Source organism: Aethalodelphis obliquidens, unplaced genomic scaffold (assembly GCF_003676395.1).
Source record: "Aethalodelphis obliquidens isolate GAN/ISIS:26980383/991018 unplaced genomic scaffold, ASM367639v1 scaffold13, whole genome shotgun sequence".
Lineage (NCBI taxonomy): Eukaryota > Metazoa > Chordata > Mammalia > Artiodactyla > Delphinidae > Aethalodelphis > Aethalodelphis obliquidens.
In genome coordinates this window covers 25,630,943-25,852,915 of record NW_020837957.1, presented here as the reverse complement: position 1 = coordinate 25,852,915, position 221,973 = coordinate 25,630,943, and the positions used below count along the sequence as shown (strand labels likewise).

At 42.6% G+C, this 221,973-nt stretch overlaps 1 protein-coding gene across 8 annotated transcripts; it reads right to left on the bottom strand.

The window, feature by feature from the left end:
• Window positions 1-41,692: 41,692 nt before the first annotated feature.
• On the bottom strand, window positions 41,693-156,799 carry LRRC8D (leucine rich repeat containing 8 VRAC subunit D). Of its 8 annotated transcripts, none has more exons than XM_027114284.1 (3): window positions 156,097-156,517; window positions 135,583-135,725; window positions 41,693-44,622 (listed from the first exon to the last, which is right to left on the bottom strand). In XM_027114284.1, the coding sequence occupies exon 3, from the start codon at window positions 44,618-44,620 to the stop codon at window positions 42,053-42,055; it is 2,568 nt and encodes an 855-aa protein (XP_026970085.1). In that variant the 5' UTR covers window positions 44,621-44,622; window positions 135,583-135,725; window positions 156,097-156,517; the 3' UTR covers window positions 41,693-42,052. The 8 variants fall into 8 exon arrangements, with proteins under 8 accessions (XP_026970085.1, XP_026970083.1, XP_026970086.1 ...); XM_027114282.1 differs by lacking the exon at window positions 156,097-156,517 and adding an exon at window positions 155,661-155,983; XM_027114281.1 differs by lacking the exon at window positions 156,097-156,517 and adding an exon at window positions 156,539-156,799 and having other exon boundaries at window positions 41,696-44,622.
• Between the last annotated feature and the right edge of the window lie 65,174 nt (window positions 156,800-221,973).

Genomic DNA, 221,973 nt, shown 5'->3' with positions numbered 1-221,973 from the left:
AAAAAAAAAAAAAAAAAAAAAAAAAAAAAAAAATCTTCCAACAAACAAAAGTCCAGGACCAGATGGTTTCAAAGGGGAATTCTATCAAACATTTAGAAAAGAGCTAACACCTATCCTTCTCAAACTCTTCCAAAAAATTGCAGAGGAAGGAACACCCCCAAACTCATTCTACAAGGCCACCATCACCCTGATAGCAAAATCAGACAAAGATGTCACAAAAAAAGAAAATTACAGACCAGTATCACTCATGAATATAGATGCAGAAATCCTCAACAAAATACTAGCCAACAGAATCCAACAACGCACCATGATCAAGTGGGATTTATCCCAAGGATGCAAGGATTCTTCAATATATGCAAATCAATCAATGTGATACATCGTATTAACAAATGGAAGAATAAAAACCATATGATCATCGCAATAGATGCAGAAAAAGCTTTTGACAAAATTCAACACCCATTTATGATAAAAACTCTCCAGAAAGTGGGCATAGAGGGAACCTACCTCAACATCATAAAGGTCATATACAACAAACCCACAGCAAACATCATTCTCAATGGTGCAAAACTGAAAGCATTCCCTTTAAGATCAGGAAAAAGACAAGGATGTCCACTCTCACCAACATAGTTTTGGAAGTCCTAGCCACAGCAATCAGAGAAGAAAAAGAAATAAAAGGAATATAAGCTGGAAAAGAAGAAGTAAAATTGTCACTGTTTGCAGATGACATGATACTATACAGAGATAATCCTAAATATGCCAGCAGAAAACTACAAGAGCTAATCAATGAATTTGGTAAAGTTGCAGGATACAACATTAATGCACAGAAATCTCTTGCATTACTAGACACTAACAATGAAAAATCTGAAAGAGAAATTAAGGAAACACTCCCATTAACCACTGCAACAAAAAGAATAAAATACCTAAGAATAAACCTACCTAAGGAGGTAAAAGACCTGTACTCAGAAAACTCTAAGACACTGATGAAAGAAATCAAAGATGACACAAACAGATGGAAAGTTATACCATGTACTTGGATTGGAAGAATCAGGGAGTTATAGAAAAAAAAAAAACTTGGACTAATATGCTATCACCATCCCTCTGAATCCCTCATTGAAAATGCACTACCCCTCAGTAGGAGCCAGCTCTGTGATGCACTGAGACCTCACTCTGCAGGCCTCCATTGATTCTCATTAATTTATCTGAAAATGAAGGACAGCTGTGACTCAGCAAAATTTCTTATTTATGAGGGACAGCCCTCGTCTCCCATGTCAATTTTTCCCTTTCCTTCCAGATTCTTGTCTTTTGAGCTATACCTTGACAGAGAGATAGAAGGTTCAATACTAGAATCTTCTTATTTTTTACTTAAGAATATTGGCAAATGTAAGTTCAAAAAATACGTTTCTACATTGAAAAAAATATTTTTGAGGCTGAAATGAAATATTTGAAAATCTCAAAGCAGTTTACCCTCAAAACCAATGAATACCTAAATAAGGATAGTGAGACAGTTTTATAAAAGCTATTTAAAAATAAAGACTGTATGGTTGAGATGCAATAGCTGGTTATTATAGACCTATTAAAATAGTATGGAACATTAATGTTCCATGTGTTAAATATTGGTGTTAAAAGTATTGGGGAAAAAAAAAGTATTGGGGGACATGTTGGGAAATGAGAACATAGATTGGGCAGTAAATAATCTTAGGGTGCAACAATTTAGATGCACTGTTAAGTTAATGTTATTGATGACACACAATACATCTCTTTTAATGCGCCAAAGGAAACTCACAGAATGAGTGAAGTGTGGGTGGTAGTCAAAGCATACAGGCAATATAATCTGGGGTTTGGATCTGCGCTCTGCAGTAAGTTGAATGAATTTGTACCGTTTCTTTATAAAGTGGGGATAACAGTGGTGACCAATTCACAGGGTAATGGTTGTGAGGATTAAATGAAATAAGCCATTTCGCACAGTGACTGACATAGTAAGCGCTCAGTAGATGTTTTTATTATTACTCTTGACAGACTTTTGTAGATTACTCATTTAGGGAAAAAAATCATTCTGATATAAATGTTCATCAGAGATCTGATGTATTCCTTTTCCCCTGCATTTCCCAAGTCACATTTAAAAAAAAAAAAAAGGAGTTTAAGATGGCATTTAAACTTCAGAGTCACTGCATGAGGGCACATAAATATAGCAAATTCTGTTACCCAAGGCAATAAGAAAACGGGGTGTTTCAATTAATACAATACTCTAATCAACACACAGTTAACAATTTCCAAGGAATTGAAATATTGTATGCACTCAATACAAAACCTACACTAACCACCATTTAATTTCTCTCTCTCTTTCTTTCTCTCTCTTTGGATGTTTAAAACAAAAATAATTCATGAACTTTATTTATAGTTAAAAATTTTTGCTCTTTGGAAAACACCATTAAGAAAATAAAAAGGCAAACCACAGACTGGGAGAAAACATTTGCAAAGCACACATCTGACAAAGGACTTGTATCTACAATATATAAATAACTCTTACAATGCAATAGTAAGAACACAACCTAATTATTTTAAATGGGTAGCATATTTCAAAAGTTGCATCATAAAATAAGATCTACAAATGACTAAAAGCCCACGAAAAGACACTCAACACAATTAGTCACCAGGGAAATGCAAATCAAGGCCACAATGATATACTGTTACATCTCCAGTAGAATGGCTAAAATTAGAAAGTATTGGCAAAAATATAGGTAGCTGGAACTCTACCATACTGCTGGTAGGAATGTAAAATGGTATGACTTTGGAAAACACTTGGCAGTTTCTTATAAAGTTCACGCCCCAGAAAAATGAAAACATATGTCTACACTAGGACTTCTACATGAATGTTCATAGTAACTTTATTCATAACATCCAAAAATTGGAAGCACTTATTCATCAACAAATGAATGGATAAGCAGAATGTGGTATATCCATACAATGAAATACTACTCAGCAATATAAAGAAAGAACTCGTGATGCAGGCAACTACATGGATGACTCTCAAAAACATTATGCTAAATTAAAGAAGCCAGACTCAAAAAAATACATAGTATATAATTCCACTTACATAAAGTTCTATAAAATATAACCTAATCTACAGCAACAGAAAGCAGAACAACAATTGCCTGTCGCCAGGGTTGGGGTGGAACGTGAGAAAGTTTTTTGAGGTGATGAAAATGTTCTATAGCTTGATTGTGGTATTGGTTACATGGGTGGATGCTTTTGTCAAAATTCATTGAATTGTACACTTTTAATGAGTTCAGTTTATTGTATACAAATTATATTTCAAAGTTAATTTTAAAAAGAAGCAATAATACAGTTTATCTTTAAAAAATATTCAGAGAACTGCTAAGATGTCATTGTAGAATTAATTATAATTGCAAAGAATAGGAAGAAACTAAACATTAATCAACAGACATTTAGTAAAATCAGTTATAATGAAACTATACTATAAAACACTGTGCAACCATTTAAAAAGTTGAGGTAGGGCTTCCCTGGTGGCACAGTGGTTGGGAGTCCACCTGCTGATGCAGGGGACACAGGTTCGTGCCCCGGTCCGGGAAGATCCCGCATGCCGTGGAGCAGCTGGGCCCGTGAGCCATGGCTGCTGAGCCTGCGTGTCCGGAGCCTGTGCTCCGCAACGGGAGAGGCCACAACAGTGAAAGGCCCGAGTACCACGCAAAAAAAAAAAAAAAAAAAAGTTGAGGTAGTGCTATATATTTTTTATAAATTATTTTATTTTATTTATTTTTGGCTGTGTTGGGATTTCGTTGCTGCGCACAGGCTTTCTCTAGTTGCAGCGAGCAGGGGCTACTCTTCGTTATGGTGCGCGGGCTTCTCATTGCGGTGGTTTCTCTTGTTGCGGAGCATGGGCTTTAGGCACGCGGGCTTCAGTAGTTGCAGCACACTGGCTCAGTAGTTGTGGCGCATGGGCTTAGTTGCTCCACAGCATGTGGGATCTTCCTGGACCAGGGCTCGAACCCGTGTCCCCTGCATTGGCAGGCAGATTCTTAAACACTATGCCACTAGGGAAGCCCAGTGCTATATTTTGATACGGATGTTTATGACATATAAAGTGCAAATGTAGGTTACTTAACGGTATGCACAGTATGATCTTATTTACATAAGTATATTCTATATACATGTGTATATTTATATGCATGAAAATTTCCTAGGGATCTACACTAGACTACTGAGTGTTTAAGTAGGGGTGTAACTGTGGGGTGAGACATTTACAAAGGGATTTTCCATTTCCCCATTTTTCAATGTTGAATCTTTATAGTAAGCTAGTTTTACATGTATAATCAGCAGAAACAATAGTGATACTTCCACTGGGAAAAGCAAAAGGCATTTGGAGATGGTCTGGACCCTTCCAGGCATCTTTAGGAACACCAATCATTTTGTCCTCTCCAAGTAAGGAGATGCTGCCTAACGGGGATTTCTAGTTAACTGGATACCAATAAGCATGGGTTTACTATATGTTAGGAAGGAAAACATTCTGCTCTGTTCTTCCACCAATAAGCTAAAGAAAACATGTCATTGAATTTGTGGAAGGGAAAATATGATGACCAAACTTGGCAAAGTAGGAGGCTTCCATCCTAATCACTTGCCCTATCTCTCCAAAAGAATCAGTCAGTATCTTTTAGTCTGGGCACCAAACTCTGAGAGCATCTGCCTCTGCCACGCTTCATGACGACTTGCTCTGAGAGTAAAACTGATAAAGATCAGAGCACTGCGGCACAGCTTTCTCTTCAGATCCTCAGACTCTTCTTGAGGAAATGAACATTTTGACAACCCCAAACGCGCAGACAAAACACCCAAGATTCCGCTTTCATAACAAACAATTTCAGGGCAATCCCGAAAAACACAGCTCAGTGTAGCATTGCTCTCAGAAGAGACTTTCAAAACCCTGCAGTCTTCATGTGTCTTCTCAGCTCTGCAATTAAATATACTCTTACTGCTCCCCATAGCTCTCCAAGTCTAGACACCATAATTATCATGACAGTTTCTCCAATGTCCTAACCAACAGAGAACAAAAAGCCCTGGAAGAAGAAAGCCAGGACCCCAGGACTTCGATTCACCGGTCGCATCCCCCGGGGCCAATGACAGAAGTAGCCAAATAGAGAGCAGAGTGATTCATCTCTTTCTTCTCTTCCCTACCTCCCCTTGATTGCCCTTCTTGTATTCTTCTCGAAAGAACATATCAAAACTTTGCTTCTACTTTTCCTGCTCCCCTGCATAATCTTCCTACCCCATGTGGCTTTGCACATACTACAGAATTCTGCTGGATCAAGACATTCCACTTTGCAGTGTGTTTTGGAAAACTTTGACTTTATGAATATCTTATAAATTTTTTCAGTATGCTTCAGGACATTTTTTCTTGACAACCTACATGTGAGCAACCTGAGCCTACTCAAATAGGGCCCCCCGTGTCATATCTGGGACAGAAAGGCTGGGAAAGAGGTGTCCCTGCAGCCACTCTTCCTCTCTCCTCCTGTGCTCTAAGGGGGCACATGGTGAGCTCAACAGCAAACGACGGTCCTTGGCCCAGTGCCCCACCCTCATTCAGCTACCTCTGCAGCATGTCAGGGAGTTCCAGGGGTGCCCACATGCAGCTCTGCCCAAGGACGGGACCACATTTCACACAAAGGGCCTGATATTTACCCGCAGCTACAGGATGTTCAATTATGAGCCGAAATTCCCCAGCAGTTTAGTTCTGTGGGCTGAACCGCCCAGCCCTTCTACGGAACTCACACCCAATAACTCATTACTTCTGCCTACTCACTGCCACCTGTCTTTCAACCCTGACTTTTTAAAAAAAATTTCCTGTCTACTTATCTCTTTGTCTTTAAAGAAATGTGAAGAGGTTAGTGGTGAATAGGGGGCCACCAGTAGAGGGGAGGAGAGGCTCTGAACAGATAGAAGAGGAGGGTTCCTCTGCTCTGTTACTCACTTTACACACACACACACACACACACACACACACACACACACACACACACCAAGCACCCAGAGCCTTGGGAGATCCTGAGGGTAGGACTCCTGGCTAACCACACTGGACACCCCTTCACTCAGGGGAGCCGGAGATTCCTGTCCCCCAGCACTCCCCGCCTGTTACTTGTTCCCTGTCACTGTTCTCTTTTTAGATGAAGGGCTAGCCTTTCTGAGAAGGCAAATGGGTCAAAATGGCTTGAGGTTATCCCTTTCTCATAATAATATCATTAGTATAATATTTAACAGTTTACAAAGCCCTTTCACCGATACATTATCCTTTAAGCCTCACCACAACCCTGTGAGATAAGTTTCATTATTATCCTTCTATGGATAGATAAGGAAATCTGAGTGCTGCTGGTCAAGCAAAGTACAATGTGATGGCATTGGACTCCGTCTAAATGCAAATCCCAGAGGCTGTGTAACCTAACACCGCTTTTAGTATAAACTACCCTGTCCATAGCCCCCTGGATCAGGAAAGCTGTATAAGGCTGGCGACTGTGCATCAGTGACCACTGAGTGGATTGAGGCAGGCACCTGGCCTGAGGCAGCCTGTCCATGAGCTGCCTAATGGCTCGTGACGATGCCTTTGGCAAAGCACTCTACCCAAAGGGGCCATGTCAATGAGCAAAGTCATTGCGACTAGCTCTTTCTGGCATTTGGATTGAGGAACTGGCCTGTTAATAAAGAGGAAAATAGAGCAGACAAATTTTGCAAGAAAGGCAGAGAAATCATGAGAGAGGGATAGTACAGACCGTGAGAGAGACAAAAAGAGCAGCCAATTCCTACAGCTGCCTCGACCCCTGATCAGCTTTCTGGTCCCAGCTTCACATACGTGATAAACCCTCTCTTTCCAAGCTGGCATCTGTGTTTCTCTGCTCCTTGAAACCAAGAGAGACTGTCCAGTTTGCACCCTGCACTGATCTTTGCTGACTTATCCCAAAGCAGTGGCCCCTGTCATGTTTCCAAAAGGAGGAGAGGCGAGGCAAGCAGGTCTCTCAAATCCTACTGTAGAAGATGGCTGTTCTTATTTCCGGGTTTTCTGCTGATCTCCTTTCCCCTCTGCTCACAAGTCCAGGATCTGGCCAAGCCACTAAACTCAGTTCGTTGCAGTCTCTCCAGTTCAGCTGGTGAAGCAGACAACATGCACAACACGCCACTGAATGCAGACTCGTATGGTTCTTTGAAGATCAACTTTGCAAAGGTCAACATTTCTAAATCGGAGAAAGTAATCTATGCTAAGGTCAATGTGTAGCTTTGATTCACAGACTCTGGGATTGTGTTCCAGGGGGCAAATAGAAGGGCAGATTTTTTCAGTAAGAAAATACTTTTGAAATTATACTGCAGAGGAATGTGATCACCTTAGAGAATCTGTTTTGTAGATACCTCCCCGTAACTAAAAGACATAATGTTTGGACAAAGGGAGATATCTGGAGGGACTTTCTATCTTAAGGAAAGACTTTCCTCAGGAGGATATGTTTCCCACTCATCAAGATTTTACAAAAGGGAGTAAAATCTGACACACTACCTAAAACTTATTTTTGTACTCTTGCCTTTTTTTCCTCTTCAGTTTTTTGTTTTTCCTTCAGCTATAATTTTTTTAAAGTTAATCTGTATCATTTACTTGTGTTCAGACTTTGGGGTGGAGCCACTCCCTGAATACTTTTTACCTGTTTTAACCTGAAGCACTAGAACACGAGAGCCCCAGCTGTTTAAATCAAGGCACTTAAAAAGGCAGCTGGCTCTGCAACCCCGAGTACCATAGTCTAAACAAGTATGATTCAGCTTGAATCACAACTTAAACACATCACAGGCATGTGGTTAGCAGCAAATAAATATAACGGGGTGGAGGCAACACTTAAAACACCTTCGTGTGAGAGATTCCCTAGCCTCTCAGAACAGTTAAGTCAGGGCACAAGCAGGGCCAACACGGCAGCTTGACATGAGCCGTGAGAGGAACAGGCCCTTTCTTTACAATTCTGCATCCCTAGCAAGTGGCTTTCCTCCCCGTGCTCACAAGATTGCTGCTGTGCTTAAAGTTCATTAGTTTTGATTCAAGGCAAGAAGGAGGAAGAGGTCAGGCATGGGGAAAGGGGAAAAAATAATCTATCCCTTTAAAAACGTTCTTCCAGAAGCCCACCCAGTATTGTCTGCTTATTGGCAAGAACTGGGCCACACAACAAACCATTCCTGCAAGGGAGTCTGGGTAAATACATTTTATGGTTTTCTGGCTTGTATAGTAGAGGGCAGTAAGGAAAAAGGCTTTTAGTAAGCCAATTCCCAGTGTCTGCCACAGACAGAGTAGCAGGGGAGAGGACGTGCCCTAAAGTCACCCACTGAGATGGGAAGCTTCCAGGCTTGTCCCTCAGATGTAAATGTCCCATTCTAGACAAGACAGTGTGGAAATGGCTCTTCAGTTAGTGCCCAGTGTTCTAGCTGAACAATTTGTTTATGACCAGAGAAAATATGCCTTCAGAGAAAGAATCTACAGGGAGGAAGGCATTATCTGAACTGGAGATGGCCTGACTGAAGAGAGCTTTGCATACCTCTGCTCAGTTGACTGCTACCTGATTCTTCAAGCCTCAGTAAGTATAGCAATTCCTCCAGAGGCTTACCCTAATTTCTTATATTAAATCTTATGCTTTTGCTAAATGCTCCCAGGTAACCTTGAAGTTATCTCTCATAATATCTTTCTCTCTCATTTGTAAGGCTTTTTTGATGCCTTCTTTTCCCACTAGACATGGGATAGAAGTGCTAAGAGGATAAAGTCCATATCCGTCATATTTACTGATATTTCCCAAGCACTTAGCACAATGTCTGGCATATAACAAGTGCTCAGTAAAATTTTAGTGAATGGAATTAAACTGATCTGGCTCTCCTATAAATATGTTATGCTTCTTCATAAGTTATCATATTTATAATTTATATAGTTATTTGTGTGGTTATCTGTTTAAAATTTGTTTTCCCCACGAAACTATTAGCCCTATGAGAGCAGGGCGTGAGTCAGTTTGGTTCACTGACATAGCTCCAGCATCTTTTATTCTGCCTGATACATAGGTATGGGTTTGGATGTTCAGTAAACACTTGTTGAATGAATGATTACCTTAGTTAAGATTAGTTAAGTAACCTTTCTGACCCTCAGTTTCCTAATCTGTAATGATAACCCCCATAAATTACCACGATGATTAAATGCCTAGCATATGTAGAACTCAAAAGGAATCATTCCTTTCCTCCCCATTTTGAACCCATAGACTGAATCTCTGGGATTTGCCATAAGGATGAAAAGGAGGACAGGGAATTCAAGGAACTTATCTGGGATTTGGACACAGGAACTTTAATCTGCAAAAGGTCAGTGACCAAAATAAGGAGGTGTATTAGTTTGCTAGGGCTGCCTACCACAGACTGGATGGCTTAAAGGCAGAAATTAATTTTCTCACGGTTCTAGAGGTTAGAATTCCAAGATCAAGGTGTCAGCAGCATTGGTTTCTTCTGAGGCTTCTCTCCTTGGCTCTCTTCTCTCTGTGTCTTCACATGGTCTTCTCTCTGTGCATGTCTGTGACCTAACTTCCTCTTCTTATAAGGACACAAATTGTATTGGATGAGGGCCCACCCCAATGACCTCATTTAACCCTAATTACCACTTTGAAGACCCTATCTACAAATACATTCACATTCTGAGGTACTAGGGGTTTGGGCTTCAACACATGTATTTTGGGAGGACACAATTAGCCCATAAAAGGGGACATTGGAAAACCTGCTACCACTCTCCTCTCAATTCAAAAAATACCTTGTGTACAATCCTCTGGTAGAAGTTAATAAGCTTTAAGATGCAGGCAGCCTGCTAAAAGGATGGTCTGTTGATCATTCACACCTTAATATGAATTGCTTCATTAAGTGGAATGGTTTCCTACTAACCATATGAAATCAGTGACACAGGTGAGAGAGGAGGTGCCAGAAATGAGAAATAAGTAATTTTGGCTCACAAGTCTCTACTGGGAAGGGCAGACCTGGGTGGAAAAGGCAGAGCTGGGTAGCCCTAGGAATAGTGATAAATAAAACTTATTAGACATCTACCATGTGTCATGCTAAGAATTAGTGACATTAGTCCATTTCTTCTATTTATTCCTGACCTTAACTCTATGAAGCAGATAGATTATTATCATCATCACTTTACAGTGAAGGAAGTTTAGACATAGAATGGTTAGGTCAGAACAGGGATCTGAATCAAAGTCTGACTGAGGTCAAAACCAACACTTCTACATTTAGACTGTTTGGGGACAGTTTTCAATATGAGAACATAGGGAACATGAGAATAAGAGTGTCAAGAAGAGGTGGTGGGAGGACAGCAAAAACAAAGTTCTCCTGCCCTACAATTTTCCAGAAATAAAAATTATAATTGTGTGCATCAATTTGGACTTTGTATTGGAGGCCGCCAAGGCTAGGAATATAGATTTCAAATGCCCTGTGACTTCCCTCCCCACCTGACACGCTAGCCCAGGTTCACAGGTGCAACTCTTATCTATGCAGGAAAGGCTGGACTCGGCCCTGGGCGTTCCCCATTTTAGACAGCCTGTGGAAACAGATCCTATTCTCAGACTACTCCATGAGTCAGGCCTTCTCTAGAGCGATGGTTCTCCACCCCATCAGACACAATACTCCTTTTCTACAACAAATATTTTGTAACATGTCCTTTGTGAACATGCAATTAAATTCTTACATACTAAAACCCACCTACACATAATTTCAGGAAAAAAAAAATAACACTATCTAGGGTGACCAAGGGCCTGGTTTATCTGGGACTGTGGTTTTCTGGGACACTAGATTTTCAGCACTAAGCTTTGGTTATCATATATAGGAAAAATAAAAGGTGAGGAATTGAAAATAAATTAACATTCATTAGAAGACTTTGCTTAGACCATGTTACATTAGAAGATGCATTGAAGTAGTCAGTTGCTTTTACTTACAATGAATGAGTTAAGAAACAAGAGAATGCATTTTATATATCTCTGCTGGCTTAGAAATGCTGGATCTTACATCTATTGAAAACAATGTCAAATCTCCTGTTATATATTTGCACATGACAGTTACAAAGGCAGACTGATACAGTTGTGTCATTCCGGTGACTCAAATACCATGAGCAGCAAGCACTGCAGTAGGTACTGTGATTTTCTGAAACAGCGAACATTTCTTGATAAAGTTCCAAATAAAACAGAATATGATATTCCCTCCATTTAGTTGGTGACTGCATTCCTGATTGCTTCTCCCACACCAACCAATTCTCTGACACCACCTGGGTACCCTGCAATTCAGTTCAATTCTGACACTAACGGAAGTTAGCACAGACCCCACAGGTTAAGGGCCCAGCCACACAACACTGCCCTGCCCACGACTTGAGATGCCAGTTGAAAGCAGTAGGTCCCAAGGTTACCCATACTTCTGTGTGACTTGGCTACAAATCAGAGGTTCTAAGGACCCGTTCTTTGAATTAGATCATCTGCTAGAACAGTTCACAGAACTTAGGGAAATACTTACTTATGTTTACTGGTTTACTTTATAATAAAGGATATGATAAAAGATATTGTTGAACAGCCAGATGAAGAGATACATAGGGCAAGGTATGTGGGAAGGGGTGGGGAGTTTCCATGCACTCTCGGGGTATGCCATTCTACATGGTCCCTCTACAGGTTTACCAACCTGAAAGTTCTCCAAAGCCTGTACTTTGGGGCTTTTTATGGAAGTTTCATCACATGTGTCTCATTGGTCATTAACTCAATCCCCACTCCTTTCCCCTTCCCAAAGGATGGGGGATGTGGTGAAAGTTCTAAGCCTCTAATCATGGCTTCTTTCTGGTGACCAGCCGCCATCCTGAAGCAATCCAGAAGCCCACCAGAAGTCACCTCATTAGAACAAAAGACACTCCTGTCACCTGGGAAATCCCAAGGGATCTGAGAGCTCTCTGTCAGGAATCAGGGTCAAAGACCAAATATTAGAACCAAGGATGCTCCTAGTGCTTTTATCACTTAGGAAATTACAAGGGTTATAGGAGCTCTGTCCCAGGAACTGGGAGCTGAGATCAATATATTTTCTATTATTTCTCAGCTTCCTATGTGTATGTAAACAGAATTAGGTATTAGGTTTGGAGGTTGTAAACAGTTTTTCACCTACATGGGATATTTGAGAATCACCCATGATGAGGGACGATTCTTTGTTGTGTGAGCCATCTCGCTTATTGAAGCATGTCTCTCCTCCCTGGTCCCTGCCCACTAAATACTAGTAGAGCCTAGTCACAGATTTCCAAATAGCCCTAATTGAGACCCACTTCTCTAGGGCGCCATTATAGAGGTGAGGGGACACCAAGTGCTAATAGACCTGATGACTTACATGTACAGTGGAGATAATATCTACCTTGCAGGGTATTGTAATTATTAAAATGAGATAATATATGGAAATACCTAACAAGGCCCATAGTAACCAAATCAATGAATGGTAATATCCCAACTTTATTCTAGTGCTTGTACATTCCAAACCTACCCCATTCTGGGAGCTGTCGACTTTCTTCTCTGCCTGGAATGATCTTTCCCAGTCTGGTTCCTTATCATTCAAGTCTTAGCTCAGAAGGTCCCTTATCAGAGAAGACTTTCATCACCACCAGTCTACAGTAACAGCTCCCGTCCCTTCTTGCACCCTGCCACATGACCTTGTTTATTTCATTCACAGTGATGGTCACAATCTGAAATTACCACTTTCACTTGTTTACCTGTTTATTGTCACTTTCTTGCCACTGGAATGTAAATTTGGTTAGACCAGGGACCTTGTCTGTCTCACTCACTGCTCTGTCACCAACATCTAGAGGAGGGCCAGGCACAGAGCAAAGCCCTCAGTAAATACTGACTGAAGGAGTGACCAGTGTAATTGATAAACCAACACAGGTTGAAACTGATCTAGTTGAAAAGACCTTAGAACTAGAAGGCCGCCTGTGAGATCTTTGGTTTAGCCTCTGGAATCTCCCCTTGTAACAGATAAGGCAAGGGAAGGAGAGCCCTTCATAGCATGAACAAGTTAAGACCTGACCACCTCAAATCAACCCCTGGGCAGCTGAGCGTAAGGTATGGTAAACAACTGCTGACGTATTTAGTCTCGAATACCCAGGAACACATCTTTTCTTTCCTTACAGGGATCTGAGCAATTAATTTACAGAGAAGTGAAACAGGAGTAGAGCTGGAGCCAGGGCTAAGAAGTTGGTACCTAGTTCATGATAGTGCAAAAAAAAAAGTGTTAAGAGGCTGCTAGGAAAAGGCAGAGGCTGGAAATGCCCATCGAGAGGACCAATCAAATCTCTAAGCCTGCCTTGAAGCCAGAGCTGTGCAGGCCTCATTTGTCTACCATTAACTTTGATAAGCCCCTGGAGAACTGAAATTTATTAACAAATACATATTGGGCACTTTCTATATGCAAATCAAAAAAATGGAAATTAACTATTTCCAGCTGCTCTCACTCCTGGATTTACCCTGAGGAGCTTGGAGGGGCCTGTTTTTTCATGATGATAGGATCTCTGGATCTTTGCAGACTCTGGCCTACCAAAAGGCTACTTCTGGTAGAGAAAAGCCCAACCAAACAGGCTGCAGGATGTCTTAATCCTCTCCAACTCTGTTTTTATTTTTTTCCCTTAAGGATTTAGTTGTAGGGAATATCATTGTGAGAAAAGGCACAGGAAAGAGCAATAAGTTCTGAGTCAGAGGGGCACAGATTTGAAATCTATCCACCAATGATTATTAACTAAAACCTTAGACTATTTCCATAACCTGCCTGTGTTCACCTGTCCATTTTTAACATAGAGTTAATAATACTTCTGCTAGAGGGTTCAAATAAGGACTACATAAAATTGCAATGTATATAAAATGCTTAGCGTACTTTTCAGGGACTGCATGCCAAGGATTTATTTCCTCACCATTTAGTGGGAGGGTGGCAATTACCTCCAAGTGGGGGAACATGATTAAGGAAAGCTTCCCACAGCTCAGTTTCCTGAAGAAAATAGAAAAGCAAAGACAAGGGGGAGGACGCAAAAAGTGACGAATATAGGAAGAGGTCACAGTTGAGTTATCAACTAAGCTAAAATTACCTTGGTTCATAATCAGTAATAGGAGGCCCCAGTACAGCTTAGTGACTCTGCTTGGGTTTTATATTAAGAAAACCTGGCCTCCTGTCTCAGCTTCGCTGCTTGCTGGGGGGGTGGGGCAAGTCACCTCCCTTCTCAGTTCTTATAGGGAAAATGTGGTTAATAATACCTGCCTTATTTACTGTGAAAATGTACTGACATGTAAGATGTAAGAGTCCCAGCGAGACTCTTATACATAGTAGATCTTCTCAACCAGTTGAGAGAAGCTGAGCCAGCATCTGACAAGCAGGACTGATGGACACGAACTTCAGTTACTTAGCATTTCAGTCAGCATAGGTTAGATTACTCTGTGTTACAAATAACTCTATATTTTCAGTGACTTAAATTTGAAGACTTATTTCTTATTCACCCTACGCTCTATCATAGTAGGCCAGAAGCTCTATTCCATACCACTGTCATCTTCATTCCAGGCCCCAGGCCAACAAAGCAGCCACCAGCAGGAACATCGCTGGTTGCCATGACAGGAAAAAAGATAAGATGGCAAAGCATCCTGTATTTCAAAGCTTCCACTCGCATCATTGCCCAAAGCAAGTCACATGGTGATACCTTCAAGTGGGTGGAAAAGTACAACCCACCATTTGTCAGGCAGGAAAGTGAAGAAGAATATTTGTGAACAGCCCTAATGACTACCATAGTTAGAGAGCAAAAACTTCAGAAAGATTTAATTATTTCTTTTCCCGAAGAAAGACTTGCCACGAATTAGCTTGTTGAAAATTGGTACGTTACCAAAGATACGGTTTTCTTTTCTTGATGAAAATAAATTACTAGCAAATAGTCTCGCCCAGCTGTTGCACTTTTTACAAAATTTTCTGTTGCTATGCCCAATGCTGAATTTAACCACCCTAAGTTAATAGCTGTAGTCTTCTTTATTGTAGTCAAGATTGCCTTTTCTTCACCCATGCATCTCTCTCCTCTCCCATGTAATAAATGTTTACCTACTTTATATTCTTCTTAATCATGTTTTGAAACCCAAATTTCTGATGGCACCAAAAACATGGAACACTCTATCAGAAACCACGGGTTTGAAACAGCCAACGTTCGTAGGTGCCTTTCCCGCTAAGAGTTCGTTCTCTTTTCTTGTGACCAAGAAGTGCAGGAAAACATTGCTTCCTTTCCAATTTTTAATATGCAGGTGTTTCTCAGATCTTTCTTCTGTAGGGAGCCTTCCTAAAACTTAGGGAGTGTATCAGTTATCTACTGCTGCATAACAAATTACCCCAACACTTAGTGACGTCAGAGAACAATAACATTCATATTTTTGCAATTTCTTGAGTCCGAAATTCTGGAGCAGCTTAGTTGGCAGTTTGGGCTCTAAGTCTTTCATGAGGCTGCAGTCATCTGAAGACTTGACAGAGGCTGGCAGGTCTGCTTCCAAGACAGCACCAAAGACTCACTTCCAAGTTACTTCCACGACTCTCTCATATGGCTGGAAAGTTGGTGCTGGCTGTTAATAGGAGGCCTCAATTCCTCCCTACATATGGTCTCTCCACAAGGCTCCTCTGAGTAAGTGATCCAAGGGAGATGAAGACAGAGGCTGCAATGTTTTTTGTGACTGAAAATCAAAGTCACACACTACCACTTCCACAGTATTCTGTTGTGCATACAGGACAGCGGAGAGGATGTTAATACACTGTTGTGCATACCAGGAGGCTAGGATCGCTGGAGGCTGTCTTGGAGGCTGGCTACCACAGGAAGTAAGGCAAGCATTCTCTCAATTCACTTGAAGTCCACCCCAAATATAAAAATAAAATTACAAGATAAATGCTACGAAGGTAAGGATTTTTTTTTTTCCTGTTTGTTGTGCTTACTCCTTTGGATATTACCTAACACAATACTTTCTCAATAAATGTTTGTGTAATGAACAGATAATAAAAAGTCAGGAAAACGTCTTTTTTAAAAATGTCTCGGTAAAACACTACAAGCACTATATTTTTTCAGTTTCAAGTAAAGCAGACAAATGCCTTGCATATGTGACCTACAGTGCCTTATCACAGTGTCGATACCAAACACTGAGAAAAGAAGAGCCATCAAGTCTACTCCAAGCGGACTCAAACGCATCAGCTTTTAGAACCATGATTTCATCAGAGAAGCAATGTAGCCCAGTGAATAGACTCTGGGTCAAAATCAGGAGAGCTCAGATGTTGTCTAGGTTCTGCCACGAATTAGCTTGGTGAACTTGGGCAAATCATTCCACGTCTCTGGGCCTCAACCTCCCTACTTATAAGAGCAGAGGTTTGGACTAAATGATATCAAAGGCACTTCTAGTATGAACATTCTGACACTATTTGACCTCAACGTGACTTTCACCATAAACTTAAAACTAGGCCTTTAAGAAGCTATTTCCGATCAAATTTATTGATTAGATAGTTCTTCTATATGCACCAGGTTGGAGGCTAAAATGTGTACATAGGTCTGGGTTGGTTTAAGGTCTGTAGGATGAGTTAAGTATATTTGTATAAAGATTTCAGAAGCCACCTGGGAAAGAATTTACTCTAGTGGAAGTGAGAGTTTGGTTCAAAAACAATGTCTTAAGAATTGCAAGGGAAAGGCAATTTAAAAACAGCCTCACATCTACCTATCAAATTATTTGATTTCCCAGTTCCTGTTTGCTCATGTCTGAGTACCCAAGAGATGGAGCTCGAAATAAAATGAATGCATTAAAATCTGCAGCAGCTTGACACAGGGACTTTTCTCACGTGGCACCTAGAACTGAACACAGGACTCCAAGAGTAGTCTAATCACAAAGGAAGTGAATGTAAACATTCCTTTATTTGGGGCACTATAAAGTTAGAATTTTATTATGGGGGGTGCATCATGTCAACTCCTGATTCACAGTGAGTTGGCAATAATCACAACTTCACATTGTGTTGCAGGAACCACATCTTCACCTGGACTTCATATTAAACATCCACTTGTTAGAATCATTCCACGGTTCTTCTCAGCCCAGGTCCAGTTACATCCTGCATTATGTTGCTTATGCATTGGTGGTATTTCAGTTAGATTCCCCAAACTCCTCACTCCTCCTTCCCCTTGGTCTCCTGCTGCAGCTCCCTATGGCCAGAACCAACCATAAGTCACAGGAGTCCACTGGCAGAGTTCACACAAATCAGCCTCTACCGAGAGCAGGGTGGAGGGTGGAGAGTGAATCTGGAGAAACAAGTGCAAGATATCCAGCACAAGTGGTCTTTTTCTGGGTCATCCAAGAAAAGTAGACCATCCAAGGACCATGAATTTCCATTTTGCACAGCCAGTAGAAATTTCTCATTTGATATCGATCTGTTAGTCTGAAACAGGCAATCCATATGATGTATGTTAACCAGGAAAATGCTTAACATACTGTTTTTTCTTAAGTTTGATAGAGATACAATTCACACATCATACAATCCACCCATCTGCAGTGTATAAATCAATGGATTTTGACATATTCACAGAATTATGCAACCATCACAACAATCGACTTTAGAACATTTCCATCACCCCAAAGGAAACTCCATATTCATTATCATTCACTCTTCACACCCCCTCAAACATCTCCATCTCCTGGAAATCACTAATCTATGCTCTGTCTCTTTGGATTTGGCTATTCTGGGTATTTCATATAAATAGAATTATATAAAATTTTTTAATGTTTTGCTTCTTTCACCAAGTATAATATTTTCAAGACTCATCCACGTTGAGCATATATCAGTGCTTCATTTCTTTTTATTGCCAAATGGTATTTCACTGTGTGGATAGACCACGTTCTCTTTATCCACTCATCAGTTGATGGACATTTGGAATGTTTGGGACTTTTTGTATAACGCAGCTATGAACATCCATGCACAGTTTTTTTTTTTTTTTGTGGACATATATTTTCATTTCTCTTGGTTATATACAAAGAAGTATAATTGCTGGGTCATATGGTAACTCTAAACTTTTCAGGAACTGCCAGACTGTTTTCCAAAGTGGCTGCACCAGTATTTCTATAAGCAGTATGTGTTTCAATTTCTACACATCTTCACCAACACTTGTTATTTGTCATTTTCATTATAGCCATCCTAGTGTGTATGAAGTGGTATCTCATTGTAATTTTGAGTTGCATTTCCCTGATTGCTAAAGATGTTGAGTATCTTTCATGTGTTTATTTGTCATTGGTATATCCTCTTTGGCAAAATGTCCATTCAAGTCCTTTGACCATTTAAAAAATTAGGTTATATGTCATTTTATTATTGAATTATAAAAATTCTTTCTATTGTTTAGATGTAAGTCTCCTATTAGATATATACGGTTTGCAAAATTCCTCTCCCATTCTGTGGGTTGTCTGTTCCCTTTCTTTTTTTTTTTGTTTTTTGTTTTTTTTTTGTTTTTGTTTTGTTTTTGCGGTACACGGGCCTCTCACTGTTGTGGCCTCTCCCGTTGCGGAGCACAGGCTCTGGATGTGCAGGCTCAGCGGCCATGGCTCACGGGCCCAGCCGCTCCGCGGCATGTGGGATCTTCCCGGACTGGGGCACGAACCCGCGTCCCCTGCATCGGCAGGCGGACTCCCAACCACTGCGCCACCAGGGAAGCCCTGTCTGTTCCCTTTCTTGATCATGTCTTTTAAAGCACAAAGTTTTAAATTTTGATTATTTCCCATTTACCTATTTTTTTCTTTTGCTGCTTGTGCTTCCGGAGTTACATTCTAGTGCAGTTTTGAAAGCTATTTTTTCCTAGCTTCCTGTTCATGTTTAGAAAAATACGTCTGATTTCCCTTTTCTGCCCCGAATTACTTGGAATAGCAGAAGCTAATATTTGCTAAGCACTTACTATGTGCCAGGCTTTTGCTAAGAGCTCAGACAGCTTGGGTAACCAGCCCAGGGCCTCAGGGCTAATAGAGATCAACCCAGCCAATCTGACTGGGGAGTCCATAACTCTCAACCACTTCACTGTCCTACTGAACGTATCTTCCTCACCTTAATATTTGTTTCATTTTTCCAAGGGAAAAGTGATGTATCTGCTGTTGGTGTTGGACAAGTAACTCAGCCCCTGTTCTTTATTCCTCTCCCTTCCCAGAGGTGAGTTCCCAGCACCACCCTTTCTAGGACTTCCAGAATCTGCAAACTCTCCAACACACACAAATAGTCATCCAAAAAGGCAAAACAACACCCTCGTTCATGACACAGAATACTTAAGGCCCTGATGCCACAACTTCAGTGGCTCCCTGACCCCTATCGCACCCTAACTATGCAGAGTCTTCTCTTTGGTTTTGATATTCTAGGGTTTGACAGCCCCCTTTCCCACTGTCTCCAATTGCCTATCAAATCTACCTGAAACTTCAGAAGCATCTCTCAGACTCAGCTTCCCTCTCCTATTTCATCCTTTTTGCCATTGCTTCTGTTTAGATTCTTATCAACTCTTAGGTGAACTAACTGAACTCTCTTCACAGTGTTTTCTTCAACCTAATTGAACTGAAATGAATTATTTCTTCAGGGTTGTCTTCCCAGTAGATTATGAGATCACTAAAGTCAGAGACCAAAAAGAATTGATTTGCCCAGAACCTAGATTAGAGTCTGCCATCTAAAGGGATTAAATTAGCATTTGTGGAAGGAATACTCAGTGCCGTACTATGCCCAGCATCTACAAATCCTTTCGGGGGAAAAAAGAGCCTTTGTAATAATAAGGATTAAGTGTTACGTGACCCAGATATTCCAGGAACCCTTCCTGTCCTGCTATGTGCATGAACATTGCTAGCACTTGAGGGGTGATCAAGGCAAAGTAGGCATGTTGTCTCTCATTTTAGGCAGTCACCTGCTGGCCTGTAAACATCTCTTTATCTTAATCATGAGAGAGAGTCTGGCCTATGTCCCTCTTAGACCTGTCTCCACCAGGGCCCACCAAGTGATCAGGAAGTTGCTGTCTTTCTCAAACCCACCCACACCTGTTTCCCTGAGTCCCCCTGAACACTGATGAAGGAGTAATTGAGACAGGGTGGAACCTGGGACCTGGGACCCTTTGCTGCAGTGATTGCACCAGGACAAACGTCTCTCTGAGCAACAAAATACAAAGAAACTACAAGGGACTAAAAATAACTGCATGCATGCCAGTTGGAGCAAACTATGATCAAGATACAAAAAGACCAAAATCCCAACTGCCACTTCTGAGGAGCCGGGAGCAAAAACAGGGTGTCGGGAGCAAAAGCAGGGTACTGTGCATGCCCCCTGCACACAGCATCACCAAAGGGGTGGGGCAAACCCCCTAAGCCACCCTTCTGGCCCGACCTCTGGACACACCCCTACCCTCACCCCAGAGAAGGAACCAGCTGCCCCCACCTTGTGGAGCAGCAAGGGAACTTGTTACTTGTTTTCGCTCCCTCCTGCTATAGCACGAGCCCTAATAAAACCTTGCCTGAATTTCTTGTCTGGCCTCATCAATTTCTATTGATTAAGGAGGCCAAGAACCCAGGTCAGAAACATAACCAAAAAAGTTAGGTAAGTATTGCAAAGTCATTCCTAGTAGGAGGACTAGTAGTTATAACCCTACCTGAGCAAGCTGCTCTTTACTAGCATCTGGGGAAAGGTGGAGACGAGCAAACAGGACAAGGACTCACGATTTAGGCCTTGAGGAGCTATCCCAAACGGCTGGTACCTTGCTTTCTGATTTCCTCTCCTCGGGTCTCTGCCGTCCTCCTCTTATATTCTCCCGCTAGGTTTCCTAGGTAACAGCCCCATCCTTTGGCCACAGAATGGGGCAGTTTTCTGCCCTATTCTCCACAAGAGGAAGTGGTCCCAAGTTGCTGCCTTCTCTTGTTCAGTGCAAAAATGATTGCCTTGGGCTTCAGCTGGTTGCTAATGGAAGATTCCTGTGCCCAGCCTGCAGCTCGCTCTGAAGTGGGAGGAACGTGGGCTGGTTTTGTAGCGGAACACACAGTGTACCTTAAGGGCATTTCACTCTCAGGCAGTGAAGGCTGCCAGGCGGGACAAGTTTCTTCCTAAATTATCTAAAGACAAGTGTCTCCCCATGGTCAGAATTACTCTTCTTCCAAAGACAACGCAGGTCAGTAACAGAGGAGCGAATTATTTTTCGGTGTATTAACATGTTTTTCGCCTGACCGTATTACTAAAATTCTGGCATTGGTGTGATAAAGTAGTTTTTTTTTTAACATCTTTATTGGAGTATAATTGCTTTACAACGTTGTGTTAGTTTCTGCTGTATAACAAAGTGAAACAGCTATATGTATACATATACCCCCATATCCCCTCCCTCTTGCGTCTCCCTCCCACCCTCCCTATCCCACCCTTCTAGGTGGTCACAAAGCACCGAGCTGACCTCCCTGTGCTATGCAGTGGCTTCCCACTAGCTATCTATTTTACATTTGGTAGTGTATATATAAGTCCATGTCACTCTCTCACTTCATCCCAGCTTACCCTTCCCCCTCCCCGAATCCTCAAGTCCATTCCCTAGTCTATGTCTTTATTCCTGTCCTGCCCCTAGGTTCTTCAGAACCATTGATAAAGTAGTTTTTGTTTCCTTCCTGAATCTATTTCATTAATAAGGTCCTTCCTTAGTGGAGAATGTTTGTTTGCTTCCTAGGATAGAATTTGTTGATCCCCAAAGCTCTCCCCAGTTGCAGTGGGGGTGGGAAGGATCTCTGCTTATCCTGCCACAGCAGTAAATAGAAACTTAGAAGTTCACGTGTAGAATCAACAAGATAATTGCAAACGGAATGTTTATGGATTCAGGGCCTTGCTCTATAAAGTGTCCTTGAGAAACTGAAGGCTTCAATTTCACAGGAAATAGTGAGGTTCTTAACCAACATGTGTCTTTTTGCCTAGGAGCTAGACTCTTAACTCCACCCCCTCCACTTCCAGCTCACTATCTGCGAGATGAAAGAAACTGATCTAAGATTTCTAGAAGAGTCTTGGAAATCCGAATGTAATTCAGTTAACATCTACTGAATGTCTGCATCTGCATCTGCTCTGTGCAGTACTTGGTGGTGAAGATGCAATTTTGTATCATCCAGGGAGAAATTCCCATGGTTTCTAAAATCTTGCTTTGAGAAATCATGCTAGAACAAAGGTTGACACAAAGAGTATTATTTCTTTTGCAATGTCAACCCAACGGCAAAGGAAGAAAACATTTCCCCAAAATGATTTATCTTAAAAACCCTGAGCCCTACTGGGAATTCTCATAGGCTATGTCATTGGGGTTCAGAGTTTATGGAAAAGAATTCCAAATTCCTTCTGTTCTTTTCTTCAGTACTGACTTCACTTAACCTTGACAGTGACAAAGAAACTAATACAAGGAAAGACAATTTTGAAAGGAAAAAAGGATTTGAACAATAATTCAATCCTAACCATCCTTTCAACTGGAAATATGAACATATTAGTGGTACCAGAAAAATGTGTTAGAGGCTCAACTGGAAAAAAATGTAACTTTTTCTTAAACTCTTTCAAATGACAGAAATCATTCGTGGAAATCCAAAAGGGAGCAACCTTGAGGGTGAAACACTACTATTTTACTAGTGGGTCTTCAGAAATACCCTAAATTTCCATCCATTCCTGTTCTAAGAAATCATCTCCTTCCATTGGAAAATTCCAGGCTTGGGCAAAAGAGTCTATTTAACTTGCATCATAATGCAAAACACTGTTACACTGTTTGCCAGAGAACTTCCATCACTTACCACACTTATCAGGGTAGCTTCTTCTTTTTTTTTTTAATGATAATTTCCAAATGATTCTAAATTCTCAGATGCATTTGCCCTTCTACCTTCATTCTAATGTCACCTTCTAAATGAAATTGCATCAGCACACATACACACAGATGCTTTAGAAGTAAGAGTCATTCTTGATAATTTTCTCTTTTCCATTTACCAAAAATACAAGTTTGGTGGGGGGGGGGGTTGTTTTTGTTTTGTTGTTGTTGTTGTCGTTTTGGTTTTATATCTCAGGAAATGGCGTCACCTGCTACTTATTGATCAAAACATAAATCTAGTTGACATCCTTGATTTCTCTTTCCCATCTCTGCTATATCCAATCCATCCATTTGTCCCGTTGGCTCTGCCATTAAATCATAATCAAAGTCTTCTTCTCCTCTCTATCTCCATTGGTCCAAGCCACTGATGTCTTGCACAAAGAGTAAGACTCTGGTCTCCTAAAACCTCTTCTCCTTCCACTCTTGTTCCTCTAACATGTTCTCATAGTTGTCAGTTTGATCTTCAAGATCTTAAATTTGATCACGTTACTCCTTGTCCTCCTGAAATCTTCCAATATCTTCCATCGCACTGTAATAAGTGCCCCACATGATTTGACCTGCTTCCTTGCTCTTATCGTAAACCCTCATCCCTTGCTCACTACTCCAAGCCTCTATAAAATGGTGTGTCTAACCCAAATGTCAAATTTTTTCTCACCTCAGCACCTATGTAACCTGTTTTCCTGGAACTCTCTTCTCTAGATTCTTTTCATTATTCTTTCTATCCAACAAGTGCTCCATGGACGAGCAACATGAGTATCACTTGAGACCTTATAAAAAATGCAGAATTGGGCTTCCCTGGTGGCGCAGTGGTTGAGAGTCTGCCTCCGATGCAGGGGACACGGGTTCGTGCCCCGGGCCGGGAAGATCCCACATGCCGCGGAGCGGCTGGGCCCGTGAGCCATGGCCGCTGAGCCTGCGCGTCCGGAGCCTGTGCTCCGCAACGGAAGAGGCCACAACAGTGAGAGGCCCGCGTACCGCTAAGAAAAAAAAAAAAAAATGCAGAATTTCAGGTGCAATACCTCACTGACAAAATCATAATCTGAATTTAAACAAGATCCCCAGGTAATTCATATGCAAGTTATAGTTTGAGAAGGTCTAGCTTAGATCTCAATTCAATTGCCACCTCCTTAGAAAAGCTTAGATGACCCTCAGTCTAAATGAGCTCCCCAAATCACTCTGTATTACACCATGTATTTGATTTTTCTCGTGGCAATTAACTTTAGATGAAAATACCTTATTTCTTAACTAATTTCTTTATTGTTTTTTTCCCCACTAGAGTGTACGCTCTATGAAGGTGGGGAGTGAAACCGTGCTGCACTTTCCTTTACCACAACCCAGTGTCAGTAGATTGGCTTTACTGCACACAGGTGAATGGACCCAAATTTGGTTCCATATCAGGACCATGTTTATATTGTCCACTTCTGTTTTACCACCTAGCTTATTTCAAATAGGTATTTGATAGATGAATGAATATTAAAATACATATTTAACCTTAGTGATCAAAGAGATGGTGGAATAGAACAAGGTTTGGATTTCTGTTTATCTGGCTTTTTCTGACCTAACTACCAGCCAGAAAAATTCTGAGTCAAATCAGCTGTTTTGGCATAAATTACTTGCGATACTCTAATTGAATTTAAGGAAGGAAAGAAGGAAAAAAAGAGAGAAGGCTGGCCTTGAAAGATGACATGGTAATGAATGAAATGGCACTGCAAAGGAACACATAGGATAGGCTTGCAGAGGTAAGGGAAAGAAGATCACAACTGGCTCCCCAACATGGTACAGATTATGCTAGTTTCTCACTTTCCAGAGCTTGTAAAAGTCTGAGGATTGAAGCTCTATATTTCTTTCTTTCTTTTCTGAATACTTTAAAAAAATTTTTTTTGCGGTATGTGGGCCTCTCACTGTTGTGGCCTCTCCCGTTGTGGAGCACAGGTTCCGGATGCTCAGGCTCAGCAGCCATGGCTCATGGGCCCAGCCGCTCCATGGCGTGTGGGATCTTCCCGGACCAGGGCGCGAACCCATGTCCCCTGCAACGGCAGGCGGACTCTCAACCACTGCACCACCAGGAAAGCCTCAATTTTTATTTTATATTAGAGTATAGTTGATTTACAATGTTATGTTAGTTTCATGTTATAGCAAAGTGATTCAGTTATACACATATAAGTATCTATTCTTTTTCAAATTCTTTTCCCATTTAGGTTATTACAGAATATTGTGAAGCTCTATATTTCTTACTGTTCTGCCTAGAATACGTTACCAGTTAGTAGCCATTAAGAAACGAAAAGTATTTTAACAATATCTGTGTATTGAAAAACCTCAGTCCCGGTTTCTCCTATACTCCACACTACTGCCATACTCACAACACTTCTGATACCAGACGTGTGAGGTTTGTTTGTTGGCTTTTCCCATACCAAAAATTCTGTGACACCAGCTGGGTATCCTACACTTTAACTCAATTCTGACACTATCACCTAGAGATCGTATCAGATTCCACAGGTTAAGGGCTCAGTCCCATGAGACCCTACTTCAAATACCAACTGCAAGTTGTAGGTTCCCAGGTTACCCACAACTTCTCTCTGACTTGGCTACAAGTTGGAGGTTCCCATGACCTCCTCCCCTTTGGATTCAATTATTTGCTAGAATAGCCCACAGAACTCAGGGAAATACTTAGTATGTTTACCAGTTTATTAAAAGATATGATGAAGGACACAGATGAACAGCCAGATGAAGAGATACGTAGGACGTGGTCTGGGAGGGTCCTGAGGCATTACCCTCCCTGTAGGTGGCTCCCTGTAGGTGGATGTGTTAATCAACCTGGAAGCTCCCCAAACCCCATGCTATTGGGATTTTATGGAGGCTTCCTGAAGTAGACATGATCAATTAACAAGTCCATTTCCACCCCGTGTCTGTTCGCTGGAGAATAGGGGGTGGGGCTGAAAATTCCAAACTTCTAACCATGGCTTGGTCTTTTTGGTGATCAGCCCGCATCCAGGAGCCCACCCAGAGTCATTAGATCAAAAGATGCTCCTAGGGGCTTCCCTGGTGGCGCAGTGGTTGAGAGTCCGCCTGCCGATGCAGGGGACGCGGGTTCGTGCCCCAGTCCGGGAGGATCCCACATGCCTCGGAGCGGCTGGGCCCGTGAGCCATGACCGCTGAGTCTGCGCGTCCGGAGCCTGTATTCCACAACGGGAGAGGCCACAACAGTGAGAGGCCCACGTACCGCAAAAAATAAATAAATAAATAAAAGATGCTCCTAGTGCTCTTATCACTTAAGAACTGACAAAGGATTTAGGAGACCTGAGCGAGGGACCAGAGGCAGAGACAAATATATATCTTTTCTATTATCTCACAACATCCAATGAAGAAAAATAATCACATGGCAACTTAATGCAATGCCTGATTCTGGATTGGATCCTGGGTCAAAAGAATAAAGAACATTTTGGGGACATCTGGGGAAAGTTTGATTACAAATTGTATATTCATTATTGCTGTTTAACAAATCATTCCGAAATGTGGTGGCTTAAAAGAACAATAATCATTTAGTTTCCCACAGTTTCTTTGCTTAGGAATTTGGGAGTGGCTAGGTTGGGCAGATCTGGCTCAGGGTCTATTATGAGGTCGTACTGAGAGGTTGGCTGGGATTGCAGCCATCTGAGGGTTTAACTTGGGCTTCACGATTCACTTGCAAGGTGATTCACTCAAACGGCTGTTAAGTTAGTGCTGGCAAATTGGCTCCTCTTCATGTGGCTGCTTGGGTATCCCCACTACATGGCAGCTGACTTCCCCCAGAGTAAGTAATCCAAGAGACCAAGGTGGAAATTGTAATGCCCCTAGGCTTAGAAATCACAAACCGTCACCTCCATCCTGTTGTACTCGGTTTGTTACAAGAACCAGCCCTGACTCGAAGTGGGAGGGAACTGCATAAAGGTGTTTATATCTTTATGAGGTGAAGATTGGGTGCCGTCTTGGAGGCTGGCTGGTACAGATTTTATTAATTTATATTAATTAAAATTTCCTGAATGTGATTCCTGTAATGTCCTTGTTCTTAAGAGAAATGTGCTAAGGTATTTAGGGTGAAATGTCGAAGTGTCAGCGATTCACTCTCAAATGGTTGAGCAAAAATAATCACAAACAAAAACAACTTAAAACACCATATATATTTTTTATATTGTTACACATATATTATTATTATTATTATATATTATTAAACTGTTGGTAGCTAGAAATCAGCCACAGTGGGAGCATTTACACACCACAGAACATAGCAAATACTACAATCTAGGACTCCTCCTCCCCACATTGCCCAAGAGCCAGTTGTTAAACTTTTATCAGCACATTACTGTGCGTATGTGTATATATATACACACACACATATTTACACAGCTACACATATATATATATACATATATTTATGCATATATACAGAGATAGAGACAGAGGGAGGAAGCAAATGAGGCAAACGTTAAAAACTGTGCAGCCTAGATGAAGAACACATGGGTATTCTTATAGTATTCTTGCAACTTTTCTACAGATATGAAATTTTTCCAAATAAAATGTTGGGGAAAAATTAAAATATAAGCAGGGAAAATATGTAGAGGTGTATCATAGATGAAAAAACACTGGTCATTAGTTGGTTTAGTTAAGTTGGATGAGGTGCTTTTAGGGTTTATTATAGTATTCTTTCTACTTCGGCATATCCTTAAAGTTTTTCATAACAAAAAGTTAACAAACAAGCACACACAAAACAAATTAATATACAAAGGCAGTTAACCAGAAACATATTGCTGATATATGACAAATGTTAAGGACAAAAATGTTCATTGAAATTTCTTAATTATGCTCAGGTCAAGTGCTACCTGGCATACCTTAGAGACAAGACATATGCAAAGGACAAGCATTTGCAAGGATATCTGAACTTTCAATAACCATACTAGGGATAGGTTGCCTCTAATTTTATAAGGCCTGAACCTTAACACCTAATTCTATTTGATTTTCACTGAGAGTCAAACTGAACAAATAAACATCAGGAATTTGTGCGTTGTACACAGTAGGCAATTGATACCTGTGCATTGAATGAATTAAGAGAAGAATGGTTCCCTGTCCTGCTCTCTTTTGGGATAGGTAACTCCATAAACAAACATTAACACTCTCCTGCCTAAGATAGAACAATGGAGAGCCCAGTTGGAAGGATGTGTATTACAGCTCTTGAAGCAAACTCTCCTTCCCCTGGGGTATGGAGCAAGGAGCAAGGCCTGCTTTATCACGAGACTTGTATGGTCACACCACACTTGATTTAATGCTTTGCTGTTGCCATTCTGAAATTTTTCATCATTTTCTCTTTGAACTTGGATTTTACAAGTCACACTGATGGGACAAGGGAACGTGTGTGAGCAGAGGAGATAGGTATAATATAAGTGTCTACTCTCTCTCTTGCTTTCCCATTTGCATAAATATTCTGGATGCCCCATGAGCACAGAAGTCCCAGAGATTCTGTGATGCCTGGGAGCTCAGCAAGACTCAAGGCAAGAACAAGGTAAGGGAGTTCTATCTACTGGAGGGGAGGGAGGGACAGGGCACTCACAGCCTTGAGAGGCCCTGCTTTGTGAACCAGAACTTGATTTGAATGCAGAAAGAAAGTAAGGGTGTTCTAAATCAGGGGTCCCCAACCCCTGGTCCGTGAACTGGTCTGTGGCCTGTTAGGAACCGGGCCGCACAGCAGGAGGTGAGCAGTGGGCGAGCAAAGCTTCATCTGTATTTACAGCCGCTCCCCGTCGCTCGCATTACCGCCTGAGCTCCGCCTCCTGTCAGCATTATGGTGAGTTGTATAATTATTTCATTATATATTACAATGTAATGATAATAGAAATAAAGTGCACAATAAATGTAATGCACTTGAATCATCCTGAAACCATCCACCCTCCCTTCCCCCCACCCCTGGTCCATGGAAAAATGGTCTTCCATGAAACCAGTCCCTGGTGCCGAAAAGGTTGGGGACTACTTCTCTAAATGTAAATGTTATTTAAACACTGACTGAAGAACCCTAATAGATCCTTTCTTATTCATGTTACTTCCCTGAATTAGCCAACCACTAACACTGAAAATGATGACATAGAAGGAAAAGGCAAGATGGCAACCCACAGTTTCTTTTCCTTTCACGTGTTTGCTTACTCATCAGTAAACCAAAGGTAGAGTGTTGGGAGAATGTGTGTGTATCAACACACGAAGTAAAAACAGTTGAGTTAGTTTTGTCCAGCGTTTCCACTGTTTTAGTAAGAACAAAATCTGTATACATGTTTGAGCTATGAAATACAGATTGTATAATTTCACTGTTCTCCATACACATTTAAAGCTCTCATATTTGCATTTAAAATGGACATTGCACAATATAAAGATGAGTGGTAAAATTTATACTAATAATCTAAAACTTTCATTTTTCTTCACTTAGGATGATACTAAATAGCGAATTAAAAACACCATGACAAGTTGAAAGAAAGAATGAGGCAGAAAGCATAAACCTTCCTATTTTAAAAATGACTTCTTTCACCTCTAACTTGCTTCTAGCTCCAGTCAGCAAGAGGCCTCTCCAGGGGCTTTTCTGAAAGGGGACAAGTCTTCCTTACCACCCCCAGAAGCATCACAACACATTTTTTTTTTTTTTTTTGCATTATGCCTCTCACTGTCGTGGCCTCTCTCGTTGCGGAGCACAGGCTCCGGACGTGCTGGCTCAGTGGCCATGGCTTATGGGCCTAGCCGCTCCGCGGCATGTGGGATCTTCCCGGACCAGGGCACGAACCCGTGTCCCCTGCATCGGCAGGTGGACTCTCAACCACTGCGCCACCAGGGAAGCCCACAACACATTTTTGAATGTACAGGGCTGTGTACTTGCTCCATCTGGTATCATTTCCCTGTGATGTTAAGATTTGCTTATTAACCAAACCTTCTCTGAGTGGAATAGCCACTCAGTGCTTGAGAGGAGATTGTTTTCTGCTCCCTACAGGCTCAAACCAAGGCTTATCCAGACCAGAGCAGCCTGGCAACCACGGGTTGGACATGCGGCTTTAAAGTTTAACTTCACACAAACAGTGCACGCAGTCCAGGGCAAGGTCCATAAAGATAGGTTCTGACACCCTTCCCTTTTAGTGTCTTGACGGCTTGGGATCATCGAGACCTGTAAGTTTTGGTTTCTGTGGGAGAAGCTGCAGAGAGATAGTGCAGCTCCTCTTGGCCCCATGGCCTGTAGCCAGTTGAGTAGCCAAAATTATCTACTCTACGGAGCTCTCCAAGCATGAAGCCCTGGGGAGGGAAATACAAGAGGCGGAAGGTACATTTCACATGGAAGGTGCCGTGATGGCTGGTGGAGAGCCCTGGGACATGATGTCAGAAGCTCTCTTCTTTTAACTGTGTGACCCTGAGCAAGGCTCTTCTCTGGTCTAGGTCTCAGTTCCCTCATCTTTAAAGTGGGAGAAATGACACTTATCCTGCCTGCTTCATGAGGTTGTTGTGAACAGTAACATGGGATGATTTTATAGGAAAAGGCTTCTTAACAGTAAAAACATGACCAGACTTATAAAAGTATTAAAGGTGAAGGGTTCCAGAAAACAGCTTCAAATTAATGTTTTTGGTTACTTAACAAATACTTATTAAGCACCCGCCATTCTGGGTTCCATTCTAGGTGATGGAGGTACATCAGTGAACAAACACTTTCCGTGTAGAATTTGTAGTGTTTTATCCCAGGATAATAACTATCCAAGTTGCAATTTTAAATAGGATCATGTGGCAGATTCTTACAATTATGACCCCTGACAAATGATGCTGTCCCGGGTCCACATCCCCTTGCAATGGACTCTGCTGTTCCCGACTTTCTCATAGGGACCCCAAGCCCTGAGGAGCCTTGAAGCTTCCACTCTTGGCTTTTTTTTTTTTTGTGGTACGTGGGCCTCTCACTGTTGTGGCCTCTCCCGTGGCGGAGCACAGGCTCTGGACGCGCAGGCTCAGCGGCCATGGCTCACGGGCCTAGCCACTCCGTGGCATGTGGGATCTTCCCAGACCGGGGCACGAACCCGTGTCCCCTGCATCGGCAGGCAGACTCTCAATCACTGCGCCACCAGGGAAGCCCCACTCTTGGCTTTTTGAAACGTTCATGCTATTGTGTGAGGAAGCCTGGACTGGACTGTAAACGACTAAGATACACCACGAAGAGAGAAACCCTGCCTCAGCAGCATGGAGGCCCGGCCGTGGGGGTGAGGCAATGTACATGCTCTGGTCCCAGTCGAGCTGCCAGATGACTGCAGCTCAGGATGACCCTAGTGAACCCAGCTGGCCCACAGAATCGAGAGAAATAATAAATCAGTGTTTTTAAGAGGAGGCCAGAGAACACCTCTCTGAGAAGGTGATATGTAAATAAGAAGAGAAGAAGGAAGAAGCTGTTAGGGCCTGAATGTTTGTGTCCTCCCTAAATTCATACGTTGAAGCCCTAGCCCCCATGTGGCTGTATTAGAAGATGGGGCCTCTAAGGAAGTAACTGAGGTTAAATGAGGTCGTGAGGTTGCACTGAGGGAAGGCCATGTGAGGACATAGCAAGAAGATGGTTGTCTGCAAGCCAGGAAGAGAGTTCTCACCAGAAACCGAATTGGCTAGAACCTTGATGTGCACATCTATCTTCCAGAACCGTGAGAAAATAAATGTCTGTTGTTTAAAGCGACCTAGTCTGTGGTATTTTGTTATGGCAGTCTGAGCTAAGATAGAAGCCATGCAGCTATCTGGGGGAGAGCACGGCTACAGAAGGAACAGCTGGTGCAAAGTCCCTGACGTGCAGGTCCTCTGGAGTGTTGATGCTGGAACACAGGAAATAGGGGCAGAATTGGAGGACACAAGATCAGAGAGGGAAGGCATGCAAATCAGTGGACCGTTTAGAAGTTTTGCCTTTTACTCTAGGTTAAATGGAAAGTCTGTGCAGTTTTCAGGGGTGGAGTGATATGTTTCCAAAGGACATGCATTTCTGTAATATTTGACTTTTATGTAATGATGAACAGGTTTCACTTTTGTAATCAGAAAAAAAGACATCAGAAGACTTAGAAGACTAAGTGGAAGACTAGAAGACTAACATAAGAATAAGCAACAAGTACAGGCTGTGTCCTTCAATGCCAACATACAGGTACAGAAGAAAGTGGGGAGGGAGAGAGAGGAATAAACGGGTAGGGGGCAGAGACTGCAGCTGATTAAAAGTGCACGTCTTGCTCTGCCACTGCCCTTGGATTCTCTGAGGACCTGTCATGTTCTGTAACTGTCCTCCCACTGTTAATTGTACCCCTGTGGCATGGTGCCTGGCAAGAGATGGAGGCAAGGACAGGGGATGGGGCAAGAAGAGAAAACAAAGCCTGGAGTGAATTTTTCTTGAGAGGAATCAAGGACATCTGATTATCCCAGCACTTAGCATACTGCCCAGCTTATATGGGGTAGGAGCTAGATTATTTCTTGAAGAAATGAATGAACAGGCCTGAGCAGTCACCCTAAATTATTCTGTACCCCACTCTTCCCATTCTCACCCTCCCTTCTTTGTTGGTACAACTGAATTCTAAAGGGGACCTTTAAAGCAAAGAGCGGGTGTAGTGGAGGGTTGATCTTTGACATACTAAAACAGTATTTAAGTCCTACATACCTCATGACTGTTTCTAGTTTTAAAAACGTAATAAATTGAGCTGAAGTTTCACGTGAGGTTGAGATCTCATGGGTTCTCAGATAACCCTTTACATCAAATCGTTTATATCTAAGTGTGGATTGGGACTGGCAGCGTTAAAAGTGCAGTGGAACTACCGAATAGAAAACAGATAGCTAGGGGGAAGCAGCCACACAGCACAGGGAGATCAGCTCGGTGCTTTGTGACCACCTAGAGGGGTGGGATAGGGAGGGTGGGAGGGAGATGCAAGAAGAAGGGGATACGGGGATATACGTATACATATAGCTGATTCCCTTTGTTATACAGCAGAAACTAACACAACAATGTAAAGCAATTATACTCCAATAAAGATGTTAAAAAATAAAATCTAAAAAATAAAAATAAAAGTGCAGTGGAAAGGTTGTATGAGTTCTGTTATCTTCCAAAAGCTCTATTAACTTTTTTTCTTCTTTGGTTGGCAAAGCAATAGACGAATAACCAAAGATGCTCAGTGCAAGCCTGGATGGCGAGTCCTTTTTAAATGAGTGTTCTGTTTAAAGTGTAAGTGTGCTTTGCTATAACCAGCAGATGCATTTCCTAAACATTGTGTATAACCCTCTTTTTTCTGAGTTCCAGAGGAGCTAACCCTGATGAACAGAAGGAAAGATTCTTTGTGTTTTTCGAGTGATCACCCCCTTAGCCATCAGGTACTAAAAATCGGGTGTACGCATATATATTGAAATGAGTTCTTTAAAGGAAGCAATGACCAACTATTTGTGATCAGAGAGATGACTTTCACCCTCTTGAATATATTAGAAAAGGCTGAATACTTTCAGCCCCAGTCTTAGGTACAAGTTTTAAGTTAACCAAAAAGAAATACAAAATACTGATCAGCTCAGTGAAGGGTAGCAGAATATGCCGTCCCCAAATATGCCACTTTGGCCTAAGGATTATTTTGAGTTAAAGGAAGTTGAGAAGAAGCACGTACAAGAAAAGCTCTCTGCCCATCCTTATTTGCCTAAAAGTAAGACATACACCTGCAAAGGTTTCCTGTCTCTCCTCTCTACCAGCAAAGACAGAAGTTAATCACTGGAGACAACTCTAGACCCTTCCCAGCTCAGAGATGGCACCAGAAGATCTACACAACAAACTTGGCTAAAACTCGCCCTTATTTACCATTAGTTTCCCCATAGATTTGCCTTCCCACAATTTGCCACCCTTAGAAGCTCAAAGTCTTTTTCCTTTGTCTTGGCACCTCTCTAAAAATTTACTGTTCTTTTGTTAAAATGCTATATAAGCCCAGGTTCTAACCAGTCCTTTGAGTTACTCATCTCTGGGTGTATGCATGATGCACTTATTAATAAGCTTCTGTTTGATTTTTCTCTTGTTAATATCTTTTCTCAGTCTGATCTACAGGGCCCGGCCAATGAACCTAAGATAGGTAGAGGGAAAATAACTTTTTTTCCTTCCCGGTACCAGCAACCAATTCCATATTCCCTGTACAACTAAAATAGTCAACATGCCTTATGAGGACCCAATAATTTAGCCCAAGACAGAGTTCCTTGCGGCTGTTTTTTGGAAATCTGTCTTCAGGCGTTTGGCCAGATGGGTCACTGGGTATGACCCAAGTTTAGAGAACTACTTAGGAACATTCATAACCGACAAAAGAGGGTTCTTAATAATACGAAGTCTGGTTCCTCTGATTTGCTAAGCAAAACAAACAGATTAATAAATGTATGAAAAGCTGCTTGTGAGACGGTAAGTCCCCAGTGACCTGTCTTTGTTGGCTTTTGAAAGGAGGGAAAGGCACGATTAGTTCCTACTTGGGCAGTATCCATTTCCTGAGCTCTAGAATAATATTACATTAGAAAAGTTTTATTTTCCAGATTTTTTTTTTGCTTGTGGACAGATATTCCAAATATTTTAGAAACATTATCAATGAAAACCACTAAACCATGTTAAGTACTCAACATGCTAGATGTTGTCTTAGGTGCTTCATGTGTGTTAACTCATTGATTCCACACAAAAAACTATGCTCTGAGGTAAATACTATCATTAACCCCATCTCACAGATAAGGAAGCAAAAGCACACCCACGTTAAGTAACTTGCCTGGGAGACGTTCCAGTAGATCGAACCCTGGCCACCAGGCTGCAGCTTCTCCGTTCTGGTGACAAAGAGAAGGTACTTGAACTGTTGGCACGAAGCTCTGTTTATACCCAGGAAATTAAGCCTGAGGCCAAGAAAATTAATTTCAATTCACACAATTATGAAATTTTAGCAACTAAGAACGCAGTATGAGTGTGGTTAACTTACTCCGTAAGCTTCCCCAAAGCAACCGCAACAGCTCTGATTCACTGCAGTTGAGCACGCGTGTTATTTACTATGTCTTTAGCTCTGGCTGGTGGAAGAACTGAGGCTATACTTAGAATGTGTCATTGGGCTAATTTTATTCTGTAAATGATAGAATAACTTTTTACAATATTTTAAAACATCTCCACCTTTTCCCAGGCCCACAGACTTACTGCTCCAGCCGCAGACTTTCTTGGTCACTACTGACTCGAAATTTAGCCCTGGTGCATGACGAGATTCTTTTGCTTGTGTTGGTTGTCTGAGTTGTGTTAGCTCGTCAAAGCTCTACTCACTTTTTACACGGGGTCAAAGATATAAAACACACATAAGTGTTTTTCAAATGGCAGGTCATGTTTTGGTGAAAATTTCCTTGCCAAGCTGAGCTCACTTTAGGTAAGATATTAGAACAAATTTAAATGGAGAAGGAAGGCCAAAAAAAAAAAAAATCAAAATACAGATTTGGTGGTGTGTGTGTGTGGATTCAGGGGTACCAGCAGTGGGGCGGGGGGGTGTTATTAGTTTCCTTAACTATCTTCACTTTTTCTTTCTTCTAATCAGCTTCTTCCACGTAAAACTGGGTTCTTTCTCTCCACAGACCACAAAAATCTGATTCTTGTCCTAGCCCAGATGGTGGAGTACAGTGACATCAACAGAAGAAGAGACCCAGTAAAAATAAAGGTCAGGATGATGCAGGCCCCAGGTGCCGCCTGGGTAGGTAACAGCTTGAGAATCTGTGTCTGAAATGCCAGGCTGGAAAGTCACATCTGCCCAGAGGATCCGGCAACTGTTACCGTGTTTTTGTGCGCCCACCTCTCTGAACCTGCTGAATGTCGCTCTCTACCACATGTACTATGCATCACATAGCTGAGACAGAGCTTTCTCATTTCTGAGTAAATGACCATGAGTAAAGACGGTCATGCCTTGAACATTTAGTGATGGAAAGTAATTCCATTACCTTGGGTGGACTGCCCTTTCACGACTGTCAGGCAGCCAAACAGAGGAAACAAGTCGTAACGCTAAAGGCAGACGCTGAGACACATCAAAAACTTTTCCCTAATACTAAAGAGTGGAGGAGAATCCTAGCTTGGGGGAGATTTGTGTAACTGAATGTCAACACAGATTTCAAAACCTCTTTTGGAATTGCTGACAGATCTCCAGACATCTGCTGTGTAGTTTGGTGGAAGAACAGAGCTCTGGTTTTAGGCCTGCCTGAGTTTTGTGACTAGTTTCTGCTACTTAGGAGGTGGAACCAGAGACAAGTTAGCCTGACTCAGTTTCTTGATCTCTTAAATGGGGATGATGCCTTTCTCTCAGCAGTCTTGTGAGGATTAAACGAGATCATATATGCACATTGTCTGACTTAACAGTGTTCCTGTCACCTGCTAGCTAGGTGACCTTGGGAAGACTGCCTAACTTCACAGCTTCTTCATCTCTAAAATGGGGACAATTCATACCTCCCAGGTCTGCTGTGACAAGTTAAGTCAGAGTAAGTCGTGTTCATCTAGCATTGAATCCAATCCACTTCCTAATGTCTTCTTCCACCTTCAGAAATGGAAACTTGAAACACATAATCTCCTAAAGAACAGCCGTTACTTAGAATTGGTATGAGGAAGGTGTAGGCCTGATTATGCCTCCGCTACTTCTTAGGCAGAGATGAAAATGCTGTCTTCAACTTTGCCTGCCAACCGTGATGATAAATTAATAGCAAACTGTATTTAGGCACCGTTCATGTCTAGGGAGCTCTAGGCACAGTGGGGACATAATCTTCACAACATCCTGAGGAAGAGGAGATGAGTGATTTAATCACCATCTTCAAGAAGACGGAGGGTTATCATCTGGCTGGTGACCAGTTGTTTCCACCACAACCAAAGCCAGATAAAGAGTCAGCAGGCCCAAGTTGCGGGAAAGATCTGAGTTAAACCCTTCGAGATATGTCTTAAGGAGATTTCTATTCAGGCAGTATTTCATTTCAAAGTACTGAATTACGTGGCTACAATTTATAGTTTTCCAGTGGCAAAGTGAAAAATGTCTTTCTTTACAGTGTCTACACAGTTTGGCTTTACACCTGGGTGATTCCTTTGGGCAGGTCTTCCCCCGAAACTACTCTAGCCAATTTTCAGGGTGGGCTACTTAGCAGTTCCCCAGGGACATTCGGAAAAGGCTCTGAGCAGGTTATCCCATGGCTGAGTGAGCTTCGAGCAGCTAACCCAGACCCAGCCTGAAGGTTAAAAAATGCAACGGGTTTGATTAGCTACCTGAGCTTGTGAAGGGTGTCCATGGGCTGAGCACGAGTGCCTATGTCATTAGAGTAGCTGTAGGACCTTCAAAACCTCAGACCCCTCGGAGGATGATATATAATTAATTATAATCATAAGCAGTAGACTATCACCCTTCTTTCCTGTGGTTGCTATGGTGAACAAACGGTATGGTTGCCAGCAAGAGCGCCTGGGGGGCATGGAAGTTGGTATAAACCAGAAGCACCAGCAAAACCTCAACTCCTCCCCAACTAGGGTCCAGCAAGAGGCTGATGGGAGAGGCAGAATCCAACGGTGGTAGAAACATTGGTCACCGGCGCTATCCTCTTTCCAGCCCCTGATGATGGCCAGCTGACTCGTTCTCGATAGGTGTGTTATTGCGGATAACGCTTCTCAAATTTTTACGCGCCTGTAAATCACCTGAATATTATCTTGTTAACATACAGATTTTGATTCAATAGGTCTTTAGGTACTGCTGCATGTGTCAGAGCCCTCTATCCACAGAGGCTTAGACAAGACAGATTTTTTTCCTTCTTTATGTAGCCCTGCTCCTTGAAGTTGCAGGGCCCAGGCTTCTTCTGCCCTTTTGCTAGGCCACGCCGGGTTTGTTGTCCTGGTCTGTAGTCTTCATTGCACTCGTTTCTATATCTGCAGTTTAACCAGCAGGCTTGGGGAAGGGAAGGGCATGCCCATCTCCTTAAGGGCCTGATCGAGAAACTGCACGTTCCTTGTTCCACTTTTTTGGCTAGAATTTAGCCACTTGGCCACATCTAGCTTCAAGTACGGTTGGGAAATATTTTATTTTATACACATTTTATTCTATGTTTGCAGGTGTCCACTGAAAATTCCATGACCACGGAAGGAGAGAATGCATATTAGGGAAGGCTAACAGTCTCCATCACAGTTGGGGATAAAACTAATGACAGCAGAATGTTACTGAGTACTTACTCTCTGCCAGGCACAGTCCCTTAAATCATTCAATCTTCACAAAAAATGCCATTGGTAGGCATTATTATTATTCCCGTTTACAGATAAAGAAACTGAGGCTTAGAGAGGTTAAGTCGCTTGCTATGGTCGTACAGCTGAGGCCGAGGCAGGATTCGAATCTAGACACTCACTCCAGAGCCTGAAATCTTGGGAGCAAAGAAAGAGCTGATTATAGAGACAGCAAGCAGGACAGGGGTAGTTTCTAGCAAAGGTGTCCTGCAGCAGTGGGAGGGGGCCGGGTCATGAGTCAGAGATACAAGTAAAAACATCTTACTCATTTCCACGAGCCAGTTGTGGCTTACTTGGGGCAATTTATACATTGTATTTCCAGAGGCAGAAGGATGAAGACAGCACAGCTATTCTTCTTTGGAGTTGTAAGACTTGTGAGTTAAGGGGCTTATTCCCCTGATGTTGGTGGCATGGGCATGACCGTCTCGAGGGCGTGTGGCCTGCTGGTCTTCTGCCCCCTCCCCTGCAGCAGACACCACTCTGAATAGCTGTGCACTTGTCCCAGAAGAGCCACAGCTGGCCAGGGATAGATGGGGCCACTGCTCTGTGTCACAGTCACAAGTTAGAGGACATTTGAAAACTGTTTTCCAGGCTTTTTTTTTTCCCCTTCTTTTCATGAAAGGGGCTTTTTGTTAGTACTGCCTTTGTTTAGGGATGATAAAGGGACCATTTTATTGGAATGAATTACTGACTCAAGTGCTGCCAGAGGTCTTAGCGAGAGGATAGCCCTCTGGCTTCACTTCAGCAGGTGAATGGAAACAACCAATGGGCGTTGGTCTCAAGGGCATTTTGGAGTTTGCTCCATCAGCAACTTTGAGTATAGCTGCTGGCCGAAGTCGAGTCCAGGGGAGGCAGTCAGAGACAGTACTAGCAATAATATTAATAAAGTATAACACCTTTTCCTTTGCATATGAAAAATGTCAAACGATCAGGACTGTTGTCCAGGACTTACAGAGAATGATCTCTTTCTACCCACTACTAAATTGCTAAATCTCCACTACTAAAATGGGGTCCCAGTAACAATCTCAGCTCATCTTTCTGAACCTCTGAAAAAGCCAATCCTCTGCAGAGCCAACTGAATGTTGGTGGAAAAAAAGTCAAACAGCTGAAAACAAGCCAGATTCTCTAAGACTCTGTGGAATTCACATAGACATGAAACATTTAAAGATACTTTAAAATAATTTTCTTCAAATGGTGCTCCAGGGACTTTACAAAAAGATATGAAAATACTAGTAAGCCAAACTTGTACATTTTAACTTGTGTTTCCATGTCTAGAGCGTGCGGTGCCAACGTAAATTTGTGAAGACATATGGGTTGACGGTATATTTGGGCCCATAATCTCATCTGCTGTTTTACTGAGACTCCAAGACCCAGTATATTTAAAGGCTGCTAGATGAATCAGCATTTCTTAGGAAGCCTCTTGTAAAATAAGGCTATTTGCAAACAGTGGCAAGGAATGCGGCATTTAAATCAACTGACCGTGAACTCTTCAGAGTTTAAGGAAATCATTAAGGGCTAATCAAATCAATAGAAGTTTGGGTAAGAGCAAAGATACCCCTTGATATTGTCTGAAGGCATGTTAATACCAATCAGCTAGTTCTAAGTGACTGAACCCCAAGTACTGATGAGGAAACAGGTGCCTAAGGGCAGCTGCCAGTGGTCAGGCTGTGGGAAGGTCAGACTGGCTCCTACAGGCGTCTCCTCTGACAAGCAAGGTGAGTTGTGGGTAGGCTGCCACTTGTGCCCTTCAAAAACAACAGGCACTTGTCTTAAGAGAGGAAGGCGAGTTTCCCAGTCCATAAAGCAAGGATCATAAGGTAAGGTCTGGCCTGTTTACCTTACAAGCAAGACAGCGTGGCATCCTTCTAAAGACACTGTACCAATTTCTGCTGGTCGCATTACTACGCAGGGAGAACAGTGCCCTATGTGGCTGGTGGTAAGGAAATATCCAGAAGTGTTTACAGGCAGAGTTTCTAAGTGCAAAGCTTCCCCGAAGCTCCTCTTTAACCAAATGTGCCCCCTCCCAGCCGTTATTCATGCACAGATTCTGTACACCTTCTGTATTACAACTGTAATCGATCATTTGTATTATTTGCCTAATTGATATGATCTCCCACACTTTGTTATAAACCTCCATGTAGCCAGGGGCTGTGACTTATTCCGACAGTTAATCCCCAGTTCCTTGAACTTGCAAGGCACAAAGTAGGTGCATAATCAATACCAGCGAATAAATCAGTGAATGCTGAGAGAAATGGAAGATGTGTACCTGGGAGAGAATGTGCTTACACCAAAAATCCGCCTCTGTCCTCCGAGTTTCTAAACTTGGGCTTCTATAAGCTAGTCTTCTACCTCAAGTCTTTTAGGAGGAGAGGGAGTGGCCAGGATGCTGGGCTGGGGTCAGCTGCTAACTCGACCACAGTGGCTGCAGCCTTTCCTATTAGCGATACTACTTCTCGAGGTATTTAGAAGCTCTATGGCAAGCAAAGATCACCACCGCTTCCAACAGGCCAGCAGCCCGAGATCAATTTTGGGGAGGAAATGCAAGAATGTTGAGTCCATCTTTTCACATTCTCTGCAAAATCCTTCAAGCCACGCTAAGGTGTGACAAGAGACTATCCACTGTTTCACTAAATGAGTCCAGTCTTATATGGAGAGGACACTACTTTGTTACCCAGAGTGCTAGACAGTTCTCTTCTCTTGAAACAACACTCCTGTAGAATGGCCTATGAAATACCTGTCAACCAATACCCACACAGGTGGCATGGAATATTCTGATTTTCTGAGATGGGTTTAGCCACTTTGTAAGTTAGATGAAGAAGGAAAAACTATCATCCAAAAAGTATATTCTGCCAGCATTTCCCCGGACATGACCCCTCCTAGCTGCAGACAAACACAGGAAGTACAGCCTGTCACTAAAATGAATAGAGATGTAGTCAGTTTTCCAACTCAATGAACTACAAATCCTATTTTTTCCCCCACAACAGTGGAAAGGGCAAGTAATTTAATGATACTTGCTCTGAATTTGTGTTATCTTCCAAATGGTGATATACTGGAAGGATGTTAGTCATCAAGCCATTAAATTTTTATTTTGCCTGTAATTAAATTTATTTAAAAATAATATTTTCTATTTATTGGCAGCTCTATAGTAGTGATAGAAAAATGTATCATATAACCAGAACTCCAGACTATGGAAAGACAGCTATGAGTAAGGAGAGCATTCTTTTATTTTTTCTTGTTATTTATTCTTAGAAAACAAACAAACAAACAAAACTCCCTCGACGACCTACATACTTTTACTGCATTCCAGGCCTTTCAGAATGTAAAATCTATAAAATGGGATTCTCAGAAGCGGTAGCACCAGTTAAATATTATAAGAAGTGCTTATTTGAGGTGCTTGAAATTAAAACAAAAAAGAAATCAGTATTTCAGCGAATCTAAATTTACAAGAGTGGACCTGATGCGCCTTCAGAGGTCTGAGCTAAAGGACTATGGCACCAATTAAGCAAAGTAAATCAAGACACCTCAAAAAAAGGTGGTATAGTAAGAAAATGTCAATTTAATCATTTACTTTAGCAGGCAAGCAATTTGTAAACATTCAGTAGCGGCAGCATCCAAGTTACAAACAATTTAAAAAGAAACCAAGATTAGTGATTATAATTTTTCCTTCCCTTTCCCCAAAAGAAAAAAGAAAAAGATTTGGAAGTGAATGACTTAACACACTACAAACGTTGAACATTCAGTTATGTCTTCTATCAGCCTTCTATGCATCCTCTCTCTTGTATTTTTAAAGGTGTATCTACTCCTAAAATGCATTATCTTGCAATAACTGGTACAGGAGCGCTTGCAATCTAGGAAGTTGTTCCTGCACACGGATGTGCACATCTGATCTCAGTTTAAATCCCATTTGCAAAGGGAATATTTATGTCTTGATTCAATGCTTCTTTGACTTCGAGTGGCAGGGTGTCAAAAAGGTGATCTTCCACAACAAGCCCGCTTTTCTTGAGCAGGCGACACTGGCCCAGCTGGGCTGGCAGGCGGTCCAAGCAGTTCCCTTTCAGCTCCAGCTGGGTGAGCTGGGAGAGCTGACCGATCTTCTCTGGGAGGGAAGTGATGCAGTTCTGCCCCAGATTCAAAGTCCTCAACTTAATGCATTTAAACAACTGTTTTGGTAGAACGTCCACTTTGTTCCCCGTGATATGCAAATGCTGCAGGTTCTGAAGTAATCCTATTTCTATTGGGATCATGGAAATGTTGTTGTAGCTTACATCTAAGCATCTGAGTTTCTGTAAACTAAACACTGCCACAGGTAGGGATTCGAGCTTGTTGTTAGAGAAATAAAGTGACTCCAGGTTTTTGACGTGGGTGATGGAGGGTGGAATGGTAACGATTTTATTATGCCACAATTTCAAACAAGTCAGTCGTTTTAAATGCTGGAAACTGATGATTTCTTCAATTGTGCGTATGTTATTTGACTTTAAATCTAGTTCCTGCAAATTAGAGAGGCTGAAAATAGCATGTGGAATTCTCTCTAGCTCACAGTTCTGGAGTTCGAGCTCGGCGACATTCATCATCTTCTTAAGGCTGTTCAGTACCAAGAGTTTAGTGCCGTCATTATGAACGACTAACCTGGTGAGATGTGGAGCCACATCTGTAATGTTGGAGGGGACTTTGGTCAGATTGCTCTTCACGTGGAGAATCTTAAGGTGCCGCAACTCTCGGAGAGATTCAAGTCCTATCATCTTATTGTTTTCAGAGTTCAAGTTGCCTATCAAGTACAGCTCGCGAAGGTTTTTGAGCAGATACACCCAGGCGGGAATTTCTGCCACGTCGGTGAACTTCACGTGAAGGCATCTCAAGTGATCACGGAGAAAGCTAAAAGCAGTCTGTTCCACTTTTGCAGGGCAGTGGCAGAGGTGAAGCTCTTGGAGATTAGTCATCTGAGAAATCTTAGCAGGAATTTTAGCTTCTGGAATCAGCTCGAGTTTTAGCACATCCAGGTCCGTGAGGTCGAAGACAGCATCGGGCACACCTGAGAGCATAAACAGATGGAGCTCCTGCTTGTCCTGCGCGTTGCGTGACACGTGCTGCCTCAGTTTCTCAAATGTCCACTCGTGGTTCAAACTGATTTCCCTCAGTTTATTTTCACTGACTTCTGACAAGAACACCCCGAAACGCTTGGAATACAGCTGGTCATACTGGTCTACCATGTGTAGCAGGAACGCAAAATCATTTTTGACATCTGGAATGTCACTGAAACTGCTCTCTTCTCTGACTTTTTCAAAAGAATATTCCTTCAGAGGTATCCTGAATAACCAGAAGAGAGTGTAGAGGCAGATAAAACCATAAACGCAAATAATGGATATGTAACTGATGAGCAGTTTTTTCAGCATGTATGCCATGTTGTGGGTGCACTCAAACACCTCGTAACCCGTCAGGTGCTCGACTTTGGGCTTGCAGACGTGTTCAAAGCTGATCGCATTGACGAAGTTTGCAGTGTAGCAGAGGATAAAGATGAACTTGGCTGTTTTGATAACTGTTTGGACCACGTAGAGTTTATAGATCAAGTCACTGTCTTCCACGTGAGCACGGAACTTCCTCACTTTCTCAAACAGGGCTTTGGCCTGTTCCCCGTCCTTTTTGTCCAGGATGGTCATGCTGGGGACTTCAATCACGGGCTTTTCAGCTGAGAATTTGAGGCCAGTTTTGCTGATCATTGGGGTGCTGGCGCTGGGGCTCCCTTCATCACTGCTGGTAGATACGTGCTTTGGTAGAGTCTGGGCACCTGTTATTCTCTGCTTGTTTTCCTCCGAGTCTTCGCATGCTGTCTCAGACAACGCTTTAGTAGTCCAAGGAGATTCAAAGCACTTTCCTAATATTGAAACGAAATGTTCTACTTTTGAGCATGTTTTGGGATATTTGAACCAAAAGTTGCTACTGACCATGAGAATAATAGTATGTATAAGAGCAAGGTACGGAAAGTACTTAGAATACCACGGAAGGGCCAGGTGGTAACACATCTGATTAATAAATACATATTGCTGAAAATCCAAGTTTGTTTTTCGGCCTGTTGGGTCTTTCTTTGCCTCCTGATTTGGAACCGTGGAATCTGTGTGAGGATATGTGGCTCTGAGAGGTATGTCAGGTGTCACAGCAGATGCGCCAAAGGAAATCTCATTCGTCATCTGCCCATCTTGGTCTTGGTCTGTGGCTGACTCCATCTTCGGGATGTTGGTGGTAACGTCGGCACTTCCTGGCGGTGTGTGTGCCTTTGAATTTACAGGAGATGGCAATACTGGCAAGCAGACCACCTGATCTTTGGTAAGTTGCATGGTTCCTGCAAAGATGGCTACCATCAACATAACGACAGCCAGGTAATCCATAAACACGTCCCACCATGGTTTCAGGATTCGGTAAGTTGGTTGAATGTCATTAAGTGAAGCAACTTCCGCAAGGGTAAACATTCCTAGAAAACAGGCGAACAAAAGACATTATGACACAGATGCAAGTGAAAACATTAAATGAGAAAATGCTCTCTTTTTCTAGTTTCTTCTTCCAGTTTCTCCAACCAGCCATTCTCCCTTGCATCGTGCTCCTCCTATGCATCGTTTCCTCTACCTGGAATACTTCCTCCTCATTCCTTGATGAGGCTATCAGGTTTCTGTTGCCTTTCCCAGGAAGCCCTCCCTGATCCCTAGTCTGGGTGAGGTGCTTCTCTGATGTGCTCCCACAGGACTCTGTACCTCTATCCATCACAGCCCTCATCACACTGGCAGAACCAACTGTTCACTTGTCTGATCCCCCATAAGATTATAAGTTCCATGGGGACAGGGATCATGTCCATTTTCCTTACTGCTATACAGTCAATGCCTGAAACACAGCTGATGCTCAACCAATGAAACACTGTACAGGTTCTTGATCATCACCCTTATCACCATCATCAACATCCAAATTCCTCAAGAACATTTATTCACGGTCTATATATTGTATTGGGCAGAAGAGCATTTTATTAAACTTAATTGCCACCACAAGCAACCTGGACCCAAGCAAGAATAAAAACTCGGGGGCTTCCCTGGTGGTGCAGTGGTTGAGAGTCCGCCTGACGATGCAGGGGACACGGGTTCGTGCCCCGGTCCGGGAAGATCCCACATGCCGCGGAGCGGCTGGGCGCGTGAGCCGTGGCCGCTGAGCCTGCGCGTCCGGAGCCTGTGCTCCGCAACAGGAGAGGCCACAACAGCGAGAGGCCCACGTACCGCAAAAAAAAAAAAAAAAAAAGAATAAAAACTCTAAGCCAGTCCTCAACATAAAAAGTTAAAGGACCACACAGCAAAGAAACGGTGGGATTCTTGTAACCAGGGACATTCTGCAGCTGTCATAGTGTCAATGGTAGTTTTCAAGCACATTGTACTTGGGACAGGTTTTGATTCCAGGAGAGAGAAGAGCAGGCTGATTACTTTCCTAGAGGAGGAATAAAAGGTAAAAAAGGTGGGGGGCAGAGAACACAGCAGTAGAGTACCGTAATGTTACACTGACCCTGAATGGTCACCAGCTCGGCCCAGCACCTCCCTTCAAGGGCGGTAACACCCGAACAACCAACACTAGCACGCAACGACTCCAGCCTCAGATGGCTTTTCTCTTCCGGCACACAGTTCACGCTGCCACTCCCCAACAAGGGTTTTGGGCCCCTGCCATTTCCTCCAGCCCATTTCCTTTTTCTTCTTTCTCTTGAACTCTGATGTATTCTTCAAGTCCCAGCTCAAGCACTACCTCTTTCTCAAGCTCCTACCATACTGTCTAAAAATAATCTATTTCCAGTGTTAGTCTCTTCAACTAGCTCTTGAGCTCCTCCTGGGTAGAGACTATGTCTTATTCACCTTTGTATCAACCGTGCCCTATTCTCTCCCCTTAGGAACAGAGAAGGCATTGAGTGATGATGATGATGATGATGATGATGATAGCAGCTATCATTTGTCATCTTCCCTCCATATACCAAGCACCATATCAGGAGCTTTGCATCTGATACAATCCCCTGCTTTTGTACACAGCACATTCCTGAAAATGAATGTATTAAAGTTGAGGTTTGGGGGCTGAGGGAATGGTTCTTTTTCCAAAATGCTACACAATCTTATAATATCCACCAGAACTCCTAAAATTAAAAAGATAGGTAGGGCTTCCCTGGTGGTGCAGTGGTTGAGAGTCCGCCTGCCGATGCAGGGGACACGGGTTCGTGCCCCGGTCCGGGAAGATCCCACATGCCGCGGAGCGGCTGGGCCCGTGAGCCATGGCCGCTGAGCCTGCACTCCGCAATGAGAGAGGCCACAACAGTGAGAGGCCCGCGTACCGCAAAAAAAAAAAAAAAAAAAAAAGACAGGTAATACCAAGGATGTGAGGTTGTGGAGCAATTAGAACACTTAAACACTGCAGCTGCGAGTGTGAATTCATAGAACTGTGTTGGCAAGTTTTTGCTTTAATATCTACCAAAACTGAATATATGCAAACTCTATTGCCCAGCAATCCCACTGCTAACTATATACCCATGAGAAATACACATACTCATCAAAAGACATGAACAAGAACACTCCCAGCAGCACTCTTTGCAACAGCCCTAAAATGGAAGCTATCCAAATGCCCATTAGCACTAGAACGGGAAAATGAAATGTGGTGTATTTACAAAGTGGAACATCAGGCAGCAACAAGAATGAATGGTCTGGTTACAAGGGCATATTCAGTTCATAAAACGTGATCTGTACACTTAAGGCTATGTGCCTTTTTCGTATGCATGCTTCAACTTCAATATGGAGTTTCAAAAAGAAATGGTAAAAGAAGCTGTAGCAGAAACAGCTGCCCTAGGAATGTGCTGGGACACGAGACTGAGGCTTTGCCTCACCCCTGTCCCAAGGCACACCCAGGCTGGCTGGGGTCAAAGGCCAGGCGAACCCGTAACCTTCTCCGGCAGCCTCCCCTTGCTGTCCATCTTGCCAGCTTGAGAGAAAGGGCCTGCTCTCCCTGGGGTACAATCTGCCACAGAAAAGAGGGTGCAGGGGTATGAATATACGACGTACAAAAGCTCTGGCTGGTAATAGTTGAACGTATACAGACAGAACACAAGTGGAACACTGCCTGAATTCCATCTAACCTTCACAACATTACTCCAAGTTGCCAAAGTGTTATTACCTCCCATTGACAAGTAAAGAAATAGGCTCATAGGAGTTAAGTTGTGGAAGTCAAATAATTAGTGGTGGAGTCTGGATTTAAAACCTCATTTAAGCCCAAACCACCTGTTCTTTCTACCAAATTCTATCATCTCTTTTCTTTACTTCTCATGTTTGCAGTGCTTTACAGTTTGCAAGCTACTTTTCCATAAAATATCTCAATCGATTCTCACAATAACCCAGTGAACTAGGCATTACTATTGCCCAAGGATATGAGGAAACCTGAGGCACAAAAATCTTAAATGACCTTCCTGAGCCAATTAAGTGACAGAGCTAACAGAATCTTTCATCTTCAAACCTCCTTCTCTATCACGCTGTCATCCAATGACTGAGCTGTTGGCTAAGGCTTGGCCGTTGAAGGAAAGACCTTCTCACTGTTGTCCTTGGCTTTGAAGAGACAGAGGAGTGAAATTATGTAATCATCACCTTCCCTAAAACAACCTTTTATGACACTGACTCAGAATTCAAGAAAACCACAAGTCAGGCACCATGGAGGAGAAGATAGAAATGGCCCGTCAAGGAGCTCCCAGTCTAATGGGGGATGACAAGCAATAAGTGTGCTATTATGACATGGTAAGAAAATTGCTGACCTGGTTAATGCAAGGTATAGGAGAGGCACAGGACACGGAAAACTCACATTTGCATTTGGTTAGTGGGAGGATTTCACAAAGATCTGGTTTTTCAGATGAGACTGGAAGGATGGGGACTGCCATGGGGTGGTGGGAATATAATTTTGGCAGAAGTAGTAGCAAGTCAATGACATAGACACATGGGAGAAATTATGTTATAGAAACTACAAATAACTCTAATGTCATTCTATTATTAGTCTAGTATGCCCCTCAATAGGTATCACATTTAATGGGTAAGCCAAGAGATGGAAACCAAGGCACAGATGGTTTAAATGCAGTTATAAGGAAGTGCCTGGGCCATAAGGCAGGAAACCAGTACTTTCCTGCAATGTCAGCCACCGACTAGCTCTTATCTCGAACATAGGACTTCAATTAATGTGTCCATTCTCCTATTTCACCTATCAAAAACTGGGTGCAGAACTGGGAGTGCTTCAACCACTAACTGAATTAAAGATGCAGTGGCACTTTGAAAATAAAAGTTGCTTTTCATACATTGTGTACGTGTGTGTGTACAAAGGACGTTAAATACCTATTGATATAATATAGTGTATCAAGTCTATTATGATCCTCAGGTGACTTTCTAATCTAAAACTCAAGTCAATGAGAGAGGAGATCGTACCTAGTTATCTTGAGGCTTGATCTCCTTAGTGAATCAGGACTCAGAATGGCTATAAATGGTCATTAGGGGATTTTTTTTTTTAACCCGAGGAAGGCACATTAATAAGTACTAATTGCGTACATGCTCTGGGCTCTCCTTTATATGTCTGTTGCAAAGAACTTAAAGAATTACATTATAAGGAAGTGGATTTCACATTCCAAGACTTCTCCATGGCACATATGAAAATCAGTTTAATATTCCTGTAAGCAAACATTTCTCATGGAAGCTGAGGAAGCTTTTTGTACTTGAACTGAAAGGGGGATGTTATTGGACTTTGGTTAGACAAAGATGAATCAGAAAATAAAAGAATGGAGCTATATTATTTTATGATATGTGATTCTGTTTCTTATCTTACTGCCATTAATAATGGAATAAACCAATAATCAATTGGTTCAGAACAACCCTGAACCTGACAACCTGTGAATATACTATAAAACACTGAATTGTACACCTTAAATGGGTGAATTGTATGGTATATGAACTATATCCCGGTAAAACTATTAAAATTTAGAAGCTAGACCTCAATCTTTGTTAATTTTATTGCCTAAACTGACTCTCAACTGAAATAGGAAAGTGAAAGTAGATAGGATTAGAGCCTAATTGTAGATACTCATGCTAGACTATGTACATTCTAAGTTCAAACATATTTTTAGATGGCTGCTATGTTATTATGATTGAATTGAACTGGCTCTGGAGAAAAGTCTTTAGCATTTTACTTATCCTCTCTAAGCATCCATGCCTCACCTATAAAATCTTGGTATCAACACCTCTCAGGGTCATGTGGGTCATGTATTGGAAATACCAGTTCAGGGTGTGACACAAAGTTAAGCCCCCAAAGATGTTCGCTAAATCTGAAGGCAGAAAAAGGATTATTAAGGTGAAAGCAAGCCCATCTTCATCAGTCTTTAACTGAAAATGACTCGGCCAATTTCTCAAATTTTGAACTAGCATGTAGCACTATGTTCACAGAACTCATTCTGTAATAAACGACTGACAATAAAACTTTGCATTCAATTTCATTTATTCAAAAACATTTCAATTAAAATTTCTTATATTAGGAGGTGGCATATTATACTAGAAAGAGCACAACTTTGATGCCAAAGAGACCAGGATTCAAATCTTGCCCTTTCTTTCCTGTTTATTAGCAGTATAAACGTGGTAGTGTTTGCTGGAAAACTTACATTAATGAGATTATTATTAGCACACAGAAAAAGTCTAGCATTAAAACAGAAAAATATGATCACCTACTAAAACTTAAAAAACTTGTCCCATCTGCACTAGGTCTTCATGCCCCTATTAAAAGGAAGAAAGTCAAATGGCTTTGAAATGTCATTTAATGAAAAGAGTTTAATGTAAGAAGCAGCAAATAGCTTGATTAATCAATCTAATACATACACTTCCCACCTAGGTATGAGTTCCCTACCCAATCAAATACCAACTTTCATTTTCTTTTTACAGTGTTCTGTGAAAAAGCAATCAGCCTTCTTGGTCAAACTGGGAAAATGGGAGAACACCCAAGAGACTGGTGAGGATCAAGTTCTCAAATCTTACACAGAAATAAGTAAAAGGAAAACAAACTAAAGTTCATAAAGAGGTAATAAGCTACACACTCACTACGAATAACCCTTCCTCAACACCCAACATACGCTAGTGCATGGATACACACACACCATACCCAATTCAGGTACCTAAAATTCATATGGTTAAAGAAAATAAATGCTTCACATATAGAATGAGAAGGAATGATTCAGTTTTTTTCCAACAGAGCTCTGTATTACAGGCATTAGATAAGTGTTAACAGTTATGGATTACAATTATACAAGATACTCTATAGTTGATATAATTCTGTATACAAATAAAACAATTAGTGTTACTCCCTCTTAAAGATTATGATAAGAAATTATACTTTTAAAAGTAGTTTTCTTCTAACACTACTTTGGTTTAGATACCTCAAAAAAAACTGAAAAAAATATTTAAAGAAAAAAATTCCAGAGTTTTCAGGAAACTTCTTATATAAACCCTATCAAAATCAGATTCCACACTGGGCAAAACCCACCCATTTAACGCCTGAAAGTAGAGGACTATAAAAATTTCAGAACTTGTTAACTATAAAAAGAACTTTACACAAAGTATACTTTAGTACCTGTTGGAGGTTTTTCTCTAGAGTACTGCTATTCACAGAGAAAATTTACTTCAAAGCTCAAAGCTGAGAAATGTAACTCTAAATACACTTTAGTAGACCTAAGGCAAAATATCTTAGGAAATATAACAAATGAGTTAACACACCGTTGTGAACTTTTTTGCTTTTTCTTGTAGCTTTTAATTTTAAAAGTCAAGTCCCATGTTTGAGAGCTAGAAATGAGATATTATTCAAGGAACAATACGGAAAAGCCTCTAAATCAATGGCTTCCACATTTTGTTCCACACAACATCAGAGTCTCTTCTACAAGTTATCACTAGCGTTTCCCTTAACCACAAACTCTGGCCAACAGAATTTCAGAGATGCTTCAGGACCTACAGGACTCTCGTAATATACCCTCTACTAGAAACTTCATTTTATTCAACAAATATTTATGGAGTATACTCTGTGTGCTGGATACAGATCCTAGAGATAAAAAGGGGAATAATAATAATAAAGTAGCTGTCCTGACTGAGAAAGCAGCCTGGAGTAAATACAAACAGAAAAAAGAGATAATAGGCAAATGGCTGACTAGTCCCTAAAAAGAGAGCCAGCAGCTAACGGATCTTAATAAGGGATCCAGAGAAATCCATCCCAAGATCAGAACTAAGTGTCTGGTCAAACCTTTATAATCATAATTTCACCCAGTTTACTAGGCAGCCAGTGGGATTTCTAAGGGGAGCTTTATTTGCATTTCTGCTGCTTCTTTCCATCTGTAAGATAGAAACTTGGACCCAAAATGACCATTTTCCTTTTAAGGTCACTCACCTTCAATCTTGCTTCTCTAGAGTATGTCCGGCACATGCCTGAAACCGGGCTAAGGGAAGTGAACTAGGATGGAGCTCCCTGAAACCCTAGCAGCTTTCCATGGTCCTGGGAAGTCTGCCACATTCTCTTCCAGCTGTCTTTGGGACAGAATGCCCCTCTGATGACAAACCCATGGCTATCTGCTCTGGATATGGACAGCTGGGAGCCCAGCGGTGTTTACTCCTGGCTTGGTAAAGACTGCTAGAAAGCATGTGAGTACCTTGACCTGGTGCTCTACTTACTAACTCTCAAAACACTTCTTGAAGTTAGGAAAAGATACTCAGACATTGATACAGTGTACCTTGGATAGGCAGCTTATTTAGTTAAAAAAAGCTACTTTGCAGTTTATTAGGGACCTTAGCCATCAGTACTAAAAACGTATACAGAGTTAGACAATGGTTGCTCATGACCCTTCTGAACTGGGAGCTCCATCAGTCTGGCTAGTTCCCTTTCTCCCTCCACCTGGGTTTGAATCCCCAACCTAAAGGGAGGAGAGTTTCTTCCATCTGCATGTCCCCAGGGCATGGCACAGGACAGGCACTTAATAAAGGTCTGTAACTGAATGAATCATGCAGCCCTGTAACAGCATTCTAGGAGAGGGCTCAGAAAACACTGAACCTGGGAGCCAAATGCTGCCACTATTAATTACAGTGACACATAAGGTCACTATTAATTATGCCAAAGTCAAAATGACCAGTTCTGACAGGCGTTCTTCAATGTCCAGATGGACAGTAGTACACAATCCTTTGGAACAGGTTATTCTGAAGGTAACTCATTCTGATAGACCATCTGCAGGCAGTTTGGCTCATAATTAAACATTTTACAGGAAAACAAAAAGACAAAGGTAAATTTGTCTTTAAAACCTTCAAAACCTTGACCAGGACAGAAGACTGAGATCTGATTCCTGATGGACAGCAGGTGACAAGCCAGTGTGAACTCCAGGGCAGAGGCAAATGAGCACCAATTAAACACACAGCCAGGTGATGTAAAAGGCCAGAGAGGAAGGAGCGCCAGAGAGGCAAACTCTTCATTATATGAGATAATGAAGCCGCCAGAGCCTCATGCTTTCCTTCTCCTTGTCCGCCAGGGAGTTTGCTGCCCTTCCCCCTGGGCAATGGATGCGGAAGTTCTGATTGTATCTAACTGTGCACATACACACACAGTTTACTAGAGTTGATAAACACTTAAATCAGAAAACCGTGTCAAAGTGTTGAGCGAGTGCCCAGAACGGTAAGTGCTTAATAAGATTAGCCACTGTTATTATTCACTGTGTTCAATAAGCTGTTTTATAGAAAGAACCCTATACAAATACACCTTTACTACTAGTTGTGAAAAGAAGTTTGTCTTTCATGATTACTGATATAAAGAGCCATGGAATCCAGATGTTCTCCACTTAGCTTTGGCTTTCAAGAAATTTGGCTAAATTTTATATATGTATTATAAACATTAACTCTTAGCCTGAGTCTTCATTTCTTTTTTTTTTTTTTGCGGTACGCGGGCCTCTCACTGTTGTGGCTTTTCCCGTTGCGGAGCACAGGCTCCGGACGCGCAGGCTCAGCGGCCATGGCTCACGGGTGCAGCCGCTCCGTGGCATGTGGGATCTTCCCGGACCGGGGCACAAACCCGTGTCCCCTGCATCGGGAGGCAGACTCTCAACCACTGCGCCACCAGGGAAGCCCCTGAGTCATCATTTAATTATTCACTTACTCATCCCTTCATCCATGAAATATACACTGTATACTCAAGTATTAACATGATGCACATTCCTGGAGAAAACTTGGTGAGCAAATTCAGGCCTATTTCCTTTCTCACAGAGAGAAATGTTTCTGTAACTGGATATAGAAAATGGTCAACTGAGAAGAGCTACCAAGAAGAGGAACAGGCAGAGGCAGATTTGCTGTGCAGTGAAAACTCAAGCTTCAGGACACCTTCCTTCCCCTTTCAAGGCCCTGCACCTACTTTTATGTCTCTAACTTGGTATTCTTTTTCTTAAAGAGGGCTCTTCCCCCAATTTCAGATTCCAGAAAAGCCAGACCTTCCCTGCTTGCCTGGGATTATGAAGGCGGATAACACGGGACTTTCCGCCAGTCAGTAAGACTGAAGAGGAAATCAGGACTGACATGAGGGGTGAAGAAAGAGTGCACGATGGGCTGGACCAGAACGTCCAAAGGCCGTGTGGAGAGAGAGGGAGAGCAGAAAATACTGAGGAACTAAAAGAAGGTCAGTGGCCTGGAGCTTGGGGAGTGAGAGGAACGGGTGGTAGGAGATGAGGCCGTGTGAGCGTTTCTGATGGCATCAACCTAAGGGCAGTGGGAAGCCACTGATGTGTTTTTAGTGGAGCGGGGAGGTGGGTTAAGTCAGATTTGTGTCTCTGAAAAGATTACTGCAGGCCTAGTGTACAGGTCAGTGAGGGAAGATGTGAGATGAAGAAGGCAGCTACTGCACTGCTCTGGGCAAAGGACGGAGGGAAAGACTAGGCTGTGACTGATGGAGAACTAAGTGAGTAAAATGGGTGGATTTGTGAGCTAACAGGCCAAAGAAATAACAGCAGGACTCAATGGATTGGATGGGGGGGATGAAGGAGAGAAAGGTGTCAAGGTTGACTCCCAGATGTCTTTTAATTCTCTACTTACTGTTCCATACCCTTCTTCTTTTACATCCATTTACATGGTTTTATTGTAACTGAATCTTTTTTCATAAGCCCTTCAAATCCTTTTTTTCCCCTCATACATCTTCCAGAATCCTTTATTCTTTTCTTTTTCTTCAAGTCCTTTTAAAAAGTAGGTAGGTTATATATAATAAATGAAAAGAAATATAAGCCCTCACATACTTGGCCATGAAATCTATAAGCTTAGATAGTTTGAAAAACATTACTTTAGTGTTATCAACATACAGATGATTGACAGCTATCTTTTTGTAATACTTCTGGGGTGAAGCACAATTTTAAAACCCCAAGTAGTCTGCATTCATCTATATTTGGAGAACATATACATACGATGTATTTCACTGAACATTATGTGTAACATAATCAAAAGGGAGCCAGCATGTAATACCGTAAGAATCCTACCTGTGATCAAAGTCTGTGATTATTCACACTAATAAAATCTGGTTTCTGGGATAAACTATACAGAACAGTAAAAAAAACAAAAATAAAAACCTTTATTATACCTTTTAAGGGAGACGGGAAGGCAGCATAGTTTCATTCTTCACTGTGCTTTCTTTAGGTCAATGTTAAGATGAGTTTACATTTTATAAGTAAACAATAGCCAAACAGTAGGGTAGCAATAAAGGTGGAGCAAAGGTATAAGGGGTAATAGTATGAGAACAAAACCAAATATTTTAAACGTGTACAAAGATAATCAAGAAATGGTGTAATTTATGCACAAATAATCTAGAGTCTTTTTCTGAGCTAATAATTTAAAATGGAATTCAATTCTTAACAAGCTGGTAGCATAATGGATAAGAACGTGGCTTAAGGAGATAGCCTGCCTGAGATTTCATCCCATCTCCACCTCTTACCAATTCAACTGTAAAACAGGAACACAAATAATGTCTCATATCACTTGCTGTGTAAACTTGGGCCTTTGTTTTCCTTATCAGTGAAATGGGGATAAAATACCACTGTGACCAGATACCAAATCACCCAGTATAACGTTAAGCACATAGCAGGATGCTCCCACACTAAATACTCTCCAAAATTGGCCCTAGATGTCCAAAAAATTGGGGAAGCTGGGAGACCTTGAGGAAAACCCAGGATTGAAATGTGGTGGCAACAGGGAGGAAAAAAGGACCATGAAGGCTTTGAGGGTGAAAAAAAAATTAATGAAGAAAAGAGAGAAAAGAAAACTAAGATAAGGAGGAGCTGACTTCAAGAGAATAAAGGTGTAAATCAAATACCGCAGAGATAAAGGACAATCAAAACTCTTAAAAATCATGAATGACCTTTGATAACATAATCTCTATTATAGTGTAATTCATTATCAACATTAGAAACCATCTTAGAGTTGACTAAAAATGACCCCAAAGGGTTAGCCTTTTAGAGGAATGCAAACAAGGCCTTATTTTAGAATTAGTCATGATAAATTGGCAAACTTGGTGGAATATCACTTTTGTTCTATTTCAAAGGAGTGTTTATTCATATTCAATTTGCTTAATCTTGTTTCTAAGGACTTAGCACCTATATGTGTAACTCTTGTGAAAATTACAAATGATCTTTAGAAAAGCAGGTCTGATAGGACGTTTAACTGGAAGACTTTCACTAGCTAACATGTGCATGGAATTCATGCTCTTCTCCTTTTCCCCAAATTATAACAAACTAACGGAGCTGTAACAGAGAGCCACAGTCATGACGTTATAATTTATAACACTTGCCCCATTTATAAAGAATTAGTGAAGCTATAAAATGGAACCACAATTGAGCAGTCCACAGTTTGTAAAAAATCCCTAAACCTTTTGAACTGGGAAGGTACATAATTTCTTTACATAATCACTTTAATTATAAAAATACATAATTTCTAACTTAGTATGCTGTAAGTTATCTCAGATGAGTTGCTTCTTTGAAGATTACATGAAGATCTTTGACTCTGGAGATTTCGGGATATTTACTTTCTGCTAAAGCACGGCATCTATTTAACTCTGAGAAAACGGCCCAAGGTGACATTTTTGAAAAAATGTGTTAACATGCTTGAGTGCCAATGGTGCCAATGTATTTATTTAAGTACCTACTATTCTAATTGTAGAGATCATTAATGGTGCTTCCCAGCCCAGTTCATGTCGTGGCCCACAGAGAAGAGGACATTTTTACACGCCTTTGGGTAAACTTAAGGGGGTGAACACAGTCAGGCCCGAGGCTTTCAGCTGATGAATGAACTAATATTTCAGCCATCTGGTACTCATTCCTAGAACACTCACTGGGAATTCCAGACTAAAGTATCAGATATTGGATGTAAACTAAGGTCTAAATCTTCTAAGTGACAGAATTTATCCTTCTGAGGTATGATCATTTTTGGAGCAATTAAATCTCATCTTCCTTTCTTTCTCATGAGAGCCAAAACAGTAAAAACAAATCATTATAACCAAGAAACAACTGGCTTATTTGTGGAAACTTTACATGCAACACATGAGAACATAATCATACTGCCTCCTGTCTTGATGGACCAGTCTCACTAGGTAGAGGCTGCCAATGTTAAGACGGAGAGTGGCTGTTCAATCGTTCATCGATTCATTCTCAAACACTATACATTGTGTTAGGTATTAGGGATTTGCAGTTGAAGATAACTTATCTTGCCCATCAGAGACTTCAGAAAACCTTTGTTGTCATGAAGCCATCAAGTTCATACCATTTACAGTTTCAACAAATATTTGCCTTAGGTGATGTGATAGTTGCTGAGAATATACATAATGTAACAAGATAGATACAGTCCTTGTGCTCCCAGAGCTTAAAGATCTGCCCATGCCTACCTCAGGTATTCTTGAAAAGATGAAGCATGAACCACTACACCATTCTGCCCAGAATTATTTAGGGTAAACAGCCCTAAAAATGACATCAAAGTAAGTATCTGACTGTCAAGAAAACTGTGATAGCTGAGACCAGGTATATGCAACATAAGTAGACATATAATTCACCTTCTGAACTGGAAAACTCTTGATAGTGACAAATGCTAAACAAGGTGAGATGCCAGGCTATGGTATAACTGGGACTCTCCCAGGAAAACCAGGAGTTGTTGTCACCCTAAGTATGGGCCACATGGGCTGGAAATATCTGATGCCCTTATGTAAGGCATGTATAAACAAGTCTAGATCTTTTTTAGACAAATAGTCTGTAGATACATCCTAACTTTGCTATTTCACACTATAGTCAATTCAAAGTAGTTGATGTCTCATGATAGTCTATACTACTTTACGAATGGAGACTGACCTTTTATCACGGTAGCATGTTACATATTACAACTACTTTCTAGTAAGAAATGTAGAATTGAAAAAAAAGGGGAAAGAAATAGACACAAACCATCTAAACAGCATTTTACATTTTTCCCCAATAGGATATTGTAGAAAATGATAATATTTGTACTGTACAAAGTGGGAAAACGCTGAAGCTGCTCCCAGATGGAGTGCTCTGCACTGGGGGCTGAGAGGATCTGTATTTCAGCAAACAGGTACTTATGCTGTTACCTGTGTGCCAAGCCACACCAGCTGAGAAACTGATCCAATATGCAACACATTGGCAGGTGACGTTTACTTACACATCTGAGAGTGAAGAATACAAGGTGGCAGGATGAATGCTAACACCACTGAGAAAGAATCTGTCAACATTACCTTTCAGAAAATGTTCTGAAGATGGTGACAAAATGCTACCAAAAGTTGTACTAAATGTGAAAATATAAATGGCGAGTGTAGAGGGAAATTCCACGCTATGAGCATGACTCTGTATATATGCTCATGTTTCGGGTGCCACCAATTTTTACCACAGAGGCATTAGTTGAGGATAAGAGCTACAAACTGCCCTTTTTGTTCATATATTCTTAACCCTGAATAACATATATTTTTTTTTTTGGAAGGGGAAGGAAAAACAGTAGAAGGTGTTGAATGAATCCTATAACTTACATATGCGACTGCCGAAACCTTCCAGAGTAGGTCCAGATGAGTTTTTCAAAAAGATCACTCACTTTCTGCCAGTTTGACTTTTTAATCAACATAGTTCTTGCTTTCTGTGATAAAGACAACTAAGTATCTTCCAGAAACCATTCTCCCTTTCTACTTTTTGGTAACAGACACTCAGTTTAGCTGGGTGCACTGCGGCCAACTAGAGAGAACGTTTCGGAGCCTCATTTGCAACCAGCGATGGCCATGTGACGAAGCTGGACAAACAGGCTGTGAGAAGAAGGGACTGTTCACTTCCTGGTAACCTCCACACAGGCAAGGCTACTGGACTTGGCCTTCCTTTTCCCCTTTTCCTGCTGGCTAGAAAATAGGGAAGCAGGCACAAGCTCAGGGACCATGTGCTCATGGCAGAGCTGTCCTGCCAGCCCTTGACTGCTCACACCTGGGCTGTTATATGAGAAGGAAATATCTATCTTATTTAAGCCATTCTACTAGAGGTCTCCGACAGAGCGATTTAGCAGGTGCCACAATTAATACATTTCAAATTACTAAAAAATGCCTCTTAAACAAAAGCATCTAGAAATAGAAAGGTTTGGATAGACTCAGTGTGAGTACTCCTTTGTGGTTTCCCAGAACACAAAAGGGTGGGGGATTCTGCAGGAGTAGGGCTCAGGGAATGTGCAAACCTCTCAGATCTAAATTAGAAAGAGACAACAAGGAACCCCTGAAGGGTCTGAACAAAGCGAGTAATGAGATTAGCATTCCAGTTTAGAAAGAGTTCTATCCAGAGTATGCAAGGGGGACCAGAGGGAGGAAAGACTGGAGGAAGGGAAATGAGAAGTTTTACTAGTCAAGATGATTTCCAGGTAAACACAATTTTTCACCGTCAAGAACTAGAATTGGTATAATAAGTTTAAGTAGAGACGTCTAGTAGTCAGCAGACCTGCATCTCAGGACTACTGAGAAGGACCTGGGATGGAATTACATTTTACGACTAATCAGTATATGGAGAGTGAGACCACCCTAGGAGAGTCCATATAGAGAAAAAGGTCAAAGAACCCTGGAGATGACTAACATTTAGGACACGGGTAGAAGAAAAGGATTCAGCAAAGGAGAGGGAGAAGAAAGGGTCAGAGAAGGAAGAAGAGAACTCTGTCCTGGAAGCCAAAGGAGGCAAACACTTCAAGAAGAGACTGGAAGGCAGTAGCACTTATCACAAGCTAGTCAAGGAAGTTAAGGAGTAAAGAAAGTGACTGCTGGGTCTGGCAGCTGAGAGTCCCCTGAGAATTTGGCCCAAGCTCTCTCCGGGAAGAAGTCAGGCCCACCGTGGGCAAGCAGTAAGTGGGAAAGGGAACGTTCGCTTCTCTTGGCTGGGGAGGAAAACAAAAGGCTGGGAAAACAGCTAGAAGAGGAGGCAGGTTTGATGGAAGGGTCTATTTTTTAGGATGAAAAGGAGCAGGGAGTTAGAAGTTAAAAATAACAGAGTGAGAAAGTACAGAGATGTTTTCATATGTCTGTTTCTCATTTCGAGCATAAAGTTAAACCATACACGGTAAACACATTTCTACTGGGAGCTCTCACCCAAGTAGGTATGCTGTTATGACTACATAAAGGTATCAAGATTAAAGGATTTGTAATTCTATGGAAATTCTTAAACAGAGTTTGGATATATATTGTTTGCTTTTCCCTTCAGCGAGCTGGTAAACATTAACCTTGCTAACCACCATATTATTTAGCCGGTCGTAAAACTTTAAAAGGTCCTTTTCAGGGAAAGTCTAAAGGAAAAAAAAAAAGTGCCTTACAAAAATAATTCCAAAACTCATATAACTTTGAAAAGAAAACACAGCCCATGGACATATGACTGAGTAGCTCTGTATACGTTCAAGGATTCCAAACAGTGTCAGGCTTTCTCACCCACTGAAACTCCCTTTGAAGGTCAAGCATTGAAAGAACTCAAGTCAGATTACACTGAAAGGAAGAAGGTGGGAAAAGAAATATTTACTATTCCCTAAGGAGAGTGTCAGTGACCTAAAGCAGCTTCATTTTCTCCTCCTTTCCCTGGCCGCAGTATGCGGGGGGGAAAAGACGAGGTGGGGAGACCGTCTTTGGGTGGCAACCTCAGGCTGCATCTCACCATGCAACACTGAGGCTTCTGCAAACATACAGGAGGAGACAAGAACACCATCCCTACTGAGTGACCAAACACTCACACACTCAAGCTCATTAAATTGTCACATCCTCCCTGAGAAGTAGTATTACTGTTCTAGTTTTACTGAGAGAAAAACTGAGGTTTAGAAAGTTTGAGTTTGACCAAGAACATGTAGCTAAAATACTGTCGACCAGGATTCAAACCCAGATCTGACTGCCCCTACCAAGCCCATAACTGCCCCCTTCAGCTTATTTTAAATTCGAGATTAGCTCAAATTAAATTAAATCCCACCCCCCACCAATTCACAAGTTATTAGAAGGAACTCTTAAGCGAAGGAGACAAAACCGTGGTGTTCAAAGGTTGCCTCACGACACAAGGAGCAAAGTCTGAAATGTGAAATTACAATTTACAGCCCGAGTGCCATTTAATAAGAGTATTACCTAATGTCTTTATTATCACCTCAGTTTTTAAAAGCACTTGCATGGATTCCAACTAATCTGATCCTTACAAACTACTGAGAGACAAAGAAATAGTGTCAACCTCATTTTTTTGGCCAAAAAACCATTGCAACAAGGAAACGGCATAGCTGAGATTAGAACTGGAGATTTCCATAGCACCAAGTATACTAGAATGGGCCTCTAGTAAGTGTTAGAGTCTCACAATTTTACTTATCTTCAGGAGATGTTAACAAAGTCAGACCAAATATCCAGTATAAGCTTGTCTTTAAGTCATGAAGATTTCCTTTTTATTCTGAATTCATTTAACATACACTGTAACTGTAATTATAAAAGTGTAAAGAAGTCATTTGGCCAGCCAGTTCCTAAACGCAACATGTACTAATTACCCATTGAGAACAGAGTACTGCCATAGCTATGATTTCAGGACTATTAAAGGAGGGGGCCAAGGGCTTAAATTAGAGGTAATATTCTTACTCAGTAAGGGGACTGGCTATATTTCCTACATTCTTAAAATTCTACTTTGCTGAATAAATTTCCTTTAGTGCTTCTGAAATGATGCCCCACTGGCACTCCTATACACATTCTCTTTCTCTTAAATTAGGCAATAAAAAAATTGACATTAGAGAAAATATTTCTACCTATTACTTTTAGTTATGGAGTCATTGGTTACACAATCAAATCCACCAAGTTTCAGCCTGGTAACCTATACCTAATGGCGACTTTCCATGAACTATGGCATGCGAGGAGGTAGTGTGTTTCTTAAATGACTCAGGTCTTTATTCACTAATAATATAACAACAAGCAGAAGAAAAACCAGACCTGAATTGCACAAGCATGATAGTAATACCACTGATATAAATTACAGGCCTCCTCTAAATGACTGTCACCAATCTCACACAGAAGTTCCTGCCCAGTAAAATCTGCGTTAATTGGTTTTCTTTCTGTTGTTGAAAAACAGACAGTGAGCCAGCTCAGGCAGCATCATGGGAATTTCAGACACACACACAGAGACACAGACACAGACACACAGACACACAGACACACACAGACACACACACAGACACACACACAGACACAGACACACACACACACAGACACACACACACAGACACACACACACGCGCGCGCACACACACACACACACACACACACACACCCTTTAAAGCCCAAGTGAGTACATCTAGTTTTTAAGGAAATACTAACACGGAACAGGTTGAGGGTATTTTCCACTGATTTAAAAATAAAGCATTCTACCCGTTAAAAACAATAAATCTCAGAATTATAGAAACAGGAAGCAGCAGCTGGATTTATCATCCTTCATTTCCTGACAGTGGTAGTAAGGAACTCCCCCTTGAGACTAAAGCAATGGCGGGGTTAGCCTCCTTCTGCTGGACCCACATGGCCCCCATGCTGCGGCTGCTTGCTCCAGGGCTGGCTGGCCACTTCAAAATCGCCTTGCTCACTGTATCTTACAAAGCTTCCTGTGCCCAGTCCCTACATTTTGAGAAGACAAAAAATGTGACTGGAACGTAAACACGCACAGATAACTAGCCTGATCCTAGAAGAGCCTAGCTCTCATCTCTCCTAGGCTCACTCCCGGAGGCTTTGGGGGGACACCACCACACTCTGAGTGGCTCTGAGCCTTGGGCCAGGGGCTATGTTGGAAAGAGTAACATAGTGGCTGGGTTCGGGCTTCCTCCAGCCACTTGTGATTGTAGCTGAAAGGACTTAGTCTCTCTCAGCCTCATTCTCTCACTGTGTGAAATGGCAATGAGACTCCACCCACTTCACAGGGGTGGGATGAACAGTAAAGGAGACTATGAGTGTGAAAATACTTTGTAAATCACACAATAACAGACTAGAGGAACAGCGATATACATCCTTGCAGGAGGGGTTCTACCAGTTTGAAAGCTTTCACAAATATTATGGTTTCGTTTCATCCTCAAAATGATACATGGAGATAAAGGCGGCAGTGGAAGCGTCCTCATCAACACTATCATTGTTGTTTTAAAAATGAGCTAGTCTAGAGAAACACAATAGGAAAACTGTGTCCTAGCTCCGTAAGTGAGCATCCAAATCATCTGAAAACATTTCTGGCAGTACATGAGTGGTAAGTACTAGACGAGGAGTCATGAAAGCCATTCACATTTCAGGTCGGCTACTCTGGGCAAGTCCCTTAACCTCTCCAGGCAACATGATTCATCCATTTGTCACCAGACTAGTGGGAGACAAAAACAAATTAGACCTGGTTCCAGCAATTGAAGAACCCACTTGGAGGCAAGGGTGGGGGATGGAAAGAAGTGACATATAAACAGATTAACTACAAAACAGTACTTACTTAAAATATAGAGTATGAACAAAGTGCCTCGGGAATCAAAAAGCAGGAAATGACTAACTTTGTCTGGGGGACTCATGGAAGAATTCCTCTCATTTGTAAATTGGGAAAAGAAGGAAATCAGACGACATATTTATCAATGTCCCTCTTGTGGCTAAAACTCTGAGAAAACTAGGCTTAGAGAGATTGTAAGCAACATTAATACACAGCACAACTCCTCTTATACATCCGCTCAGAGCCCACACATCAGTGAAAATAATTTAGGTGGCTTAAGTGCTCAATAACTGTATTCTAGAAAATCCTGAAAAATAAGATTTTTCAGAATATTACCCAAACACAAATCATACTTATAAGTCCGTGGAAGCTTCTGGGAGCTGCGTCTATAGTTAGCCCTACGTGTAGTAATTACGAAACTAGATCCTAGAGCCAGACTGCCTGGGTTAAACTCTTGACTTTACTAGTTATTAGCTGTGCTACTGGGTAAGTTACTTGATTTCAGTTTGCTTCAGTTTTCTCATTGATGAAATGGAAGTGGTGGTAGGAGTAGCATGCTGGGAGGAGGAAGAAAAGGGAGAATAAAAATAATGATGATGGGGATGATGATGGTGACGGTGATGATGGTGGTGATGGTGATGATGATGGTGGTGATGACATTGATGATGGCAATGAAAACAGTGATGATGTCACCAGCCTCCTCACTGTTGTGAAGATTATATGAGCTAATACACACAAGTACTTAGAACAGTACTTGGCACAAAATAAGGGCTACTTGAGTTAGCTGCTGTTGTGATTTGCCAAAGTGTATTAATTAGCATTTTTGAATTGCTCCTCTAAAAATACTCTCTTAAGCCTGAAAGTTTCCAATTTGATTTCAATCCACAATTTTCATATTTTTAGAACTGTATGGAAAATTCAATGAATCAATAATGAAATGTAGGTTGTCTGCTTCAGAAACACACTTAAGCAGAATTCTGGAGAATGCAACATACTAAGTATGATTCTGAATGATATTTTGGAAATTACAGAAAAGCAGAAATAAAGGAGGAGGGAAGCCCATATTTCTACAAAATTTCCTGGTGGCACAGTGGTTGAGAGTCCGCCTGCTGATGCAGGGGACACGGGTTCGTGCCCCGGTCTGGGACGATCCCACATGCCGCGGAGCAGCTGGGCCCGTGAGCCATGGCCGCTGAGCCTGTGTGTCTGGAGCCTGTGCTCCGCAACGGGAGAGGCCACAACAGTGAGAGGCCCACGTACCGCAAAAAAAAAAAAAAAAAAATTCTCAGCAATCAAGGTAATATTAAAGATGCAAACTTAGCCACCCACTGAAAAATATAAGCATTTAAATAACAAAGTTATTTTTTTCTCACTGAATTCCCACAGAATTTTAGGAAATTATTTGGGTTGTTAACAGTATTTTAGAATTATTATATAGTAACTGTCAGGTGAAATGGATTTTATCCAGGTAAAATTAAACTTCTGTAAATCAAACTGGATGTTTTCACTGGCAGCGTTAGCAACACTCACCAAACCAAAAGATTCTGCCTTTAATATTTAATATATTAAACATCATTCATCCATTGGCTCTCAACCAACATCAATACTTACTGACTCTTGAGGCTTGTCGTTTTTATCTTAGTCAATAATGCTTGGGTTCAGGCCTTAAAATTAATCATTAAAACTGGCTGCTGCAAAAAATGTTCACCAGAACCCCAGGAGCATAAAGAGAGGCAGTATATTTATCATGTCCTTACAATGTTCTGAAAAGCATAGGATAGTTTTTCTCTATACAAAACAGGTTTGCTCTGTTATAACATATTCGCAGGACATGAAGCAAAAGTAATCCAAACTATACTTTACTGAGATTTAAGTATGTGTCAGGCACACTGGGGGAGGGGTTTTACAAAAACTATTTCATTTAATTAAAACAACTCCCTGAGGCAAATTATTTCCCTAATTTTACAGGTTAAAAAAAAAAGCTGAGAAATGTTAGGTAACATCATCCTCATAAAGTTCAGGAAGCCACAGAGTTAAAAACTGACAGACCAGGAGGCGAAACTAAACACAAACACACTGTTTTGCAGGTTGTCCAGGTAATCATTTTAGAGAAATATAAGGAAGGAAGGCATTCAAATGATTCTTGATGAGGGTATTAGATTAGTCTATTTAATTCTACTAATCAGGAATGCAAATGATATGAAAAATAAACTTATAAGTGCTTTCTGGACATATGGTCAAAAATTTAGAAATAAACTTTACAGAAACAGAAATTTTAGGCACCCCAAAGGTCAAAAGGCCACTTTCTCTCATCTAACGAATCCTTATAATCCTAGAATTAATTAAAAACAAAAAGTATAGGGCTTCCCTGGTGGCGCAGTGGTTGGGAGTCCGCCTGCCGATGCAGGGGACATGAGTTCGTGCCCCGGTCCGGGAAGGTCCCACATGCCGCGGAGCGGCTGGGCCTGTGAGCCATGGCCGCTGAGCCTGCGCGTCCACAGGCTCCGCAACAGGAGAGGCCACAACAGTGAGAGGCCCGCGTACCGCAAAAAAACCCCAAAAAACAAAAAAAAACCCAAAAAGTATAGTGATATTTTAATAATTTTATAGAAGTGTTTTTTTTTAAGACAGGATTCAACATTCAAATAATTTGTGCCATTTATTAAGTTTCTGGTATATCTGGCACAATGATTTATAGCTCCAAGATTACCTGGGGGTCACGAACTATTCCAATTAGCAAGTTTCCAGACTGCCCTTTTACTGTTTTTGTAATAAAGTATTAAAATAATGCAGCTAGTCCATGTACCAGGAGAGCTGTTACCTTAGTCTCATACAAACAGTTAGTTAATCAATCCTTTTAAGACAGCTTTACGATAAACGTGACTAAAAACAACAGGTTGTTCCAGGAGAAATTATACCCAAAGTCGATCCAATTTTCCCCAAACAACTATTTCTTTTGGTACCTCAAATTCTATTTCTAGAAGAAATAGTAAAGTTCCAGCGGAACTCTTGTCTGACATTGACTAGCTATTGTATCCTAGCAATGGCAATTAAAATCTCTAGGTCTCCAGTTCCTTATGGGTAAAATGAAAGACTGCGTTACATTGTCCTTATTCTAAGATTCAGTTCACACTTAAAATCCAAACTCAATTACATCCTTCAATGAAAGCCATTTGCCTCCCACCCAATACGCCAAGGCTGAGTAAGCCACTCAGAGTAGCTGAGTCCCCAGGCTACCTTATTTGCTGTCGTTCGGGTAATCATTAGGATATCATTATTTGTTTACCCAACAGACTGCAAGTTATTCCAGAGGAGAGACTGTGTCTTATTGATCTTTCTATATCGGTCATTTAACAGTTAGATCCTAATTGCCTGGTATACAAAAGATATGTAGCAAATGTTTCTAAAATAAATTCTTTGAACCACCCTATCCAGTTGTCATTGGGTACTTTGTTTACACCTAGACCACATCCTGAAGATAGACCAAAGTTCCCTCCCATAAAGCATCTGCAGTTTAGAAACAGGGCAATCGCATGTGATGATGAATAATAATACAAGTTTAGTGCATTTTAACTCATACGTTTGAGCTCTACAGGAAAAAACATTCTCTTGAAGTTTAAGATGTCTAAGATCTTTGATGCTATTTAACATTTTGTGACCGCTTCGCAGGGCTTTGCCATTTTTCCTCTTCCATGTTAGGGGTATGAATCTGTATCATGCTTAATGACTCAACTCTTTGGGGGAAAAAGGGATCTCAAAAGGGGAAAGACTGGGCTTCCCTGGTGGCGCAGTGGTTGAGAGTCCGCCTCCCGATGCAGGGGACACGGGTTCGTGCCCCGGTCCGGGAAGATCCCACATGCCGTGGAGCGGCTGGCCCGTGAGCCATGGCCGCTGAGCCTGCGCGTCCGGAGCCTGCGCTCCGCAACGGGAGAGGCCACAACAGTGAGAGGCCCGGGTACCGCCAAAAAAAAAAAAGGGGGGGGGGGGAAAGACTGATTCAGAGGTGGAAAAGCCTAAAATACTTGAAGACAAGCAAAAGAAAAAAGTTTAGGAGAGGTTAATAAAATTTTTTTCATGGGGTGGTGTAAGTTACGAGGGAGGCTACATCAGGCCAGGGCAGGGAAAAGAAAAGAAGTAAAGATAATGTATTTTTTGGCCTGAGACTGTTTAGCTTTCAAGTTCCCAGACAAAATTTCACGTAGTACTCGTCTGTTCTTTGGTATTTATTTTTCTTGTTCATGCACATCCTGGACGATTAGGACAAATGGGAGTGAAGGCTGCTGGCACTTGTGCATAAAGGCTCAGTGGAAGACAGGAAGTCCAGCACCTGAATGGTGGCCAAGAAGCCCCTTGGGACCCTTTGTGTTCTGAATGTGACCAATCACAGTAGCCTCAGCATGAGTAAATGCTGACAGGTTTATACGGAGGAGCTGGAGTTACCTATTCTTTTGTGTTTCTTCTAAAGTAACACCTGAATCAAGATGAGCTGGAGCACATATTATAAGTTCAGATTCCTTCTGCTCCACCCGGACCTACCCTTTCTACAGGAGCCCCCATTGATCTGCAAAAGAGTCCTTGGCAGGCTGGAATGCAATGAGCAGTAAAGCAAACCAGTGCAGCTGCGGACCCCTTGCCAGCCAGGCTGAGCCGAGATGACTCAGCAGGTTAGAGCCGTGACCCTTGCTTTCTGGAGTCATTATTCTGGTTCTTATTCAGTGGCTACTACAAATGCGCACGCATGGATTGGTCTTACTCCAGAGCCCATCTGAGAACATCACGGAGTGGCTACCACAGCCGGGCGCAATCCACGGGCAGGTTTTTCCGCAGAAAGCCAGCCCCAGGTCCTGGTTGACAGCGGGGTTTGGCTGAGGACACCAACAGAAAAATCCTGGTCTACCTTAAATTCTGTAAAACTCTGTTCTTTAAAAAGGGCACAGGGGCTTCCCTGGTGGCGCAGTGGTTGAGAGTCCGCCTGCCAATGCAGGAGACACGGGTTCGTGCCCCGGTCCGGGAAGATCCCACATGCCACGGAGAGCCAAAAAAAAAAAAAAAAAAGGGCACAGAAGTTGGGGAAAGCAGAAAAGAACAGCTGGGTGTGATTGTGGGGTTCTGTTCAATTCAGTACTACAAATTCAATTTCAAAACTAGGAAATTAATCATGGTAATGATAATTAATAATAATAATGAATTTCCTTCAGTGATGATAGTGACTTCTTTTTTCTGTCCTTCAGCAGCTGCAATGCACTTGCTTCTGTTTGAGCCCAGTGTCACCATGCAATATATACTCTGCATCCTGCTTCTATTTAGGGTAAAATTCACCTTTGGGCTAAGTTATATACACCACCAGATGTTTGGAAGGCAGTACTGTTTGTCACTTTATGAAGAGGAACTGTTCCTCTCATCATTTTTAAGTCAAATAAGGATTAATTTTTTTAAAGCCTCAAGTGGCACTTGAAAGAAGTCTCAGACGTTGGAAGGGGGCCAGTTAAAACGCCAAGGAAAAGTGTGGCAGCCACATAAAAGGTGCTCCCAGGGCTTCCCTGGTGGCACAGTGGTTGAGAGTCCGCCTGCCGATGCAGGGGACACGGGTTCGTGTCCCGGTCCGGGAAGATCCCACATGCTGCGGAGCGGCTGGGCCCATGAGCCATGGCCGCTGAGCCTGCGCGTCCGGAGCCTGTGCTCCGCAACGGGAGAGGCCACAGCAGTGAGAGGCCCGCGTACCGCAAAAAAAGAAAAAAAGAAAAATTGTGCTCCAACTCCACGTTTAAAGCTTTAGCAAGAGCAGTGAAGAAAGGCAAAGCAGAGCGATCTCGGGTTCAGTCACAGCTGGACAGATGCCATACCTCCCTTTCTTACTGAGTGTCCCTGGAGAGAAGGACCAGGACCAATCTACCTTTGAATACCCCACTGCAGGTGTTATGAGAAGACTTTTATTTACTTTTCTCCACCTATCACCTGCAGAGAATTTCCCTCGACAACAGACCTGGCCTCTCTCTCCACCTCCTTCCTCTCTTTGGGATCTGCCTGCCTGCAAAAATGGTGAATGCTGGACTTTTCTCCTACTGGGGAGTAGGAGGTTTTCCCTGCTGGTTGCCAACTTCTGTTGTCCTGCTGTACCAGGGAAAGAGTGGGTAAATCTATCTAATTCAAGGATGAAATTTCAGAAGGCCTGCTTGGCTGCAGACCCAAAGCCACATTCTCCCAAAAGCATTTTCAGTAATAAAGATGGTATTTTGCTGTCCATCCGCCTGACTCCTTTATCTCTCTCAACTGCTTTTTAATTCAAGCTTGGAGGAGGGGTTATCTATGGGCCTCCTCAAATCTCAAGAGTGGGTGGATCTCCTTGTCTTGTGTATCTTACAGTTCTTAGCAACTATTTATTGAAGCTATACGTGCAAAAAATGCGGTAAGAAGGAAACTAAATAATCTGTTTGGTCTTGTTTGTTCGTGGTCTTATTTGTTCATGGGTCTTATCTGTTCAGGGTACGTGACCATACCCCATCCTACCAAATGCTGGGGAGGGTAGTCTAAAACATGATATCCAATTTGTGTGTGAATTCTTAGAGTGAAACAATTCATCTAAAATATATTCAAAAGGGAAACAATCACACCCAAAATAGTACTGATGACTTAGCACATGGAAATAGGTTTCTGACCTATGAGAAGCGTTAACCACCTGGAAAGTTTTTTCCAAATGTTTTGCAAGCCAAACGACACAGGTGAAAACTTAACCCTTAGGATGATTTCTTTGCATATGCTGAAACAAACCTGAAGGGCACCGTGAAACGTCTTCACAAGTTCTTTCCCGTTTTTACAGCCAGATTATTTCACATTATCAATCTTTTATAAAAGGTTATTTAAAACCTCCAAAATGAAGTGTTTCCATGTAAAAGTTCACGTAGCTAGCATTTGCCTGCATTTGAAAAAGCCAGCCATGGGTAGGAAACATTAACAGCAAGGATACTGAACAGCTAACAAAGTGACTTTAACATGTGTCATCATTTTAATTCATCCTGAGGCTACCCTGTGAGTAAGTGTTATTATCAACCTCAAATAGGGGAGAAAACTGTGTTCAAGAGGTTCAACTCCTTGCCCAAGATTACTCGGCCAATTAACAGTGGTGGCACTAGGACTCAAACCTAGGTCTTGTGATGAAACAATGTAAGTGCTTTCCACGCAGTCTTGATTAGAACTGGGATGGGGGCGCTGCAGGAGTGGTAAACTGAGATCCAGGTAGAGCACGCCAGCAAAAACACAAAAGTAACCTGGAGCAGACAGAAGAGCAAGCTACCTTACCAAGTTCAGATTCCCCTTTTGTATCCCTGCAGAGTCCTTTTAAGGAAGAAAAGTGAGTGAATTCATTTCTTTTTATTTCCTTCCTTCCTTCCTTCCTTCCTTCCTTCCTTCCCCTGGGCCGAACCCACAAAGACACAGCCCAGGAACCAGCCCCGGGGGCAGCTGACATCTCTAAAAACAGTTTCACATCTGGTAAACTATACTGCTCCATAAACTCCAAAGAGAAGCTGAAGGTCCAACTTTCCTGAATTTCCAAGTGGTCAGATAGCCACAATGCACAGCTGAGGCTGGGGACTCCTGAAGGAGCCCAGCTAAGGGTGAAAGGCCTTTGGCTTTCACGGAAGTATGGGGGTGCAAGGTAAAGAGATCTTTCCAGAGTGCTTAGAAAGATATCTCTACTATTAAGTTTTCATCCCGCCTCCTCACTTTAATTCTTTAGACTCTGCCTTCTCTGGTTTGTCCCTGGAGTAACAGCAAGTCTTGAGTCCTGAGTAGGGAGAAGTTGGGTGGTCTCAGGCTAAACTGGGAATTCCATAATGATCATTTTTCTTAGGGGTGAAAACAATGAATAATCGGATGCCCCAAACCACTAGAACCATTAAATAAAGTGACAAGTGGGTGTTAGATACTAGAATTATCAGGAGAATCTTACAAGTACACGTACTTACGTTTTGGAAGAAATCAATTCAAAGCTAAATATAAAGTTTCTGGGCTCAACTCAAGGCATCAAATTAGTCTTAAGAACTCCATTCAAGGGAAGTAAAATAAACGACACCTTTTCGAAGCGCGGGTATAACCACACTTAGGAACATCAGCAAACACTCCCCAAAATCAATGTGATAAAGAAGCAGAGGAAATAATGTTTAACTTTCCGAAGAAAACCCTCCTTCTGAAAACAAACCAATGAGCAATGCCAGAATCCTGAAAAGACACATCTCAATGTACGTAACTGTGCTTGCTTGTTCAGTGAGAGAGGTAAGACACCTAACACCACCCTTTTTGGCTAACGATGCCATTTCTCTCACTGGTGAGAACAGTGTCACCCAAGTGGAAATTACACTTGGCAATGTGACACTGTGTACCTCACTGAAAAGGCGTCCATATCAAATGACTTTTATTTTGATCAAATACTGAGTGAAAAAAAAAGCGATGAGGAGAACCAAAAAGACGGCATTACGGATAAAAGATATCATCTAATATATTTAAGAAGAAGCGCTTTCTGGCATTTCCCCTTGTTTAACAATTCAAACAACTTGCCTCTTGATGGAAAGAAACTCAGAATGAGTTCTTCCTACTTTGTCCGCGCTGTCCCAAGCCCAGCACACCGCCCAGTTCCTCTTCCTCTGAACACATAGTACAATGTAATGGTTTAGAGCAGGGGCTTGGGAATCACACTGCTAGAGTAAGAATCCTGGCCCTGCCATCAGCTATAAGGCCCTTCAGGCGCGTTACTTAACATCCCTTCCTTTCCACATCAGTGAGACAGAAAAAAATAGCACTCATCTCAGAGGCTGTGATGAGGATTTAATGAATCCACCCATGTGCTGCATTGAGCACAGTGCCTGGCACACAATCACTCAATACATTTAACTTGATAATGACAGTAACGATGACATGGGCTTAACCAGACTGTGGTGAAAATGAGGGACTGGGGACCACTCAGGGCCTATGCAAAAGCCAAATGTTCCCCTAAGCAACCACACAGAGTCCACCAGGAAAAAGACCTATCATTCTGTGAGCCCAGGGGACTCAGCGTGGCTATTCTTCTCAGTGGCTACAGCAGTTTATCTGAAGGGACAGGTCCAAAGGACCAAAGCCAGGGCAGAAGAGATATGGAGGGACAGAGACAGAGAGCCTGAGTCTGGGAGAAACTAGTTTGGGGCAGTTCTGAGAATGGGTAGCAACCAACAGTCCACAATCATGGGATTCAGAATTTAGAAAGAAAGTTAACAGGCCATTCAGATGGGCATATTCTGTTATTATGAAAACTCTCCACCACTTTTCCTTCAAGGACCCTCTGGCAGGGAGTATCTTCCAAAAATTGCTCTGCCTCTGAATTTCTGTAGCACTCCTTCAAATATTTACGTGCACTTGTGGCATTTAATTATTCTGGAGAATAACTTACATCTCGATTTGATGGAGAACTTTGGAGGAGGGCATGAGTGTGTCTTATAGTTAGATGTCTCTTCTGGCCTATCTCTGTCCCAGAGCCTAACACCCACCATGGAAATGTTCAACCAGAAAGTACATAACAAAATGGAAGCCTCTGAGTAAGCCAGGGCTATAGAAATACATGCCACTGTACCAAAATAAGCACACATGGCCAGTACAGAGAAGAGGGCACAGAGCAAAGGAACGCACTCGCCCCTACCTTTACGAGGCTTTAGTGAAAAGGCTGCGTCCAAGAAGTTTAGAGGTAGAAGATGAAGCCTTCAGCAATCCTAAGTACTGAATAGATTTAATTTAATTTAATTTTATTATTATTATTATTTTTGCGGTACGTGGGCCTCTTACTGTTGTGGCCTCTCCCATCACGGAGCACAGGCTCTGGACACGCAGGCCCAGCGGCCATGGCCCACGGGCCCAGCCGCTCCGCGGCATGTGGGATCCCCCCAGACCGGAGCACGAACCCATGTCCCCCGCATCGGCAGGCGGACTCTCAACCACTGCGCCACCAGGGAAGCCCTGAATAGATTTTAGTGTTCCTCCAAACAGAAATTAAATTAAAATAACAAACCGTAAAATAAGACTAAGGAAGTCCAGCAAAAGTCTGTGGGGTTTTTTTTTTTCCATGATTGTTTTGAATATCCAATTCTCTTGAAACCATTTTCTCATGGTGACTTTGCATTGCAGGTGCCCTAAACACACGCTTAGTCTATCTGGAAATCTAGTCCTACTTGGGCACCAAAGGATTCTCTCTAGGTACAGAGAGGCTGGCATGAAAGAATGGAGCCAGGCAGGGGCAGGTAGGTGGAGAGGGGAGACTGAAGGAGGCAAAGGCAAGGGGCAAAGATGGGGCGAGCTGGAGACCAGGCAGTGACAGAGTAAGGTTAGGGCCTTTGATTCCTGCCAGCTTAAACCTAGAGAGAACTTCACAGATGATCTAAACCCAGCCTTCTCCTTTTACAGGGGAGAAACGATAACCCATGGATGGTGACTCACTCAAGGCCAAAACTGCTGGTTTGAGGCCAGGACTGAAATCTGGGTCTCGTGGTGCCTGCTGAGAGCTCTTTCTTCTCAGCACACCTCTGCTTCACACTCCCAGGGCATGGGGGATCAGGGCTCAGACGAACAGCGCAGAACTCAGGCAGCCATGAAAAAGCCCTTGCAGTCTCTCCTACCTCAGCACCATGTGTTGACAGAGTCAACAGAAGAGGCAGGAGAGATTAGGCCCCTGGTTACCACGTTGCTTTTGATGAAGCCATTTGGCCTTCTAATAGGATTCACCGGACTAGAAATGTATGGGGACAGTCTGTTTCTCAGCCAGAAGGAAGTCTGGCTGGATCAGGCTCAGGCTTGACAATTCATGGCATGAAAGCCTACAGCACAAGAAGTATGCACCCCTTACATTCCCGGCCCCCCTCCTGCCTCCATGGGCTGTGGTACATGAAAGGAAATCACCACTGGGCAGCTGGCTTTCTTGATTTCTTGACCCTGAAGAGAGCACAATTGTGGAGAATATACAGGGTGAGGATAAGACACATAACTAACTGTGACAACTACTTTAAGAACAGTCTTGAAGGGATGCCGCTGCAGTTTTGCTGACAGTAAAATCAGGGCAGACACGGGAAATTACCATGAGGCTCAAGAGAAGCTCCTGCGCAGTGTTCTGCGTGGTTCGTGGATGCCTGGTTTGCGGACCATCTCTGGTCCCTAATTCAGACCTCGTGAGCTATAAAGGCTTTCTTTATAAAAGAAGGTCCTCTGCGGGAGACTTTCTGTAAGTACCACTATGCTTCAATGCCTACCTTGAGTGTTAAACATATACTACACCTGACCTGGACAAAGTGTTCTTTTTAATCATGGGGTTTTGGTGATGTACATAATCACTCAACCTCATTCCTGTTCCATATCCCAAATGCCTACACAAAATCAGGCAAATGAAGAGGAAAACAGGTGATGACCATTTTAACCTGTATCTCTTGCCTTTCTTCCTTTGAATCCTCTCCAATGCACCCTACTCAATAACAAGTCACTTCTCCCAAGGGAAAGGAAGCAAGCACTGAATAAAACACCTATCAACATTAGCATCACAACTTCCCTTTTCTGTGTTCTCACCTACAAGCCTTTGCTCATTCTGTTCCCTCTTTCTCCAATTCACCTTGTTAACCTCCACTCTGTCCTCCGTTAGCACCTGTGGGAGGCCTTTCCTGAAATCCCTGTATCAATAACCCAGTCCTTCTAACCCTTCCTTGATGCTCCTAGAGTATCCTGTGCATTTCTGCCCCTCCACACTCTTTTAACCATCACCTGGTTTTAATCCTATCTCCTTCACTAAGCTATAAGGTTTCTCCGGGGCAGGAATCAAAACTTACTCAGGTCGGTTTCCCCAGGGACTAGTACAGCACCTGGCACACAGCAGGAGTGCAACAAATAATAAGTTGTAAGGCATGATCACACACATTTTTTAAGTGGATTCTTAAAGGGACATTTAGGCAGGAACTATCACTCTCATTTTACAGACAATGAGGCTCGGAGAGGTTTTAAGCCTCCCCAAGGCCACCCGTTTTTGATACCATCTGGCTCCCAGGCTAGATTTTCACTTGACCACATTATAATCAGTTAACAAGCTCCATATAGGAGATAAAACAGAAAGCACTGATGTTCTGATGTGGGCATATATGTAGTGACCTGCATGACAGGTCACAAAAAGTTTCAAATATGGGTAAAATCACTGTTCTGAAAGCAGGACCCCCAATCAGATTTGCAGATGGAGTTTACGCTAATTCTTTTCTCAAGGACCTTTCCATCCTAAAGCTCTGCAGAAATGTCTGGTGGACGCGACATTAGATACAAGCAAAGTTTCCGCTGGTTAAAAGGTCATGAAACAAACTGTCTCTGGTTAAACTGCCAACACTGCCTTGGATGTCTTGAAAGAGCCAGACGTGGGACAGCGGCAGCTGTGGCCAAACTAGAAGCGACTGGGATGTGGCTGATTCACCATTAGGGCGCAGAGAAGCAACAACAGGCAGGATGGGCTTGGTTTGGGTCTTTGACCCTTCATGACCCTCTCAGCTCTTGAGGAAAGAGCTCTCCGCTGAGGAAAGCAGCTTTCAGCACTGCTGCCTCTAATAGGTATCTGATGCTGGGCCCTACCCCAGAGGCGCTGGCCCTAGAGTGTGGCCCTCATATCTGCATCTGGAGCGTTTAAACCTCCCTTGCAATTCTAGCATGCAGCCCAAGTTACGGTGACAGGCACAAGTGGAGCATCTTCTGGGTCCTTCCATTGCCATGTATCCATCAAAGTTTAAAACACTTAAGTGAACAGCTGCTCAGTACTCTGGGGGTAGTGAAACCACTTTTAAGTTACTTAAAATGAACTTTTCTAGAGATGGAAGCAGGACTTCCCTCTTACTATATCCTTGACTGAGAGATTTTTCTAGCCTCTTCTACTCAGACAGTTCCAATGACAGGAGGAAACCTGCTACCTTTAAAGGCAGTTTGGAATTGTATACTTAGAATACGTGAATGTTATAGTTTATATAACTATAAACTACATCTCAGTAAAGCTGTTTTGCGTGTGTGTGTGTGTTTAGGGCACTTTATTTTATTTTGGGAAGGAACAGTGCTTGTTACAAGAAAGTGCTTTTGGATTAACCTGGGAAATTAACCTCGCTTTATGGTACAATATATATCTACTGGCTCTAGCTTTGCTACTGGCGCCACTCAGATGTAGTCTGACTCCTCTTCCACTTGACTTTGGATTCAGAGACAACAGTGTTCGAATGCATTTACTAGTTAAGTGACCCACAGCAAATGATCTCTCTCTAAGCTTCAATTTCCTGAACTATAGGAAGTGGGAGTATTTCCTTTGTGGGACTGGTGAGGATCAGAAAGCATCTAACGTATGGATCACTGTAAGATGCTCAATGAAGAATTCTTTCCTTCCCTTCCCCATAAAAGTAGGTGCAGGTCTTCCCCCAAAGTTCTCCTTTTTTAAGCTGAACATCCATGAAGTTTAGCAATCCACAGATTTAGCGATCACAGATAGTGATTCCTCGTCAGGGTGTGGTTTTTCCATTCTTCACTCTCCCAGCTCTCCTCCGCTGAACTCTTTAAGATCGACAATGTTTGCAGTGGCCTCGCTTCCCTAGCACCAGTGGATTCTGGTACAGTGTATGTGGTATACCGTCAACTGCTTACTGGCTCATGTTAAATGTTTTACAAGTTTTAGGAGCCCAAGATTTCCCCTCCCAATTAACAACTGCCTGTGGGCACTAAACCATATACAGAGGTTCAGTCACATTTCAGAGGCAATGAGTCATCTTTATTTAGCTCCTCAAGGGTAAGTATGAGAATTAGGTGGGAATTCCTTCTGTTATCCGCTGTGCCATCGGAGAGGTGGCCTCCTTTTATTACACCAGAACAGTGCCGTTCCTTTGCTGTAAGCCTCCAGGACCAGGCTCACACCATGCTGCTCCCTACTCCATCTCTGATCTCTGTCACATTTGCCCCACCCTGTTTTAAATCTGTGATTCTGGCTTGGCAGCATAAAACTGCAGAAATCAAAGAGATGTGGCTAAGGCAGACAGGTTCCAATCATGGCGTTCTCTCTCAGACAAGCTATGTGACTTTGGGCATGCCATTTAATTCTCTGAATATTAGCACCCTCCTCTGTGAAGATGGGAACACAGTGCCTTTCTGCAGGGGTTATGAAAATTACATGATATGTTACAATAAAATGCACAGCCCACTGCCTAGTATATAACAGATACCCAAAAAGTTGAAGAGTAATTATTATTATTATTCATCACTGCTGTGGTACGGCAATTTCCCGTTCTTAGACTGGACTCTGCCCTGAGTGCTAATCTATTTGGTGAGGGTCCTGACCTCTCTGCTTAGTTCCTGTCCTCTCTTGGCCTCCAGGAGAGGTAAAACCTGATCCTCATACAGGAGCGTCCCCCACCCCTGCCCTTCCTCACAGGCTCTCTCTCTCCAAGCCCCAGTGTGTGGACTTCCTATCAGCACCTGCATAAAGCAAGCGGGGAACCAGGAGACCTGGATTTTAGGTCCTGCTTGGCCACTGGCCATGTGACCTTGAGCTAGCCACACAGACCTTTTAGATCTCTGCTTCCCCTTCTAATGATGGCATTAGACAACATGATCTAAGATTACATAGTTCAAACCTGTTCACATCAAAGTAAAAGATGGAAACTAAAGGTAAGTGAAAGAGAGAATGAAGAGATACATCTTTACATAAAAGTTTCAAATCAACATACATGCTACATAGAAGATACATGTACTATATAAAAAATTTCTATATAATACACGTATTTATATAGTTTTCTGAGCTTGCTCAGGGCTAGCTCAAGTTGCCTTTGAAATTTAAGCAGATATTTGGGGTAAAATTACCTAGCTGTGAATTTTTCTAAGCTGTTTGCTTATAACGATAAATTGAAGAAAACATACACGTCTGTCGAGTGAGTGAAGACAAAGAATTTAAAACTCTTGTCAGATAAGAGAAAATAAATGTAAATGCCATCTCACAGACTTCACTGTTTATTCTATGAATACAGTAGGCTCATCTTTTTGGAGTAGTAATGTAAAAGCCCTACATGTGCTCACAGTGTATTTATTTTTAGGTATATGTAATAATTTGGTTTCTCAAACATTTTTACTGTATTATCACACATGCAGTTATTAATTAACTAGCATGCCTATCTGTTCTCAGACAAGCTGGTGTAGGAATCAGTTAACGCTGTTCCCTGAAACACCAGCCTGCGTGCTCACTGAGGACGGGTGGGCAGCGGGGAGGACACATTCGGGTCCTGGGCTGACAGTGAAAGAACAGGAGCCTGTAGCAGGGAATATAGCTGCTGCTTTTGTCAACTGCATGGTTCTTTCTGAGCTTGGCAGAACCTTCCCTAACATGTAACCCAGAGCTTCCTCGGCTATAATATAATACACGGAACACCTGGTATCCTGGGGAAAGGTAAGAGACAAATATTTAAGTGGTTACTTGTGATTGCCTTGATGAAAATACACTTAAGTCACTCACATCCAAATAATGATTAAGTCCAAATTATTTTTCTCTAATTTAGCTTACTTAATATTGTACCGATGATGTACATGAACTTTTTGTTCCTGGTTTACCCTGTTTCTCAATTCACTTTCAGCCCATTTATGCCACCATCCTTAATTATATGAACTACCTCTGAACCCCAAAGAATATGACTCTGTTCAATTTACTGAAAGCATTTCACTTACATCTCTCTAAATTTCTATCTAAAAGAATGTTCAAGATAAGGGAACATCTGAGTTTCCTATGTTCTGAAAGTTAACACTCAGAGATAAACAAGACTCAGACATTTTCTACTGCACACTCCACTCATCTTCTAAGCATTTCCCTTCATACTCTTGTGCCATCGGTGTCGAGAATGCTACACAGTTGGCTCACTCTGAGACAAAGAGCAGAAAAGTGAGAGATATCATGGAGATATGGAGCTCTCTGCTCCCAGCATATACTGCTCCAATGAGAGTTATGGGGGAAGGTTTAGCACATTTTAATCTTAAGCCCATTTGGAAAGAATCCATCAAAAACTCAAAACGCCAATTATCTGCAAATACCAAAACACAACACTCCAAACTAAGAAAGTACTCCAGACATACATCCAACAAAATTCTTATTTTCCATTATGCTCTACTGAAAAGACTTAAGAAGACAACTTATATCATCTGATTTACACCACGTCTGCAATCATCAAAAGATCTTCAGTCTAAAAACCAAGTGCATGTTTCCAGGCAGTATTTTACACTAGATATTAATGCATCCAAAACAGTAACTCATTACAGTACAATGGGTTTTCTATTTAGGAAATATCATTTTATCTACCCTGGGGAGAAATGAACACTTGGAAAGTAGGAGCATTCTTACCAACTCGAGCATCCATAATTTCCAACATTTTGTTGTGTTTTTGTTTTCAGATGATACTTTGTTCCTGGGGAAATGTGCAAATTCTCTTCTTGCAATTCTGTTCTAACTTTTTTTCTAGCTATCTGAGCAAACAAGGTCAAATTTTAAGTATAAAATTACACGATTTCGGGCTTCCCTGGTGGCGCAGTGGTTGAGAGTCTGCCTGCAGGATGCAGGGGACATGGGTTCGTGCCCTGGTCCGGGAGGATCCCACATGCCGCGGAGCGGCTGGGCCTGTGAGCCATGGCCGCTGAGCCTGCGCGTCCGGAGCCTGTGCTCCACAACTGGAGAGGCCACAACAGTGAGAGACTCGCGTACCACAAAAAAAAAAAAAAAAAAAAAAAAAAAATTACATGATTTCTAGAAAAAAAAAAGCAGTAAATGTACCTGTCAAGTAACTGGAAATTATAACCTTGTTCTAGCTTATTGACTGCCCTTCTGTTCTTTGAGTACGCCAAAGTCACACATGCCTCAGGACCTTTGCGCTTGCTCTTCCCTCTGAAGGGCTGTTCCTCCTCCAGATGTTTTCATGGTTCCTTTCTTCTTATCATTTAGACCCTAGCTCAACTATCAATTCTTCACTGAGGACTTTCCTGATTAGTTCCCATTTTACTTTACCATCTTCATAGATTTTATAGCTATTTGAAGTATGTTCTGTTTACGTTTTTGTTTGCTTTTTTATCCATGAACCAGGAACTCATATTTTGTTCACACTACAGTCCTACAGTTAGAACAGTGTCTGTCATACAGTAGATGTTCAATGAATAAGTGAAAGAAAAAAATTAAATAGATGTCACTGAAAGGTTATAAAAGAACATGTAATTTTAAATCAGCTTTGTCTCATCAAACCTTACCTTTTCGTGCTGTAGTAAGGAACACCAAAGACAGTCTACCTTATTTTCAGAAAAGTCTTCCACTGCACCTAAAGAGTGCTAAAGAATGTCAGGGATGGTATCTCTGTGTAATTGGTCCTACCTTATCTGTTATCAATCATTTGGAAGGAGAAAAGTGCTTAGACTGCACAAAGCTGAAAAGATAGCAAATGCGGTAGAGAACAGAATTAGGTAACAAAGATCTCCACGGTTGAAAAGACAGGCTAAACAAACAAGATGATATTTAATAGGGATCAGCCCAAAGCCTTCAACTTCATTTAAAAATTCAAGAGTAGAGTGATGGAGTTCAGGACACCTGGCTTAATGGCAGCAGCACTCATAAAAAAAGGTCCAGTTTTCAATCACTGACTGTGAGCTTCATACGGGGCAACAACACGGCTTGGCTAACAAAGAGCCACTACAAGCATGTGAAACAGAGCAACGTAGCATGGCTAGGGAGGCTGAACCAGGGTTATAAAGGCCCTAAAACCAAGTTATTTCATTCAAATTTCTGAGCACCTATGATGTCACTGGCATGACACACAGAACTGGGGATGCAGGGGTAAGAGACCAAAGGTCTAGTGTGGGAGAGAAAAAGCCCAGAATTAGCACAGAGGGTCGGAAGGATGATGGCAGAGGAGCAAATTGTTAAGTTACAGGAACAAAGAGAGCTATTCCGTCCACACAGACAGGCTGGAGAAGGTTCTGCAGAAAAGACAGCACTTGAGGACAAACTGTCTAATTCAGAGGGTATTTTGAAAAAGTGAAATCAAGAGCTTAGCACAGCACCAGCCACATAGCAGTCATAACAACAATGCTAGGCACGACAACTAACCCTACATAGTAACTGTTGCAGGCGAGAATCACTGACGGATACTAAAGTATGCAAAAGTATCATGAGAAACAGGATATCTGCATGGTCTCAAAGTATCTATAAGATGCTTATTACACAAAGGGGAAAGTAGTAACTTTATAGTGGAGAAACCTGGTAGACACCACCCTTACTAAGAGATCAAAGTTAACATCCCGGGCTTCCCAGGTGGCGCAGTGGTTGAGAGTCCGCCTGCCGATGCAGGGGACACGGGTTCGTGACCCGGTCCGGGAGGATCCCACATGCCGCGGAGCAGCTGGGCCTGTGAGCCATGGCCGCTGAGCCTGCGCGTCCGGAGCCTGTGCTCCGCAATGGGAGAGGCCACAACAGTGAGAGGCCAGCGTGCCGCAAAAAAAAAGTTAACATCCCCAGTGATGAGACATATCAGCATCACGTACCCCCTGGTATGACGTGGACCGGGAAGAACACACCCCTTTTGTGATATTCTAGCCAGCAATGCATAACGCCAATCCAATCATGAGAAAATAGTTGAAAACCCAACTGAAGGACTGCGTACAAAATAACTAGCCAATACGCTTGAAAAGTGTTAAGGTCATGAAAGAAAAACTGAGAATCTATCACAGAATGGGGGTGAGGAGTGCCATGTGGGATCTGGTGTTAGATCCTGAAACAGAAAAAGAAAATTAATAGAAAAACTGGCAACACTCAAATAAGCTCTGCAGGTTAATTGTACTGTATGAGTGTTAATTTCCTGGCTTCTACAATTGTTCAGTGTTCTGTAAGACACTGTTACTAGGGGAAGCTGGGTACAGGGTATTTGAGAACTTTCTGTATTACTTTTGCTTAAGTCTAAAAGTATTTCAAAATAAAATGTTAAGAAAAAGTGGATTGACCTGAGCCAGGAGCCAGAGATTCTGCCAGGAGATTAAAGGAGTGAGGAGAGGCTGCCTCAGACCTGAATTCTGAATATTGGGACTCCTAGGCCAAACTACGTCACAGGAAGATTGAACGGGATGATAGTGTACACAGAGCCTGGGGCTAGAAATAACAAAAAGTTGGCTCTGACCAGGAAAGTGTAGCGAGAACCACTCTGGATTAAAGTGGTATGTGAGGAAGAGTTGACTCAGCTCCGACATAAAGAACATCAATCAACACACGGTTTGTAATGGGGAGGCCCCAAGGCTCCTGGGGTGTGGCGTTCAAGAACTCTTGCAATGCTTTTGCAGTCCTGGTACCTTTCTCTTTCACTAAGTAAACGCTTTATTTTAAAATAGTTTTAGATTTACAGAAAAGTTGCGAGGCTATTAACAAGAGTTAGAATATACCTCACGCTTGGTTTCCCCTATTATTAATATCTTACATTAGTATTTCATTTGTCACAACTAATGAACCAACATCGGTATGTTATGATTCATTAAAGGTTATGATTTTTGCAGATTTCCTGCTTTTTACGTAATGTCCTTTTTCTGTTCCAGGATACCACATTAGATAGTCCTGTCTCCTTAGCCTCCTCTTGGTTGTACCTGTTGCTTAGACTTGCCTCGTTTTTGATGACCTTGACAGTTTTGAGGAGTACTGGTCAGGGATTTGTAGAATATCCCTCAATTGGGATTTGTGTCGCCTTTTTCTCATAATTAGACTGGAATTAAGGGTTTGGGGGAGGAACACCCCGGAGGTAAGGTGCCATCTTCATCGTGTCATATCAAGGAGAAATGCTACCACGACTTGTCACTGTGCTGTTATCAACTGTGACCAGCTGGCTGAGGCGCTATTTGTCAGTTCTCCCCCATTTCCATACCGTACTATTTGGTGGAAATCACTATGTAAACCCCACACTTGGGGAGTGGCAACTATGATCCACCTCCTTGAGGGTGAAGTATCTGCATAAATCGTCTGTATATTTTCTGCACAGATGTCTCTGTTCTCCCTCATTTATTTATTTATTCAATCATTTACTTATATCAGCATGGACTCATGAGTATTTATTTATAATCTGGGTTATAATTCATTACTAGTTTATTTTGTTGCTCAAATTGTTTTAGCTTTTACCACTGGAGCTGTTTCAGTTAACTCCTGTGCACCTTTGACAAACTTCCATCATTGTAGGGTTTTGTAAGCAACTCCCTCACTTTCCAGCACAATAAAATGCTCCAGGTTCATTTTGTTGACTCCCTGCCCCAGCCCTAGAATGAGCCATTCTACAAGGGGTTCTGGCTCCTTTTATTAGAGACAGATATTAGAAACCAAGATCTGGGTGCTAGGTGTGCTCATTGCTACTGGAGTGTTGTTGCTTCCAAGCCCTCCCAGCTGACAAATGTGTGTTTACTAATGCATGTATACATACTTATCTATAAATATTCCCATATATATACATTTATATGTATGTTTAGCTTAATAGTCTATTATATGAATCCATACTGATGTCTCCAACTGTAATCCGTTTCCACATGGATCATTCCTTCCCTTGCTTATCTGTCACCTCCCATTCCACAGTGAAAACCTGGCTCCTACTACCCACTGTCCACTTACTTATTTAATTCCAGTATACATAGAGTGGTTTCAGATTCATTAACCTGTACCCTCACCTTCACAGGAAATTCTTCAACTAGAGTTGATAAAGTGCTTAAGAGCAGCTCCTTTGCCTTCTGTCTTATTGTCTCCACTCATTTCCAAAGTGATGTAGGTCAGTACCCTTTCCATCTACTCCCTTCAGAGACCTCATTTCATACATTTGTAACACAGCCGGATTGTTCTGTCGTAGTCCGAATTCCATCCTGAGACCCTCCCCCCTTAAATGTCACGTATCCCTTGGGTTTCTTCTTTCTGTCTCCTCCTGAGGCATCAGGCCATTATCTCAGGGTATGGTCAGTCCACTCATCTCTAAGAATTCTCTCTCCCTCTTCACTTATGGCTCCTAATCTGTCATTAGCCAAAAAACTAAATAGATGAGTTTTATTAGCATTAGAAATAATGTAAGAATAAGCCAGTAACGAATGAGAGCCTGAGATGTTCATCTATGCCAATCTACGGGGAAGCCTCGAATGCCAGTGCACAGGGCTCTCTGTCCTATCCCTGTCCTGACCCACATTTTAAATCAGAAAAAGTTTCGATTGCACAAAACTGAAGAGGATAGCAAATGGGACAGAAAAAGAACTAGCAATAAAAACATACCAACAGTCTGAAAGGCCAAAACAAAATAGGTTAGATTTAGCAGGGATCAAGTTAAATAATTTAATTCAAAAAATTCAAGAGCACGGATCAGGGTAAGAGAACTGGCTTAATAGCTACTGCATCTATGAGAAAGACTTCCATGTTTTCATAGATAGGGGGCTGAATATGAGCAAAGATGAGACTTGGCCACAAACATTACCAGAAGGACAATAATCAGGACAGGGGAGGGGATGGTCCCACTAATCTTTGCACTTGTCAGATCACATCTGCCATTCTGTGTCCTGTCAAACTGACACAACTATTAGGTGAACCAGGGTTGCAAAGGGTCTGGAAAAACTAACCCAACAGGCACTTAGTGAGTACCATGATTTATTCAAGGTGTTATAAAAATGTGCTAGTATCCAGGGGTGATAACAATGAAAATAACCAGCTTATCATATCCCAAGCATTGCTCTAAGCACTTTTTCTATATTAAGTAATTTACCCAGATGATTTACTTTGCTTCTTGGTAACTTGTCCAGGTATCTGAGGCTTCCAGATTTCTGCCCACATGAACAATCTCCATATTCAACAGGTTGTGTTTAATCCCTTATTCTCTCATATTTTACTCCACGTTTCCCCTCTCTTTAAAAAATTTTAAATAATTAAACACCAAATTGGTACACAGCTGTCATTATTTGGCATAGCCTTTTAAAAGTGACTTTTTGATTATAAAGTTAATAACACTCAACAAAGAGAAACTGGAGGATATAGACACAGAGAGAGGGAAGTAAAAGAAATGAAACACATCAGATAATTTTCTGACCATTGTATACGTCTGTGGTGTTCCCCTCCACTTTCTGCTATGAATACATGTGTGGTTTTCATTTTACACTGAAGCTATCATACTGCATATGCATATTTGTATTTGACCTGGTCAACCTGATAAAGCATTTTCCCCTTTTACTAAATGAGCTGTGTTACTGTCAATTTATGGGCTGTGAATATACCATATGTTCTGAGATAAAAACCAAGGAAAATGTTTCCTCCTCTGCCCCATTTTAAATCACTTATTACCAAGTGATTGCTTTAAGGTTTCTAAAAAGATGTCCTTGTCCTTGTAAATGAATGTCGCCTCTTAATTGTTACTGTGATTTAAGGAGCACTTATCTTATTGGATAAGGAGAAATTTTACTGAGTGAGCTAAACTAAAAGAGCTACCAGATCCTTCCCCCACTACTTACACCCGTAAGAAGAAACTTGGACAAAAAAGAAAATCCTAACTGTGGCTGCTATCTCTTAGGCAGTTACAAATTACTACCTGACCTGCACCTCTTGAGAAGGGTGCTTCCTGTCTTAAGGCATCTTCCTCACTCTTCACAGATTAAATGAATTGGCAAAAAGAGAAAATATCTTTGGATACTTAAGTTCCTACCACCTGCCATGGATGAGGCACTGGACTCCAGAAGAAGATGGGAAAAAAGAATTTCAAAGATCAATAAAATTCATCATGGATGAGGTGTGACGTGGGGACAGATTCTCTCAGTAATATCCCGCTCAGCCTCTCCTTACAGAGATAAAGGCAGTGAGGTAAAGTATCTCAACAAACCAGAATAATTTCAATTGTGAAGACTAAGCAAAATAGTATTTGTCTCTATGTCTAAGAAACATCTGGTTATGCGTAAAGAAAAATGATGGAAAGCAACCTGGGGAGTGACCTTACATGTTTCTTTGCCTGTTCTGCCTCCATAGCCTGTGGTCAGAAGCTATGGTTTGAGTTGCTGAGAGTCCCGGCAGAGACAGACACCCTGCACTGGACTCTGCACACAAGGTCTTCACTGATGCTTAAGCAGGATGTGTTTATTCCATCTAAGTGTTTATTCCACCTAAGTAAAGGGTTAAAGAGAGACAGTAAATACCAGCGATAGCAAGATAAGGATTCTCTGAGTTTAGAAAAATGTTTCTTAGTGCACACAAACCAGAAACTTAGTGCCTTTTTGCCATTTCCAAATCCCCTAACTCAAAAACACCTTCCTCTGCAGTTTAATACTCTTGTACTATCCTTACTAGGATGTAGTGATGCCATTAGGAAGGCCCTGTATCCCAACACTGTCAGAAAATTAATTATCAAGGCAGAAATAAAACGGAAAGCTGAGGGATGTGTGTTAAGACATGAAATTCCTCACCATTTTTTAGATGAAAGATGTGTTTCTGGGCCCTCACGTGTCTTTCATGACTAATGACACATGTACACATACAGGCATGTTTTAAAATACAGACAATGCCGTATGCAGCTTTTTAGGCAGGAGCCACGGCCTGAGCAAAGGCACAGCGGTAGGTCTGAGTTCACTGTATGTCTAAGGTTAAACTGGCTGGCCTGACTGCAGCAAAGAATTCATGCTGCATGGTCATACAGAATAAAGACAAATGTTAAGGTTTAGCTAGATTTCTGAGGACACTGAACTCCAAACAGAGTTTGGTTTTATTTCGTAGGCGACAGAGAGACAAGACAGTACAGATTCACAGTTAACATGCAACTGAGCTTTAGAAAGCATAGTCACACCATGATACATGAGGTACATGGTGAGGACATCATGGCTGGGGGTGGGGGAGACTGAGAGGCACCAGAGATTGGCTGGGAGGCTGTTGCCATCATTTAGCTGGAGAGGAGGTCAAGCAAGGTATCAACAGGACCCCAGGCAGAAAGAGCACATGGAATATCTCAAAAGGAGAAACGCAGGTGGGAACTGTTGACAGTCTGAATAGAGAGAACAAAGGTGAGGGACATTCAGTGACGCCAAGCTCTAACAGTATATGAGCTCAACAAGCGATCTTTGGTATTAATTATCAGTCTCCGCACCTCTCTGGTTCTGGCTGTGTCTACAAGTTTTATAAAGCTAATTTCTTTCCACTGTTATACCAACTCTGAGAGGAATTATCATTCTGATTTACCATGAGGAAGCTGGGATTTAGCGACATTCAGTAGTTTGGCATTTGAACCCATGTTTGTCTAACTCCATGGCTCTTATCCATACTATTGCTTCCCCTGTCAAGGCCTGAAAAAAAAAAAACAGAAGCAGCCCGTTCTTCACCATAAATTCTTACCTAAATTCATACAGTCCCTTATATACCCAATACCTATCCTCGTTTTCTTTAGTTTACAGTAGAACATCATGTATATGATTCTGACATTTGGATGTGAATATACATGGCACTCGGGAGCTCTAATGTGCTGAACAGATGTTAGGTATTATTTTTATTATTATGTGGGTGTTTTCCTTCAGTGACTAATGTCAGGAAATAGAAATGGTTCCATTACACAGAGTCTACCTTGTCTACGGCCCACTCTAAAGATGAACTTATTAAGGCTTACTATGAGATCATTTTCCTTTATAGCAAGATATATAGAACAGACAAGAGTCTGTGTTCACGCGTTTGGGATTCTTGCAGAAAGGCCCGCCTGCAATTTTTGGTACACACTGTAGCACGACCAGCTGCTGTTCAGACAGCATGCTCTACTTTCTCCAACAATGACAAGGGAAAAATGGTTAGGATGAACACACTCTAAACTAGCTGGTGTGTTTTCCTAAAAACTTTACCTACAAAGTAGTAGTAATAATGAGTAAGCAAGCAATGGATCAAAGTAGCCACACGCTACCAGGCCCGGGTGCCCTTCTTGAACCTGATGCTGGCAGAGCGTGGCTGGCTGGGCTTTCAGAGAGCATCCAGGGTTTCTAAATTCCCTTACGTCTCCACTGACAGATGCATAGACTGCCAGTGCTGAACAGGATCCGAAGGGCTATTTGACAAAGGAGGTAGTTAAGGCCCCAAGAGATGAATGCTCAGCGCTCCGCATCTTCTGCCCAATCGTCAGTATTCCAATTGCAGCACTGGTGCAACAAGTCAGGTGTTGTAGAACATACAAGGGGCGGCGGGGGCAGGGTAGCATGAGCTCTTCTGGTTTTCCTCTCCTGTCCCCCTACCCAGCTGAAACCCCATGGTGAGCCATTTTAACAGTGGCCTCAAAGGCCCAGAATCCACAGCCCCGGCCAGCTCCTCCAGGAGCACCTCTCTCCAGCAGGGGCTTTGCTGAGGGTGTCCTGCACCTGTGCTGACTAGGTCCCCAAAGGGCATGCTCTTCATCTCACTATCTCAGAGTGACCCTGCACCTCAGAAAACCTTCCCCTTCTCCTACGGGTCCTTTTCCCCTAAACTTCAGTCATGCTTGGGTCTCCCCACCTCCCCATTAAAAAAAATAAAACTCATATCTCAGTGAAACTAGGGAAAAAAACCCCTATTTTGATCCTGTAACCCCTCCAATCTACCCATGACACTGCCATCAAAGGTAATTTCTGAAGGTACCCTCTGGAACAACCCTTTGAAGAACTCTGCTGCTTACCAGCCGAAGTCTAAACTCACCTGACTGGCGGTCAAAGCCCCTCCCTTTCTCACATCTCCACATTTTCCCACATGCCCTGTGCTCATCGCCAAACAGAACTCCCTGTGGTTTCCTGGGCTTAATGAGTGGCTCAGGCCATTTCTGGTGCTTGGAATGTCTCGGGCCACCTCCTCTCTTCTCATGCGGAACTGCCACCTATTGTCTCAGGCCTGGTGCAAATGTCACTTTTTTCTGAAAGAACTGCTATTATGGCAACAAGTTAATTTCTGTCTTGCAACACACACTTTGTTGTTCATTAATTCAACCAACATTTATTCGGCACTTGGGCACCAGGTACTCTGCTGGGAATACAAAGACACCTGGAGCCTGAGATACAAAGGACCAAATAGGGAAAAATTTAAATAGCGGTATAGGCTTCTGGAAGTAGGATACTGTGGCTTCTCTTCTCCTGAGTCGACTGTATACTGCCTGAGGGCAGGGGCTGAGCCCTTTTCTTCAGCATCTTCCTCATCACTGAGTGCCACGTGTGGACACACAGAACTCTCGAGCCACCTCAATTACAGAATAAACGTAAATGTATTGGTATTTGTCTCCTTACCCTTGAGCAGACTGACGTTAATTTTTTTACATTCCCAACATCCAGCCCAGTGTCTGGCATCAGCAGTCACTCAGTAAGTCCGAGGGATAGATGAATGAAAGGAAAGAAGGAAGCAAGAAGCAAACCACCATGACATCAAGAATGTCTGCCTTGCTGACCTTTGTGTCCCTGGGGCTCAGTATCCAGTTTGGCACATCATGGGAACATAACAAACATTGAGCAGATAACCACAGCCACTGTCCTTGAAGGACTTGTCTTTCAACCAACTGTCAGGTTTCTAGTCTCTCCCAGCGCACAGCCGGAGGAAATGCTGTGGGCAGGCTTAGGACAAGAAACAAAAGTCCTGTTTCCAACTCTGATGGGAGTGAGGCCTTAGCCTCGCTTCACCCTCCTGGCAGAACTTAGGTACCCGACCCTCGCGAGACATCACTCCACCATCTAGGCAAGGCGTGGACTGAGACTCATGAACAGCTCATAGAAAGGCTTAAAGTGACCAAGGCCAATGCCATCATTTAGCTCATAGGCCAGGGGTACCCTCTGACTGGCCTTGCTGCTCTGGGCAAGGCTCATTGGGCCAATGACCAACTTTGCTCAGTTATCAATTTGGAAATGAAAAGCAGAAGCTAAAAATAAAGTTCAGTGAAAACTGTTCAAGGTTAATGGGATGGAAACCACAAAGAATTCAGGCTCGAGGGCAAGGCCCCTGGCTCTGGGAGATAGCACACAATCAGCAGGAGGCCGGTGGCCCTCGGTAACCTCGCCTGGCCCCTTCTCAGAACCGCTCTAGTGCCGGGGGCCTGCGGCACACAACCTGGTACTCCATCTGTCTTCACCCCACGTGCCTTCAAATTCTTTCTTGAATAAGGTGAGGTATAGATGCAGTTTTGTGTATATCAATTTTATTTCCCTGACAGGAATACCCTCAAGGGAAAAAGTGGTGGTCTGGAGCTCTAAATACAAGTTGCCACTGTGTTTAGTTAACAACAACACAAGAAGCAGTCAGCATTTATAAACTGGGAGATTGCACAGCAAAATCCTGACTATTTTTTTTAACTGAAAGGTCTAGCAGCCTGGGATCCACACACCCGGGGCAATAACAACTAGAGCTGAACTGCCCCCTTTCAGAAGGACCACGTGCCTGCCCTTTCCCACAGTCACCACCCACTCCTTATTTTTTGATATTTTTACCTGCCTGGCCTTGTGAATACCTGAGCTTGGAAACCATATTTATTGAGTCAACCCAAGCTTAGCCCTGAGCACCATCCCTGACTACACTCTTTCCCTCACTCCCCACATCGAATCAATCAGAAAGTTCTACTTCTCTTTTAAACATTTCTGAAACTCTGAATTTTCCAAATGATTCCCTCTGATATTCACTCTAATCATCTGTTAATCCCGCTGGGACTAAATTCCATGGACCCTCTACTTTTTCACTGTCACTCAGCCCCTCATGTCCTCTCTCCACATGCCTACTACTATTATAAACCCTTCCTTCCTTCCTCACTTCCACCTCTGCTCCCCTCACCCCTCTCTCTTCATCCTGCTCATCTGACAAACCACAGCTCTTGTTATAAATCTTAATCTCTGCTCATTCTGCACCTGTACCCGGGCTGCTGAATGTGGCTGGAGAAAAACGTACTCACGGAGACCAACAGGATCTATTTTAAATTCATGACCACTGTTCTCAGGTGGGTCCTTAGGTTAGCCTTGGCAATCCTACTATATGTCCCTAGTCTATCACTCTTCCCCTGTCCTAGATGACTATTCCACACACTGCCTTCTCTTTAGAAATCTCCTCCCCACTCGCAGCTACAAAACCACGCACTTTGTATCTCACCAAGAAAACAGAAGTGACAGAAGACTTTCCACACACTCCCACTTCCACTTGCCTCAACCTTCCTGCATTTAGGCCCACACTCTCTGTCCTTCTGTTTCTGTGGAGGAACTATCTACCTCTATTTACAGCAACTCCTACATCTGCATCCTAGATCCCACCTTCTCTAATTTCCAAACCGTCATTCCTAAAGCAGCTGTCTCTTCCTCTCCTTCGTCACCCAACTTCCCCTCGCCACTGGGTCCTACCTGTCAGCAAGCTGCACGCTAGGATTTGCCCACCTTTAAAAAAAACCCCTCCTTTGGGACTTCCCTGGTGGTCCAGTGGTTAAGAATCGGTCTTGCAGTGCAGGGGATGCTGGTTCGATCCCTGGTCAGGGAACTGAGATCCCACATGATGCAGGACAACTAAGCCCGTGCCGCAGCTAATGAGCCTGGGTACTCTAGAGCCCACGCACCGCAACTAAGACCTGATACAGCAAATAAACAGATAAACATTACAAAACAAACAAACAAAAAACCCTCCTTCACTCCACATCCTTCTCTGGGTTCTGTTTTACTCCTCTGCTCCCCTTTGTAGGAAAACTCCCCAAAAGAGATGTCTACACTCATTCCTACTCTCTGTAAAACCCATCTCATCAGGCTTTCATGCCCCCTTCCACTCCACCAGAATCGCCAGGCCAGCTCCCCGGCCCTGCGAGCTGGTCCTCACGCACCAAGCATTCTTCTGCCTTGAAGCCTCGGCCCAGGTTGGCCTTCCGCTTGGCTCACTCCTGCCCCAGCTGTAGCCACACAGCTCCTGGCATCACTCCCTCCAGGCTTCCCTGACCTCCGCCCTCTCACACACACATCTTGACACTGCTCAGCGCTCTTCCTGGGTTTTATTTTTCTCCATAGCCCTTACTGCCTCATGACATATTCTAAATTTGTTCAGCTGTTACCCATCTCTCTCCCCTCTCACTGACTGGCTTTCTCATTATTAAGTTCTGAATATGACTGTGTGTGCAGGCTTTTATTCTCTATGACCTGGGGATATTCTGAGATCACAGAACACTCCTTGGGTTATGCAGAGCCTGATAATTCAAAGTACATAAGGTGCCCTCTTCAGCAGTCTCCTTTCCGCAGGGAAACACGTCTGCAACTCTCGGACGGGTGCCTGGGAAGGCTGCTAGGAAGCACCTGACGTGTGTCATCCCAACACGGTAAACAGCTATAACTCACTGCAAGTCTTCAGACATCCTGATGGGATGGGTTACACATAAACTCGCCACTTACATACACATAAAAGTATGTGTTGAGCGTAAAACTTGATTCAATCAGATGCTTGTCAACAATGTTTTCAAGATTATTTCATAATCCTTCAGAGGCTAAAGTTACTTGGCATACAATTTTTATAGGCATAAAATTGCTTTTGTCCAAATCACTCAAAGCTGTGGTCAGTGTAATATATTCAAAGTAATGTTTGGTTAAAAAGATGCCATCATTTCTTCATCAATTGTCCAGGGAGGGGATAAGTAAAACGAGTACACATTGTACTTTGAAAAACTATCCCATCAAATGGTTCCGCTGTTATTTTTAACATTAGAAAGACAAGAGCCATTTTGGAAATCTCACCAAAGGAAATATGCCAAAACCTAGGAAAAACTATAGGTACATGATAATCAGCATTACAGATGATAGCATTTTGCGTTACAGTAAAGCGCTGCAAACAACCTGATTTTCCAACCATGGTGATATACAGTCATACAACAGCGATGGCTCTATATTAATATGAAAAAAAGGTATCTCAAATGCTCTATATACCACAACTTTGCTTTTTTAGAAACACTGAAAGGAAAGACATGGAGATATTAAGAATGATGGTGTGAAGGTATTTTTTTTTCTTTTCTCTAAGTTCCCCAAATTTATCATTTTGCTTTTTAAATGTTACTAAATTTTAAAATTAAGAAAATATAGACAAATTTGACACACATGCATTAACACAGAAAAGCTCGATGGCACAAGTCATTTTGTGAACTACTGGGTCTTGAGACTTGAGTCCACATCCTATTCCAAGTCCCCGCTCATTCCTAACTTCCTCGTTAAATAGTTTCAATCTTCTCTACTTGATAGTGCTGTTTTAATTTCTAAGTAGTTTAGATTTCTATAAAAGTTCAACTTAAAAATATACAACAGAAAATATACACAGAAGAGACACCTTAAAATGTTACCTCTTTCAACAGACAGAATTATATACAAATACCTATCAATATCACTTTTTCAATGAAATAGCTATTTCCTTTATTGCCCATCATGTTTTTAATTATTAAGGAATGATACACTCATTTTATAAACGCAAAGACTGAGAGACAAAGTGAGCAGTTACTGTCTCACTAAAAATTCCATAGTATATCTAGAATTTTATACAAGAAGTTGCAATAATTTTGTCAAACTAACATAAATTCAACCATTTATGCAACAAATATTTAGATGTCTCAAATGTAAGGTGGCTAGTGTGCTATAGAAATGTATAAATATACAGTTCTAGTCCTCAAGGAGCTTATGGTCTGGAAATAATGATATGCACACCTGTCAACATCACTAGGTGACTAAAATTGGGATATAACTCCATCTTATTCACCCATGTGTTCTTAACGCCTGGCAAACTGTGTCACCATTATCAGGTGCTCGATAAATGTGGGCTGAATAGACGACTGAACGAAAAATGTCAAAAGAGATTATAAAGAGCAATAAAGGAAGAAGAAACCCACTTGGACCAGCAGGACTAGGGATAGAAATGGAGGTAGAAATGAGAAGAGGCCTACGATAGGCAGGTGAGAAGGTGAGATTTAACGCTGGAAGAACTGGAGCCAGTAGTAAGAACCTGCTTTTCATTCTGTGGGACATGGAGTGCCACTGAGTATCTTCAAACAGGGAAGTAACATGATACATATTATACTTGAAAAAATTAATCTGATCTTCTACATTTTGGATAGCAAGTGTGGAACTCGGTTCAGAGGCTATCACAATAGTCCATGCAAGGAGAAATAAGGTACTAAACCCAGGAGGCTGAGGAGGATAGAAAGGAAATAGATTTAGGGTAAGTGGCTAACTGGGCAAGAGCTGCTGCTTTAAATACCATTTTCTATTTAGATTCAGCTGATACTGAGCTCTTCCTATACACATATGACACCTAGACTGGCACTGTCACATACTCAAGGGGCAGTACTTTTGCCCCTCATGCTATGGATGAAGAGACTAAGTCTCCACGGGACACTCGGCAAGTAAGTGGTAGGAAAAACAAATCAAACCCAGGTCTCTTAACTACAGTGTTCTTCCTGGTTTATGACAAATGTGCAACCTAATGAGATCTCTGTGTATTATAATCTGGAAGTGGAATCTACAGCTCGTCACCCCAATGCCAATATCATTTGCAGGGAACGCTTTGCCTCTGACGGTCCCAGACGTGACTCTGGAGAGTCATTTCATTTGGATTAGATAATGTGACCCAATATACCTTTCCCATTTCTTATCCAGTTCCCTGTCCCCACACACCCCACATTCAGCTACTCAACATCTCCTTCTTCACACATCCTGAATAAATTCTCTCCTTACCCCTAAGCAACTTCCTCACCTGTAGAATGAGGGTAACAGTACCAAACCACATAGAGACATGCAAAGCATATAGAATAATGTCTCCCATATAGCAGATACCAAATAAGTGTTAATTAATTACACCTGCCTGCTCCAAACTTATTTGTCTTTTAAAGTTCAGCCTACATCAACTCCCTGGATTGCTCCAGGAAGAGTTAATGGCTCCCTCTTCACTTTTTGTGATTTAAAGATTTTTCATAGTCTCACTTATGAAATTTATGTCCTGGCTAAAGTACACAGGCCTATTTCTCCAATTAGAATGCAAAGGCGGTGTTTCATTTATATTTCTGTCCTCGATGAGGCTAGCGTAGTGTGATGCGTATAGTCAGTCCCAAATAAATAACTGCTGAATTCACTCATGTATACTCTCATTAGTCAATCGCTAATTAATTTTAAAATAAATTTGCAGGGAAGATGATTACACAACACACATAATTAGAACAAATATATCTATTAGTGCCACATTCAGTTAGTCTCATTCACCTATGACTTAGGAAAAGAAATAATTCCTTGAACATAACACTATAAATGAAGTAACATCATGGGTTTAATGAAGAAATCTGTTTTTGTCATAATATCTTCGAAGTATACAACATCACAGCATATGATACCACCTCATCCAGTTTCCTATCCATGTCCACATCCTAACAGAATCATCTAGACTGAGCATGTCCAAGGTCTGTTAATAGCAAGACTGCTGGCCAGCTCTAGTGCTTAACAAATGTTTCCTTATATTGAGCTTAAGTCAGTCTTCTTATAACTTCTACTCATTAATTCTAGCTCTGCAATTTATATTAAGAAGGTTTCTACCCTAAGGAAATCTATAATTGGAACCACAGTATTCCTGATTGCAAGCTGCATCCTCTCTCTACAGTTCAAACAAAAGGAGAGGAAAAACTATTGAATTTATAGCAGGAGAAAAGTTTTTATTGCTTATTTTCTTTCAGCCGAAGTGCTGAGAATGGGTGTCAATAAGCTGGAGATCAATGCACTAAAGAGCAGTAGACAAAGTCTAGCAGGTAAACAAGGTGGTCAAGTACAGAGCAGTGAGGTACACAGAAGTGCACGTAAAAGCAGGGCCTGCAGTCAGACAGCCGTGCTTATTGGACAACCTAACACCTCATGGGCTACATCCCATCAGCCTTCGATACTTCCACATCTTCCCACCCTGCGATGACCACAGTTTCAGGCTGTACGTGGTTTCAAACTAGAGGATATTAATAGTTGAGCATTTTCTCATTCTTTCTGCTCTATGTCCGACGAGCCCACGAAAACTCTCAGCAGGTTCAATACATCTCAGATACATTCAAACACAACCTAGAATTTGAAACTAAAAAACAAACAGAACACCATGGCCCAAAGGATGGGATCACTACTTGCATAACGACACAGCCCCTGCCATCTGGGTGTAGCTTTCTTCTTATATTATTTGCTTATCGAGGGGTGTTGCAACATGGTCTCACAGATCAAAAGGGCAGCCTTGGAGAGCAACCGTTGAAGCACATAAAATCTGCTGAACGCTCTGTTGTTCCATCCTTGGAGAACAGATCTAAGGACTAAAAAGGACTGTTACATCATTACTGCCTCATGAAATCTAAAAGCAGATTTTCAAGAGGCCACGTTCATTGGCTTCTGAGAAGTTTTACAAAGTGATATTGTTTAGTCATGGCAAGTATATAGCACTGGATTATAAGTAGATAATACTGAAGATGAGAAAGGTAACAAACGATCATGCAATTTAAAAACCTACAGCGCAACACAAATACATGGAATCTAAAAAAAAAATGGTTCTGATGAACCTAGGGGCAGGACAGGAATAAAGACGCAGATGTAGAGAATGGACTTGAGGACACGGGGAGGGGGAAGGGTAAGCTGGGACGAAGTGAGCGAGTGGCATGGACATACATACACTACCAAACATAAAACAGATAGCTAGTGGGAAGCAGCTGCATAGCACAGGGAGATCAGCTCGGTGCTTTGTGACCACCTAGATGGGTGGGATAGGGAGGGCGGGAGGGAGACGCAAGAGGGAGGGGATATGAGGATATACGTATAGCTGATTCACTTTGTTATACAGCAGAAACTAACAAAACACTGTAAAGCAACCATACTCCAATAAAGATGTTAAAAAAAAACCTATAGCACTATCATTCTGAATACTTTTCTCACTTTTGGATTTCTGCTACTGTTATCATTTACAAAAACGCAATTCCCACCTCCCAGTGTGTTCCTGCCAGCCCTGCACACGCTTCTATAAAAGGGAAGATATCAAGCTTACTCATGTTAGCAGACTCTGACACGTCTCAAGATAAAATGGAACCATACTTCCTTTCAACTATTACTAGGATTTCTTCAGCTTAGGAACAAGCACCAACACTATGAAACGTCCTGCTTCTAATTAAATATACCCAGTTTACTGGTGAAGAGATTCTGCAAAATAATGTGGCCATCTATCAGTGTTTGCAGTGACCATCAGTAAAACTCAGACAATGCCATGTCACATATGTCACATGCCCGGTCACATGCTGGACCCAACTGGGTTAATTGTAGTGAAAACCACATGGAAGGCTATGAAGTATAGCTAGTCTCCAAGTTAAGAACAGACTACACTAGCCAGATTAGTGTACACTAGTCATGTTATCCTGGAACTCAAAATCCACTTTCCTTAGAAGAAAAAAAAAAAAAAAGGAGAGGGGATAAATAATAAGAATTACTTTCCTAGACTAAGCTATAAAAAATTTATGAAATAATGGTAAGAGCAGTAAACACTTATAATGTTTTTACTATATACAAGGCACTGTTTAAGCACTTCACAACAATCTTATAAGGTAGGTACTATCACTCTCCATTTACAAATGATGAAACTGAGGCAGAGAGAAGCTAAGTAACTTGACCAAGGTCAAAAAGCTGGTAAGTGGCAGAGGGGAATCCTAACACAGGTAACACTTACAAATCACGATGGGATAAAATGAACAGTTCTTCTAAAATGCAGTAGTTCTGCATGTTCCTTTCTCCAGGGTCCCTCTTGCCAGGGGCCTGAAGTAAACACTTGTCAGTATCTAAGACATCCCACAGTCAACTCCAGTCTGAAACCTTTGCACTGGTCCTGCACAACCTGTTACAGTAGCCATTAGCCAAACACGGCTACTTAAATTTTTGAAATTAAATTAAAACTAAATAAAATGAAAATTTCCGTTACAGGACCCACTCTTCAAGTTCCAGTGGCGACCCGACTGGAGAGCAGATAAAATATTTCTATCTTTCTAGGAAGTTCTACTGGATATTTGGCTGCCTGACAAACTTTTTCCATAAAGAGCCAAACAGTAAATATTTTAGGTTTTGCAGGCTGTATGGTCTTTGTAGCAATTACTCAACTCCACCAGTGTAGTGCAAAGCAGTCACAGACAAAACATAAACAAATAAACATGGCTATGTTTCCAAAAAGTAGGCAGCTGTCCCACGGGCCACCGTTTACCAACCCTCATTCTAGGTGACTAGAGTTTCCATGTATATTTCCCCCTAGTTTTGGATCTGCGACTTCTCTTCCTTAACCAGTGGAAAAGAGAACTGTAGCAGGATTATAGACTCTCCCTGTGCTCTCTGTGCAGAGAAACATGCGCCACGTAACTCTCTCATTTCATCTCTTTCCCCTCACAAGGTGCAAGTGCACATACTCCAACCTAAAAGTTCTTAAGAAGCTGAAAATCAGATGGGTGGGCCCCATCCGCAAAGGTTGACTTAGTAGGTTTAAGGTGGAGCCCAGAAACCGGCATGTTAAATGAGCCTGCACGGTTGTTTTAATCCTGGCGGTCTGTGGACCACAGTATGAAAAACACTGCTAGCCTTTCAAACACTAGGTGGGAGAAGGGAATGAAGAGTTAGCTGGTAAATTCCCCTCTAGTAGGTGTAATCCCAAACCACACAGAGAAAGCTATCACTTAACCCCAGCAGTTCCCAGAAATGTCCAAGAGTCACTTGGGCAGATTAGAGGGCAAAGGAGGCCTCAAATGGCTCCAGCAGGAAAGAGCTCAGGGCAGAAGAAGCCTGGGGAAGACAGGTATCTGCCTGGCTTGGAAGGCAGGGGACAAAGAAGCTTTTCAAAAGGACCTCAGGAGCCGACATGCTCCATCACGCTCCCAGCCGGTGGAGATCCACCCTGTCTGGTGTTCCTGGAGCCCAGAGGCAACGCAAGGAATCTTCAAGAGCCTATCTTTCTTTATCTTTTCTTCCTTTATAAATGGATTCATTCACTATTAGCTGTGACCATGCACAATTTCCTCAACATCTTGGTGCCTGTTTCCTCACAAAATGAAACAAAGCGTACAAAGGGGTCTTGTGAAAATCAAATGAATTAACATTTGCAAAGCAATCAGAACACTGCTTGGCACAGAGTAAGCGCTTTATAAGTGCTTGCGAAAGAAATAAAAATGCCATTTAACATTTAATAATCACTTCCTATGTGTCAGGTATAGTGTCAGATGTAAAGATACAAAAATAAAGGGCACCTCAGAGGAGACGGACGTGAAAACGTCGTCTGATGCCATGTTTATACGGCACACAGTGCTGTGCGCACTTAAAAGATAAAGTTCCACAGCTCTGCCGCACTGCTGTACGTGCAGTTCATATACCACACTGTGCACCTTGGTTAAGATGGCACATTCATGTTACGTGCTTTTTACCACAATAGTAAAAACATCACAAATGAATATTAAGGAGAGGATGTGAGGAGACAGGGGAAAGGACGTTGACTGCGGTAGTTTGGGACTGGGCAGAAGCAGGAGGGATGCACTGGGGATGTAACGGAAGACCCAGTTTCTAAGTGGAAGACTGGATTCCATGCGCTGGGGACGGAGCCCAGACACGCACCAAGGAGCTGGGCCAGTGATCTGAGATGGTGTTTATCGTGCATTATTAAACCTCCAGCGACTGTGAAAAAAAAACACCAAACCACCCCCAAAAAATGAAAAACAATTTAATATCATTTATCGTGACATACGATATATATATATAACTATAGTTAATAATACACTATTGCATGTTTGAAACTTGCTGAGAAAATATCTTAAAAGTTCTCATCATAAGAAAGAAGACTGCAACTATGTGTGGTGATGTTAACTAGACTTGAGGTGATCATTCTGAATACATACAAATATTGAATCATTATGTTTCATACCTGAAACTAATATAATGTTATATGTCAACTATATCTCAATATAAAAAATATTATCAATCAGAAAATCGGAGGCCTCCCATTTTTCTTCCAGGACAAAACGATTTCAGAAATACTCTTTAGTAATGGCTTTCACTGCAGATTTATGTGGTTGGAATGTTTTGTGATATATGATAGTATCTTCCTAGAAATGAGAATTTGTCATCTTCCTGAAAAATAAAAATCTTATTACTATTCTAACCAACCAACCAACCATAACAACAAAAACCTAAATGTCAAGAGTGTGTCCGGTGGCCCAGAAGGCCCCAGGCCACCTGCCCACCTGCCTGCACCTCCTCTGAACTGTGTCCTCTCTCTGCCCCATAGTTCACTCGGCTCAGCCAGGGTGCCCTTCTCCAACCACACAGCTGCTATGTGGCATCTACGTCTGTGTTTCCTCTAAGCAGAATGTTCCTGATGTCCCACCCTCCAGGTCTCTGCTCAAGTGTCACCTAATCAGAAAGGCCCTCCGTGACCACCAACACCACCTTCTCCCGTTACTCTGTTTTCTTATCATGCCTGATTTCTCTTATTAGCACTTATTACAGGAGAGCTAATAGATTTCCATAGAATGTCTACTTATTAGTCCCATTTACTCTATGGTCTCTGGGAGGATCCGCACCTTGTTATACTCACTACTTTACTCCAGCTCCCAAAACAGTGTGTGGTGTTCAGCAAATGATCAGAAACTCTTTATGACATGAAATAATAAGAATATGAAGAACACTTAATGGACCCTTATTATATTATGGTATTTTTGTAAAAGCCAGGTGGTCAAACGTTTTGAAGCCTCTCACTTTTAATCACAAGCATATTTTAAAACTTATAATCTAGTAAACTCCCCCCACATTAAACAAATCAAATAGCAATATCTAACTCTCAAAAGGACATTTGAATTTTGAATCAAATCCAAAAGATTCTACCTGGTTACTTAACATATAAAGTAACATTGGTTTATAGCTTCATTTAGGTATTTTGTTTAACTTCCTAATGACCTGACGGGATAAAGATGGGATAGATATTTCCCCCACTTAATAATGGGAAAATAGCCAAGAGATGTTGCTTTGTTACACACACCCAGATCAGCAACAGAGCTGGAAACAGAGACACCTTTTCCTTCTCACAGACTCTCCTGAGTCATTAGGACCAAATGATTCAAATTCCGCTTATGAGATAACCCTATCATGGAAACTACTGAAATGACAGTCATGGCAAAGTCTCAGTAGAACCAAGAATTAAATGGATATATGAATAAACACCCTCATTAAACAATTCAGCCCGCCTCCTCTTCTACCAACCTCTGAACATCTTCAGCCTATTTCTTAAGGCATTATCCTTACGTTTATCTATGAACATCATAGATACTCTAAATGCCACCTTTTGGCTATAAGTCATGTTAAACATCTACATTCAGATTACTGCATACTTCGTCACTACTAGACGATACTGACATCCCACATCAGTACATACTGAATGGTGAGGAGGCCGGGTCTGCAAACGAATGGTAATATGTAGATATATGGCCCCAGTCCTGAGCAAGGATGTTTTTCCAGGTGATAAAGTCATTGCAGTATAACAACAACCCTCATTACTCTTGACCTGAGGCACATCCAAGTACAAAACCTCTTCTCAATAAACAACAGCAAAAACAGAGTTTCGTACTTCTGAAGGAACAATGAAGGAAAACAGATTTATCACTTAGGGGGCAGATGGTCCAATTCCATCTTGTTACAGATGAGAAATCTGAGACCCAAATAAAAGATTTGTCTAAAGCCGTACAGCTAGTTTTTGAAAGAGCCACAGCTAGAGCCCTAGCCTCCTGCCTCCCAGTCCAGAGTTCTACATTACAAGCTTGATAATCCACACAAATTGGACTTTTTCCTCCCAGTTTTTCCCTTTAATGATCTTTTAGGTTTTGAGCAGAGGAAAATTAGTCATGAAACAAAGTGCCCCCAGGCTGTTTGATCATTAAGTGCCCCATAAATATTTGAGTGAACTGAACCAAATCTGGATATGACTTATCCCCACAAGATGCAGAATGTTTAATACTTAAGGCCATCCCACTTGTGATTTCTGGTTTCCATAGTGATAAATAACATTTACTGCTACATGTGGCCTGGCTTACATCTATGAACAAGCATTTCCTGATGAATGGCAACTCCCACAAGATATAATTTCCCAGATATTTTAGACAGCTGATGAAGGAAAAACATTCTCCATAGAAAAGATTAATAACTGATTGGGTCATTCAGCATTGAAAGGCACTCTAAGTTTGCTATGATACAGCTGACACTCTGCCCTTATAAATTGGTTTTAGGAACATAAGGGTAAACATTTGGGCTTTATTAGCAAACTTAACAGAGAGGATTATAAAGAACCACACCATAAATTTGATTCAATAGTTTTCAATCCTACATAACGACAAAGATGTATTTCTATTTTAATTCTTCAATCATGAGTTTCAGTCTTACAGAGGACCCTGTGACACCCCCGTTCTACTATAACCAGCATATTTGGAACATAACAATGCTGTTATTCCATTCTGGATATGAACATGGGGTGATACACAAAGGAAAAGCCATGGAAAGAAGCCATGAGCTTCAATAACCACCTAGTCCTTCAGCTGCCTTTTATGAGAGTAGTTCTGTAAGAACCAAGCTTATCAAAAATGTTCCAGGTGTTAGGTCATTACAAGTATAAGAAGAAAATAAAAAGGGTATATATGTAATTACACTTTCAGAAATATTTTTGTTCTCCTAGCATCTTCCCAGAAGGCTGTAATATAGAAACCGATTTTAATTTCTTATTTTTCAACTTTGTGTTGACAGCTTTGAGGAGTTGTTGAGTTAGAGGGAAGGGGTCAAATATTTTTCAAAGAGGACAGCCGGTTGAATTAGTATTTTGATGTTCCCTGGGACTCTATGATCTCTCCCCTGTGCAATTACAGTAGCCTGTACACACTGTTTCTAAGAACATTTCAACAAAATTGCCTTTGGTGAGAACAAGACAACTGTTCACAGTATGGACAGAATAAGTAAATCTTCTGCACTAGAAGCTTCATTTTAATATGGCTTAAAAAACCATCTTTATTCATCTCAGGTCACAAACTATTCCCACCTAACATTCCCAAGATTCTATCCCAATTTCAACCCTACACTAATCCTCTCCCAACCTGTGGAAATTAAATACAGATACTGTTCAGTTTCTCCAAAGGACAGCACAGAGGTCCTTCAACATCAATTGGATATATTTCTCACAATATGGCCATCCTTACGGAAATTCTCTTGGAAATGTGGAATGAAGAAACCAAAGCTGGGAAAAGGAGAACAGACTGCTAGGGTGTTTGGTACAGAATACGATTGGGTTGATTCATGTCTTGACTCTTCTGTAACAAACAACTGAACAAAGGTCTGGTCACTACAGTAGAAGGACCCCCATAAAGAATAGAGAAAGGTGACTAACTGCCTCTGGGCAGTTTCAGACTTCATGTCTTGGCAATGAGTGATTTGGCCTGGAAGGGATATGCAACATCTCTGCAAGCAGCTAACAGAATGCTCTCTATGTTCTGCTTCCAGATAATAAGCTGTCCATCGTGCACTCTGGGCAACTCCATTCAACCAGTGCTTACCATGAAAGTACCATATAGTTAGCACCATACTGGTTGCTGTCAGTGGTAACTTACATTTCAACTAGCGTACCTGTCGCAAAAGAACTTTCATTTAAATTGAAGACAATATATTCTCAGGAAAGTGATTAAGTACAGACCTAAGCCATATTCTAACTTATAAAATATAAATTTTAAATTCTACAAGAGATTGCCAGGTACTAAGGAAGAGATCATTCAAGGAACTGAGCTAGGTAAACAGAGGTATAATGGCCCCAAAGACAAAAGAAGGTAAAAGCTACAGATGCCCAAAAGCAAAACTGGAGAAATATGAGATAGCATCTGAAAGCAATAAGCAAATATATATATATATATATATATATATATATATATATATATATATAAAATACCTCATACTACTTTTCAGCAGAGTTTTACTTCAGAAAAGAGCCACTGAAGTTATCGAAATAAATCTGTCCACCATCCATACCAAACCACAGGTAACCAGATATTATGGGTCTTCAACATGTTCCAACTGCAAATCACCAGCAAGTTTTAAAATGAAGTTAACTGACATAAATCATTAACTCTCAAGATGATAGTTAAAGTATCTTGTTAGTATTCCTGTAAGTAGCAGAAAGAACTGAGTGTTAATGAAAAACTGGAACTCCAGTGCTATCAGAGACCTAAAGATAATTATGCCCTATGTAAATTAATATAAATGCAAATAGTCTAAGAACTCTAAGCTTTGAATTCTATTCATATATATTTTAAGTCTAAGCGTAAACATATTTTTTAGGAGTAGTTTAAGAGGATCTCTCCTGAATATCTTAGCCCCCAAAGACTGTTAGGTACAGGCACTTAGAAGAAAAGTGTGTTTGTGTGTTTTTAATTAATCATTAATGAGGCTCTAAATACCAATTTAACCTTAGGTAATCATCTACTCACTTTAACAAAGTACAAAATAGAAACTTTGTTACATTGTATCACCCATGAAACTGTGACATTTAACCCGAGATATACATAAGATAATTTGACTCTGTAAACATAAAACAGTTGCAAGAGAAGACTGAAGATATTCATCATACTAAATGCTTGGGGTCTGTACCTTCTGCAGGAGCAAAAAAAAAAAACTTTTCTTCAGTAGCATTTTATCTGTAAACAGCTTACATAACTTTGCAACCTTGAGGCACTAAACACGGGAAGCAACTTCATCATCTATCACTACAACGCAATATTACTAAATATCTCATCTCAGAAACATATTTTGAAGTAGAATTATTAAAGTTCAGTTTTATGCCTAAATTGAAGGTACGAGTCTAAATTTAATTGTTCCAAGAATAACACACCGTGACTACCACTGGTTCACTCAAAACTGATCTAACTGAACAAATATTCATAAGGCTGAATTGGGAGGGGTACCTAGTTCCACCCTGTCACTGCTCCCTACAGGGTCTCTTTCCCTTAAACTAAAGCTTTATCTTGAGGAATCCTGTAGCTAAGGAAGGGATGGATGTTGGGACCTACAACTGGGAAAACACCTGCATTATCAGATTGAATTCCGTTGGGGAGGAGCAGAGTCTAAAATGTCTCCTACCAGCTCAGTAAAAAAAAAATGCTGTTTCTTGAGTTTCCCTTCTAAATCCTACTGAAAAGAAAATTGTGCAAAAACATAGGAAAACTTTAGTAAAAGCACTAACAGTTAACTAAATGCTTTTCTTGCCTTAAACGACTATCTGATACCAGGAGAAATGTTAATGTTCATCAGTTTTCTAGAAAAACTAAAAGGCAGGCAAACACAATCGAACTTCTTTTATCTTCTAATTAAGTTGACTAAAGTACCCAAGATCAAGAGAACCCCAAAGGTTCTCAGACCATCAAGAGTGGGGCCTTGAACCTAAGTCTACCACTGGCTTTGATACTCCTCACCTCATCTCTCACCCAGTCCTACAACTCTGCATCAATACGGCACCTTGCCCATGTATTCTAAGCTAGAATTCTTGAAGCATCTTCAAGTTCTCTATCTCTCAACTCTTGCATCCCCAAGGTTACCAAGTCCTAATGGTTTCACCTTAGAAATCTTTCACATTGGTCCTCTTCCCCACTGCCAAATCTAAGCTTTAATCCAAACTCCCTACCACCCATCTCCACCTACTCCAGCCTATAATCCACAATGCCACCAGTTACATTTCTTTAGAAAAGAAAAAGAACATCTAATCATTACCCTCCCAGGTTAAAATCCCCTGCTAGTTCTAGGATCAAGTCCAAACTTCCTAAGTGCACATGAAACTGCAATACCTGCTTCAGGTGCAGCCATGGCCACACCCCCTGTGAGGTTCCTGCCACACTCAACTGCACCTGCAGTGAGCAGGCCAGGGGAGCGATGACAAAATCTCCATCCAAATAAAATGGCATCAATATGTACATAAAATTCGCGTTCTACATCTTCCCAATTCCTGCTGCAAAGACTCAGTGGGACGAGGAAGACTTTTCTGTACGGAGTTCAGTGGTTGAGAGCATTGGCTAGAAGCCTAGAATCCTCTTGGCCTGTCTCTTTAGGGCTGGTGTGATACTGGGCAAGTTCCTTAATGATGCTGAGCCTAAATTTCTTTCTCTACAATACGGGAATAAGAGTAGGACAGACCACATTCAAGTGCTGTGTCGATTAAATGGCACAATGACATTATGTGGTTTCAGCACAGCGCCTGGCATGTCCTGGACACTCAAGAATTAGCTCTTTATTACTGCAAGAACTGATTTGCCTTATGTAAGGGGGGTAATAAGGTGAGATATATTGACATAAATAAACCTCACTGGCATCACTGAATTCATAAATGCCTTTCATGTGTGTGTGGTGGTAGTCATGGGAGATATTAGGCACATATTTTTGAAGGAATCTGTGCAATCTGAGGAGGTCTGGTAGCATTGATGAATTGTATCTACAGATGCTTACCTCACAGCCCCATTTTATATAATGTAAAGCTTCTAATTCTCGTATCTTATGATCCTAAACTCTTGGTTTGTCTGCTACACTCAAGGATACAACTTCTCCAAAACAAATAATAAATAATTTGTGATAAACACCAAACAAGATACTGGGGAATATAAAGATGGCTACTGTATTTTCCCACCATTTGAAGGCCATTCTTTGGCTTGGCTGTGTTGGTAGCTTAGCATTTTGAAAGGGAATCTCTTACACGTGGGCCCATTTTCCACCTTTTCTTCCTTCCTTTGCTTATTATGGACAAGGACTCCATATGTAGGTCCCTGAAAATGTGAGGGCTCAACTGCTTCTACTTAAATTCTGACCTGCCAATAGTCAGCCCACAATGAGGGCAGTTGTTTTCTCTCAATCTTCCAATCCCCAAAAGTGTACTTCCTTCTTAAATTGTAACCCCAGGAGTTTTACCCCTAGGAAAACTTTAAGAAAAAAAATTGGTTTAACTAAATGTCTTCACATGAAAAGATGTTCTACATCATTAATCATAGGAGAAATGCAAATAAAGATCACAATGAGATACCACTTCACACCGACTAAGATGGCTATAATCAAAAAGACAGAAAATAATAAGTGTTGGCCAGAATGTGGAGAACTTGAATCTTCATATGTGGCTGATGGAAATGTAAAATGGTGCAGCCACTTTGGAAAACAGTTGGGCAGTTCCTCAAAATGTTAAATACAGAATTACCATATGACCCATCAATTCTGCTCCTAGGTATACACCAAGAAAAATGAAAACGTATGTCCACACATAAACCTGTACACAAATATTCATAACACTATATACAACAGCCCCAAAGTGGAAAACAACGCAAATGGCCATCAACAAATGAGAATGGATAAATAAAATGAAGTATATCTAGTTTCAGTTCTGCAAGATGAAAAAGTTCTGGGTATCTGTTTCACAACAATGTGAGTATAACACTACTGAACAATACACTTAAAATCTGCTGGCATTATCTACTCAATGGAATATTTGGCAAAGAAAAAAGAAATGAAATACTGACACATTACAACGTGGCTGACCTTTAAAACATTATGCTTAGTGAAAGAAGCCAGTCATGAAGGACCTCATATTATATGATACTATTTAAATGTCCAGAAGACGCAAATCTACAGAGACAGAAAGTAGCCTGGTAGTTGCCAGGGGCTAGGGGGATTGGGGAGAATGGGAATCACTTGTAATGGATACAGGGTTTCTTTTGGGGTGATGAACTATTCTAAAATTGATTGTGGTGATGGTTTGCTCAACTCTGTGAATGTACTTACCACCACTGAACAGTACGCTTTCATTGGGCCAAATGTATGTATATGAATGTTATCTCAGTAAAGCTATTAAAATTATACATGCAAAAAAAGTAAGTGACTTCTAGGTCCTTAGGCTAAAGCCATGTGTAATAAAACGGCTACAACTTTGGGGTCTACATCAGCAAAATTTGCACCAATTTTTCCTTTTAATGTTAAGTGTAAGGATCTGATATATTTGAAATCCTCATTGCCTTCCCTACCCCCTCTGCTATGTTCTTACTATACTCTCTCCTCAACAGGTGCTCCATGCTCCTGAGGGATAGGGCTTCAGAGTTACCTAGGGAACCACAAATAGCCAGAAAGAGACTCCAACAGAGAGCCTCTAAGGCCTTAGAGAGACCAGAAAACAAGGCTTCTCCATCCTCTCACCAAAAAGGGGCTTAGTAAGATGCAGGGACAGGCCAGCCGGCTAGAGAGAGGTAGAGAACCAAGGGAATGACCCACATAAACCAGAACATCTCCACAAACGCAACGATCTGGCTATGGTTTGTACATGGTCTGCTGTGAACGCTATAAGCAAATATTCTCAAATGGGGGTCTCACAGATACAGACCCACAGATACACTCAAGAATCTGTGACTTCTCCAAAATCATCTTTCAGTCCTGTGTTTTCATTTCAGGGTTCATCTGAAAGAAACTGCTATAACTTCACACTGGATCATCTGAACCAACCCTTTACCAACACAGTGCCCAGGTATGCATTTATGATTACAGTGGCACTGGGTGACCCTTACCAGCAACGCTTACAGAGTGCGGGCAGGCACACACATGACAATGATAAAGGTCAATTTAAGACACTTACTTATTGATCATCGAGTAAGACTTTGATTTCATGACACCATGGAATGACAGGCAGTGGAGTACTGTACTATATTAATTGCTACAGGCTAGTAACGAAAGGACAGAGGCAGACTGGACACAATTGATGACATCATACCAAATGAAGGTCAAAAGACATTAAGGCATTCATAATAATGTCTTCACAATGGCATGCAGGTATTATAACAAAGGTTTTGTTTTAGTGGTTCAAAAATTTACAAAGAGGAGGCAATGATAAGAAAAGGAGTTATGTTCAAAACAATGTAAATGAGTCATTTCTACTATCTACTGACTTCCTCCAGCAGTCTGACACTTGGCTGTATGCTGCAACTGTGAAAATTTTCCGCATCTGTAAGAACTAAAATTCACAAACATTATATTCCTGTTTCTGATTCTAGCAATCATTGAATTAGATGTACGTTTGATGCTGATTTCAGTAACTCTGGAATGCTAGCCTTATCTTTCAATGTACAAGACACTGACTGTACTAGCAAGGAAACTGGAAATCATTAAAATCATTAAAATTGTAATTCAAGGACTGCTCACTGGCACAGCTGCTATCTGATGTTCCTGAGATGACAGCAAGCAAGGCCTTCAAGTCCATAATGTGCTTCTGAGTAACACATTTATTGCCAACAGGTATTTTTTGCACTACTATTATCAAAATCAAAAGACTCTTATGCATTAAGTATATATTAGGACCCGAGGCAACAACTTTATAGTAATTTAAAAAAATCGACATAGGTGATTCAGTCTCAGCAAAAAATGCATTCATCAAGTTTAATTTAAATTTTAATGGTTTAAAATATTGTTTGCATTTATCGGTGATTTTAAAAATGTTTTAATAGTGGTATAAAAGCTATAAGCATAAGAAGTATATATTTTACTTCATGTTTGTACATATTTAGTACAATTAAGCTAAGCTAATTTAAGCCAACGGAAGGAGTTGGCTGAAATGCATGTGTGGGCTGTTTGACAAACGCTACTATAAATAATAATATGGGGGTGATGTGGAACATGTTCATTCATTCAAAAAACATTCAAGATCCTACTGGGTGCTAGGTACTAGGATACAGTGTGGAACAAGACAGACATGTCTATGCCTTCAGGGGGCTTAGAATCTATTAGAAAAGGCACACGAATGTAACAAGTGAAATGCCAGAGAGGTAGAAGGTACTACAGAAACAAATGGCAAGGGGACTTCATTTAGTTCAGGGGGTAAAAAGGACTCCCTGAAGGATATGACATTTAATTTAAGAAAAAAGGGAAGAAATAGGAGTTAGCTAGACAAAAGTGAAGCAGCAGAGGGGGAAAGAGCGTTCTTGACATCAGACACACCCTTAAGGCTTGTCGTCATGAAAGCACAGCAGATTAGAGGAACAGAAAGAAATTCTGTGAGGCTGCAAGGGGAGTGTGAGTCTGGAGTATGCTGTGGGGTGAGGCAGGGCAATAGCTGTAGATTCCAGATAGAGGCAGGGACTTCCTCTTGCAAGGTCCTGAAGACTCCTCCTGGGGTCTGGCTTTTAACTCCTTAGGCAGGAGTTCTGAGGGCAGTAAGTCACTGGAGGGTTTTACACAGGTCAATGACATTGAGCTTTGTTTTACAAAAACCCCTCGGACTTCAGCGTGTACAGAGCACTGGAGGTCAAGGTCAGAGAGGGCAGCTGGAGGCCGCTTCAGCAGGCCAGGCGAGACAGGACGGTGGCCTCACAGGAGTTCTGCACTGCCGCAGCACACTGGAGAGTTTTAAGACATAATGGATAAAATGTAAGAATTTAAGTTTAAGATAGAATTGAGAAAACTTGGCAATTCACTGCAGGTTGGAGTTAAATGAGAAGGCTATATCATGGAAAATGGCCAAGTGGGAATGGTGGATGGTGTCTTTCACCAGAAGGAGGAAGAATTGCAAATCCTTGTAAGCTGAGGACCACCTGCATTCAAAGGCTGCTTTGTACAAGCTGTTTGAAAAAGTATTTTTGTTTTTCTTGCAATTTCATACCTCTGCATCTATTATGAATAGTTTAACAAAATACTACGGACTTGCATAATCACTCACACCCAGAGGCGGCAATATTCAAAACAAGTCTGTGTTCTTTTTGGAAAGTCTTGGTTCAAAGACAAAAATCTGAGAACAGACACATCTTTTGATCCTCACTATTGACAAGGTGCTTCAAAGTAAACCCAAGCACTACTTAAGACCTTTCTTTGATGGGACAATAGGCAACATAGGTACTTAGGTTTAAGAGGCTCCCACTCTGCACTTAATGCCTTAAAAACATGGATTTAAGTATCAACAGAACTGGGAATTCAAGCTCAAGTGACCAATGCACCTGGCAGAATTTAACCCAGCATTAAACCTCTCCATGCAAATTCACAATCTGCTAAGAACAAACAACCCTCTGGGAAAAGTTTTCCCATGACCCACACCCTCATGAACATTTTTAATATTTCAAAAATGCCTAGAAACCGGAACAAAGCAGTTTAAAAATCTCAAAGGGTCAGAGCAACTAGAGTTAGCTTAAGAATGCATTATACATGAAAGACACCAAGGCTCTATAAACAGGGCATCTTCTTCACACCAAAGCACAAGAAAACAAAGGAAGAACTAAACTAACACAGACCACAGAAAATATCACATGAAAGGAAATTCATGTCTGGCATAGCCTACAAGAGAAAAATGTCAAATAAATAGGCTTGGCTTCTGTGGGCTCCCTAAAAGCAAGGAGTAGAAAGAGGAGAATCATTTTTATTATCACGAAAGTGAGAGACAGACCTTTATTAATGTGCCACTTTATTAGGATTACTAAGGAAGCAAATAGAAGCAGAGGGTCTTGGGGCCACTCTCCCCTGTCTTTCTCCACACAACTTGGCCCATTATCCACTCACGGCACTGCACAATCTACCTTCTGGGTCTGCCTCTACTTCTTTCCCCAGGGGCCACAGACGGGAAGACTACTGACATGGGTGATCCTTTACTTAATCAACACTCATGTCATTCTTATTATGTGTCAGGCACTATTCTAATGCCTCACAAAAAAACCCACTTAATCCTAACTACTGCACGAGGCAGGCACTGTGACTATTCTTGTTTTATGCACGGGGAACTGAGGCATGGAAATATTGGCTATAAAATTTACCCAAAGTCAAACAGTGCTAGCAAGTGATACAGCTGAGATTTGAACCCACTTTTTTTTTTTTTTTTTTTGCAGTACGCGGGCCTCTCACTGTTGTGGCCTCTCCCGTTGTGGAGCACAGGCTCCGGACGCGCAGGCTCAGCGGCCATGGCTCACGGGCCCAGCCGCTCCGCGGCATGTGGGATCTTCCCCAACCGGGGCACGAACCCGTGTCCCCTGCATCGGCAGGCGGACTCTCAACCACTGCGCCACCAGGGAAGCCCTGAGCCCACTTTTAATCATCAGAGCTATAAAGAATATTTTAATTTTCTCCATTATCTTATATTTTCATACTTTCTTGCAATGAGGATTTACTACTTCTATAATAATGAAAAACTAAAAGACCACTTTTACTTTGAAATATCAAACAAAAAAAATAAATAAATAAAAACAAGGCCTCGATATCAAGTATGATATCATACCTCATTTGTTGGTAGCCAAGAGGCTAGGCCAGATGATCCTCTTTGGATCATTTGCCATGAGATCTTCAATTCTACGCCCTGTTCCCCGTTACACAGGCAGTAAGGGGAGCAGAAAATGTAGACAAGGCAGAGATGATGAACATATGGTCCAAAAAACTGTCCTGGCATCTAGTTCTAGCTTACAAACTGTAGAATCTGGAACAAACGCTGAAGCCCTGTAAGCTTCAGTTTTCTGATCTGACAACTGCCTATAGATAATTATACCTGTCTCCTCGAGTTAACGCATGTAAACTACTTAAAAACGTAAATGTGCCTGGCACAGAGTAAGAGATCATAAAACGGTCAAACACAGGAAAACTAAGCTGTCTAAATATTTGCCTATGTAGATTATTCCTGGGCCAAAGCAATCCAATAAACCAAAGATTTCATAAAATCATCGAACATGAACAAAAGAAAGAATCTGAGTAAGAACATAGGAAGTTTCGCATCACTGCATTACTCAGCAATCAGGGCTAACAGAGTAGAGACCATCTTTGAGCCACAGGGAAATGACTCCAGGCCCAGAGGCAGCAGTCATGGTACTGCAGTGGAAGGTAAGAAAATAGCTAAGGTGGTAGGGGCCACATCTCCCTGCTGTGCCTTTTTTAAATACAAAGAGTTATGTTTCAAGGAACAAGAAACTTCATGCCTCTGATTCTCCATTTCACTATTTATAAAAGAAAATCATTGAATTGTGTGGCCCCAAAGATGCCTTCCAGCTCTAATAACCTGTACTTCTTTAATGGTATAACCAGATCCTCTTAGTCAAGATGTACTAATGAGTTTCCATCACATTTCTAAGGGCTATCACTCCGTCAACAAGTGGGGCTTCAAATAACATGTAGTAAATAAATTTTTTTATGTTGCCCCCTTAGTACCCACAGCAATTCCCTAAAGTTATGTTAAGCGCTCCTGTTAAAAAGAATGCTTCTGGGGCTTCCCTGGTGGTGCAGCGGTTGGGAGTCTGCCTGCCGCTGCAGGGGACGCGGGTTCGTGCCCCGGTCCGGGAGGATCCCACACGCCGCGGAGTGGCTGGGCCCATGAGCCATGGCCGCTGAGCCTGCGCGTCCGGAGCCTGTGCTCTGATATTCTTCTCTCTCAAATATAATATTCACAATTAGGAGCCCGACCCCAAAACAGAGACTTAAATAGAGGAAACATTAAATGCTACCAACACAGATTTTTACTTTCATAACCTGTTGTATAAAAATGTTTTTCTCTATCCATATCCAGCTCCACTTAGTGCTTTCATGACCACCCACTGTGAAGCTGGAAGCGCCATAGTAAAAGCACACAGGAAAGCCAACGCAGCAACGTATCTTGGCTTTTTTAAGGTCTTCGGTGCTGTTCCTCGTGCCAAATCCAAAGGACACAGAGGATCACCAGCTGTTCATCGATTTGCCCAGGAATCAGACACTGATGGTAAAGCTACCAAAGGAGCTCAGGGCATCCCTAGGCCGTAGGGCACAGGCAGAGAACCAGAGAGAAAATAAAGACTCTAAAAGAATGAATGTGAGGGCAGAAGAAGAACAGAAAACGGGCAGAGAGTGAAAAGCTACAGAATCAGAAAGAATAACCACACCAAGTGCTTTAGATCTATTGATCTAAATTCACATGATAAGCCTCACATCATTTTATCCTCATTTTAAGGATGAGCAAACTGAGGCTTAGAGAATCTAGATTACTTTCCTAGGGTTGCACAGCCAATACACAGCAGAGTTGGTACTTGAACAAAGTTTTTTCCAGCACAAAGCCTGTGACTGAATATGTGTACTTTGTGACCTCAGAGGGCATCTCTGGGCCTGCTCCCATGGGAGGTTTCAGGTCTCTCTACACCCTTGGTCAAGCATGGACAGCCTCTGTGCCCTCGGTGCTGGGACCTGGACAGTGCCAGGCAGTTGAGCCCAGCTCTGCCTGGCTTTAAAGGAGATCTGTTCCCCATATTAAGCTGAAGTCTGTCTCCCAGCAACTTCCACCTGCCTTTATCCCAGGAGATCATCACATCTGCAGCAAATGACGTTTCCTGTCAAAGCCCCTATGGATAACAACTAAACGGAGGAATGGAAAATGTTAGAAAGTTTTCAAGGAAAATATCCTATAAAAATTTTTTTTTAAATCTCAAAAAATCCTCTAAATTTTCTTTTTTTAAAAATAGCACTTGTAAGGTAAGGGTAACAAGCTTTGGAATTAGTAAACTTAACTACAGAGAAGGTTGAGCGTGGGCTTGTCTTTGGTTAGTTATTTCACAGAGGACAATGTACATCTATTTCTATTAAGAAAGAAATCAGTTGCCTTAAGTTTTAGCATAAAGAATTTACTTCAAAATATGATTAGTTTGAAAGAGATCAGAGTGCAGAGGTTATTTCTTCTAGAAAAGCTGAAAATGTACACTCCCTTAATCTTGGAATGGTTCAGATAAAAGCCTGCCTTAGGGCTTCCCTAGTGGCACAGTGGTTGAGAGTCCGCCTGCCAATGCAGGGGAGGTGGGTTCGCGCCCCGGTCCGGGAGGATCCCGCGTGCTGCGGAGCGGCTGGGCCCGTGAGCCATGGCTGCTGGGCCTGCGCGTCCGGAGCCTGTGTTCCGCAGCGGGAGAGGCCACAGCGGTGAGAGGCCCGCGTACCGAAAAAAAAAAAAAAAAGCCTGCCTTAAGTAGGACATTTGTAAGCTTTTTTTCCCAGCTCTGATGAAAGCTTACGTAGGAATGAACAGCTCATCTAATGTGTGACCTACTACTTAAACTTACTGCTTGGCTTTTAGGTTCCATCCACAAAGTGGGAATACTACTTGGTAAAGTGTATTTTAAAACTGTTGTAAAAATGTTGCTTTTCGGTCTAAGTGTTACTGCCTCCTGAAACATAAGAATTACTCATCTAGAATTAAACACTAAAAAAAAGGGCAGGGAACTTTATTTTAGCAAATACATAAAATACTTCATATATTATGTTTTATTCATTATATGTATTTATAAAATGTGTATCAATTTGGCAATTACATAAGGATTATTTTAACGCTCAGTATTTTTATAGGTTACTGCCAAAATCATTTCTGCAATTTTTAAATTTTCACTTCACTGTTTACAACCACTTCCTGAAAGCATAAAATTGGAGTTGGCCTCTTTGTCAATGCACTGTTCTAATATCTAGATCTCATACTGGGTCTTTGTGGCAGGACTGATCACAAGCTCATACTTCTTTCAAAGAGCAAATGATTAAGGAAACACATAGAGGAATCATCATGAAATAAAAGGATGAAAAGGTAGCTCAAAATTAGTGCCTCTTGACTTTTTCCTAAGAGTAGTTATTAAAGCATATGGTTTACATTTATAAAAGCAAAGATGACCTATTATACTATCAGCTCTTTTGGGGTGAAAGCTCAGGGCTGCAGATAATCCTCCTTCCCTGTATTTAAATAATGAGAGGATTATTTCTTTCCTCCATTCACAATTCTCACCCCCAGACCATTTCTCACTTAAGTAATTTTCACAGCTGAGGAACAAAAAGGCAGAGAGCAGGTTACAATGTAGACTTTGACAAGTTAAAACCAGAGTAAAAGGACCAGCAGCAGCAGGTCAAAGGCACCAAGCCAACAGAGATAATGCTTAAATAAATGCACTAACGTAGTAACAAGCCCTGGACTTTTCATCATTGTTTCTCCACTAATATCTCCATGTATCAAGTCTCTCATTCAGAAATGAGTTTAAAAAAACAGATTACTTACCTTACTCCCCACATCTACTGAACAGTCTACTAATATGGTTTATAATGCAAATATAAAAATTCAATACCTTTTCCAACTTATCTTAGTAAGCATCCCAGAGACTTGATTTCTGACCTCTACTTCCTGTAAAATATCTAACACCAGAATATTATCAAGAAAGCTTGTTAAATTTTACTTATAATTCCTTAAATAGCAATATTTATATTTTTGCATTCCCTTCAAAATTTGTATCTATTTTAACATAGTTGCAATAATAAATATATTGTGAATGAATTCTTTTTTACACTTATTTCATAACTTTTCTAATTTTTTTGTATATATCAAAATGTATAATTCTATTAGCTTTAAACAGAATATGACTGCTACTTCATTTCTAACCTTAAATAAAATTTCCTGACACGTATAATAAGATACATTAAACTGGAGAACTATATAGGTTTTCACTTGGAAGCAGAGAAAAAAGAGTTTGCTTTTTTTAGACTCTCTTCTTTCAGAAGACACAAAAAGCTTCACTTGTCTTTTGTTTACTTGAATGCAGCAGTTAGGCAGCAAAAGATAATAGTCCCAATTATACAGGCTAACAAACTGCAGTATTTACAAAATTTATGACTTTCTTGAAAACACCCAGCAGGTGACTTGGTACTAAAAACCATTTTTAAAAAAAATCTACATTTCATCTGTTTGCACTGAGCCATGCAACTTTCCTAAACCTTAATTGGGTTTGGTTTACATGCACAAGTAAATTCAGAGGATATAATTAACAATGCAAGAACAGGAGTGATAATTTTCTCTAAAACTTCACAAGGGGGACTGAATTCCCCCAAATCCAGACAGAACAACAGCCTCACACTAGTTACAATATCTTCACCTATTACCATAGGTACCAGCCCTAAACACTCCCCTCCCCACCCTGCCCAAAAAGAGAATGGGTTTCATACTAGCAAACCATAAGAACTATTACAAGTTTTACATGGAAAGCTATACTTTAAACTAGTTTTCGAGTGTTCTTATTCTGCTTATTATTTTTTGAAAGACGGTTAAGAGGCATAGAGACATTCCATGTAGAGGAAAACTTAATTATGCAGAAATAGAGGGTTTTGGTCTACTCTGTATTAGATGGAAAACTTTTTTATGTCAAACCACAGGGTGAATTGATGCTAAGTCATTCAGAAGGTTCATTCTCATTGTACAGGCACAGATGGTAGAGGACAAGAATTGACAATCTTCCCAGGGCAAGGTGAGAAGCAGCGAAGCCCCTTCCTATTTCCTACCTGTGGAGTGCTGGTGTAGTGGGACAATATGCTTACCTCAAGCTAGAAACAGAGAAAGGGTATAAATTTCAGAACCATGGGAGATTTTCAGCTTGTTCTGCTCTGATTTGCCTTTTCCTTTTCTTCAAAATGAAAAGAGCCTCGTTGTTTCTGATTATAAAAGCAATACTTGTTTGTTATTTTAAAAAATCAGATAATACATAAAACTATAAAAAAAAAAGTAAAAATCATCTACAATCCTAACACTCAGACATAAAACTACTCTTAATGTCTTAGTATATATCGTTCCAAATTTTTTTCTATGCATACACACACAGATGTTTTGTTTTTGTTGTTGTTGCTGTTTAAGAAAGTGAGAGATCAATTGTGACCTCCAGGGCCAGGATTAAAAAATTCTGTAAAGGAAATAAATGCTAAGAGAGGAGACAAAATAGAACCATATAAAATGTGCACTTAAAACCACAGAAGGCAGAAAAAGAAGGGGAAAAAAGAAACAAAGAACAAATGCAACAAATAGAAAACAGTTGGACAAACATTGTAGATATTAATCCAACTATATCAATAATCAAATGTGAATCATTTAAATACACCAATTAAAAGACACAGATTGTCAGAGAAGATTTAAAAAAGACCCCGTATTTGTTATCTAAAAGAGACCCACTGTAAATATAAAAGACTTAGGTTAAAAATAAAGAGACTGAGAAAGAAACTGAGATCATGGGCTGTCTACTACTTTGAGATGTTTTTCTATCTTTTCTTGAAAGACAAAGAAAAAAAACTAGTCTATTGAGAAAGTCTATAAAGTTCTCAAAGTAAACATAATTTCCCCAATACATATAAACACTGTTAAACATTTCAAAATGTTGACCTATGTTATATTTAAGAAATATCAAATTGTATATTCTTTGAGCCTACAAATTAATGACAGATGAATAACACATATTTTCTCCCTAATCTTTCTGATAGCTCAGAAACAAAAATCTGGCAACCATAACACAACTGATTTCCTTTCTTTAAAATGGGCTCCCACTCCTCGTTTCTGGAAGTAGAGAAATATTAACAAATGTCCCTATTCCTGCCTGGGAATTCATATACTATTATTATTATGATTATCATAGCAGATTCCTTCTTCAGTGTAGTTCCATGATCAGCATGAGCTGCTAAACTTTTCTTACTAGCCAAGCTATGAAATAATTCACTAACCTAGCAAGTTCAAGTTTAGACGCTATATGGATATATAGAAACTCAGTTGGTTTTTCTCCATTCTAAGTTTAATGCTGAAGGACACTTTCCATGGTTGCATGTCTAACATGCCCATACTGATCAAATACATCTTGGAAATAGACTCTCCTAGACATATTTAGGTTACACAATTTCACATATGTCAAAGGTATGTTTCTAAATTGTATATACACATCCTGGTTCCTTGTGTTTCAAAAAAAAAAAAGTATTAGACTTGATTTTCCGAGGTTAGAAAAAAAGACTGCAAATTTCCCATTGTGTGATGATGCTGGAATCTTTGATCTCTACTACTCTGAGTTCACAGTCAGGCTACTTAGTTTATTTTGAGAAAGCAAATCCTTCCTGTTGTTTCTCAGGAAATGGAAGAACACATTTATAGACTATGTTTTATTTTTGTGTTTAAATGGTTTTAATATTTTAAGTATGCCTCACTTTGAAGAATATTTAGTTATGTGGAGATATTAACACTTTCTGAAAGAAATTAGAGCAGGGAGGTGGAGAGAATATTCTCAGACTTAAGCTAACTAAAAAGGCGAATTTTCAAAAAATGCCTCACACAAACTGTTACACCCTGTTTCTTCCTGTGAAGAATTTTCCAAGCATTAAGTTGTGCAATAGCTTAATGAAGACAAAAGGAAATGCCCAAGTTTCTCTCAAATATGTAACAGCATAGAGAAATATTAAAGGTTTAATTTTACAAAGAGTGTCCTATTACCTGCTCAGGCGTGTTAAATCACTACAGTAATCTCTGAGTCACTCACCAGATCTGGATTCCCCTTTAATGCTAGGGTCACACACCCTCCTGGGCTTTAAGATGCCATCCCTGCTCTTAACAGGAGACAGAAACAGTTAATGGCTTTGAAGAATCAACTTTCCAGGGGAAGAACACAGCTAACTGAGAAGAGTGATGAAATGCTTCAAACTGTTTCTGATTTCTCTACGGGCAAAGAAAAGCAAGGTGTAATGAAGGAGATGGGAAGGAGAAAGGACATGTACGGTAAGATGCTACAAATAACGCTTAACCTTCTTCAACTGTTGAATTCTCTCCCACATGGCACACTTTTAACTAAGAGGGAGAAATAAAACCAGTGAAAATAAAATGCAGTCGTATAGGGAAAGAAACAATGTAGATGATGAACGCAAAGACTATGACCACCCTTACGAAATGATGTCTCAGGGAGCCGTGGCACACAGTAAACCCACCCTGTCTGTCCCTTGCCAAACTCCCATTATAGCCCCATGCTCTGTTCCCCCTTTCCTGACTTGCTACCTCTCTCCCATTGCCAGGTGCAGCCCAGTGGCAGAGACCTGGACACGGTCACCTGACGGCTGTCCTAGTCTCACATTGTCAATACTCACTGGCGTTGGAGCTGTTATCAGGGCTCATGAATGATAAACGACAGGAATCTAACTACTCTTATTCTTTTGTCCATTCATTTTTGTCCAATGACGTACAAGTCTCACAGAAGTCCTAAGAGTTACAAGAGACTTAGGGGACATGAAGAGTAACTTCCTCCAGTGAAAGATGAGGAAACTGAGGCTCAGAGAGATTAGCTGACTTCCCTAAACCCATTCTCTGTTACTGGAAGAACTAAGACTAGAACACAGGTCCCTAAGTTCAATTTTTGTTCCCTCTATCTTATTTCCCTCCACACCCTGCCCCGGACCCAACATCCTGAAGCTTCCTTAAATCACCATCTAAACTTAACATTTCAGGCAAGGGCTGTGTGTTTTAGTTTAAAAGGTCATTCATGGGCAGAGCTGGAACTCCCGGCTCGGGGTCTCTTCCCTCCACTGTCACGGAACTGCCCCAGAGCCCGAGGGGAGGGCGGCCGCACTGAGGCTGCCGGCTCTGGAGGGGCCCCGGCAGCTGAAGCCGTGACAGTCGTGCGGACGGTGGGTTGGAATCATTGTACCGGAGAAAGGGAAATCTCTCCCAGCAGCCTCAGAAGCAGCGGATTAAAGCTCCACAATCAACCTGATGTACCCTGCATCTGTGGAATACATGAATAGACAATGAATCATTCCAAATTGAGGAGGTGGATTTTGAGAGCAAGACTTATGATTTTTTCCCCTTTTCCTCTTTTTGTGAGTGTGTATGTGTATGCTTCTGTGTGAGATTTTGTCTGTATAGCTTTGCTTCCACCATTTGCCACAGGATTCTATCTGTCCTGTATTTTTTTGCTTTGTTAAAAGAAATTTTTTTCTTAATAATTTTTATTTTAATAACTTTATTTTATCTTCTCTCTTTGTCTTTCCTTCCTTCCTTCCTACCTTCCTTTCTTCCTTTCTTTCTCCTTTTTCTACCTTTTATTCTGAGCTGTGTGGATGGAAGGCTCTTGGTGATCCAGCCAGGAGTCAGTGCTGTGCCTCTGAGGTGGGAGAGCCAACTTCAGGACACTGGTCCACAAGAGACCTCCCAGCTCCACATAACACCAAACAACAAAAATCTCCCAGAGATCTCCCTCTCAAAACCAGCACCCAGCTTCACTCAACGACCAGGAAGCTACAGTGCTGGACACCCTATGCCAAACAACTAGCAAGACAGGAACACAACCGCACCCATTAGCAGAGAGGCTGCCTAAAGTCATAATAAGGCCACAGACACCCCAAAACACACCACCAGACGTGGACCTGCCCACCAGAAAGACAAGATCCAGCCTCACCACCAGAACACAGGCACTAGTCCCCTCCACCAGAAAGCCTACACAACACACTGAAACAACTTTAGCCACTGGGGACAGACACCAAAAACAACGGGAACTACGAACCTGCAGCCTGCGAAAGGAGACCCCAAACACAGGAAATTAAACAAAGTGAGAAAACAGAGAAATATGCAGCAGATGAAGGAGCAAGGTAAAAACCCACCAGACCAAACAAATAAAGAGGAAATAGGCAGTCTACCTGAAAAACAATTCAGAATAATGGTAGTAAAGATGATCCAAAATCTTGGAAATAGAATAGACAAAATGCAAGAAACATTTAACAAGGACCTAGAAGAACTAAAGATGAAACAAGCAATGATGAACAACACAATAAATGAAATTAAAAATACTCTAGAAGGGATCAATAGCAGAATAACTGAGGCAGAAGAACGGATAAGTGACCTGGAAGATAAAATAGTGGAAATAACTACTGCAGAGCAGAATAAAGAAAAAAGAATGAAAAGAAATGAGGACAGTCTCAGAGACCTCTGGGACAACATTAAACACACCAACATTCGAATTATAGGAGTTCCAGAAGAAGAAGAGAAAAAGAAAGGGACTGAGAAAATATTTGAAGAGATTATAGTTGAAAACTTCCCTAATATGGGAAAGGAAATAGTTAATCAAGTCCAGGAAGCACAGAGAGTCCCATACAGGATAAATCGAAGGAGAAATACACCAAGACACATATTAATCAAACTGTCAAAAATTAAATACAAAGAAAACATACTAAAAGCATTAAGGGAAAAACAGCAAATAACACACAAGGGAATCCCCATAAGGTTACCAGCTGATCTTTCAGCAGAAACTCTGCAAGCCAGAAGGGAGTGGCAGGACATATTAAAGTGATGAAGGAGAAAAACTTGCAACCAAAATTACTCTACCCAGCAAGGATCTCATTCAGATTTGATGGAGAAATTAAAACCATTACAGACAAGCAAAAGCTGAGAGAGTACAGCACCACCAAACCAGCTTTACAACAAATGCTAAAGGAACTTCTCTAGGCAAGAAACACAAGAGAAGGAAAAGACCTACAATAACAAACCCAAAACAATTAAAAAAATGGGAATAGGAATATACATATCGATAATTACCTTAAATGTAAATGGATTAAATGCTCCCACCAAAAGACACAGATTGGCTGAATGCATACAAAAACAAGACCCATATATATGCTGTCTACAAGAGACCCACTTCAGACCTAGAGACACATAAAAACTGAAAGTAAGGGGATGGAAAAAGATATTCCATGCAAATGGAAATCAGAAGAAAGCTGGAGTAGCAATTCTCATATCAGACAAAACAGACTTTAAAATAAAGACTATTACAAGAGACAAAGAAGGACACTACATAATGATCAACGGATCAATCCAAGAAGAAAATATAACAATTGTAAATATTTATGTACCCAACATAGAAGAACCTCAATACATAAGGCAAACACTAACAGCCATAAAAGGGGAAATCAACAGTAACACATTCACAGTAGGGGACTTTAACCCCCGACTTTCACCAATGGACAGATCATCCAAAATGAAGATAAATAAGGAAACAGAAGCTTTAAATGATACATTAAACAAGATGGACTTGATATTTATAGGACATTCCATCCAAAAACAACAGAATACACATTTTTCTCAAGTGCTCATGGAACATTCTCCAGGATAGATCATATCTTGGGTCACAAATCAAGCCTTGGTAAATTTAAGAAAATTGAAATTGTATCAAGTATCTTTTCCGACCACAAGGCTATGAGACTAGACATCAATTACAGGAAAAGATCTGTAAAATACAAACACATGGAGGCTAAACAATACACTAGTTAATAACGAAGTGATCACTGAAGAAATCAAAGAGGAAATTAAAAAATACCTAGAAACAAATGACAATGGAGACACGATGACCCAAAACCTATGGGATGCAGCAAAAGCAGTTCTAAGAGGGAAGTTTATAGCAATACAATCCTACCTTAAGAAACAGGAAACATCTTGAATAAACAACCTAACCTTGCACCTAAAGCAATTAGAGAAAGAAGAACAAAAAAACCCCAAAGTTAGCAGAAGGAAATAAATCATAAAAATCAGAAAAAATAAATGAAAAAGAAATGAAGGAAACAATAGCAACGATCAATAAAACTAAAAACTGGTTCTTTGAGAAGATAAACAAAATTGATAAACCATTAGCCAGACTCATCAAGAAAAAAAGGGAGAAGACTCAAATCAACAGAATAGAAATGAAAAAGGAGAAGTAACAACTGACACTGCAGAAATACAAAAGATCATGAGAGATTACTACAAGCAACTCTATGCCAATAAAATGGACAACCTGGAAAAAATGGACAAATTCTTAGAAATGCACAACCTGCCAAGACTGAATCAGGAAGAAATAGAAAATATGAACAGACCGATCACAAGCACTGAAATTGAAACTGTGATTAAAAATCTTCCAACAAACAAAAGCCCAGGACCAGATGGCTTCACAGGAGAATTCTATCAAACATTTAGAGAAGAGCGAACACCTATCCTTCTCAAACTCTTCCAAAATATAGTAGAGGGAGGAACACTCCCAAAATCATTCTACGAGGCCACCATCACCCTGATATCAAAACCAGACAAGGATGTCACAAAGAAAGAAAACTACAGCCCAATATCACTGATGAACATAGATATAAAAATCCTCAACAAAATACTAGCAAACAGAATCCAACAGCACATTAAGAGGATCATACACCATGATCAAGTGGGGTTTATTCCAGGAATGCAAGGATTCTTCAATATACGCAAATCAATCAATGTGATACAACATATTAACAAACTGAAGGAGAAGAACCATATGGTTACCTCAATAGATGCAGAGAAAGCTTTCGACAAAATTCAACACCCATTTATGATAAAAACCCTGCAGAAAGTAGGCATAGAGGGAACTTTCCTCAACATAATAAATGCCATATGTGACAAACCCACAGCCAACATCATCCTCAATGGTGAAAAACTGAAAGCATTTCCACTAAGATCAGGAAAAAGACAAGGTTGCCCACTCTCACCACTCTTATTCAACATAGTTTTGGAAGTTTTAGCCACCACAGCAATTAGAGAAGAAAAGGAAATAAAAGGAATCCAAATCGGAAAACAAGAAGTAAAGCTGTCACTGTTTGCAGATGACATGATACTATACATAGAGAATCCTAAAGATGCTACCAGAAAACTACTAGAGCTAATCAATGAATTGGGTAAAGTAGCAGGATACAAAATTAATGCACAGACATCTCTGGCATTCCTATACACTAATGATGAAAAATCTCAAAGTGAAATCGAGAAAACACTCCCATTTACCATTGCAACAAAAAGAATAAAATATCTAGGAATAAACCTACCTAAGGAGACAAAAGACCTGTATGCAGAAAATTATAAGACACTGATGAAAGAAATTAAAGACGATACAAATAGATGGAGAGATATACCATGTTCTTGGATTGGAAGAATCAACATTGTGAAAATGACTCTACTACCCACAGCAATCTACAGATTCAATGCAATCCCTATGAAACTACAACTGGCATTTTTCACAGAACTAGAACAAAAACTTTCACAATTTGTATGGAAACACAAAAGACCCCGAATAGCCAAAGCAATCTTGAGAACGAAAAACGGAGCTGGAGGAATCAGGCTCCCTGACCTCAGACTATACTACAAAGCTACAGTAATCAAGACAGTATGGTACTGGCACAAAAACAGAAAGATAGATCAATGGAACAGGATAGAAAGCCCAGAGATAAACACACACATATGGTCACCTTATCTTTGATAAAGGAGGCAGGAATGTACAGTGGAGAAAGGACAGCCTCTTCAATAAGTGGTGCTGGGAAAACTGGACAGCTACATGTAGAAGTATGAGATTAGATCACTCCCTAACACCATACACAAAAATAAACTCAAAATGGATTAAAGACCTAAATGTAAGGCCAGAAACTATCAAACTCTTAGAGGAAAACATATGCAGAACACTCTATGACATAAATCACAGCAAGATCTTCTTTGACCCACCTCCTAGAGAAATGGAAATAAAAATAAACAAATGGGACCTAATGAAACTTAAAAACTTTTGCACAGCAAAGGAAACCATAAACAAGACCAAAAGACAACCCTCAGAATGGGAGAAAAATTTGCAAATGAAGCAACTGACAAAGGATTAATTTCCAAAATTTATAGGCAGCTCATGCAGCTCAATAACAAAAAACCAAACAACCCAATCCAAAAAGGGGCAGAAGACCTAAATAGACATTTCTCCAAAGAAGATATACAGTCTGCCAACAAACACATGAAAGAATGCTCAACATCATTAATCATTAGAGAAATGCAAATTAAAACTACAATGAGATATCATCTCACACCAGTGAGAATGGCCATCATCAAAAGATCTAGAAACAACAAATGGTGGAGAGGGTGTGGAGAAAAGGGAACACTCTTGCACTGCTGGTGGGAATGTGAATTGGTACAGCCACTATGGAGAACAGTATGGAGGTTCCTTAAAAAACTACAAATTGAACTACCATATGACCCAGCAATCCCACTACTGGGCATATACCCTGAGAAAACCATAATTCAAAAAGAGTCATGTACCGAAATGTTCATTGCAGCTCTATTTACAATAGCCTGGAGATGGAAACAACCTAAGTGACCATCATCGGATGAATGGATAAAGAAGATGTGGCACATATATACAATGGAATATTAGTCAGCCATAAAAAGAAATGAAACTGAGCTATTTGTAATGAGGTGGATGGACCTAGAGTCTGTCATAGAGAGTGAAGTAAGTCAGAAAAAGAAAGACAAATACCGTATGCTAACACATATATATGGAATTTAAGGGGAAAAAAATGTCCTGAAGAACGTAGGGGTAAGACAGGAATAAAGACACAGACCTACCAGAAAATGGACTTGAGGATATGGGGAGGGGGAAGGGTAAGCTGTAACAAAGGGAGAGAGTGGCATGGACATATATACACTACCAAACTAAAATAGATAGCTAGTGGGAAGCAGCCGCATAGCACAGGGAGATCAGCTCGGTGCTTTGTGACCACCTAGAGGGGTGGGATAGCGAGGGTGGGAGGGAGGGAGTCGCAAGAGGGAAGAGATGTGGGAACATATGTATATGTATAACTGATTCACTTTGTTATAAAGCAGAAACTAACACACCATCGTAAAGCAATTATACTCCAATAAAGATGTAAAAAAAAAAAAAAAAAAAGGTCATTCATGGTATTCATCTTCCTCTATCAACCAGAAAAACATACAAACAAAAAAAACACCACCACCAGCATCTAATCCTCACTGACAAAAGCCCAGCTGGGCCCTCAACGATACAGGACTATTACTTGTCCTAAATCAGTGAGCTCCTTTACCCAAGTTAACTGTGAACTCACTTTCGACTGTCTTCTCAAGGTCCCCTCGCTCTCAGCAGAATTCATTTGCTCCTACCTCATGGAGAAAACCCAAGCCATCAGGAAGGAACCTTCTCAACTTCCTCGCAGCCTCCACTTGCGTACTCATCCACAGTCGCAAGTGTCCTTCCCTCCTGCTCTCCTGTCTCAAAGGAATGAACGTCCCTATTCCCTCCCGAGACAAGCCTGCACTCCAGACCCTGGCCACCCTATCTTTTCTGGAACCTTACTCCCTTAGTTATTCTCTCTTCTGCCTTCAGTCACTTCCCCTCCACTACTCTCAACTAAAATATAAGCTCTAGTTACCATGATACACAAAAAATATTCCTCCATGGACAAATGTGTACACACACACACACACACACACACACACACACACACACACACACACTCCACTCAGTGCCCCTGCTTCTCAACTCCTATTCTATTCATCCATGACAACCTAGATTTAGACTTCAGAACACTCTACCAACTAAATACCTAATCACCAAATTCATCTCCCATTTTTAATCTTTACCTGAACTTCCTGTGGCCTTGGACACACCTGACAGTTTTCCCTATGTAACACCTGGGCGATTTGGCAAGTTGCTTACCTGAGCTTTAGATAGTTTATCTGTAAAGGACAATAACAATAATTATTTCAGGGGGTATTGTAAAAATTCTCTGACATAATATACGGAAACAACACCCAAAACCCTGGTGCCTAATATTATCATCTGTATTTGTGGATTTCCCTGGTCCTCTTTCTCTCTCCCCTTCTTCTGTCTGTTGTCGTCGGTCCTTGGGCCATCCCTGAGAATTTCAACTATCTGCATGGCTGGAACCACCAGTTCCAGTCCCTCCACAATACACGTCTCTAACCCTGACTTCTTTCCTGGGGTCTGGGTCTCTCAAGATCAGCTGAGTGCCCACAGGCACCCCAACTTTACTTCAAACTGAACTCACTATTGTCTCTCCAAACTTGCTCCTCTGCTGTTTTCCATCCCGATGAATGACACCCTCAGACAGTGAATCTTCCCAACGAGAAACATCAAGAGTCACCTTTCTTCTTCTTCCCTCTTACTCCCCTCCCACTTTCCACCAAATCAGCAAACAATTCTTTCTCCTAAGTGATTCTCAAATCCATCCTCTCCTCTCCTTTCCTGCCATCATCACCTTAGGTCTGGTCCTCATTATGTCTACCTCGATTATTTCAACAGCCACTGGGCTTCTCCCTGCTTTCTTTTCACATACCTTAAGACAGTGACTTAAGCATTTATTTCACCTTTGATGATTCCGCAATGCTGCCAGGAAAAAGTCGACACTTCCAGAAATAGCAATGTACGACCCTAGACAAGACTGGATCAAGAATCTGAACCAAGATGCACCTCCTGCTCTCCTCGCTTCTGCACCACGACCCCTCTGCTCCAGTCCCACATACTTGGTGCTCCTTACCGGGCTCTGAACCTGGGCTGTTTCTTCTTCCTTTTTTTTTTTTCCTGTTCAGCCTGATAAATAATCCTACCCCTCCAATATTTAGCACTAAAACCACCTCCAGCATGAATTCTTTCCTCACAAACAAGAAAGAACAAAGCACTCCCTCCTTTGTGCCCCACTCTCTATTATTATTTATTACAAGGTATTGCTGTAAAGTGTTCCACATTCTAAGTTCCAGTTAATGATTTGTGTGTCTATCTTCTAAGGTCAGGCACTGTGTCATACTCACATTGTATCTTCAGAATTTAGCACAATGACTGGTGTACAGCAGATAGGAGGAGGAGAGATAAGGGAACTAAGATTTAATAGTTTGGAACTCAGCAAATGTCTGTTGAATGAATGAAGTAGTATAGCTGTCAATTACATTAGAATAATTGAAGAAGAGAGGAGCTCGTAAGACACGTGGACCTGACAGCTGGTGAGATGATCACAGAGGAACCTGAATGAGAAATGGAAAATGTCCACACTGATGAAGTCGTCTCCTGAAGATGTGAGGTCGGTCAGGTCAGAGGCTGGGGCTGTTGTCATTAAATGCAGGTGAATATCTCCTATTTAAAGCACAATAGGAGAACAATTCCAACAGCCCAAGGACATTGGTCTTATAAGCAGGTTTTGGACTCTAGAACATTCTACATTATCATTTTATCAGACTTTATGCAAGCTTAGTACCTTTCAGTAGTCCCTCTACTATATCCATAAAGCACCTTAAGAACGGCAGACAAAAAAGACATGTAAATGCCTGCTTATCAAATAAAGCAACCTAGCATCTGGTGTGACATACAATGGAGACTGGAGAGAGAACGATACCCCCCGAGCTGGGAACAGAGTGAAGCAAAGTAAAACTTGGAGAAAACCCGAGCTGAAACTGGCAGTGTTTTCCCAATAAAAAACATCTATAATTAACAGGCTTTCAAGAGTATTCGGCCATATATTACGGCATCACACCTCATAAAACATTCATTCAAAAGCCATATCAGGAATGCATATCCCAGCTCTATGAGCACGCGCAGATCACTGAAGAAGAGAGGACTTTGAAGTGAAACACCCACTGCCCTACATAGATGACCAAGCATGAAAGGGAGCCGTGATAGCTAAAAAAAAGAAATAATAATAAAATCGAGAAGAAAGTGTAATGTCAGGAATGTTAGGGTTACGTTAAATTATGCTACTAAATAAATAATATTCCTGAAGGAGTAAACACATTTCTCGAAAATACATTTGCAGATGTAAAGGGCTAGCACATACAAATAAGGGCAAGACAGCCACCCAAAATAATCTCAAATAGTTTTGAACTTTTAAATTTATATCAGTCATGATAATAAGATCAAGTCATGTAAGTGTACGGGTAAGATAAGGCATATTTCAAAGCCCTAGTAACTTAAAAAAGTGAATCAACGACCCAGGAACACACAAATAAGCCATCTGAACAAAACAGAGATCTCAGAAGGAGATCTGCATAAATGTACACTTACATGCTAGAGGTGGCACCAAAAATCTGTGGAGAAAGAGCGGATTATTTGGTAAATAGTGTTGAAGAAACTGGCTCACAAGATGAACAGTTTTTAAAAAATAAAAATGAATTTACACCTCGTATCTTAAACTTCGAATCGTTTGAAAACCCAAGAGTAAACCTATAAAGCTAAGAAAGTGAAGAGAGACGGTAATATGAGCCTAGAATAGGGAAGTGTTTCTTAAATGACTCAAAATGCACAGACCACAATAATGTTAAAAACTGGTGGGTTCAACTACATTAAAATTAAAGATTTTGTTGTTGTTGTTACTGAAAGGCACCACACACAAACTTAACAGACAAGTGACATACTGGGAGAAAGTATCCACCATATCCACAGCTAACAAGGCATTAACTTCTACAATATACAAGGAACTCCACATGAATTCTTTCAAGGAACTTTTTACAAGAAAAGGGGAAGAGACCCAATTCACAGAAACGGGAAATTAAGTACGTGAAGAGACGCTCAACCTCACTTATAAATCAAAACAAGGCAAAATTCAACCATGAGCCCCAACGAACATCTAATGGATAGCATACAAACATCTAATGGATAGCAAAAATCAGGAAATTTGTTAATAAGAAAAGAAACCATCGTGTAGAATTGGTGGAGATATAAAACTGACAACAATCTGTGCAGTTCCTCGTAAAATCAGTATGCTATGTCCTAAGATCCAGCAATATTGCTTGTGGACGATACTGCCTCAAGAAACTCTTACCAGCAGATTCAATACACTCATGACTCTAAGTATACGTTCCTTGGCGGGGAAAAGAGCCTACATACTGCATGGAAGCCAAAAATACTTATAAAAATGTTGACCCTTTCATGTCCCTATTCCTAAAGTCGGCATGTTCTGTATGATTTTAACTGAACCTCTGCTGAAAAGGTAGGTAAGACTAAACAAAATGTTCTCGTTTCTCTTCACAGGCGAGGTTAAGGACCGAGAAAGAAGCAGATGTGATGACAGAAATGTTTGAGCCTGGGGACTGACAAACCTGGATCCGAGGCCAGGCCTCAGCTTGTCCATGTGACCTGGATAAACTACAATCTCCACTTGCCTCAGTTTCTTTACCTATACAAGAGGGATATTACCCACACTGCACAACACCAGGAAGATTACAGATAACCCATATAAAGCATTCAATAAATAGAAAGTGATTTTTTTTTTTTTTTAACCAGAAAAAAGAGCATCATGCACTAACCCTAACAGATTTTGGTGCCCTGCCTAATCTGCCTTCAACAGAACACCAAAACCTCAGCAATGGGCATGGAAATCAGAGAGACAGATTCAATATGAACCTATATGCTAGCTTTTTCCACTACAGAACAGGGCAAATAATCTCTCTCCTTCTATACACTTATTGAAAACTGTAAAAGTTAAGATTGGGAAGGCTCTTTTAGCTTCTGCGAAATGAATATAAGGCTGCAGATGGTGGCAGTTATGACAGTGGTGACCCTGGGACTGGTGTCGGGGTCTTGACTCGACAAACTCGACAAATCATAATAAGCAAGCACCGTAGGCAGAATGTCGGGAGAATGCTCTTAGAAGAACTCCAGTTATCCGTGACTGAGTAACTACAGGACCTCAAAGCTGACCATGAAAACAATTAACCCAGAAACAAGATCAGATCCAAAGTCAGGACTTTGCACATTACCTATTTAATGTACAACGAAGACGAAAAATTCCACTTGGGAATCTTTATAACCTGACGGCTAACATAACGTACATCACCATTTCTGCATCTGCAGCCTGGAGCAGTTGTTTTACTTCAGTCCTGAGTCCCAACCTGTGGACTTCAGGATCCTGGCAGAAGTCGGTAGACTGAACCCCATCCCACTCATACATGTACTACTATTTTACAAATACGGGAAGATGCTGTGGTGATTCTTTATAATATATATCCAGTTAAGTAATATTAAAGAGTGACTTTGTCACTAAATATTACCAATCATCAGAAATGAGAAGTAAAACTCTGAACAAGTCAAAATCTTTGAAATCCTTTAGTAGTAGAGTTTCCTGATTTTTGTAAGGGTTGAGAGCCACTGCTTTAAAGTTCACAATTTCCAACTGAAGAGAGTTTTTATTTTATAATAGACATGAAGGAAAAGAGAGAGGGTTGTGAAAAAATGAAAATCCTAATGCACATTTATCTCCATTCCTAGTCCTCTCTTGGCCATAAACTTCTCCTTGGCATTTCACATCAAAGCCAGCTACCCTTTCATTCTTAGTTCACAACCACTGCAACTGTTTAAAACAGACAGAAGTGGCAGTGCATTGTGTATTAAGAAAATATGCATATATCATTCCATTCCTTACTTATAAAAGAAAAGATCACTCAGGGGCTTCCCTGGTGGCGCAGTGGTTGAGAGTCCGCCTGCCAATGCAGGGGACACGGGTTCGTGTCCCAGGTCCGGGAGGATCCCACGTGCCGCGGAGCAGCTGGGCCCGTGAGCCATGGCCGCTGGGCCTGCGCGTCCGGGGCCTGTGCTCCGCAACAGGAGAGGCCACAACAGTGAGAGGCCCGCGTACCGCAAAAAAAAAAAAAAAAAAAAAAAAATCACTCAGTTTATCTCCCTTTCCTCCCCCCTCCCTCTCCCCCACCTTCTCCCCCTTCTCCTGATGCTTTGACACAATTCTACAAAGGGGAAGTTATAGATCACTACAGATACTTCAATGGTTGAAGACAAAATAAATATTTTATCCAGCATATCCCACTGAAAATATACTCTAAATTTTAATTTATATTCTTCTCGGTGTAACATAAAAATCCTAGCTAAAGAGAGCCTCAACATGAAATGTTGCAAAAATAAGAAAAATAAACTTATTTCCATCTGGGGAGTATTACAAAACTATTTAATATATAAAGTGTATATGGATTTGCCCATGTCTTTTATAATATAAGCTTTTCAGTAAGTTATCCTGAACTGGGGTGAGGAAGTTGGGGGGCTATGTACAGTGGTCATACAGTATGTAGGGTAGTGGAGTATGAAGAGAGCTATATACATCATTTATTAATTTTTTAATTTATTATTTCTTTTCTGGGATGTAAACTATGTCCTAGGGGTAAACCAGAAATGTTGTTTTTTACTCTAAGAAGTTAAAATATGCTAATATGACCTTTCAAAAAGATACTGTTCACTAAGACCTGACATAAAATATGTGTAAATTAAAATATGCCATTAGAATGTTGGCAGCAGAAAACAAATCACAACGATGCAAACACAGCTAAATCTAGTAACTAACACAGAGGAAGTGTAAATTTCAAACATGGAAACAACAACAATAAAACCCCCTAAGAGCTCTGGGTAGAGAGGAATGGGAAAAGATCTGGAGATTTAGGTGAAGTTAATCTCCAGTCAGTGTTTATCAGCTCTCTGTTAGAAAAGCAAAAGACCATCTGAATCAGCGTTGCCATCTCTTCCTTAAGCGGCCACTTTCCAGATTACAAGAGAGCCAAGCACTATAAAGCAGAAGACTCTTGTTCAAGTCCCAGCACGTCCATTTACTAGTATGACCACTGACAAGTCACATTTTATCAGCCTCAGTTTCCTCGCTCCATCAAATAGAATAAATGAATCCTATTTCAGACTGTTAAACAGAGTAATAAATTACACAGGAGATATAGAAAATGCGCAATGAGGATCTAAAGGCCATTTATTATGATTCCTGGGTTATTATTTAATTAGTATCAAATTCCACTAGGGTGGGAATAAATCCTGTTCCTAAATAGGGGACAAGTTTGGGAGGTCACAAAGGCTGTTCTATTTTATCTTGAAACAGAATGACAGATGTTGAGGAAAGTCCTCAGGTGAATTGATGAATCAGAGGGCCAGGAGTATACCTGGGTATAAAAATAGAGGCAAAATACTATGGTTGTACAGGTCTTTCAAGAGTCTCTCTTAATGACTTGTTTTCACTTTTAATCTCATGATGTATTTGGCAAGAAGAGGCATAAACACAAGCTTCTCACAATTAAATTCAAACTTAAGAAGTCCACATCTATCTAGAAAAAGATAAAATTAATTGCTCAGCGCTCATAGTGTATCTTGGCTACTTAATGCTAACACAATGATGCCAACTACTGATAATATCACAATGCTCAAAGCACCTGCATTTTAAAAGAGATTAAAGTTCTGAAGGCTACTGGAATAATGGGATCTTATAATTTAAATTACCTCCATGCTGCTAATAAGAAAAAGAAAGGGAGGGAGGGGAAAGTACAAATGTACCAGGCTGAGTAACTACAAAAGATTTTCCTCTCAAAGCAAAATTAATTATGTAGTAAATAATATTTCACTACAAAAAACATCAGCATTAAAGTGGTATAGTCGGCATAGGACATCACAAATTTAAATTCTACAACCAACCCTGCTTCCCGAGAAAGCTTGACCACCCAATAAGGTGAAGGGGCTAAGTGCACATAGTACTGTGATTTTGCACTTTCCCTCCCTGCTACAGAAAGAGGCTCTTCTTTGCAGAATCTCACTTTCCTCCCCTCTAGTCATTTGTATGGATCCCTTCTTCCAAAAGAAAGAGACAGAAGATACTACTGGCTTTAACTTCATTCAAACATTTAAATTGAGGCTACAATCTTCCCATCAAACTGCCTCTCACCTCTTCTCAACCATCACACCTCCTTTAGTGTCCCTCCACAAGACTGGAGTTCAACCAGGTAGACAAATAAAGGTGGGGAAACAAGACCGGGCTTTCACTGGGGGAAAAGTCCGTCTGATTTAGTCCACAGAGGAGCTGCCAGGGAAATGAAGAAGCAAAAACTCTGCGCATAAAACCAACCTTTCCTCTAGCATTTTGTTCTCCACCTATGCACTTCTGAGATGGAGTAAGACAAGCAATGTGAAACTGTAACCTACCCAGTGAATTTGAGAAAAGTCGTTCTCAATTTTACTCTGATGAAAAATGGCATTTAATGAATAAAGATGTCAGGCTTCTACCTTTAAAAGTACCTCTGTCTCAGCAAGAGAGGCTGGCTAAGAATCCCCAACTGGAATTAACAAGCCAGACATCAGACTAAACATCTCAGAACTAGCTGCCCCTCATTCCCGGTCACTACCTTTCCAGTGTGTGTCTGCATCACGAACTCCCTCAGTTCCTGACAGCCTGGCTCTTCCAAAATGGAAAGCAAAGAGCCTGGACTCCTCTGTTTCACCGGCTGAAGAGCTGGTGAGATTTCTTAGCCGGGACACCAAGCCTCTTGCTCCCCTTTCCACCTTACAAATCACCCTCAACTCATCCTCTTTCTCCCCCAGGTCCCCACCCCTCCCACTCACATTACTCTTAATAACACCCAAGCCACCCATTTCTGTAGATAACCCCTGGCCTGGAGAACAAAGTGAAGAACAAAGAGCCGCTGCTTCAGGCGGCAGGAGGAGGAGAGGCGAGGGTGGAGAGGGCAGCTGAGGACTGGGAAGCCTCCCGGGCACAAGCAGCCCAGCCTGGAAAGCTCCTGCCTAAGGTGGGTGAGGAAGCGGGGCAGGTCCCGTGGGCGCCGCGTGCTGCCACGCGCCTTATCGCCGGGGTCCAACACACCCGGGTAGCAAAGCCACGGAGTTTGGAGAGATCCTCCTGGACAGAAAGCAGCCAGGGGGGCGCAACCTAGAAAAGGCACGGCGAGTGAGGCTGCAGCGCGGGAGCTGCAGATCCGCTGAGTGACTGAGTGACAGCCCAGCGCCCGGCCCGCGGGCTCGCAACCCAGCCCCGCACCTGGACCAGGCGGCCACCCTGCTCCCTCAGGGCGCTCTCCTCTCCGGGGACTGGCTTCCGGCGGGCTCCGCGAGCTGGAACCGGCGCGACTTCACTCTTCCATCCTGGGACCCGGCGGCACGTTACAGACAGCCCTGCACTTCCTGTTTGAAACACAGGGGAGAGAAAGACCGAGAGAGATCCGAGTGCCGGCCAAGCGGAGGGAGGGACGCAGGCCGGCGAGGAGGGCGGACGAGGGGGCTGCGGGTTGCATAACCACCGCCGCCCGCCTCGCACGGTCCGCGGCACCCAGCGCTCTCCCGGAGGGCGACCCGCCACCCCGGCGGCCCGCGAGGTGGCTGCCCGCGGCCCGGCCTCCCCCTGCAGGCGGCCTCGCCTGCGGCGCACTGGCAGCCCTTCCGTTTCCAGCCCCCGCCTGGGTTTCCCCCTCCCCGCGCGGACCTAAGTCAACTACAAGCTGTCCGCCTGCCTCAGTGTTCCTCCTTTCCTCTCCTCTCCGCCCCCGGAAAAAAAAAAAAAAATCGGCCGGAGGGGAAGGTATAAAGACAAGCTGAGCCTTTCCAGGCGAGAGGAAGCTGGATTTACGCAGAATTTTAAACTTAGCCACATCCCAGTATATCCACTACAGCTCAGCTGCCGAAAGAGCTTCTGGATGGGAAATTACTTCTCTTGCGCCTGGCTGACTCAAAAGGGGGAGCGTTCATGCAGCAGCCACGAACTGCCAAAAAAAATAAAAAAGTATTCCGGGCTCCTAGGCTGTCTACTGGGATCCTTACCGGCACAGAGCCCTAATATTTACATAAACCAATTCCACACAAAAGATCATCATATAGTGCACTCTTCCAGAAAACAATTAAGTATTTCTCTGGGCGTATGAATCACAGAGCAGTTCCAAAGTTCTGCGTTTGTCCATTTTGTCACCCTCTGACTTGGGTGAACTTTGGGGTAGTGTTTAAAAGATAGTAAACAGGTGGTTTAAGAATCTGCCATAGGCAGTGTACCAGCTCCAGGAGTCCGCTTATGCGTTCAGTGCCCCGTTTCTGGGCTTCCAGGTGTGGACAGATTCACTGGTACCCTGCGTGCCCTTGCACACGAATCTATCAGGTTGCAAGGCACCTACAGCACAGTCTCTGATAAACAGCTCCTTTTATCATCAAGGTGATAGCTTAAATAAAAGTTACTCCTGTTTCAAAACTCAACATGGAGAACAGAATATAAAGGATGATTATTCTACATAAAAACTTAAATTTTGACTGAAAGAAAGAAACTGATGGACATTAAGCTCCTGCTAAGCGTTAGCATCTCATTTTAATCTCCCTTTAGTCTTAATATTTCCCAACAGATCTGCAAAAGTCCTATTCTCATATTCCCAATTGAGGAAGCAGGGTCAGAGAAGTTAAGTAACTGTCCTGATGTCTTAGCTAGAAAGTGGTCAAATGGAGAATTGAATAAGAGTTCTTTCCTAAGTGTAAAATCTGGGCCATTTCCTCTAAGCTCTGCTTATTCTCAAAACAATAGTGAATTCTCAGAGAAAAATCAAGCCCATCGACCATCTGTGATCCATTCCTTCATCTCCAAATGAGCCTGCAATTCCATGCTATCACTCTGTTGAACTAGCTAGGCTCCTTACCCACCTGAATAATATGTACCTTGATTACTTGAGCAGAGGACACCGTGCTCTTTCCCATTATCTACCACTGGCTCTGTCCGCCTTTTCAGAATTACTCGGTGGCAAAAGTTCAAAAGGTTCTAGGATAGCCACTCATATGCCAAGGTACAAAGTCTATCCAGTTCAGAACCTAATCTGCTGACTAATGTTTGTTCCCTGAATTCTCTTCCAACTGGGCCCTTTTAAGAGGAAGGCAAACAAACAAACAAAAACCACACCACACAAAACAAAACATGCATGGACTCCACTCTTAGTGAAACTTGAAATTCTCTCACTTTCCATCTCCTTCTGCTTTGGCACTTAGTTCACACTCACCTGTCAATAGCATGCTGCCACGAGTCTCCTGACAAGCCAAGAAACAGAGCATGTATTAAGAGGTGATTAAGAAGCTTGGCAATGAGACCCCAGACACTTGAGCGGAGAGTGAGGGAGAAAGTGAGTGCTTTTGTCTTGTCTGCTGATGAGCTATGTCTCACTCGCCCTTCCCCACCACCTCACTCAGCAGCACAGACTCTGGAGCTGTAGGGCACGCAGGTGAAGGGCAAGGACAGTTCAAGTGTGCCGGTAGGGGCTGGGCATGGGGCAGATGCACTCCCGTCCTTCAGGTTCCCACAGTGGCATGCGGGCTTATTACTAAAAACCTCCTGAGGGATCTTAGCATGCTTTTAGGGTCCAGGTCTGCCTCTGCTGCCATCATTTGCCTTCTCTCAGTCCCTTGCTTACCCTGGACCTGTCCACTCTTCATTTCTTTTCACCAACCTAATGCTTCTTCCCAAAGCACTGCCATTGCTTTCCCACAAAGTACCTGGTGGGAGGGAGGGAGGAAGGAGGGCACTGAACTCAAAACTTCTCTCAATTCTCTCATTAAAAAAAAAAAGTCAATAATTACCATGTTTTGGATACAATTCTATTTTAAAATACCTTTTGGTATCCCTGCCTTCATTTCTGTTACTCATAAATCCAAGAGCCTAAACCTCTAAAGAAAAATGAAATTCTTGAGACAAAGCAAAGGAAACATGCTTAAATTAAGCTGCCTGGATCCCAAAGTTCATAGTTTGGATAATACAACATCCTAAGATTGCATCCATTCCTGACAAGTATATAACCTAACAATCACAAGACCAAAGCATCATATCGTACTTTCTCACAGCTCAGCTATTCTCCTGCCCCTTCTGTATTTCATGGAAAGTGTTTCTTCCTTGCCACCGTTAGGCAGAAAAAAATATTAAAATAACAACCTCATAAAAAGAGAAAAAAATGCTCCCAGGTAGGCACAAATGACTCCACAAAAAATAAAACTGATTTTGGAAGAATACTGGAGGTTAATTTTGCAAGTCTCCACTCCCTAAGTACCACAGTCCGTGGACCAAGACAGCAAAGTGTGAAAGCCATTTTAGAGGCTCCAAATTAAGTGACAAAAGATAGCTTTCCTGAGGACTAATGGGTGTGGAGAAAGAGATGATAAACTCATATCCCAAAACGATGCTCCTTATCTTTCTTCATCTTAAAAGAGAAAGACCTTACTTTGGTGATTAAAAATGTCTGCCACACGATTTCTCTGTGTGAGGAATCTTGGCCATTATTACAGCTGGATTTTCTGCAAACAAAAAAAGAAAAATGACAACAAGCCATCTGGTTACCTAAGAGACTGTCTCTCTGTAATAGCAGCCTTCACAGCGGCATCCCTGTCTCTGTCTTCACTTCCAGGGTAGCACATGCAACAGGCTTTTCTGTGAAGGAGGTCTCTGGCACTCACACTCATCTCCCGGCCTCTACAAAACCTGGGCCGTGGCTTTCAAGGAAAATGTCTTCAGAGCCAACTGGCTGGCTTGATTGGCATTTACCCACGGACGGTTATTAGCCATTTTCAAGGAGCCAGAGTGTCATTTCCCATGGCAAAAATGTAGCAAGGGGATGCAAATCACCTTTTTAAAAAAGTCTGCCTGCAAGGTGGTTTAGGCTCCCTCCTAGGCACAAGAGTCTCCTGGTTTCAAGCAAGTTGAGAAGGAAAGCACTACTCAGAACACCTGCAGCATTACTTGGAAGACCCAGCTACACGTCAGAAACACAGGCTTGGGTGGCTACAGGCGTGAGCTGGTATGTCCCTGAGCTCAGTGCTTCAAAGCACACACATCTTGAGCAGAATTAGTAACATTTACATAGGACCCACACATGCCCTGCCTCACTGGATTCTCAGAACTGCCTTTGCAAGGAGGTCTCATTACCGCTGTGCTAGCAGTGGAGCTCATAGGTGTTGTTCTCAAAGCAGTAGGTAATGGAGCTAAAATTCACCCTGGGTCTGTTCCTCCTCTGAATTGAGAAGAAATGAGTAGGTGCATTTTGGCTGTGGATTTATTATTCTGTGCTACACATCTTTTACTCAGAAGAATCTCTCTCAACTATATCACGTGATTTCATCAACTTCCCAAGTTGTTTGAAAGAGTAAACTATAAACATGTGTTTTCCAACGGGCCAAACTGATTCTTAGCAATATGTCAATATAGATTAGGTTAAACATGATCTTAGGTTGCAGCTGAAAAGTATTTAATAAAATAATAAATAAGACAGATCCACAGGTCGATCAAACTGTGATGGACAAAATCTTTTTTTTTTTTTGGTCTGAGTTGGGTCTTTGTTGCTGCACGCGGGCTTTTCTCTAGTTGCAGTGAGCGGGGGCTACTCTTCCTTGTGGTGTGCGGGCTTCTCACTGCCGTGGCTTCTCTTGTTGTGGAGCACAGGCTCTAGGGCGCGTGGGCTTCAGCAGTTGTGGCGCCACGGCTCAGTTGTGGCTCGCGGGCTCTAGAGCACAGGCTCAGTACTTGTGGCACATGGACTTACAGTTGCTCCACTGTGTGTGGGATCTTCCTGGACCAGGGCTCGAACCCATGTCCCCTGCATTGGCAGGCAGATTCTTAACCACTGCACCACCAGGGAAGTCCCAATGGACAAAATCTTAATACATTTTTTCCAAGTTTCCCCTCTCATTCTTCAGTTAGTATGCAAATATACATGTAAAGTGAGCCATGTTGGCTGATGTACTGTGATTCAGTGAACATAAATATGAAAGATTAGCAGGAAACCATATAGGCTTGACTAAATGCAAATACTTGTACATAAGTTAAGAGTATTCAAACTGTTCCTGGCACAGACTGCTAACATGAACAGCCTTGGGTTATTTACTGACTGTTGATCATGATGTGTATGGTGTAGACTAAACACTGTCCTATAAGACATTTTTCTTTGGAAGGCGTGTTTTGTCTGTTCATTGTCTGTAGTGGGTATTTCTGCCTCCTTATTAAAAAAAAAAATTTAAAAATTCTCTTTGGGCATCTGTTTAAAAATAATACATTAAAAACCCAACAACTTAAAATGATTTAACAGGTCCAATAAATAGAATGTTTATTACTAAGAAAATAATGTTCTTAAAAAGATTTTTTAAATATATAAATATCTACAATTACACACTGGGAAGTAGCAATATAAGAGTTGATAGGGAATAAGTCATATTGTCTACTGAGTATATCAATTCTCAACCACCTATTATAACGGAATCTTCAAGAAGAAAAGCAATTTACAAATAATTTAAGGTGGCAAAGCTGGACAGTTTGATCTTCATCTCCTTTCCTTTGCCTGCAGTGGAGTGACTAAGGCAAATGGCATGAAAGAGAAACAAAGTGCCTGGAAAACCCAGAAACGTTATTATAAACTTTTGAAAGATTATTCATCAATATTTAAACTAAACCTAGCTAAACAAATTCCAACCACTTTATGTGTATTGACTCAATTATTCTGGACAACTCTATGAAGCAAGAACTACCATTACTTCCATATTACAGACCAGGAAACAGACAAGAGCTATTAAGTAATTTGCCTAAAGTAATACTACTAGCAAATACCAGAACTTGGGCAGCCTGGTTGGCCAAAGAATCTACTTTTAACCAACACATTTTACTACCAATGGGGTACCATTGGCTTGGGCTTGCTTTCTCCAGCACGAAAGTTCACGGGGAATAGTCCCATGCTAAGGCAGAAGGAGAGAAGTGAAAGGGTCAGGGGTTTTCCTTTCTACAGCAAGAATGTAACCACTGGTTGTACACGGTCAGGGATGCAGTGCCTGCTACATGTTGCTGAATAAAACAATATTTAAAAGAAAGGAAAAAATATCTGCTGAACAGCCAACTCAGGAAGAAGGGCTGCTTCCTTACCTTGACCAGAATCCTGGATTGCAAGGCTCCAGGATTGCCCACCTCCAGCACAACTGAATTAGCAAGGGAAGGGAATGCACTGAACTCCACGTGCTTTGATCTTCAAGAAGCATTTGATGGTGCCCCATACAATCAGGATGGTCAAATCAACTGAAACTTACGTGGCTACAAGAACCACACAGGAGTTAAGCAGGCTGGAAAGAAAAACACTGGATACATCTACCAGTGTGATGAAGAAAAGAACCACAAGGAACAGTATTCAATCTGTATTCAAGTAATTTAGAAATTATTCACACTGGTATAATCAAATTTGCACATAGGTTAATCTGGGAGGGGTGAAAAGGGCAAATGAGGGCAAGCCAAATGACTTAGTTAAATTAACAGAGAGGTGAGGAAAAACAGGAAGTTTGGTTTCATTTCTGTTCTCCCTTTAATTTTCAGGGAGGGGCTGAGGATGCCCATTGGGTAGTAACCGCCTCTAGACCTGAAATGCCAAGACTGAACTAAAGGTAAAGTAAGCAATAGCAAACTGGATATGTTTAAGATTTTAGGACCTTCAGTCTGAACTTCAAAAAGCATGATCCTATTATTCCACACACCATCAGTAAAGTTCCACGGGAAATAATATTCCTTTCAACAAGAAGACTTTGTTAGCAAAACTCAAAGAAATGAAGGGGCTCAAAGGCTGAATTTAGAGGTCAGATGAAAAAGTCAGTGGTGTATGTATAATCTGGCCCCACTACAAATATGCTGCTCAGGCAGAAGGTCATGAGAATGGTTTGTAAACATACGGCAGGATAAAGAACAGCGGAGAAGGAAGAGAGGAGAGAGCAAAAACTTGGACTAACATTATTTTTTTAAGCATAAATTATAATTTCTAATTTTTTTTAATGTTGAGAAATTGCTTCTCCCTTGGTAGAACTGTTTGCTCTCCCAGCAAAATTTATACTTTAAAAGTCAGTCGTTGATTTAGAACTCAAGAAACGGAAGCAGGAGGGGTCTGCAACATTTGGAAAAAAAAAAAATAGCCTAACTTCATGCTAGGTCCCAGGAAATGTACAAGTGAGCATCATACCACTCAACTCCTAAGAGACTGAAGAGCTGAACTATTAGCTCTGTAGCCACCATGCCCCAGGCAGCGGACTCCACAGCTGATGAGAGATTGTCGAGGAAGGGACAGTCACGAAGGAAATGCTGCATGTTCCATTTCCTTCGAAATAAACAAACAAAAAAAGCGGGTGGGGCAGGGTAGGGGACTTAGCACAAAGGCATAAAGTTTAGAGCCATAGTGCATTCTATTGTAGATGAATGGGAAAATTTATGTGAAAATGATGGCGCTCTGAGATTATTTAATATCTATACGGAATAATAAGCAAACGATGAAACCTAAATAGACAGATCTTCCCCAAGGTTTGATTCCTGCCCGCCTCCTATGGTTTATAAATCATCCACACGATGGCAAACTCACAATTGGCCTCAGAATGTCTACAGGCCCTACTCCCTTATCTGACTGCACTCAGAATCACCTGCAGGTTTTTAAACAGAATGTCTGGGGCAGGGGGTGGGTGGGTGCTGCTGGTGGGCATGGGGTGTTCCCAGAATCTGTATGTTTAAGGACTCCCAGGTGACCCTATGCTGCAGTCTGGTTGGGGAACCTTTGCTGCACACGTTCTACTCCTTTCTAGACACTGCCACCAGAATCAGTCACATCAGAGACTAAATGATTCCCCTTCTCAAGAACGTTTAATGGAATAACCTTCAAAGGCAATGGAATGGAGTCTAAATTCCTTAGCAGGACACTCGAGACCCTCTGTGATCTGTCCCAAACTACTTTTCTGCCCTCCTTCCCTCCCACATCCCTCACTCTGTCACAGCACCATTCCCCGAACACATCACACGCTTCTTTTATGTCTTTAGCACTTGCTGCCCCAATGTTCCCTCAGCACTGCTCAAGTTATTTTTCTCTGTGAAACCTTCTCTGATCTTTCCAATCAAAATCAGTCTCTCCTTCCTCTCAACAAATGTTCAAAAAAATTAGCTCATGCAGGAATTACAGCATACACCGCGTGCTGAGCTGAATTACACCAAACTGCGTAGGTGGTGGTCTCCCCCTGAAAGCAGAGGCATGTAACACACTCATTTTTCATACTGTGAATGAGAGACAGACCTAGGTTCAAAGTTTAGCTCTTCCGGTTACTTACTAGCACTGTAACCCTTGGTAGGTTATTTAAATACTATGAGCCTCAATTTTATAATCTTTGAAATGGGACACACAAAAAATGATTCCTACCTTCATGACTAATTTGAGGATAAAACAGGAAAAGTGGCCCAATGCGGACCACCTAAAATGCACCAAAATGACAGCTGTTGTAAATATCATTTATCAATTTTTGTTTCCTATCCTACCAGAATGCATTGCAGAGATAGTAAGAGTTCCAGAAGTATTTGCCTCCACTCAAAAACAAACAAACAAACAAAAGCATTTGCTTTCAAAGTAATAAGCAGTGATTTCTTAAAGCCCTTTCTCCTTGCCCGATTTTGTTCTGTTATGAAGGGCATTTCATAATATTTCTATTGAGAAGTCATTTCTTAATCCCCTTTCTTTCCTTCAAAAATCAATGTACAAAATTCTAACGAACAAGCCCTGTCTGTCCCTCCTCCTCCAGCTTGGCTTTCTGCTTTGAACTACAGTAACTGCACTGCCCAGAGAATTGCCCGCTTCACCCTCACAACAAACAGCACTTTGTAGGCAAACTGGAGGCGAGCCCAAAGCAGGAGGGGGCACCAAGGAAAAGGAGTTTGGGCCAGAAACTGAGTGGACACCCACATTATCATCCACACTGTACCACAGGTAAGGAGAGAACAGGAAAGGAAAGAAGCTCAGATCAACGCAAACCTTCCCACCAATTCCCAAGCCTCCAGCTCACCACTCACCCAACGGGAAAGACTCCCGAGGCTCACAGAGCGCACGCTGGTCCCCAGCTGCCTAACACACACGGCCATTGTTGTCAATAAAATATCGTCCTATGTAATAGCTTCTTATCCTCACCAAACCAATCCTACTGCCGTTATCACCCCACCCCCTCCACCAATTACAGGGGATGAAACCCAAGTCGAGAAGTCCAAGGCCACACAGTCAGTAGCGATCAGAAGAGTGCCAGGACTAAACTCAAGTCATCTAAGCTCCAAGTCCTTGGCCCTTCCCACGGACTTTTATGAAGTGTGAAAAGCAATTTTTAAAACTTTCTCAGAAGCTCACCAAATCCACTAGTTGTAAAGGTAAGAGTTTCTGTCCTCTTAGAAACAAATCTGGTGCCAAGAGTGAGGGCTGTCACAGCAAGGAGGCCCCACCTGCAGCCCTTAGAATGATCAGTCCGGTATCTTAGGACAGTGTTCCAGGAAGACCCTTTAGTTTCTGTTCCTAGACGGAAACTGTCTCCTGACAATTCTGTTTGTTCATGTGGTTTGGGGAGCAGGTATTAGGGAAGGAGTATAATTTTCTTTTTTTTTTAAATCAAACCCTGATCCTGAGTTTAAAGTTGAGGTGATATGGAAAGCAAAAAAAGTTTGTAAAAGCCTATTTGCAATCCTTGTCGTGAGAAGAGTACAAGAGGCCATAACGCAGTCCTCAAAAGCACAGATTCTGAAGCCATGACTGCCTGGGTTCCAATCACAGCTCTGTCGCTTCCAGCTCTGTGGCCTTGAGTCCCCTGGCTGCTCACAGAGATGGGGAAGTGCAGCCAGACAGGGCAACTGGGCCTTGTTGTTCTCTGCTACAAATGGGCTGTTGTGAGGAACACGTGACCTAATACATATAAAGTGCTCCAAGCAGTGCCAGGCATGTGCAAGTACTACGCAAGTGTTTCCTATTATTATTTCCAGAATAGATTACTCTCTACAATTGTGTTCTTTTTCAAGTGTATTTTAAAAGGCTGAAGAAGACTTCTTGCACAATTTGTTAATCCATAACGCCCCAAACCAGCACGGCGATTATTTACAAATTTCACTTCCTGATAGGATCTTCCAGGATTTCCATCTGTGGACTAGAGTCCCCAGAAGAACAAACAGTGGAATTCGAAGAATCTTCCTCCTTCCCAGCAACAGTGCAAGTAAATCTGTACCCATTCTCTCCATACTACAAAGGGGCTTCCACGCTGAGAAACTAAATAAAACAAAACGAAGAACTTACAGCATTGAACTAACTAACATAGGGGAACATCTGTAAAATTATCTTTATATTCTGAAAACAACCAAAGCGTTAAAAATTTAAAGTTATACCAGCTGAGAAAGACATGGTTCAGGTCACAGAGGGATGGCAATCCTAAGGACTGGGATAAAACCTGCTGTTGAATCAAAAGGTTTATTTCCCAGAAAATGCTGGAATTCCAAGAACAATGTGCTATCCTTGGGATGATTAAGAGAAAAATGGTTTTAAAAATCCCCTCTCAGGCTAAACGTCTAGACTCAGCTAGTAACAGAGCTGCTAGAGTATCACCTCTCCTCTCCTTCGGAGAGGGCGTATGTACTACAACAGATTAGACTTAAACAATGGAAGGATTTTCCCCAGAACAGCAGATAAAACTAAAGACAGGAGCACTAGAAGGAAGGGTCACAACACAGGTCTGGGGTCATGGCCTGCCCGGGGGCACCCAGCCAGGAAGAGGGGCTAAAACTCAGCCTGCACTGACCTCCAATCAGCGTGCCTGGCGGGGCAGGTGCAGCCCTGCGGCCACTGACTTCACACGAAGGGACCATGGGGGCTACACCAGTGGCACTGAGCACACCAGCCCCCCGCAAGCCAAACAAGCTGGAGTCCAGAGCCATCCGAGAGCGGCGGGGCTATCGCCGCTCAGACAATGCCGTGGTTTACGGGGTGGGGGAAGAGTGCTTGTCTGTACCGTGGAAACGTTTTCAGCTTTCCTGGTTTACTTTGTGACGCCAGCTGTCCTGTCGTCGCCTCTTCCTTTCCTCACTCTATATTCTCCTGACCTAAATCCTTTCTTTTCCTTTTCACTCCAATTCTCCTTTTCAAGAAGCCACCACACAAGTTGACGTGCACACTAGGAACGGCAAAACAACAGCCCTCTGCCCAACCAGAGCTTCTGCGCTATTTCTGCATATTTATCACATCACAATGTTCCCTTCTCATGTAAGGACTCCTCTTTCATCTCCCTCTCCTCCCTATAACCCCCAAATCAATGTTAAGATATAACGGAGTATTCCTCTTCGCCTGTCTCCTGGGGTGGACGATCCTTCTTGCCCTCCAAGCGGCTCTGACCCTTTGTTCTCTACCACGGGGCCCACCTGCCCCCCCGCCCCCCGTATCTTCTCCTACCTGCTGCATTCCCATACTCCGCGTATTTCTCTCTGTGTCTGTCACTCCTCAGGCAGGACAACCCCTTCAAATGTAACCACTCTGGATGTAACAAACCAAATTTAAAGGGCAGAAATTGTTACCATTACAAGTACGGGGATTTTGGTTTGTTTTGTTCTGCTTTCTGTATGTGTGTGTGTGTGTGTTGTGTGTGTGTGTTGTGTGTTTGTGTGTGTGTGGGGTACATAAAACGATGACATCAAGTTTTGCTTTGTTTCAACTTTTTAAAAGTGTATTATGCTTTTATTTAAATCATATGCTTCCATTTACCTGGCCACTAAAGGGCTATCTATCTCTAAGGGCCTAAGCTCACAGGCTGTATCCAGCCCACAAAGCTATTTTGTTTGGTCTGCAGGAAGTGCTTTTTAAAACGTCGTGTTAGCCAATCTTTTAAAATCAGGAGATTTTTAAGTAATCCAGATTTCTGGCTTACAGTGAAAAAATCAGAAGATCTGTCAAGACTGGCCCACATTCCCATATGGCAACAGTTGGCTGCTGAACAGATCTGCTCAACAGGCCCCTTTTAGACAGGACCTGCAGTTGCTGGTTCAGCCCAGGTTCACCCCCCACTCCCTCCTGATCACCCTACCCTGAGGTTGAGTACCAGCTGTCATAAATTATCCCATGTGAGGCCTGCTTCGGGCAGTGTTTGGGATATGCCTGAGACCACAGCTAGCATCTAACTCTCTCTGGTTAGAGCACAAATTACAGATGTAATTATAAAGTTTCTGCTTCGTACAGAATTTTCCAGGTACAAATAATTCATAAAGAAAAGAACTTAGAACTAAACAAAAAGGAAAATGTCCCATAACAGAGAATACTAGAAAAGAACTAAGTTAAAAAAGAAAGCCTCTGGGTGTGTGTGCATGCGTACGTGCGTGCATGTGTGTGCGTGTATGTAGGAAGGGGATTCATTTGTGCAAGCTGTGTAACACTACAGACCATTTCCCAATTTGTACTTGGTTATTGGCTAAATGTTAATATGAACAATAGAACCATTAAAGTAGAAACTCTAACAGAGTGAATTCACTCCACTGAAATAATTATATTGGAGCATAATCAATCTATAAACAAGACAGACTACATATCACATAGATATATGGATATTTCTTGATTCATCGTCATTAACTCAGAGGATATGGGTAATGATTACTTGTCTTTAACTGCATATATTTGTGATAGCATTTATTCAGCAAACATTTGGATAAAACACCTTAACAAATATTAGCTACATCTTTATATATTTATGTACAGTAGTGTTGTAGGGTCAGATCTAATTAGGAGGAGGGCACTCAGTGAGTGCTATTACAAGTGGCATTCTATCACCAATATTGATGATAAAAGAGAATAGGGCTAGAAAAAGCACCAAAATAAGTGATTTTATATTACCCTCTCAATTCTAGAATCAACTTTCACTCAAGTGGTTTTACCGACAGGTTGATGTTTTCTAAAACCACTGTGCGCTGATGAGAACTCTGGCCTGGAAGCCTGCAGAGCTGGGTGCCCCTATAGCTCTCCTCAGCTGTGTACCCACGCTTCAGATCTGGTCCGTAAATGAGGAGCATGAACTAGACAAGCTGTAAGGTCTCTTTACACATCAAAATTGGATTCTCTTTCTTTAAAAGAAATATTAATAATATTATAAAATGAATACAAAGAAATCTAAGATAAACGAGAAGAGTGCAGTACATTAAGAGAATGAGTTTTGAAATAAGCAAAACTAGCTTCAAATTCCACCTCCACCACTTCTTTGTGATTTTTTTTTTGCAAATCACATAACCTCTCAAGCCTCAGTTACCTCATCTCTAAAGTGGGAATAAGTCCACCTTCCACTCAGGATTGTTTTGCAGATTAAATGAGAATGCATGTAAATTCCAGGGCATAGGTCTGGACAATCTGTAAATGCCTAAGAAATGATTATTGTTATTAGCTATGGGTATTCCATAAATCGCTCAATTACTTCTTGACCAGTTCAGTTTTTAAAAAACCACTAGTTATATCTGATAATAAACTAATTTTAAAAGCTTATTTCAGTAGGGTGCCATTGCAAGAATCATGGGGGTCATTTTCCAAAGACTTTTAATATTCAAATAATTCTCAGAACTGGCTTGGGAACAAGAGAATTTGACAGACGGCACTTCATTCCCAGTGTGATGGGCATGAATCTGTCCCGTCTCCACTGAGTGAGCTCTGCAGAGGCAGCTTCCTGGTGGCTGACAGCCTTCAGAGAGAACGGCTGGCTTGCACTTCCTTCCTTCTCTCTGCTTTGTAGAATTCATTGCAGTACTGGTGATCTTTTGATGCTGAGATTTAGCAATGGGGTTTATGGGTTGCTGGGGAAGTGAAACCTTCTCTGGCAAAGCTCCTATTACCAGCAAGCAGAGAAGGAAAGTAAAAGGTTTTTTAAGGAATTAAATGTTCATGCGATTTCCCTGGTGGTGCGGTGGTTAAGAATCCGCTTGCCAATGCAGGGGACACGGGTTTGAGCCCTGGTCCAGGAAGATCCCACATGCTGCGGAGCAACTAAGCCAGTGCGCCACAACTACTGGGCCTGCGCTCTAGAGCCCGCGAGCCACAACTACTAAGCCCGCGTGCCACAACTACTGAAGCCCACGCGCCTAGAGGCCATGCTCCGCAACAGGAGAAGCCACCGCAATGAGAAGCCCGCACACCACAACAAAGACCCAACGCAGCCAAAAATAAATAAATTAATTAATTAATTTTAAAAAAATGTTCATAATAGAATCTAACATCGATATGTGTGATCCTTCCCCAATAGCAGGTGTCAAGAGGAGGACATGGACATCCTGAACACCTCAGGGAAGTAGTAATTCCCAGACTTTTGATTGATACCACAGACTAGTAAAATTTCAAAAGAAGACTGTTATAAAACTACCAGGTTTTAGGTGACCGAGAAATGATACCAAAAGCAAACCATCATCATCCTTCTATAAAAGGAAAAAAAAAATTAACCCCTCAAAATAAGAGATCCCAAGATTAAAAAAAGAAATCCTTTAAATTGAACAAACTTAATACTAAAATTAAACACGAAAAGCCTGCTGCAGTCTTTATTCTTATTTTTCCATAGGCTGGTGTAACTGTCACAATGGATCCACTCTGGAAACGACTGCTCAAGAACGGACTGCAGGTTGAGCCCCTCATGCCATCCAATCCAGGACACAGCATCTCATGGAGGCACCAAGGGCCACACAGTGGACATCTGCTGTCTTGGTCATCATCTTCCAAGGACACAGATGTATCCTTAGAGCTCCTCGTCTTAACTACCAATTGTGGGCCTGTCAGCCACAAATGTTTCAACTTTCTGAAGGTTTCTCCAGTCAATACCAGCCTTTCCGTACAACTATGCAAGATGGTGGTTCTCAGTCTTGGCTGCACACCAGAACCACTTGGGAGTGAAGAGGGCTCTTTTCAAAATGAAACTCCACTCCCAGAGACTCTGACTCAATAGGTATGGGGAAAGGTCTGCGCTCATGTCACTTTAAAACCTTCCCCAGGCTGATTGTGATGCCAGCCAGGGCTAAGAAAAACTGGTACCCTATTTTTTTTTTGCGTTTATTCTGAATTTATATCTTATAAAGCTTTAAGGAATGCACCTCTTCATGCATTCCTTCAGGTGTCAAATACCAATGCAGGGCCTGCCATGTGTGGGGCACTAGGAAATCAGTGGAGCACAAGACAGATACATCCCTGCCTTCACCACACTGACAGAGTACTGGAGCAGGCAGACAAGGAAGCAGGCGATTGAAACGGCACATTCAGGTTTGCTAGGATTAGGGAAACAATCCAGGTTTCCTTTGTCCCTAATCTAGTGGTTTCATGGGCTTCAGAGACATCTCCTCCCAGCTGTCTTCTTCCAGATACTAGAAACTCTAATATTTACATCAGAAAAGCAGATGGGCAAGGCTCTGTCCTCATGGAGCTTCCATTCTGGCAGGACTGTCTACCCTTTCTAGGTACCGTTACGTTGCTCACTCCAGCTCTGGTGTCTTGCCTAAAGTCAGGTGCCCATGCTTTGAACAAAGCACGGTAGAAACTCAATTAAGACTGTGTTTTCTGTTTTGTTGCCAAAATCTTTTGATGAAGCTTAGTATTTCCTGTCCTTTTTAATCTGCAACAACAAGCTGGGACAACACTGTGCAAGTATTTTCAAAGCCCTTTCCTGGATTTTCCCACCAAAACATCATCCTGTGACAGCTCCATAATTCCCTCCTTAATACCTGACTTCACATTTGCCCACAAAGAAACTCACCTGCAAATCTTCTGATGACTAACATATCCCAGCACAGTTTCCCTGGAGTAAATCCCCGTTGGTTAGCTATTTCATAATTCAGAAGAGCTTACTGTCATCTGTAAACCTAGAAATTTCACTGGGTACTCCTTCTTTTGGATCAATTATGTAAGTAAGACCTAAGGGACCCCACTGTTTACACACCTCCAAGCAGAGATGTCTTTAGCCTTAGATTTAACTTGTGGTCTTTAAGGTAGGTGGATTCTAATGCCTGCTCTGTCACTACGTCAGCTCCACAGGCCTCAATTTCCTCATCTATCTAATTCAAACATTGATCACTGCCATCCGTAAAATTCTCTCCTCCTACTCAAAAATGATACACTGAATCCTCAATCCCAAGGTGACTTCAACTTTGATACAGCCTTTGAAAGTGTAAAAGGACAGTTTCCAAGGGTTGTCAAATATTTCCCTCCTCAAGAAATCTCGTAAATTCACAAAAACCCCTTCTTCTCATAGGAATAACCTTCATCTCCAGAGGATACAGACAGGTTTCCCATGTGGGCTGGCACAGAAGTGAGAGCAAGCAGACTGTACCATCTGGACAGGCAACACACCTGCAACGAACTGGGGCACAATGGACGTTCCTAACAAAGAGGTTACACATTTCGGCTATGAGATCTGGAATTTTGTTCTAGCACTCTCTACACTGTTGGATGGCGACCACCTGAATCAAGTAATTTATTTAAATCTAGTTTGCTGGATAGATCTAGAACATGTGGAGAACTTGGCACTAAGTTACCTAGGACTTCTGACCTGTCCGCTTCAAAAGACATCCAAGAATGGTAATTTCCTAATGTCTTCTCAGTGAAGACACGTGAAATCTGCTAAGTGCGATATTACACCACCCACAAGCTAAAGCTTAGTACTGGGAGAAAGGCCCATCTCTAATCCCCAACACCCCCCCACCTTCCCCAAATGTAAAGCTCTCACTAATGAAGTATTTCAGGCACACTAGCAAAAAAAAAGAAGAAAAAAAAACATTTAGCCTGAGTGGGAACAAACTTCATCCATGGTTTTTGCCAATACCAGTTATTACCCAGTTTACCTCTTCACAAATTTCAAAAGCAACTCGGATTTGGCAAGCTTCAGATTTGCACAGAACATTAGCAATGCTCTTCCAGATGTCTAAACAGAATTACAAAGACCCCAGAGGAGTACCGATTTCAGAAGCTTGCAACAGCCTGAAATAATTTCGAAAGGGCACCTCAGGTGCAAACATTAGCAAGAGCCTAACTCAGTGTAGCTTGGCCATGAACACAAATTTCTCAGACGCCCCTCAACTTGGGGCTAATCAACCCCCGGAATTCACCTCCATCACCCAGCACGCCCAGCTCTCAAACAGGACCAGCAGTGCCAAACAAAGTACTGGGTTTCATGAAGTATTAACATAAGTGACTATAAAGCTTTTTTTTTTTTTTTTTTACTATAAAGCGTTTGACAAAGTTGTCCTCCACTCCTCTCTCATGTGATTACGAGGCAGAACTAAGATTTTAAAATCCCGAAAGGCCTGAAGACTGGACCAAAATAAATAGGATAGAACTGAACAGGGACAAAAACAAACCAAAAACACGTCCATTCAACTTCACACACACACACACCCCCAAATCTGCATGATGAATACAGGATGCAGCAGTTCATACAACAAATATCTGGGAGTTCTGACTGTCCAGAATCCTGTACATGAGTCTGTGATGGGCAGTTTTGTAAGCTTAAGCTGCAGAAAGTAGATGCTTGTGCCTTGGTCTCAGGAAATAGCTGTCCTACTATACTCTTTGTGAACCAGATCAGGTCTCAGTTACCATACTCAATTCCAGTTCGCCATAACTTTCCATGAGAGATGTGGACAAACTGAGAAGACAGAAACCATGTCCCATGCAGGACTGTGAAAAGAATTGGGACTATTTTGCTTTGAGAGAAGTTAGTCAGCTGGAGGGCCAGGAGGGGGACGTCATTCTGTCTTTGCCCATGCGATGGGCTGTCCTGGGGAAGTGGGTAGTTCCAGAGGACAAGAATCAACAGAACAAAGTTTCGGGGAGGCAGTCTTCAGCTCAAATAATAATCATACACACAGTCCAAAGATATGATGACATGTCTTCATAAGTACAGAGGTCCCTGTTCCTGGTGGTGTTTAAACAGAGGCTGCCTCACAAGTATAAGAAATTACTCAAGTAAAGAAGTTGGACCAAGACTTCTCTAAAATACCAATTTCAATTCTGTGATTCTCCACTTACCCAATATTATACTGCCCTGCTAGCTCATCTGCCACGATCTCTCAAAAATGCCTTTTTCTCTGATTAGAATTTGCCCAGATCCTAACCACTTCTGGCCTAAGCATAGCACAAGTCTCCTAGATTGGCTTCCCAACCTCAACATCCTTCCTCCCATGTCAAAACCACCTCCTTCGAGGCCTATTCTGAGATGTAACTTCACTTCACAGCAGCCTTTACCTCCCCTGTCTAGGCAGGGTTCCTCAACCATGGCACTGCTGACGTTTCAGAAGGGATAATTCTTTGTCATGGGGGATACCCTGCACATTGCAGGATGTTTAGCAGGCTCCATGGCCTCTACTCACTAGATGTCAGTAGCACCTGCCTCCTAGCTAGGACAAGCAAAAATAAAACCGTGCCCAGATTATTCCCAAATGTCTGCTGGGAGGCAAAGTCACCCCCTGTGGAGACCCACTCTTGAGGCAAATGATTAACACCACTGACTTGTGGTTCAAGTTTTCCACTAACTAGATCCCCTCTACCTCCCTTCATGTTCTCTGCTCCAGCCAGGCAAACCTATTTTTGACCCATGACACACCTCAACGCTTCCCCTAATACGTGCTCCTTCCCTCTTCCCCAACACACACAGCACTCCCGGCTGGCTCCAATCACCCTTTCGTCTCGGTATTCCTTGGCCTCCTAGACAAATGCAATCCCTTGCTTCTGGTGGTGTCCTCACGTGGGCGGTCTTACTTGCCCTCTATTCGTACGTACAAGAATCCTCTTCTTCCTGGTTAAGGCATCACAGCACCCACTCTGGTTCTCTGCTTCTTGCTGGTACTTAATAAATATTGGCTGGCATTTCTCAGAATGTCAACATCAGCTCCAATGATACATGAAAAATATGTGAAATCCCTTACCAACTGCCATTTCAAGTACGTATGTAATCATGAGCACAGTTTTGACAAAACTTTGACTTTTTCATAGCTAGTACCAATTCACCTACAGTACTGAGACTGAACCAAGTCCGATCTCCAAAATACAGCTACCAAAATAATTCAGCTATTGGGACCTTACAAACACAGCACACTTTAAAAAAAATTAATCAAAAAAAGTTCTGCTCAATATAAAAATTAAGAAAAAAAAGGTCAAGCTTTGACCAAGTTTTTTAAATTCTGTAAACCTTGGCAGAAAGAAAAGGATACAAATATGGCTCAATACTTTAACTGTTGCATCATACACCATTCCACATGGTCATGAAGAGACTGGAGGGCTGGGTCATGTAAGGACAGTTTCCTCTCCAACCTTGTAACGTGTTAGGTTTTAATCAACAAAGTACACACTCACACACCCTCAATAAAAATGAGACAAATCTAAGATAAAATGTTCAAATATATAAATAAACCATGCCGATTTAAGATTCTGGATTGCTTTTTCCCCAGCTCTATGGATTACCTAATCATTTCATGGGAGGCTCCCTTACTAACCTATAGAGACCAACAACTTCGCCGGAACCCTAGTTTACCTAATTTTCATCTCAGGATCTTTCCTATCTTGTTCTTGTATTTTAACAGGGTTTTAGTCACTTGATGTCGAATACAGGAAAAGAGACAACTCTCACCATGTCCTAGCTGATGGGAGGTGTCTGGTCAGTATTAATGGGCTGTAAAAATAAATGCTGCCTGAAGACCCCATTTACTGGGAATGGTGCAGGGTTCTTCCCACAGGTCTGTACCATGCAGAGGCCCCAGAAGCTCTGGCGGGGAAGGTCTGAATCACTGTCATTCTTGGCACTTGGAAGCGCCCTTCGGTTGCTTATGAAGTAAACAGCCCTAACCAGTACTGCAGACGGGAATTCCCTGCCTGCCCAGACTCTTCCAACGTCTGGCACAGAACACATAATAGGTGCTCAATAAGTGCAGCCTGTCTAGAATTTTATTATCAAAGCTGCTAAGGAAAGTTTCCATAAGTCAGCTCTCTCTTTACTCCTGAATCTCTCAAAATACGTCCTCAAAGCTTTCCTTGCCCAACACGAAATATTTTTTTCAAAGTCAAAGAGAAGGAAAGGAGGAAATCTGCAAAACAGAAAGAGCCACACAGGAGTCCAAGTGGCTCAAGTTGGGCCCCACAGTCGGCTAAGGACTCCCCGATACCCATTCCCCATCCCCTGCGCCTCCTGAGTGCTCCCACACTCTCACCTTTGCACTATTTCTTTTCTGAAACCCTACGTCCCCACCTTCTGCCACATACACCCCCAACTGCGTATCCAAATGGGGCCGCATACCCCTCCTTTCCCTCTCCAGCAGGAACCTACCTCTCCTCCCCTCGACCTGCGGCAGCTCTTCTTTACCGTGGCTGGCTTTGTAAGAAACCAAAAAAACTCATTTCTTTATCCATAAGGGATACCCCAAATGAAGGGGAGAGAAAGAGGAAGGCCCCTATCAACCCTCCAGTAAGCGGAGGTGATGATTCCCTGAGCAACCACCCCCAAGCCTCCTCCTTTCCAAGCCACTGAACGGGATTTGAGCAGAAGTCCGGCTCCCAAGTGCCCACGCTTCCAAACAAGCTAGAAGCGGATTATACCGGTACCCAACCCGGAGATGGCCCGGGGCGGGCTGGGTGCACCTGCGGGCCCCCGGCTCCCTCCCTCTCGCGCTGAGGGCGGGGCGAGCCCTCACTTCCCAGCCCAGCCCACCCGGCGCGGGAAGGAGGCGGAGGGGAAGCGTTTCTGGAGAAGTTGAAGGGCTCACCTTCTGGGCAGTGGGCCAGCGAGGCCAGACACCAAACACCCACCTCCGGGAAGAATCAGTGGAGCCGTAACCGGGTCTCCCCGCCCTTCCGATGGGGCGGAGGGAGGCGAGAGAAGGGAGCGCGCGTGGGGGGAGCCGAAGGGAGGCGGTCGCAGGCACTGTGCTCTCGCGGGGCCCACTCGGCTGCCGCGGCGCCCGCCGCTCAAACTGCCGAAAGCAGAACGATCTTCGGGCCCCAGCGGGCCGAGGCGGGCGCCCGGCCCCGCCCGCCTCCCCCGTCCCCGGGCTCCTGGCTCCCCGGCAGCGAGGTCCCAGCCGCAGCCTCCTCTCGGGCCGCGGCGCCGCGGGGCAGGTCGCCGGCGCCGGGGTGGCGCGCGTCGGCTCCGGCACGGCTCCCACCGGCGCAGCCCCCAGCCCCTGCCCCGGAGAGGCGCGCACCAACCTTGGGGGGCAGCTTGGCCGCCTAGCCCCGGCTTAGGCGGAGGCGGGAGGTGGCGGCATCACCTGCGGCGTGCGGTGGCTGCTCCCGGACGTGCCGGGGCGGCGGAGGCGCGCGGCGCCCAGGACCCTGCTTTCGCGGCCCCGCCCGCGGCTGCCACCTCGAAGCGCGGCGGAGGAGCCGGGGCACCACGGGCGGCGGCAGCGGCGGCGACGAGAGCAGCAGCACATGACTCTGTAGCGGGGGGAATTAAACAAAGCGTAACATGGACTCCGGGCCCGTGCAGGCGCTGCAGCTCCGGGACCAACCGCAGCCAGCGAGCGCCGCGACTGGCTCGGCCGCAGCCAATGGGGCGGGCTCGGGCCTCCATGTGATGGCGAGCTCTCTCCCCCGCCGGCTCTCCCGCGTCTGCCGGAGGTCGGGGCGCTTCCGCCGCCGGGCGTGCTGGCCGGAGGGGCGGCGTGGCGAGTTCGGTGGCCCGGGGTCTGACGCTGGCGGCGGGAGGCTGCTGGACTGCGCGCAGGTGCAGCCGGCGGGGAGGGGCAGCCGCCGTAGCTCGCAGTCGCCCCATCGCTCAGCTGTAAAACGCCCCCCTGGACAGGGCGCGGGGCCCGGCGGCCAGTGTCGCCAGGCGGGCGCGAGGCCACCTCAGGAAGCTTCATCCCCCCTGGGGCTATCCTGTCAACTCAAGCTCTGATAGTAAGACGGGGGTGGGGTGGGGGATGCGGTGAAATGGTGGGGGGAAATTTGAGTAAAAGTCGTTTCGGCGGCTTCCAACCCTACGGTGAACGCGCTTTCCTAGGATTTGGGGCACACACAACTTTATCTTGGCACGAATAGCGTCCCACCCTCATTTGTTCAGTGTCTGCTATTAAACATACAACGAGAGAGTCAGTTCTTGTTTTATTCTGAGTCTACTCTTCCCCCCCCCATTCTTTTATGCCAAAAATGTCTTGTATCTGAAGCAGGCAGACGAAAGGTTGTCCTCCGCTAAGAAGTGTTTCCCAACATGATAGTTTTCCCTCTTGTTTTTGTGGTAAGATCAAAGAATATTTGCAGTCTTTTTCGTGGTTGGGGAAACGTAGGGGTCAAGAAATAACGTCAGGAGGGATGTTTGGAATTGTTGGTTTTTAACATGACAAATGGTTCCAGCCCAGTACTTCAATATCTCCTTTCATCTGAATCCACCCGTTTCTGTGAACAATGGGAAATCTCATCTCTCTTCTCCCAAGATCTCTCCATGTCAGTGAATGTTCAGTCAGCATTTACTAAGCATCTAAATGTTGCTCATAAGCGTGCTGCACAAAATGTTACAGGTACTCAGGAAAGTGTGAGTTCAGATTTAATGAGGCAGTAAAGAGAGTGGTTTTCTAGGGTTTCAGGAAAGACTTCAGAGAGAAGGGGGTAGGACTGACCCTTGGAGAGTGGGCACTTGTTCCTCAGGCACTGGAAGTAAAGTAGAGCAGCACTGAGGAGGAGAATGAACAGAGGTCCAGAACACACTCAAGGGACAGTCCTAGACTACTCACAAGATGACACTAGATTTCGAGCCCTTTTGACATCCTCTTGCTTTCTCACTTTCCCTGCCCTGTCCCTTGTGCCAGCAGCCTCTCCTGTTCCACACACCCAGCCAAGGAGGTGTGTAGGCAGGAGCTGCAGCAGGTGATCTAATTACAGTACCAGATTCGCTGATCTGGGAGGTTAGAGCTGTTTTCAAACTGTTAACGTCTAGTGGTGTGATGTTTGGATTGAAAACACCTCACTACTATAATTAATTTGGAATGTTTTGCTGTTAGTAAAAACACTGTTCTGTGTTTTGATCTTCCCTGAGTTTTAAACTATGGTTCTAGATTTGAGAGAAATGTGATTTCCGGAGTGGGATAACTTGAGAAAAGAAAAAAGTAATACTCAGAAAACAGTCAAATGTAGAGAAAGAGGTACACATTCTTATAAATGAATGCAAATTGGGTAAATCCCTTTGGAGGACAATTTAGCAATTTGGGATGAAATTAATATGTGAGGTTCTTTTGACCAGGCAATTCCATATCTAGGAATTTATACTTTGGACGTATGTGTGCAAAAATTATGTATTTCAGAAATATTTACACACATGTAGAAAAATATAAGTACAGGTATGTTTATTACAACATTGTTTATAACAGAGGAAACATATAACGGTGTATAAGTCTAATAACAAAATCACAGTAGGGAACTGGTTAAGCAAATTTAACTTGTTTTATAAAAATAAGAGACCTATTTGTACTAACATGAAAGAATGTCCAAAATCTGTAAGTGAAAAAAGCAAGTTGCCGAACAATATGAATAGTATGATCCCATTTTATTTGCATATTTTGTCAAAAATACACGTTATAAAATGTATGCTTAGAGGAAATCTGGAAGCATATATAACAAGCAGTTAACAGTGGTTGTCTCTGGATGTGGGATTACTAGGGCCGTTTGCTTTCCATTACAAATTTCTGTATGTTTGAATTGCTTTTATGTTGAGCACCTATTATTTTGATAATAAGAAAAGTAGTAAAAAGGGGGTCCCCTGGTGGTGCAGTGGTTGAGAGTCCGCCTGTCGATGCAGGGGACGCCGGTTCGTGCCCTGGTCCGGGAGGATCCCACATGCCGCGGAGCGGCTGGGCCCGTGAGCCATGGCCGCTGAGCCTGCGCGTCCAGAGCCTGTGCTCCGCAACAGGAGAGGCCACAACAGTGAGAGGCCCGCGTACAGCAAAAAAAAAAAAAGAAAAAAAAAAAAAAGTAGTAAAAAAAAATTTAAGATAAAATTGCTAAGAGCTGTACCAATGACAAATAATGAAGATCACTCTGAGGGTCTAGGAAGCAAAAAAAAGGTCAGCTTCCCCTATTCCCCAAGGAAAACAAACAGGTAGGAGGCAGTAAAGAACGATAACTGATTTGACATTGGATTCAAAATGAAGAAATATGATAGAAGAGGCATCTGAGGCTACTCTAGGCCTGTCTACAGGGATCCGGTGAGGGAAACACAATAAGGCTTCAAGGAAGTTCTAGTCAGCAGAGACTTGAGAATATTTACTGTCCTTTGTTGAGTTATGGTCACAAATCGGCAACTATTCCAGCACTTGTTAAATCTGTATCACACTAATAATGACAACAGCTAACACAGTGCTTGTGATAGGCCAGGCACTGCCCTAAGTACTGTACATGTGTCTGCTTTTAGTCCTTGCGGCAACCCTATGAGAGAAATACTACTACTATCCTCATTTTTTAGAGATGCCTGGAGAGGTTATATAAGCAATCGGAGATCACACAGCCTTTAAATGGCAGAGCTAGACTTTTAAGCCCGGCAGCCTGGCTCTAGAGGTCCAAACACTCACAATACTAAGGACCATATAAGATAAAGACCTTTATACATGCATCTCTTTCTACCAAGTATTGTGATTCTAAGTTGATTTGTGTTTACCTAAACTGTAGCACTTGGCATGCACTAAGGCACTCAATAACACTTTAAAAAAATAATAAATTTATTTATTTTTGACTGTGTCGGGTCTTCGTAGCTGACGCGGGCTTTCTCTAGTTGCGGCGAGTGGGGCCTACTCTTTGTTGTGGTGCGCGGGCTTCTCATTGCGGTGGCTTTTCTTGTTGCAGAGCACGGGCTCTAGGTGCGCGGGCTTCAGTAGTTGTGGCACACGGGCATCAGTAGTTGTGGCTCGAGGGCTCTAGAACGCAGGCTCAGTAGTTGTGGTGCACGGGCTTAGTTGCTCCGCAGACCAGGACTCAAACCCGTGTCCCCTGCATTGGCAGGCGGATTCTTAACCACTGCGCCACCAGGGAAGTCCCAGTAATACTTACTGAATGAGTGAATGAATAATTGACTCTCCTACTAGAGAAGAATCTGAGCTCCTTGGAGGAGTGATTTTGCATTGTTCCTGTGTTTGTCACCCAGTAGCGTGCCCAACATGTGGTAAGCGATACGAATTGCAGTAATCTGTAAACATGTTTTTGAAAAGTTGTGCAGAAATCAAGCTTTGTAAGTTGATCCCAAATATCCGAAAGGGTAGCTTATGAGTAATATCATGATGAATTCCTCGTAGAGTGAAGAATAGCCCTGGGGGACAGAGCTAAATCTGGTTGCACCTGTATAACCATACACAAATAAATGTGTGGCAGTAACGCCGATGAGCTGAAGAGCTACAGGATTTCAAATTATATGAGCCTCTCTCTCTTTCTCTCACCTCTCTAGGTTATTGAAATGGAGATAATAGCACCTATCTCCAGATATTGTGAGACCAAGGATTCAATCACATATGGAAATGTCTTAGCCAAGTGCCTAGAACATAGCTATTGTTAAGTAAATGCTACCTACTATAAGTGTATCCACATATTACAAGTGTGACAGATTTCTTAGTCTATGGTTATTCTGTAAATACTGCAGCTTACATAACATGCAACACCTCGGGGCTCACATATACATAAGGCTTAGAAATTACATAGTCGCAGTTCAACCTAAGCACATGGTAAGCAGTACTCTTATCTTTCTTCTCCTGTGCTACCTCCCACTGTTCTCTTCTATCTCTTTACATGGGTTAAAACCATTTCACTTCTTGGACCTATTTAAACTGTCAACCTTGGAGGTAGGAAGCAAATTGTCTGCCTTCTTCACAGCTAAGGAGACTGAAATGCTGGCGACCAGACTAGAAATGAACAGGTGGAGGGTGGAGAACAGTGTGGAGAAAAGGAGCCGAGCGGGGTGTGTAAGGTAACTCTCGATGCGTCCTGACGTAACATAAGGTCCAAAGGGAAAGGAGAATTGCCAGACTGCTATAGTTAGAAATAATGTGGTGAAATTGAAACTAGAAAAACTAAGGGTAAATGTGTTAATCAACCACAATGAGAAGAAAGAAATGGACCTATACCTTCTAAAATGGACTCATAGGGAGATCAGATCAGGGTTGCCTGACTGGTAAGCCAGAGCTTCTTAATTGGTAACCCTATTCCCTTCACTGGGGAATTTTTTTTTTAGAAAACATAAAGAAATTCCAAAGCCAACTACTTGAGAGTCTGTACCCATATCCTCTGCCTTCCTGCCTGCTACTACTAAGGATGAACTTATCCATTTTCTTATCGAAAGCCAGCCCCTTCACTTTTGCGCCAGATCTCATTCAATCTCAAATGATAACTCTAGCAATTGACCCCTGTCCCCTATAGATTGACTTTCCCCTCTCTACTGGATGACTGCCATCACCATTTTTTTAAATGTTATTCTCCCACCATTAAAATTTTTCTTGACCCTGCTTTCCCCAGTCCACTTCTTCTCTTTCCCTTGCATCTAAACATTTCAAAAGAATTGTTTATACTTATTATCTCCAATTCAGTTCTTTCCATTTTCTCTTCAACTCCATCTAATCGGGATTTTACTCCCATTGCATCACTGAAATTGATCTTTTTTAAAAAATTAATTTATTTATTTATTTGTGGCTGCATTGGGTCTTCGTTGCTGTGCGCGGGCTTCCTCTAGTTGCGGTGAGCGGGGGCTACTCTTCATTGCAGTGCTTTGGGTTTCTCATTGCGGTGGCTTCTCTTGTTGCGGAGCACCAGCTCTAGGCGTGCGGGCTTCAGTAGTTGTGGCTCACGTGCTTTAGAGCGCAGGCTCAGTAGTGGTGGTGCACGGACTTACTTGCTCCGAGGCATGTGGGATCTTCCCGGACCAGGGCTCAAACCCGTGTCCCCTGCATTGGCAGGTGGATTCTTAACCACTGGACCACCAGGGAAGTCCCTGAAATTGGTCTTGCAAGGACACTGTCATCTCTTTTTGTGCTAAATACAATGATCAATTCTTGGCCCTTAATTGACCTCTCAGTGGCATTGAACACATTGACTACTCCCTCCTCTTTGGTAAGTTGTCTTCTCCCTTCCAAGACACCGCACTCCCTCCCTCCAAGGAGCTCATCCAGTCTTAGAGCTTTGGATTCCCTCTCTATGCCAACAACTCCACATTTACATCTCCAGCATAGTTCTCTCTCCTGAGCACCAAATTGCATTTCTAACTGCTTACTTGTTTTTCCCATTAGACCTCTAATAGATACCTCAAAATTGAGTTCAAAACCAAACGGATTTCCCCCAGAAACCTGTGCAACCCACACAGATTTCCCACTCTTAGTAAATGGCAAGTCCACCTTTCCACTTGCTTGGGCTAAAAGCCTTGGAATCATCCTTGTCTCTTCTCTCAGAACCTACGTCAAAACTGTAATAAATCCTATTGGCTCTACCTTCCAAATGCACACCCTCCAATGCTATACCTAGGTTCCATCCACTGTCATCTCTCCCCTGGGCTAACTCACGAGCCACTTCACTAGTCTATGTGCTTCCATTTCACGCTTTTGTCCCATCCCTCCCTTACAGTGTATTCTCAACAGCAGACAAAGTAATCCTTTTAACATGTAAGTCCATTCATCTCATTCCTTTGTCCAAGCCCTGTGATAGCTTCGCATTTTACTCAGACTAAAGCCCAAATCCTTACATTGGTTTGCAAGGTCCTTACCTGATCTGTATCCCCTAAGCACAACCATATCTAAAATTGAAACACCCTTCCTACTCCCATTCCTCTTACCTTGCTTTATTATTTTCCTCTGAGCACTCATCATTTACTCATTTTATATATATATATATATATATACAGTTTAATATCTATCTCTCCCTGCTAGAAAATAAGCCCTTTTTTAAATAATAAACTTTTTTATTTCAAAATTTTTATTTGGCTGTGCTGCACGGCATGCAGGATCTTAGTTCCCCGACAAGGGATCGAACTGGTGCCCCCTGCAGTGGAAGCTTGGAGTCCTAACCACTGGGCCGCCAGGGAAGTCCCTAGAATATAAGCCCTTTAAAGACAGGAAATTTTATCTATCTTGCTCATTAATGTATCCCAGGTATTTAGAATAGTGTCTGACACATAGTAGGCCCTCAATAATTATGTTTTAATAAATGAATGGATTTATGACAGATTTTTAATCAATACAAATAAGGAAATTTTTTCCTAGGAAGAGATTTTTTCATATCATGCTGTTCTCTAAGTAGTTGTTAATTGAGAAAAGGCATTCATATTCAGTCTCCAAGTCTTTTATTAAAACAGTACCTGGTAGTTTGTGTGGCAAAAGAAGAAACTTAGTAGAAAATATTACCTTTTTGTTAGTTCTCTAGCAAACAGGAAAACAAGCTGATCTGAGTTAACAAAACAATTGCAAAATAATAATTCCAAAGTCCTAAATTATATTCTTACTAAGGAAAATATTTAAGCAAAGTAACACAGTAGTGAAAAGAGTAAGTTAGAGAAGATTAAACATTCACTTCCTCGTAACGTATTACTTTAAAACTGTCATGTTGTGTAGTAAAGTGGCTATGTCATCTAGTCTGGCTAAAAGAAAAGGTTTAAATGAAATAAAAGAACATAGATGTGACATAGAATAGCAAGTGGGGACCTTAGTTACAGTTTTGGCAGTTGAAAGTTGAAATGACACAGAAATCCTAAGAAAAAGCACTGTGAAAAGGAATCGGGCTAGACTTTAAAACAAAACAAAACAAAACAGAGCCAGCTCCCAGAGCAAACTGATTTATACGGTCGTTTGAAAAGAGGAAGGAAGAGTGATTGCCATTTCCAAATGGTGAGATGAATGTTTAAAAATCCACACGGAACCCACGCCACCGCCCCCGTTTGGGATGTCTCCTTAGAGCTTTGTCTGTGGGAAGGGAAGATGAGCACAGCCGGAAACCTGACCTGTCAAGATGAGGCTGAGCAGGGCTTGGGCTGGAGAGAGGAATGTGAACACAGGAAGAGAAAAGCCAGCCTGGAGGGTTTTCTTACTCAAGGATGAAATGCTAGCATTCTGGGTTTGAAAGATTATTATGTCTAATTACTGTCTGAAACTTTATCTGATAGCTCTTTAAAACAGTGTGGCCCGTGGGAGTTCCCTGGTGGCCCAGTGGTTAGGACTCCCAGCTTTCACTGCCAAGGGACCGGGTTCAATCCCTGGTTGGGGAACTAAGATCCCACAAGCCGCACAGCACTGCCAAAAAAAACCCCAGAACAAAACACCAAAAAACAAAACAAACAAACAAACAAACAAAAAAGCAGTGTGGCCTGGAGATGACTTGAAAATAAAGTTGAGGGTGGAGAGTAGTCATGGAACTAAAAGTCTGCTTTGTCCTAGGGTGAGCGGCTCCCTGGCATAGGCAGTGGGGACACAGAGGAGGAGGTAACCATCCTGGCTCCTGTCTCTGATCACTCTCCCAGCCCAGGCAGGGCACCGGAGCCAGAGGGCAGCTAAGTCTCAATCTAAATCTGAGTTCCTGAGACCAGGTGACCAGGGGCCTCCCATTCCCTGACATCCCCTGGAAGTTCATCTCCAGCGTGCTAATGGATACTTCCTCTTGCCACTTCCCTCCCTGATTTTTGCCTCATCTCCTAAAATCTCTACTCTTTTCTCTCTTTCTCACTCAGTAAGAGTTCTGTGAGTAACCATGTTCGTCCCCCTTCTCTTTTTGTGATACCTGGGTGACAACCTGGGCACCCACGGCCTGCAGATGTGTTTTAGCTGCAGAGTGTTTTCTAAAAATCTTTTGCAATTAGCTGCCAATGTTTAATAATCAGGAAACGTCACATAAATATCCAGATTTCCAGCACTTTTAACAACCAGAACATCTGGCAAACCTTGAGTATTCCTGCACAGCAAGCTCGTGCTGGGGCTGAGCCGCTGCTGCCCCCTTTCAGCTGCTTCTCACTCTGCAGTTCACAAGCACCCAGGCGACTCCTGATGGTCTGGAGGGGGCGGGGGTAGGGGTGCCTGCTGCCCTTTATTACTTTGTGCGTATTGTTTTATCTGTAACAGGGAACGTTCTCTGTACCACGTCTTAACGTTTCCTCCAAAAGTGCTTCACGTTCCCTATACATGACCTACCTTTAAACTACCTATCTGGCTCCTCTAGTCTCTTGAGGCTGTGATCCTTAGTTTACATTATCTGGCTATACGCCCAGGGTTTCAACAAGGAAACCTCAAAATAGAATTCAAGAATGAGGCGGTGGCACGCCTTAAGCCCCAAACAATCCGAGACAGTATATAATCATCGGGTGGCTAGACTGAGGACACACTTCCAACCAGGGCTCTGATATTCATACCTTATAAATCACTATAAAGAATTTTCACAGGAAACGTGGTTCTCAAGCAATTCTGTGAGGTATGGATCGCTGTCTCCCTTTGTACAAATGCAAAAACCGAGACACAGAAAAGTAAAGGGATTTTCCCATAACCACACAGCTCATAAACGCTGGACGCAGGAACCCAGCCCAGATTTTTGAGGCCAAGTTCAGTGCTCTTTATAGCTACCGCATCATAGCTGCTGCATATTGACCTTGAAAGTCAGTGTGCTGTGATTCTGAGAAATCTTTAGAATGCTCTTTACCATCAACTCAATAACATGTTTCAATGCCTCACAGCTCAGCTAGTGAGGAGAAATCTTGGAATCATCTTTGACCCACACCCCTCCAGCTCCCATATCTATCCAGGTAAATGGTCCTGTCTATTTCGCTTTTAAAATAACTATTCTACCCAAATGTTTCTCTCCATTCCTCTGCATAAACCCCAACCCAAATCCATTGACTCATTCTTGAATTAATGTAATGGCCTCCAGCCGAGGCCCTTACCCAGCATGCTCTTCTCCCCCCCAAACCCCAATCTATATTTACAAGCAAAGTAGATGGCTTTGTGATACAACTTTCTGGTGCCATGTGCTTGCCTCAGAAACTTACAGTGGTTTCCTATGCATTAGCTATAAACCACTGGGTCTGATGTTCAAGGTCCCTCCTATGGCAGCTGTGATATTGTTTCCAATGTCTACTGTTCTCCTCTATGGGAGATTTATACTTTCCCAAACAGCAACCTCAGTCTTGGCCGCATGACTTGCTTTGCCAATGAAATGTGAGTGAAAGTGACATGGACCATTTCTTTTTAAAGGAAGAGCTCTAAGAGCTGTTAATGGCTTTTCACCGCCTCTCTTTTCCCTCTTCATGGGGAATTTTTTTTTTAAATTACTACTCTTTATTTTATTTATTTATTTTGGCTGCGTTTGGGTCTTCGTTGCTGCACACGGGCTTTCTCTAGTTGCGGCGAGCAGGGACTACTCTTTGTTGCAGTTGCGGGCTTCTCATCATGGTGTCTTCTCTTGTTGCGTAGCATGGGCTCTAGGCACCTGGGCTTCAGTAGTTGTGGCTCGCGGGCTCTAGAGCTAGGCTTAGTAGTTGTGGCGCACGGGCTTAGTTGCTCCGTGACATGTGGGATCTTCCCAGAGCAGGGCTCGAACCCGTGTCCCCTGCATTGGCAGGCAGTTTCTTTCTTTCTTTCTTTCTTTCTTTCTTTTTAAATAAATTTATTTATTTATTTATTTGGCTGTGTTGGGTCTTCATTTCTGTGCGAGGGCTTTCTCTAGTTGCGGCGAGTGGGGGCCACTCTTCATTGTGGTGCGCGGGCCTCTCACTATCGCGGCCTCTCTTGTTGCGGAGCACAGGCTCCAGACGCGCAGGCTCAGTAGCTGTGGCTTACAGGCCCAGTTGCTCCGTGGCATGTGGGATCTTCCCAGACCAGGGCTCAAACCCGTGTCCCCTGCACTGGCAGGCAGATTCTCAACCACTGCGCCATCAGGGAAGCCCGGCAGGCAGATTCTTAACCACTGTGCCACCAGTTCCCTCCTGGGGAATATTAATGTGCCCCATTAGAGCTGCTCCTTCAGCCCGGACCTTGGACTAAAGAAAATGTGGTACAGAGGTACAGCCAGCATGAGGGCTGAGCCTATGGTATGCAATTCAATGCAGACTTATAGGATGACTCCTGTTCATATAACATGTTCACATAACACGATCAAGAAATCAACCTCTGCTGTTGTAGCCACTGAGAGTCTTAAGTTGTTTATCATAGGGTAGCCAGAGGCACAGCCTCCAGAAGCAGTCTGTTTTCTTGACTCCACACACTGTGCTCCTTTCCCAGGGCTCTTACTGGGGTATCTGTTGTCCATAGCTTTTCTAGTCCTCACTGAATTAGAGCCACTTAACTTGAACCTATCATTTTCCTTGGTATCAACTTAGTCCCAAAAGATGTGCTTAAGATAGAGATTGCTGGCTCTGCCCAAGTTCTCTAGAGTAGGGCAATAGGAAATAAGAACCTTGTAGATATTCTGTTAGTATGCACAATAGAATGATCATACAGTCTGACCCTTAATACCAAGTGGTTATTTATCTATTTACTTATTTTATTTTTGGCTGAGTTGCGTCTTTGTTGCTGCACGCAGGCTTTTTCTAGTTGCGGTGAGCGGGGGCTACTCTCCATTGCAGTGTATGGGCTTCTCGTTGCAGTGGCTTCTCTTTTTGCGGAGCACGGGCTCTAGGCCTGAGGCCTTCAATAGCTGTGGCTTGCGGGCTCTAGAGCACAGGTTCAGTAGTTGTGGCACACGGGCTTAGTTGCTCTGCGGCATGTGGGGTCTTCCTGGACCAGGGCTCGAACCCGTGCTCCCTGCATTGGCAGGTGGATTCTTAACCACTGCGCCACCAGGGAAGCCCTTCTGAATCAGACCCAGTCATGCCTTCCTCATGAAGCCTCTCACTTTTCAGGATACCTGGATAGATGTTGAGAAAGGGTCCAGGGAGACATAATATAGCAATGTGGTACCAGGGGCCTGGTTAAACACTAAAGTAACTGTCTCTAGCCACAGGCTGCACCAAGGAGGCAAGGGGATCTTCAGAAGTTTCCAGAAGCAAATTAGGATCAGAAGCCAGGGACACAGAACTGGGCATCAGAAAGCCAACGGTGGCATTAAGCTATAGACAGCAAGCAGAATCATTGGCCAGAAAAGGATAAAAGAAAGGTGAGAGCAAGTATGAAGTGAGGATTAGCAACTGAGACACGAGTTCTGCAAATACTGGGTTTGAGGCAGAACCTCTCTTCGCGTGGAGCCTAGAGGGTGTGGCAGGGTGAGGCAGTTCCTCCTTCAAGGATCTTCCGTAACCGCTTTGGTCCTCATAGGAAACCCTCTAATGCCAAGAAAAGGGTGAACACTAGCCACTGGACCAAACCCTCCAGGTCTGCCCTGGCTTATGAGTGAGGGTTCTGAGATCCTCCCAAGGAGGACACCTGCTGGGTGTCAGTCTCAGCAAGGGCAGCCAGGAAGGAGGAGAGAAGTCACAGGCTAGGAGTTGGTGAGAGGGGATTGGGGTTGGATTTGCAGAGAATTCAAGGGCAAAAGCAGGAAGTAGGGTGGAGGCTGGGGAGACGAGAAAGGGGCTGGACTGTTCAGAAAATAAGCAAAGTAGAACAAGGTCTGAGCGCTAAGTGGGATCAGGAACAACCCAGAAAAGGGATTCTGACAGCTATTTGACTTTTAAGCATTGGTTTGGGGTAATTCTCCTGGGCAGGGAGTAGAACTTAAATATCAAGCTCTGACACCCCCCTCCTACTGCTCTGAACCATTGACTGTAAGATGTAATCATAGATTGTTTCACGTTTCCCCTGCTGTTTCACGTGTGTTTCTCTGACTCTCCCAACCAGGATCTAGACTCTGTCTTCTGATTCTTCAGTCTCTCCCCTTGTCTTGCGCAATTGTTACTAACTTATGAATTAATGCCCACCGTCAATCCTTTTTATTCTGTGTTCTTCTTGCCATTGCCAAACATGCATTCATTCAACAAGAATTTATTTTTATACATTATAAATAATAACAACATTTACTGAGTACTTATTAGCTGTGAGTCAAACATTGTGCTCATACACATACATCAATGAAACCTTTTCCGGATCCCTGAAGAGCTCACAGTCTGGTGGGGGAGAGACAGAAATAAAAACAGAAAGATTTTACCCTGTCTAGTATATCAAGGGAGACTTCATAGTAGAGGTGATCATTTTGCCGGGTCCCAAAGGATGGATAAGAGTTGTCCTGGTAGACAGGGCAGGGAGACTTCCATGGGCACAGGGAACAGTATGAACACAGACACAGAGGTTGATTCTTCATCTCCACTCTATCCTGTAGCCATAGAACAAGGGATAAGTCCTCTTCTACACCTAAATTCAAGTCTTGAATAAGAACAAATACGCCATTTCTTTTTATACTGTGCATGAAGTGAATACTGTGGCTTTGTTCTTTGATCTCACTAGCAAACATGCAAGTAAAGCCCTCAGCCAATTGCTTTTTTGATGGGGCTGTTGAGTTTTGAAAATTGCTCATCGAGAGTCTAAACACAAGATTCTTTGCCCTTTTCATTATGAGCACTAGACTTGAGTGGCAACGCAGAAGAACTACTCTTCTCATCTTGTCTGCTTTTGATTAATTAACTGATGTTGTGTGCAGCATGAATAAATACTCCACATTCACTTTGACCACAAAAAAATTCTGTTTTGCAATAATAAATTTAAAAGTGATTCCTGTTATCTACAAATTTCTCCTTTATTTCTCAGCAACCTAAAAATCTTTTCATTTAGCTAGAATGCTCCAACCGTACTTTATCCAGCTCTGAGTGAGCACTTTTATCTTCTGAGATATTAGGGAATGCTTGAAATAACATGGATTCTAAAGACTGGTACATTGTAACACTAACACAGTTCAGAGAGGGTGGACTATTTATCCAAAGAGGAAGTTTTTTTCTCTGCTGAAGTCAAGTATTTCCCTCTCTTATCCCCAAGCCTTCAACACACCAGTAGCAGTTACGGACTCAACTTACGTGCCTCTCACAGCATGTGGAAACTTCTGGCCAGGGAGCATTTACTGTGAGTCCACTAGGTAAAGCCATGGCTGAGCCCCAATTAAGAATGCCAGTGCCGTGACTGGGAAGGTCGTCAGTGGACTTCGGAACCACCGCATGGCTAGGTGTGAGCAGCCAGGAGGTGGGAGCTGTTCTTTCATGCCTGGAAAGCTCTCCATGATACTTGAACTCGAAAGTCCAGGGAGCAAATGGCCACGCTCTGACTGCTTTGATCCCGCTGTGGGTAGTACTTTCATTTGTGAGTAAGTTGTAATCTTGCCCTGCAGAACAGCTGAGAACCTTTTTTCTCGAACCAGCTTTGACCCAGATGGACTCTTGGGTTTAGGTGGATGGACAGCTAAGATGTGTATGGCCGTGGTATCTTATGCTCTGCGAGAACACTCGGGCTCTTTTTTGTTTGTTTTTTGTTGTTTTAGTTGTTGGTGGTGCTGGTGATGTGGAGTGTGTGTGTGTGTGTGTAAAATTAGTTCTACATGTTAATGAACAGATATCTGAAATCTCACTGTGTTTCCTATCCTTCGTCCTGCTGGCCCGTTAGAAGCACAGGGTCACGCAGGCAAGAGGTGCTCAAAGCTGCTTGAGGCAGCAGGACTTCCATCCCTCAGGAACTCTGCCTTCCTTCCCCGAGCCTGCCCTCTGCAGCCCTGAGTTCTTTTCCTGAACCCCTCACCTAAATCTCCACCTTCTTTTAAGTTCACGATAAACCCTGTGTGGCATGTTTGTGATGTCGTGCAGAGGCCGCTGTCCAAAAATAAGCTCTTGTATTGAGGAGAGGAGAGGCTGGTTTCAAGAGGCATGCCAGCCCGCCACGGTGTTCCGCAGCGCTTATTGGTTAATGTCTGCAAATTTTCTTTTTCGACAAAAAGCTAAATGGGGCTCATTAAGCTCCTCTTGGTGTAATATTTTTTAAAAAGAAAGGACAGGTTAAAAATAGCCTATGAACAAGTCTTAGGGGCAATGAAAGCTTTGGTTCTTAGGAAGAACTGGTGATGAGGTCCAGGGAGGGTGTTCACACTTGAAATTCAAATTTCTGCAGCGGCTGTGGGACCCACACAGGAGGGGAAGGCTGGAGCTGAGTGAGAGAGGCCTCGGGGGCAGGGCACCGGTTCCAAGAATAGACTCACACTCAGATTCAACTCAGTTTTGCTTTTTCAAGCACCTATTAACATACAAGCTACCAAATAGTAATAACAAAAGTTCCTGACTCATGCCTGCCTAGGAGGTCAGGATCCTGGTACAGTTTCAAGAGAGAGTTGGGACTGGAAAATCTGAAGGCCTGCCCCATTGCGAGGTACCGGCACTGTGAAGAAGACAGCTGTCCTGACTCATCAAGGGCTGACAAGGCCTAGCCTTGCCTGCTGTGTGCTGAGAGAAAGAAATATAGCTGGAAGTGGGGTTTTAGTCACTGCCCCTCACTAATGAGCCCCGGTGCTCATAGCTAAGTGAGGAGGCTTCCAGGGGCAGCACATTCTATTCTGACACCTCCCTCCCCAGGTTCTACTGTTGGTGAAAGCAAGGGCAAGGAGAGCTTTGCAGGTGAAAATTAGTCATCAGTGAGCACTCTATAGCCCACGAGCTTTAACAAGGGCTTGTGTGTGCCGGCTTCTAGACCCAGCACTTGCAGGGTTGTGGATCCCTGGCCTTCTGAGCACCTGAGCCTGAGAGGCTCTCTCCTGATCATGCCTCCCAGCTCTCGGCCGTGGTGCCCACCGCCTGGTTCCCCAGGACTGAGGACTTCTCTAGCCTGTACCAATTTCTTTTAATAATATGTTTTGATTGAAGTATAGTTGATTTACAATGTTGTGTTAATTTCTGCTGTACAGCAAAGTGATTCGGTTACACATATATATTATTCTTTTTCATATTCTTTTCCCTTATGGCTTATCACAGGATTTTGAATATAGTTCCCTGCGCTGTACAGTAGGACCTGTCGTTGACCTGTACCAACGTTAATATGCATTCATGAACACAAGAGCCTTTCCTGCTTCTCATTGCCTCCTGGACAGACAAGGAGGGAAAAGGGGGGATGGCAAAGAATGACTCATTCTGTAGGAGGGAGGGAAGAGCTCTAGCCTCTCTTTAGGTTAGGTCACTGCTAGTCCCCGCTTTCAGCAGGCCACAGGTGAAACACATGGGGTTGACTTAGAAGATCTTTAAGGTGTTGTCCGGTGATGACTTCTGGGGCTTGAGCTCGGTGCCCTGTTGTCTCTGCTGGAGAACAATGAAAAGATGGCATTCAGAAGGTGCGTAAGGGGCTTCCCTGGTGGCGCAGTGGTTGAGAGTCCGCCTGCTGAGGCAGGGGACGCGGGTTCGTGCCCCGGTCGGGGAAGATCCCACATGCCGCGGAGCGGCTGGGCCCGTGAGCCATGGCCACTGAGCCTGCGCGTCCGGAGCCTGTGCTCCACAACGGGAGAGGCCACAACAGTGAGAGGCCAGCGTACCGCAAAAAAAAAAAAAAGAAAAAAAAGAAAGAAGGTGGGTAAGGCTGAGACCGATGGAAGCAGAGACAGCCACTGGGCAGGTGCATGGTAGGGGGGGCATGTACCAGATTGGGACCCTGACTGGGTGACCCGTGAGGCCCCTGTAACCCTAAGATGCTCTGGTTCCCGAGGAATGGGGTTGGGGGATGGCTCCTGAGTCTGGAGTTGTAGCAGCCCTGGTGGCCAGTTGGCCCCTTTCCTTCCTCCAGTTTGTGCCACGGACTCAGGAACCCAGGCCTCCTCCCTATCTGCTGAACCGTCCACATAGTAACTCACCCCAGAGGCGATAATTCTGTGGGCCCAGCCTTCTTGAGTGTAATAAGAATATTGGAAGCCTTCTGCTGAAGGCTTATCGTCTGCCAAGAACCACACCAGGCTTGTTCCTACATTATTACCTCATTTATTCATCAGCCAGTCCCAGGTTCAACTCCCAGCTGTGCCATGTGTTATCAGGTGTCACTTTAGGCAAATTACTTAAATAAATTTATGCATGAAAAGAGGGTTAAATAAGTTAATGCATGAAAGGAGCTTAGCAGAGTGCCTGGCACAGTACTCAGTAATGTTAAGCATTGCTATTATATGCCAGGAGTGTCATTATTATTATCAGATCTAGTTTATACATGCAGCCAATGCTCTCCAACCTGGGTTCACTGGACTTTAAAGCTTGTTTTTTTTCCCCCCATTATGCCTCATTGCTTTTTAAGGCTTCTCTCTTTTTTTAAATCAATTAATTAATTAATTAATTTTGGGCTGCGTTGGGTCTTCATTACTGCGTGTGGATTTTCTCTAGTTGTGGCGAGCGGGGGCTACTCTTCATTGCGGTGCACGAGCTTCTCATTGCGGTGGCTTCTCTTGTTGCGGAGCATGGGCTCTAGGAGCATGGGCTTCAGTAGTTGTGGCATGTGGGCTCAGTAGCTGTGGAGCACGGGCTTAGTTGCTCCACGGCATGTGGGATCTTCCCGGACCAGGGCTCGACCATTTGTCCCCTGCACTGGCAGGTGGATTCTTAACCACTGCACCACCAGGGAAACCCAAGGCTTCTCTTAAATGATGTGGCAATTATAAGACTCAGAATCATTTGAACTCTCCTGAGAGTGGAATAGTGTCATTTCTCGTTTCCTATTAAATAGTTAAACACACTGACATATAGATCACAAGATGGTTTCACTTTAAAAATCACACTTGCAGGTTCAAGGGCTGTGTCTCACACATTTTTGTTTCCCCAGTGTCTAGCAGAGTGCCTGTCACATCGAAGGCACTGATTACATATGTATCGAGTTGAACTGACTCGGATCCAGAGGGAAAATGAAGCTGGTGAAGTAACTAGGGATTCACATCGCCCCTTGGTCATCCCCTGGGTGCCCCAGAGGTCGTTGTTGCCATACTTCCCAGCCTACTGTGAATTAAGGGGCCTTTTTTTTTTTTTTTTAAGTTTCTTCTATGTTTCTTTCTTCTTAGTCATTCTTCTCAGTTTATTCATTCACCTATTCTAAGTAATCGTTAAGTGTCTAGTATGTATCAGGCTCTGTGCTTGGTGCTGAGATATAATAATGGGCAAGAAAACCACAGTTCCTCCCCTCACAAAGGGATCCAGCAAGTATTTAGTAGGTGAGGTTGGAATAAAGTCAGTAAGGAAATACAGAATGTCGTGTACATGAAACAGAAAGATGTGTGTCCCGTGTCCCATGCTCTGGTGGGAGATCTGTGGGCTGCCCTGGGAGAGTGTGGCAGGAGTGCCTCACATTGACTCATGGGATCAGTTCACAAGGATCAGTGGGAACTGAGTCTTGAAGGGGAGTGGGTGCTACACAGGTAAGGGAAATAGGGGGAAGTTGTGTTTTCAGCAGAGAGAAGTGCTAGGAACCTGCTAACCCAATAGGGACCTGGTGGGTACGAAAGGGGGGAATAGAGCTTTTAGTTTTGAGAAACAAAATGTGTAGAAATGGGGCAACCTGGGAAAATGTTTAAAGTAATAGCAACAAATGGAAAATCACATCAGATGATGAATATATGAGTGTGAATTCATCTGGAAGAATGCAGTAAGAGGTATTGTGTCAAAGTGAAATTCACAGACTACCTGCATCAGGGTTACTTGGGATGCTAGTTAACTATGCAAAGACATTATCTCAGACCTCAGGAATCACAATGTCTGAGGTAAGAGCCGGGTCTCTGCAAGTTCAGCAGCACCATGGTGCCTATTAAGGTTTGAGAATGACTGTGAACCAGCATCTGCTGAGCACTTCCTAGGCCTCAACAAGCACCAACATTCAGGATCAGAGAGGAGTGGTCTAAGGCCCGGAGGAGATGGCTCACAGACCCTGGGGCATGAAGGCATGGTGGTCTCAGAGGTGGATAAAGAAAAGGGAGGCTGTTTCCAGTAGATGAGGTTGGAATAAAGTCACTAGGGAGTCCAAAAAGATGTGTGTGGGGGACAGCAAAAATACTGGACTGGTTGGAATGGAAGGGCAAGACTGTAGAATAACAAAGATTTAGCTGAACAATTTCTAAGGAATTCTGCAAATGAAAGACATTTAATTAAACAATAGGACATTATTATTAAATGGTCTTCAGCAGGAAACGCCCCACTGCGGTGGAAATGCTACTGCAAGGATGGTTAATAGTAAAATACTTTTGCATTTATGACTTTGGACATCTCACTTACTTTCACTGAAACTCGATTTCTTCATCTATAAAGTAGAGATAGTAATACCTACCTTTCAGGGTTGTGAGGATTGAATGGTATGTATGTGACAAATCAATCCTATTCTGGACCAAGGCTATATTGAAACAATAACAAAAACTAAAACCAAACACACACAACTCTTATTAATCCATTGTTGTCGCTTATGATGTCTGATCCCATGATAATTACTGTACCTGTTCACTGTTTATTTCCTCTCTTCTTGTGTGTTGTATGCTTGTCTCTAGCTGCTCAGGGCTTTCTGGGAATCCATATAGCTAGCCTTCTCGTGGTGCGCCCTCTAGTGCTGGATTCTGTAATGACAGTCTTAGAACTGAGGATAAAGTCTTCTAATCTTACAATAAAGTGTTCCTTAAAGCTAATATAACCTACATAAAAATACATCTTTAGTAGGATGCTTCGCACTGACGCCAAAGTAAAATTACTTTGTAATTTTATGGCTGTAATATCAACGACCGATTAAGGATTTTCTGCTCAAAACAAAATCTCTTAGCAAATACTGCGAAGTTGAAGATAGAACCAAAGATACAAAATTTCTCCATCCTGAGGCTTCCCCTTCATGCTTCCAAAGCAACGGAAAAACCTTTCCTTCAAATACGTCTTCTACTGATTATTTTACTTAAAAAGTTTCCTTTTTTGAAAGAGTGGAAATATCACTAACTTGGGGACATCAGCAGTCTGACGTGTCATGCCGATTCTGTTATTGGCTAACTGGGTGACCTTGGCTAAGCAACTCTCCTTCTCTGGATCTTAGCTTCTGCAAATGTAAAATGAGAGATGTAGACTCCACTATCCTTCAGGGCTCTCCTAGCATGTGGCTCTTTGCCTATGTAGAGAGGCTGTGCAGGGAGTGGATATCGCGCAGGCTAGGAGTCAGAGACTACGTTCTATCCCTGTTCCAGGATTTACCAGCTCTAGGACCTGGGCCAACCATTTAACCTATCTGGACCTCTTTACCACACTGGACCCTGTTGCTCCCAGAGCTGGCACCAGTTTGCCCAGCACTGAAAAGCAAAATGTTAGGACTAGTGGCAGGACAGATACTCCTTATCATGGGGTCCTTGGCCCAGACTGTGGTCACCATATTGTGTCCTTTAACAAAACAAAGACAAAACTGGAATCCCAGTGAAAGACTATAAGCCCACCGCCAGGACAAAAAGCTGTGGGCTCTGGCAGGTACTTCTGGGGCCAAGTGATGATGCTTAATTTTTTTTTTTTTTTTTGCGGTACGCGGGCCTCTCACTGTTGTGGCCTACTCCCGTTGCGGAGCACAGGCTCCGGATGCGCAGGCTCAGCGGCCATGGCTCATGGGCCCAGCCGCTCCGCGGCATGTGGGATCTTCCCGGACCAGGGCACGAACCCGTGTCCCCTGCATCGGCAAGGCGGACTCTCAACCACTGCGCCACCAGGGAAGCCCAACTTTTTTATTTTTTTAAACATCTTTATCAGAGTATAATTGCTTTACAATGGTGTGTTAGTTTCTGCTTTATAACAAAGGATGATGCTTTAAATAGGCTTGTTCTCTGATTTCTCCAGCCATCTTGGGTAGAGGAGATTTATGTAAACCACCTAGGAAAATGCCTCGTGGGAGCTAGCTGGCCTTATTTGTCAACAGTATTCAGAGGGCTGAAGGGAGAGGCGCCTTCCACATCAACGAGGCAGCTTCATGTCAGCATTATTTCCCTGAATTTTGAAAAACAGCTTCTGTCTTCAGGCTGTGTGACTGAAAGGGAGAAGCCAGGTTGCAAAACAATTCTGATAAGAGAGGCTCCGTGCCTCCCTCCACTTCCTCTGGGGCACAATCGCCTCCCTGGAGGAGTCCCAGGAAGGCAGCGGGGAGCACGTGGGCAGACAGGTGCGGAGAGTCTGCTAGTGCTGAGGGAGCTGGCTCATTCCTCCCACATTGCTCTTGTTTTAAAAATTGAGACTCCTGCCAGCAATACATTTAGCATGATGTGCATAGCCACGCAGCTGTAAAGTTGACACCCCGTGGGATGAGGAAGCGGAAAAGCCATGGCTAGGCTTTCCCCCAGTGCCTTCCCTTCACAAAGGAAATCAGGGCTTCTTTGCACACTGCCCCAGATAAGTCAATTGAAGTGGGCACGTCAGCTTTCTGCAACGCTCCTCGCTTTGTTTGCAGTATCCCAGGAGATGGGTTGGAGAGAATGGGGAAAGGAGATTGTCACTGAAAGGGCCCTCGTTCTGCATTTCTAAGTCCCTTGCTCATATGATTAGGAAATCAAACACTTTATAACAATTCAGTGCCTACCAAAGTCTTATTTCTCAAAAATAAGAAAGAAGCCCCTTCATTAAAGAGTCCATCTTTTCTGCAGAGACAGACTGAAATCAGAAAACCTAGATTAAAGCCCACCTCAGTCACTTATTAGCTGTGCAAGCTGGGGCAAATCCTCAAGGGCTATAAATAAGGAAAATATATCCTATCTTCACTATTGAGCTCAGAGAGTGGTTATAAGAATGAAAATTAAAACGTGAGGGCTTCCCTGGTGGCACAGTGGTTGAGAGTCCGCCTGCCGATGCAGGGGACACGGGTTCGTGCCCCGGTCCGGGAAGATCCCACATGCCGCGGAGCGGCTGGGCCCGTGAGCCATGGCCGCTGAGCCTGCGCGTCCAGAGCCTGTGCTCCACAATGGGAGAGGCCACAGCAGTGAGAGGCCCACGTACTGCAAAAAAAAAAAAAACAAAAAAAACCCAAAAAAACTCTGATAAGGTTTACACAAAAGGATCTGGCAACTGGAAGGGATATTTAGGTATGCCTGCCTGGCCCCTGGTTCATACTCAAAAAATACCTGTGGAATTGGCTGCTAGAGGGAGATATGTGGGATGTCAGGCATGAAGCAAGCAACACTGATGGGGAGAGGTATTTGGGGCTTTGTCTTGGCTTACTCCCTTCAGTCCTTTATTTAGTCTGTCCACACATGAAAATGGCTTCAACTCCCTTCAGCCGTACTATCCCCACCAAACAGCTATCCACAAATGGTACACAGTGGACCTGATTCTCCAGTCCCATCGCAGCAGCCTGGGCCCATCCACATGTGACTGACCATGTGCCCCATGGCTCGTTTGTAATGTCACTCAACATCTATTTTCATATATGAGGAGGCCAGTGCAACAGCCTCCTATAGACCTAAAGGAAAAGAATATCCAGGTGCATATAATCACCTCACTGGGTCCCTTCTGGGCCACAGCTGGATTACGTTTACCGAACTCGAGTAGAGCTGCTCAGATGTGCATGGAAACACCTGGGGAGCTTGCACAATGTGAATCTGATCCAGACGGTCTGGAGCGGGAACTGCCAATCAGCTCTCAGGGGGTGCTGGTGCTGGTAGCCCTCAGAGCAGACTTGGACTGTCGAGGACGTAGAGGACTATCAAGGACAGAATCATCTCTGCCTCACAACCCTGTTTGCTGCGGTTGACCCACAGTTGTAAGCCTACCCTCTTGAATTCAACCCCAATAAGACGTGGGGCTTCCTCTCCTCCAGCTCAGTGGCCGGTGCCCTCTGTCATGGGCAGGTGTTCTCTTGCCCATGGACTCTTTCTCATATGGGCTGCTCTGAGACTCTTTGGAGACCCAGTTCCTGGGTTCTCTCACTTGCACTTTCTGAATTCCATGACCTACTCACAGATTGGCTGCTTGAAACTCCCCTTTTAGCCTCTGTTCTTGGGAGTTGAACTCTGTTGGAATTCCTTTAGGAATGGCCCTTTGGGGCAAAATCTCTTTAAGGAGGTTCCAGGTCAGCTCACAATGCACACTCCCAAACTGCACTTCTCTTTCAAGGTAAACACGCACCTTTGCCCTGTTGTCCGTGGAGTGAACTTGCTGCCCAGACGGCACCCTCTGCACTGTTGCCACAGGCAGCCTCCCTCAGACGCCTGCCCTTCCTTTTAGATTTCTCAGGCCTGGGGCAGTTACCCGTCCACGCCCCACCTCCAGGGACACATTTCAATTGCTTCAGAAGGTCTCCCTGAAGCCCGCCATCTCTTCTGCATTGTGGGGATTTGGGGTGAACCACACACCATCCACTGACCAAATCCTCCTCCTGCACTTCCCAGCTTCGCTCTCAGACCCCATAGCCTCTCTCAGGCTGAGGCTGGGTAGTCAGCTAAGGTCTCAAACCAGTTCTTACCTCCTTCTTTGCAAGTCCTGCACAGTTGAGCTAGCAACCCACTCTGGAAAAGGGGAGCACTTGCCACCTACTCTCCTGTGTCCTCAAAGGCCAGCCCAGGACTCTCTGCGACTGTGGCCTTTGATACTGTGACAGTCATGGAAGGAGGGTTTGGGACCCCAAAGCGTTGTTTTTGACAGAAGAAAATGCAGCCCTTGCTCCCTAAGCTCCATAGGTGTTTGAAAATTATCTGTTCAAGTTCTTCTCCAAGCTATTTGACATAGCTTGACTGGGTCACTATGGAGTGACTGGGTCACTCCACTCACTTCCTAGCTTGGGAGAAGCTGAGGGAGCCCTGGGGGGGGCAGTGGGCAGCATCTCTGAAAGTTAGACTATAAGAGCCCCAAGGGCAGGGACTCACCTGTCCCCTTCATGGTGCCAGTGCCCTGTCTGGCACATACAGGTGCTCATGGAATATCTGGGGAATGAATGACTGGGCACTAGGAATGTTGGTGGCCAGGTCAACCCATTTCTCTGTGATGATGGTCCTTCCTGGGTCCTGGATTTTTTAGAGCAGTTCCTAATTAAAATATGTCCAAATTTGGGATTTGGAAATTATGGTGACTATTTCAGGAAGGGACATGTTCAGCTTGGATCCTCTTTGAGCCCTCCTATGAAGGTACCACTCCACCCCCCTGGAAGGCAGTGTAGCCCAGGAAGCCCTGGGCCTTAGACAGCAGGAGGGGCTCTGGGGACATTCAGAAGTTGGTCTCTACTGGACACAGTGGCTGAATGGGCGTTGAGTGAAACAGAGGGCGGAGTCCATGACTATTATAATTATTTTGTAAACTGTACCAGGTATTAGTCCCAATGCATTTTGATGGCTTTTGAAATGATTAATGAAAGAACCGGCTTCTACATTTATAAATTTATTTCACCAAAATATCAGGAAAAATCTAAAAGTGAATTGTATGACTTGATGCCAATTTGCCTCTTTTGTCTGGGGTCTGGGATAATGAATGCTTGGTGAGATTACCTATTTCCCCCCTCACCCCCAGAAATCACGCATCCAAAATTCATTAAGAAGAGATGTGTTGGGCTTCCCTGGTGGCGCAGTGGTTGAGAGTCTGCCTGCCGATGCAGGGGACACGGGTTCGTGCCCCGGTCCGGGAAGATCCCACGTGCTGCGGAGCCGCTGGGCCTGTGAGCCATGGCCGCTGAGCCTGCGCGTCCGGAGCCTGTGCTCCGCAGTGAGAGAGGCCACAGCAGTGAGAGGCCCGCGTATTGCCAAAAAAAAGAAGAGATGTGTTTATAGGCATCACCGACTCTAACCCTGTAAAAAACTAGGGAGCATTAACTAATTTCCATGGAATTAACCTACTCACCAGGGGAGATTGGCCGACTGTTCTAGCATACTGTAACACCTACCAAACCCTGTATAGGTAACATACCTATCGTATCCAGCTATTTCTATCAGCTATTTGTGCTGCAAACCCAAAATTTAGTGGCTCAAAACAGCGAGCATTTATTATCTCAGTTTCCATAGGTCGCAAACTGGGAGTGACTTACCAAGGGGGTTCTGGCACATGTCATGTCTTATGAGGCAGACCTGATGTCTACCAGGGCTGTGGTTACCTGGAGGTCTAATTGAGGCTGGAGGATTTACTTGCATGTTCACCTCGGTTGCCAGCTGGCTACTGACTGGAGGCCCTTTGTAATGATTAAAATGTAATATTTACAGTTTTATTATATTTGTAGATAATTTTATCCCACTAGGTACTTCTCTTTCCTAAAGTCTAGAATTACTGTCATATGGGAGACTGTGACATTTTTTAACATTAAAAAAGAATTTTTGTACTGAAGTTCCTGGCACATAATAGATGCTCGCTAAATATTTGTTTGACCGGATTAAATCAAATGTAGGGCACCACCGAATAAGATGATCAGTTTGGTCTCTGCCCACTCTAAAAACTTATGCATTCTTTACTTTAACTCTGAGGCAATTTACCAGTTTGAGTTTTACTGTAACCCATCACCCATACATAATTAAAACCGGCTCTGGTCCACCGCATCATTTCCTAAATACTGGGAGACTTTCTGTTTCACATACACATAATGGCACTGCCCTCTTAGTGTTCATATCTTCAAAATCCCTTACTGGAAATAATCTTCCCCTTTTGTATAAAAGGGTAGGTGGAATTTACACTCTACCCTTTGAAGGTTTTGCATTATAAATTCATTCAGGAACACGGATTATGTATGCGTGTGAGGGTAAAATTAGGAGACCATGTGGCACATCCCCGGAAGGGGGGGTGGGGATTTCCAAGGTTCTTCACAAACCCCCCAACCTTTATTATTTTATGCTGTATAAGGTTATTAAGTTCTAAAATTTTTAATCAAAAATATGAAACAAAATATGTTGCTGGTAGGGTAAAGAAGCTTCTGGTGCTCCCCTCATCCATCTGAGATCAGTCCCAGGAGGAGGGATGTTTCTATAGATTGGTCACGTTCCTGCCCAACTTGCAGAGATATTCTTGAGCCACGCTTTCGAAGGCTCAGGGCATGGGAGGCGGAGCTTAAGTAAGACTTCCGTCTTTGGGGATGGTTTTCCTCCGGAGGCGAAAGGAAGAAGGAGGTGTTGTGGCTGCTTCATATCATTCTCTGTTGTTTCTTCCCTCTCCGTCTTTCCCCTCTGTCTGGGTAAGTCAGAAGGGCAGGGCTGAGTTCATCTGCGGGCTGGGGCTGGCTGCCCGGAACGGCTCGGTTCCGGCATTGGTACCCACGCAGGCTCACAGCTTTCTGCTTCTTGGCCCTCTTTCCTGATTGTCGTGGCTTAGTTTTGCCCTACCACCCAGTGCTGGGATGAAGGGGCTGAGGCTCGGGTGGTGCCTAGACTAGGAGGGTCAAATAGGCTGTGGGACCAGTTTTATTTCTAGGCTCTGGGCCACTTGACCTGGCTCCGCCCAGCCTGTTAGCGGAGTACAAAGCCGAGTTTCCAAGCCATGTACATGTCGGCCTCCAGAACTTCTCACAGGGTTAGCAACAAGCGGAGGATGAGATCGAAGTGTTCTGATCTTCTCTCCAGGCCGTCTGTTTTTGTTTACAACAATATGTCATGTTATTTAAGAGGAGAATTTTAGGTAGAGAACATGGGAAATGGACATTAATTCAGACTGTTCTGACTTTGCGTTTATAATACAGGAGGTTGTTCTGAAATGTAACAAACCACAAATTTAAAGTTAGAACACTGGGGTTCAAACCCCACTACATCCTATTGGCTAAGATATTTAGCCTCTGTTTTCTTGGAAGTGTGTGTGTTATATATACAACTTATAGGAGAGTTAGGAGTGAATGGGCTATCATATATATGTTACACAAATAGTAGTAGATGCTTGGTAAACACTTCTTGAATTTCTGTGATAGTTCAAATACATTTTACTGAATTTAAAATTTTGAGATTATTTCTTCTGAGTGTTTTCAAAGACTTACTTGCTAAATTCATAGCATTCTTTTATTTTCAAAGCAAGGGATAAAAAACTTATGCTTCTCAATATGCAGTCTATTTTGGGAATCAGCAATTACTTCTTTTTTTTTTTTCTTGCGGTATGCGGGCCTCTCACCGCTGTGGCCTCTCCCCTTGCGGAGCACAGGCTCCGGACGCGCAGACCCAGTGGCTATACTGCGGACGCGCAGGCTCAGCGGCCATGGCTCACGGGCCCAGCCGCTCCGCGGCATGTGGGATCTTCCCGGACCGGGGCACGAGCCCGCGTCGCCTGCATCGGCAGACGGACTCTCAACCACTGTGCCACCAGGGAAGTCCCAGCAATTACTTCTTATATTCAAAGACTTGTATGCTTCTGCACACTACTATTTTGAACTATAGCTTTTGTCATTTAATTAGTCTCATTTAATTTATTAAATTATGTTGATGCTAATTATGCATATTTTACCTAAAAGGATTAAAAACACTTCACAAAAATATTTCCCACATTTTGTGCTTTCATTCTACAAATAGATATTAGTGATTTTAACCTAGTTTTCTCTATTATTCTCATTGAGGGACATTTTGTTACACAGAATCAACTTAGTATGTAGCCAAGTTTTAAAATAAACAATTGAGAATTTTATTTTGTTCTTGCAGCAATGTAATGGCAACACCACAGGCAAAATGAGTCAGATCCAGTGATTTGTCCGAGGGCACACAGTTAATAAGTGGGAGAAAGTTAGTAGCCAAATCTGGGCAGCCTGACCTTAAAGCCTGAACTCTGACCAGCACACTACCCAGTCTCCTAATTGATGTCTTAGCCACAGTGATCACCATGAACCCGAAGTGTCTTCAGAAGTCCCAGCTTCAGCTACTCTGTCTCTTTAGTTCATGATGATGCTCTAACTTGTCAAACTGTGTGTTCCATATTCTGGTAAAATTTTAACATAGGTGGCAACCACGTGTTTATTGAACAGACACTTACGTTGTGCTTACTAGTCTAACCACTCTATTAAAATTAACTTAATCCTTATCACAGCTGTATAAGCTATTACCATGTCACCTCCATTTTATACATGAGGCAGTTGAAGAACAGAGAGGTTAAGCAACTTAAGCGAGGTTGCAGAACTAATAAATAGTAAATGGTAGAGCTGGGATTCAAACCCAGGCCACGTGGCTAGTAACCATTATGCCACATTGCCTCTACATTTGCGATAACAGTCAATGGAACACTTCTCATATGCTCAGCACTCAATTAGGGAGATATAGACAAAGACTTTACCCTTCAGTTGCACACAAATTACAATAATAAATAGTTGTTCAGAGAAGGGTAAAGTTCAGGCAGGCTAGAGCAGGCTCTGAATGTATGGCAGACGCTGCTATTGTCTATGTTATCTTCAGGCTCTTCCTCTTCCTTTCTAACCAAAGGCCAGTTTTGTTTAGGATAACAATGTGCCCAGTAAGAGGTGGCCATGCAATCAAGTTCTGGCCAATGAGATGACAGAGGAAGTCTGCTGGGTGGGGCTTCCTGGAAAGCTATTATTTTCCTGATACAAAGGTTCAGATTCAGTTGACATGCACCTTTGACTTTTTGCCCTTGTCCTTGCCGTTTCTTTTTCCCTGGGACCCAAATACAATACCTGGAGTGGAGCAGCTATCCTACAACCATGAGGACTAAAGCCAAGTGCTAAGGATGGCAGACAAGGAAGTTAGAAGCAGCTTGGTCCTTGATTTCTTTAAGCAGCTGTAGCAGTCCTGGACTTCTTGATGTGTGAGAAAAAAATAAACCCTTATATGGTTAAAGCAATGTAATCGAGTTTCTGTTACAAGCAATTGAACAAAATCCTAACTTATACAGAAAACTTCAGGAGTAGAAGAGTATCCATTTAAGCTTTGACGGTCAGGAATATTCAGCTAGGTTGGGGGAAAAAAAGAAGCGTACCAGGTGTGGAGTGTGTCCTACCCAATGACAAGGAAGCAGAACCAGCACAGTGGGTTCAGGAGAAGGTGGGAAACCAGCAGGTCTGGGAAGAGCATGGCTAACACATCTCTGTAGCACCTGAAGAAGATCAAGAATGGTAAAGGCGCTGATGTATGAAATAGCATGGAAGGGACTGAGACTCAGTGAGAGATGAGCGTTGGGCCACATCATGGATTTGGAACTAAGAGTTTGGACCTTATGAATACAGAAGTGGGAAGCATCAGAGTTTGGGGCAAGGATATGATATTAAAGAGCCTGCATACAGGTGTTCTATAAATGCTATTGGATCTTCACACAGTCAGTCCACAAATAGTTTTGAGCATTCTACTATGTGCCAGTCACTGTTCTAAGCCCAGGGTGAGAGGTCAAGATTCTGTAAGATGATGTAAGTTCAATTTCTGGGTCCCTAAACAAATATTTTAGAAAACGGGTCCCATTATTCCTTTTTTTTGTTTGTTTTGTTTTAATTAATTAAATTTTTTTCTTATTAGTCATCCATTTTATACACATCAGTGTATACATGTCAATCCCAATCGCCCAATTCATCACACCACCCCCCCCACCCCCCGCCGCTTTCCCCTCTTGGTGTCCGTACATTTGTTCTCTACTTCTGTGTCTCAATTTCTGCTCTGCAAACTGGTTCATCTGTACCATTTTCTAGGTTCCACATATATGCGTTACCATCATTCCTTCTTAAAATGATAAAACATGGAGTGTTTTGAGTGGGACTGGCTGAGTTCAAATCCTGGCTTTGTCACTTGACATCTCTGTGCCTCAGTTTCCTCAGCTGCATTATGCATCTAATAAAAGTACTTGCCACTTTGCTTAATTTTGAGGATTCCATGAGGCAGGACTGACTCAGTGCTCCCTGTCTAAAGGCTGTCCTAGCTTCCCATTGTTCAGTCCCCCAGTCATGGAGCATCCCTGACTCCTCTTCTTGCATCAGCAAATTCTATTGGATTTAACTTCAAAATATCTCCAGAATCCCATTGTGTTGTAGCACGTTCACTGCTAGCACCTGGTCGTGGCCGCCTTCATCTCTGCAGTGGTTACTTGGTGCCCGTTCTTTCCAGATGTCCTCTTTAGGACTAGTGTGCCCATCCTCCACCCGCTGGTTATTGGTTGTTGAAAGCACAACCTGCTTCACTCAAAACTTACACACTCTTCCAAGGGGCAGCACTGTGAATACATGAGTGTTACATGGCAAGGGGGAAGGCGGGTCACTAATCAACTGACCTTCAGACGGGGAGATTACCCTGATCATGCAGGTGGACCCAGTGTAATCACAAGGGTCCCCATAAATGAAAGAGGGGGAGAAGTCAGTCATTGAAGGAGATGTGACAACAGGAATAGAGGTAGGAGTGATGGGATTGCTGGAATTGGATTCTCCCCTAGAGCCTCCAGAAGGGTGGCAGGCTGTGAGATAATAAATTGGTCTTGTCTTAAGTCACTGTGTTTGTAGTACTATGTTACCGCAGGCACAGGAAATTCATGTGATTTTGGACAACTCTGAAGGGCCATCCCAGCTCCAAGAGCTTCCCCTAGGAGTGGCTGAAGCCTCAGTTGCCACCATCTTACAGGCTGGCTTCTCCCTCTGCCCTTATCTGCCTTCTTTGTGTCTTTACAGGTGTATTTCCCAAGCACACACCCCGAAAGCCTTCTGCATGCAATTCTCCGTCTCAGATTTGTTTCCAAGGAACCCAAGGTAAGACAGTCTCTCACATGAATTGTTGTAATGCCCCCTGCATGGTCTCCATGCTTATACCCTTAACTCTCTGCTGCAGGCTCTTCTCAACATAGTAGACACAATGACTCTGTGAAAACATAAATTAGATCAAGACACTCCATGGCTTTCCTTTTCACTCGGAGTAGAGGTCAGATCCCGTAAAGTAACCGAAAGGTCCTTTCATAATCTTCCCAACCACCCTGACAATTCCTCCTCTGCGTCATCTCCCATGACTCTCCCCCTTGTTCACTCCACTCCAGCCACACGGGCATCCTTGCTCTTTTTGAACTTGCTGGGCAAACTCCTGCCCTAGGACTTCTGCATTAACTCTTTTCTCTGCTCAATGCCACTTTTCCAGTGGGGTCCCTGATCACTCTATTTAAAATAGCAGTTGCCCTTCATCCTACTCTGGTACTCCCTATCCCTCTTACCTGCATTATTTTCTCTCTGGGCCCTAGAACTTTCTAATATACTATATAATTTATTTATTTTTGTTTATTGTTTTTGTCCTCCCGCTAGACTATACCATCTATGAAGACGAGTATTTTGTTTATTTACTGCTATGTCCCCAGTGCTCAGGACTGTGGCTGGCAAATAGCGGTCACTCATAAAAATCTGTTTGATGAATAAATGAATAAATGCAGGTACAGTATTTAGAAGAGTGTCTGGCACATAGTAAATGCTTAATAAGTATTAGCTATTACTTTTTGCTGGTAGAGAAGGGGTCATGAGATTCCTGGCATTTCAGAGACAACTTATACTGGTATTTGATCCTATGATCCTGCAGGAAGAGGAAGATAAATCACATACACATGTTGATCAGGACCTCCATTTCCTTGCTTCTATGTGTGTGATCTAACCCCGGGATGAGCTGTAGTCTCTTTAGAATAGACTTGAAAGCAAAAGTCTGAGTCTCTCACATGGACGGAGGAGGTGACCAAGGATGCGAGAAGAAGGTGTGGGCTGGAGTTCTTTTTGGAAACACAATTTGGGCCCAGGGAACAGAGGTCAGGAGAAGTCTGATCTGGCTTGAGGTCAGGCCTGATCCCTCCCAGGACCTCTTTGGGAAATGGTGAAAGTTCCGCAGTTATACTGAGACAGGAAGGCTGACGGCAGTTTATACTGATTCTAAACTATTTATTGGAAGGACTGCCCTGTTTTAATGAGATTTCTGTGAAGAAAGAGTCCAAAGGTCTATTTCATATCCTTGTTCATGAGCCTTATCCTTTCTCGAACTGTGTGCTGTCAGCCCAAGGTACCAGCCAAAGGTGAGGTCCTTTCTTTTCGTAGGTTTTGGGGAAAGAGGCCCAGAAATGTACTTTGAGATGGGAAGGAGCCAGAGTATATGCCTGTAAATTTGTAAGATATCCTGAATCCTAGGGAAATACACACTCATCTTTAAAAAATATCTATTCTGCTTCATATATAGATTTGTATTAAACTATAGAAGAACGACATAGTTAATTTTGCCATCTGTTGGTTGAGCATTTCGAAGAAAAGCTCTTGTGTATGAGGTACTTAAAATCATTGAGTCCTTGACTCCAAAATACAGATAATGCCTAAACTCTCAGGGGCAGGAGGGGATTTGTCCTATTTTAAAGATCTTGTGTGATAGACGCTATAACTTTTGTTGCTGGTTCAATCTCAAATTAGACAATGTCTTGGAATGTCTTAATAGCATTGAAGCTCATTTAAATGCTATTTTGATCCCTATTGATCATATTAGCACCTAATCAGTTGCTAACCCTGGAAATTGCATGTTTGAGATATATATGAAGGAACTCCTGTAATTTTTTTTTCCAAAATAAGGTTAATTCCTAATTCTTTAATAGTTGTTTTTTAAAGAGATGGGATGGGGGAGCTTTCCTGATATTCGTATCATGTTCAAATCATGTCAAAGTGCTTCAGGTTTCCACACCTATCACACAGTGCTTGCTTATTAAAAGTTGAATTCCTAATTCCTTTAAAAATTAACCCATCTTTAAATATCTCTTCTAAATATTCAGAGGACAAAACATGATATAGACAATAATATGCACATAGAGGATTCCTTTTAGCCCTTGAATAACATACATCTTTGTTGTATTTCTGTTGATGGGAAGTATGAGCTCTATCTCACATCCTTGTGTCTTGAAAACTTTTGAAATAACACACATTGTTGAGGTAAGGTTTTCACTTAGAAAGTTATAGTTCTTTTTTCATTGCACTTTTATTTAGTGATTTATTTTCCATCTTGTCTCAGGACAAGATGAATTGGACCAAATATGCAACCTCATACCTCCATTCTTACTGTATGTATTTCATCTTGGTTTTGGTAGGCCACATTATTAACCTAATTTTGAATGAAAGCCTAATCTTCTAAGGTGTGATGGTCCTGTCCTGGGCTGCCTGCCCATCCCACCTGCCTGTCACACTTCACCCTTGTAGTCATGGCTCATTATGTCCCTGCTCTGTTGACATGGACAGATGATTGATATTTCTAGCCATCTGAGTCCACATCTAAATGATTTTTTAAATCTAATTTCTTCAAACGTCATGTATTATAGGGCTGTGTCCACATCTTCAGATACTTTGCTGAAAGGAATAGTCAGTGAACAAATTGCAGTCAAGTGCTCTCCCTTCCTGCCTTCTCAAGTTCACCCCCGAGTCCGCGTTAATGTGACGCATGCTTGAACTTCCACTTGCATTTTTAAAAAATTCTGCATCATCCTTTTCAATCCTGCTTCTTGGTATCTAAAGTGTCTCAGCAACATCTTCAAGCAATAATCAAGGGCATAGTTTCCCAAAACTATAGCATTCAAAGCATGCTGCTTGATTGTTGGCTGATTTTTTCCAGGCAACCTCTTTTTATTTTATTTTATTATTTTTTTAAATTTTTATTTATTTATTTATTTTTTTGGTACGTGGGCCTCCCACTGTTGTGGCCTCTCCCGTTGAGGAGCACAGGCTCCGGACGCGCAGGCTCAGCGGCCATGGCTCACAGGCCCAGCCGCTCCGCGGCATGTGGGATCTTCCCGGACCGGGGCACGAACCCATGTCCCCTGCATCGGCAGGCGGACTCTCAACCACTGCACCACCAGGGGAGCTCTCAGCTATTGTTTTTAAGCTTCCCAAAGAAGGCAGAGCATTTCTGAGAGTTAACTCAGACCATGTCCTGATGGGAAACACCACCAAGATCATGTACTAACATGAACCCTGTGAACCTATTAGCCAGAGACTGAATTTTTTAAATTGAGGTATAACATACAAACAGTAAAGTGCAAGAATCTTGTATAAAGTTGATGAATTATACACGCTCACACCCGATGTAGCCACTGCCTAGATCAAGACATAGATTTTTTCCAACATCCCAGGAGCTTTTCTTGTCTTCTTCAGCCCTCCCTCTTCCCAGTTAATACCCCACTCCGGGTAACCATGCATCTGACTTCCATCACCATAGATTAGTTTTGTCTGTTCTCTAACTGCATAATAAATGGAGCCACACAGTATGTGTGCTTTAGTGTCTGGCTTCTTCCTCATCAGGATGTCAGTGAGATCATTCATGTTCATATCTGCAGTGGGACTGCATTTTTCTTTCTTCCTTTTTTTTCCTATGGCTGTGTCTTATTCTGCTGTATCAATGTTCCACAGTTTGTCCATTCTACTACTGATGGACATTTGGATTGTTTACAGCTTTGGATGATTGTGAATAAAGCTGCTTAGTTGGGCTTCCCTGGTGGCGCAGTGGTTGAGAGTCTGCCTGCCGATGCAGGGGACACGGGTTCGTGCCCCGGTCCGGGAAGATCCCACATGCCGCGGAGCGGCTGGGCCCGTGAGCCATGGCCACTGAGCCTGCGTGTCCGGAGCCTGTGCTCCGCAATGGGAGAGGCCACAAAGTGAGAGACCCGCATACCGCAAAAACAAAAAAACAAACAACAAAAAAAAGCTGCTTAGTCAGAGATTTTTACATGTAAAAGAACACTTAGCCACACACAAATTCTGGTATTTGGACACTCCTTTATGTGATGATAGACACTGAGTAGAAAACCAGATCAAGAACCCTAGGATGCTTTTTGTAAGACACTGAAAATCTATGTGTCATTCAGGTTGAAATCAACAGCGCAGGCAACAAAAGGAAAAAAAAGATAAATTGGACTCTATCAGCTTCATGGACATTTGTGCACCAAAAGATACTATCCAGAAAGCAAAAATGCAGCCTACTGAATGGGAGTAAAATATTTGCAAATCATTTATCAGGTGAGATTAATATCTAGAATATATAAAGAATACCAAAATCTCAACAACAAATAAATAACTCAATTCAAAAAATGAGCAAAAATATTTGAATAGACATTTCTCCAAAGAAGATACACAAATGGCCAATAAGCCCATGAAAAAATGTTCAACATCATTAGACATCAGAGAAATGCAAATCAAAACCCCACTGAGATACCGCTTCACAACTACTTGGATAGCTATAATTTTATTTAAAAAGAAAAGAAAAGAAAGGAAAAGAAATTGGAGAAATTGGAAACCTCAGGCACTACTGGTACAAATGTAAAAATGATGCAGCTGCTGTGGCAAACACTTTGGCAGTTTCTTAAAAGGATGAACATAGAACTATCATATGACCCAGCAATTTCAGTCCTAGGTAAAATACCCCAAAGAATTTAAAGCAGGGACTTGCACAGCTATTTGTACAACAATGTTCATAAGAGTGTTATTGACAATAAGCAAAAGGTGAAAACAACCAAAGTGTCCATCGACAGATGAATGGCTAAACACATATGGTATATACATAAAATGGAATATTGCTCAGCCATAAAAAGAATTGAATTTTGATATATACTACAACATGGATGAAACTTGAAAACATTATGATTAATGAAATAAGCCAGACACAGAAGGACATCTATTGTATGATTCCACTTATGAGGTACTTAGAATGGACAAATTCACAGAGACAGAAAGTATTATTAGAGGTTACTAACAACCTCTAACAGGTTAGGCAGGAAGGAGAAGTTATTGTTTACTGAGTAGAGAGATGTTTTTGGAGGGGGGATGATTAGAAACTCTTGGGTGTAGATAGTGGATGCTTATTCAACATTGTGAATGAATTTAACTCCACCCAACTGTATACTTAAAAATCGTTAAAATGATAAATAATACATTACGTATATTTTACCACAATAAATAAATCAACTGTAAGTATAAACAGTATTTCTTTGGTATTCAATCATTCGACACATTCTTATTAGGGAGTATTAGTGTTAGGCACTTGCAGAAAGAAAGATGAATCAGACAATGTATTAGCTTCCTATTGCTGTTGTAGCAAATTGCCACAAACTTAGTGGCTTAAAGCAGCATACATTTATTATCTTACAGTTCTGTAGGTCAGAAACTCAAAATGAGTCTCAGTGGGAATAAAATCAAGGTACAGCAGAGCTGCGTTCCTTCTGAAGGCTCTAGTGGAGAACCAGTTTCCTTGCTGTTTCCAACTACTGGAGGCTGCCTGTGTTCCTTGGCTTACGGCTCCCCTTCCAGCTTCAATGAAAAGCAATTGCAGCACTTTAACGCTGCTTTTGTTATCACACCTTCTCTGTCTCTGACCGTCCTGCCTCCCTCTTTCATTTATGTGGATCTTGTGATTACATTGGGCCCATCTAGGTGATCCAGATAATCTCTCCGTCTCTACAGCTGCTGAGCAACCTTAGTTCCATGTGCAGCTTTAATTCTCCCTTTGCATGTAGCCTATCGTATTCATAGATTACAGGGATGGGGGACTGGGATTGTCATCTTTGGGGGGTCGTTATTCTGCTCACCGTACATACCTTCCTGACTTCAAAGATTAGCAGGGGAGATACAACAGTAAAATAAGTCATGAATGGTGCAGCCGAAGTGCTCTGAATTTAGGGTGAGAAAGATTATTCCAGCTGAGAGAGAGAATCTATAAACTCTTCTTAGAGACTATATAGAAATGATACCAGGGTGCCCTCTATGTCAAGGACTTTGGGGTTCGCACAGCTTCGTGGCATATGTGAGCTACATTTCACATCTAACGGCCAGGCACGATCATAAGAAAGCAGCTGGTCAGTCAATGCGGAAGGGTGATCCGCAGTGGCCACCCAGCGGCAGGATTCAGGTGGGTCAGCTGGGGGACAGGACAGCTGTGTTGCCGCTGCTTGACAAGCAAGGCTGCCGGGACCATTAAGTCTCAGTGTGATCCACAAGTGACTCTTGCCCATGGTACCTGCTGGTAAGCCAGAAACTCAGAGAAATGGGAATTCTGGCACTAGCATCAAAAGTAAGTGTGAGACAGACAGAGAGAACAGACTTGTGGTTGCCAAGGGGGAGAGGGTTGGGGAGGGATGGAGTGGGAGTTTGGGATCAGCAGATGCAAGTTATTATATACAGAATGGATAAATAACAAGGTCCTACTATATAGCACAGGGAACTATATTCAATATCCTGTGATAAACCATAATGGAAAAGATTTTATAAAATGTATATATATATATATATATATATGTATAACTGAATCACTTTTCTATACAGCAGAAATTAACACAACATTGTAAACCTATACTTTAATTAAAAAAAATATGGCTAGGTTAGGTGGGCCAATCTAACCAAATGCTTTTATATCTCAAAAAAAAAAAAAATCAATGTGAGAGACCTAGAAATAAACGGCAGCCTGGCCCTGTGATTCTCTTCCACACAGTGTGGCTACAATTTGGGTTGCATACCAGTGTTTGCATTTGCTCCGGATTAGCCACGAAGTGACCTCACCAGCATTTTCATATAAATGGCTGCTAATAGAAGTCAGCAAGACCCAATGTATCTTTTTGTTTGTTTGTTTGTTTTTGCTGTATGCGGGCCTCTCACTGTTGTGGCCTCTCCCGTTGCGGAGCACAGGCTCTGGACACGCAGGCCCAGCGGCCATGGCTCATGGGCCCAGCCGCTCTGCGGCATGTGGGATCTTCCCGGACCGGGGCACGAACCCGTGTCCCCTGCATCGGCAGGCGGGCTCTCAACCACTGCGCCACCAGGGAAGCCCCACTGTATCTTTTGATGTAGGATTTTTCTTAAAAATGACATCTTTGTATCCTCACAGTAGCACCCAAAAAGCACTTTAAACTCACAGGGAGGTGGGCTGGGAAACACTTCTCTCTCCAGGTGCAAAAGTGACGCATTCTGTGCCCCCAAGACACAGCATCACAGAACAACTCTACTAAACATCCAGGCATATAGAGCTGTGGCCAACTACAGGATCCCTTCCCAACCAGTGTGCTTCGGTTTTGTCCTCCATGTTTGTCAGGGAATAAATTAATCCACCGGAGGCATAATATGTGCTCAATAAATGTTTAATAAATGCATGAAATGGGAATAAGCAAGTGACTTCAAGTACCTAAGATTCTTAACCCAGATTAGGTTGTGGTTCTGAAGGATCACACCTCTGTGATCATACCCATTTCCTTGCAATGACCTCATGTCTACACACATCGTTGTTTAGTCAGTTTAACAGACTTGTTGCCAGTCTCTGTGAACTCCAATTACAAAATCACATTTAAGGATATTAGAAAAAAATGTATTTAAAGTTTGTCTTATAAAAACAAGAAAATTTTCATTAGCGTCTTTGCCTTGGTTAAAGGAAAACATTGTTGGACCTCTGCAGCCTTGCTTGTATCCTACCTCCAAGGGCACATCTGACCCACCAGATGAAGCTGGCTGCCCAGGGCCCAGGAGTTTTTGCCCTTTCTCTCCTCTACTCAATGACATCAAGGAATAATAATAACCTGTTTCATCTGTGTGGCTCAAGGTCTGCAAGGCCCAGAGTATTTCACTGTTTACCGTGAGAGGATGTTTGGGAGAGTTGCTTGTGTATCTCTAGACACGGCCAAGGTGCCACCCCACTCTCATGATCCCCTTATAACTGGAATGTATTCAAGGATGCGTGAAGTCCTCAGGAAATCAGATGCCCCATCTTTGTTTAGCTCTGGCATAACCTTTTATGTCACTTTCTCTTTCTTTTTTTCTTCTATCTCCTTCCTTCCATGTATTTATTAATTCAACAACTATTATTGAGCACCTACAGTGTGCAAGGGGCTGATTAGGAACTGAAGATTCAGCTGGGAATAAGACAATGGTCTTTGCTTTCATGGTTTTAATGTACTAGTGAGAGGGTGGGGTCATGAACAAGGGAACTGATTAATTAATGAATGAAATATGCTCAGATTATAGGTATTAGGAAGGCAGTTAAAGAGGGTGCTGTGATAGAGAATCATGTGGGGAAAGTGTGTTCTTTCTTATGTATTGAAATGTGTGTAAATAGACAATTGTCTGCAAGTGTGTGAATAACACTGAACCAGCCTTTTTGTGGCAGCTCCTAGAGGAGAAAGCTTAGGTTAGTCCTCCTGGTAAAGGAAGAAAATGAAAACTTAAAAGGCCAGGGCAATTCATCTTGTGAGGAACTCAGAGAGTAAGGGACATCCATCTTGTTTATCATAGTGTGTCCAGTGTACAACAGCATGCTGGCATACAGAAAATGCTCCAAAAAAGTAATAATTGGTGGAAAAACCAACCGACCCTGCAAAACATATGTTTATAAGACCAGTTCTTTCTTTTGTCCTAGGTAGAAGGAAATCCATCAGTCTTGAGTGATTTCCAGACACCTTTCCATACATGGCAGACTTGGATGGCTTTAGGCAGGACCTTCTGGGAAGGCACTTAGTAAAAAGTACCATACGTTCAGGGATGCATGGAGAACTTTCTTCACAGCCTCATACAGGAGGTCAAACCACAGGAGGACACCTCCTGGAATTATCAAGACATTGATGCTGGCAGATTGATTGTTTGGATAAGGATTATCTCTTGGGACCAGATTGCTATTTACCAGAAGAAAATGAACACTCTTGGCCCACTCTGGGAAGGGTCCATTAGGAAAACACAATACCCAATTATAGCATTTACCCTCTAGTAATTTATTTAATTGTGCACACATCACTTTCTCACTCCAATAGACCATAAACTTCTCTTGTGGCAACCTAAAAAGTCTGACAGGAAGAAGGGGTCAAGTCTTGTCTTGAAGCTGTATTTTCATAATAAGCATGTGTTTTGAGATGACAGGTTTTACATGAATAAAAATAGCATTTTCACTCTTCATTAGATTTCACACTTTTTTTTTTACTATCATCATCATCATGTGACTGGGTAGCTTTGAGGTGGCTGCTGAACATCATGGTCAGGCCAACTCCTGCTGCCCCCTACGTATAACTTATTTTATTTATTTATTTATTTATTTTTGGCTGCGTTGGGTCTTCGTTGCTGCACGCGGGCTTTCTCTAGTTGTGGCGAGCGGGGGCTACTCTTTGTTGTGGTGCGCGGACTTCTCATTGCAGTGGCTTCCCTTGTTGCCGAGCATGGGCTCTAGGCGCCCAGGCTTCAGTAGTTGTGGCTCGCGGGCTCTAGAGCACAGGCTCAGTAGTTGTGGCACACAGGCTTAGTTGCGCCACAGCATGTGGCATCTTCCTGGACCAGGGCTCGAACCTGTGTCCCCTGCATTGGCAGGCGGATTCTTAACCACTGCGCCACCAGGGAAGCCCCCCGCAAGTCTTTTTCTTGTTGATTTCTTAAATCCCCAATGTTTAGCATATAGTAAATAATTGTTGCATTCAGCTTAAACAGAATAAAGAAGAGAGAATAAAGAAGTCATTTTAAAAAAAGAAAACATAGTTATACAAGTGTTAATCTTATTCCTCAATACTTGTATTTGAATGTGTTTCCCATCATTAGTTATTTTTGGCATTCCCAATGTGATCTACAAGAAGCTGCAACAGGATAATCATACTGAATTCAAAAAAATTCATCTCACGCCGTCTCCAATAGGGTGTACTGGAGACCACAGGGGAGAGTAGAGAGGCATATTGTCTTAGAACATTTAAATTTAATATTTAAATATTCATTTAAGTGTGTGAACAGCAAAGATACTCTACCGGCTGGACGCACGTCAGACATTTATACCTACTGTCCCAATCCTCCCTCTCCCACCCAAACCGATTGACTCCCCGAAAGCCCCCCGAGACCGGGGAATCTCTAGAGATAAACTGTCATGAAAACCCCATAAGCTTTCCTTCCCCAGGACATGGCATTAGAGAAGTGATCTCAGCTAAAACAATTATCACTGGGCTACTGCCAACAGAGAATATTGTATTCCCGGCTTAATAATAATACAAAAAAGAAAATGTAAGTTGAATCCAAATGAAATATAATTCTATCTGCTTTTTATCCAAGTGATCTCGGTGGACAGAGAGTAGGGGGCTCTGCCGAGAGCAAATTAAATGAGTCCTGGGATACATCACAGTGACTTTTAGAGGGAAGGAAGGTCACACCCCCTCCCCAAAGGCAAGTCTCTGAATGTCTGAAAAGAGAGGGAGGTGAGGGTGGATTGAAGCCCTGCCTTACTGATATTCCTCCCCAGAGGAGTTGTTCTTCCCTTGGAAAATCTCTGCTGTAAGCAATGGGGAGTGACAGAAGATTCTTGAGTAGGCGAGTGGCAGGACCAAAGTAGCATTTAGGAAGCTGAATAAATATTAGTTGAATGAATGAATGATTCAGATTAAGGGCAAGACAGAGACATGAATTTGGCTACTTCTGAATATGGATTTTAATAAAGGATTTAGAAAAAAGGATTAGAAATTAATATCCAATCAATACCGTAATTATAGTTTTAGGTTACTTGTAGCTTTCTATCTGCTTATTCTTAGGTCAATGTAACAAAGGTGTTAAAACAGATCTGACTTGTGGAGGTGATAAAACGCAGCTCTACTTTTGTTTTTACTGATGACGTTTACTTGGTGTGGCCCTCTTTTCCCGTCCTGGATAAACACGATTCACCTATGGGTAATAGACTGTCAGTCCTGTGGTCATTTTAAGTCACAAACACGGCCTAAGACACATTAGAACACACAGCTCTGGGAATAATTAAAACCCTGAATTCTATTTAATGTCAAATCTTGCTTTCCCTGGCACACATTTGGCTGGCAGCCCACATTTCCCTTTATTTCTCTTTTCTTTCTTCTCCTTCCTCATTAGGCATACTCCTAGGGTTGGAACACAGAGAAAGGGAAGATGAGAACAGGAAATGATCTTCTGCTGTTTCTGCCGTTCCTTGGCTTTGTGCTGAGTTAGGCTCACGTTTAAAGCTGACATTCTCTTGAGGGCACTTTCGGATTCTCTGGAGATGTGTTTGTTGATGCCCCTTTTTCAGCTGGATGCCCACCCTCTTCTCTGAGGACCCATCCACACACTGCTGGGGTCCCATTGCCCTTTCTAGGATGGCAGACTCTTGATCCTGGGGACTCTGCACTGGGAAAACACTGGTACTACTGCTGGAGGGGGTTGAAGTAATTTCCCAGACAAAGTGGCTAGTTGCCTTGACGCCATCATCCCCAACACACTTTCTCTCCTACCCTTCATATTTTCTGGGGCAGAAGTTAGCCCTCAGCTCACTGTGTCTCCCAAGCTTCAGACAACACCTGCCAGACTCTCAAAGTGGCCATGTTGAACACCTCCAAGGCTTGACCTCCTTTATTTCTTCAGGGGATGAGAGGTTTTGAGGTTCTTAGGACAAATTTCTCCAAAGTAATCCTTCTCTCTAGAATCTTTCCTCTTGCTTCCCATTCTCCCAAAACCTTTTATACTTTTGAAATGCAAAAGAAGCCCCTGCATAAATATCCTGAATTTTTAAATCAAACCTCAGATTTCTTTTAAGAGTCTTCTTGTGGCAGTCTGTGTCATATATACCTTGGTACCTGAGAGCTATAACATCAGTCCTGCTGGAGAAATTGAGGTGAGAATTGTTCTATTTAATATCAAGTAGGGCATTCTATACAGCAGCTTAAATTCCACTCACTTAATATTCTTGTCCTTTCAAAGTCTGAAGTTGAAAGAACTTCCAGAGTACTCAAACTGGTAAATGATATCTGCAATCTTTTTTCATTCGTAATTCGTTAATTTATTAAACATAAAAATTAAAAGCAGGGTGGGCTGCTACTTTTCACCTAATAGGTTAATAAATATTAAAAAGTATGGTAAAACTTAGTAATGATGTGAAAAAACTTTCACAAACTGTTAGTGGAAGTAAACACTAACGCAAAATTTTGGAAGGTAATTTATTAACATACATCCAAATTTAAAATGCAATCTCTATTGATTGCAACCATTGCCTGACCTTCAGAGACAGCTCTGGGTTGTGTAGAAGATTTTACAATTTGAGGGGCACTCTTTAAGAAAGAGAATGAAAAATTAGGAATACAAAATTGGATATGAAAGCATATATTTAGTTAGAATGCAAAAAAAATTTACAACGAATTACAAATTTTAAAATGCTGATACCAGAAACAAAAAAATCCAGAAAAATTACATGATGCTTTTGTGAATAAATTATCTTATACATATACTTCTAGAATTTCTTTTGAATTTTGATATGATTCAAGAATTCTGAATAAATATAGAAAATGATCTGAAATTAAGGCATGCACAGGAATAATTAAAATGTGTTAAAACACTTCTACATTGCATTATGCTACTTGATTATATAATCACATTATTTTTATATTACATACATTGATTTGTTTATAAATATGTATAGTGATTTTGTCCCTGGGTTGTCTCTTTAAGTTCTTATGCTCCATCAATGGATAATTTTTCATCTCTTTTTGTCTAAAAGTGCTGATTCTCTTCAGGATGTGATGTGATCCAATATGTTGGATGTATAAAATATGTAACCAAACAAATAGACATGGTCATCATGGGATTTGCACTGGTTTGTACCCTACAAACCCAGGAATTCTGATAACTTCTATTTTATAAGATTTACACCAAAAAAGAAAAAATATATTGTGGGTTTATAATTGCTTATCAAGTATATTCATGGCAGGACAGAACTTTTGCCTAGGCATCTGTGAGAATCAAATACTCTGCTTATAATTGTACATATCTGAAGATTGGCAGAACTTTCTCAGACTAGCTTCTGCTTCACACTTTTGAAAACTCGTTTCTCCATCAATACCTACATACTTCCAATGCCTGGTGAATAGATCACATGCATGTCCCAGTATGGCCTCTGGCATTGCCAAAGTAGGCAGTGGGGATATTGCCTGAAGCCATCCCTGCACCAGAATAGCTAGCAATAACTTAACTAGATATGAAAGTGAACCGCATACATATAACCTTCTTAACATAAACCCTATGTGTCTTCAACTCAACTTCCCCTTAGCTGAATCCCAAGCAGCCCGTGGTCTCTCTAACACCAACCTACAGAAGAGCGAGTGTAACACAGGGTAAGTTGGAGAGGAAAGAGACTGAGGCCCTAAATGACTGTGGCTAAAATAACTTTCACATTTTACAAAAGCATGTGATCATGGGAACACATTGCTTGGGCCCCAAACAGGGCCTAGAAAGGGGCCTGAGCACATGAGGGGCCTAGATGTCGTTAACTTCAAGGTCAATCTGCCTTGCCAACCAGGAAGTTACCCTTTTTGGATGAGCCTTCTATTCACAGCACACTTCAATTTACAAGGTTGGTGCACCAGGGTGTTTGTCGCAAATGCAGGTCAGTTAGGTTTACAGTTGGCTAACCTCCGACAAGAGTCAGCAATTGAGTAGAATTTTCCTAAGTCTTTATTTCCTAGCCTCAAGGGCTGAGGAAAGTTACTGACCTTATTATGGTGATCATATACCATTGAAAGGTGTTTGACTTAGAAAATGAAGGTACTGATATTTTGGTAGACTAGCAAGAAGGAGGCTCATGGAAGGACCATGAAAGGGGTGGGTTGTGCTCAGACACTGGGAAAATTAAAGAGAGCGTGGGAAGATGCCTTGATGATCGGTTTAAGGACTCTCTTTTGTACCCTTTATAAGGGAATAGTCAGGAATGATTTCAGCTGGAAGTAACAGAATAAACTAACAGCGGCTTAAATAATCAAGATGCTTAATTAACTCTTAGAATAAAAAATCTGAAGATAGGTGACCTTATAATTCTGCTATTTGGGACTCTGGGTCATTGTCTCTGTGATTCTCATGGTCAAAATATGGTTGTCACAGCTCCATGAATCATTCATCCAAAGGCAGAAAACAGGGGACAGCGAGAGAGAGTGTGTGCGTTTCTCCTTTTAGCAAAGAGGAAAAATCTTTCTAAAGAGTTTCCCATCAGAATTCCTCTTTAGGTCTCATTGGCCAAAACTGGGCACATGGGCACCTCTGGGAGAAGAGGGAATTGGGAAAGTGGGTGTCTGGCAAAGGGTCATGGGAGTTCCATGTTTGGCTTAGTCATGCTTCATCTTTCTGGGCTGAACATATGGTTTCCCTGAACAAAAATATGGATTCTAGTAGGAAGAAAATGGGAATTTCTATTTGGAGAAAATTAATGTTACATGCAGTTGGAACTTTTGTGTTGAGTATCATAAAACTATCCTTTGCTTAATAATTATTAAACTAACATGAATTGAGAACGTAACATGAATACAAACTATCAGTTATTTAGTCAATACTCTGTGCCAGGAATGGGCGCTAGCTGTTAGATATATGTTATCTGCAACTAGCCCAGCCCTGCAAGATGAATATTTTTATTATTATTTTCAGAGAGATTAGGTTACCTCCCCATTGGGGAAATAAGTAGCTCTATTTGACCTCTATCATTAAAGTCCTTGCCTTTCTTGAACTTCAAACGAATTAAATCATATAAAATGTTCTCTTTTGTTTCTGACTTCTCCTGCTCAATATTAGGCTTGCAATTCATTCATGTTGGAAAGGGTATCAGTAATTCATTTTTTTATTACTGTGTATTATTCCATTATTTGAAAATATCACAATTTATTTACCCATTGTACTGTAGATAGATATTTGGGTTGTTTCTAGTTTGGAGATATTCTGAATAAAGTTGCTATTAACGTTCTTAATGTGTGTCTTTTGGAAAGCCCTCCTTTCTGTTGGATTTATATCCAGGAGTAGCACAGGGTATTTTTACCTTTGGTAGATACTCTTTAAATCTTTAAAAGATTTCCAAAGTGGTTGTACCAGGTTACACTCCCACAGCAATTGATGAGAGAACCATCTACCAGTGTTTGTTTGGTTTTGTTATATAGAAGGTGGTAAGAGGAAAAGTTGGGCAAGATAAAGGGGATTGTTAGCACTGGGGGAACTGGGGCAGTTTGAAATTTTAAATACAGTGGTTAGGATAAGCTTTCTTTTTTCTTTTTCTTTCCTTTTTGAGAAGGTGATGTTCGAGAAAAGTCACAAAGGAGGTAAGGGAGTGATCAATGCAGGCATATGGAAAATGTCCTGGACAGAGGGAAGAGCAAGTGCAAAGGCTATAAATAAATGCCTGGTGCCTGCAAGTCAAAGCAACAGGTCAATGTGGAAGAAGCCAAGTGAGTGAGGGGGAAAGCAGTAGAAGGTAATATAAGCGAGGCGGATAGAGCCAGAGCCGGCAGGGTCTTGTAGGAATAGGGAGGACTTGGGCTTTTACTCTGAGTGAAGTGGGGAGTCACAACAGGGTTTTGAGCAGATGAGTGACATAACTGACTTACATTTTGAAGAGATTGTTCTGACTGCTGGGTTGAGAATAGACTGTAGGGTGGGAGCAGTAAGCTGTTGCAGGAGGTGACAGTGGCCTGGACCAGATGGTGCCAAAGACATGTCAAAACTGGTCACATTCTGGATATATTTTGAAGGTAGAGCCATTGTTATTCTTGGCATCACCAGCTCTAGTATTAGCAAGGCTATGATAATAATAATAATCATTTTCAGCCTCTTACTATGTCCCTACTCTCTGTTTTATTACCCTCATAAACTAAAGCTCGAAGACATTAAGCAACACCCCTAAGAACACACATTTCATAAGAGATAGTCCAGGGGTTCAGTCTTAGCTCTAGCAGATTTCAAAGCTCTTAAAACGGCTTTATCACCTGTTTCTGGTTTCCTTTCTGCCTAGCCCACTCAGTGCCTTATACATAATAGGTGATCAGTATCTTTATATTGAATTAATTAGTGACACCATTCACTTTTTCCTGTACTTGCTGAGATTAAACTATACGTTTGCTTCTGAGGTTTTTAAAAAAGTGTTGTTTTACTTTATATTTATGTACAGTATGTTTTGGTATATAGTTCTATGAGTTTTCACACATGCATAGATTTGTACAACCACTACCACAATCAGGATATTTCCATCACCCCTCCCCGTAAATTCTCTTATGCTGCATCTTAATCAAACCCTACCCTCACTCCTAATTCCTGGCAAACGCTGATCTCTTCTTTGTCTTTATAGACTATAAACATTAGGGCACAGGTTTTTGTATGAGTGGTAGTGTGCATTTTGCATTTTTCTAGGGTAAAAACCTAGGCTGGGGCTTCCCTGGTGGCGCAGTGGTTGAGAGTCCACCTGCCGATGCAGGGGACAAGGGTTCGTGCCCCGGTCCGGGAGGATCCCACATGCCGCGGAGCGTCTGGGCCCGTGAGCCATGGCCACTGAGCCTGCGTGTCCAGAGCCTGTGCTCCGCAACGGGAGAGGCCACAGCAGTGAGAGGCCCGTGTACCGCAAAGCAAGCAAACAAACAAACAACCTAGGCTGGGTTTGTTGGTTCATATGCTTATTGTTTAACTTTTTTTTTTTTTTGCGGCACGCGGGCCTCTCACTGTTTTGGCCTCTCCCGTTGTGGAGCACAGGCTCCGGATGCGCAGGCTCAGCGGCCATGGCTCACGGGCCCAGCCGCTCCACGGCATGTGGGATCTTCCCGGACCGGGGCACGAACCCGTGTCCCCTGCATCGGCAGGTGGACTCTCAACCACTGCGCCACCAGGGAAGCCCTGTTTGTTTAACTTTATAAGAAACCGCCAAACTGTTTTCTAAAGTGGCTGTACCAGCATTTTAGTTGTGAATAAACACGGCATAAGCATACTTAAAAAAAATTTACCCCCTGCCCTTCTAGACCCAGATATCTTTACGTTTGGAGACTGTGTTATTGTGATGTAACTTAAATATAAATAACAAAACTTGCTTGCAGGATTTTGTGGCCAACAAGGAATTCCTTATGAAAGAGGCCTAAGCTTTGCTTTTCTTTCAGGGATGTTGTAGAAGTTAGACAATCATCATGAGATGATGAATGGAAAATTGCCTCAAGATTTAAGAATATACATTAATATTATTACTAAAGATGCCATCACTCATTAACTAAATGAAGGCAGTGTTTACTAAGTAGCTAATATAGTGAAGGTATTATGTTAGAAATGGTCTATGGAGAATATAAGTATAAAACAGAGGTCTTATCCTCATGGCATTTATACTCTGGTTAAGGAGACAAGTAAAATGTAAAAGAATTTTAAATAACTGATTCCAGTAACACAAGAGTATGCATTACAAGATTTATTTAACTTTTCAAAATGGTTGTACAGACAATAAAAATATCATACTTACCTATTAAACATCCATATGTATATTTATGTATATGGTGAACTGTTGCAAAGTATATAAGTTTCCTCTTACAGTACATATTGTGTGAGGTTGACAGGTCCAATACTATTATATCCGTACCTAAGCAGGTGAGGAGATTTGAGCTGGGTTTGGGAGAACAGTGGAGTCTTGGTATTAGAGAGGAGGGAGAGGACATTCCAGACAAATCGAGTGTCAAGAGCCAAAGTGCAGAGTTAAAAAGTGCAAGGCATGTGCGGGCCCCGTAAATGAACCAGTTGGCTTGTTAGCAGGTGAGTGGTAACTGAACACTCACTATGTGCCAAGCACTGGGCTAAATCCGATACACGGGCTATCTCACTTAAATAGCTCCTCAACAGCTTCGTAAAGAAACAAAGAATTTAGATCCTTCTATACAGTTACAAAGCTAATAAGTTGTAGACTTGGGGCTCTAACCCAGATAGTCTGATTCTAATTCTTCACCTTGACATTATGCTGTAGCTTAAGGCTAGAAAGGAAAGTCGAGGCCAGATTATGGGGGGCTGAGATGTTGGAACTTTATACCCGGAGGACTTGTGATTCTCCATCTTTTCGCCACTTCTCTACGTTTGAGGGACAGGACACCTGGAGGAACTGCTCCTCAGTAAGTGGTTCAGTATGAGCACGGTTTGGGGGAAGAACATCCACGTCGCCAGCCTCCGTGTGGACTTGCTACTCACCTGTCCTGAGAGGGTGAGATGCCTCTCCAGGAAGGGCATCTCCCTTTTGAGGATCAGCGCTTTAGACAATGGGGAGGCGAGGAAGACTCTCAAACACAGAACACAGAAGGTAACAGTGAACGTCTGGAAAAAGAATTTGGCAGCAAGGTGTGTAAAGAATTAGACACAAGCGACGGAGGCAGAGAATCCAGGGAAGAGACTACTGCAGCATGATTCAGCCTGAGTGATGAGGCCACAGCTGGGTTGGAGGCACGGGAGAGCTGTTGGGAAGGGCAGACTGATAGGACTTGGTGCCCAGGGGGATTTGAGGGCGATGGAGAGGGAGGAGGTAGGCTCTAAACATTTTATTACTGTGCTTCCTTCCTGTGTCTTCCAGGAGAGCTGACTAGCCTCGGCACAGAGTCCCTGGGCCCTCAAAGACTATTGCCACATCGGCCATGGCCACTAGAGGGCTACCCGGCCTCGTCTGCTTGCACCCAGGGAGGGCAGCTCTGCTGTTTAAAATCCAAGCTAGGCTGGCCCCAGAATGCTTCGGGGGAGCTGGGGTTTAGAGCAGTTGATCTCCATTGACACAGAAACTGGGAAGGTCTCCCACTCGATTGACAATGGCTGGAAACTGGGCCTAAGATGTAGCGATGAATTACAGAGCGCAGGCTCTTCGGGACCTGGAGGCGGGGAGGAGGAAACAGCTGCCTACAAAACCCCGGCTGGGCCGCAGCCCTTGGCTTGTCCTGGCCCCAGGGGCCTGAGGCTCCAGAGATTCTGAATCCCTGCCTACCGTGGTCTCTCAACTGGCCAGCAGTTGTTATGTTCCTCTCCTTATCCCAGGTTTGAAGTGTGTGTGAGTGTGTACACGTGTGGATGCATATGCATGCGTGTGTGTATATAAGTGAGTACGTGTGTGCATGTGTGTACACATGTGGGTGCAGATATGTGAGTGTACGTGTGTGTATGCTTGTGAGAGTGGGTGCCTGTGAGCGTGCTTGCGTGTGTGCCTGCCCTGCAGGCGGAATGTTAATGTCCGTTGCTTGGCTTTAGCCCAAAAGAGAGACAAATAATGAGATGAATGGAAGTAAGCTGGAGTCTGGGCTTCAGCACTAATTAGCTGCTATCAGTTTTGACAAAGAGGGCAGACAATAGCCACTCATGAGCAAAGGATGGAAAACGCAGGGACCAGGGTTGTACAGGGGGCTGGGAGGCCACCCAGCAGTCTCCTTGGGCAGGCAAGGCCGTCTCAGAAGGCCAGGTGCCTGGGTCAGGCGGGTGGATCCTTCCTGCCCTTCGGTGCAGTTAAGTGCGTGACCCCAGCATCTCTTCCGGCTGGTCTTGCTCTTACTAAGTGCCACTTCACTTTCTGATGGGCTGACAGTTACCCACGTCACCCTCCCCTGGGCGGTTTTCTCCTTCTCTTTGTCAAGCTGGCCCCTGTCCACATTTCCCAGAGATGTGGTCACAGCCTTCTTACTCACCAGCTGCTTAGATGGCCCTGGCTTTGACCTGTGTCTGCACCTAGTCATGTTGTTTTGTCCTTAGGCTCCCTGTGGAGGGTTGGAAGCAGAATGGTAAAGGCAGAAGCGCAGACTATTTAGTCGATTGCTGAGAAGTCGATTGCTCCTTAATTTCTAGACCTGCGTATGTGCTTATGTGCAAGTGGGTGGGAAAAACGGTGGTAGAAGGTGACGTCAGACCCCCACCCCACAGGCAAGTTTTCACTCGTCAGCAATAGCTGGGGGCCCTGTCCGTGGGTTTCCCACAGGCCCAACTCCCATGGGCTTCAAAGACACGGGTTCAGCTGGGGGATGAGTGTCCCCCAGGTTGCCAAAGTGCCTGCCCTGCCTTCAGAGAACAAGGTCTCTCCTGGGCCCTCACAAGCCCTTGTGAACATGTCTCAGGGGATACCAGGCCCCTTGAGCGGGAACACGAGAAATTTTTCCAAATCTCTCCATACACAGCAAGTTCTCCTCACACTTGTACACTTGAGTGTGTGTGTGGTGGTGAGGAAGGGGTGACTGGGAGGGTATACATCATCATTTCATTCACACCCTAGTAAATCTAGAGAGCTCGCTGCTTCTTAGAAATTATTCATAACACCTCCTGTTTGTTGTTTGTCTTCAAATATTCCCTGTTCTTTGTTTGGCCTCTTCAGGGCACAAGTGGCCCAGTCCCAGTCGGTTTTCTTTCTAATGTGATTCTTCCTTTATAGTTTGCTAGAACGAACAGCAGTGGGAATTCTCAAATTATAGTAAGAAAAAAAAAATCTCCTGAAGAGATTGTTTTAAGTGCAGCTTTCTCAGGCCCTGTCCAAATCTATAGAATCAGGCTCAGGAATCTGCATTTTACCAAGCTCTCCCCTGTTACTCCCTACCCCAAGATCCAAAGTCAGGTGGTCCACAGAACATATGCTGTAAAACATGATGCTGGGGCTTCCCTGGTGGCCCAGTGGTTAAGAATCTGCCTGCCAATTCAGGGGACACGGGTTTGAGCCCTGGTCTGGGAAGATCCCACATGCTGCAGAGCAACTAAGCTCATGTGCCACAACTACTGAGCCTGCACTCTAGAGCCCACGAGCCACAACTACTGAGCCCACGAGCCACAACTACTGAGCCCATGAGCCACAACTACTAAGCCCACCCGCCACAGCTACTGAAGCCCATGCGCCTAGAGCCTGTGCTCCACAAGAAGAGAAGCCACCGCAGTGAGAAGCCCATGCACCGCAATGAAGAGTAGCCCCTGCTCACCGTAGCTAGAGAAGGCCCGCACGCAGCAGTGAAGATCCAACACAGCCAAAAATAAATAAATTAATAAATTAATTAAAACAAAACAAAACAACAACAAAAAAACATGGTGCTGAAGGATGTACCTTTTTTTTTTAAAATGTTGAGTTTTGAGAGTTCTACATATATTCTAGACCCAAAGCCTTTGTCAGATATGTTTTTTCCCAGGCCATAATTTGTCTTTTCATTCTTTTTATAGGATCTTTCGCAGAACAAAATTTAAAATTTTTATTAAGTCCAATTTATACATTTTTCCTATTATGGATCATGCTTTGGTGTCAAGTCTAAAAATTCTGCCTAGTCCTAGGTCAAGAAGATATTCTCCTGTGTTCTTTTCTAGAAGTCTTATAGTTTTGGGTTTATATTTAAGACCATGATCAATTTTGAGTTAATTTTGTATAAGGTGTGAGGTTTAAGCCCAATCGCTCCTGCACTGCTTACTGAAAAGGCTATTTCTCCTCCAATGGATCGCTTTTACTCCTTTGTCAAAAATTAATGGGGGATATTTGTGTGGATCTATATCTGGATTCTCTATTCTGTTCCACTGATGTATGTGCCTCTTCCTTCCACTAGCAATACATTGTCTCCATACTGCAGTTATATATCAGACCCTAACATTGAGAAGAGTGATTCTCCCACTTTATTCTTGTTTTTCAAAATTGCTTTGGCTATTCTAGGGCCTTTCTCTTTTTCTTTCCTATATAAATTTTAGAAGAAACTCATCTAGGCCTATAAGGAAACTTGCTGAGATTTAGATAGGAATTGCATTAATATCGATCAGTTTTAAAATGGGACTATTTTTTTTCTTGCAGCAGAAGATTTTTAAAAAGCAGCTCTAAAGTCTTACCTGGTTAAAGTTATATTTTTACTTCCAGGCAATACAATCTATTGTTTTGGTTACAGAGAAGAAACTCTATGTGGAAAAGTTGGGGGGCTGTAGTTGGTATAAGATTTGCTAGTAAACGGTGTTCTATCCTAGAATCCTGGAAGCTAAGCAGACTAGTAAGTGTTCAGAATGAGCTTCCCCGAAATGTGTCACTTTTATGTGAGAATCATTTTGTGCTCAAGGCAATTGAGACCCTGGTAGTTCAAGAGAAACCACTACCCCTCCCTTAGCTACCTAGAAGAATTTAAATTGGGGATGTTCCCCAGAAAAGAGTCATTACCAGAGATAAATTTTATTGACGTGGCGCCATCTGTGAGGCAGAGCAAATATCTAATTACCAAACATCTGCTCTTCTTCCTATTGTCCTTTGAATGACCTTCCTGTCCTTGGAAGCACCAGGCCCCTATCCCATTCCTTAGCTCAGGATGACATACATACCTCATTTTATCTTTCTGTCTTCGAACCTCTTAAAGTACGTGAGGTTTCTGACCCTGCCATGTAGGTGGGGTTCCCATACATATGAAATTAAGTTTTTCTCTTGTTAATCTGTCTCATGTCACTTTAATTCTTAGACCAGCCAGAAGAACCTAGAAGGGTAGAGGGAAGATTTCTTCCTCCTCAACAGACTCAATTGGCTTCTTCAGGGCCCATTGTAGCTTAATTCATACATTGTCTTAGGAAAACAGAATAGAGATGTCTGAAGAGAAGTGGGTTATACTTCTTGAGTCTGTGAGAACCAAGTGTTTCCTTCCGCAAAATTGATCCTCCTCTCTACTTTGCCAGAGAAGGAAGATTGAGTGGACTTGAGGGATTATTGGAAGTAAACCTCCTACCAGCACCATCAGGAGCTGTTCTGAGGGCAGGGGAAGAAGTCGTGGTGGTGCACTAAAGGGAAGCTTTGTTGAAGGCCTTCCAACCTCCCCTCACTGCTCTTGTCTCCTCTTGTGTTTTCTTCATACTTCTTATCCATGAGGGAACCAGCTCTCAGCATCAGATCCTCCTGTCTTTACACCCTTTTCTTCAGTGTTAACACATCCTCCTAGTCACAACTTTAGTTCTCCAATCTGTTGTCTTATTTTTAGGCAGTGACCCAGATACTTGGCATGTTAACCTTCATTTTAGTTAACACCAGATGAAGCAATCTCAGTTCCCCTTCTGTCCTCATCCAAAAGTTGGCCCCAAACTAGTTCAACAAAATCTCTGATGTCTTTCTGGGCTGGGCTAAGCAATGTGTGCTCCTTTCGTGATATGATTTATACTGGCTCTGTGATGGGCACCACATCACATAGCTGCAAGCATTGCTAGGGAAGCATTTGATAAGAATGACAACTTATTCAAAATTTGCCCTCAGATTGTGGGAATGACTATGGATGACGGTTTTGGGGCATCCGCAGATGCTTTAAGGGGTTCTTTAACTCTGAATTTTATAGAGGCAATCAAAAGATTTGTTGAGAATGACTAACCTTACATGTGAAATGAGAACTGTATCCAGTTAACTGAACAGTTAATTATATCAGTTAATATTTAAATGTGGTATCAACACAATAAGCTTCAACTGGCATCAGGTATGTTGTAACTTAAAATGCCTCTATCTTAGGGAATTAATGACAGCTTTAGATCTGGCTAAAGAAATGACTTTATCCGAGCTCAAAGACCTCTTTCCCCACTCCTTCCCCCATTATCCTTATTCTATATTGCTTACCCATCCTCTCGTATGTCCTCTGCCATGTTCCATTGGAATGGTTCTTTTTGGATGCAAACTGTAGCTGATGTGGTCATTGGGTCCATTGTCCCCCAAGAGCTCACTCATGGTGACAGGCATGTCCAGGGCCTGAGGGCTGGAACCCAAAGGAGACAAGGGTGGAGTGTTGCTCAGCTAACCAAGCATCTATGTCCTCTCTATTTTCTCTCCTTGGACCGTGAGAGCACACAGCTGCCTTGCTTGGGACTACAAGCTGTGGGGCAGGGCCTGGGGCTATGGAAACAATAACACCCACGGGACTAAGCCATCACTTCTTTTCTTTGCTACATTCACTTCCATCACCAGAGCAAAAACCACAGTCATCCTCTTCCCCCACCATTTCTGCCCAATCAGTCACCTCTTCCTAGGCTCACCACACTCTCTCTCCTTACTTGCCCAAGGAAGAGGGGGTCTCTGTTGGGATGCACAGAGGGTTCTGAGTTTCTAGTGACACTACTCTGTCCTTCCTTGCCCCAAGCTCCTTCTGCTGATTGCAGAGAGTTCTCAGTTTGCAGGGGCTGTTTCTTTCAGTTCTGCTCTCTACAGAAACTGGCCCAGCTGCTATTTGGGGGATGGTATCTCCCGCTGAGGTCTGCATGGACTCTGTCCCTGTAGGCTACAGGGATGAGAGTGATTTTTTTTTTTTTTTTAACATCTTTATTGGAGTATAATTGCTTTACAATGGTGTGTCGGTTTCTGCTTTATAACAAAGTGAATCGGTTATACATATACATATGACCCCATATCTCTTCCCTCTTGCATCTCCCTCCCTCCCACCCTCCCTATCCCACCCCTCCAGGTGGTCACAAAGCACCGAGCTGACCTCCCTGTGCTGTGCGGCTGCTTCCCGCTAGCTATCTATTTTACGTTTGAGAGTGGTTTTTAAGTCCTTGGCTTTTTGGTAGGAAGTGAGACGCTTTCACATTGAGTATAAGCTAAAACAGGTTTTCCCCCTCTGAACTGAGATCCTTGATACTTCCTGTGTTTGCAATAACAAACAGCCCTCCTAGCTGCTCCCGGATATGGGTTTGACTGTTTAACCCCTTCAGGCTCACCACGCAGGTGGGGCTCGGAGAGTGGGAGCTGGGGTGCTACCCTTTCAAGTAGGCTCCATCTACAGAGCACTTCCTATAACTCCCTTCCTGCTTTTGTAATCTTGGCAGGACAGAGCTGCCACCATTCCTCTTTGCCAAGCACTGTCTCTGCTCAGCGCCTCCTGTGCCCTCTCTAATTTCCCTCTTCCTTATAAAATCCTGCTGCCTGTTGAGGCTTCTCTCCCTGTATTTGCAGCTGTCTGATCAGCTGGTAATTTACTTTCAATCAGTGCCAGATTGCGTTTCTCCGATTTGTATCTCTTTCATTTAGTGAGGAACTTATTGCCTTTTTCCTTTTCACCATTCGTTTTACATATTAGCTGCCATGTTGTGCTGATTAACAGTCCCTTAAGTATGAAGGTATATCCTGCCAGTTCAAGGGCACATTTGTCCAAAGCTAGGTCAGACTTACATCACAGCAGGTTCAGATGCCTGGGAATGGAGTAGAGTCTTTCCTGCCCAGTCTTACGGATCATGCCTTAAATCTTTCAGTTATCAGTGTCAAATCTAGATTTCTAGAAGCTTTCTATTATTTAATTCCAGCCAGGAATCATTTTCCTTGCAGGCTGCCTGTCAGGACCATCCTGAATCCTTAGAGGTGGGGGAAGGATGGTGGAGCCGTGTCTAGGTGTTCTGTCCCTAAGACTTGAGCTATACCCGGTTATAGAGGCTGCCTGATAAAGTCTGAAAAACTGTAGGCCAATAGCAAGGAGATTAGTTTTGTGGCTCGTGAAGCTGGCTGAGTCAAGCAGAAGAGAAACTGGGGCGCTGAAGAGAGCAGGTGAGGGCAGATAGTCAACTGAGTGAAGGACAGATGGGCTGAGGGTCAACTGAGTCCCATCCACCCAGACGTTCCCCTGAAGCGCACCTTGGGCTGCTTCACTGGGCAGGGGATGTGTCCTTAAACGACTGACATTAGTAATCTGTTGGTCTTTCTGCTTTTCTGAGAAAGACTCTCTCAGTGGGACAGGATCAGGGCTGGAGCCCTTGACCCCTGCCCACCCTTAGCACTCCCTCCCTTTGTTTGACTCATCCCCAAGGGTATTCTAGGATTTCTCTAGAAGAGGGCTTACTGGTGACCATCTGCTTGAAGCAGGTAGGTAGGGTGATGGATGATAGGAAACGTGTTACAAAGCTGCCCGGCATGGTGGGCAAACTTCTTATCCTTGTGAGAAAGGGTGGGAGAAAAGAGCAGCTCTGGAGGCAGACTGCCCGAGTTCAAGTCCCAGGAGCGCCACTTAGCTCTGTGATCCTGGACAAGGGTCGTAACCTTTATGTGCCTCAGTTTCCCCCCATATGAATGAAGGATAATAATTTGGGAGAGTTATTTGGGAGATCTGTCACTGGACTAGGGCCTGGAGAGGAGAAGGACTGGCAAAGGTGTGAGGGAAGAGCAGGCCCCCACCTAGATCTGTTCAGGGAAGGGGCACCTGGGGACACCAGGCAGCACAGGAGCCCACTGGGGGCCCTGGATCCTGGCTGAGGTTAGCAGCAGATGTGGGTCTGTCAGTTCTCGGGTGTTGTGCTAAGGCCCTGGGGTCAGGAAGGAGACTAAACTATACAAAGTGAGTTAGGCCCTCCCTGCTTCTCATGCCTCAGGATTACCTCTATGGCTTCATGAAAGTCAGATCTGAGGCCCCATCTTGGAGTTACTGAGATGAACATATCTGGAGGTTAATCTTCAATCTGAAGATCTTTACTGGGATGACCACAGGCTCTGATGGGAGGAGCTAGAGTCAGCAGAACCAGGGGAAATGAGGTGGAGCTCACATTGGAATCAGCCTGCAAACTCTCACATCTCTGGACTGATTCTGACTGTGTTCGTTTGCTAGGGCTGCTGTAACAAATTCCCACCAACTGGGTGACTTAACACAGTAGAAATTTGTTGTCTAACGGTTCTGGAGGCTAGACGTCTACGATCAAGGTGTGGACAGGCTTGGTTCCTCCTGAGGCCTGGGAGGAAGACTCTGTCTCATGCCTCTTCCTTGATCCTGGTGCTTTGCTCCCAATCTTTGGTGTTCATGGGCTTGTGATATATCACCCCATCTCTGCTTTCATGTTCACGTAGTGTTCTCTCTGTTGTGTGTCTGTCTCTGGGTCCAAACTTCTCCTCTTTATTGGAGATAAAGATGCCATCATTATAGATTATGACCTCCTTTTTTTTTGGCTGCAGCCTGCGGTGTGTGGGATCTTAGCTCCCCGACCAGCGGAACCCTTGCCCCCTGCATTGGGAGCATGGAGTCCCAACCACTGGACCTCCAGGGAAGTCCCATATGACCTCATTTTAACTTGATTGTCTCTATAAAGACCTTATTTCCAAAAAATATTACATTCTCAGGTACTGGGGCTTAGGGCTTCAGCACATCTTTTTTTGGGGAGAAAGAATTCAACCCATGATACTGACCAGGTGGGAACTGGATGGAGGATAGTAGAAGGTGAGTGGGAATCATCTGAGAGCCCAAAATTGCTCAGGAAGGACATCTTGGCTCCTTCTGACATGCTTTCAAAACTCAAAATAACACTTGAAAATTTTTGAAAAAGAGAAAGAAAAACTCACAGGTATATCAAGAGATCCAATCTTGAGAGATAAGTAACTTTCAAAAAAAATTCTGATAACACAAGTGGAGGTGATCCTGAAGAAAGGAATGATTGTGTCTGCAAAGAGAGCTCTTTGTTGAGTTCTTATCGTAAAGGGTCATGGGCAGAGGAGCACGTAATCGAGAACAGATATAACCCGCAAAAGAAAACTGAGAGTGAAATGCATCTTACAAAAATACTTAGGGTGTTAAAATGGACTTTGTTACACAGGTGTAGAGCAAGGAGAACAAATGAGGCAGAGGTGATGGATGGTAACTAAACTTACTGTGATCATTTCACTACATATATATATATCCAATTATTGTGTTGTGTACGTTAAACTTATATAATGTTCTATGTCAAGTGTATCAATAAAACTAGAAAAGAAAAAAATGTTAATTGAGTAACTTAAAAAATGAGAAAGTGATTTTTGTTTTAAATAAATGAACTTTATCACAAAAAGTACCAAATGTAGAAGAGACACTGCATGGGGCAGAGGATATATGTCAGCAGATGATAATAGGCAGGTGTCTATTTTGTTCTGAATTCTTTAATAGAAAGAATACGTCTGAAATTGTAAAGGCAGTTCAAAGATGGGCAAAAGGAAACATCCAAATATAGATGAGCTGACAGAAAGAAATCACATAGCTGTCTTAAATGAGTTCAAAAATTTACCCTAGACTAGGGGTTGGCAAATTTTTTTCTGTAAACGTGATATTTTAGGCTTCGTGGGCCATGTGGTCTAGGTTGCAATTACTCAAGTCTGCTTTTGTAGTGTGAAAGCAGCCACCGATAATTTGGAAATGAATAGGTGTGGCTGTGTTCTAATGAGACTTTATTTATAAAAACAGGCAGCTAGCCAGAATTGGGCTGGGCTGTAGTTTGTAGATCCCTGCACTGAAGCAATGACAACCCCAGAAAATGAAAAGAATCATTGTAGGTCATCTCTGAGGAAGCTTAAGGAAAGAGGAATCATCCGGAATCTGGAGAAGGGCCGAAAACAAAAAGGGGAGATAATTTTTCTTTTTAATTGAAGTATAGTTGATTTATAATGTTGTGTTAATTTCTGCTGTACAGAAAAGCGATTCAGTGATATATATATATATATATATATACACATTTAAAAAAATTTTTTAAATTAATTAATTAATTTATTTTTGCTGTGTTGGGTCTTCGTTTCTGTGTGTGGGTTTTCTCTAGTTGGGACACGTGGGGGCCACTCCTCATCGTGGTGCGCGGGCCTCTCACTGTCGCGGCCCCTCTTGTTGCGGAGCACAGGCTCCAGATGCACAGGCTCAGTAATTGTGGCTCACGGGGCTAGTTGCTCCGCGGCATGTGGGATCTTCCCAGACCAGGGCTCGAACCCGTGTCCCCTGCATTGGCAGGCAGATTCTCAACCACTGCGCCACCAGGGAAGCCCCACACTCTTTTTAATACTCTTTTCCATTATTGTTTATCACAGGATATTGAATATAGTTCCCTGTGCTGTACAGTAGGACCTTGTTGTTTGTCCATTCTGTATATAATAGTTTGCATCTGCTGACCCCAAACTCCCAGTCCATCCCTCCCCCACCCGCGCTCCCCCTTGGCCACCACATGTCTGTTCTCTATTTCTGTGAGTCTTTTTCTGTTTCATAGGTAGCTTCATTTGTGTCATATTTTAGATTCCACATATATGTGATATCATATGGTATTTATGTTTCTCTTTCTGACTTACTTCACGTAGTATGATAATCTCTAGTCCCATCCATGTTGCTGCAAATGGCATTCTTTCTTTCTTTTTTTATGGCTGAGTAATATTCCATTGTATATATGTACCACATCTTCTTTATGCATTCCTCTGTTGATGGACATTTGGGTTATTTCCATGTCTTGGCTATTGTGAATAGCACTGCTGTGAACACAGGGGTGCATGTATCTTTTTGAATTAGAGTTCTGTCTGGATATATGCCCAGGAGTGGGATTGCTGAATCATATGGTAATTCTATTTTTAGGTTTTTTGAGGAACCCCCATACTGTTTTCCACAGTGGCTGCACCAACTTACATTCCCACACCAACAGTGTAGGAGGGTTAAGGGGAGATTTAAAACCTGCAATCCACTTAGCGTCACACTTACTTCTGACACATTTTCAGAACAAATTATTAGATAATCCTATTCAACAAATGTTATTTGAACACCTACTTTGCACTGTTCTAAGTTCTCAGGGATAAACACAACAGGCATGGTTTTTGCCCTCAAGGAATTTTTTTAGTCTCAAAAAGAGAGAAAGTGCTTTTGTAAGAAGTGATTGCCAGGGTATTGAATGTCCTGAAAGGGGAAGAGCAAAGGGCAAATGGTTTAAGTGAGGGGATCTAACTTGGTTTAGGGGGTCAGGGGAGGCCTCCCTGAGAAAATTGAAATTTAAAGTTTGAGGAATTAGCCAGGAAAAGGGGACAAAGTAAGAAAGCATTCTAAACATAAGAAGGAGCTTGTGCAAAAGCCCAGCTTTGGAAAGAGTCCTCAAGGAAGTGAAGGAAACCAAAAGGGGTACAAGTGGCCAGAGGACCGATGAGAGAGAATGGACAGGACCAGCCTGAGTGGTGCGCAAGAGCAGGTTCAGGGCTATGGATTTGGTCATTTCCCTGGTACGCCAGTCTAGCAACACTGGCAAATGTGGAAATGAAGTGATTCTGACAGAACTGTGCTTTTCTTCAGCTCATAGTGGCTCCCAAAATCATCACCCCCTTTCCAGATGCCCTTGAGCCAGCCTCTTAGCTGTTCTTCCCACTTCCGGTCTCAGTTCCCTCCAGTTCATTCCCCATTAGATACATCTCTAAAATTCAAATCTGATTATATCACAGCCACGCTTAAAAACCTTCAGTGGATTAACTACCATGGTCCCTGGGACTTTAGTGTAGATGGATTTTAATGACATTTAATTTACTCTTTTTAATGTCTTTGGGTGATAAATTCAATTTGTAGCTGGATGTAGAGTCTTTAATGGAATTCATGTAAGCTCCCCCTGTAGTTATGACATCTAGAACTTGTGGCCTACAAGGTCTCTGTGTCAGGGGAACGTAAGAATAAAAGAATCATACTGGCTCTTAAATGACTTGGCCCAGAAGTGACATCACCTTCATTCACAGTCCATTGGCCACAGGAAGTCACATGGCCCCAACCCAATTACAAAAGAGTCTGGGAAAAGCAGGGGAGTACATGGCATATTTGGTGAGAACTGTCTTTGCCACAGTGTGTTATTGAGTTTATATCTGTCATAAAACATGGATGGTTAGGTAATATGCCTGATAAGAGAATTAATATTCAAAAATATCTCAACTGGGTAGAAGGATAAATCTAAACTAACAAAAAGATATTTAGGAGGATTCAATATAAAATCTTATACCTAGGTGAAAGGTTGGACTTGATGACCACTAATATCCCCTTCTATGTCCAGATTCTATGACTGTCTCATTTATATATGTCACTGTTCACAGGATGGGCAATAACTAGAAAGTTTTAAATGATTCTTTTCAATGGTAATGCTCATCTAAGAATGCCACCATTCAATAAGCCACATGTATGTATCGATGTTTCTGCTCCTTGATTTTGTCCCTGAACTACCTTCAGCAGAGCATGGGTGGCTCTTGGAGCAGTGGAGATGAACTAATGCTTCTTCATTTACCTTCTTTTGTCTGGTGTCCCATATGACCAAAGGGAGCCTGTGAAGTATACAGCCAGATATAGAGAGGAAGAGGGAAGCAGCATTCATCATGCAATGATGCAGTGCTGATGGCCCACGTGGCCAAACCGTGGCTTTGGCCTCTTTGGCCCTCTGAGTGAACCAAGATTCAATGCTGTTTGAGGGCTTGCAGGGAGGAGAATAGGGCCACAGTTGTGTTGACCCCCAAATAATTCAATTCCAGTGGAAAATAGCAGAAGACTAGGACCCTGGCCCACAGATATTCCTCCATGGTGATCTTATTTTTTAAAAAAAACCCATATCTGACCACATCACTCCACCAATGCTCTCCAACTGTCCTTATAATAATATCCAAACTCTAGATCATGGCTCAAATGGTCTGATTCTTGCCCCTCACTCCAACTTCATCTCATATACTTATTCTAATATTTATTTCTTGAGGGTAGAAACCTTTTCTTGTGCCCTGTTGCATCGACAATGTTGAGAACAGTACTTGGCATATACTTTAATAACTATCTGTTAAATAAATGAATCCAGATTTGACTTCCAAAGAACTTGACTGAATTCATGTAATGGAACCTCTCATCACTAAATTCTTAAGAATAATCCTTTTTTAGAAATTCCATCCCCATATCCGCATCATGCTTTGGAAATGAAAAGCATTAGTTTAATTAATGAGGGGATGGCTGAAGGAGTGAAGAATAATATTGAATATCATGTCCAGTTCAAACTCCTTGGGGGAATTTGGTTGGGAGGATGGAATTACCCAAGTTGGACTGTGCCCAGTGCACCAGGCTTAAGTTATTGGATAAGAGTACATTAGAAAAATGAATTTTGGCAGCTAACAAAATATTCTCTTTATGTGGAAGTAAGTGACCTTGGATTTAGTTTCTTTTAAAGACTGGTTTTCTCTGGCAGGGGCAAGAGATGATACCTTGAAGGAGCCAGGATTCTGTAATGACAGCGGCAGTACCAGGAAACTTGGGGGTGGTTGTCCTGCGTCCATTTCTCAGCATCTATTAGAGTAGGAATGTGATGGTCCAAATCTGCTTCTTGTTTTGCCAGTATTCGGTCTCTTCATCTGGAGAATCACCCATGATTGTAGCTGACTGTATTCCAAGATTCGTGAGCCTTGGCACCTGAATCAGATACCTATGGATAAAAAGAAACCATTTATTTATTCCTTTCCTCTCTCTCTCTTCTTACTCCCCTGTTTAACTGTCCCAAATTGTCAGCAAATGAGTCAAGCGTTCAATGTTTTTTTTCACAGAGACTGAGTTTGGAAAAGCTGATACAGTCCATCATACTGTTTCTCAGCGAGTTTACCGTGACATTCTGGGATTTTGAAAAGACAACTTTTCTGTGTCAAGCCATCCTAGGGTAGCTTATACTCCTTTGTTCATTTTTGGCAAGACAGATGGAGGACAGGGCAGTAACACAGCAGGATGAAAGGGAGAGAGTGGCGGGATGAAGGGTGTAGACACGGACGTCGGCAGTGGAGGGTGCGGATGGGGCAGAGGGTAAGACAGCAGGGAGGGCTGAGCGACCTCCTTGTCTGAACTGCTCCATATTCCGGCATGTCCCTAAAACTGGAAAAGAACTTAAACAGTGGAGGCCTTCTCTGAGGTATTTATAGTCTTTGCTAATAAGGTCATAAATAATCACCTTTATCGTGAAACTAAATAGAGTATGTAATGCCAGTCATGGTGGGGTTTGGAGGAAAACACCCCAAAACACCTCCCCTACCAGCCTGGTCTGGTGCCTACAAGCTCTGCTCCCATCCTTTCTTTGCACAAAAGCCCTGTCCCTCAAAGCCCCTGTGAAAATGCTGGCATTTTTCCTGGGAGGGGAGGGAGATCAGCTGACTGGAATGGGGTTGGTTTATTTGGCTGTTGGCTAAGAATTCAAGAGATTGTAGCTAGAGAGTTTGGAATGGGGGCGGGGAGGTGGGGTGGCAGCTGCAATTGCTTTCACACTGGAGAGCTCTGGGGTGGCAAGAGCAACAATAAAAGATACCTGTTTGGGGCCAACAAGGTGAGTCAGAAGATTAGTGGCAACAGGTGTGAGCTACAAGAGGACCATTGCTTTGCTTCTCCCCTTCAGATCTCCCACAAGAATATCTCCTGTGGCCACTCTGATGGGACACGTGCAGGGAAGGGAACTCTGGGAAATGCAGTTCTGCCTCACCAAGTGGACACTTATCAAGCCAGCCTGCCAGGCCAGCTGCTTCCACATCCTGCAGACTTTCCATGACACCACATCGCCCCTCTCCAAATGGCCTTCTAAGTTATTTGTTCATTCTTCCTAGTTCAGCCTGGTTTAAGTATTGATACCACAGGCCTCGAGCAGGGTTAAGACTCGGAGGTTAGTGTCTTCTCGGGGAGATCCAAGCACAGATGAAACTCCAGCTGCAAAGGAAAAGGGTCTCATCCTTGGGGTGCATAGAGTAGGGGTCAGGCATTTTGTTTTTCATTACCCCTAGCCCTCCAATACCTCCTTCTCACATAGCCAGCCACCAGGTGCACTTACGCAGTTTCTGTCCTGCACAAAAATGTCCGACCAAGGAGGACTATAGCCCTACTTCTCTCATTGGGCTCTCAAGTGCTTCAGCCTTGAGGGATAAAAAATGTTTCCGATCCAGGGCCCTGAAGGAGGCACATTTTTACAGTTTGCACAAAGGCACTGGATGTGTAGCTGCGCCCCTTGAGTCACCTGCCTGTAGCTGTCTCACTTTTTTTTTTTTTTCTTTTCACTTGGGAAAGCCGAGCCAGTGTGGTGCGCCTGTGGATCGCCCTCATCCGATGAGCTCAGCTCCTGGCCTTCCTGTCTGGAGCCTGAGTGCACCTCCAGGTGAGGAAGGTAAGAGCTGAGAGGAGGAAAGTTCTCCCAAAGCATCGCTACAATGATACCTTCATTATGATTTTGAAGAGTTTCTCCTTTTCTTTTTGAGGATCAGCAGCGCATTTCAATCAGAAACTGAGCTTGATAGAGGAGGATTTGGGGTGTGTGTGTGTGTAGGAAGTGAGGCGATAGAAGCGCATTTTCAAAGAACCAACTTCCCGTCAAGATGAGGGGCAGACTGTTGACTGATTTTAGCTACATACAGTCTGTGAGCTCATAGAATAGGAATGTGCCTTATCAGGATAGCTTAGTACCTGATAGCTTAGTATCTACTGAGGATGCTTCTTTCTTTCCTGCTGCCTGTCATGGCTCAGACCCACCTGCTTTAGCACTTCCAGCCTTTTGCTCTGATGTCCCCCTGAGCTTTTGCTTTGGCCCTTATAGCCTGGCACACTCCTGGTGGTGCTATGATGGGATGGCTAACTGGAGCTGGTTTTGGACAAGTCTTCATATTTCCTTTTAAGCATCAAATGAAATACTGAAAGTATGTAATGCTTGTGATTAAAATTGTAGTGGAAAGTACAACTGGCCCACAGCAGATTCTGCTCTAAGAATCTAAACGAGATAAAGTAGTCGGCTAAAGAGCAGACGTACATTGTTCTCGAGGCTTTCTGATGTAGATGCATGAATCATCATTACGTGGTGGGCACTTTGTGCTATTTAGGGGTCCAGGTCTGGAGCCATTCACATACCCGCATCTGTAGACCCAACCCCAAGTAAAACTATGCCATTTAGGAAGTCTGTTCTGTTCCTGGATCCTTACTAATTCTTTTATCTGCATCCCTTTCTATCCTCTCTGGAACTTCATAATTCTTTACTCTTTTTTGCAACGTGGAAAAATACAAATAATCATAGTTAGTTAATGTGTATCACATACTTGGCATGTACAAGGCATTGTGCTAGCACTTTACATAAATTGAATGCTATTATCCAATAAATATTTATATAGGACTTATTATATATTAGAAGATGTTCCAGGTGCTGGGGATATGGAATAAAGCGGACAAAAATCCCTTCTGGGGCTTCCCTGGTGGCGCAGTGGTTGAGAGTCCACCTGCCGATGCAGGGGACGCGGGTTCATGCCCTGGTCCGGGAAGATCCCACATGCCGCGGAGCGGCTGGGCCCGTGAGCCATGACCGCTGAGCCTGCGCGTCCGGAGCCTGTGCTCCGCAACGGGAGAGGCCACAGCAGTGAGAGGCCCGTGTACCGCAAAAAAAAAAAAAAATCCCTTCTGTACGGAATTTACATTCCAAAGGGAGATAAAGAGAATTTAAAGAGGAAACTATATGATAAAGGTGATGATAAATGCATTGTAGGAAAATAAAATGAGGAAGCGTACTAGGAAGTGC

Bases quoted from the DNA above. Each gene is read 5' to 3' on its own strand.
- LRRC8D (XM_027114281.1), bottom strand. From the start codon at position 44,620: ATGTTTACCCTTGCGGAAGTTGCTTCACTTAATGACATTCAACCAACT.